Below are 282,327 nucleotides of genomic sequence, written 5' to 3'. Positions count from 1 at the left end.
ACATATTTCAATTCAATACGGTTCATCTTAAAATTAAAAAGCTTCCAGCTGTGCTTTCTGTTCAAACCCATATTTCCAAGCCGGCGGTTTCCTCTGGGAAAGCGCTCATAGTCTTTCCCCCCCCCCCCGATGTTGAACGTGTGGTGGCAAGAGTATCATCCACGAACCTCCTCATACCTTGACTGCATGCTCACATCAGGTTTCCATGACAACTCAGCTTGGGGGTTGATGGAGAATGGGCAGCAGCGATGATGTCACTCCTTAGCAAAACTGCAAAATGTTCAGATTGAATTTAAAGATTTATGATTGACGGGGCTGCACATACTGAGTTTACTGATACTGAGACATCTTACTTGGATAAGTGTTAAAAGTAAGTAGTCATGACAACAGAATTGCTTCAAGGCGACTCGAAGAACAACTTCAGCATGCAAGACATTTGCTAGCGAGGCTTGTTAGTCCAGGCTGACATGAGGTAGCTGGAGGCAGCTCTGCCTTCACGATTTAGAATGATAAATGTAGCCTCATTGGCCCCAGAGACACAAGATTTCATCCCTATTTGTTTATGAATGAGTTGACTATAAAGTTAAGTCCAATTTGCATAAAGATGTGATCAAACTGCAGGCAGAATCAAAATAACGAGTAAGCTTGTTAACACCAGATGTAAATGCAAAGGCCCCGTGGTCATTATCCAGAAACAGATCTTCTCTTGATACCAGGTGGAAATGGTTAGAATGTATAAATTAAAGTGGAAGTGTTTGTGTTCCCAGGGTCCTTTGTTCCACGCTTTAATATTCTGTTAACACACATTAACGCTCTATTGTGTTCGGGTCAAATTTGACCCGTTTCAAGTTCAAATATTTCCATAAATATTAATCTTTTTTAATTGGAACAAGGTTGTGAACACAGCTACATAAACACAGCACAACTAAAGGTTATCTTTATTTAATTCTGAAGGTATTACTATTAAAAGCCAATGTTCTCCGTGGGTCAGACTTCCCTCTATTCTGACCACAGAATATAAAGAGGTTAAAGAGGTACATGTAGATCATGTGTTAGAACGCGTTAGTTATGAAGTGGGTATTAATTATTGTTTTTTGTGATTGATTTAAAAAAAAGAAATGGTCAAATTTGACCTGCAAACGCAATAGTTACCATGTCATGTTTCCATTATGCTCCATATACAAGTGAGAACAGAGAATGACCCCGATGAAACAGCTGACATGAAGAAGAAGTGACACGAGTCGTGTAGCTTGCTGAAACCATCATGTACTTGTGATTGGAGTACGTTTCTTCCTGGCGTTTTAAGATATCTCCATACTGTATGACCTTTGAGCTGGTCTATATTAATACATTGATATTAAATATATCCCCTGAATTTCACTTTCAAAGCCAACATTTCATTTGACGAAGAAACGAGCAAACAACAGGAAACTCTGGAGCTGTGGATGTGAATTATGAGCTGATGGACAATTTAGATATTAACTGGAAGTAGACAGTGCTGCTGTGAGCGGGATCTGTCTTTTGCATCCCTGCTGCCCTCTTGTTAGCACCAGCTCTTGTATATATCACAGTCATTTGGTGAATGAGTGACACGTGCCCTGCATGGTAATATGCCTATGCTGGTGTCTGTGGAAGGAGTTATTACCAAATATTACTAAATTACACTAGAACTAATTTAGCAGACACACACAGACAAAATTGGAAAAACTAAAATTAGGCGAAATGAGGATATGGTGTGAGTCATCCCTTTGCATCTGCGTTTGATGCTTACTTAATCTATCTCGTTTGCCAGGCAGGCTATAAATGCTACTAAGTGGACGATATTCTCAGAGCCGCTGTCCCGTCTCGTTTCATTAACACAAAGCAGACCACCCTGACACCTCGTCTACTTTGTTATTTGTCTATCCTTCTACTTGGCTTGTCCCTCTTGGCTTTCTCCTGAGACATGACGTGTGTTGCTAAGGTGCTGTCCTTCAGCCCCACGGAGCTTTGGAAAGCATAACAAATGAAGATTAATCACCACAAGACACCCAAGAATCAGTTTCCGCCTCACAGTGGTGTTATGAGGAATAAACCACCGTGTTCTTACTGACGTGCACTATTAAGGAACAAGAATTTAGTACAATTGAAAAAGTAAATATCGTTCCATCAGAATCGATGAAGACTCCGCCTGTGCACCCGCAGGATCTTCCATTAAAGTTCACATTTCTTCAGGAAGACTGCAGGTCAGAGTGAATAACCTTTATGTTTAATGCACACTACTTGCAAGCTAATTAAAATGATTTTTCTTTCTCTGAACTAAGCCAAATAGTTTCAAGTGTCTGAACTTAAAGAATAAGGCTGGTAATATTCTTTCTTTTTCTTTTAATGAACACTTTTCTTTATGTTTTAACATCAACAGGAAGTGAAGAAGTAACAGTGTTGACCATGTGTTGTTTTGCAGAGACTGAAATTAGCATGCTAACTGAGTGGCGCCGGATGACCCATGATCCCGGCACGCTTTCATTGTTTGTTTTGATTCAATCCAAAGTGGCAGAAACGAGAAAAGGACTCGCAGCCTCGTCTTGTCCTCACCGTCCCTGCTGCTGCGCCGGGAGGCTGCTCCGCCGGGAGGCTGCTCCGCCGGGAGGCTGCTCCCCCGGGAGGACGGCAGCTCGGAGACGGACAAACCCAAGCCAACATACAAATGATCAAAACATGACTGACAAGACAGAGAGACGAGACGAGACGAGACGAGACGAGACGAGACGACACCATCTATCTTTGGAGCAGGTGGCTCTAAACTACACATTGAACCTTTAATGTGATTCATTAAAACATGACAGCTTTACCTTTGTATTTATGTCACAGGTAAATCTACTGTACATAGATAGATCTGGTTAGAAGCAGAACAACAGACTTTGATGCGTGAGGCTACAGTTTGCTTGCTTTCTCTCTCCTACAGTGAATGTTGGCTTCTTCTAACCATGAAGCCAACGTCTAACCAACTCTAACTAAATATGTTCAGCTGCATTAATTAAACAAGACCATTATTGGATGTGGCAGATCAGATGCCTGACATACAGTAAAAAACAAACAAAGGGGTTGCAAAGTACACCACACTGGATGTTTTATGGAGAACGTATCATTAGAGACTAAGAAATGACCTCTGAGGTGGTAAAATAAAACACGATGGTATTTGAGTCCAATCAACACTTGCTGACGTTACAGCAGTTGCTGTGTTTTTCTCTTGCGGGCATGCCTTGTGATTTATGAGATGGTTTATTTCCAATAGATTGTGGTGATTGTGGTGGTAAGCAGGGGAATGATTGCACAGCGAAACCCTGGGAAGGTTGGTGTGGGGCTTCTATCAAACCTAATTATAGAGCTGCAGCAGGGGTGGGCTGTCTGTGCCATTTGCAGCCTTTATGAAACGTCCTTATCTGATTCCATTAACTTTTCTGTGACTATGCAATAAGCAAAACATGTGCTAAGGAACCACAAAAACAATATAAGCCCAAACACATGCAGCTGTAATAAGGACCCACAGACGTGTTTGGTTTATTGACTTTGCTGCCGTGTTGTTCTGTGCCTGTATTTGGTATCATGAACTGTATAAATATTATATAATATAAATATTGTTCTGATTGGTGAAATTGCAAGAAATGTCCTCAATCCCTTTGTTTTTCACCTTTCACGGAACCTGTCTTGCTTAGAAACTCAACAAGCTGCAATTCCTGTTAATGTCAGTTGTGTAAGTGGTCAGGGAGTTTAACCCAGCTGAAAGGTGGGCTCACACAGAACATATTAGTCATGTCCTGGCACAGCTCAGTCAGGAAATGTCACAGGTCCATTTGGGCCATTTTCTCCCAGAGCTTCAGTTGCTCATACGGCTGAGTGGTGAATTGTAATTGCTTAAAGTTGTAGCTAATTCATGTGGTTCCAGGAGCTGTAATGGCTGCCATGTCTCATCCAGGGGAATTTGCTGTAGGTTCACGTGCATTACTTTACACTTTGTTGGCGTTTTTGCTTTAGCCTGTGGCACAGAACAGAAGAACAATGCTTCCACAAAGGGTAAGTATTTCACATGCATCACTTTCAGAGACTGCGTATGAAATGGCTGGAGGGTACAGTGCTGTCACATTAAGGAATCGACAGCACTGGATGCAGGTGTAGAGATCAGGTGGGGGGCCATATGAGGCCATTATACAAAGACTTAAAAGTTCAGCCTTGAGAATATCAAGTTATATAAGAGGAAAGCACTACGTCGAAGAAAAACTGGAGTTTAACTGCACAAAGTTTCAAGTTCTGTATTATCTTATGAAGTGTTGGGAAGGTTACTGTAGAAATGTAATAGGTTACAGATTACTAGGCTTATTATTACAATAAGGCTGAGAGGTCCTAAAAGATAAACTTAACCTCTTACAGTGTGGGAGAATTTACTCGAAAATACCTACAAACGACAGACCCAAAGTAAATTAGAAGCTGCTCTTCAACCATTTGCAGCAGATGCATGGTTTTGGTCTCATTCAAAAGATAACTCTCTTATTGTTCTTGAATTCAGAATCACTCCAAGTGGCACTGAGTAATAGTGGTCTGAATATACTGAATTTGAAGAAAATGAACTCCGTCTGAATTGTTTTGTTGAAAAAGATGTCTGAAGATGGTACAGCTGGTAGGTGAGAGCTGGGAAATATAATTTTTATTTCTCATAAATAACTATTATTTACCCATATTCCCTGTTAGTAGTAATGACACAGACTAAGTGAAGTATAAACTAATTTTTTGTAATATTTTTGTGCTTTTTTTGTATTTCTTTCTGAACTTGAATATAATAAATACGATGAAAAGAAAATAACATTTGTTAAAAAAATACAATTGAAGTCGCATATCAAAATTCTCAGCATTTCATTGGCTACACCGATACGCCAGTCAACGGGAGACTCGATTGCTATTGGCTCGGTCTGTAAATAAAAGAAGAGGGGCTGGCACTTCCTTATCAAGTTGACACTCATTGGCTATTGATGGCTGTAGATAAGGCATGGAAGCTCCGATTGGCTGAAATGTGTCAATCGAATGCTTAGAGTCCGGTCTCCATTTTGGAACCATGGTATCAGCGCTGCATGCACAGAAATAAAGTATAACATAATGAAAGCTATATTCTACATATAAGCTTTTTATATTCTGATGTAACCCATTTGTAATCACCAACATTTGTTTTAATTACTGTAATTGAATTGCATTTGTTTTTCTCAGTTACTGATTGCATTTGTTTTGTTGAATTGAATTACCTTCCTCCATTGCATGTAACTACTTACTCCCCAACACTGCATGTGCAAAACAATTACAGTCGTAGCAGAACGAAGCAGTCGTTGGCAATGAACATCTCAGGCTCCCTCCTGCAAAGCTCATTAAATATGAATGCAAAAATCATGAAAGTAAAAGCAAAATGAGAATCTAGACATAAAGTGCAAGTTAATCATTCCATTACAACGCAAACCTCTCAGGACAGTAACTGTTACATCAAGAACACTAGGATTACATTAAAACAAAGCGTGTGAAATATAAAACATTGGACATTAAACATTACCTATTTTGCATATTTATTTTTGATTTAAAAAATCAATTAATATTTTAGGGTTGGTTATAGAAAGTTAGTCATAATTGCAACTTGTTATCGAATGTTCCCTTTCTTCATTTAAACCTTTTATTCAAGCAGGATTTCTATTTCACTTACAAAGTGTGAAATTTGAGAGCGCATTACAAGTATAAATTATTTATTTAGTTAAAGCTTCTAGTGATAGAGAGCGTTTTAACACCTGTGTGAATATATCCACGTTACGCCCAAAGTTATAAGCTATTGCTGTCTATCATGAGTAATCATTATCGATTGAATTGTCCTGAGTCGAGCATACGTGTGTCTTTTATGTGTGGATATAGCACGTTGAAGAGAATCCCGAGCACTCAGGAGATTGATGAGTTCATTTGCGTTGGAAGAACTAAACTTCTGGAATGAGAAAATCCTTGCTGCAGCATACGACATACAATTCCAAGCGTAATTTTTCCTGTGAATTTCTGCTCACGTTGTGACAGAAGCTTCTCATCTGCACTCAGTGGTGCAAAATGATATAACGGGCTTAATAATTCTGCTGCAGAGCCGGGGCATCCAGCCATTTGTTCACAGTAATGGGTTCCCCTGTCGATGAAGAGGCACTGTCTGTTAGCAGGAGTTAACCTGATAATGAGTCAAAATTAATTGCTTTCATATTAAACTATGGACATTTCGCTGACTCATTGAGTAATAAGAGACTTTAGAATATTTTGATTTCACCATTTACATATTAAATACAGGATAAGCAATTGGTTTAATACACCATAAAGAAACAACAATATTCAGAGTAAATACAGACTGTCGGTCATTATGATAAGCAGTGTGAATTATATTATTCTAAGTGGGCTATGAATGATGATCCCAAATCCCTACCAGGGCAATAACTTTTACTAGTATAATGTAAATAATTGTTATGCAGAGCAGTCCTCTGTCCATTGTGGCACAAGGTAATCTCTTAGAAGAGGAATCTCTGGGACTATAAATCCAATGTGACTAAAGTGCTAATGCATTGAGTGGTGTACGTGCTTTAAAGGTTGAGTTGGTCTTTGGTTGTTTTATTTTCCAGTGTGTATTCATGCTGTGCCCGAAAGGTCAAACTGACCAGTTTCTACTTGTCAACACTATGTGGTCTGAGTTTCTGTTCATCTACGTGGCTCTCCTCAACAAAACCTGATTGATTGCTTGTGACTCAGAGCTGTATGTGGTTGAATATAACAAAGAGAAAAAAACATGGCTAATGCACTCACAGCAGCAGCATATTGAGAGGACATATTTAGATGTTAGAGAGAAAGCTACATAATGTCCAGTCGTGGCCTCCTGTTGAAAACTAAATATGTCAATGTTGCATGTGTGTAAGTGCACAGACAAGCACCAAGCTACACATGGGCCACGGATAGGAATGCAATCCATTATTATAAGAGACTAAAAGTCTCAGAACAGCAAATAGGTTATCTGAAGTATAAACTCCAGACTGGCACTCTTGGTACTTTTTAAAGTCAAAGTCTTTGGTAGTATGACTCCACAGACACAGCATTGAAGCCTCCCCAGAGAAGTAAAGTAGATGAGCGTTCAAAAAGAGTTAGTAACCCTAACCTTTTTAATCATCTATTGAACAGCAGATCCCAGTAAAATGCTTACGAAACCAACCTATAGACAAGCAGAACAAAATCGAATAGAATATTTTAATTGACCCTCTTGAGCACTGAGCTGGATGAAATCTTATTCGTCTGCCTGAAGCTTCTTCATTATAACAATCCCAAATGTCTTCCAAATGTTTTTGCTTTCTAAGCAACACATGTTTAATATATTATAGATATTATTCCACCAATTTTCCCTTGACAAATCCAGTTTTGTCTAAAACGGTATAACTCAGTTTCTCGTTATGTCTCTCTCCATGGTGCTGAAACAGTCAGACCCACTTACTGTGTCTCTCTCCATGGTGCTGAAACAGTCATACCCACTTACTGTGTCTCTCTCCATGGTGCTGAAACAGTCATACCCACTTACTGTGTCTCTCTCCATGGTGCTGAAACAGTCAGACCCATCCAGGTGATGTGTCTCTCTCCATGGTGCTGAAACAGTCAGACCCATCCAGACATTGTGTCTCTCTCCATGGTGCTGCAACAGTCAGACCCATCCAGGCGATGTGTCTCTCTCTCTATGGTGCTGAAACAGTCAGACCCACCCAGGCGATGTGTCTCTCTCCATGGTGCTGAAACAGTCAGACCCATCCAGGTGATGTGTCTCTCTCCATGGTGCTGAAACAGTCAGACCCATCCAGGTGATGTGTCTCTCTCCATGGTGCTGAAACAGTCAGACCCATCCAGGTGATGTGTCTCTCTCCATGGTGCTGAAACAGTCAGACCCATCCAGGTGATGTGTCTCTCTCCATGGTGCTGAAAGAGTCAGACCCATCCAGATAATGTGTCTCTCTCCATGGTGTTGAAACAGTCAGACCCACTTACTGTGTCTCGCTCCATGGTGCTGAAACAGTCAGACCCACCAAGGTACTGTGTCTCTCTCCGTGGTGCTGAAACAGTCAGACCCATCCAGGTACTGTGTCTCTCTCCATGGTGCTGAAACAGTCAGACCTATCTAGGTGATGTGTCTCTCTCCATGGTGCTGAAACAGTCAGACCCATCCAGGTACTGTGTCTCTCTCCATGGTGCTGAAACAGTCAGACCTATCTAGGTGATGTGTCTCTCTCCATGGTGCTGAAACAGTCAGACCCATCCAGGTGATGTGTCTCTCTCCGTGATGATGAAACAGCCACACCCAGATTAATGGGGCGGCTGTGGCTCAGGACGTAGAGGACTAATAAATCCCCGACCCCTGCAGTCTACTGTACATGTCGAAGTGTTCTTGGGAAAGATACTGAACCCCAAACTGCTCTCTGTGAGTGAGTGAGTGAGTGAGTGAGTGTGTGAGTGTGTGCTTATTCCTCCTGATGAGCAGGTGAAACCTTGTATGGTAGCCTCTGCCACCAGTGTAACAATGTAAATGGATGAATGGTGGCTTATGTAATGTGCTGTAAGTGGTCACCAAGACTGAAAAAGCACTATATAAATTCAGTGCATTACCATGTTGACATATATGATAATAAAATGTATTTAACAGCAGGACTCGGAGTAACTTACAGTTAACAATGATGTTGATGTTGATCTTAAAGGCCTGAACATGAATAATGGATATATGGAGCCAGCGTGTGAAACACTTTTTAAAACTTTTTCTAAAATAGATAGACTGGAATGTTAAATATTATCTGACGTCTAATAAAGACTAAATGTTGGCAGTTTTCACTGAGTAAAACTAGCTTATAAATATTATTTATATTAAATGTATATTTGTAACTACTTATAATGCAACTGTCACTACTTATACTACTAACAATATTTACTACTACAGTATCCCTGTGATGACACCTCACATTGTACATCCTCGCAACAAGGTTATACAGCAGCATTGCGGAAATCAATAGGCCTAAATGATTTCCATGGAAGCAGGAGGAGCTCAGGAGGACATCATCACGATGTCCTTGGCAGTGACTCAACACACAATGAATGACAAATCCTGTTATACTTCTAAATTTGTGTCCGCAAGTAAGATCACATGTGTGCTAATTGTTCATGAATAAATCTCACATTTTCTCTTTGTTATGTTGCTGAAGCCCAGTTTCTGGCCTCGGATTATACATTTTAGGACTTTACCTACTATCCCAAAATAGTGTGATTTGCTCTTTTCAGAAATCAGAAACTGAACTTCTCGTACCTCAAACTATAAACCAGCGCGAGTGATTTACGACTTCATCTTTCCCGACTTGTGTTGCTGCTGCCAGGCTGGACAAGCAAACAGAATCTGACCACCAAATAAATCAAAGTATCTGTATCATAAGTGAAAGAAAAATGTAGAAATGAAAATGAATCAACCTTTTTTCTTTAGCGTTCAAGGAACTTGTTGCTCGTTGGATATGAAGATAAAGCTTTTTTTATCCACTGACTTGCTCTACCATGGTAACAGTGGGAGGAGAAGCAGCCTTGACTGTGGCTTCCTTTTGTGCTGAGTTTCTCATTCATCAAGCATTACGCTAATTAGATTCTTCAGATGTGAATGAGGTAGAATAGTTGTTTAGTGTAGAATTCATACAGTTGCTATGAGTGGTACTGAAGGTCACACCTGAACAACTGTATTTTGAAACGTAACCATGAGTCAGCACCTCTCAGCATCTCTCTTAACGCCTACTTTAACTAGTCAATGAAAGTTGAGAGAATTGAATTAAGGACTAATGGCTGTTTACTTCTTTGTGCTTTCTTAATACACAGTCAACTTGTAATGCATTGAAACAAGGTCTAATGCATTTGACATTTGACTTTTAAATGCGTTTGTATTTTTCAGTGCTTCTTGTCTTTGGTTAGAGACAAATGGGTTCATATTGAGCTCCTCTACACCAGCTACCTTTGAATCTCAGCTACTCACAGTTATACACCAAGACCTTGGGGGTGATAACAAATTTCGTTTTAAGGTACCTTGTGTAGGATATCACCTGAAAGTAAGAATAGTTGTCTTAGAATGACCCGTCGCCATGTTTCTACAGTAGCCCAGAACCAAACACTGGATTAAGAGAGGGACTTTCACCTTGTTGTGATCCCTGATGGCCACCGTAGGTTCTCCGACACGCTGAGCTTGTATAGTGGACAACTTCACCGCTAAATACCACTAAATCCTACACACTGGACTTTTATGTGTTACATTGTTTTATTATAAAGGTAATATATAACAGATTAAAAGTCAGCTGTCAAATAGTTTACAATGCTGCCACTACATTAGATCACACGGTGGCAGCTTGGGGAAAGACTTTTGTTATTCTGCATCTGTATCTTTTTAGTTGTCATGCAAACAACCTGGAGATTTGCATGATGGACAATGAGGAAAGAAGTTGGTAAAGATGCACTTCCTGGTTAAAATGTAAATCAAATCAAATGTATTTGTATAGCCCAATATCACAAATTATACATTTGTCTCAGTGTGCTTTACAGACTGTACAGGTTACGACACCCTCTGTCCTTAGACCCTCTGTCCTCAGACCCTCTGCCCCTAGACCCTCTGTCCTTAGACCCTCTGTCCTTAGACCCTCTGTCCTCAGACCCTCTGTCCTTAGACCCTCTGTCCTCAGACCCTCTGTCCTCAGACCCTCTGTCCTTAGACCCTCTGTCCTTAGACCCTCCGTCCTTAGACCCTCTATCCTTAGACCCTCGCATCGCACAAGGAAAAACTTCCTAAAAGAAACCCCATAATTAAAGGGGGAACATAGAAGAAACCTCAGAGAGAGCAACTGAGGAGGGATCCCTCTCCCAGGACGGACAGACGTGCAATAGATGTCGTGTGTACAGGATAAACAACATCGTACAAATACAACATGTGACAGAAATTGAAATTGTTGAAAAAGAGAAAGTTTGGATGAATCCAGGAAAATGTCAACAAGGCTTCCTGGTGTCCAGCAGGACCAGGACAGCAGGCGCAGCCACGATTCATGATCCTGACGTAAACTTTATCAGTGGCAACCTGCCACATGAGACACAGAAACTCCGGGGATGATGCCCCGGATGATGAGTTAGTAACATACATTTCCATAAATGCATACAGATAGAGAGGGAGAAGAAGAGAGGGAGGGGAGGAGAGAGGAAGAGAAGGAGAGCAGGGAGGTGTCCCCCGACAGTCTAAGTCTATAGCAGCATAACTAGGGGCTGATCCAAGGCAAGCCTGAGCCAGCCCTAACTATAAGCTTTATCAAAAAGGAAAGTCTTTAGCCTGCTCTTAAATGTGGAGAGTGTGTCTGCCTCCCGAACACAAACTGGAAGCTGGTTCCACTGGAGAGGAGCTTGATAGCTGAAGGCTCTGGCTCCCATTGTACTCTTAGAGACTCTAGGAACTACAAGTAACCCTGCAGTCTGCGAGCGCAATGCTCTAGTTGGTTTATAAGGTACTATGATTTTGTATTATTTTTATATGTTGAAGTTTATGTCCTGGAACTTTGGTGTGGGTGTTTTCTTTTCAAGTGTGTTGCACTCTCCAGTTAGTCCCACATGCAGTTAGTGAAACCTTGTGTCTGTCATGTGTGGCTACATTTGTGTGTGTTCTTCAAGAGCATGCTTCTGGAGAAATATACTGTAGGTCACAGTTACATTATGATAAGTACATCATTATGTACTTCAAATACTTTGTATTCACCCCAGGAATGAAGATTTTGTGACAATAATTACTACATAATTACTTATGTGCTTATAAAGGCAATTACAGTTTGTACTAATACTGGGACCCGATAATTGGAATAAAAAGACAATTAGCACACTGTGAGTGCTGCTCTGCCTCCTAAAGATCAATTGATGTTTGGTCTGTATACTGATATGAATAATTCCCATGACAGTGACTGTCCTTTCACTGAAGATGATCTGCATTAGCACTGAAATCCACTTTGAAAGGTTTTTTCATGAGACAGCAGCTTGTGTTACAGTATGTTTATTAGGTATTGATTTGAAATGATAAACTGAAACAGAATCATTTGGGATATTGTCAATGTTGTAACCACAACATGGACACTTTAAAATACATTCATCGATTTCTTGGTCAGCAGATTTAATTAATTTAGTTTTGTCATTAGCAAAACGGCCAGTGCTGTCGTCTAAACTTTACAAATAGTTTTTAATATATATATATATATATATATATTTATATATATATATATATATATATATATACATATATATATATATATACATATATATATATATATATATACATATATATATATATATATATATATATTTATATATATATATTATATATATATAAAAAAAAAAAAAATATATATATATATATAAATGACATACTTCACTTTACACAGATGACGTTAGAGCATAAATAAAGCATTATGTTTGTATTGTCCCTTTCCTGACAGATGTAAAGAATTGTAAATGTCCTAACCTTCACATTGAGACACTGAGTATTTCTTCCACAACTGGAATTTCCAATGTAATGTTTAAAGTTCAGTCTTCAAGTTGCAGCAAACTCTATAATTCGTTGCACCAAGTTTCTTATATTGTTTTTTGTTTGCTGGTTCATGCGTCAAGACCAACTTTGCTCCTCCTTCCACTTTATCAGCCAGCAGATAGGACAAACAACTACAGGGGTGGGTGTGTGTGTGTGTGTGTGTGTGTGTGTGTGTGTGTGTGTGTGTGTGTGTGTGTGTGTGTGTGTCTGTGTGTGTGTGTCTGTGTGTGTGTGTCTGTGTGTCTGTGTGTGTCTGTGTCTGTGTGTGTGTGTGTCTGTGTCTGTGTGTGTGTGTGTGTCTGTGTGTGTGTGTGTGTGTGTGTGTGGGGGGGGGGGGGGTGTGTGTGTGTGTGTGTGTGTGCCTGGTATAATAGAGGAGAGATAGACAGAGGGTGGAGACCAGTAGCTTACTAAGTGATGATGTGCCTGCACTCACACAACGAGCTGCTACGCTGTGATCGCTCTGCCTCTCATGTTCCCGCTCACTGTTAATCAGTCTCCCACATGCTCCTTCCTGCACGCACCTTTCTGCTCCACTCCTTCCTCTTCATCTTTCTCACATCTAGTGCACCTCTATGAGATGAGAGGAGAGCGGTGGGATTGTTTTTGACTGAGAGTAACAGCAGCAGCAGCAGCAGCAGATGTTTGAAGAAGATTGCCTTTCTTGGTGAGACTCGGCGATGAAGGAAGATTTTTTTCGTTCCCCTTCAAGGGTGTCGAGGTTTTCATCCAGAAAATGAGGATAACGGAGAAACGCACATGTTGAGATTTTAACACCGACGAACCAGATGGACCAATAACAACGGGAAAAGAAGAAAGGAGAAATGATGAACACCACAGAGCACCATGGATTGATCCAAGGCTACCACAACAGGAGCCGAACCTCTGGTATTTCGCCACTTAACCAAGACTCGTCAGCCAAGGAGAAGGACTCGTCTTCAGGATGCTACGAACAGCTACTCATTTCCACAGAGGTCTTCCTCACGCTGGGCATCATCAGCCTGCTGGAGAACATCCTGGTTGTTACCGCTATAGTCAAAAACAAGAACCTTCACTCGCCCATGTACTTTTTTATTTGCAGCCTCGCTGTTGCTGACATGCTTGTCAGTGTCTCCAACGCCTGCGAGACTATCGTCATAGCGCTCATCAACGGCGGCAGCCTGACCATCCCCGTCACGTTGATCAAAAGCATGGATAACGTGTTTGACTCTTTGATCTGTAGCTCTCTGTTAGCATCCATCTGCAGCTTGCTGGCCATCGCCATCGACCGCTACATCACCATCTTCTATGCGCTGCGATACCACAACATTGTCACCCTACGAAGGGCGATGTTGGTCATCAGCAGCATCTGGACGTGCTGCACCGTGTCCGGCATCCTGTTCATCATCTACTCGGAGAGCACCACCGTGCTCATCTGCCTCATCACCATGTTCTTCACCATGCTGGTGCTCATGGCGTCGCTGTACGTCCACATGTTCCTATTGGCACGCTTGCACATGAAGCGGATTGCGGCGCTGTCGGGCAACGCGCCCATCCACCAGCGAGCCAACATGAAGGGCGCCATCACCCTCACCATCCTCCTCGGGGTGTTCGTGGTGTGCTGGGCACCCTTTTTCCTCCACCTCATCCTCATGATCACTTGCCCCAGGAACCCCTACTGCACCTGCTTCATGTCCCACTTCAACATGTACCTCATCCTCATCATGTGCAACTCCGTCATTGACCCCATCATCTACGCCTTTCGCAGCCAAGAGATGAGGAAAACCTTCAAAGAGATTTTCTGCTGCTCTCACGCTCTCTTGTGCGTGTGAGCTGCGACCCTGAGCTACAATCAGCAATTTCAATGAAACTCGGCCGACAGGGACTTTGAGGTTTTGAGCTGTAATCACTGTGGACTCATGTGGCTCTGCTGTGCCTGTAAATGATTGATAAGTTGAGCGCTTGCCTTTGCTTTCAGGTCGCTGAAGAGGTAGGTTTACAAATACCTCGTAATCCCTCTGTAGACATGTGCTTTTTTTGTTTCGTAGTAAACTTTGTTCTAAAGTGCAATTTGAAGTAAATGTTTCCACCGTGTACAGTATGTAACGCACATGCCCAAAGCGTAGTTCTTTTACAAATCCTTTCTTCTTCTGAAGTCTTGGCCGTCTGCAGAGCACACTCTCGACACACACACATCCACACACACGCTGTTCACTGTCAAACTAAATGAGAAATACCACCGTCGGTTATCTTAATGTACCTAAATGTGTTATGGCACTTAAATGTCACAGCTGTTGTGCAGAGGAACCTACATGACACAGTGTGTGATTCTCTGGATATCTAGCAAAGAGGTTAGCATAGGATGTGACAGACTACCTCCATGTCTTACATCACAGTTAATGTACACCTCACTGACTTCCCTCGTGTGTTATGTGCCAATAATGAAGGAGGAGATGAAGGGAGCACTTGCTCCACTTTACCTGTTTCACAGAGGAAGCAATCTTTTTAAGTTGAGTGTAAAACAACAGAAAGATAACACGGGAGGAAACAGGACTACTTACGTGTGCTTTTCTAAAAGGATAAGAACACCGAGATCAAACTAGATACTTATGGCAATCACAACACAAGAGCTCAAGCAAGAAACAGCTGACTGAGCTGCTGAGATGTCACGCAGCAAACACATCAACCAGCCGCTGTTTCTGAAGCTCACGCGTGACATTAATTGACTGGGATCTAACGGGCAGGGTGGTACAGACGCTTTACATATTTACAGTAATGAGGGTATTTACATGCCTTCAGTACAGAATGTATTTAAACATTTATTGATTTTTTTGTTCATATGCACCTTTAGAAAAATGTGAAAAGTATTCAGGGTGACGTTGAACGTTTCCTCTCGTGTATGTTCCCGTCGATGATGGCAGTTGTATACACTACCTGATCAGGGATGCAGTTTTCCTAGACTGTCACCTCTGGTTCCCCGCTGTGACGCAGGGCAGCACAAAAGAGACTTTTATCCCAGCGATGAACACAAAGCTGCTTAAATGTTTGCAAATCATGATTTGTATCTGAGCAAACGCACCCGTCACTATTCTTCTTGTGAATTTGTGCTTTGTGTAGATATACGTGCACATTTGCACACGCGGGTCGCTCTCACTCTCAGCATGTACGTGTGACCACACAGAGATCTATTTTTCATCATGTTTATGTAAAAGGAAGATTTGACTGAATGTATGTGTTGTGTAACTTGTTGCTTATTTCCTCGCCTTAAATATAACGCACTGTGATGTACATAGCAACCTTATCCTCTGTGACAGTATTTGACCAAATGATGTAATTAGTCTTGATTGCTATTTTCAATATTGCCTTATTTATGTATGCCTTTTTAAACTCAAAGTGCATTTCAAAGCTCGTAACAAAACACAACAAAAGAGCTGCATATGGACGTCACGTTTTCTGTTAAAAGCTTTGCCTGGAATGTGATTCGTGTTTGCCGATATGATGCTGTTTGCTTGACCAATGCATCCTCTGTGTCACCGAATCCCCGCTGCAAAGTAACTTGAATAAATCATACTGCCACCTCAGCAACAGCTCTGTTTGCTTTCCTTCGCAGCGCGGACTTTAACTTTTACACAAAGCACGCAATTCCTCAACGTCACACTCATAAGCAACTGCACTTATATAACACGTAGAGATACACATGAATGTCCATTTATTCTGATATCACTGGAAAGAAATACATTTACACACGCAGAACGGCAACAACAGGTAGGTTTGGGAAACTGAAATGTGTGTGTGCTAGAAAACTGGCCTCAAGGTTTTCAAACATGGTGAATAATTTAACTCTGGGTGCGTTCAATGTTTCTGATGAAGGAACGTCCTTTGCCATTGAATCAATAAATCATTGATGTAAATGAAAAGAAGCGGATGAATTGAGAAACTGTTTTGTCTACATCTTTACTGCTATAATAAAGCAACATGAAGCATGTGATGTCTGCCACCAGGCAGTAAGGGATGTAGGAAGTAGAATTACAAATCTTTTACAAATATAACACACACATCCACACACACACATCCACACACACACATCCACACACACACATCCACACACACATCCACACACACATCCACACACATCCACACACACATCCACACACACACATCCACACACACATCCACACACACATCCACACACACACATCCACACACACATCCACACACACACATCCACACACACACATCCACACACACATCCACACACACATCCACACACACATCCACACACACATCCACACACACATCCACACACACCACACACCATCCACACACACAATCCACACACACACATCCCACACACAAATCCACACACACATCCACACACACAGCCACACACACATCCACACACACACCATCCACACACACATCCACACACACAATCCACACCCATCCACACACACATCCACACCACATCCACACACACATCCCACACACACATCCACACACACACATCCCACACCATCCACACCACATCCACACACACACATCCACACACACACATCCACACTCACATCCACACACACACATCCACACCACACACACACATCCACACACACATCCACACACACACATCCACACACCATCCACACCATCCACACACACACATCCACACACACACATCCACACACATCCACACACACATCCACACACACACATCCACACACACATCCACACACACATCCACACACACACATCCCACACACACATCCACACACACACATCCACACACACACATCCACACACACACACCACACACATCCACACACACATCCACACACACACATCCACACACACATCCACACACACATCCACACACACATCCACACACACATCCACACACACACATCCACACACACACACACATCTACACACACATCCACACACACATCCACACACACACATCACACACACCCACACACACATCCACACACACATCCACACACACATCCACACACACATCCACACACACACACACCATCCACACACATCCACCACACCACACACACATCCACACACACATCCACACATCACACACACACATCCACACACACATCCACACACACACACCCACACACACCTCCACACACACCTCCACACACACCTCCACACACACCTCACACACACACACATCCACACACACACATCCACACACACACATCCACACACACAACAATCCACACACACACATCCACACACATCCACACACACATCCACACACATCCACACACACATCCACACACATCCATCCACACATACACACACATCCATCCACAACACATCCACACACACATCCACACACATCCACACACATCCACACACACACACAATCCACACACACATCCACACAGAGTCAGAGGCTACAAGCTGCCACTTGCTCATCACTAGTGATAAACATTCACACACTGTTGACCGGATCAATGGGAGCAATTTGGTGTTCTCAGTATGTTACGCAAGGACGTATTGACCGCAGGGGGAACTCTTCCTCCTAAGCCACCCAAATATCATCTACTGTCTTCTTACTGCACAATGGAACTAAATGTCAGCAGCCCAGCGGGTGAGCTTCACGCTGCCCGGGTCACGTGCACGTCACGTCAGGGGTTGCAAAGAACTTGCTTTTAATATCAGCAGCCTGTTGTGTGAAGGAAATAACAGAACAAAAACAGTGTTAGTGTTTACAAATAATGAAATAGCCTTGGTAGTTACCTGGATGTAACTCCAGTTCTATGAGTACATGTGCACGCTCAGCTGTAGTTTCTGGTTTGTTATATAAAGCGTGCACGGGGTGAACCAAGAGCAACTGGAGGTAACAAAAACATAAGAGAAGAAAGTTCTCTGTACTAATGGAGATGTACGATATTACTGTGGCATTTCAAACGGAGTATATGTGCATCACTGAGATGTAGCGACAGCTCTGACATTTAGACTGAGAACTGTTTTTGAGGGTTTATTGAGAATTGCTGCTTATTTTTCACAAGTGGAATTCATCAGATCAGCCCCAAACTGACCCACTGTATTGAATTTAGATGGGTCGTGATGCCCAAATGACAGATTACAAGTTGACTTTTCTACATACATCAAATGTAGATTGAGTTCACACTGTTGTTGTCAACTGATCCATATATTCTTTAAAACTGAAGTCCTCCTTAGTGACATGAAGCTTTGTCTTGCTGCTCCTCTGACTGGTATCGTCTTGTATCCAGAGAGCAGGTGTCACTGACTCGTCTGAATGCCTTCGATGTATCACCCACAGCCAACGAATCACCGATTGCATCGATGATCAATGCAATCGTTCTCTTTAGTAGACAATCATCCTTTACACTTTAATTACCATTGGAAAAGCTGCCGCATCTTTGTTCTCCACCACTACTCCAGGTTCTCCTTGCATGTGTACCTTTAGCGCTGCTTCAGCGATGGCTCTCATTGGCTCCATCCGTCCTTATCATGCCGGCCTCCGGGGGATTTGTGCACCGAACTGCTTCCATCAAATTACACCATGTTGACTCTGCTCCTGCCATCCTCAACCACGACACATAATGCTGGAATTTACTTCCAAGTCAGGTCCTCTCTGTTAGCTTCAATTAATTGTAAAAGATTCAGTGTCCTTTGCTCTAAAACAGCAATTGTGTGACAGAAATGTGTCACACGCAGAAACTACTGTTCCTACGAGGAAGGGTTATTATTATTATTATTATTATTATTATTATTATATATTAATTCTGACGGACATTCGATATGAGCCATTTGAAGAGTGGAGCAGCTCAGAACATATATTAAATCACTGTGCAGTTCATCGTGTGGGCACATGTTCCAGCCCTTTCCCCGACCTGTTTTTAATTTAATTTGCACAATGCATTGTGTGTTAAGCTAATGGATGCTTTAGTCACCATAACAACGCATGCCCAGTGCAACATTGGGGAACATGAGAGGCTTCAAGAGGTCTTGTCTTCCATCTTTAAAAATATATTATTAAGTTCTATATCTGCACTCCTACATCCTCACACCACTGCATGATCAAACACTAGCATAAGAGCAGGCTGGCGAACAACACATCTGCGTCTGCGAGAGGAAAACGACACAAAGGAGAGAAGGTTCAAACCTGTGGGCTTATAATGAATGTATGACTTGTATTTGGTGACGCGTCAGTCATAAACTGCAGGCCAGAGGGATTGTTGATGCACTACTGCGTGCAAACTGTGTGGTGTCTGTGGAGGTTGGACAGTATGGGTGGTGATGGCCTAGTGGTCTAGTGGTACGCCTTCCAAACAAAACACTGGATAAGAGCGTCTGCTAAATGCCTGGTTTGACATACAAATAAAACTCCAGAGAGGAAGAGCCCGTTGACTCGTTGACCTTACGATCGTTCCTCTTTCACCATCACGCCCAAATATCTCCCAACAGCATGTTGAGCTATAATGGTTTCATGTTCTGTGCACCAAAGAAGAAGACGGCATGAGAAGTATATTGATTTCGGAGACCGCTTGACTTTTCCTCTAGAGACGAAATGAAACAACTTTTAATTCTTCAATCCTGCACATCCACTTGGTTGTTTTATATACACAATTCTTTTACTCTTTATTTTAAGAATTGAGCGAGCACATGGCTGTATGCTGCAACACAGACAGTAACGCTTGTCTCTGTGTGCAGAAGCTTTAGTTCACCTGTGTTAGTTTAACATACTGCAAAGTTATGTGTGATGGCATTGTAATAAATTGACTTGAATCTGGATTTGAATCAGAGATTCAGTGCACCAAGCGGAGATACTTTTATACTAATGTTTACATTTACAATCTGCGCCTTCCGTCTGAACCAACTCCTAATTCCTTACTCTCCCATCATCTCACGAGTCCTCGAATGCATCTCACGACCCCTTGTGGATGCATTGATTCTTCAATAAGTCAGTTAATGTGCTCCAGAAACATTTTAACCAGTAAATAATTCAGTATAATTTGGATTCAGACCTGTTCGGATCCTCAGTTACAATATATAAGAGCAGATACTGCGATTATAGAGTTTGACATTATACCTGTGTGGGCGGAGAACTCTGCTGTGTTCTTTGAGCAGGAGGTCAAAGGTTAGTTCAAGCTGTTTGAATCAATGCAATAAGTTTTGCTGCTTCAAATAACACTTGACTTGACAATTATTGATAAATATCCACTGTTAAAAATACAGTAACATCCTGGTTCTCTCACGGGAATTATGGGAATAAAGCTAATTAGTAGCTACTAATCACAGCAACATTTCTGAAAGCAGTACAAACACAAACAAAGACAGGCATGCCTTACCTACACATATGAATACGGTGACAGAATCAGAGTAGGCTCCCTTCTTATTGATGATGATTTACTTGAAGCTTTGTGAGACATTAATACCAGAAGTTCAACTAAATTAGATACTTTGATTCCCGACTTTCACATTCGACGAACATCTCTTCAGCTTGAAAGTTAATGTCAGAGGGATCTTATTATATATTACTGACGGCAATATATTTATAGTAAGGTCATTTGTGCTTCAGAGAGTAAAGTATCCTCTGCTCCCCGTAGATATAAATGCAGGCAGATGATAAGTGGTCAGACGGCGGGCCGCACGATGAGGCTGATTGTGCTGCTTGTTTTCAGCGCTGCTCTCTGACAATGTGAAAATTAAACCGGATCTTACTGAAAGAAGCTGCACGTACTCAGCCGCACTGCCCGCGGATACATCAAGATAATATGAAGGGTAATAAAGCTACGTGGAATTGCACATGAACATGCATGACTGGCTGAGTTCTCCGTGGTTTGTTTGAAGCAGCACGGGCGATGAAAGCGAGATTCAAGAGTCCCAGTCTGTTTGAGGGACGTCTCGTCGGATGTGCGGGCACGTACGGCCGCTGAAGCTGCTCGGTGTTCATTTAGACGTCAGCATTGACTTCCTACAGGACCCACGGATGCAGCTGCAGAAGGACGAAGCGTGTTCATGTTTAGGGACTCAAAGCATGTTTGTTTTTATCAACCAGCTCCGTGCACCCGCCGCCCATCACAACTACCTCCTTACTTGTTTAATTGTAGCACTTCCCGATACAGAAAAAACTGCCAGGGAAGCAATTATGTTACTCCACTGAAAGTAATTGGTCAACCAAATGATTAGTTGGCATATATAGAGGATAGACAATATTTATAGGCCAGAGGGTTGGCAGGAGTGTTTAAGTTGCAGTCTGTTGTGTTGACCTAATTCTGCTGTTTGTCTCACAAACATCAGCACAGAGGAAGGACCGCACTATTACTGCAGAGATGTATGAGCCCGGCCACAAAGGAGTTTAAACTGCTGTGCATTTCTTTTGTTCTTCGCTCCAAAGACTTTAAACTTAACTTTCTGGTTCTGGTTCCCGGAACTGGGTTATCAAAAGCAGGTTTACATGTCAAAGCCATCCCAGCTAGGGTAGTAGAAGAGACCTAAATGGGTTCTGATTTTGGATTTGAAGTGTTCTAGGGAATTATCTTTTCTGATCACAGAGAGCGTGGAAGAGAAACGTTCTTTCGCAGGCAGTGTAAGAGGCGCAGCCTTTTGTGATTGAAGAGAAGAAGTGGAGTAAGTAAGCAATGAAGGATCAAGTTACATACAAATGTCAAAGATTACGTAACGATGACAAATATCTAGAAGTGTGAAATCAAACAGTTGTTCCTATTTCCAGGAGGTTTCAGGGTTTAGGGGCTTATAAACCAGCAGGTATCATCAAGTGGCACATAAATAACATCTGTTTCTTAAGTCACATTGTGTGTTATCACGATGCATGTGTTCCATTTCATGCTTGCTTTCCTAAACCTAACCTTGAATTTTAAACCGGACATTAAACACGCGAGAAATCTTGAAATGCGCAGACATGACATGGAAACGTACCTGAAAAGGGCGTTCTATTTATACACCATGAGATCCTGCTCTATAAATCCAGCTCAGAACGGGTGTGATGTGATCAAATGCTGTACTTTTAGATTATCTTTCTGAGATTCTGGTGGACTCTTTCATCCCTCCTCCCAAGTAAATTAAAGAAAAATCATTTCCAAGCTCATCTGTCATTTACACAAAGTAAATTAAAGTGTAAACGGATATTTGATATTAATCTTTGAGGGTCTAAGGGGAGTCAGTTCTGAAACCAACATTCTTTTGAAATGAGCATGGCCATGTTTTAAACCTCGCTGTACAGCTGCACTGCTCAGGATGCACAACAGTCCATGGGAGAGATGCACGCAGGTCACCAGTTCAGGAGTCTTTCTCTTCCTTTTGACAGGAGCTGACATGGTCCTTTCCTCCTGCTCTGCTCGCTGTGAGCATGCTGTGTGCATGCTGATCATCAGCCCGGTCTCTATTGGTCATCTGTTATTCATTCAGTATTCATGCACTACTGCCCGATCTTTAAAATAACCACGAGCAGCGGTGGAAGAGGTTTTCAGACTCTATACTTTAGTACGAATACCACACTGTGAAAAGTCTCCAACACAAGTCCTGCAGTTAAAACCTTATAACTTATAACTATATATCAGAATTGAAGTGTCAAAATGCAGTAAAACATTCCCTGTTAGTGTTTTACTATTATATATGATATGTTTGGATTAATATTACTGCTGCATTAATGCTGGCTCCTTTACGTTGAAAGGAGCCAGTTGAGGTGGTTCGGGCATCTAGTAAGGATGCCACCTGGGCGCCTCCATAGGGAGGTGTTCCACGCACGTCCAGCTGGGAGGAGACCCCGGGGAAGACCCAGGACTCGGTGGAGAGATTATATCTCCTCACTGGCCTGGGAACGCCTCAGGATCCCCCAGTCGGAGCTGGAGGATGTGGCCCGGAGAAGGGAAGATTGGGGTTCCTTACTGGAGCTGCTGCCCCCGCGACCCGATGCCGGATAAGCGGTAGACGATGGATGGATGGATAATGCTAATTAGATTCTTTTTTTATACTGTGTGTAGTTTAATCTACAGCAATGCATCATATTCCATAAGCAATGCGACATTACACGACATCGCTCTGCACAGGAAAACAAAGGCACAGCCAGCGCGGAGAGGTGTTACTGCCGATCACGTGAAGGCAGCTCAAGGCCGGCGGCTTGTGATTATTGTCTCTTAAATGGAACCCTGAACGTTAAAGTTTGCATGACGACTAACGATGAGATGAGCGAACGGCTCCTCAATGAAGAACTAATGAAACAATTTAAGGACAACAAGAGCAGAAACAGAAAGGCATTAACATCCCAGAGAATCATTAGTTGACTCACCAACACACAAGAAGGGCAAGAAGCACTCAGTTCACTGTACAAACTACCATCGACACAAACAGTCATTCATGTCGACAAAGGATCAAACAGCGTACACGTCTGTCGAAGAACTAACCTTCAGGTGACGTAAAACAAAGGCAAACATGGCGGTGCAACATGGTGGACGCTATGTAGACATGAAGGGCTCATTCTGAGGTAACACCAGCCCGACACTCAGTTTAAGGTGATGAAAACATAGTTATGGATATCATATTCCAATACTCCTCGTAGACCCTCCTTTTGACTTCACACAGGGCACAACAACGTTTTTATAAATCTTATTGGCATTTTATTAACCATTATACACCATTTTGCACAATAACAAATGTATTGAAGTGGGAAAATACAGATCTCCAAGCTCCATTTAGCAAAGAAAGCAAAAGGTTTAAGTGGATTTACTTTGCCTGGCAAGCTAATGCACTAATCGTCACGGCTCCATTGGATTACATTCAATACAACGCAACATTTTAGCAGTTTTAAATGCTGGCGTGACTAGAACATTACTCCTTTTATCAATCCTTCATCAAGATGTCTGTCTATATGCTACTGTAGTTGGCAGGGGGTCCGCGGAGGTACTGCAGGGGGGGTCGCAATTTTACCTCTTAATTTTAGGGTGGCGACACCTACAGTAAGAGACAGAGTGGAGGAAAGGAGAGGGGTGAACTAAAATACATTTTAAATAAATTTGCGCCACGCACCGTGGGCCGCATGTTTAACACCCCTGCAGTAGGGGGTCCCTGCACCACGCTACACCAGTTTGGGGGTCCTTGACTTGAAAAACGTTGAAGACCCCTGCTCTGAAGCTTAAAAGGTGAAAGTGGAAGCTCCTACAGTTCTTATTCAACACTACTTCCCCACTAATGAACAACTGGAACAGCTTCAGCTTCCTTTTACACTTTATTTTTCTTGCTTTGGAAAAGAAAGGTTTTGCTGCAGTACTGGCAGCTCGTACTGGCAGCTCGTACTGGCAGCTCGTACTGGCAGCTCGTACTGGCAGCTCGTAGTGCTCGTACTGGCAGCTACTTCAGAAGAGAGAGGAGCTGTCCCTCGATGAACACGCTGTTCCTGTTAACTGATAAGAAAGAGATGAGGTTTGAAAAAGCTTTTCTTCGCATGTCCTATCATTAGAAAAGTGACTAAAAGGGCACTTGGGGAAATAACACATAACTCTTTGTGATATTAAAGTTTGAATATATGTAATTATGCAGTGTGTTTTTGAAACGTGTCTTTCCTTTAGGAGCCTGTCCAGTACAGGCTCTGCTTCAGAATTGCATTTCCATCATTTATAATGAATTTAAATGCAAAAGTATATTACAGTCCCTTTTTAATATAAATATATCTTTATTCCTCCACGCAGTGAAAACTCAGACTCCTTCATCACAAGCTGGTTACCAAACTTACCGACCTATTGGATGCTTCTTCCCATCCTCCCTTTCAGCAGCAGTCTGCGCTCTATCTTAACAATAGTTAAGTGCTTTTGGACCAAAACAAGTTCTGGACGATACTGCAAAGTGTATGTTGTATGTTTACTGTCCTGTAGGCAACACCATGTCTACAGACAGGAGAACTGCTTCCACGAGGAGGCGACCAGCTAGTGTAGAAGATTACTTCTGGTTAATTACAAACTGGTGGAACTGCTCAGAGAAAATGTCCAAAGAAACGTTAAAGAACATAACATGTCAGTAACTGAACAGAGGATTCAAAGACTCCGTTCATGCTCAATGAGTAAACTTGTATAATCTTCTCAATATGTTCAAGTACACTACAAGAGAGAAGATAGCGTGCCTCCTCCAGGTATCAGAATACGTCTTGTACTTTGTATCTAGAAATAATAATAATAATAATACATTTTATTTAGAGGAGCCTTTCTTCATCCATCCATCCATCAATCGTCTACCTCTGATCTAGGGTCGGGTCACGGGGGCAGCAGCTCCAGTAAGGAATCCCAAACTTCCCTTCTCCGGGCCACATCCTCCAGCTCCGACTGGGGGATCCCGAGGCGTTGCCAGTGAGGAGATATAATCTCTCCACCGAGTCCTGGGTCTTCCCCGGGGTCTCCTCTCAGCTGGACGTGCCTGGAACACCTCCCTAGGGAGGCGCCCAGGTGGCTCCTTACTAGATGAACCACCTCAACTGGCTCCTTTCAACGTAATATATGGATCTACAAAACAAATACAAATTGTATTTGCAGTGCAGGACTTCACAGTTATGTATTGTCTTTATATAACATGTGAAGTTACAGGTTTACATGTTTCGTTTAAAATGAGTTGCTTGTTTTTAACACCATATAAGATATAAAGTCGACATCTCCTGCTTTATTTTGCTCCTGCTGTTCTTGTTTTGTGGAGAGTGCATCCTCACCACTCAGGTTGTGACGTCTGAGCCATGACATGACTTACTGACCTGCAGCTTATATGCAAGAGACCTTCAGCCCCCCTGCTGTGACAGGTGTCCACACTGTGGCTTTGATGGTGGAGTCCCTGCTGCTCGTCAATAGTAAAGGTCGATGTGATTCTCTCTCGGGGCAACGCATCCGGGAAACACTGTGACTCCAGAGGAGATCTCTGTTGCTGATGTTTAGAAATGAGCACTGAAGCAACTCCACGTGGTAGTTTAGGCTCTCGCTGACCTTCAGGAGTGATAATACCGTGAAAAAAGACAAGAAAGTCTTGGACTTTACTTGAGCGTTACGACTTTTTGTTCTTCTTTTTGAAAAGTAACTGAAACAATTGGAATCAAACGGGAAACTCAGGAAAACTGCATTTAAATATACGATAATAAGATTAGTTTGGCACAAACTTAAATGTGTATTGACTCCCAAAAACTGGCTTCAGCTGTCGGGTCAGATTTATTGTTTCAATACAAACAGAAACAAAAAGGTTAAAGGGGGTCTTGAAGAAAAACATACATTTATTTATCAAAGTGTTTTTGATATGGGAATTGAAACTCATGTATTATATTGGCCCCAGTACCCAGAATGTTCAATGTTAGATAACAATAAACTAAATAATCTGCAGCACACTTTGCAGGAGCTGCAGATTAACTTCTCTTCCCTTTCATTCAAATAAAGGTGAAAATGTCAACAAACCTCTTCACAGCTCGAACAATGAAAAGGTTGTGTAATGACACGTAGCACAGCCTTTCAGTAGCTCTAATTAGCCATTTGTGCCTACAGCTCACCCTTTTTGACAAATTGCCTTACTTATGCATTCCAAAGTGTAGTGATTTCGGTATTGTTTTATTACATCGGGATGCAGGTCCTTTTCCAGACCTTTCTATCCCCCTTCTGATCCATTATCTCCAGACTCGGTGCTTATTATACTAATTTCATCCAGTGTTTGTGTGAGGGCACGCTGAGGCCATGCGTATTGTTTAAGCTTGTGTAGGCAATTAACCGAAAATGGTTAAATTCAAACTCATTTTGTGTTCTGTCTGGCTGTGTTCTGTGTCACTGTGTTACTGAGGGCAGAAGCTTTAATGCATCTGAAGTGCCGTTTGGGCCTGGAGCCCTGCAGCACGGGAGTGACACGTGGAGGTACTCTGCAGCGTGCACTGCTGGAGAGGAAGGTTAGGAAATGTCACTTTTTAACCCTAACTGAGAAGTTTGTTGTCATGAGGGTTAACTGTTCTTCGGTTGACAGTCAAAGCTCTTTCTTGCCCTTGAACATAGTAGTTTGATTAAAGAATCTGAGCTCAAGGTCCATTTACTTTCTCCAGACAATGGGCTGAACTGAGAGACCAGAAAACACAATGCGTAGAGGCAAACAAACAACAATTTTTTAAGATGTAGCACGGGGGATGAGTTGAGAAGACAGCCTGCGGAGAGATATTGCTCTGTGCTGTCGTGGTACCTAAGCAGATACTTGTGTATTGCTTGCTTGCAGTGTGTACAGGCTGTCGCCGCAGTGATGGCCGGTGCACGTTGGAAGAACGAGGAAGGGACTGGATGTTGTCGTGGATTGTGGATTTCCACCTTTTGAATTTAGATTGCTCAACATTACCAACAGTGTGTTCACTGAGTGCAAAGCAATCAGGAGGATGTTGGAAGATTCATGCTTCAAACTGCTTTATAGCTTCATGACCAATCTGCCAGGTGTGTGCATCATTATTTTCCTCAACTTGCATTCTATATGAGCCCCTTAACCACAACTGCAAATCTCATTTCTGACCTGGTTCAGGTGACAGTTTGAGTAAATGGGCAAGTAAAAGACAGGTGCTGAATAAATGACAAATTCAAATCAGCTTCACAGCTTTCACCTAAATGTGTTCGTGTTTTTAAAGTACGGAATGTTTTCAAAGAGCTGGAAAAGAAAGGAGGGATTCATCAAGGCATGTCGGACATTAACTGAAGCCCTGGGCAGTTATGTCCTTGAAGAGTCATAAATTGCAAGTGAACTTAAAAACGAAGGGGCAGCAGCCTTCAGCAGCGCTCTCATGTGCACTTACTCACTCGTGGATAGAAGACAGTCACTGCCTGTACGCTCACATGCATGCATGCAAATGAGCTTGTTCCGGGAGCAAGGTCTTTTTCTTGATTAGATTTTATTTTGTGGTGCATTTTATTCAAATCAAGGTTAGATAAAGTTCTGCAGAACTCTGCGTCAGCAGCTGTATTCCAACAAATGACACAATCCGAAGAGCAGCTGCTAGTGATGTGCAGGTGCTGTCCGATGGAACATCGTGTCATTCCCAAATATCAACTTTTCATTATATAAGAAAAGGAAAGTATCGACAACAAATACAGTTTATCATTTCACTTGTTGAACTAAGCCTAAGCCTTGAAATGTATGAACGTGAGTTCAGGGTGGGTGAAACAGGGATACTTTACACCATAATGCCAGCCTGGGCTATGGCACTATATTCTGTCATTAACAGGTTTTATCACAGAGCTTTTATTCTTTCCACGCATGTAAACTGAGCTTAGAGTATGCTTTCATTCTCTGAGGTTATTTCAATATGTGTTGTATGTTTTCTTCTCAATTGCATGGTGCAACATGTCCGACTTCCAGGGGGCACATTTTAATGTTTTAATTCGCACCCAATTTAAACTAAGTAGAGAACAAGCACGTATAGAACTAAAGGATTGCATAGTTTAAACTCGCTGTCCTAAACCTCCATCTCCAGGCGGCCACTTCTCAAGGTTACTGCCAGTTCGGATGAAAAGACTTTTAAGATACTTTAGAAATGTTATTAGCTGCTGAGGCGCCTGGAAATACCATATTTAATTGATTTCCATTTAGATTTATGTTTAACAAGCAGAGTTTGGTCACATTAATGTTCTGCTTTTCTTTTCTGCTTTACACTTTATTACTGATCAAGTCTGTGAACAGTTTAAGATGTTTGTGCTTCTGTTCCTCATTTCAAATGAGTTTTTCTGAGCGGCATCAGTTGTCCTGGACTTATAATGTAATATATGACTGTATAATGACAAGCCAACAAGATGTATTTGTTAATAGTGATCGTTTTATCCCTTTTAACTCATTTTACCTTCTGGATACAGGAAAATAATCACCTCTACCAAAACATTTCACACATTTAAGTATTTATCTCGAGTTAAGACTTTCTCTAAATAATACAATACAACTTCACCGAAGCTTAAAGGTACAAAGTGTAAGATATGCCAGTTATCGACAGCATGTGAAGCGGTAACAGTGTTGACGTCTGTGTGTTGTGTTGCAGGGGTAGCTACTGACGTTAGCATGCTAACTCACTAGCGCCGCTCCGTCTTGTAATACCACGTGTTCCCCTAGAGGCGATAGTGAGTCACTGCAGCTCCACTCTGCCCTCAGTCCAACATAAGAGGACACATCAGTAGAGTAGGAGGGCATGTCAATAATACATCCACAGTCCGTGTGCGTTTTGATAGTTTGTTTATTGGACTAATTCTAAAGTGGCAGAAAATAGAAGACGACTTCATCCTCACCTCATCCTCCCGGCGGGGGAAGGATGATGTTTGGTTCTTCATTTAGCTTCAGGCAATATCGAAGAAAACTTTGATTTGTTTACTGAGTCAGAGTCCAGATTGAGGATCATTGATGTGTTTTATCAGACCTGCAGCAGAGCTCAGTTCAGCTCTGCTCCAGCAAACAGACCTGACAGTAAACTCCAGAACCTTCACTGCTCAGCCTGCTGGAAATCCCTCCTTAATAAGTCTAGACACACAGGCATCAAGCAACTGAATGTGATCTGGATGGTAATCTGTAAGAACATGTGCAGCAGGCGTGATTGCTCATCAAGAGTGTGAATGCCATCGCAGCTGATTGAACATCTAAAATAGATCATATATTATTAAATCATAGATAGCATTGTAATATTGTCTGTTTCTCTCGTTTTCTCTGCAGAAAAGCGGATATTTGCAGCTATCACGCACATCTCTGGTGTTGTTCTGTGTACATGCAAGAAGAGTTTCAGACTGCTCACCTGGCTCTTCCTCTTATTCCGTAAGAAACATAGATGTTCACGGTTATCTATACCTCATATATATGTCATGAGACAGAATCTCGTTTTGGGGCAGAGTGCAGAGGGCAGGCTGCTTAGTGAGACACAAACCTCATTAGCAGTGAGTGAAGCAAAATGTGCAACACCAGGTGTTTAGTTGCTAATAATATCTTTGACTTCACAGAAACTAATACATCAGAAGCTGATCCATTTTTCTTTGTGAAGAGGTCCGGAACCAGACAATGCACATAAAGGTGAGGGACATCTTTCATCTTTTTTAAAGAAGTTCTCCAGTGATTTCATTTCCATTATATGTTTTTAAACAGCAGAAACCAAAACATCCGGACTTATGAGACAGTAAACTCCACGCCCCCAGTGTCTAATATAGACTATTATATGTTATTTTCTATGATTTAACAAACTCCCTGTGATAACGTCAACTGAGGATTAACGGGGTCTATCTGACACATTTGAGGTCTATGTCTCAAAGGGCTTTAAAGTGAACAGGGTCTATCTGCATCACTCATTTATGCAGATTTAGTAGATATTTGCTGAGTCAGTGAGATCTACAAAGGTCTATCTCCACATGTTCAAGCATCATGTTAGTATCACAAAGGTCTCTCTGCTGACAACCAATAGCAGGGCGGGAAATGAATCACGTGATCATTTGAAGCACAGGAAGAATTTATTCAGAACGTTTTGCTGCCGACTGTTTTATATGTAATCTAGTAGATAGTTCAAGTTAAGATCATCAGTAGTTCAAGTTAAGATCATCAGTAGTTCAAGTTAAGATCATTAGTAGTTCAAGTTAAGATCATTAGTAGTTCAAGTTAAGATCATTAGTAGTTCAAGTTAAGATCATTAGTAGTTCAAGTTAAGATCATTAGTAGTTCAAGTTAAGATCATCAGTAGTTCAAGTTAAGATCATCAGTAGTTCAAGTTAAGATCATTAGTAGTTCAAGTTAAGATCATCAGTAGTTCAAGTTCAAGTTAAGATCATTAGTAGTTCAAGTTAAGATCATCAGTAGTTCAAGTTAAGATCATCAGTAGTTCAAGTTAAGATCATCAGTAGTTCAAGTTAAGATCATTAGTAGTTTAAGTTAAGATCATTAGTAGTTCAAGTTAAGATCATTAGTAGTTCAAGTTAAGATCATTAGTAGTTCAAGTTAAGATCATTAGTAGTTCAAGTTAAGATCATTAGTAGTTCAAGTTAAGATCATTAGTAGTTCAAGTTAAGATCATCAGTAGTTCAAGTTAAGATCATCAGTAGTTCAAGTTAAGATCATTAGTAGTTCAAGTTAAGATCATTAGTAGTTCAAGTTAAGATCATCAGTAGTTCAAGTTAAGATCATTAGTAGTTTAAGTTAAGATCATTAGTAGTTCAAGTTAAGATCATCAGTAGTTCATGTTAAGATCATCAGTAGTTCAAGTTAAGATCATTAGTAGTTTAAGTTAAGATCATTAGTAGTTCAAGTTAAGATCATCAGTAGTTCATGTTAAGATCATTAGTTGTTCAAGTTAAGATCATCAGTAGTTCAAGTTAAGATCATTAGTAGTTCAAGTTAAGATCATCAGTAGTTCAAGTTAAGATCATCAGTAGTTCAAGTTAAGATCATTAGTAGTTCAAGTTAAGATCATTAGTAGTTCAAGTTAAGATCATCAGTAGTTCAAGTTAAGATCATCAGTAGTTCAAGTTAAGATCATCAGTAGTTCAAGTTAAGATCATCAGTAGTTCAAGTTAAGATCATCAGTAGTTCATGTTAAGATCATCAGTAGTTCAAGTTAAGATCATCAGTAGTTCAAGTTAAGATTATTAGTAGTTCAAGTTAAGATCATCAGTAGTTCAAGTTAAGATCATCAGTAGTTCAAGTTAAGATCATCAGTAGTTCAAGTTAAGATCATCAGTAGTTCAAGTTAAGATCATCAGTAGTTCAAGTTAAGATCATTAGTAGTTTAATCAAAAGTCTTAAGAATTCAGATTTATTAACAAATATAATTTTCACTTTTAAGTTTCCTGCCACGTGGAAATTGTGTAAACATCTTTAGAGCTTAAAATGAAGCTAAGTTGCATAAAATACAGTTGAGGGTTAAATCTTCGGGGGGGGGGGGGGGGAAATGTCAGAGAGACTTGGGACTCTGGTGTTCCAACAATAGAACCACAAAGGTCTATCTGCACAATGAGTTTAGTTTCTACCCATAATGCACTGAATTGGCCCAAACAGTGTTAACTTCACTACCTAGTGTGCAGCATGTGATGTGTCAGCATGGGTTGGAGTTGGTTTAATATTGTCCACGTTATGAACTGCTGAACTTTCAAATGCGTTTTTCTCAAAACTCGTCAAAGTGCAGATAGACCTCGTTCACCCTCAGTTGACAATAAGTAAGCTGACTCGTATAAAATCAATGCAGTTCCCCGTTTAAATCAGGAAGTCAGTGAAAACACTGCACAGATGGAAATCAGCGGAGAATTAGACACAGTCATTACAGGGCTGTAACTAAAGAAATACCAACTTTTGATTAGTCTGGCAATTGTTTTCCAGACTCATTGATCAGCCATTAATAAAATCTCAATTGCTCAGTCTAAAGCCTAAACACATTCAGTTCAAAGTAGGAGCTAGGGGTGTCGCGACATACTGGTATTGGCAATAACGGTTCATTAGGACAAAATATAATCACCTCACAATGCCTCCTGCTGTCCGATCCACCTACAGCTTCTCCTGCTGAGGCCACTGTGCATAATGTTCTGAACAGTCAGACACCAATTACTTTATTCTTCCACGCTCTAGTAAAAATACACCATAAAATGCTTCATAAACTGCAGCAGCACACACGTTGTCTACATAATGAAATGTCAGGTTTATGTTGGACACACTTAAAGACCATGACTCTGCAGCATCTTTAAAGTGCTGAGGAATGGAACACATATCATCCTCTCCTAAAGGTGGAGGCATCATCACCTCCCTGCTCTGCAGAGGAATGTTGGAGTCCCAGTCTTAACTCTTAGTCTTATGGCCGAAATGAAGTCACGTTTCCTCTAATTCTCTTGCAGTACTTGCACTTTTTGTATTCCTATCTTTGTAACTTGCCAGATATCTTTGCACTGACACATGTGCACCTGTGTTTGCCTTATGTCTTTGTCCACGTTGACTCTAATAAAGACCCAGTCGTGTTTAAACTTGAGTCTGTTTGCACAATTGACCTGTTTGCACTAAGCCCCTCCCCCTTGGTTTCTGTGTCTTATCTCAGCGCAAACTATGGAGCTTGACAGGCCTCCTGTGCATAGTAGCAGATGCTAACGTGGGATTGGACAGTTGTCATTCTGGATAAGCAAATGTTCGGTTAAGGACAAATCGGCAGCGTGGTCCAGCAGCCTTTCTCTCCTTTGAAAGGCTGCTGTCCTCCAACTGAGGAACTGTATACAGCTGCGAAGGCAACCTCTTAAAAAAGAGAAAGAAGTATCTCAGTATTCAACCAGATTACATAATGACAACTGGAAGTTTGTTTTCGTATGAGAAAAGTTTGTAATATAGTCAAATATCCAATTATAGACAATCATGTTAATGTTCATAATCAACACAACGAATGAGATCTTATATAACTAATAACTATAATGACTAGTTGGTCGGCCGAGAGCTAATGGATGTTCTCTAAGCTTTCAAATGTCAGAAAGACAAAGTTGTTGAAGAAGGAGAACATCCATTTGCAGTAAATTGGATTCTTTAAAGACCAATATAGTTCCACTTTAAAACATCCTGGCTTCACTTGTGTTGTAATGGTCTGTTTAGATTTTTCTTTTTCTCTCCACACAGACGGTTTACCTGCATGCAACCAAAGCCCGCTCATACCTGATCGGTCAATACAAACAGAAACCACAACACTTCCGATGCCGAAGTCTTTTCCAGCTGCCTACACATATCTGATTAAAGGGAGAACATAGGGAGACAGACGCAGCCGTATCTTTTCAAAAATCAGTTTTGAAGCCGGTGCTTTCTTGTGTTCTGTTTAGTTGAAGACATTTCTCCGATCCCTCAGCAGGATCTTAGTATGCAGCTGAGCCGACGCTCCCTGAGGTGGGGGCATTAAAAGAGAACATTTGCATAGAGGAATCGACAAACCATCTTACTACATCCCTCATCCTATGTGTTCAATGTCATTGTCAGCGAAGAGTAAACATGATAATTACAGAATGCACGAAGCTACAAGACTCGACTGGATTCTGTCTGCATGTTCACTTGACAGACGAGCTCTCGCATCACAGCACTTCAGAGTCTGACGAGAAAATGATGTAGCTGACGGAGGATTGTTTTAATCACGACACACAGGGTCACGAAAAACAAAACACTCCAGTTGGTTAAAAGAGTACTTCAACGATCAATCTTTGCACTCGCTTGGTTGGGCTCCTGATGGACTTTTTCAAACAAAAAGGATCAACGTTGATGCAGCACAAGCAGAGATGTCATGTTTCATATTCCCTATAATAGCTAATCAAGCAGAGATGAGGTCAGGCACGTTTACTCCTTTCTAACTCCAGAGCAGAATTTATTCATTTACTTAGAATCAATGTTTTGCATTCCAAACGCAGATTGCCTGTAGACCAAACGACAAACACAACGAACAAATGCTACAGGAGCTGCTGTGTCCACTGTAAAGGAGCAACCAAAGCTTTCCACGCCACCATTCATACCTCCAGTATAGGTGGATTCTCAATGATGAGCTGTCTCTGGAGAATTCCCTGAAAGAACATAATATTAGTTCTAAAGAATAGTTCATTCAATCCCTAAAGGAAGCCTCAGTTTTGCCTTTTTTTTAGTGCCGTCTGTTGCCGATAGACCTAAACCTCCTCATGGAGAATGGGGATTGGATTTGACAGAGTCTGTACCATTCATCTGACCCTGACTGCAGAAGTGGTTCCTCCCACTGAACACACACAGTCATCTTCAGAAAACACTCCACAGATGACTCAGAGAAAGCAAGTAAAGAAAAAGAGACTGTGAAACTAATCTCAGCCCGACAGAGTTTACAAAGTGCTTGTCCACTTGTTGTAACTCGAGGATCGTAATAATGATTGTTTGTACTTGAGTTGTTCTCGTCAGAGCTCTTTGTGTTGACCACACCCTCTTTCATGTGCTACCTGTCTTTAAATGTTATCTGTCACACCTATTGTACGGACGGATTTGATCCGACGTCTCCATGGATCTTTATCACTCATGACTACAATCCATGCCAAACTAAAGAGACATAATATTATTATAGAGCAACTCTTGGATGGAAACATCGGACATCGTCTGTGTTTGTTCGCTGCATTGAACTGAATGTTTTTTGTGCAGCTGAGGTAATCACACATAGTCACGGCAGCAATAAGCGCCTCAGTACTTAAACTGGGTACATCAAAGTAAACTCCATGACCTTTATTTTTCTCTGAAATTCATTTCCTCTTCTCAGCACTCCCGTGAAACGCACCATCTTTTGGTAGACGAAAAATGCGTTCCCATCTCTGCATGTTGCTTTTGGTAATTATGGGTTTCCATGTGTGCGCAGGGACTTCTGCACAGCGAGTGAGATGATACACGTCGACTAATAAGGAGCATGATCCTTAAGATGATGACATTATCATCCACATCCATTATGGAAGCCACTTTTTCATCAGAAGCAACCCTGTTGTCTCCATGTAAACAGCTGGATCAAAAGAATCTTACATCTTCCCTGTCAAGTGGTTGTTAGGCAACCATTACATGGCTCCATGTAGTGTGAAATGACAGAAAGGTGTTGTAATATAAAACAGAAAAACACATCGAGCTCTCAGACTTCTGCAGGTTTAACTGGGCTAACTGAACTTAGTGCTGATTCACTTCATTTGAAATAAGTTGCTTCAAACAACCAATGATTGTTCAAATGCAGCACTGTCTGTAGACACCCATGCTGTTACGCTATGTCTAGTCAAACTACCACTTTTATCAAAAGCATTATCCAGAAAGAACTGTAGCCTGCTGCACCTTTCAGTATGAAGTGGTGAACTGCTAGTTCAGGGGTGTCAAACTCATTTTAGTTCAGGGGCCACATGCAGCACAATGTGATCTCAAGTGGGCCGGACCTGTAACATCACAGCATGACAACATATAAATAACCACAACTCCACATGTTCCCTTCGTTTTAGTGCAAACAAGTACATTCTGAAAATGTTCAAACTTTATCTTTTTACAAAACATTAAGAAGAACCTGAAAGTTCTTAAGAAATAAAAGGAGCAATTTCAACAATAGTATCAGTTTATCATTTACACATGTGTGTTACAACTTACAGATCACAGTGTATCTACAAAGGCTTTTACTTTATGATCAAAACAACACATTTTTACACTTTGCAAAGTCGTCCCCCGGGCCGGTTGGACCCTCTGGTGGGCTGGTTTTGACACGCGGGCCGCATGTTTGACACCCCTGTGCTAGATGATACATATCGGGTGATTGTGCTCTTGATCGATGGACCGTGTGGATAAGATTACAGTGTGAGCAAACATTCTAGCAACAAGACGTTTGTTTCAGAGTCCAGTTTCTGCCTCTAGTGAAAAAATTAAATGAAACAATGTGAAAGGTGAATCCACAAAGATTGCCTGGCAGCCACCGATAGCATCGACTGCTCATCACTGACCCGCGTCAAGGTCAGATTCACGAGATATAACACTGAAGGCAATTATCCATGTGTTAAAGTATGATTGTTGCCTTTGTGCCAAGAACACAGTGGGCAGAACAATCGCACGGAGGGAAAGAATAATAATGAAATTGTCAGACTGCAGGTCCTGAACGACGAGGCGTCCTGCAAAACCTCAGGAAAGTCATTTAAACGTGACGGAGAGAAACCATATTTAATATCCCAGTCTGTGCTGTTGGGGTATTCAAACACACACCTTCAGAATGTCAAAGATATGATATAATGAAAGAACACATATCATCCTATGCTGCCGCGATCGCTGGACAAGTCTGCACCTGACATCTCGTGCTTCAGTTACCACCAGCTCTCTGAAGATGTAAATGCACGCGGCTATTCGTGCTGATCTTTGTGAATTTGACTGTTTTTGCAAAGAGGCTCATTTGCATAGAAAGGATTAGGGTTAGGTATAAGCACATTCCCTCATTTATATACGTGCAAATAGCACAGATTTGAGTTTCTTTTCTTCCTATATGTGCAGGTTTAGTTTGTGAAGGGTTCATTTCTCAGAGCAAACATTTTCCATAAAGGATGAATAAAGGGATGTTTTTTAAATAAGTAGCAAAATAATGAACTTCTGTAGACATTTAAAAATAAATGGGTAAAGCATTCATGGGTATTTGTGCGAGTGACGCAACTCTTCAAATACCCTTCAGTTTCGTGCCCCGCTTACATTTTCATTAACCCCTAAGAACTCTCCAGTGTAAGATGACCATCAGTTAAGAAGGTTGATTATACATAGCATCGGAAATATCATCACCTTGTAACGGTTGAAGCAGAACTTTGAGCTTTTAGAAGAAAAGAAAACCTGCACAGAAAACTGGATTTGTCTTATTTTACCACAAATCATCAACAATCCAGATGCTGCAAAATCTTCAGCTGTGTCCAGTTTGTGTGTATTTGTACAATCATTGTCAGAGGCTCAATGTGCACTCTTACACACTCTTCTGAAACGTGGACTCAGACAACACACTGCTTTCTACGACACAGCTCAAGCCTTTCACCCTCACTTTCATTCGTTGCCCTGCAGGCGGCTCTAACTGTAAAGTTTCAAATAATAAAAGCCTTTGGTTCTGCTGTATCACCATGAACTTCAAACTTCAAACAAGCACTATGAATGTGTATCTTTTATTAAGCTTAATCAAGCTAATACACCACCGTCTGAAGCCTTTTCCGAAGTGCTATCCAAATCATCTGCACTCCTTGTGTAAAAAGCCCAGCAGAGAGGTGCACTGCCTGAAAAACACATTAAGCCTTTTAGCGTTTCGCCACACATGAATGCACTTATTTGTTTCTGTGCAAAAGCATGAGGGCGAAAAACCTGTCGATCTGTACATTGGCATCAAGGGAACGTGGGCAGCGGCAGCGCGAACACATTATCACAAACATCATGTACGTTTTAAACATAATTGCACAGACGTTGTGTTTTCCTGTTGCACCGCTGGGATCTGGCCTTGTGTCCATTCTTTGTGAGTAAATAAGCACTTCAGAAGAGCGTAAAGTACATTAACCAGCACAATTCAATTATTTTAGTAATTTTTTAAGGGACAGGAAAGGGGGAGAGAGATGGACGCCATGCAGCAGGGGGTTGGATTTGAACCCGGGCTGCTGTAGTAAGGACTTGGAGTACATGCAGCACCCACCAGGTGAGCTATCAGGCGACAAGTCTGTTGTTTTCAACGTCACTTATATCAATAGGCGCTGCTGTCACCTCTTTTAAAACATATATAATTCAAGGTTTTATTCAATTTAAGAGTTTCCATCACCCAAAAGAAAAAGAAAAGACAGGCAGGTAATTACATCATCTCATTTTTATACTTCAATCTCCTCAGCATCTTTTCACATGCAACAATCTCCATCATTTGTTCCCTCAGCTTTCTCATTGTAGGTGTGAAGCATCTCAGAATCCTCTTTCACCTCCTTTGACTGCGAGTCAGTCGAATAAATGACAGGAAAACCTCAAAAGGGACAATTACTTACAGAAGGATAATCTATGCTCTATACTGTATGTATAGATTATATGATCTATATCTGTAAAGTGGCTCCAGTGTCTCATTTTATCAGCATTGCCACTGACCTTCATAAATCAGCGCTGTGTTACCCAGAAAGGCCACGTGAGTCGTTTTCATTCTTCTATGATTGTTTTGCATTTCAGCGATGCTTTATGGAGAGAATATCCTTGAGCTAAAGCAAATAGAAAACTGGACATTAAAGATGTGTTTGTAATGTGGAATGTAAAGTTATTTAGCTCCGACACAGATCTTAGATCAGATCTTAACAGCCTATCGATTAAATCCTTGTGATGTCCACTGATGCATGTCGCCTCAGAGCTCCTCCAGCTCGTTTGGATTATCCTGTTCCATGTAAATATTCACTGACTTAACCTTCCCATGGGCACAGCACTCTCCTCTTCCCCCACTGTATCGTTCAAACAACAAATAACACCATTTTCTCTTTGGCATTTTCCTCTGAGGGAAAGTCAAGTGGACTTTCATGCTCGGTGGGTGCGACGTGTTTGTGTTGAATCCAATCAGCTCATGATTCTTGTGATGTTTTGGGCTTCAGGATTGGTGGATATTAAATGTGACATTTATTTAACTTGACTTTTTTAAGCTCCTGGAGAAATGTGAATTCAGACATTTAGTCAGTAAATAACTAAAAGGAGTGTTTATCTTATCAAGTGAAATAGGTTTAGAAGTGACATCCAAATAGCCCATCCCTTTGTGTTTTGTGTTTATTAATATTTAAAAACTCATGTAGCGGATGTCTGGTGTCATATATATCTTGAGAAAGAAAACATCACCTTCTTTCACATTCTTTTTTTCCGAGGGAGAGAGGGCCGAGAATATTAATGCTCCTGAACCTGAAGAGAATCATAATGAAGTTCTGCTGATGAAGATGTGTCACCTCTGCATGTATGTGAAGGAAAGATATGGAATTTATATGTATAAATATTTTTGTTTAGTAATTTAGTAATGACTGAATCCTCAGGGTGGAAAACAAACAGCAGACGGTGGTGAGTCTTACATTGGCAAGTAACAGACAAATGAAATGTGTTTATCACTGCAGGACCTTCAGCATGCAGATTGGCCAGATGTATTCCCATGGGAGGGCTGGAGGCTTAAAGGGAGCTCCCCCCCACGCTCCACGCTTCTTGTGTGTCATTTCTAAGGTTACAATGGTTATTATAAAATGAAGATCGACACTTTTGATACTATTTTTGGTTGTAATTGTTCTTACAATAGCTATTCAATATATTTACATACAGTAATTATCTCTATATCAGTGACGTACGGCAGTGGCGGTTATGGGGGGGGGGGGGGGCAACAGGGGCCAGTGCCCCTGTAACACTGAGCCTGGACCCACCTGTGCCCCCCCCCCCCTCCGAACTGAGATCGTAATATACACAAAGTACTGATTTTGCGACGGTCCAGGCAGGGGCGGGACCTTATTTTGATGGGCACACCATGCGGTCAATCACATGCGAGGACAGACTTGGATCATACCATTATGTGAAAGAAGGAAGGGGGGCAGACGCTCCAAAGACAGCGAGTGTAGTGGTACAGGCCAGATACACAGAGAGACAGAGAGACGGGGGATTTAAATGCAACAGGTCGGGAGAAAGTGAAGAAATGAAGCTCTGCACTAAAGACTTTTAATAATAATAACAATAATAATACATTAGACTTGTATAGAGCTTTTCTTGTAACTCAAAGACGCTTTTATCTAAAGTGTCATAATGTTCACACTTTAGCCTTTATTGATTTGATCTGTTTGCTGTGGTTCTGTGTTAAGTTGTTAATTTAAAGGTTTGATTAAATGACAATAGGACAATAGGAACTGTGTTTTTTTAAATGAAAAAAAATGCATACAAATAAGGCTTTTATGAAAACACTGAATGGAAGATTGCTGACCAACACACAAACCATTTATAATTGCTAAATTAGGCTAGAATAGAAGGCTCCGAGTGACACTACATGAAGAGACATTTGGGAGCCAGAAGAGCCGAAGCACGGGGGATTCACTAACCACACAATTAATTGAGGATCATGGGAGTTGTTGTCTTCACCACCGTTATCGTCATGCTTCAGTTTTCATCGTTTAGGACAGGGAGCCGAACTATCCGCAGATGTTTCCTCCTCTCTAAAACAAACAAACCAGGTTATATATACCGGGGGGGGGGGGGATTAATATAGCAGTTTCACGTTAAAAATCAGTCTTTCACTAACGCAGCTCGGTGGGAAAACAGACGTTCTGGAGGGGCTGCGAGCCGAGTTGCTGATAATATTAGCTCAGCTCGTTTGTCTGTTCATTTAAGATCCAGACGTTCAGGAGGTCGTTACTGGGGGCCGAATTATCAGCAAAGGTCTCCACCTCTCGAGAACAAATGAACACGGTGATTAAAACTGATTAAAACACTGAACAAAGCAGTTTCACGTTAAAAATCTGTTTTTCTCCACCGCTGTTCGACTGCTGTTAGCGTTTGCTCTGTGTTTCTCTGATAACTTAAGACCCAGACGTCCTGAAACTGGATATGCTGCAGACCAAAAGTAATAGAAAACAATTTGTGGGAATGTAGGGGTGTCCACATTATTATGTCCATATAATACGAGTAAGCCCTCTAGCAGTCTAAATGTTTTTTTTTAAGAATCTACAGGCAATCAATATATCAGAGCTCAGAACGGAATAATGTCTCCGAGCAATCTGTATGGGCTTCTGCACTTTACCCTCCACCTCCGCACTGATTCATCCATCCACAATGTGCGGAGCATAACGTCATAGCAGTGGGCACATCAGTGCTGCTCTACACCCAACTGAGCGGTGAACTGACAGCTCCTGAGGCAGGTTCAGATCAATACTGAGCAGAGGTCTAATAGATTCCCTAGTCCGAATAATGAAGTGGAGGGGTTGCATTAATTGAGGCCCAAGTATTTTTAAGGAATGCATTAAGAGTTTAGCCTTAAGAAATACATGTACTATGTAAGAACAGTGCCTCTGCCTCATTCCGAATGTAAATAATGTGTGATTTTGTGATTAGTTTCCATGGTAATGTTGAGCTAATTCATTGTCATGGCATTTTTACAAAACAAACGTTGCTGTCATCTAGTGGACACATAGCACAAGTACACAGTAACAGTTTTAACATTAGTTTTATTTCACAAAACAATATACAACTGCATTAAACAAGACAAATACAATTGTATGCAATCAAAGTCAAATCCAATACAATTATTCTTTAATTTTGCAAAAGAAATCAAGAAGAAATCCTTATATTTTTACTATAAGGAGAACTGACTGGATTTAAAATTAAGGAGAGCAAATAAATGCAGTCAGAAGTGACATTTTTGTTGGTTTTGTGGACAAAAAGCAAATGCATGTCACGCATTGATGTTATAAAACATCTGTATAAAAGTTTAAATAATAACAAACCATCCAGATTACAGTAATAGAAGATAATAAAGTGGTTTGCTGCTTGAGCTCGGCAAAAACAACATCAGAACTACACCGGTATTTCATTGGCCAACGACCTAATCACTGATGTGATTGGTCCATCCATGTCCCTCTCTCTATGTATTCCGACTAGAAACACCCGGTCCAGTGATACCCAACGGATAACGTCGTGTTGCATAGCTTCATATAATTAGCCCTGTTTAAGACAATTTATGGCATTATAATTGTATGATTTATACCAGTTGTGAACACGGAATGATACTCGTCTCTTGCTGAAGTTTCTTAATTTTTTGAAGGTAATGTGTTCCGCCCGTATCCTGTCATGGTGTGCTAGTAGGCTTGCTAACAGGCTGTCCTGTCGAGTAACGTTAGCCAGGTAGGATTTGCAATCACAACCTTAAGACTGGAGCTTCAACCTAACGTCAGCTGCTGCTGCTGTACCTTAGAGTAACTACTTTGTCTTCTAACTGTAACATCTAACCACTTACATTTCCACGCTTTAATCGTGTTTTGGAAAATAGCATCAATTGTAGCTAACGCTAGCTAATGTTGCAGCTACCCCGCATCAGTATAAGCTATTCGCTTAACGGCGTTCAGCTGCTTATGGTAAATCGTCAAAGCTACTCGTAAACTATAAATTAATGATTAATAATACCAATTAGTTCGTTTGTTATGCTCATGTGTCCATCACCTCCGTGTTTAAAGCGAGAAGAGTGAAGTACGTTTGTCATCTCGATGCATTTACTTTGTTTTGTAACTTTGATATTTTGTCATTTCCACAGTCATGTCTTTCCATCAGGATCGGGGGAATCCCAGGGGAGGAATGCCCCCAGGCCAACACAGCGCCACTCAAAACTACAGACCCTCCAACCTGAGGCCCCCACCTCCCCAGCCTCCTGTTCCTCCATACCACTACGATCCTCAGGCTCCTCCCAGTTCAAGCTACCATGGAAACAGCAGCTACATGCCGCCACACTCTGACTTCATGCAGTACCCTCCACCATCACCATCCCAGACTCCCAACCAGTGCCCAGTGCGCCCACCTTTCCCTAAGCCCCCTGTCCGGCAGGGCTTCCCTGAACCCCCGCCTAACTTCCCACCTCCACCCCTTCCCAGCTCCACAGGTGGTCCCACATCAGGGTCCCAGGTGTCTGCTCAGAATGCCTACCACCCTTACATGATGCCTCCTGTGCCCCCACCACCATTACCACACCAATCCATGGCACTACCTATAGCTTCTCAATCTATGAGCTACCACTCTCCATACTCCATGAACTACCCCCATCCTCCCCACCCTCCTTTCCCTCCCCCTACCTTCAGCCCTAGCTACAGTCAGAGTCCCAGCTCATTCAAACCCGACCACAGCTTCAGGCAGGGCCAGCAATACAAGTTTGAGAAGCCAATGGACAACAGGAGGTCTCCAGAAAGAGGGTATCGCCACGATGACCACAGGCAGAAGGGCTTTGGCTACGGTAATCATGGTGATGGGCATAAAATGGAATTTCCTGCACAGAGGAAGGACCGCATGAGGAGTCCTGACAGGCGCGGCAGGCCAGAGGGGGGACGGCACAGGTCTGAGTACGACAGAAGCCGGACTTCCCCCAGACACAGGAGCAGGGATCGCAGCAGGTACATGTAACTATCCTGAAAGGGATCAATCTGTGAAAGGATTTCTTCTTACATCCATGTGTGTGTTTGTTCACAGGGAGAGGCATCGTCACAGAGAAACCCGGAGATCCCAGTCGCCCGACAGGCACAGAAAGAGGCCTCGCAGGTACACGTGCAGTCCATTACTTCTTATAAGAGCTGTTATAAAGCACTAGTTCCCACTAAAACTCTTAAAAGGGCTCCAGGTGATTTGTGGCTCTGGTCCAGCTTGATGTTAGGTGTTTTTAAGATCAGTAAGTATAGGATTAATAAGGTAGCTCTGCACACTGGACACATTATATATAGACAGAAATGCATGTGTTTCAGTTGCAGAACACTGATGCACAATGTCCCTCAGGGATAAGTGAAGTACATATCTATGTATGTATGTATATATATATATATATATATATATATATATATATATATATATATATACTGTATATATTGTAGGTGGAAATATGCACTGAGCTGAAAGTTCGGTTCCTAAAACAAACTTCAGCCTCAGTAACGATAGCAAAGGAAGTGCACTGCTCTAGTGTGCAGATCATAGAACGGACTGCAACAAGCTCTTGTAATTCAACACGATGGCGTCTTACGTTAGACCCCCTCATCATTAGGCATTAGAAGACAATGTTTTAAATGTGCTTCGCAGTCGTTCCACGAGCAGAGACCGCAAGCGTGGTCGCTGGGAAGAGGAGAAGGACAGGAGGTCGGAGAACTCCGGCCCGAGCAGAGAGCGCAGCTACTCTTCCGCCAGGAGCAGAGAGTCAGAAGAGGCCTTCGCTGACAGAGAGCGGGAGCGAGAGAAGGAGCGGGAGCGGGACCGAGACAAGGAGAAGGAGAAGGGAGAGGACGATAAAGAAGAAGAAGAGCAGCTGAAACCTGCCTGGATCCGCTGCACACATGCTGAGAACTACTACTCCAATGACCCCATGGACCAAGTGGTACTGTTGACACTTATGTCTTAATTCATTATGCTCCGTTACTTATTGTTTGATTTAATCTCTAATGAACGAATAATCTAATAATCTTCAGTCTACCATTGTATCCATGTGGTCGTTGAGGGTGTTAGAGTTGGATCAGCTGCTCTCCAACACGCTATCGTTTTCACTTAATAGCGATCACACAGAAAAGCTTCAGTCATCATTTGCAAATCACCGCCTGCCGTCTCAAATGCTTTTCTCTTGTCTGGGATTTGTGCCGACTCCTTTTTCTCCCCTCAGTCTGACCTTTACCGGTAGTCTCTGGATGCTCGCTTCTCGCTGTCATCAGCTACCTTTTTTATTTGACACAAATTAAACTTCCTGCCCAAGAGTCCTGACCTGTCTTTCAAAGAGACCAAGTGGAAGGTACACGTGTATTGGGATGTGACAGCGAGGACACTTCCTGTGGCATCACATGTCTGGTGTACAGCGTTAGCGAGGGCAGATCCATCTCGCTTTCTTGGTTTCATAATCTTTAGATTAAATATTTTGAGTATTTCGACCACTTTGATCTTTGTCCGCAGACATTTCTCTTCTAGAAGAGGAACATCACACGCGCTCTGAAATCAATATCTTTTTCTCTGTGGAGCATAGTTCTGATTTTACTCATTAACTTGTGTGTGTGTGTGTGTGTGTGTGTGTGTGAGAAATAAATGTAATGTTTTAATTTGTGCAGGGAGACTCCACCGTGGTGGGGACCAGTAAACTGCGGCACCTGTACGAGCGCTTTGAGGAAGAGCTCGGGAGAAGACAGGACCGATCCAAGGCCGCTCGGCCGATGTGGGACCCGCCCAAAACCAAACTGGACGAGGACCCAGGTGGCTGCAAAACTAGTTGGGTATAATTATGGATGAACATTTTGTATAAGTATGCATTATATTCCAAATAAAGTAACTCCTTGTCAATCGACTCACGTGCATAATGAGTCTCATAACTACTTTATATTCAGAACTACTTGCTGCTGCACACTTGAAATACAAAAACAAAATTTTTGCTAAAAATAAAATAGAAGGATAAAATAACCGTGTGTGTGTGTGTGTGTGTGTGTGTGTCTGCGTTATTGTAGCTCTAGTTTTGCAAGATGTTTGGTAGCAGTCAGTGATTGATTCCTCAACCCTGCTCCTGCTCTTTATCGTGTTCTTTTTCACTTTTGTAATCACGTAAGTCGCTGAGAGTTAGTGGAGAATAACGATGTGCGAGCGGTGTACACATCTGTTGACATCTTTTGTAATTGATATGCATAAAAACGTGGCGTCGCCTCAGCGGTGCGTTAGGCCGAGGCAGAGATTAAGCTCAGTGTTCACGATGTTATCTGCGGGGCCGTCAGCCTGAACGTCTCTCTCAATAATACAAATGTCGCTCTGGAAGATCTCCTCGCTCGGGGCGCTGCCTTCACAATGGAGAGTGGCGTTAAAGCGCTGATAAGAACTGAAGACTTTGCTTCGTTAAGAAGCTGCTCAGGATTGTAATTCTGATCCTCACTCTGGTTTAAGGTTTCTTTATTAATGAGGCAAAGTAAGAGAAATGAAGAAGTCATGAGTGCCACATGTCTCTGAATCTCAGAGATGCTTCAGATGCTGCGTTTGACTTGAGAAGTATAAATGATAACAACCAGCATATTTAAAATAAATACATATTTCTATTCCACATTGCTGCATCACCAGCATTGTTTGGATGATTAGTCCAAAGAGTTGTGCAGAGCCACAGTCTGCACACTTTAACATATTTGACAGATTGCTTTACTGAGACTTTATGTTGCGTAATACTTTTTGAGGGCGCAGCTGAGCCGTGGAGCTTTATGTTTCACGTGTCGGCACTGTGACGTTCCGACGATTAAAGACCTCTCTGCACTTTGCTTTCAGACGACAGCAGTAGTGAGTCAGACTGTGAGTCAGATGGTGAAGGAAGCACCTGCTCCAGCAGCTCTGACTCAGATGTTTTTGACGTCATTGCTGAGATCAAGAGAAAGAAAGCTCACCCCGACCGCCTGCACGAGGAGCTGTGGTACAACGACCATGGGCAGGTTGGTGTCTCCTCAAACCATCTTCATCTCCATTTGTTCTACCGTCCACCTTTTGTTGTTCTGAGCAGCTCTCACAAAGTATTAGAAGTTGGGAGGACATGAAACATTTTCATTAATGCTTTCAAAGTCTTAAAAATGCCAAGACATGGGAAGTAGGATTTTCTGAATTGTCTTTCTGACGTTAACTGTAGAACTCCTGCTTTCATAATCTACACCAGGGGTTCCCAAACCTTCTGAGGCCAAGGCACACCAAACACCAAACACCAAGCCAGAACCTCAGGACACACCCGAGTTCACCCGAATCCCCTCTGTAACACATCGTATCACTGTCATCACTCTGAACATGTATGTAGTCCCTGTAAGAAGATGTTCTCCTTCACACTAGCAGAGAGCCTTTGATGTGTCACACTCTAATGTTTCCCACCATGCACAAATGACAGATTTCTTTTTTTTTTTAATGATTGTTTATTTATATTTAGGCCAAAGCATATAAGACCTATTGTTTCTATATTGTGAAATAAGTGTGTAGGACAAAGTACCCCCCCCCCCCCCCCCCCCTGAAATTCAAGACTTTTCTTTTTTTTTATATATATTCACAAGTCACTTTTCACCTCGACAGGTCTCCTTTATTAAATAAACTAATGTCATTGATCTCATTTATGTGCACGTTTCAGTTGCGTATTTACATTCTCTCCTCTGCTTCGCGAAGGGCGGAGCTCCGCTTCCAACCCCCCCCACACACGCACGCACGTGAGCACACACACTTACAGTCAGAGACCGAGCGGAGGAAAAGTAAGGAGAGCAGTACACCTAGAGGAAACACTGCAGTAAATAAAGCATCATTCATCACCTTGTGTTCAGTTAAATGCAATCGGCCTAATTGTTTAAGGTTCCCACGGCTCACCGGGATTTGTCTCGCGGCACACCATTTGGGAACCCCTGCTCTGTCCCAGAATGTACAGACGACAGTAGATGGCAGTAGATAATAGTGTGAATACAACGCTGTGAGTCCACCACGGGCCCTACGTGAAGCACATCCTGTGCATCTCTCTGCTCACTTGAAGTGGACTAAACGTACCGGCTGAAAAGCACAAATAAATGATATAATCCTCTTCAGCTAAATGGAACATCCACCCCAAGGATTCAAACGCGCAGTTAATGCCACGCTTTGACACACATTGTGCCGATAACGTTTAGTTTTCTTGGCAACAACAACACTGCTTTGATTTTAACACCCAAAGCAACACGTGCGCCATCGTTCACATGTATAAAGCAGCGATGCAGTTCTGCCCTCGTACATCGTGATGTAATACTTTGAGTTCAGGTCCTCCATCGCTGCAGTAGACGAGGCCGCTTGATATCTGATGTCTGAATACGTGATTGGGAAAGTGTTCAAAGATCATTGACGAGTTTGTTTGTTCAGAACAACGTAAAACTCCAGTGACGAAATGAAAGCGTGTTCTGCAGCCCTTCTGTTGTACATGGCAAGTAGCAGAAGCAGTTGTCTGATTTACGTATTTCCTCCCTGTCCAGATGAATGATGGTCCCCTGTGTAAGTGCAGTGCCAAGGCCAGACGTACAGGGATCCGCCACAGCATCTACCCGGGGGAGGAGGTATGACACGCCGTGAATAAATCCCCCTTTTTATAACCTTGACGTTGTGCAAGGACATTATCTAGTCCTCTTAACTGTGTTCTCTGTACGTTGAACATGTTCCAGTGAGGTAGGTTGTATCATCCTAAAGAAGCAGATAATGATATCGCATGTACATTACTGTAAGAGCTCGGGGGTTGATCTAAAGCAGTGACTCATCCATTTCTTTTTGCTGGTTTCTTGCCTTCCTCCCACGCAGATGCATCTTCAACTGAACAGCTTAACACGAACAACAAAGAATAGCAAATGTCATAGCTATGTTGTTTCCCCCTGTATGCATCATAGGTGTGATAATACACCTTTTCTATTGAAATATGCACATTTAAGGCGAGACAATAGAGGCATTATGCTTCCATAACACGTCTTCTTTCAGACTAAAATATCCCCAAAAAACACTTAAGTGTTTATTTTGCTACATTTTGTCCATTCACCAAACCTTCCACGTGCATTCCTCTCTGTTCTGAAGCTTTGCACCGAGGGCTTTGTTCACATGTCATTCACTGCCTCACTTAAATGTTTTTTTTCCACGCCTGTTGACGGTGTTTTCTGATTTCTGAAGTGATGCAAAGAGATCTCTAAAACTCTTTCACTCTAATATGGCAACAAAATGAATCAACACTGTTTATCTTCATCCAAGTCATGAACTGAGGACGTGTCATGCTGCTATATGTTTATGTTGACGCAGGTAAATGAACATCAGATGCTGGTACAGGTTGTCTGTAGTATAGTTCTACTCACCTGACACTTTGACATTGTTTGAAGACGGGAGAATGAACAGGAACAGGGCTCGCCCCCTTGTTAGTCAATTAGATGTTTTTCTGTGTTTATACTGTGTGTGAAATGTGACTGTATTGTGTCAAACATGGCAGGTGGCATCATCATGCAGAGGGTAACTACACACGTGTGTCTTTTTCAGCCTGTGAAACATTGTCGTCCAATGAACAACAACTCTGGGAAACTGTTCCACTACAGGATCACTGTGTCTCCTCCCACCAACTTCCTGGTATGTCTCTTTTGTCTCTGACCCTAAAAGGAGTTTATCTGATAACACAGAGCATCGTTCTGTTATTGTGTCATGCTAACGTACATTTGTACTCAGTATACGGCAGTAATATATATATATTTACCGCACTACAAGTGTCTGCCGTGTGTGTGAGTGCTGCTTGGTGTTTCAGACCGACAGGCCGACGGTGATCGAGTACGATGACCACGAGTATCTGTTTGAAGGCTTCTCTCTTTTCTCCCACGCTCCTCTCACCAACGTAAGCCGGCTTTGACTTGTTAACAGCGCAGGCGATGGACAGTGTGCAGTAGAATAGAAAATACTTTGTTGCATGCAAAGATTTGTCATTAAAAGGTTTTTACAACACGTCCACACGGGACGCGTTCAAACTAAACACACGACAGAAGAGAGCTGAATCAAGGTTAAGTAGATGCGCAATGCTGTGTGCTGAGGTAGCAGGCGGGGGTCACACAGTGTCATTTACTGATGGAAGGACGAACAGGTTTCTATACACTCCATGTTTCTCTTGGCACAGGGAACCTTTGCCCCGAGAGCAGAAGCTGAAAGTGATTATTGGAAGGGTGGCTGTTAAGATGGTTTGGATGTTGTGAAGTGTCCGAGGCACTTATCCACAGTCGCTGTGTTGCCCACAGTGGACGATGGTCAGCACGCCCCCAGTTTGGAGTACCAGACCGGGAGCAAAGCAATGTTCTTCTGCCGATCGGGCCGTCGGCAATTCGTATATTAGCCACCTACAAGAAGGCCCACCTAAAGAAAAATCAATATTAGTTTAGTTTAAGTGCAAACTAACCACTTCACCTCGCTGCGAGCCTCTCGTCCCTCAGATCCAAGCGTTTGCCGCTTTGAGCACCACAAGCCATCTAGTTCCTCTATATTCAGGACATCTGTAAGGTAGATGCCTCCAACACTCGCATCACAACAGTCTCGTTTGATATACTTGTAAGTCAGCCTTTGAGTGAAAACTCCACTCCCTTCCAATATTACTTCAAATGGGCTTCAGGGCTCCGGGTCGGCTCCTTTGCTGCCCGGCTCCTCTCTCACTGCGCTGACCTTGTCTCAGAGTCCTCTTAAACATTACATAGGTTACGACTTAAAAAGGAGCCTCTCTTGTGCCGGACTTTTATTCTGAGGAGGGAGTTTTAAAAGGGAGCGAGAAATCGAGAGGGGACCGCCAAAACCCCCACTTCTTGGAAATGTGTTCAAAGCGTGAATATTTCTGTGTCTGGATACACATGTGTGTGTCAGTGTGTGTGCGCGTGTCAGTCAGTGTGTGTGCACGCGTGTCAGTCAGTGTGTGTGTGTGTGTGCGCGCGCGTGTCAGTCAGTGTGCGTGCGTGTCAGTCAGTGTGTGTGCGCGCGTGTCAGTCAGTGTGTGTGCGTGTGTCAGTCAGTGTGTGTGCGTCTCCTGCATGTTTGAATAATCAAGGACTTGGTCAATATCTGCCTCGCTTGTAGAGAGCCCTGAGGATTAGGTATGATGTGAACTGGATCATTTAAGCAGCCCTTGTTAAAAGCGGGGTAAACGCTTCGTGGCAGTGTGGGGATTAGGGACCTTGGAGCGTGGCGATATTAGCCCCCCTGCTAGTTAGCCGCCAGGATGGGGAAAGAATGAACGTGGTTCCCAGGTTAAGCTCTTAAAAATGGACCCCCTGACAACAAAGGCTGTGTAACTAGGGAGATTAAACACAGAGGAGCAGGCTTATCTGTTTAGTGAGACTCGAGTTACTTAATTCCATGAGTCAGATGCACGTGTGTGTGTGTGTGTGTGTCTGTCTGTCTGTCTGTGTGGAGCCATGTGATCTACTGGAGTGAGCGTTTGCACATGTCTGGGTTTTTAAATGTGTGTGTGCATGTTTGTACTCGTTTCTTGACCGTACATACTTTGACTGTGTGTTTACATACTTTGTCTCTCTGTGTGTGTGTGTGTGTGTGTGTGTGTGTGTGTGTGTGTGTGTGTGCCACTGTTGGTGAGCTCCGCAGCAGAGATAGTTCTAATGAGTTTCCTTGAAACGCTGTAACCTCTGCCTAACGCCACGCTAATGAGTCGGCTCGTCCTTTCTTCTTCTCGTCCTCTGTCCCTTTCATCCTCATAGATTCCATTGTGCCGTGTGATCCGCTTCAACATAGATTATACCATCCACTTCATAGAGGAGATGACACCGGAGGTCAGTAAAAACCCCACTTTATCTCAAAGCTCTGTCTCACCCCCTTTTGTTTTCATCTCAAACGGCTGAGCGTGAGCCGCACGTAACCCTCGCACCTCGGTGCCTGGGTGAGCCAAGGTGCTAATCCTCGCAGAAGAGATTCCTTTAAACCTGCAGAGGTTGATTACATCGATAAGGTGGCTTATGTGATGAAGTTAAAGAACTGGATTTACTTATCTGTCATATCTACGTTACGTCTTTATGGCAGTGTGCTTGTGCTCCGCGCTCACTTAACACTTCCTGTCTCTGCCGTGTGCAGAACTACTGTGTCCAAGGCCTGGAGCTGTTGGCCAACTACTTGTTCCAGGACATCCTCGAGCTGTACGACTGGAACCTGACAGGTGAGAGCAGCTTCACCATTTACAAGTGATTGTCTCTTTCAAATTGTACGTACATTTGGTAATCCTCACACAGTCGGGGTGTAGCGAGACACTAAAGCTTTGGTTCATACCCCAGTTTAGGAGTCAGGGTACGGTGGGGGGGGGAAACCCAATTGCATAATGATGTTTCTTTCCAATTATTTTGAACAGACAGTGTCAAAGAAAGACAAGAAAGTCCTCCTGCTGGTAACTAAGGCAACATTTTGCCCACTGACTGTTTTTATTATAGAAACATATCAAACCCTTCTGTACGAACACTTTCCCATAATGCAACAGGTCACATTTAGGAGGCTGTGTGTCAGGAGGGAGAGCGGCTCGCACACTAATCACAATGTGTGTGTTTTGCACCTTGTATGGCAGCCCTGCCATCAGTGTGTGTGTGTGTGTGTGTGTGTGTGTGTGTGTGTGTGTAGGTGTAAGTGCGTGTGTGTGTAGGTGTGTGTTTTGCACCTTGTATGGCAGCCCTGACATCAGTGTGTGTAGGTGTGTGTTGCACCTTGTATGGCAGCCCTGACATCAGTGTGTAGGTGTGTGTGTGTGTAGGTGTGTGTAGGTGTGTGTTGCACCTTGTATGGCAGCCCTGACATCAGTGTGTAGGTGTGTGTGTGTGTGTGTGTGTGTGTGTGTGTGTGTGTGCGCAGGTGTGTGTTGCACCTTGTATTGCAGCCCTGACATCAGTGTGTGTGTGTGTGTGTGTGTGTGCAGGTGTAGGTGTGTGTTGCACCTTGTATGGCAGCCCTGACATCAGTGTGTGTGTGTGTGTGTGTGTGTGTGTGTGTGTGCAGGTGTAGGTGTGTGTTGCACCTTGTATGGCAGCCCTCTCATCAGTGTGTGTGTGCAGGTGTGTGTAGGTGTGTGTTGCACAAGTGCATTCAAGTTGGTACAATGAATTCTGGGTAATAATTGTCATGCAATAAGCTGATAGTGATTTCTCATTTCATCCCCAACGTAACGCTCCTGAAACTGAACGTGTGTGAAAGCAAAGCTCTCGCTCTCTTCCAGGGCCGGAGTTCGAGGCCCCTGGATGCCAGCGGTTCCACTTCATGCCCCGCTTTGTCCGATTCTTACCAGGTGAGACTCTGAACAGCCTGCAAGGAACCTGAATTGCTTTCTTTTCAGCGTGTCTCCCTCCGGCGGTCAGTGGTGACCTTGTTCAGAGAAGAAGAAGGATCTGCGGTGATGTTATTTGCGGTGTGATCGGTGGACCTGCCTGAGCTGCTGTGCCGCTGCGTGGTATTCATCTTTAATACACACGATGGTGCTGGTGCACTACGATATTGCCACAGTGTTTGTTATGACAGCCGTGCCACCTACCTACCTTTCCATCAAAAAAACAATTTCTCTCCCAGCTCTCCCAATTTAGTCGGCTAGAAACACTTATCTGCTTCTTTTACAAAAGCGCCAAAACAAAACCTGTCCGACGCAATGTTTGTGAATGGATCTGTAAAGAGAGAGCGTGAGCGGAGTCGGGGCGCTGCAGTGAGAGCATGATGCTGCTGCTGCTGCTGCGTTTGAAAGTTGCAGTGAGAGTGTGTGGGTATGCATTTGTTATTGTCTTAATGCATGTGCAGGAGTGAGAGGGGGGGGGGGTCTGTCCACGTGAAACACTCACAAATGGAGGTCAATCAATTTTGCATGAGCATCTATTAAACTGTCTGCGTTTGACCCGGCAGCTTTCTTTCTCTGCACGTGCATTTGTGTGCTGATTTCTTTGTGATGCCGTTTTAAATATTATTCCATACGCGTGTCTTATTATGTGCCTTCACGTATTGCATGACTTCTGACCTCGCCTCAGCGCCTCTGTTTACCTGTGCGGTTCCTGAACTGTGCGATTGCGATGCACGGGGACATTTCTCGCAGCGTGTAATCTTGGCTCACACACTCAGTTGGCAGAGGTGAGACTGGGTGAGACGCTTGTATAAAAACAAAGATTTTCTCCAACATCGGCCTTGATTTTGGGCCAGCGAGAGAATGCATTGTGCTGAAGCTCGCTGGAACAAAAGTCACGGCTCGTTTAATTCCACAAACTGTAGCTCTAAAGAGTTCTGCTCTTTTTATTTTTGAAATAACTTTGAATCTCTGCTGAGCTGCAAACGTTGTCGTGTTTCTATGCTTCTGTTGGTACATGCATTTCTTCCTGGTGTGTATTCATGCTCGTACGTTGTCTTAGATGGTGGGAAGGAGGTGCTGTCCATGCATCAGGTGCTGCTCTACCTGCTGTGCAGCAGCAAGCCTCTGGTCCCCGAGGAGGAGATTGCAGACATGCTGCAGTGGGAGGAGCTGGAGTGGCAGAAATACGCGGAGGAGTGCAAGGGCATGATCGTCACCAGCCCGGGCATGGTGAGGCCTCAGCTGCACTGTTACGACAGGTTGCCTCGTCTGCTCTTTCAAGGGCATTCGTCGGCCCTAACCCCTGACACTGCAGGAATAAGGCTGCTCCTGTGACATGAGCAACCTCTCCTATTATTCCCAAGGGCGTGTGCTGTCATCAACATTATTCGGGCCCAAGCTTTTATGTCACGATGAAGTCGGTTAACCTTCTTGTCTTGGCCCATATTTTAAAGGATGTACAGTAATTGTGTCTGGGTAAAGGTGAAGATGTCATTGCTAGCTAAAAGGTTGCATATGAACGGCGAATACGATTGTGTAACCTTTGGCGTGGGTGAGTTATCGAGTCAACTGCTCTTCCTGGCAGGACTGAAGTGTTTCTGTCGAGTTCCCACATAGGTGGGTGTGTAACAGTCTCCCATCCCCACACTGGAGTTAAAGATGGGTCTGCCAGTCAAACTAAGTTTATTAAAAAGGTCACACAGAGAGAGAGACTTACCCTGCGTGGTGAGAAAAGAACTTTCTGGAGCAATGGTCATCTTTAAGCTTAATAAATAAGTAAATAATAATTGAGAGGATAGAAGCAAGCAGAACTGTCTTAACAGTATAATGCATTATAATCTGCATTGATACATATCCACAATGCTTAATTATAATCATAACATGATTAATACTAATGACTTATTATAATACTTCCTATTTATTTTATCTCAATGATCAGTGTGTTTTAATTCCCATGGTTGTAATACATTATAATAATGTTTCTAAATCCAAAACACAAAGAATAAGAAAAGCGTTGTTATTATTATTATTATTATTATTATTATATTACTAATTATCAGAAGCTTGAAATGAATTAGCCGTCGATGGAACAAACATTTCTGCACGGACTTGTGATGGAAAGCGTTGCAGCTGAAGAGTTCTGAAACATGCGACGGCTTGTGACGATCAATAGAAGTCCTTTCAGAACAGTGTGATATGTGAAGGTCACGTGTACTGCTCCAAATGAAGCGGTCCCATGCCCAATCTACCACGCCACGCTCAAGTGATTATTTCACACAATGGCGTGGTCGTGTAACGACACAAATGTCGCCGGGCTTCAAACCGCTGCGGTGCATTGTTGGTAAAGAAGCAGTGTTTGCCTAAAGGCCCGTTATATCTGAAGGAGCGTGCACAGTGGGACCATCGCGCCCGTCCATCAAACCGGTCAAACCTGATTATGTCGCTTTAAAGGTAAAATCAAAGATGGCCGGCGACCTCTCGAATCAAAGTTTGTGTGCAGGCCATGATGAGCCACCGCGGCTAATGTCAAGGTGAGCCCGGCGCCATCTGTCGTGCAGCTCATCGCGCCTCGTGCTGCAACCCCTTCCTCTGATCTCACACAATGCCTGACAGGCTAACTGATGTGGGAGTCAGCCGAGGACATGTTGCGTGTCAATCTCCTCCCTGATGAGAGCGTCACCAGTGAGCTCGCCATCCCTGACATCACTTTGTCATTGTTGTGTGCACGCTGCGCGCCTCGCCTCATTACGCTCCTGTGACAGAAGACCCTCGTGTCCTGCAGTATTAGTTATCTCACATATTGGTAGCAGATGATTGAATGACTTGTGACTGCGTTGCTACTGTAACGTGACTCGCTGTACTCGCTTGTTTTACCCGCAGAAACCGAGCTCGGTGCGCATCGACCAACTGGACAGGGAGCAGTTCAACCCGGACGTCATCACCTTCCCTATCATCGTGCATTTTGGGATCCGGCCTGCTCAGCTCAGCTACGCCGGAGACCCTCAGTAAGATCACAAACGTGTACACACACACACACACACACACACACACACACACACACACACACACACACACACACACACACACGCATGCACACATAAATGTCAACCACCCTTTACGAGCGTCGCATGTGGAAGAGGAGGGGGGATAGACGGATAGATGGCGAATAGATGGACGAGCAAAGGAGTGGCGTGACATTTTCACGTGCGCCGTCACGGGTCCCAGGTTTCCGCTGGGTGCCTGCGCCGTGGGAGCCGCCGTCTGGTGAACAGTAATGCCACGCGCCGCAGGGCTGCAGTAGGGAATACTGTACTTTCCTGCTGCATAATTAACAAAAGCAGCGCATTAGATCATCTGAGCTGCGGTCCCCGAGGTGTTCAGAGAGAAGTGACAACACGGCTTCAAGCGCCAATCAACAGTCGGTACACAACTTGGTTTCCGCGCTCTCATTCTAAATTTAAACCCGTGTCTTTCCTTCTCAACTGGGATGTGTGCTGTCAATCACAGCAGGCAGGAAGAGGTGCGGGAGGGAAAGAGTGCGGATGAAGATGCAAACAAGGGGAAGATCATTAGGAAATCCATTTAGGCAGAACTAGTTTGCTTCCTCCCCTCGACTAATGTCCCCTCTCTCCTGCCGTCTGTCCGCCGAGCTCACTCAACCCCGTGCACCCTACTGCCATGTCAAACTCCTCAAAGCGGCAGACGACAAATTTATGGATGGACTGGGACATCATTAGCTGATGCAGAAACGAGTAGTAAGAGACCAATGGAAAGGATTTCCTACAACTGCTAATGATGCGTGCAGCGAGGGCAGGAGTCGGTGTTGATTGCGGCGATGCCACAGAGGGGGAGCCGTGGCCGCAGCAGCAGCATATATTAACTCAAGAGACTGAAGAGGCTGTGTTGTCTTCTTCCCTTCACACGGGACGCCTTCGAGTTCAGGGCCACTACTCGAGCTTCTCCACGGCTCCACCGTGACAGCTGAGGCAAGAATGATGACACGTCTGAGGTCAGGGGATGTAAAGGGAAGAGAGCAGGAGGGAACAGGACACAACCCCCCCCCAGCAAGAGGGATGAGACATGAGAGAAACACCATGAAGGATTGTGGGAGGGAGGATGGCCCAGCAGAAACACCATGTGGAAACATAAAGACAACTTTCACATATACACATGTGTGTGCTGTCAGTTTAAGTTGAGCACATCGTTTACATACTCAGCTGTGATTGCCCCCCCCCCCCCCCCCAGTGGCCGACAGTGAAGTAGTTACGCATCATCGTTTGTTCTTTGAAGCTCTGGTAGCTTGTTAAAGTTATAATGTGGTGGATTCCAACACTGTTGTTCCCCTCAAGTGTTTCCTTTACATACTTATGAGTAGACCGTCGGTGACCGTGTCTCAAACACAATCACTGTTTTCTCACTCGCTGCTGGTCTTCGCCGTCTTCGCCTCCCTCGCACACGAGGTGCCAAACATCGCAGGCGAAGTAGTTCTGCCCGCAAAGGTCAGGTCATGTTTAAGTAGAACAATTACAGCACATTCACATAACATGTTTGAATGCCATGAAGCCAGAACTTTAGCAGATAGATGAAGCCAGCCATGCTGCAGATACTATTCCTGAAAAGGACTAGAGATGGGGGGGGGGGGGGGGAAGAGAGGAATGGGGGGGGGGGGGGGGTTAGAAAGAAAGAGGCAGCATATGCTAATGAAAGCATGTGCAGGGAGTGGCGAGAGCCGCCGCACAGCTACCCTGAGAGCGCACAGCGGATCTGTGGAAAGGTCATTGGAGCGGATTGGGGACGAGGGGGCCTCCCAGGCTGGGTAGACTCTCTCTCTCTGTCTCGTGCTCTCTTACGTCCTCTCTGTCTCTCGTCCGCTCGCTCAGGCTGCTTCAGTGCGGAGGTGGTGGTGAGCTGATAATCGGGGCGGTAAAGCCGCCTCATTCCCTCGTCTCAGTCTCTAATGAAGTCCCCACCATTAAAGCTCTGTAATTCTTCTATTCCACGGTACACCCCCACTTCCCTCCTTTCCCTTCCTTCCTTGCTCCCTTCTCGCTCTCTCTTTCTACTCCTTTATGCCTCTCTGCCTTTCTCTCTGTCAATGCACCGTCCTATCCCCCAAACCCCCACCACCTCACCCCTCCATCCCACCAATCATAATTGAATAACTCTGGGTAAATGAGGAGAAACTCTCCTGAATGGGAGCAGAACGGTCACACTCGGCCCTCAGTGCATCAATCAGGAGGTCTGATTTAAAAAGAGAGAGGGGGGGGGGGGGGGGTAGGTGGTTAGTGTGATGGCTACATGTCACCTTGCCGATAACTCTCTGCCTCTTTTCAGATGCAAATGAGAGCAAAGACAATGGGGTCTTACCGAAAATGAGAATTATGAGGTTAGGAGATAACTCTGGATCCATGCGTCGTGACTGACGGCTTGTCAAGAGAAGGGAAAAATAAGACCGTTAGTCGGTCTGTGTGTGGACCCCTCCTTGTAGTGAACGCCTGACAGACAGAATCTTGTGTCCACTGCTCTCACACACACGAGCAGCTAATGCAATAACAGCCACAGGCAACTGTTACATTATGTTTAATGTCGGCCGAGCTGCCGACAAAATATTGATGTGCTGTTGCAAAGCAGGATAGCGAGGGGGAGATGGACTGCCGTCAGCCTGATGCCTCCCTGTTCGCAGGTACCAGAAGCTGTGGAAGAGCTATGTGAAACTACGCCACCTGCTGGCCAACAGCCCCAAGGTCAAGCAGATTGACAAGCAGAAGCTGACACAGAGAGAGGTGAGTGAGACACTTTGGTCATCTTTTTTCTCTTCCTGTTTCTCTTGTCTCACACACATAACAAGTGACCTGCACTTGTTATGTGAGTGCGATGCAAAGTGCTTTCAATTCAAATGTTTTGGGAGCTGATTTCCTGCAGATATGAAAGGTTACGCTGAAAACACTGGAGCATCTGCAGAAACTATTCCTTTTATTCCCGCTGTGCACATTCAAAATGTTGCTCATCTGAAAGTCCCTGCTGGACGTCAGAGTTATTGCCTGAAAGTATCAAAGATCCTGTTTCACTAAAGTGACTGACAGGCAACATTGCTTTGTTGTTACCTCGCACAAATATGAATTATGGATATATAAGACGAGATATGTTATCTGTTGTAATTCAGATGTATAGTTATTTCAATTACATGACTAAGTCTCCTCTTCATCATTCCCATAATGAAGTCCAGAGAATACAGAACACTTCGTTGGGAACTGGCCTGACTGTGGACACGTGGACACGTGGACACGTGGACAGTGTCAGCCGGCACCACCTTCGTCTTTAGTCTCCAGAGGGTGGCGTAAAGAGCAACCGAATGCCGAGCAAACATTTTTAGGCCACCAAAATGTTACAATTAACTTTAAAGAACTGCAAAAGCACTTTGAAAGAGTTTGAGTTCAAAGACGAACACACGGAACACACTGTGGTTTACGGCGCTCTTCAGAGCGGGAGGTTGCCGCGTGTGTTTGACAGATTGCTCGACAGTTTTTGATGCTTCTCTACTTTCTTTACTTCCTTACTGTTTTACTTTCACTCCACTTAATAATGCATCATTTAGATGAATATGCAGCTCAGAATAAAACTGCTGTCACTGCTCTCTTGAGCTAAGTGTGAAGGTCAAACCCCCCCCCCGCTGGGGGAAAGGTTCAGATTCGGTGAAGTAATGACCACGTAGCAACAGGGAATGGTAGCGTTCAGGCGCTGTGTGTGTGTGTGTGTGTGTGTGTGGCCTGAAGAAGCAGAGGCTTTGTCCCGCTGTATCTCTGGTGCAGGTACGGCTGTGACTGCTACAGTACACACAGCTTACTCTGGTCCGTTTGATACACTCTGAACCAATAATGAGTTAGAGCTCAATCAGCCTGTTTCCCAGGTAGCTCAGCAAAGCTCTCTGGCTAACAAGCCCTGACAATCCTACTGTCAACCTGCACTGGAGCAATTAGTGAACCCCAAACACACACACACGCGCCGGGCCCATCAGACTCCACCACAAGCGTTTGCCACGTCACTGTCTCTTCACTGCAGTGGGAGTGTGGCATCGCTACTTATTTAACGCCCCAGGGAACACTCCAGCTTCCTGTGTAAATGCTCTTTCAGCGATTGACTTAATGTCTGTTTATTTTCTGATGGGCGTTTTCCAGCAATCCTCCCGTCGGACGTGTTCGCAGCGACGTCGTGCTGCTCCAACTGGCTCTCGGCTGCCTCTGTGCTCCGCGTGGACTCAGAGCTGCGTGCAGAAGGCGTGCAGGTGGAGCCGGTCTAGCGTACATGCAGACCGTGTGTCAAACACGCCGACGGATATCGTTTATCATTTTATGTTTTTTGGATGATTTTGCATTCAAAGTGAAAGAATTTGATTGTTTTTGTTGAACAGTCGTCACATGTGTTCTGAAACGCTGGTGTGACTGTAGTGAAAGTGAACGTTGCTTTGCTCTCTCTTATCTCTGATTTGAATAAGTGTTCAGCGTCTCTGCCGTGGCGGTGAACTCGGCTTCTTCTATCAGCTCGGCGTACGTGGATTTGGGGATTTTCTCTGATTCTGCTTTGCAGATTTGACCGAGCTCAGTCGAGCTGTACGAGGAGCATCTTTGAAAAGCCATCTACAGAATCTACAGAGTTTTCCCGTTGGTTTCAATTCCAGCCGTCAGCCGGGCCACACGAGAATGCAACACTACAGGCTCAACACGCATGTCATTAAGAAACTATGCAGTTATATGTTGGCTTGCTGTTAAGTGCATTGTTTACAGTTTGATCTTTTCTCACCGTTGAGACTTTCAGCTGTAAATGCAGCTTCTTTAATCCTCCAGCTCTTCGTTGCTCAGACATTGTGAACAACAGAAAAAGGTCAAATCTTCTAAATGGATCTCCAAAACTCAACCCAACTTTATTGATATATTTGGCACCTTTCATAGAAACCTGCAGCCCACAGTGCGTCACACACACACACACACACACACACACACACACACACACACACACACACACACAAAGACAAAACAACTAGAATAAATACAATCTTGCAAAACAAAAAAAAATTGCCACAATAAAAAGGCGAAAATCAATTAGCAAACGGCAATAGAATGAAAATCAAATAAACACCGGAGATAAAAAATAATGTTAAAACCAATGATTAAAGCTTAAAAACTGGGGCTATAAACATTTTTCTAAATTAAAAGCCAGGTAAAAAAAGATCTTTAATTTCCTTTTTTTATTTATTTATTTTTCACTGAGCTTGCGATTCTAATATCCAGAGGCAGTAAGATCCACAGTTTAGGGGCATAAAAACAGAAGGCACTCTCGCCGGCACTTTAATGGGACGCATAAGGAACATTTGCACACAGCAGTTGAGGAAAATCTGTCATGTAGGGAAGAGAAAAATCATTTAACTTCCTTGAACTTTTCTAAACCAAACGCAGGTATCCAGTGCCGTCGGACGCAGAGTGGGGAGGGATCCGTTTCCCTTGTTCTAGTTAAGACGCTGCCTGCAGCATCCGAAACCAGCCGTACTTTTCTTTCTATAATCCAATGAAGAGGGAAGTGAAACGGCTAGTAATAAGCGTGCGAGTAATTCAGCACGAGTTAACAATGGTCTGAGGAAGCACACGTGCAACAAATGTGCATGGATTTCAGACGGTGTCTTGACCTCAACCTGATCCAACGCACGCACTCCTCTCCGCAGAAGATATGTCTCCGTCTGACCAACAGAAAGTCTCTCTGCCTCTTCTTCCTGCTCAATTGTTTACTTTTTTGTACTTTTGTCCAATTCCTGACCCCGTCGAGAGCCTTGCATAATCATATTATTTACATATCATTTGCTGTGATTACTGCTTTCCATATACAGTGGCTGGCGGTCCACGGGAAGATGTGCAGTGTGTGTGGTTGTGCGTGCGGTGCGCGTGGGCGAGCGTGTTCACTTTGATGCACAGTTCAAAGTAGGATGGCATTATTTATTCATGCCTTTGTTGTTCTTATTTCCTCTGAGAGTCAAACATTCCTGCCGTTCCATTTTAGGCAGAGCGTGGCTAACTCAGACAGTCGATGCATCTCAGTCGAACGAAGCACATTCAACACGCCGCGCATTAGGAGGTGCAGTCTGTCAATACATCTTCCATCGCTGTTGTTCTTTGTAAGCCCCCCCCCCCCCCCCCTCTCCCAACTGCATTTCCAGTTATTTGCTGTAGGTCTGACATGATGTGTGTTTGTGCAATGATTCCTGCTGCTGCAGGCTCTTGTGTGAGGGTCCTAATGGGCTGACAGGTGCCTTGGCTCTTGGCTCTTGACGACTGGAAGTGAAGCCTCCGTATCAGCCTTCCCCCCCCCCAGCAGCCCCGCTGACCCGCTGCCGTGCTTCAATTAGCCAGGACCAGCAGGGCTGTCACTGCCCCTGTTGCTCCTGTCCACAGCTGTACTGTATTTATGTCATGCTATGGAGATTTCAGTTTATTGCATGTTGCCAGCCTTTCTGTTGGGAGGGGGCGAGTGCGGGGTGGGGTTTTGAGGACGGGAGCTGTCCCCGAAGGCTGTGCTCCGGCAGATCAATAATTGACTGTATGATTGTTTGGCAGGAAGCTCTTCAGAAGATCCGTCAGAAGAACACGATGCGCCGTGAGGTGACAGTGGAGCTCAGCAGTCAGGGCTTCTGGAAGACTGGCATCCGCTCCGACGTCTGTCAGGTAACACTCGTCAGCCGTGTGCACGCACAGAGACACCGACGCACGCACAGAGACGTTCTCGTAGCTCTAATCCGTCACACGTTCAGATGTTCGTACGCACAGATCTACACGCACTCACTTGCACAGACACACACACTTTTACATAACGTGACTAAACGGTGTAAATGCAATAATGTTCATTTAAGTAAGAATAAAATCCCTTTTGTTATGAATATAGGTGTCGCTGTGGTGGGGCAGCAACACATGTTTCATGGTCAGAAGAGTCAGAAACGTAATCATTGATAAATGACTTCAAACAACGACTGGAGCGCGTCAGGCAGAGGTCGTGTTCTCCGCACGCTCACATATTGCCCACCCGCCTGTAATCCGTTGTTGAGACTGAATCTGAGATCATGCTCTGATATCTGTAGGAGTCTGCAGCAGCCTGACCAGGAACAGCCCTCCAAGTTATCAATAGAACATTTAAATCAATTGTAAAAGCCAGTGAGTGCCTCTTCAGGGCAGCGCAGCACTAAGTGCTGTGGTCCTGTTTAATGGACAATCCTGTCTGATTACGTTCCTGCTTCAACTCTACTTCTCTTCACTGACATGCACACGCTTTGAGTTTTAGATGTTCTCGCTAAACGTGTGCTAACACTGTAATACACCGCCATTGTCTTTTACATCTGCACATGCATGCGGCACTTCCACTCAGTCGGACACGGACCAGAGCTCGCCGCACAGCCGCAGTCAGAAACTCGGCTTCTGACCTTTCCTCACGTTGCGTCACTTCTCCAAGTGTCCAACTCCGCGTGAGGAAAGTGGACTCCTGCAGAGCGGCGGCAACCACTACCCTTCATTAAGCGATGTCTCAGACCTGACGTTTAATTTATACACAACTTCTCCACCACTCAGTCTGGCAAGAGCGACTGCACCGTTGTCTGTCTTCATGCACCGTTGTCTGTCTTCATGCACTTGTTAAGAGCAAGAAAGAATCTCCATGTGGTCCACGTGTTCTCTCGAGGGTAGTGGGGACAACGTGCAGCTTACAGTTCCATGCGTGCACACGAGTTGGCGTAGGCGGGCCCTAATGAGACTTGAACCACAACCTTGCATGTGTTAGTGCCGCGCTGTACCCTCTGACATACAGAGCTGCATTTTGTTCATGCATTTGTCCGTAACGAAAAGGGGGCTGGTATGCTTTAGTTTGTAATTCTTTTATTTGTTGTCTATTCCAATATCTTCTGCCTGTTACTCAGAAAATAATTGCCATCATCTTTTCCTCTGAACAAACCCCCGACGCCTGTACGCGGCGAGGATAGCCTACAGCCGATGCTCATCCTCACATTTGGAGAGGAGAGTTCTAGCCCTCTCTCACAGCGAGGTCTGGCCAACGAAAGATCCGATCCATAATTGCCGCCCAATTATATTTGCTTCGAGCTGTACTGCTACGGACTAATTGGCTCATGAATAATTTGAGTTCGAACTGCGGCGGTACGCTCCGCACGACGTGCGTGTGACACGGGCCAGATGTAACCGCACGACCTGACCCGTAGTTTCTTGATTCTAAAAGCAAGCCACTCTATCCGGAAACAAAAATCAGCCCCCTCGTTACTGACGTCGCTCGGCTACGCCAAGGTTGTTTCACTTGAAGGGCTCTTGTGAAGGGTCAGGCTGCACCTTGGGAGGAAGGGGTTTATTTATTTATTAATGTTTAAAAAGAAAAAGTTTGTATTCAAATGTTTATTTTTGGGTTCGATGCCGTTTCTCTGCTTTGTCCTGCTGCCTCTTTGTGTCCCTGAACACATCTGAAGGCTATCGGTCAGCTTGTTTGCTCTTCCACATCAAATACAATAAGTGTGTGTAGGTGTTTGTTCACTGCATTTAGTAATACGCTTCACGTCGCTCTGACTACAGTCAGGCTGCTATGCAACACATGCATGGCGTGGGAACCAGTTGGGAGAACCACTTTATCACATTCCACTTCATTAAATGATGCATCCAGTTAAAATGCAATTCTTTAAATCAACGCTGGTCATCCTTCAGCCGAGGGAGAAGAACATTCAGGCCGCTGGTCCGGTTGGCCGGTGTCCAAGCTGCCCGAACATCACCCGTGACAGTAAATTAGACATTCCCCACCTTTTTAATTAGCAGAGTATCAACTCCAACAGCCCCCACTTCGCTTCTCTACGCGCACACATGCTCAGTCACTCCGGCAGTCATCAGAACAGGTCAGGAGCTGTGGACACGACCGGGTCCTGGCTTTGTTAATTGGCTGCTTAACAAGGCCTGGGGAGTGTGTCACCACGGCCCCCGCGATGGCCCCAGGGCTACGTGGCAGCGCCGCTTGTAGCCGCCGGGCCTCCGGCTCACCCTCCCCAGCAACACTAATTAAAACATGCATGGCTCCCTCCTCTCTCATCCGGTGGCACGGGGTTAATGTGTGTACACCAGCCTTTCCTACACCACCACTCCGACTGGCTGACTTGATAAGCCCCCCACTAATGATTGTGTAGATTGGCTCTCTGACTGTCAGACTAATTTGCTGACCACTTTCCACGGTTGACGTTCACTCTCCCTCTCCGTGTCACATTACCTCGCCGCTCTGTGCTCCCCCCTCCCTCACTCCATTTTTCACTTTTCTTTCACTTTGTTGCACTGCAACTTTTCCTTTTTTAATATATGAGGGTCAGAGGGGGGGCTGTCAGTGTTTGTCCAAATGTAAGTGTGTCAACATGTCGAGATGGGCTTCGATTTGACTGTCCTGTCCAAATGTGAATTTCCCTCCTCGCTGTCATTCCCTCTCCCAGTGCAGCGATTGAGTTTTTGATTATTTCATCTCTCTGTTGCAGAGCACCACTTAATAAATAATGACCGACTGATTGATTTCTCCCTGCCTGTTCCCTCTATCAACCCCCCCCCCGCACATTCTTTCTCGCAATCTCTTCATCACAATTTCTCTCAAAACACTCTCCTCTCGCGCTCCTTTCATATAAGGCATGATTCTTTTTCTCAGTTTCTTCCCCTTCTCCAATTGTGTCTCCCTTCGCTGCCTTCGCTCTTGCCCTTTTTGACAACTCTGTGTGTTCTCCACAGCACGCCATGATGCTGCCTGTTCTCACTCATCATATCCGGTACCACCAGTGTCTGATGCACCTGGATGAGCTCATTGGCTACGTCTTCAAGGAGCGCTGCCTCCTCCAGGTAAGGCGCACAGTCACGACAGCAACTGACTTACAAAGTGATGCGACTCTACGCCCCAACTCCAAGCTGCATTATTTAAAGGCTGCCAGAGTTGATAACTAACAGGGTAGATATGAGTAGGCAAATCCCTGCAGTTCTTTTAGACAGCGTGCAATCTACAGCCGGTTAGATAGCCTGATGTAAAAAGTTTTGTGCAGGGGCTTCTTGTGCGCAGTCATCCAGGGAGGCAGCGTTTGCCTCATTTCTGTGCCCATTCCACCTCTGCAGGAATAGTTCAGGTGGAAACGGGGGCTCAGGAGTCAACTAAGGTAACCCACACACCGGCCTGAGTCATATCTCTGCAACGAGCCGCTCTGGTCTACTGTGAGTTGCAGTGACAGTAGTCAGGACAACAGCCTCCTCCGTAATGCCAGCGCTCCCCTGTCAGGTCTGCAGCCTCAAGCTGTGTACTCTTGCAGCAAGCCCTACGGCTGCCTACAGCATTATTGAAGAGCTGTCATAACCTGATACATTAGAAATCAATGTGTTGTAGCCTATACATAGTTAAAGAGGGGAAGGATGCATTAGGATTCGCTCAAGGCTCTGCGTGTGTCTGTGTGGCATGACTGCTCATGACTCTGGCTCCGTTTTAGGTGCGGGGGATTTGCACGTATTGATCAACAATTGGCCTTTTTGTCGTTTGCATAACGACGACCTGTCATTATAAATGTTAAAAAGGGAACACTGACCCGCTGCGAGGCCACCCGCCGGCCGACGAGCTGCATGCCTTTCATCGTGGAGAGGCCCATTTGAGCTTGACATCTCCGTCTCTTGGGGAGAAGTTAATGGATTTGTCCCCCCCCCTCTCATTCAATTCCTTCATCTTCCAAAAGAGACAAACAAACAAAAGAAAAACAATCAGTTTGATCATGACAGCTCGCATACAGGCCTCTGCAGTGTGTGTGTTACCTGGCTGTCTGTCTGCATCACAATTCTATCCACTGAGGTGTTAACACCATGACATCGCTGTTTGTGTGTGTGGATGAAGCCAGGGCTGTCAGCAGTTCAACACTACTGGGTCTGAAATGGCCCAAGTAGGGAGCCATCATTCCTGGGCTTACAGTACCTTCCTCTTCTCCACGCACACACACGGACACATCAGCGACACAGCACACACACTTTCTGCCCAGAGTTGGACAGAGCGGCTGCGACGGTGCAATGGTGCTCGTTCAGACGAGTATTCTACTGATTATTTAAACGGATAATAAACACATAGCAACAGTAAAGACCCGACAACTTATTAGTTTTTCTTTTTAGAAAAATCCAATATTAAATCTGGATATCAAATTGTATTAATAGTCAAACTCGGCATAGTTTTAGACATATTTGAACATTTTGAACACGGTCCTAATGAGACGGTGTGGGTTCTACTTAAAGAAGTGTTTCTTCAGAGGAGCAGGACTCTGGCTGTCGCTCTGGGTTTGGGACCGTTGAATCGGTATTCAGAATGAGAAGTTGTGTTCTGGCTTTGAAGGGTAATGAGCCGTACTCCCATTAAAGGCATGAGACTTTTATATTTTGCTTAGAAGAGATGAAAGCGGCAGATCAACCGGGTTCGGTGGGTCTGTACGGAATCAATGCTTGTTTCCAGCTCGCTCTCTGTAATGTTTTAATGAAAGCATATCTGTGAGCAGAACATATGTCGTAAGTGTATGATCACTAATACTTCGCATATTCATTCAGGAAATCCATAAGAGCATCATTTGATTCTCTGCAGCAACACACCTGCTATCTGAGTCCAGGGTTGAAATGTGATCCTGGCACGAGGCAACGGAGAGGCGGAGCCTCGGCCCTTTGAAGCTCCTCTTCTGAGAGCCTCCCTGTTAAACATTTAACATTTAAAACTTGGGGGAAGGTGGGGGTGGGGTTGGACAGACATGTGTTCATGGTCTCCACATGCTCCCGCATCCCCACATCCAGCAGACCCTCGTAATCATACTCGGCCCCCTGTTGCTTCACCCCCGTCCCTCACTTTTGACCCATGCTGACAGAACGAGAGGCATCACAGAGAATCTCAATAATTTAACCGCACAAGTCCTCGGCCCCCGGCTCTGATATCGCAGGCTTTTGTTTGTGTGCCCCCCCCCCCCCCTTGACTGCGGCTGTGACTCTGTGCACCAGGGTGTTTTATTTGCTTCGTTATTTATGGGGATGCGTGCCCAGCCTTGTGATCGAGGTGTCGACGTGTTTCCTGTAGCGATGGCCTGAATACCATTTTGCAGGCTTAGAATATTTGTTTGTATCTTTGAGCAGATATTTGGATATTCCAAATGTTGCATATTATGTAATAATGCAATGGTACACATTTAAATGGGGGCTGCGCTAACAGCAAATACCAAAGTTAGGGGGCAGTGCTAAGGCTTTTGTTTTACTTATAGCACATTGTTCTCCACGTGAGCTCTTTTACATTGAAAGGATACATTTTTCGATATTTCAAGTGATTCCCGTCTGTTCCCTCTTTTCTTTACCCCCCCGAGTCGCCACTCACCTGTGTGTGTCAAATAATGCAGCACACGGTAATAAAGACATTGCTGGGTGCTGTTTGCTGAGCAGGCAGTTTCCCTGCTCGCAGGTTGGAGAACACTCTTTCCAGTCAAGTGTGCCGCTCTCCACTGAGCGATGATGTTTATTCCCATTTAGCCAAAGGCAGTTGAGCTGCAGCTGAGGCAGTGATCACTAAATCCAAATCCCTGCGATACTTCACGCCGTCATTCTGTCGACGGGAACAGTTGCAGACGTCATTCCTCCAAACAGATTAAAAGCCAATACTGTTGTCGGATGTCGTCTTTGACTGTGAAGGACCTGCCGTGTTTACAGAATAACTGATGTATTTTTCTTGACGAGTTTCCCGCAGAGTACCCAAATCTGTAGTTGAGGCTGTTTAGTAGGTGGTCATCGACTTGTGTCCGACACGGCACAATGGGGGGAGTTGAATGTGGAGCCAGACGTGGTGGTTGTTGTTATTTATTTTATCAAACTGTCAACGCGGCGCTGAGAACTGCTAGATTTCTGCTCGTGTCATGTCAAATAACTTTAAATAAATGCCGTTCCTTCAATAACCACAAAAAGGAAAATACAATTGCTGTTGAATGCGTTGCCTCCGTGTTCAAGGCTACAGCGCTGACGGCCTCTCGAGCAACTCTACATATTGAAACCTCTCTGTTAACGTTTTACATGTATATCTCATTGGAGCTTGAAATTGATTTGAAGTTGGCAGAAAGGAGACAAGCATTTTGAAAAGCAAGCCCAGGGGGGGGAGAGGAGTTGGAGTCTTTTTTTTTTTTGGGCTGAGATTAACATTCTCCTAATGTAAGATTGATAAAAGCTTGACATATCCTACAGAGCGCTATCTTTCGCCTTTTTCTTCCCCCCAGCACATTTGAGATGTTCAGCCACAGCAGTCTCTCTAGGCACAGCAGTTTCCGTCTTCTTTTCAAACAAAGCTGAATGTCGACTAATACGTTTCCTTCAGGGTCATATTACCTTAAAATCCCACTTTTGCCTCTTTACAGGTTTGGAAGTTTAAGTTATTAATTTCACTTCACTGTGACAGAGAGGCAAGAGGGAACTCTCTTTCGGTGGCTCGCCTGAATGCAGCTCCCTCTTCTTTTCCTTTGAGCGATTGTGGATCCAACGTTATTGGACTTGACGAGTGTTACCGTTTGTAATTGGACAGAAAGAGGGAACGCATCCGGCTCTGGAGCGTTGTCACATGGCCTCGTGTTGGGACATGTCAGTGATGTCTGGTTTGTTTTTGTTGCTCAGGACCTTTTCTATAATCGGTGATCGGCTTTAGCTCCGCCTTCTAGTATCAGAGCAGCGCTCGTTGAACCTCCACTGAGGTGGTACCATTTAAAAAGTACCAGGTACTATTCACAAGCCTTGCTAATGGAAAACAGAGACAAGAGTTGAGTTATAATAGTTCCTGGATCATCAGCAAGCTCTACCTTTAGAACCAGAGACGTTCTGAGAGGCAGACAGGCAGCACAGGACCTACTGATAATAAACTGGTTGCTCTCCCTTTGTTGAGAAGTGTTACCTTACCCTTCTTACCCTTACCTCCCTTCTTCTCTCCCCCAGCTGGCCATGACTCACCCCAGTCACCACCTCAACTTCGGTATGAATCCTGATCATGCCCGCAACTCCCTCTCCAACTGTGGCATCCGCCAGCCTAAGTACGGAGACAGGAAGGTCCACCACATGTACATGAGGAAGAAGGGTGGGTCATTTTATCCCATGTTAACGTTCTTTCCCCCGTCTCGTTTCTGTTCTTACTGTCAAGTGACCACTCCTGTCTGCTCTGCTCCCTCACCTCCCTTACCTCCCTTACCTCCCGTTTCAGGAATCAACACATTGATTAACATCATGTCTCGTCTGGGCCAGGATGACCCCTCCCCCTCCAGGTAGGCCGCCTGCGGGCACGTATCTGTTCATGCTATCACTGACCACAGGAGCAATCAAAGGGACGATCCCTGTGATTAATACACCCGGCAGGCCTGCTGACAAGAAAATTAACTTTAACTGTGAAAGGAAGGGACATCACAGGGGAAATGGAATGAGCTCATTTTAAGGGCAACGGCTACTTATTATTAAATGTGAGCTGCTGTTGTTCTCGGAGCGCCGATCAGGTCAGCAGCACTGTGTCTGTGTGTTTGTCCATCTGTCTCACTGCTTCTTCAACTGTCTCCACGTCTCCTCCCGTCTCCTCCCGTCTCCTCCCGTCTCCTCCCGTCTCCTCCTCACTACCAGGATCAATCACAACGAGAGGCTGGAGTTCCTGGGTGACGCCGTAGTCGAGTTCCTCACCAGGTAAGAAAGCGCTCGTTAATCTTTGATAGACACAACCGCTAATTGAAGCCGACTACAACACTTCAGCCTTTCTTCCCCCCCCCTCCTTTAATTTCTCACCCTGTCCCTCCACTTCTCCCTCTCTCTTATTGTCTACATCTATCTGTCTGTCACGAGCGCGCTCCATACTTTGGACTCATTCAAGACAGTGATCTACTGGTAATTGGAACTGGGATGTATTTTTTTCTCCCTTAAATTCGCCATGACAACTTGCAATTAGCTGTCTGGATGCTGTTATTGACTCCCAGGTGAGCGCATACGTTGCTGTCCGGCACTTATCTAAGCACAGTGCTAATTATACGTAGCTATTATTAATCTCACACAAGCTCCCCGCTGCACCTCCTCCTCTGAGTGGATATTACTACATGGGAATATAAGAGAAGGGCTCTCTCTCTCTCTGGCAGCAGGGCGTAGTACTTACATAAGTTAGCAAAACGGAAGAATATATTTCTTTATCTGACTTTCATTTGCCAAACAGCATATCGTCTACTGCCAAAAGCTAATTTGTAGCCGTGGATGCCAACACTTTCACAACAGTGAACACTGATGAATGAATTAAAGTGTAATAGGAGGTGACACTGGGTTACACAGGACGCCGCTTTAGCTCCTTGTGCAGCAGGAACAGTGTTACACAGAAGGTGCTTAGCCTCTGTTTCTCTGGTTATCTTTGGCCGTGTTTAGCCTCTCTCCCTCCTTCCTCCCACTTCTTCCTTCTTTGATTGTTAGCGTCTGACGAGACATGCTTGGCCTACGCTCTGGCCCGCTGAATTATTTAGCAGCCTCTTGTCCAGTTAAATGGCTACAGCAGATCCAGCTGCCTTGTGCACCTCCAGTGCGCGCTGCCCTCAGAGGCTATCTGTGCCTCTGCTGTCCAGCCAACAGAATATTTTGCACATTTGAATAGCCCCAACACAGGGACTTAGTGTTGAACAGAAGGGGTTACAGCATCGTTTAAAAAGAAAAAGAAGGGTCGGAAGATGATGTAAAAAAAATAAGTCTACTTGCAATATTTGCGATCCTGTTTCTGAAAAAAGTAAATATTTAATTAGAAGTTATTAAAGCTCAGGTACGTTTTTCAAATAGTAATGATTAGCAAGATAAAAGCCGTCTCTGGAATTGCATTAAAAACACTTTTTATTTTTACGCATAAATGGATCTCATAAGTTTCAGAGTTAAGAGAGCTTCAGCTTTTATGTTCACTTAATGATCCTGTATTGTTCTGCTGTCCGTGGGGTCGATGCATTAAAGGCCATGTTGACGTCACAATGCTACGTAGCCAGTTAGCCACTTTCTGCGACTGACACTTTTGCCTGCAAACCTCAGTCTCTGCTCTAATTATTTTTCATTACACACAAGTGGTTTTTAATAATTCCAAGTGCTTTGTTTTCACACTAAGACCACAATACCCTGACAAATAGACCTCTCATGCATTTGGAAAACAGAACACCACCTGCTTTCCTCTCTTTGCATTGATTAGAAATGACTGAATTAAATGGCCTGCTGTAATTCAAATGAAATCAAATGATACGCCGTGGTTAGGGAGACGCTGGACCGTAATGAAAATGGAACCTGCTCGCCCGGAACCCAGCTGTGGAACTACTGAAGCGTCTGCGGCCATTTCTGGGTTCCAACACAGACCTGGAAGGGCTTGAATCTCTGGGAAATTAATTAGGCGCTCTTGTCAAAATCGGTAAATGCAGGCAATTTAAACAAATATCTAACCGTTTGTACCTGACTACAGTTCAGAAAGTTGAACATCCACATTTCTTCATTACACATCCTCTTTTTGACTAGATTTACCACTTTTACTGTTGTTTTAAGAATAAAACAACGGTGTTATCTTTGTATTCATGAAATAAATAAATGCCCTGACAAAGAAAAATAGAATATTCTCCAGGGTTCCTGCCGATCCTTAAAAAGTCTTAAAATGCATTAAATTCAGTCATCTAAAAATAAGGCCTAATTATTATTAAAATGTCTTAAATCAATCTTTCAAAGACATGGGAAGTAGGCTTTTATGAATTGTTCCTGTTGATGTAAAATCTATTAAAAAAACAAAAGCGTTGCATTAAGGTCACACAAATCTAGATCGTGGAGAAATTATGTGTAAAATTGGACTTAAATTTCATTAAATCTACTTTGCCTTGAGCTGAAGGAACCTTGTTCTCAATGACATCCAGCGACTCGTTCAACTGTTCTAATCTGCTTTCATTCATCTGTCCACAGTGTCCACTTGTACTACCTTTTCCCCAGTTTGGAGGAGGGCGGCCTGGCCACCTACAGAACCGCCATCGTACAGAACCAGCACTTAGCCATGCTAGCTAAGGTTAGCTCCTAACAAGTCCTCCCTCAGCAGGTCAAAGCAGAAGAACATGTTTGAGACAGTGTTATTGTTTTCTGTCTTGCCGTTATGACTTTGCTTCTTCTTAAGGGGACACCGGGGAAAAGGGTAATTTTGTCTTGCTGCCATCCCTACCCCTTTTTTTTTTTTTGCCCCCTCAGGTTTGTAATTGGAGTTAAAAGGTTGTTGTTTTGGAGTACTAGACTAGTGCGGCTGGGGTCCCTATGGGCCCCTAGAAGTCTTCCTGAAACACTCTCCAGTTCCTGTTATCGCCGTGCCCCCTTTCTTCCCTCCTTCTCTCTCTTGCTGGCAGCGTTGTACAGCCAAGCCGCACTCACTGGCACGTTTGTAAAGAACACAACAATAATCGTCCCGTGATGTGGAGAAAGCAATTAAAAACTTCAATCTTTCATGTTGCTCCCTGCTGAATACAAAGATGCAGCCGCCCGAATCTGCATTAGTGCTGTGTAGCAGTTTGGCTTGTTTCAATTTGCCGCTCGCGGTAAAGTGAGTGTGATACAGTGTTCGACGTTGCCAAGTTGTTTACCAGGCTTCTCTAAAGCCGTCTGCTCAAGAACACTCGCAATTATCTTTCAAAAAATATCTTCAGCGAGCGACGGCACAATCCGCCACTTCACTTGGAAAGCTTAAAAGTCAGAACGGTTTCCCTCTGAGTTGGAGTATTTATGAATTGTGATTTAATTTGTGTGTGCAATCATGGGGGGTGGGATACCACCAACAGTTATCAGCCATAATTAAATAGCACCCTGACTGTTTTCTGTCGGGTAGTTGTCTGTGGTGCACTGCCAGTAAACTCAAGTTGGGCTACTTTTGACGTGGCTCAAAGAAAAAAGTTGCAGAAAGTTTGACTGACCCACAACATCCCACACAGCACTTATTAATGCAGCAAATCTCCATATTTGAGAGTCTGAAAACAGCGATCGCTGCCATTTTTGCTTGAGAAATTACCGACCATTAGTCGATTATGAAGATAATTTAGATTATTTTTATAATCGATTTGCCAACGAGCTCTAGACGAAACAAAACGATAGGACCATACTCTGACATGTATTGAGTATACTCTGTACAATGATCGTACTGCAAGTAGATCATATTGTGTGCTGGATTGAACTTGTAAAGATCGATACACAATTAAATATACATTGAATATATTTGCACACACAATATTTGTATGTCAAATACAGGAATATGAGGTAACGTAGTAGCACAGAGATAAATACTACGTTGGGCATTGTTATTACGATTATAACCCAATAATACATATGTATAAGCTCAGTAATAGATTACTAGAGTGTCTTAATTTGAACCTTATTGACGGAGTAGGTCTGTTGTCGGGCAGCTCTCAGTCCTCTACTGTTATATGTACTTATAGTTCTAATGTATGTTATTGTAAAAAGTGGTTTGCCAGTGAAAAGAACTCTGTACGCTTCAGACAGAATGAAGGTCACCACTGTACTGTTTCACAATTTGTCTTGGGATTGTCTAGCACGTCTGTGTGTGTTCCAGTGTAATGTGGTGTGTGTGAGGGAACATTTTCCTCCTGCGCTGCATCATGCCACAGCTGGACAACACATGGGCACATCTGTCAGTGCCATGAAGTAGAACCTTTTCCAGCAAGGGCAGGCAATCTTTTTCATTTCCCTCGAGTTTTTTGGCCCCCTTTTTTTGGCCCCCTTTGTTTTCCATAGAGAGCCTATGAAAATGTGCAATACCAAAAAATGCTATTACTTTTTCAAGAGGCTATTACTGAGGTGTCGGTGGAGGCATACTGATATGAATGTGTTTGTCTTTTACAGAAACTGGAGTTAGATCGCTTCATGCTCTACGCTCACGGACCAGATCTGTGCCGGGAGTCGGACCTGCGGCACGCCATGGCCAACTGCTTTGAGGCTCTTATCGGTGAGATTCCCCCCGAGATCAAGATAGAAGCCGGGGAGAACAAAAAAGAGGAATGCATTTTGAGTGAACTAAATATGTAAATCTATTCCTAAAAGGATACATTTACATATGCTGAAAACAAATACTTTCTCTCCGCTCTTATGAACACAACACAAAGATTAGGTGGCGGTTCAACACTGTAGCTTTAGTGAAGTGCTGCTTTGCTGGACTTTGCAGCCGCACGTAGGTATTTATAATGCTAATGCTTCCATGCATTAATGTGTTTAATCGCCCGCTAACTTCATGTGCTTTGAATAAAATGGAATCTTTTAATAGTTTTAGTTGAGGTTCACAGTTGAGCTGTGTAAATGGTGGCAGTGCCTCTCCCATTAGGCCCTGGAAACGTTCCAGCTTTATTGATCTCAGGAGGTGTTGTTTGACCTCTGGCTGGACAAGGCAATCCCCAGAGCGCTGCTCTCCTTTACCCACGCCAAACACACATACACAAGCTTGCGTTTCATCTCACTGGCAGTTCAACGATAGAGCTTGTGCAGTGATCAGGACCCCGTGCTTAAAACCATACGCACAGAACACTCTTGGTGGGGACCGTCTCCCTCTCTCCATCCAACCCCATGGGCAGCGCTAAGCTAAGCCTCACTCCTAGAGAACTGCAGAGTCGGCAGCTTTCCTCATCTTATCACCATCTTGATTGAACCAGTGCAGCCATCTCTGCGCTCCCCTGATGATAGATACTGAAAGTGGGTGGCTTTAAAAGAGATCTTCCTCGCCTCCCTCCCCCTGCACCAAAACAGCAGTGCGCAAAGAGTGGCGGTGGAAAGTGCTGACTGGCACCACAGCCCCCTGTCGGCCCCGGGGCCCCCGAACTTGTTACGGGTTCATTATCGGCAGAGACGAAGCCATAATCTATTCTGTCCCGTGGCTGTCGCCGCCGCCGCCTCACCGCTGCACACATCCGAGCAAGGCAGCAGGGCCACGACACTGGATGCCTCTTTCTTTCTTCCCCTCCCTCTCTCGTCTTCCATCTCCAATTTCAACTTAATAAAAGTGATGAATAAACAGCAGTTATAAAGGAACCTGCGAGAAAACCGCTGTCGGAGAGCACCCTGTGGTGATGGGCTCTGGATTACTAACTCAAAAATATCACCCCACCCCCCTCCGACGCCACAGACACGCATTCTGAGGGGCAAAACATCCACACACACACACACAGATTCCAGACGCACAAAGTCACTTGCATTGAGAATGCCGTCTGATGTTGCCTCTCTTCTTTCACTGAGACTTTTGTCATCTTCATTTCAGTTTGTTTTTTTTAGCTCAAACGCCTCCTTTAAGACCTTGTCGTTGAGCAGTCTATCTGTCTCCACGCTCCCCTGTCTCTGCCTTACTCTTTGTGTCCCTTTGCGTTCCTCCATCTCTCTGTTCCCCCCCCCCCTGTGATCTAGAGTTTGGGTGTTATTAGGTGAAAGATGTGCCACGCAGATGATGAGTCATCGTGTCGCTCTGTCATCTCCAACCTCCTCATCCCCCCCCAGCCCTCCAACTCTCATCGGAGAGAGCATTTTCTCCTCACGAGACACACGTGTGCCGTAGGATGGTGCGAGGGGCTCACAAACGCTGTCATGTCATCCTCACGCATGTTTTCCATCTGACAGAGACGTCAACCACCGCTTTTCTAAAAGCAGCAGGCGCCACATCAACAGACATGCACTTGCAGACGTGTCGCTGCCTTGTTGTCTGAAGGTACCATCATTTTGAATGTTTTTTCTATTTGAACACGCTTTTTTTCCCCCTCCTAGCGAGAATATGCGTAGAATTCAAATGGGCTTCTTTTGGTACCCTGAAAGCTGTGATGGAATATGACAGGCTGATAATATTTCCAAGGCAGTGGACGGTAGCTTTAGCGGCTTACTGTGCATGTTTTCTGACCTTTGTTTTATTTGTTTCCTCGCCACAGTGACCATTGAACCTTGGCTTTGTTGGAAATGGCAGATAATCTCCTGCTTTGCATGGGCAAAGCTTTTCCTCCACGGAGCCGAGAATGTATCTCCTAACCCCGAGGCAGGGCCACTCTCTTGCTCGAGACAGAGGCGGAAAGAAAGGGAGAGAGCTGCAGAGAGAGGAGGAAGGAAGGGAGGGAGAGCGGTAGAGGAATGGAAAGCAAAGGCATCTGCAATGCAAATGGGTGCCCTGCAACCCTGAATAATTCAAAGTGTTGAATGGAAATCTTGCTTTTCTGATCCCCTGTCATTAACTTCTGCCGGAGTGGGCCATTCTCATTTGGGCTCTTTTGCCCTGCGCACCTCCCATTCTGTACACCCCCCCCTCCCCCTTTTTCTATCTCTCACACTCTCCCTCTGTACTTCTGCTCTTGCCCACTTTACCTCCTCGTCTTTAGAAACCACTTTCTCCCTCTGCTTATTCATAGAAACTCTGCACGCCTGTTGCCCTCCTGTTTCCCTCACAGGTCTTTTCCCCCGATAAGACACGTCGCTTCCTTCCTCCCCGAACTGTTTGAAAAGAATTGAGGAGAAGAAGAAAAGAGGGCCCCACTCTGTTTTTATGGCCCTAATTTCCTTGTACAGTTGATCTGTGGATTATGCGCCGCCAGCAGCCATGGGGGATACAGATGGTGAACCTTTGTGAGGGCCCTCTCTAAGCTCTTCCTATTAAAAGAACGGAGAGAAAGGATTATCTCTCACTTGCTGAATATCAGATTCATGCACAATGCAGCCGGTGTATTCATTGAGCGAGTGCTGCTCCCTTTGTTAATTGCTGCGATGGGTAGCAGCGGTGGAGTTGGTTTCTTGCGCGCACTCTTTTTTTTTTGTCCCCCCCCGCTCCAAGCGTCATTTGTGAAAAGTAAGATGTTTGATGTTACAATGCACTCAGCCCGCCTTTGTCGTTGCCGTGGTGAAAATGCTATTTTCATGTTTTGGTTTGGTTTCCTTTAATGTGTTGCTTTCTGTGTCCGTCTGCTGCTTCAGCCCCATCGAGCCGAGAGGGAACGGCTTAATATATTATTTGATGGATTAGAGCCTGAGCGTTTTTGAATAATTCATTCTAGGTTATTAATGTGACTGTCTGCCGCTGGTCTTTCATATGCCCCTGACTCTGGGTTTTTATTGGTCACTGAAAGCCCACAGACATTAGAGTTCTATTCCTAAACATAACAGTGGTACAGTCGGCTGTCTGCATTAGACTGTTAGCCAATCGGAGCTTCGATGGGTTTTTTACATGAGCCAATGAGTGTCAACTTGAGAAGAAAGTGCCCACCCTCTTCTTTTGTTACAAAGCTCAGCGTCCTGGTGGCGCGCGCATCGTATAGAAAATGAGAGCCTCTTCCGTTAGATGCGTCACTTCCCTTGGTTTGTTTTTTCTAAATAATATTTATTATTTATTGTACAGAAAGAAATACATAAAAATATTAGAAAAACAAATCTTTATACTTCACTTACTCTGTGTGATTACTACTAACAGGGAATATGGGTATATAATAGCGGTAGATACAAATAATATTTCTTAATAAATATTATATGTACGGTACATATTGCACAGTTGGTGTACGCCTGGTGTTACTCTTGGACAAACCTGTCTGATAAATTAACTTTTTATCCCTTTTTATCTGAAATTGGGTGGTGAACTTGATAACACTTGGTTCTATGTGTCTATTGTGTACTTCAGCTCATAACTACCAGCTGTACCATCTTCAGACATCTTTTTCAACAACAAACTTCAGACCGAGTGTATTTTCTTCTAATTCAGTATATTCAGACCACTATTACTCAGTGAAGAAGCACTTGGAGTGATTAAGAGAGTACAATAAGAGAGTTATCTTTTGAATGAGACCAAAGTCATGCAGCTGGTGCAAATGGTTGAAGAGCAGCTTTCAATTTACTTTGGGTGTCGTTTGGAGGTATTTTCAGGTAAATTCGCCCACCTTCTAAGAGGTTAAGCTCAGCAGCTTAACACATCTTCAAAGTAAAGAGCAGCGTAAAGATGACCATCTACCTCAAAAGAATTGGAGTACACTGAGGTTTAGGTTCTTAAAGCTATGCCTTAAGTGTTATTTGTATTTAAAAGCTAAAACTAAATAGATTTGAATCAATCACATTTTCTTTGAAGTTTGAAAAGGGCATCCAGTGCACACTCCAGCGCAGTGTCAGTGATTCTGCCTGTGCATATTCCAGGCAGGTTCACCCCACTCGTAGTAGGCCTCCTTTATCGTGCGCTGGCTTCCCTGGCAGGGCGGACGAGTCGGTGGGCTGAATGTGCCGGAGCCCTGAGACTGCAGAGTGATTTGGCCCGGGCATGATGTTACTGCAAGATGAGCTGCGGAGAGATGCTAGCATATAATTGCCTGTTGAGTTGGCTGGGCGTCTTTGTGAGCTGTGTGTATTCAGGGCGTCAGCTGCAACTTTGCAGGCTGATGGGGGTGGACTGTGAAGCACAGATCTCCGTTTAATGATTGCAGCAAGTTGTGCGATTGATTGCATCGCTTTGAGGCACACTTTTTGCACGGACAGCCGCCTTGTCAAAAGTGTTCTCGCTAGAATTAACTGAATATCTTGGTTTCTTCATCCACAGGCTTTGATTGACACCAAAGGTGTTGCTTTGAGATTTTTAATACCTTTTTTAAATCCCTTGAGGCTCTCCTGGTTTCTACCTTCCTCCTTGCTTACCCCACCTTCTCCTTCCTTTTGGAATAAGTTTTAAAAGTCTAATAAGAGGAAAAAACTTTAAGTTTCAACGACTTTGAGGCCTCCATTTGGGGAAATCTTCGAATCTGCTGTGTCATCAAAACATGAAGAAAAGTGCCTCCTGGTCCCACCCACACCAACCTGCCGTCAGTGTTCACACACATGAATGCATCATGAGTTATGGTTGAAAGACATTCAAAACTTGGTCCTAGGAGGGAGTTCTTATCCTCCCACAGCTGGTCTCCAGAGGAAACATCTGCTCGGTAGCAGCGTCTAGAACTGAGGTCCACATTATGGTAAAACCACAAATCTCAGTGCTGATGCTTAGTGGAAAACATCCTGTGAAGAACCGCTCCCCTCTCCCGAGCCTTATGCGGTCAGCCTCAGTAAGACGCATCGCACCGACATGCCAAGATTACAGAAGCCCCGCTTACAGATACACATCTGCATCTGGTGTAGTGGCTGCTGCGTGTGTGGACTTCAAAAGGAGTTTAGATTTATAGATATTGATTTACGGACGTAAATGGTCATAAGCATTGCAGGAATTGCATTGGTGTAAAAACCAAATGAACTGGTACCTTCCAAGTTCACAAGCTGCTTTCATTATTTTAGCACTCAGCCAGATTTTTGTATTAGCAAAGGGCATTCAAATGTATGAGAGCCTGTTATTTGCCAAAGTAGCTGCTAGGATGAGACAAAGTTGTCAGGCTTAATCAAATTTTACAAAACATTTGGCCAATGTCTGGCAGTAATTTCCTTCTCTGTTTAGAAGTAAAGGGCATGGAAGGCAGATAGAGTGGGTGTGCATTTGTGTTTGTCTTTGTGCTAGGTGGTTTGTTTGTATTTCTTTATGGTTTTGGTTATGTAGGCTGCATCTTCACTGTGTGTGTGTGTGTGTCTGTGTATGTGTGTGTGTGTGTGTGTGCAAATGGCCTGTTAGCCATCTGAAAGCAGTTTCCCTCCCCGGATGATGAATCCCTCATATGTTTTTGATGTCGTCCATGAAAGCAGTTTGCGCATTTAGACTTGCAACCGCACCGCGCCCCATTTCCACTGGCTCATTTATGCACATAATAAAAACCGCTGCACGATTGTATACCCAATTTGCCAGGTGGTTATTGCTTTCTAAATTGAATGAGCCACCCTAAGTGTGATGGTTCGAAGTTGTGCGCCGCTTAAAGGCACCGTGATAGTTCCACTGATTTTAGTAGAAACAGTGGAAGAGCAAAACAACAAAACGCACAAAGGAGAGTTGTCTCGTGCAAAGGTGCTGATTATTGCAACTGAGTGAACCGGAGATGCTGCATATCATTCCCATAGAGACATTTGGGATACTTGTCTTGTTCTTTGCTTGCTGTGACAGCAGCTCTCTGCAATTTAGGACTGTGTGTGTGTGTGTGTGTGTGTGTGTGTGTGTGTGTGTGTGTGTGTGTGTGTGTGTGCGCGTACACATGTTGTGTTTTCGTTTGATCATGTGGTACACACGCGTGTATGTGGGCTTGTTTGCGTTTGTCAGGCCTATTCATGCCGAAGCATGTGACACGGGCTCAGCCGACCTCCAGTGTAATGGTTATGTGACCTTAGCCAACCGAGTGTGGTGATGCAACCATCCCTTGCTCTCCTCCTCCCCCTCCTCCCCTTCCCCCCGCTCTCGCACGAGGGCGAGGTGGATCTGCACGGGGACCCAAGGTCGTTTTCACCGCTAAAAAAAGCAATAAAAATGCACTCCTACTTTTAATAAAGCAATTATAACTCATTTCCGTGTTCAATTAATTGAAAGTTTTCCATTAGGAGAGAAGTCTGAAATTGCCTCAGAATTGCTAGATATGTTTCACTCCAGCGTTGCACTGGGGGAATGTAATGCTTTTCAGAGTTACTTTTAATTGTGTGTGTGAGTTTCGCTTGTTATAGAAAGTATCCTACACAATTTCACACCAATACTCTGGTTTTTTTTTAGGTGCTGTGTATTTGGAAGGAGGTTTGGAGGAGTCCCGGCAGCTCTTTGGAAGACTGCTCTTCAAGACAGAGGTAACTAAATATATTACTCGCCTCTAATTTGCTTTCCTTTGCCCACTCGTATGCGTATTTGCCTGAGCGTGTGTCTTTTTCTTTTTGTGAACACTCTACTCATCAGTCGTAGAGACGAGCTGTGGACACACGAAACACAATGTTCCTTATTTGATTTGTGGAAGACATAACTGTCGTGTTTTCACCGATCCTGCCTCTTGTATTTGCTCAAACCCACACGGCATGTTTTGGCAAGCGCCACATATTGCAGGATACTGAGGCCCTGCCAGCCTCAGAACCTGGGATCTCGTATAATCTCTCTTTACCCCGCAGTACTTTTGACTAGCTGCTTATTGTGTGCACTACACTGATATGCACAAAGATATAACAATAGGACTGAGAAAAAGGGAAATCTCGACGAGCCATAGTGTGGCTTGTATATCTTGTGAAATTAACTGGAGGTGTGGAACATTGCAATTTGCCCGTCTTGAGCAGGACACCTGCTATTGTTTGCAAGTGTGTTTGTGTGTGTGATCAGCAGGCATGAATAATTGATGAATGGATCAGTATTTGCATCTATCTTGGCAAGAAATGTTATGAGTCAATTAAATGACTCGCAGCACATCTAGTATGTAACGGCAGACTTTGTTTCTAATAAGCTATTGTGGGTGTTGGTCTGAGATCAGGTTGGTGACTCCCACACGACAGGACACATGGCTGAAGCATGTTTGATCCCATATGTTTGATTTTTAAGAGACCAGATCAGAGGCGTCTGGGCTAAATCTTTGACAACCACACACCACAAAACAACTGGGGAAGATTATCAGTAATTGGGGATCATCCCTGCAACAAACACATTTGCTGGAAATATAAAATCTATTTACATTGATTGAAATATTGAAATACAGTAACTTTCTAATTAACTTGATATTCTTCATGGTTCAAGACCAAACATTTGACCAATTTTCTGGGGGATTTGAGCTTTTATTTACCATTTTCTCACTTTAATTGACACAACATTTAGCCTTGATTTGTCTCCATGCTTGGCTGAATTCTCTCTGAGTATTTTCTATTGTGTGGCTAGCTGTTGTGTTTGAGTGCCAACCGAAGAGTATTGTTTCCATGTGGGTAGCTGAAACGTCCTTGGATCTGTTTTACTGTCTTCCTCTGGCCGTGAAAGTCGACAGCAGTTATGGTGAATTGGAGATTCTCTTGTAAAGACTTCCTTTTGTTGCTGAACAGATGTGCATTTAAAGAAACTGCAACATGTCAAGTACTTATTATAAGTAACCTTCATATTAAGAGCAGAGCAGCAACTATTAGTGTAGGCAGAGGACGGGTGGACTGTCACCATCAAGACTGTTTAAAAATAAAAATCAGCATACAGACAAAGAGAAACATGCGCTCACAAACATGTCTTCTAATGCAAAATAACTGGCAGCATTGAACACATTGATATCCCATGGCTACAAAAGATACCTGCTGTTATTTTGTGCGTTTCATCACTCGGAGAGAAAAACAGATGAGACGAAAGTTAGCTGTGCTTATGATAGAATTTCCAGATGGAGCAAACAGTTTGAATGAGTAAAGAAAAGATAAAGACGGGGTGTATTAGCAGCTTGTTTTATGGGAAAAAAGAGCCCACATGACAATGGGTACGATATCAGATTCTGAATTGTTAAAATTGTGCTCAATCTTAGATGAAATCCAACAGTATTTTATATAATAGTACAAGTAATAACTATAAAACTGCATCACAGGATTAATGGTGATTAAGGACTCAGAGATGTAAACAGGACTAGACGAGAGCTAAACCTTTCAAGTGAAGAAAAAAAGCAAGATCTTAAAATCAATTCTAAAATCTAATGGGAGCCTGTAAAAGATTGGCCAAATGTGGGATATGTGATCTGTATTCTTTGTTCTACTTTAAAGTGTCTCTTCAGCATTTTGAACTGCTGGAGATGAGTGCGAGCTTTGCAGTTTATGCAAGAAAGCAGGGAATTAAAGTGTTCGATACAAGGAATGGAAGCATAAATAACTTTCTCCTAATCTAAAAAGGATAAACGACATCATTTGATGACCCTTTGTACATGGCCTTCAAAGTAAAAAAACAAACATCTGTCCGGTTTCAGAAGTTTAACGATATAACCGTTTTCTTATGTCATCAAGGCACAGAATACAAAATGATGTGATTCACACATGGTCAAATTGTGTGTATATACAGGACTGTCTCAGAAAATTAGAATATTGTGATAAAGTTCTTTATTTTCTGTAATGCAATTAAAAAAACAAAAATGTCATACATTCTGGATTCATTACAAATCAACTGAAATATTGCAAGCCTTTTATTATTTTAATATTGCTGATTATGGCTTACAGCTTAAGAAAACTCAAAAATCCTATCTCAAAAAATTAGAATAGTTCCTCAGACCAAGTAAAAAAAAAGATTTATAACAGCAAAACAAAATCAAACATTTGAAAATGTCCATTAATGCACTCAGTACTTGGTTGGGAATCCTTTTGCACGGATTACTGCATCAATGCGGCGTGGCATGGAGGCAATCAGCCTGTGGCATTGTTGAGGTGTTATGGATGCCCAGGATGCTTCAATAGCGGCCTTTAGCTCATTAGCATTGATGGGTCTGGTGTCTTTCAGCTTCTTCTTCACAATACCCCACATATTCTCTATGGGGTTCAGGTCAGGGGAATTGGCAGGCCAATCGAGGACAGTAATGCCATGGTCAGTACACCAGTTACTGGTGGTTTTGGCACTGTGGGCAGGTGCCAGATCATGCTGGAAAATGAATTCCTCATCTCCATAGAGCTTTTCAGCAGACGGAAGCATGTAGTGCTCTAAAATCTCTTGGTACACAGCTGCATTTACTCTGGGCTTGATGAAACACAGTGGACCAACACCAGCAGCTGACATGGCTCCCCAAACCATCACTGACTGTGGGAACTTCACACTGGATTTCAAGCAACTTGGATTTTGCTCCTCTCCAGCCTTTCTCCAGACTCTGGCGCCTTGACTTCCAAATGAAATACAAAACTTGCTTTCGTCTGAAAAGAGGACTTTGGACCACTCTGCAACTGTCCAGTGCTTCATTTCCATAGCCCAAGTCAGACGCTTCTTCCGTTGTCTTGAGTTCAGAAGTGGCTTGACCATGGGAATACGGCTATTGTAGCCCATTTCCCGGACACGTCTGTGAACAGTGGCTTTTGATACCTGGACTCCAGCTTCAGTCCACTGTCTTTGAAGCTCCCCCAAATTCTGGAAGCGACTCTTCTTCACAATGCTGTTAAGGCTGCGGTCATCTCTCTTGGTTGTGCAGCGTTTCCTGCCACATTTCCCCCTTCCAACAGACTTTTTGTGGATGTGCTTTGAAACTGCACTCTGTGAACAGCTTGCTCTTTGAGACATTTCTTTTTGTGTCTTACCCTCCTGATGGAGGGTGTCAATGATGGTCCTCTGGACAGCAGTCAGATCAGCAGTCTTCCCCATACTTGTGATTTAGTTTACTGAACCAAGCTGAGTGTTTTTCAAGGCTCAGGAAACCCTTGCAGGTGTTTCGAGTTAATTAGACGATTCGAGTGATTCGTTGAACACCCTACTAGTATACTTTTTCATGATATTCTAATATTTAGAGATAGGATATTTGAGTTTTCTTAAGCTGTATGCCATAATCAGCAATATTAAAATAATAAAAGGCTTGCAATATTTCAGTTGATTTGTAATGAATCCAGAATGTATGACATTTTTGTTTTTTTAATTGCATTACAGAAAATAAAGAACTTTATCACAATATTCTAATTTTCTGAGACAGTCCTGTATAGTTATCTGCATAACAATAAATAGAGACACCATCGTATCTGCGTAACAATAACAGTTGAGATGACACGTAATGTTACCGACGGGGAAGTTAAAGAAATAAGAAACTGATAGGGGCCCAGAACTTTACCTTGAGGAACTCCACATATAAAAAGCCACAAACTAATCTCTTTGATTTAACACAAAGTCTCAAATATAATGTTATGATTCAAACCTATGGTATATGAATTATTGAATGGCATTCAACACTAAGCTGCGTAGTGAAATGTACTAACAAACCTCAAGAAGCTTCGCCTTGATTTTTAGGAAGCTTAAAAGAAATTGCGCATTATTGAATGGGCCCTAAATAAGTCTGTGAAATGCTCTCGTTCTCTTTTTGGCTGCTGATCAAGTAGCATTACAGTTTCACAAGCTGAGTCGACTTATTGCTGCACACTCATTAATTATATTTCCCGTTCAAACCTTTGACGAGCATCTGGTGCAGTCCACACAATCATGATTTATCTTTCGTTGTCATTGTTTTTTTTTTTACTATAATAAACTTAACTCTACACACTCTTAGTGTCGTTATTCCAAGTGTGCAATACTGTATAGTAAAGTTACAATGTCACAGTTACAATGGCACTATTTTGCAAGATCAAATGGATCAATTATTAACAATAAATTATTATACAACAATCTATTGTGTGATTGTATGAACAGAATTATGACATGTCGTACGTGGAAATCTTTGAACCGTGTGAGTAAAAGTCATTATTTTATTGGTTGGATTGTTTTTGACAGCATCCAAAATTCTCAGAAATCGAACGAGCTGCGGGGGGGGGGGGACGACATGTCAGTTGTGGTACTGTGACAACGTTTTGCACAGTCAAAGTTGCTCTACAAAAACCCCCTTACAGTGCATAACAATCAATGATGAATTCACAGTCTTTAAATGCAGTCAATACGCTCAACTGTGGTGAAGTAAAACAGTTCAGATCACACAGAAATTCCCAAGAATCTTTGTGCAAACCAAGTTGAGAGATTTCCAACTTTAGTGTGAGGTTTTTAGACATGCAGACTGAAGATTGAAATAGTTTGGCTTGTCACCCCCCCTGCTGAATCCTCCTGATGGCTTCTCTGTCATACAAAGCTGAGAGGAGACAGATGGACACAGACCAGAAAGCAAGCCATGTGGTGTGATGGGTGAGGAGTGGGCCGACCAGAGAGATGGACGGACAGAGGGGAAGATGCATCTCTGTGGTCTGCTGGTCCACTTGAATCCCTCCCTTCTCGCTTAACATGGGTCAGAATGGGTCTTCACACAGCACATTACCAATTTAATGAGAGGCAGTGCAAAATTGAAGGTCTCTACATTTTTCACAGTCTGGAAGGTTATGTCGCTTCTATTTGTCGGTATGGTATTCCATTCACACATGGGTGATCAATCCTGTACCCTCCTGTTCTCTCTGTAACAACAGGATGCTGGCTGGTGTCTCTCTTTAGCTCCCTCTTGTTTTCTCTGTCTTTCCTTTCTATTCTTTCCTCTCTCTAACACTCCAGGATGTCATTACCCCCACAGATGTTTTACTACACTCTTATGACAAGTCAAGACAAAAGCTCCACAACCCCGGAGTAAAAATTCAGAATTGACTACCTACGACGAAGCATGCATGTAATTTCCACCTCAAGAACTAACCAGTCAAACAGTGGCCCCCAGTTTTTTCTCTCTCCCTCACCTTCTGTCATTCCGTAATTGGTATGGCATTCATGGCTGGAGCGCAACAGTTATTTCCGTCCCCTTGTTTTTTTCTCAACATATCACCTTTGCTGGCACTGTTTCCCAAACAACAGGGCTCTCGCAGAGGATGGAATCTAGCTTCGTTGCACACAGAAGCCCGGAGGAAACAATAGATGCTAATTTGCTAATGATGTTACTGTGGAGGTTATTAAAGCATCAGCAGAGTGGCAGGAAGCATCTTCTTCAGGGGGAGATGCTCGATTGCGCCCAACCTGGTCTGCAATATTGCTGGGAAAAGATGTTGATGCCACTGTGCTGTCCTGAGGGAAATGCCTCTTGAGGAGCAATCATTATAATGATGAAATCACTAGTTACCCATGGGCTCATCTGTTGGCTTTTATGAACACCATCACACAAGCATACACACTCAAAGACCAAATGCAACAAAGGTTGCTGTGGCAACCGAGACGGTCACCATGGAACTGTGGTGGTCGCTATTGGTAATATGGCATCACAGCCATTTGAGAATGAGTAAGTGCTTATATTTTCTGTTACATGAACCACAAACAATACACTCTACTTCTCTTTTCACTGGGCTACTCTCTACCTATTCAACACCCCAATGTCCCTTTCTGTTCTCTGGTAATATCTCTTCAATTTGTATGCTTTGTCGTGTGACAGCTACAGACAATATGTTCAATGTTTGAAGGAGAGTGTGTATGCCTTCTCCACTGTCCTTAGTTTAGTAATAGCTTGGAGAATAATCTCCATCTGGCAATGAAAGCAAATGTTTTTTTTTTGGCCTTTAGCATTTATTATAGAGATAGGACAGATAGACTGGAAAAGGGGAGAGAGAGGGGCTCTGCCATGTGAGCTATGTGGGCGCCTGCTACATAAAAAAAAAAAAGATATATGTTGTCTTCGTATTTATTACTGGAGCACGTATGGCCTCTGCGATACACTCAACTCCATCCGACAAGGAAGTGTGGGGATTGGATAAAGTGCAGCAGTAAACGGCATGCCCCACGAGGTGAGGGAGCTAAACTAACCCAACTAAGACCTGATGTTATTCCATTAACGCTACCCAGCCTGCTTCTGGCTGATAACCGGTTCTAGGAAAACAAGATGGATGAATCAAGACTCAAGCAAACCCAGCAACGGGAGATCAGGGACTGTTTTGCCCACATCTTTACGGAGACCTGCTCCATCGTGGCGTCCTGGATCAAGCTATCGGCAGACTCAGTGTTTACATCAATGATGTAATTGTAAAGGTTTCGCTGTTCACTTCAACCCTAAATCACATAGTGGACTTCACTAGAGTCTGTACTAGTTATCCCATATTTGGGAGATAACCTTGACTGTTCACTGGCAGAAGCCTCCATCTTGGACTTAGGGCTGCTTTTATGTTGGCATTGATTAGCGACGCTATCTCTTATCGATTTCTCTGCTGCACTACTGCGTTTGATGGATTGATTGGCAGCCTGTAGCTAGAGACCAATTTGTCAAGGAGCATTGGACCTTGTCAGAGAAAAGCACCATTATGTCCCAATCATGGATGGCCAACAATCCCAGGGGTGTGTGTGTGTGTGTGTGTGGGTGTAGTGGTGTTGACTATTCATGGTTGGTTGGTGATCCCTGAGTGTGTGCAGGACTGAGCTTATGTCTCCATTCCCTCATGGGTTATAGAAGCACTGATTGAAGCCCACCTTTAAAACGGAGATCATAGGTTTCACCAAGTTGCCTTTCATTCTGCTCATTATGGGTAGGCCGTTGAAACAAACGTGTTTTTTCATATGTTTTCTTTATCTTTTTTTCTGTTTGTAGCACAAGCGCTCCAGCCTCCAAATGGCTACGATTCAGCTGCTGCACATGAGGATTTGCACCCCCAGTAATTATACCTTCATCGTGCTGGGAGAGAGACTGAGTAGGGAGAAAAAACCTGTTGTTATTCTTAAATCCCCACTGGATGCTGGCTTAATCATTGTCTGCCTTGTCTTTGGAATGGCTGTAATTGAAACATTAGCTGTTCGGGTCTATATACAGCATGTGGGCGGATCGCGTGCGCCCTGTGGATGGATTTTCATCATAAGCCTCGATCACAAGCCGAAGCAACTTGTGTGTACTTCACTTCCTCCTGCGTTTTTCGATGCATCGCTTTCATGTGCGTTTGACACGCTGCAAAAATCACTACGTCAAAAGCCCATGTTGTATTCACAAGCAGGCTCCGTGTTGACTTGATACCTGCTATGTGTTTAGTGCTTCCCAACTCCAGTTCTAGTCCAAGAGGCAAGCAACCAAAAGGAAGCATTGCTCAAATGCATTCACCACTTTCATTAATTTTTCATTGGCTGCTCAAGGCGATGGGTGGTTGCCAGCTGGGTGGGCTGAGAAGATGAGGCGCCCATTGGATGCCGCTGACCACACACAACCCTCCCTGTGGGCTAACGCTGCATTTTAAAGGTTTATCTCCTTGAACCTTTTAAACACCTGAGTGATACTGTACTTTAGAGGCCCTCGCCACATCTCTATCACCACTATGTCTCACCCAACATTAGACCCCAGGCCAAAAACTGCTTCTGACTGGCGTTGTCCTTGGCAACAACTTGAGAGCCACAGCTTTCTCGCTCTCGCTCTCGCTCTCGCTCTCGCTCTCGCTCTCGCTCTCCCCCCCCCCCCTCCCCCTGTCTATTTTTCAGCCTCTGTCTTTTCTACCATTCAATCTTGTGTGGTAACCTCGGAGCAGGGTTGAGGAAACACGTTGATCTTGAACATATTTCTCTCCACATCCAGGGGAGGCACAAGTCCAGCACTGTCAATGTGCGTCTCCAGAGACAACGCACCTCTCAAAGCCAAATCCCACCAACCCTCAGACACCCCTCGCCTTCCACTCGAATCCACCCCCCCACTCCCAATTGGGCGGTCGATATACAGACCTCTTGGTCTGAAAATGAGATGCAGACTCATTTGCTGTTATCTCACCGCCCCACATCGAGGCTGTTGATGCAGTGAGTGTCCCCAACATCGAACCATCTGTTGCATCATCACAATCTGGCTTTCTTTCGTCCGTGGAATAATTTACAAAATAACCAAACTTTATAATGAAGTGTTATTTTGTGAGATGGAGCTGCTTTCTCTGATATTGGTGAACAGCGAGTTGTCAAGACTGAAAAGTGAAATCTCAGAGCCATTTACTAACCAAGCATCTCAGTTTCTTTCCTTGTATATACAGGATAAAATGATAACTCTTGTGTCGGTGTTAAGGTTTCCTGTCCACCGCAGTAGCCAATGAAACTACCATTGCATCACAGAAAATGCGCAAGGCTGATGAAATTCAACAAGAGAAATGTAATACTTAGAAATCCTCCTTATTATCATACAATGTTTTTTGTTCTTAAGCCTGGACCTTAATTATTTGTGGAGCAAAACACATATTTGAGGCTGTAATTGCTACTTAATATTTATTTGTATGTTTTGTCATTTAATTATGTTTATTTGAACTGTTTTTGTTTTACTGTCTTTGCAGGGCCTACAGGAGGTCTGGCTCAACTATCCCCCCCACCCCCTGCAGGTTGGTTGAGAGATGTTTTATTAAAGATGTTTATTCCGGGCTAGGTGCCTCTCATTAAAACTCCACTCACCCCCCAAGACAAAAGCATTCTCCCATTGAAGTTTTCCTGCCTGTGTGTGTGTGTGTGTGTGTGTGTGTGTGTGTGTGTGTGTGTGTGCGCGCGTTGCTCACAGAGGTGGGCAAGCTGTTAGTTATTTTGCCTGAGGCTGACAGAGTTCTTTATAGCTGTCACAAGGCCCCCAGTAGCCTTCCTCTAGTCTTCATTGTTCTGCTCCTGTGTCTCGCTGCTCTCCATTTTGCTCCAGACCCCTAATCCACTTTCTCATTTACTCAGTCTGTATTCCTCCACGGCCTTGCTCCTCTTTCTCCGCCACATCGTTCTCTCCTTCTCCATCATCATGCTGTTGCACTCCCTCTGTCTCTTCACTCACTCTGTCGTTCTTTGCTTTGCATGATCTGCCCAGAAACATGTCAACAGTGTTTGTTTGAAATTAGGATTCGGAAGAAGAGATCAAAGATGCCATAACAGGATTACAGTCCCGAATCACATGGGGCCTCCAGGGACCGTCGCGCATCTTTCTCCTCCGATGAGTTCGTGTGGAGAAAGTGTTTCTTTGTGTGTATGCCGAGACTCGTCTTTAAGCAGTTTATTCTCTTCATCTCCCTGCGTGTGCATGAGTGTTGCTGCGTCTTCATATGTACATTTTTGCATATCCATGTTCGGCCCAAAGAATTCTGTTTACGTGCATCTGCTTATGCTCGTCTTTGCCTCTTCACCACTGTGTTTCTCATCCCCAAATGCTGAAGATGCACAGAGCAAATAGAAGTTTTTATGTGTTCAGCTTCTCCTGGTGAGTTGCACAGCGGAGGCCCCCAAACAGCGGGCACCGTGATCAGGGTGGGAGGCCCGGTGTGAGCCGTACAGCCGCTCTGTGGCGCAACGGGAAGCTCCACAGTTTGCCGCACGAGTAGTCGTTATCCGCTTCTGAGCTCGTGGCCCCATTACATCACACTGTGTGTCTGAGGTTTCCTCAGGGTGGTCTCCTGCCAGTGGGGTAACGCATGTTAAATTGTGCCATCCTCTCGGTAGCTTGATAGCATCTTGACCTTTTGGCTCGAGATGATCTAATCAGAGCAGTATCACACAAGGAAAACACATCTTTCCCTCCATCATTTATTTATTTCATTATTTATTCTATAATTGATGAAAGCCCCCAGGAGTTTAGGCGAGAACATTAGGCCCAAAATTGTTGCTGAGAATTAACAAGGTGTCACCCGCTCCCCTGTCCACCAAGACAGGGATGACAACACAGAGGTGAAGAGGAGCCGTCTTAATGAGGTTTGAGTGGACGGCAATGGCAGCTCGCCATGGCGTGGGTAATTATGCGTACACCCGACTTTGGCATACACGCATACATTAGCCTTGCCACCGCCGTGCCCTACAGAGCGCAGTGGAATGCTACGTGGTTGACAGGCAAATCTTTATGTCTTTCGTGTTCTCTCGATTCGCACCAGCGCATCATCAACCCCAGCCCTCCAGAACAATTTACCAGAACGTCATTTACGTCGAGTGTGGATTTCAGAAAATGTTCTTTGGTTTATTGGGGGAGATTCATGAGCGTCGGGCTTTTTTGGGCCTCAGAAGACCCTGGCTCTGATTCTGCCTTCTGTCTGGACTGAGCTGAAAGTAATGCTTTGAAGCCTTTTCAAAAGAGTTTTATTTTTTTCACAACTGCTGTTGATATTTTATTTTTTTCTCATCTCTTCACTTCGTTTGAAGCCTTGCTGCCGGCCATTCCCCCTGAAGGATAGCGCCTGCGAGTGCTGAACTCGTCAGATGCCTTTCGTTGTGATGCATGACATTTAAACGCCTTTCGTTAATTAACAGAGGGGGGGGGGAGAAGCACAAATTAAATGTTTCTTAGGACATATTGGAAGATGGAACCACGACTTTACTGGCAGCACTCCAATTAAAATGCTGTGTTTAAAGCACGGGCTTGACATGGGAGACATTTCTTCTTGGAGATGCAGTAAAAGAAGATGCTGGATACTCTATTCTTGTGTGTGGGTCACTTAATGTACATCCTAACAGTCAGTTTAATGTGCTTTTGTTCCCTTTGACATGATGTGGCTCCATGTTTCTGGTCAAGCAGTTGTTCCACGCAGAGGCCAATGAGATGTTTCTCGCAGTCTAATTAAGACACCCATAAGGATATGTCTTGATTCAACAAACGTGCGTGCACATATTTTCCAAGCATATCATTTATTTTTCTAATGAGCAAATACTGTAGTCAAAGCGAGCAGCGTGTTTAGCTGCAGCCGTGTACCTCCGTGCTCACCAGGCCCTGAAGCTGATTTTGTTCATAATCTACAGCCATTTTCACAAACAAACAATTCTTTCAAGACTTCTCCACGTGAAGCGGCCGGGAGTCTCTGATACAGGCTGCGTCAGACTTACAGTACGACTGAGTCACCACAGATATTAATTGACTGTTTGAATCACCAGATTTCGACAGAGAGGGAGAAAAGCGAGCTGTTTGACTTAAACCTTAATGACTAAGAGATTCCATCTGCTGCACATCATGTGAGTTTGTTTTGAGGCGGAGTGAAAACACACACTCTAAACAGGCCCTCCAGCAGCACACACTGTAGAGGATCCTTTCATTTAAAAGGAATTTATTTGACGCACTTATGCGGAACGACTTCATTAGGCACGTTTCTGTGTCCGGTTCAAAGATCCCTGCTGGTCGTTACTGGAAACGTATCTTTTGCACAATTCATTCAGTAAAGAATTGGAAAGTGACCTAATTCATTATTCCAAATAGTACATATTAAGAATATAAGGGCATTTACTCATCTCTGCTCTTTTCTTAAGACGTTTTTATATACACTCTGATCAATCCTGAGGTGTTTGAAATCTTGACCACATTGCCAAAAGTATGTGGACACTCGAACAAGGCCTCGGCGATATGGCTATAAATCAGGTCATGATGTGGGTCGTTTCATATCTCGAGAACAATACATCACAAAAAAACATGTTTTCTGGTAATTCAATTAATGAATAAATAAAATGATATATAAATATTTGATTAAGAATAGAAACGCAATGCGTTGTCCAAATGACTTGAATGTTGACGTTGGGGAGTTCACCTGCTGGTTTTTGGACACGGTTGATTGCGAGTATTTGCTCCCGTTCAGCCACAAGAACGTTGATGAGGTCGCAGCTGGAGTTCAGGTTCATCCCAAAGATGTCGGACGAGTTCGTCAACACCACACTGGGAAAAGCATTTCTTTATGGTCTCGGCGTAGAAGAATTGTGATGTTAAAACAGGAACGTCTGTTTAAACACTATTGTCTAAAATAGTTAAGATTTCCTTTTCATTGGAACTAAGGGTTCTAAACAACGAAGTAGAGAAATGTGTTGTGTAAAGAAAGAATATCTTTGCAGAAACACCTTTTGTGCAATTTCTTTTCTTCCCCCCCGGCCAGGTCCAGGAGCCTCAGACGGACAGGCAGCTGATTGAGACGTCTCCCGTCCTGCAGAAACTCACCAGCTTCGAGGACTGTATTGGAATTTTGTTCACACATGTGCGCCTCCTGGCCAGAGCCTTCACTTTGAGGACCGTGGGCTTCAACCACCTCACCCTGTAAGTACGCCCGGTGTTTGTTTGTTGATAATAGCGTTACGGCCAATTAAAATGCAAAGCGAGGCACGAGTTGGCCAGATGTAATTTGCCAAGATGCCGCAGAACTAGCCCCGACTGTGTGCGTTGTTCCCTTTAGAGGTGATGATGCATTATGATATATAATATGATCTGAGATGCTGGGAGTTTTACTATACGTCACGCATCTTAAATTGTTTTATCTGCTGTGAATGCGGCACCTCCCACATCATCATTATATTAACCCCCTGCAGCTGAATACGTGGTCTTGCGTTCACTAAGGCTGCATGTAAAGCAAGTGATGTCCTGAATGTCACGTTCAAAGCAGCGGAGTGAAAGATGGCCTCTGTCACTGGGTTTCTGCCCAGTCTCTAATCCGAGGGTTTCACAGCCGAGAGAGAGAGAGAACGGCCCCCGGGACTCTGAAGGCCCCATATCTGTAGTCTGCCTCTATCTGAGAGGCCATAACCTCAGTGCCTCATGGGAAATGGGGTTTTGATTCACTGGGTTGTCCAGGGCACGGGGTTTAAAATGTCTCTTTTTATTCATTGCAGCCACATCTCTTATTTGACATATTTATCTCTCTGTCGTGCTTCAGCCTTATGAATTCCTTTATTCTCTCTTAAATGTAGTTTTGCATCCTGATTTAATTAAGACCACATCTACTATACATATAGTACTGCAGTGTTCCTGTACTTTGAGTTGTGTTCCTCCACAGTGGTGGTGATTTAGTCCTCTCACCCTCCCACTATGACATTTGTTCAATAGCCAGTTAGAAACTTCCACAGCCACGTCTTGAAAAGGATGGGACGACCTTGCCTGTTTGTAACAAACATGTCACCATTGTGTGGCTGCACGTTAACCTTCCCCGGGAGTTCATTGATGGAATGCAAATTTAAAAAGATTGCTACTTTCATAAGACAGTGTTTTCACTAATGAGACTGTTCACTTCAATGTTTTTAACTTCTGAGCTTAACAACACGACACAATACTGAGTTTGACAGCTACAGTAATTTAGCCTTGGCAGCACATCTCTGATTTCTTATTGGCAGGCTGCACTCTGTAATTGCTTGCTTAGGTTTGCCACAAGGACGTGTGTGTGTGTGTGTGTGTGTGTGTGTGTGGTACACATCCAGTACACTGCTTTGTATGTTCTAGGTAGAAACCTATAGTATTTTCTAACTTGGTGGTATCACATCCAAAAGCTTAACAGGTTATATTTGAGATGGACATTTTTTAGTTCACATAATTGTATTATTTCTTTTCCTGCAGCAAAAAGAAATTATTCATATATTTTTAGTTTTTTTTTATGTTCATTAGCTTGTGAGTGGCCAAAGGCAGGTTGACCTAAATAGAGCCGACTCACTCGAAAGCTGGAACTGAGCTCCGGCTGACCATAAGGACCAAAGGTTGTACCAAAGTAGGTCCCGCTGCCGGGATGGAGAGAAGAACGAGGTCAGATAACAGATATGAAGGTCAGACAATAAGGTAGGCAGCGGGACCCAGGTCGGCCTTTAGTCTCACTTTATGCAGAAATAGAGGACAAAGTGACGTAGACGAAGACCGCACAAGAAGCAAAGAAGGAAGCTGACCCTGTTTACAGGCACTGGAGGCCAGAGGCTACCATCAGACTGCAGACATGGAGAGCTCTGTCCCCCCAGGTGCTGAGCTGCAGGTTGCAAGAGTTTCACTGTGAATGAAACAGGACGCATCTCTCTCCAAGTTCTGTATTTGTTACATGAAAGTACATTTTGCTGCTTTTAGAGTCGTTTTTTTAAACATTTATACATGTTATTATATCTTACTAAATATATTTAAGTTGTGCAAAATGTAAAGTTGGAGTAAATGGGTAAAATGTGACAATTCTGGTTTTTGCAATTTTACAAAAGCATTATTTATTTATTCTATGACGCCCAAAGAAAAAGCAATAACCAGGAAACAGATTTTCTGCATTGCAGTCATTTAACTTTAAAGAATCCTCATCATTAAACAATATTTAAAGAAACTGCCATTGAGTTAGGTAATTACAATATTTGTAATTATAGTATTTATGCAGTATTTAAACAAGACAGAATAAGCAGATTACTCAAATTATATGATTGAAGGTAGGTGAGCTAAAAAAAAAATATATATATATATATATATACATTTATATACATTTATTTATATATATATATATATATATATATATACATATTTATTTATATACATTTATATATATTTATTTAAAAAGCATTTCTAACATAATTTGCTATTTGAAGAACAGTCTGACTTTAAGATCAGGTAGAGATAATGGCATAGTTGTCGTTGGTTGTTACTGGACCAATAGACGACGACTCTGTCGAAGAGCATTAACTGGAAACGTCACTTGTGGATGTGCTAATAAATTGCACTTAGGGGGATCTACAGTGTGCAGAGCTTTTTATTTATGTTTTCATTAAGATTAGGTAGTCCATTAAATAGCTTGTCTATAAAGATTTTACATCATTCATACTGTAAAGCCAAGGCGAGGTTTGTCCTCTGCAGCGAAACACACTCAATTATTTCTCTGCTCATTACAATCGTGCTGAAAGAGACTCTGTGATTTCATTATATTGAAGTACCATTTTGTATTTATATTGATCTTTTAAAGTAGTAAAATTCTAAAAATGACACTGAGTGTTGCTCCCCCCCGTAACATTCTGTAGAAAGTAGCTACAGATTACACATTTGAACCTTTACACAAGCATGCACACATAAAACCAGAACATTATTTCCCTTAGAACTGAGAGGAAAAATGGCCCTAAAAGATGGAGTGCTCCCCTCTTTTGGAGCGGGAAGCATGTCGCTGCCTCCTCAGAGGGGCTGTTAAAGGTATTTTAGATCAAAGTCAAAGGCGAATAAAGACCTCGGCTCCACACTTTACTTCAATTTCCCCCACCTTACTGCAGTATTGTGCCTCTGCTGTTGAAGTGAATAAGGAATGGCTCTTTGCGCTGCTTCACACAGCAACGCATTCCTCTCTGACCCGCTTTATCTCTCCTAGTTCCCTCCATCGCTTCTCTATTTTTCCCTTTCCTCTCCCTTTGTCACTCCCTTTCTCCCTCTGCCTCCCGTTGGACATTAAATTAGCTCACACTCCACCGTCTCTCTCTGTTTCTACCCAACATACGCTCTGTGGCATCCCAGCTCACATACAGTATGCATGGTATGGATCCTGAGAGTCTGCAGCAAACCTGTTGACACGCGTTCACATGTGCAGCGCTAAAGTGCAGCATGCACAGGGAGTTCTCTTCGTCTCCCACCAGCCTCTTTTAACCCCCCCCCCCTCATCCCAACCTCTGCTTCCTCAAGCTCTCATGTGTCGTGGCGAAGCCTCTTCATTAAGGAGCTCTGTGATTATTTTTAATGTGGGAGTGTGCGTCAGGCGGGTCCCTTCGCTCCTAATGAAGCTCAATTCTGGACCTGAAAGGCAGACGCAATAAAAAAGTAGCTTTTCAAGTTCTTACTGATCTTGTGTGTCCCTGCAACTGTTCTGCTCTCTTACATCTTTAGTATTCATCACTTTCCTCTTTGTACTGTACATTTGAATATTAAAGTGGCATTTGTACCGCTGCAACGATTAGTCCACTAATCAATTAGGGAATTATATTCAGAATTGATTGTTTGTCATTTTTCATGCAAAAATGGGAAATATTCAGTTTTCAACCTCAAATATGGAGATTTCCTTTTTTCTGTGTTTCATATCATATCAAAGTGAATATGTTCCCGCATCACTTTGGACTTTGAGGACATTTATTCAATAAATCTAGAAAATAATGGGCAGATTATTCGATAATTAAAATAATCGTTTGTTGGCATAACAAGCAATTAGGGAATCTAAAAATAATTGAATAATAATAATAATAATTGAAGCTATGAGAAAAATAATTGATTAAGATCATGCGTTCATTGGCAGAAAGGTTTTGTTACCGTTAAAGTGGAGTTTATTCATCCTCCCTCCTTCTGTCCTCTTACACAACCACGTATTTAACTGATAAGTTGATCAAAAGAAAGTAATTGATACAAATGTTAAATCCTTTTCATGGGAACATTCTCTGGTTGCAGCTTCTCAAATGTGACAATCGCTCTTTCTGTTTTATGTTGTTGTACGTTGAACACCTTTCGGCTTTTTGGACTGTTTGGAAATTGTGACGGGATTTCTTTCTGCTCTGCACTAAACTTTTAGTCGGCAGGAAAGATAATTAATAATGGAAATGATTGACGGTTGCAGCCGTGCGACAGATGCTCTAAGTGCTGTTTCACTCTTTAGCTCAGATCTCTCTACGCTGCGGCTCACAAAAGGCAGAAGCGCCGGGAATTGGACAATAAACTTTGACCTTTTTTTCCCTCTTTGATGTCCGCCTCTTCCTCGTCTTTTTACCTCAACATGGTTCTCTCATCTTCACACTTTTCCACCTCCTGCTGGAAGCTCATACCGATAGATGGATGTGTGCGCTGCTGCTGTACATAACTCCCTGCCTGTACTTACGCCCACCCACCTAACTCTTCCTGCCTGGCACAGCACCAGCCCACATCTGCAATGCTAATCTATAATTCTGTTTAATTAATGACCTGCCTTTCACCGACGGGGGAGAAAGGCGGAGCGCTGATGTACAGTATCGCAGTGTTGCCGTTAGCTTTTTCGAGGAATTGTTAGAAGGTTGAAAGTAGTTCTGTAAACCTGTGTGCACGCTGGCTGCTTTTTATGGGTTTAGGATTTTGACAGGCAGGTGTACCAGAGGTTTTTTTTTTTAATCGTGTATACCTCCCCCACTGCCAACGCCCCCCCCAAGCTTAAATTGCAATCAAAGCACGACGCTTTTCTTCAGAAGGGTTGCTACTTCAGGCAGCCTTGGAGTTGTCACACAGCTCGTCAGTGCAGCTGTTCCCACGGGCCACCCATGAAATGTACATCAGCCGACTTCACCGTTTCTGCTCAAAGTCTAAAAGCCTGGCACATTTGTGGAGGAAGCATCATGCCTTTCATGACCCACTGATGTGAAACCCTCTTTTTGCACAATTTCCCCGTGTGCTCCTACTTCATCCCTACTATATTATTCCCCCCCCCCCCCCCCCCATATCCTATCCTTTTGTAACCTTGTGTTTTCTTTGTTTAAATTCTTACTTGTCCATTTCTCCCTCTTTACCTCCCTGATGTCATGTCCAGGGGCCACAACCAGAGGATGGAGTTCCTGGGAGACTCCATCATGCAGCTGGTGGCCACAGAGTACCTCTTCATCCACTTCCCTGATCACCACGAAGGACATTTAACAGTAAGATCACTTAAATCACATCTCAGCAGACACTGTACCTGTGTGTTGTCTTCTATCTTCTATATTATATCTTCTTATATATCTTCTTATATCTTATATCTTATATTCTTCTATCTTCTTATATTCTATCTTCTATCTTCTTCTATTCTTCTATCTTCTCTATTCTTCTATCTCTTATCTTCTATCTTCTTATCTTCTTATATCTTCTTATATCTTCTTACTATCTTCTTGTATTCTTCTTATATCTTCTATCTTCTTCTATTCTTCTATCTTCTTCTATTCTTCTATCTTCTATCTTCTATCTTCTATCTTCTATCTTCTATCTTCTTATATTCTTCTATCTTCTATCTTCTATCTTCTATCTTCTATCTTCTTATATTCTTCTATCTTCTATCTTCTATCTTCTATCTTCTATCTTCTATCTTCTTATATTCTTCTATCTTCTATCTTCTATCTTCTATCTTCTATCTTCTATCTTCTATCTTCTTCTATTCTTCTATCTTCTATCTTCTTATATTCTTCTATTCTTCTATCTTCTATCTTCTTCTATTCTTCTATTCTTCTATCTTCTTGTATTCTTCTTCTATCTTCTATCTTCTTATATTCTTCTATTCTTCTATCTTCTATCTATCTTCTATCTTCTATATCTTCTATCTTCTTATATCTTCTTCTATCTTATATCTTCTTATATCTTCTATCTTCTATTTTCTATCTTCTTCTATTCTTATATTCTTCTATCTTCTATCTTCTTCTATTCTTATATTCTTCTATCTTCTGCAAGTTGCTCAAAGCCGCTGTTCCCTTCTTACACAAGTTTACCTAAAATGAAGTTACAGCTGTGTTTCTGTGTGGGGGGGATTCTTCCTTCTCCAAGTGGCAGCCAGGTATTCACCCCCCATCCTGTTTCTCTTGTTTCCACAAAACAACTCTTCCACTCCTCACCCCACACTGTGTTTGCTGTGCTCCTCTTGTGATGGGTATTGTCATAAGTCAAAATTGTTCAGTGGTGCTGAATAACACATCTTTGTCTGTGGAGTTTTACACAAACTGTCAAGCGTCGGGAAAAGTGAAGTTGCGCGCCAACGTGCACGTCTTGTAACGCCGGTACAAAGCGAACAATCACACTTTGAACATGCGAGTCCATTTTCTGACAGCGTCAGGCGGCATTACATCTCCCTCTTTTCATTTTAGCGTCAGCACTTCTCTTCAGAAGAGCGACCACTCGAGGCTACAGGGATTGAACTTGGCTAAACCTGAATAAGAACCTTTTTGCGGGTTTGATATTTATTCGTGGATATTCCTTATAGATGGAGGCCGTGACGTCATTTGTTTAAAAGCTTCCCTCAAGCTTTCGCTGAGACTGAAAGCTCCAGCGATGCCTATGCCCAAGAGTCGAGATGGGGTACATCTGAAATGGATTTCAAATCAGGGAGAAAAGTGCTCATTCAACTAGTGTGTGTGTTCAGTTAAGGAGGGCACATCACAGCAAGACCGAAGCAGACAGTCATATTGCATTCTATTTGCTCCTTTGCGCATCTTGTAGCTATATTTAACATGTTTGTGTTTTTCCTTTTAGAGACGTGAATGTACCTTACTCAGGCTAACATGTTGTCATGCGCTAAGCTCCAAGTCACAATGTAATATTTAACGGAGCAGCGTGCCCTGAAACATTTACTCTGCATTACTGTTTCTGTCTTTGATGAATTATTCCATGTGTGGTTTATTTGTATGTAGCTTTGTGCACTTGTGTGTGCACCTTGACAACATTTCTGACAGGTGGACATGAAAGTGAGACGCTCTTCTTGTTTGTCCGCAGCTACTCCGCAGTTCGCTGGTAAACAACCGCACACAGGCCAAAGTGGCAGAGGAGTTGGGGATGCAGGACTTCGCCATCACCAACGACAAAACCAAAAGGCCAGTCGCACTACGGACCAAGACTCTGGCTGACTTGTTGGAGTGTATGTTCACATCCCTCTTGATTCTTTTCTGCAGAAAGAAGATCTTTATAGATCCGTCTAAACCGCCACATCAACCTGTTTCTTGCATGTCTCTCCAGAATGTGCCGCATGAAGGACCGTTATTGATTTTCTTTGTTTCCTTTTGTGTTCGATGTCAAACAGTCATTTCTCTGCTGAAGACACTGGAAGATGCTCCCCGTGTGCTTAGTATGACTGCAGCAGTTAGTGTGGATTTCCATTTCTTTCTTCCGTCAGCTGCCGCAATCCATACACTACGCGTAGCGCTCCTGCACCGTAACACATTGTTGGAACAGAATAAGACACAAAGTAAAATATGCTTAGTAAAGTCAGTGGATGGTGGAAGACATTTGGCAGCTGAAGGGGAAATGATCTGCATCATGCAGTGGTTGTTTTATCCACTCTGGTTTAGTAAGACTTGATGTCTTGCTTCCAGGATCAGATCTAAATTGGAGTGGGCAGTTGGCCTGCAAGGTAAAGTCTCACAACTGAAGCATCTGAGCATCCGCCCGCCTCGCTCCTCTTCACACACCGACTTAGTTTCTATAGAATTGTTAACTAACAAACTAAGATGAATAAAATCATCAATAATAGTTTTTCTCCGGGGGGGAGCAACGAGTAGATACGTAATGCTTCTATTTCAAATCCAATATGTTCTACATTTGAACGAGTAGAAGTGTTAGACTGCCCGTTTCACACTGTATATTATTACATGCATGTTTTAAACTGGATGTGGTCGCAGCTGTACCGAGGCAATTTCTTATGTAGTGAGATAAAGAGTAGAAAGTCAAAGTGCTTTTCATTCAAACAACTGGTTACACGAACATTGTATTATTGTAATGTGTAGTGACAGTGAGGAATACTCCAGACAATTAAGGTGCAAACCAGAGTTCCCACGGATTCAATTCATTAATCATAAAAAAAGGCCTTTATTGGGATCTTTCCTCCTGCCTCTCGCATTAACCTATGGCGCTTAAAAATGGTGGTAAATTTCATCCGAATTGCAATTCAATCTAACTTTCCTCAAGCTGTAGGAACCCTGACAAACAGGGAACGCCTTGCTCTGATGCTTCTGGTGCGGCTCGGCAAAATATGGAAAGAAAGTGTCCAATACGCAGGTTGTCCACCAGTTTATTTTTTAAAAATCCAACAACATAAATCATGTTTTTGTTGATAAACACAGTGGCGGGCCGTGCATTTCACACCTAGGCCTTCAGTGATGTCCTACAGTCCTACCTGAATTATTCCCCCTCTTAATACCATCATTATGACGCCATGGCTCTAGAAACTACACATTTAGACACAAACGCAGTATAACCGGGCGTTGCATCACCTTAACATAGTCAAGTACAACAGAGTTATATTAATATTTACGAAACATTTAGTTGTAAATAGCAGGCATTCCCAGCAGTACAATGTGCAGTGCCTCTCGGAGGCTGTGAGCCGGGGGTACCGCTCGTAGTTAGTGATTTGAAAGTGGCGAACAAACCCTTTTCCCAGCTGTGATAGGCTCGCTAGCGTCGGGGTTGGCCTTTCTCTTCTCACGATGTCTATCTTTTCTTGAAAAGGTCGTCTTGAAAATGCCGTTGTAATTATATCTGCGACCAAATCGACCTCTTCTCCTCCTTCAGCCATTGTGGGTTGAAAAAAAACAGCTCGTAGAAATCTACACAAATTAGCTCGTTCAAAGTTTGCTAGCTCTGCGTAGCTCTGCCTCTCAATAGTGCGTATCCAATCAAAAGACGTGGACGTGCTGACGTGGACGTGCTGACGTTATCGTACGCCTGCTAGCTGGCCCCGGTGTCGCCAACTCCAAATCTGATTGGTTAACGCCACAGTTTTGTCTCCGTTCACTTTAAGCTACAGGCGCCCGCACTGTTGATTCTGAAGGCCTCAGGGCAGATCTCTTGGACCCTGGCAACACATCATGGCTGTAATATGATTGGATAAAAGCTCTAACATAAAGGCCAGACCTCCAAATCTCCATCTGAGGCTGAAGCAGCGCAACCAAGAGGAAAGCTATGAAATGAAGAGAATAGACTATGGGGAATAATTTAATACATATTTGAGGAAAAGATATATAAAAATGAAATGTATATTCTGATGATGTTTAGGCCAGCAGAGAAGGCCTTGCTGGCCCTGACGGCCCTGACGGCCCACCACTGGATAAACACAAACCTTAAACGAAAGGATCTCTTAAAGTTTTTATTTTTAAGGTTTTCGGCCTTAAAACATCCAATATTGCTGTAGCTGTAATGAAAGCCGACTCTTCCGATATGAATGCATAATGTCCCCCAATCCCCAAGTCCTCTAATATAAAACGATGGTAAGTTCTTCTTTTATTAATGTGCATATATGGGTGTGAAAATCAAATAAATGTAGCTCGAGAAAAAAATGATGGTTCCTTTTATTTTACTGCACGTTCCTTGGTTTCAAAACCAGAAATGAAAAGGCAGTCTAAGGAAAGTGTAGCAACGGTTTAATTTGCATGTCCTAATTACGAGCAAAGGATACGGTGACAGGAACGTGCGAGTGCACAGTGGTGAGGGACCCATTGCAGTCCAACAAAGGGAGCTAGCAGCCATGGGGACTGCAGTACATTCAATATTTGCAGGAAAAATGGAAAAAACAAAGGAGGAAAAAAAAGCGCTAATGCATTCCAGGTCAGCATTCAATAGGCCGACTTTAATACATGAGCTTCACATCATTTGCCTTTCAAATGATCTCTGAAAGTTGAGTCCAGAGCAGAGTTGATGACACAGGAAGGGGACGCGGGTCAGCGCTGGATATGAGTGCAGCTTTTGCGCATATGAAAAGTTGTGCCCTGCAGCGACAGCAGGCCTCCTGAAATATTACCTATTATTCTCCTCTCGTGTCCCACTGTCTTAGTCACGGGGATGAGCGGATGCACTGGCAGCTAATAGAAGAGGAAAACAAAGGGACAGCCAGCAGATGAAGATGACACCCAGCACCTACTGATTACATTTCAAATATCTGTATCTTATATAGATGTTTCTGTGAACTCTGTGTGGCCCTCGCTATAACAATTTCCTGTTCCTGTTCAACGAGGAAACAAAGAAGCCAAGTGCTGTGTTTTGTTGCTATATTTTTAATAATTGCTGTCTTTATGTTTTCTCTCTGCAGCTTTCATCGCCGCTCTCTACATTGATAAAGATCTGGAGTACGTGCACACCTTCATGAACGTCTGCTTTTTCCCCCGGCTGAAGGTGAGCCTCTATTGACAGTCATTCACTGCTTGCACCTGATCAATGAGCCGCTCAGCCGAACACCTCAGACAGAGAGAAGCAGGGAGATGATTAGGAGGGAGCTAATGGCTGGGCCCTAATGGCGCCAGAATCGACGCAAAGGCCTGAAGTGGTGCCGGGCTGTAAAATGACTCTCGCTGACTTGACCACTATTTTAGTCGCCTTTTTTAATGAGAATCTCAACAATGTCGTCGGTCTTTTTCATTAGGCCGTTGATGATGTCGAATTCTGGAGTGTTTCAAGACTTTGATAAATCATTGGCTTTTCCAAATGTAGATAGAAGAGCCCTAAAGACTGCAATTCTCCCATTATAAGCCAAACTATCTCATACCCACACAGCGTGGACCTGGTGAAACTGCTGCAGTGGTCTGATATGCCATGCTAATTGCTGTCTTGGTGCTCCTCTCCAGGGAGAACCCCCAGCTCGGGAGGAGCTGAGCTTTGCGTTATGGTCGCTGCAAGAGAGCACCTCATTTCCACTTCCAAGAGGAAAGTTGTGAAACAGCCAGCTCGTCTCCTTACATAGCCTTCTGGAAACCACAGTGTTGCAAACTGTGCTTGCTTCATCCAATTTGGATAGGAATAGAACGGCGGTGCCAGGGACATAAACGCTGCTTTCCTCGTGAAATAAAGTACCAGTGTAGCATATAGCTGCTCTTTTGAAAACACACTAATTTCTCTGCTGTAAGGCTAAAGGGGTGTAGATGCCCCCCAGAGAAGGGAAGGAGAAAAAGGGAAGGAAAAGCAGAGATGGTGGAGTTGGGGGGGAGGCAGAGGCAGAAAAGCGAGAGTAGGAGAGTGCGAGCAACGGAAGCAGAAGCACTCTTTGTAGAAAATTAATAGGAGCAGACAGTTCTGGATTCAAAGTCTGCCTTTTTATGACAAGGCTGCCTCCCTGTTAATGGAAGGGCTTTTAGAAGTCCCCCTTGGATAAGAGAAATGTATCAGGGCTGCACACCTGGGAGACTCCCAGACGCTCTTTATATCTGGCCCAGGATTGGCTTTTGTCTTAAGTAGCCTGTGATTTGTACTCACCGTGAAGACACAGATGGAGAGCCAGTCAGAGAGAGCAAACAAGTGAGTGCAAAAGTAGGGGGGGGAAATAGTGAAGAAGGGTCATGGCTGGAATGAAATAAAAGCATCAGCGGCCATGGGAGAGAGCTGCAGCTGGTTGTTGTTGAAAGACGTTAGGGAACGAAGCATCTTTACTACATGTGTGTTTGATTTGGTCTGTGTGTTGCAGGAGTTCATTCTCAACCAGGACTGGAATGACCCAAAGTCTCAGCTGCAGCAGTGCTGTTTGACCCTGAGAACAGAGGGCAAGGAGCCCGACATCCCGCTGTACAAGTAAGACCCCAAAAAACACACACCAGTTGTTTGGAGCTGGCACTGATGTTGAATCTTCGGAAGTAAAACAACAATTTTCTTTCTCTCTCATTTCCGACATTTTACAGTGTAGGTCGTTTCAATTTAAAATGTTTGTCATGTTGGTCAGACGTAGGCTCCCCCCACAATGTCAGATACATTGTTATTCCTTTCATCAAACTTTCTGAACTGTTTATGTGTATATCTATATTTGCTCTATTGAATTCTTTTATATTTGTTTGATTGTTTTCCACATTATGCTTGAAAAGCCTGATATCGGTGCCCTGATGTAGCTTAAACATGTGCATACTGTCATGCACGTGTACACACAACAAACAGGTCTTGCCCCCTCTTCAGCGTGACGCAGTCTACTGTTGAGATGTGTTCATTCAGGCGTCACATGGTCCGAAATACACATTCAAAGAGATGAAATGGCACAAACATAATTTCCGGGACCTTTTCTCTTCGTCCCTGGACATTGTGAATAGCCGTGTAAAGGTCTCTGTTGTTGTGATCCACAAACATGCCCAAAGAGACCTCCTTTTTGACAAAAGGTCAAGGAGCAAGTGTCATTTGACAGAATGCTTTTGAGAGCATTTGTCGCCATGGCACCTGACAAACAGTGTTTTCTCTGAGAGGGAAAAGGATCCGCTGAACGCACAAGGGGCAGCTGGAGACGGAGCGGCTTTATTTACAATGAACTCCACAATCCCACACACACACACACACAATTCCCTCTCCCTCGCATGTATTTAAATGTGTATTCCTTTTATTGTTCTGCCTGACGGATGGAGATTTGTGACACTACAATAATCAACACTTCCTCCACAAAGAACGTGAACGAGAAGCAAATGGAATCTCTCGGCGACTTGAATTTCAACGCGCACAAGAATAGACACAAGCGTACGTAAAGCGAGCCACCTGAACATGAATCCGAGGCTTCGCCACACCCGACAGAGGGTGATCACCATCACCGTGTGCTGTCCGAAGAATACACAGCCGATGAAGCAACCTCATTAGATGACCTGACCCCTGCCGGTCCATGAGCCAGAATCATAGAGCTTTTTATAGCATCATGCAGCAGTTGTTGACGTCAAGACGGTTAGACTGTCTTAAGGATCCGTTTGAATTAGTTTACAAGTGTGAGGAGTACAGAAACGAGTCACACAGAAAGAGACTAAATGACGGTGCGAGGGCAGGAAAGGACACAGAAAGGAGTTAATGCACCGAGCCCCCCCCACCCTGCTAAATGTTGCCCGGTGAATGTGTCTGGCTGATGACAGATTCGCACCTCAACCCCAGCACCATCACTCTACTGTACAGCACGTCTGGGCTGGACGCACTAGGGAGCAGACACATGCACACTTTCACATTGTGCAGAGAATGGCCTGAGTCAGTAAGTAGCTGCTTTTAGTGCGAGCGGCAGCTCCTATAAACCCTCCACGGTGCCGTTTCTTCTCCGCGCACACTTCCATCTGTGTGCAGCCTTGAAGTTGACAACTTCCCCACAGCTCACAGATTTCCTTTTTTATTCCGTCTCGTTTTGTGTTACTTCAGCGGCGTGATAATTCTAAGTGACACGCTCTCCCTGTTGAGATTTGTCTAAAACGTCGCCCGTAAGAGTCTTATTTGCTCCACACATGCTCTGTGCTTCTTCATTTGTAAGTGAGAAAGGGGGCCTGCATTATTGATAAAGTGTCATAAGTGACCACATTGCATTAAATATGGATTGCTCTCCTGAAATAAGTAAATTGTCAGTGAATAATTTAGGTGACTCACAGCTTGGGTCTGAGATGTTTATGCTAATGTTAACATTTCAAACATCTCCCAAGTTTTGTCTGCCGTGTTGTACTTCTGTCCCTGCAGAAATGTAACAACATTGACAGCTTGATGTTTTTTCCCTTTCCTAAATGAGGTACAACTGTAAATGAGAGATATTCTGTTGTCATCCTTCTCTTAGCGTTCTTGGTCCCTCCTTAAGCGCACCAAAGATTTTTCATTGTTTACCCTTCTAGCGCACCAAAGACTCGCGGGTCTCTCAAAGACTGTTGTCATTCTGTTGCTTCAGTTCCTCTCCCAACATGTCATTTCTTTACCAAACGCAGCGCGGGGTATCTGAAGATGATGGGTGTGGGGGGAGTTGGGGAGGCTTTAAAAGTTGTTTATACGTCCCTCAGATAGTTTCTGCGCGCTTTCGAAACACGCTACTGAATCAAAGCGCTATTCCCCTCCTCTCACCCGCCGCTTGAGATGAATTATATTTGTTCAAATTGAAAACTTTCAATTTTCCTCACCTCCCTTTTTCTTGTTATTTCTCCGAAGGACAATGTCCCCGAGTGTCCTTGTGCCTTTCTCCTGGGCGTTGTTATTGTTTCTCAACTCTACCCTCCTCCTTGTCATCTCATATTTCTGTGTTTGAATTTGCAGGACCCTGCAGACGGTGGGGCCCTCACACGCTCGCACCTACACCGTTGCCGTGTATTTCAAAGGGGAACGGATCGGCTGTGGCAAAGGCCCAAGGTGAGTGAGATGGTGCAATATAATAAGACGCAACAGCACAAGCAGCTGCACTTCTCAATGCACCGCTAATGGGGCTCGAGAATAATGGCCGCGCTTTATTGATGGTGTTTATCATAGCAATTAAGCTCTTGTTGGCCTATTCTATCGGGAGAGACATTACGCAGAATGAAAATAAATCGATTCATTATTGATTTGACGTAAATTGCGTTATGGAAATATCACTTTGTGCAGACGACGAATCTGTCACCAGGCGACGTTGTATCTAGGGCTGCATTTTGCTCTACCTGGGATACTGTGTTCACAGCAGGACAGTTGTGTTTGTATCTATTTGTGTGTCTGACTGCACACCTTTGTGTGTGTGCTCACACATTCACGCTTTTGTAAAGTAAAGAAAGTGAATCTCTGTGCAAACGCCTTTTCAGGGTTAGAGGGGTTGACAATAAAGCTGCAGCTGAGCCTGTGAGAAATGAAACGTAAATCCATCAAACATCTCTTACCCCCCCCCCCCCCCCCCAAACACACACATGTGGAAATTCCCTCCACGGCCCCCTACTTGAAAGCGCTCTCTCTTGCTCTAAGCTGGCGATAAGTTTGTCCCTTCCATACGATCTTTGACAGCTTACTGTTTTTGTATTTACATGACTTAAGCTCCCAGCCACCTCCGCTGCTGGGCTATGATCACGCAGCACATAATATATACGGAGGGACGATGAATTGCAGGAGTAAACAGTGCCCAGCGCAGAGCCGCCAATAGGCTTACCTTTTTGAAACGTGTGCACTGTTACCTGGGATTGTTAGGCAAAAGGGCTCTTTCAAAACAAATATAAAGCACTTTTGATAATCCTCTCAATATTGGGCCTGTTTTTTTTGACAGAATTTCAAAAAGAGACGTTTTGAATATGCTAAAGACCTTTTCTCCCTCTTTCTCTGTCTCTCTCTGTCTCCTATTTAAAATGTTTCTAATCTAGCATCCAACAGGCGGAAATGGGAGCTGCAATGGATGCGCTGGAAAAATGTGAGTTGTTTGGCAACATGAACCCCCTCCCCTCCACACACACATATTCACACTTTAAGCCTTTCACACGCTTTGCCACAGTGTTGAATATTAGCCTTGGCTGTAGAGTATGCAAGATGGCTGGCACAGAACTGTGGTCTGACCAGCCGGTTGGCTGCGACATATAGGACATTAGGCTGTTTGAAGTGCGAGCCCAGAGCACAGCCATTGGGCCCAGCCAGACATGGAGAACCAATAAAACAAGGACGGGGGAAGCTAAGCGTCCTCGACCACGCCGATACTCTCGTGTCTGCAGGAAGTTTATGTCGGGGCCGTGCAAAGTTTGTGTTTTTTTGTTGTGTTTTCAAGCCCTTTTAAAGACCATGAGAGCGAAGCATTACACTCTGAGTGACTCTATTGTGCTCAGCGCCCCTTCAGATTTGAAGGAGTGTGGCTGATGCGTTCCCTATGTGCTGCTTCAGTCCTTGGCTGTTTTTCATCTTGTCATCAACCGCCACTTAAGGAAAATAGATAGTGGTTTTTAGGCATTTACAATGTCTCATTCTCTGCCAAGTAAAAATACAATTACAAGGCTCTCAGGAACACATCCACCAGCCATCGTCTCCCATTCGCCTTTTGTCCTCGACGCATATGTATGTGGATGCATAATATCATACATTACATTAGCGTGTAAAGACTTGGGCGTGTGTTCAAGTGGAGTTTTTGGACTGGACTCGCTTTCTGTCCCTGTGACCTGCACATTAATCAAATGTACATTTTGTTCTTTACTCAACTAATTAGCTGGAGGTGAGCACAAATGGCTTTGTTGGAACAGACCCGTAGAACTTGCAAAGGGCAGGAAGGTGAAACCTTAATTTCATTTGGCTAACAAATGAGTCCTCCAGCCTTTTGTGATTGATACTGTTTGTACGCCCAAGCTTTAGCCTTTTATGAAACATTAGCGTTATGGTGGTATTTTTAAAGCCGTGCTCTCAGTCTCTCTCTCTGTCTGCTTCTGGCTCCCCCTCTCCCTCACCTCCCTCCCTCCTTATCAAGGGGCGTAGTTCAGTGCGCACACTCTCTCTACTGTGTCTTCCTCCCTCCCTTAATTCCTCCCATTTCCTCTCCCTAGTGTACACCTCTGTCACCATGATTGATAGATGCTCATTGCTAGTAAATGAACATTTCCCCCCCTCATAAATTGCTGTTTCATGTGACTAAATTAGCGATGCCTTTTTAAAAGGTCAGTTTAATTAAATTAAATATCATCTCTTCAAGTCTTCTCTTTCGGCGCAAAATGTTTCTGGTTGGAGGGCTTTGTTTGACTTAGTATCGTCACTTAATTTAAACCCGCCAACGTACAACTCACCCCTAAGCTCTCTGCTGTCGGTACCGGAGGTAAGCCTGCAAGTGTTTGATTTCAAATAATTATTAAGGGGAAAAACTTACACATCTTACCAATATCGTCTTTTTATTGAGATAAATAAGCAAGGTGAATCCGCCGGGTTCAAACACCCTTTTGAAGCGTCTCTGCATCTCCCGACGATGAGCTTATAGAATGCAACTCATCTGCTGCAGAACCGCCTGACGCATCAACTCCTTTTGGAGCCCCATTTTCTCTCTTGTGATTGTCAAGGGCCTCGCTTCATTTGTTCGCATAGCAAGACTAATCAAGGACATTAGCCCCGGTGTCATGTAATTCGTCATTGATTGTCTTGTTGGCCCTCACTGCAGCTATTGGCTGAAGCATTACTCCTCGTGTACAACACCCCCACCTTGTGTTACTCTCGGATCGAAAACAGCTCCCCGCAACGTGTCGGGATTCATTTCCATGTTTTATTTAAGGCCTCCTCGAGTATCACGAGCACTTTGAGCTGGATTGAACTTTTTGTTTCTGCTGCAGAGCTTTCCCTGGCAGACAGAAATCCGGGGCTCCAGTGGTGTCTGAGAGGTGAGAGAAATCGCTGTGTTCAGTCAGACAGCTCAGAGCTCATTAAAGAAAGCGGGGCCCAATATTTGGTGTGTGCTGTCTGTAGCCGAACCGCTGGTGGCTCAGCTGCTTCACATTTCATTATTTGACGGCCCACGTTTTGACAGTCTGCTGCCTGTATCTGTCGAGGCAGGATTAAATGTTAACCAAGGCCTGGACTGGGAGAAAGATGAGTGCAAACAAATCGAGCTGAGAGCAGCCAGGTTGGGGAACAGAGTCGACGGGTGGAAGGAGTCTGCTGTGCAAAGTTTCCCAAACCCTGAGGCTCCATGCACCTTTAGGTCTGAGGGACATCAAATATACATGGAAAACGGCTTAACCATTTATCATGCATCCGTACAGATAGTGCCGTCTCTGTTTCAAGTTTACTCCCTTACCCATTTTCTTTTAGCTTTCTCACAGCTGCTTGTTTGACAAACAATGCAATATCTGTTGAATAAGAGAATTAGCCTCGATCTGGCTCGTAGCTGGAAGGAGACGGCATTTGTTCCTCAGCTTTCTCTAAACCCCTTAATCTCCGGATAAAAGTGTTGGATGGGTAGAGGCAAAGTAAAGTACAGTATGCAGGCTCTATTTTCAATGGCTTGAGGCTTTTGTTTGGCCTTTGGCATGGCAGGGAAATCACTTCATCAGCACCGCTATACAGGTGCACTGTTGGCTCGTTGACTGATGTGGTGCCCGAGCTCTCTAGGTGATGGACTCGGCCAGCGCAGTCTATTGTGGAGTCGACTCGCAGCCTGAGCCTCGGCTGAATAGTGAATGCCCGAGTGAAAGGACACTGTATGTTTGTGTGCCCTTAAAAGGGGAGCTGATCCCTCATCACAGATTCCACATCCAGCTGCTGCGTGAGCGCGCATTTCAGCACTACTGTTGGCAAAGCACAATAGGCCTCGTTGTTGCCGAGGCCCTGACAGCCAGCGCTGCTCCCAAAAGCAGCTACACCCTGAATCTCAAGACTGCAACCTCCGTCCTTGAGAGGAATCACTGCATTGTCGATAAACAAAAGACCTGAGCCGAGCGAAGTGCGTGAACGCCTTAACCAAAGGTAATCAGTATGCAGAGTGCGTCGTTTCTCAAAGGTGCGCCTCGCTCCTAGGACGCTGGATGGCGGAGATTTCTCAGTATGTCTTAACGATGCCCAACACAGATGGAAATGCAAAGCCTTGTGTATTCTTCAGCAACCCTATTCTTTGATGCCTGCTCTTGTGCCGCATGTTAAACAATGTAAATGGCCGAAGCCTTTTCTCCCCCCTCGAGTGGGTTATTCTCAAGTCATCTCTTTGGGAAAAATGCTGCCGATTTCCATATTTTAACTGCAATATGTAGTTTTCTCTCCAAGACTTACCAAGTGTTCCACTCTCCAAAAGCATATTGAAATGTGTGTTTCATGTGTGCATGTGTGTGAGTATCAAATTTCCCTCAGAATAATTCTCAGCGCATTCTTTCCTGAGGATTTTTCTTTATTTGATCCGTCGCCTTTTTAATCTGATATTACCGTTATCTTGCACTTTTCCTCTCTGTTGCCATAATGAGGAATTAGGGTGTAGCAGGAGAAAGAATACATCCTTATCTTCTATTCACAAGTCAAACACAAGAGTTTCCTTTACCGTCAGATGTTTAAGAATATAGGAACTCTAACTACAAACAATTAACATACTACATGTGATCCGACCAGTCACATGACGTGTCTGAGTCGCTTCTTAATTGATTATTGAATTCTGAACAATTGAGTCATTTAACATAGGAAACACACAAGAATGTAAACGTGCTCTTGTTTTAGACATTAGATGAGGCGTTCTTTAAATAAACCATTGGAGTGATTCGCTAACTAAGAGCGTATCAGCACCAGAGAGGGAGTTGAGCACAATCCAGATGGATAATGTGTCGCTCCTACATGCGAGAACCATTTTTACTTCTGCTCCTGTGGTGAGTTTCCCCCCCCCCCCCTGTGGATTTGGGTGTTTGGCAGCCATTTCCAGATAACACAATATCCACACCAGATAGTTGAATAGTTGGCTCAAACCCTAAGGCCCCACATTATCAGCCGTGAGTCCACTGTCTGGACAATAGTAATAATGAAATGTTGTGCAGCGCTGGCCCTGAGTATTTACAGCGACACATGTTCTGTTTGTCTGTACTTTGTAACTGTGAGGTTAAAGTGCTGACTGTCTACTTCCCTCTTACTTCAAACTAAATGGCAAAGTAATAAACACACTGTGAATAATAATGATACGCTCACAGAAAGGCCAGAAGGAGAATCTTTGTGGCTCCTCTCCGTTTCCCATCACAGATCGACTTTCAAACTTCTGTGGGAAGAAGTGTCGAAAGACACATTTTAATTTGTTTAGGTCCGCATGGTCACGCTCAGCCACCGGAAAAACTGCACAGTCAAATGTGTGTCTCGGCGAGTTGACACAAACCGCCGGGTCTCTGTCATGCGTGCGGTTTTAAATTGAAGTGTGCGGCGGATAGTCCCCGTGATGTAAACACTTAATGGAAAATTACCTTAGCTCTGAAATAAGAAAAAGACAAACGGTGCAGTCTGATGGTCACTGGGTTGAATCCTGCTGCCTGAGCTGGAAACTGTCCAGTGGAGTCCGTGTCTCTCCAATGTGGGTCAGTGTTTGACTTAAACTGAGGGACTGTGTTCCTTCATGGGGACGTTTTAAATGAAGATGATTCATTGAATGTTTTTGGTTTTAGACAGTTTGAAGTCGTCTTGGACTCTCAGATCTTGTGCTTTTATTATTACCGCTACACTATTACTGCGTTATCGCATCAACGGAAGAAATAATCAAAAACGATATTAATATTAAGAATTAATTGAAACTAGGAATAACACTATGAGTTGATCCATTATTTATATTATTCATTTCAATAAGGGAATAATGTTTTATTAAAATGCAAAACAAATAATCTGCTGTCAGTTTCTCAACTGTGTGTGTAGTTCATGATCGTGAGCCGAAGACCTCGGCGTGTGTCTGTCAGTTGTCACATTGGGTATTTAATGGGCATTTTTAAGACCAAACAATCGTTTGTCTTGTATTTTTTGCACGTTGTGATCTCAATTACTCGTTTGTGTATTGCTTGAGATTGTAAATGAAGTTCAGGAGCATAGTTGAGTGTTTGTCCTCTGTCGACAGCAGTCCTAACCTATCTGGTTCTCACAGTAGACGCTCTCAGTGAATCCACCCAGACTCCCTCAGTAATTGCCCAGATTTGGGTTGTGTGGCTCCAGCCAAGTTGGCAGTGTGCAGAAAAACCTAACTGGAGACTTCAGAACTTCTCTTTAGAAACTATTGGCCGGCGAAGCCAACGCTACATTCATGTGGTTCTGCTCGACAACAAGTCGTAGCGTTTGTCTGGCAATCGGCAGCTTATATTAGATTTTTCAAAGCAGCATAAACTTTTAGAGATCATCTGCAGGATTTATTGTGTCCTACATGTTAGCATCCGATCAGCTGTCACATTACGGATCTCATTTAGAAATGTACACTTAATTATGTTATCAGAGCTCCTGAAACCAAACAAGGCCCGTCTAATTTCTTGTAACATTATTAATGGAATAACAACATGAGGGCCATTTAATCGCAATACTGCCTCCAACATTTTCACTCATTTGGCCAAAGTGACAACATTGACACTCGCTATGAAAACTATTGTCTGTGCAATTTGAGCCCTAAATTGTTGTCGTCGCCCAGTTGGAAACTGACCTTGTCTCTTCACACCCCTGCCTCTGTGTCTCTCTCTTTATCTGTTCTCTGTGGTCGACTTCTCTCTGTTTCCCGCTCTGCCTCTCCCCGCACCAGATAACTTCCCACAGATGGCTCATCAGAAGCGCTTCATCGAGCGGAAATACAGACAGGAGCTGAAGGAGATGAGACGAGAGCGAGAGCGGCAGGAGACCGACGAGCCGGAGGAATGCAGGAAGTGACGGCACCTTTTTTAAGGAGGCCAATCAGGACCCGCGTCCACATGAAGGAGCTCTGATGCAGATGTGGCTTCTGTCCAGGCGAGAGTTGGCCAAATACAGCTGTGGTAATTTAGTAATGTAGATTGACTGTTTCCTAAGTTCTCCACGAACATTGATGGGACTCAGGTGAGAATTAGTCGGGTTGCTTAGAGTCTTAACCCAGAGATTTAGAGGGATTTAGTTATTTGTCCACATTTCTTTTCTTTTTTTTAAAGTGGGACGGAAGGCAAACTGAATTAAAGAAGATGCCGTGGTGTTTTATGCTGTGTAGCACTGGCAAAGGTGCCTTATGTTGTCTTATGTTCATGTTTGTTGCCTAATCTTTAAATATTGTTGACTTTTAAATCCAAACCCCCCCCCCCCCAGCAGGAGCTCACAATGTTACTAACACATGCCAAAAATAAATAAATTAAACACGAAAATGCTAAATGAACCATCAAATCTATAATTGTAAATAAAGTTTCAGATTAACAGTCGAAAATGTCTATTTGCTTTTTTTTTTTGCATTTATTGTAACCCGCACCCACTAAGAGGCCTAAACCAGTCAATTATATTCAATCAGTTAAATGTCACCATCTGCCTCACATCTGCCACTCATCATCTAATAATCAAAATGGGATTTTTTTAATACCCCCCCCCCCCCTCTTTTTTTTAATATTCCCCCCCTTTTTTTTTAACCTCTCTCCAAATCCGATTGGCTGTCTGGCAGATCTTAATTATAGATTGTCTAATTAACAATTTCCTCAGCTCAGTAGCCTCTGGATCCAGCTCTCTAACAACGGGCGTCCAATGAATTACTATCTGACATGTAGACTTGAGTCTTTCATACTGAGATGTATCGTAGATAATATATACGTACCTGTGAGGAGGCTACATCTCTCGCTTGCTAGCCTGTGGCTTCTATCACATTTAGGAAAAAGTTAAATGATCCTTCGTAAAAAGTTGGACCACCAGAGCACATAACGCTGTCAAAGTGTAACCTTTATTGGAAGAGTGCCTCACAAAGACGATAGAAAGGCTGATTTTAAAGATATTTAATCGTGTCATATAAATATTCAGTACAAAATATCACGTTTTACAAAGCAGTTTGATGAACGGCCAATGAAGTAGGGCCCCGTACACTACCACAACCTCTCAAATTGTTTCTACATTGACAAAACTCGACTGCTCAATCACATTGTCACCAACATAATATACCGTAGTAGAGGTGAGCCCCCGAGGCCGACCGTGTCTACACATCAACAACCACAGATCTATTGTATCTGGAGAAAGAGGACATCAACGTCGCCATCTAAGTTGCCTCAAATGAAAAAAGAAAGAAGCAGAAATGGCGGTGCGGGTACGTTTTAGATGTGCAACATTCTCTTGTTATCTCAGCTGAGCATGGCGCCAATGCTTGGAGGCAATTACACTCTCCATAGGAAAACACAAGCACGTCTTTGTCATGGCGATATGCTGACACCCTGTACGAAGACAGAAGAACTGCTTTTGGCGAGTGCTGCTGTCATGTTGATTTCCATTTGAGAGCTCACATTGTACCTTGAGGCAGAAAAGCCGTTTTCTTAGAGTGAAGGGTTTCTAGCCCCATTAAATGCTTATCGCAGCCTCACCGCCGCAGTCTGAAATGGCCACTTACAACGGGAGCCACGGCAACACGCTAATAAACAAAAACAAGGGGGCGTAAAAGAGAACACGCGTATACAATAGCAGAGCGTAACAAATGTTTAATGTGCTGTGGATGTTGAGCCCGTCGTTATTATTCAACCGGCCCACTTTAGTCGTAGTATTAATGATGTTTGTTTTCTAAATCACATTAAAAAACTAAACCGTCGTATGTTCTCGCTGCGGGATAATGTTTCGACCTTCGCTCTGAGCCGAGGACACGCCTCTGGGTTTAAGAACCTTATTCCTCACCACTCAGGAAATCAGTGGGGTGAACACTTGCTTCATGTTCAACACGACGTACAGTACATGTAGTGGACGGGGAGGGGGGGCGTTAAAGGAAAATACTGGTGCTTTTACATTCGGTTGTGCAGAGACCATCTCAGGATCAAGACTCTGACTTCAGGCTTCATCTAATATGCTTTTATAATTCCAATCAAAATATCATAGTTTTCTGCATCCCATGAAACGGATCCAATGAAACCATCTTTTCAGGGAATACAATAAAATGAAACGATGAATTTAACAGCTTGTCCATAAGATGTTTTATCTAATCTAATTTGATGCTGTAGTTTCAAGCTCGGTGGCATCATTTCAGCACTCGAGAGTTAATTTGTCTCTGATTTACACCCCGCCGCACGGAGTGACTCAGAGTGAAGGAGTCCAACAGGACCAGTATTTTCCTCTAACTGAGCCTGGTGCACATTAGATTGGTGAATTTTAGAGAATAACACTATGTTGTGTACCAAAGAGTTTGCTGCTAAGAGAAAAATCTTTCTGAAGACATTCAGCTCAATAAGGAGATATTTGGTATGTGAGCGTTCGCTGTGAGGCGAGCCGAAGCTGTGTACAGATGACAATCCAATACGGCAAAGAAATGCCTAACTGGTGTGTTGTGTTTGTATATTCCACATTTACCACAGCTTCAGGTATGCTTTAAAGAACATTTGTCGACAGCAACGTCCCACAACTAAGATTGTTCGATGATGCACACCTCTCCAATCTAGATTTTGCACGAGAGATGACGATGCCAACATTTCCTTTCGCTTCCGGCTCGAGCAAAACTAGTGGATAATGTGAGGCAGCCATCATTTGGACATTAGAAAAACAAAAGAACTGTACAGCGTATTGTATCTTATTACCGTACATACACAAGCTAAGATAGAACTCACAATATGCAGCATGTTTTTGTCCCAGAAACACTGAAGAATACACGTGTTGGTCGACAAAGCTGCCTGTCGAACGTGTCCGTTACACGCAGCTTTGGAGAAAACAAAGAAAATATGGGTATAGATATATTTGGGCCTCATGTACACCCATATACACACAAATGTCTTGACACCAAGTCTCTTTTCACTGCACCCTGGCAAAAAACGCAACTAACACTGACTGGACACACAAATCCTACGTCTGGGCACCGGAGGGACGACTTGAATGGTTGAGCGGTGGCGGTGAAAGAGCACGTGGACCAACGGTGCTCGTTTCTCGGTCCTTTCGCCAGTTCTCTCGCCACGCGTGCGCCAGAAAAGTTTTTTAAACAAGTTTCATTTCACTTTTCTCTCTTCGTCTGTGTGCCAGGCTCTCGTTAGGAATCGCTGTCGTCGGCGCCGTACATGTCTGCCAGTTTCTTAAATCGGGGCCCCCACTCGCTCAGGTAGTTGTAGTCCTGGTCGCCCTCGGTGGTCACCGACTCGAGTGAGCTAAGGGACTCTGCTATGGAGCCGTTTCCCTCGTAGGCGTAGGTGGCCAGGGAGTCGTAAGGCGGCGCCGTCGGGTCGCTGTCGTTGTCCTGGAGCCTCTGGTTGATGAAGTCTCTCACGTCCCCGTTATTGTCCCGGATGGGAGGCAACACGGGCCGTCGAACCGGAGGGTAGAAGGTCTCGGGGACGATGTCCCTCCGCTGCTTGTTCTCCTCGATGGCCTCTGGGTTGCGCAGTGTACCAATATCAAAGGCCTGAGTGTCCTCCTCTCCGCCTCCTTCATCATTGTAGCTGACGACGTTGTCTCTGACGTCCTCTTTGGAGATGATCAGAGGCTCCTTCTTCCTCTGTCTCCTCAGGGCAGCAAACAGCACCACGATCACTGCAGGGAGAACAACAACAAGAACTAGTAACAGACTTTGGTGACTTTGGCTGTTGTTGCTTTGCTCCCTCTCTCTGTTCTGAAGGCCAGTGACTTTCCAGGGGGAATTGTTGATGTTGCATGAGTGTTCACTGATGTTCAGGGACTTTGTAAAAACACAAGGATGCATTATGTATTTTCCCTCCTCAGGGCCACTGCTGCATAAGTTCACAACAAAGTACATCGCATGCGAGAAACACAACTTTATGTATCATTAAGAAGTTGTGTCATAATCATTACTTTGCATACCCCAATATCAACAAGAAGTATTGAATTGTCCACCCCAATAATGTATTGATATTACTATATATACTGTTTCAAAATGTGGCACACGATTAATTCCTCTCACATCTGTGGAAATAAAAAGCATTTCACTTTCTCACTGCTGGAGAAATGATTTCATATTAAAGTCATCGTATGTTGAAGAATGTGTCTCGGTATATTATATATATCATTTCACATTATGAAAAAAAGTCATAGCATAGAATCTTGTCAGAAATGTATTTTAGTTCACCCCTCTCCTTTCCTCCACTCTGACTGTAGGTGTGTGCCGCTGCCCTTTGCGAAGCACAGCGGAGGAGGGAATGGCAAAGCAAAACATTTTTAATTAAAAATGTTTTAAAGAAAAACTAACATATATATTTTTTTAATTGATTTATCTACAAACAATTTTGCAATTTTGTGACCCCCCCCCCCCTGCAGTACCTCCACAGACCCCATGTTGAAGACCCCTGGTATAGTATGTCGAAGAATATGTCTGGTGAAAAAACAGTCCAGAAAAAAGTCATAGTATAGTATGTCGAAAAGTAGAATTAAAAAGGAAATAGTATAGTCATAAAGTATAGTATGTCCAAATATAACCCTAAACTAATACAGCTGCAGGACTAAACCTGCACTCATCTTGTTCATCCTGAAGCACAATGTCCCCCCAGCTGAGATGTTGGAGGTCTTTGCTGCTTTGCTGCAAATCAAATTAACGCTGGTCAGCTTTAGTCACTGGCAGAATTACCCGCCCACAGGAAGTAATGAATCAAATTAAGAAGTGAAATACAAAACTGCCTTTGTATCACCTACGAGAGGTGTTCTGCAGCAGGAAGCTGTCGACTGTTGCAGTAAAAAAAAACGCTCAAATCTAATTTCCAGTGAAGCCAACAGGTAAATTTAGCTCAAATTGAAAAACAAATGTTTGCAAGATTGAGTTGCGGGTGGCTGCTTCTCATGCAGTCTGTACTCACTGAGCAGAATGATGACACAGAGCAAAATGGCCACCAGGGCTCCGGTGCTGAGTCCCGCCCTCGCTGTGAATGCCTCGGCATTGCACAGCTTCATGTTGCCCTCGCGGTCGCAGGTGCACACTCTGACCGTCAGGGTGTTGGTGCTGCTTTGCATGGGGAACACTCCATCGGAAATGACCACAGGCACGTGGTAGATGCTCATCTGCAGACTGTTGTAGCTGTTCCTTCGTGTTAGGATCCAGGCCGTGTTGTCTGAAAACAGCAGGATGTCCGGTTACTATGCATCAATCAATAATCTAAGTGAATATTCCAATAAACTAAACTGGAAATTGAATTTGGTGTCTGAATGTGCTTGAAAGGGCTGTTAGATGAAAAACTATAAATCATGTGCAGCACTAGATGTGGTTGTGTTTAACAACAGGTATGAGAAGCCTTATGGGAACATTATACAGAAGAGTGGAGTTAATGTGATGACCGCGAGCATCAGCTGAGAGTGTGTTACCTTTGTTATCACGGACAGAGAAGTTGGCCTTCCCTGCAGCCTCTTGTGCGAGACTGAAGAAGAATCTGTGTCCTCCGAGTGGATCATCAGGATCTGTGGCGCTCACGGTTTGTATCCTCTGAAATAAGAAACAGAGAGATGATTAACACATTAAATGTCCGTTCTAGGAGCTATATAAACACTGAATCAAAACACTCAACCCACAGAGATACTGTTTACAGTTATTCCCCGGCTGCAATGATGGTGCAAAGTCGCCAAGACAAAGATGCTCTAAGTAAAGATGGCGCATAGCAATCGCCGCCAAAGGTATACAATGGTGTACACTTCCTGTCTCCTGAGTTGGCGCGGTCTTATGTATTTATATTATATTCAGCTAACATTAGATATTTACACAGCTAGCAAACACGTCTGCCATTACAAAAAGCAGTTAGCTAGGCGTTTGCGAACATTAGTTGATGTTAGCTTAAAATGTTGACGCAGTTTGAGTAACGTTTACACTGCGTTGCCAGATTTAACATTAGAATAACTTAAATTAAATCACACCATAACCATCTCAAAAGGTTCAAATATATACTTGGAACACATCATTTCATGACATGATTGATTTGTATCTATAGGATGTGGTTAGCTCATCATCATTTAGCTTTTAATCAAAGTAATAAATAAACACTGAATGTTCATGTGTCAGGCCAGCTGCTTGTAGATGTATTATTGTAGGTTAAGCTACCTAGCAGTATATAGTATAGTATAAAGTATAAGTACTTCAAATTAGTGGGAGTCATTTGATTACGCATCATTAACACAACGCATCACTGTTGTTTTGCTACTTCTTCCATCACTGCAGCTGAGGTCCAATATCTGAAAGATAATATTCTGCAAGTGTAACAAGTCAGAGCCGGGGTCATCACACTTCCTGTGAGCCTCGATCGACACAACATATGTGGTGCTGAAACTGAAGACTCAACGTGTCAAAGTTTATGCGAATTGTGTTACGAGATTCTCGGATCCCAACAGCAGCCAAGTACAACTGAAGACACATCTAAGACTGCGATGTGTGGTTGTTAAATGTAACATATAAATACTTTATAACGCAGCCATTTCCTTTTGCACCTCTTCTCCATGACTGCACATGTGCTCTTGACTTCTTTAATCTTTCTTTGGAGAAAGGAAGTGTTCTGAAAACTGCATTCATCAACCCGAGATGTGAGTTTAATGCATGTGTATTAGATATCCCACACATCTAGTACTTCTTATAGCTTAAAACACACCTGGCAGTTTTACAAATGCTCTCGGATTCCTGCTAATTGCACGCTGAACTGGAAGCAGACACGTAATCCTTAAGGGGAAGCCGAGATGAAACCATGACTACTGCTTTGTGTTTGGTGGTACCCACCTGATTAGCCTTCGCGTTCTCACACACAAACGTCTCGTAATTGGTGGCAAATGTTGGAGCGTTGTCGTTGACGTCCAGCACTCTGACGTACACAGGGACACGGCTGATCTGCCGCGGGTTGTCTAGGAAACACAAAGGTGGGAACAATGAATTTAAACAAATGATTATTTCTTTACCTTTATAGTAGGTGTAGGTGTGTGTGTGTGTGTGTGTGTGTGTGTGTGTTAGACACGAGTGTAACTAATATTTACATTATTATACGTTATGACATGTAAATGACTGCATATAAAGAACTCCCATAAAGAACTAAGGTCTAACATCTCTTGATTTGTTTCCACTTAAGGTATTTTCCTGTAAGTATACAAAGTTAAATTGGATTTTGGGGATTCACTGAAGAGAATCAGGACTGCTGTAAATGCTCAAACAGATAAAGGCCATCCGATATAAAAGTGAGAGAGTAAAAAGCCTTGGGGTGGGCTGTATAACCCGTGTTATAATAGCTTACTTAAAAGACTCCACACGATATAGTATATTTCCACAGCACTAATTTCCTCATTCCTCAACAGACATCTCAATATTCTGCTCTCAGTTCTTTTACATATCTGCCCTCAAGTGGCAAAAAACACATTTGTACACTTTTATTGTGAAGTTGAGTTTTACTGTGACATGAGGTAGTACTTATTAGTATTTCATTTAATTATTTAGAGTTATCCTTTATATTTATTATTCTAGTTCTTATTAATGTTCTTTATTGTTACTGTTATTGTATACTGTTTTTGGACACATGATTAACATATTGAAGGACCGTATTGAACTTAATGACTACATTAGTCCATTCTATTTCTTTTGTGTTGTACTGTTGGGATGGATTATGAAAAATGATAAAACATTTGGCCGAGGTCATGTTTTGAGAGTTCACGGCATTCGAGTGCTACTCTGGAAACAAACATCAGTAACTAACTGTACTCTACTAAACACATCTCAGAAATCCTATTTGGCCGACAGAATAACAGAAAGCGGCTGCACTCACTGAACTCCGTGGCGATGACGGAGACGTTGTGCCAGGCGTTCTCCTCTCTGTCCAGCTCCCGCAGGATGAACACTGACCCATTCCCTGCATGGACGTTGAACATTCTGTCCATGTCCGTGCGACGATCAATAGAGTACCTGCTCAAAACACACACACACACACACACACACACACACACACACACACACAGAGATTGCCTTTTAAACTCGTGCACTCAGGCTGTGTGGAAGTGTGTCGTGTTCCCTGGGTGACGGACACAAGTTACACGTTTAGCGTTCTTCAGGTGTGAAAACGGTCACATTTACTGGAGAGTCTCGGTTAAACTGACATTCTGTGTGGTGCTAGGAGCTTCAGCGGGCAGGAGGTGCTCACAACAAGTCTGACTAAGCATGATGGACTTGTCTCCGCTTTGCCATTATTTCCTTTCTTTGCTATTCATACAGCACAAGACCGCATTAGGAAAAAGATTAATTTTAGCATAAATCCAAGCCGCGGTTTGTCCTCAGAAGAAAGGCCGGCTCTGTCGAGGGGAGCAAAATTGGTTTTTACCTGCGAAAAATGAGGCAAACTAACGGAAGCGCTTCCACACGTGTCCAGACTGCTGTTTAAAGGGTCACTTTACACAAATACATTCTAATTTACGCTTTATGTTATCCAACCATGCAGATAGTTTTAGGTTTGTGCATATACGCCTCTGAAACATCTGCCACCACACGATACACACACACACACACACACACACACACACACACACACACGAGTGCTGCTGAAAACACACGTGGACTCAACAGCTGTATCCTTTCACAGAATCAATGCCTTAGAAACTGTGGACAATCCACAGGCCTGTCTGTCTGTAGGGTTCAGAGGAGGAGGTCTTCTGCAGGTTTACCACGATATTGTTTCTAGAAGAACACGTTGCTTTTGAGCTTTTCAAATGTCACTCCAAATGTGTTAATATAGTCGAGATGCATTTTAGGGCACAGAAATTACATTGGTAATGAATATTAGGTTAGAAAATACAACATTTTGACAGATCATCATCCAATACATGACATGTGTTTTCAATTGTGTTGACACGACCACCGAACAGTTTATTTTCTCCCACCTTTTAATGCACGTTTTGTTTGATTTCACATAGAATTGGAATGCATAAGTATTAATGTCTTGAACAAACATCCAACTAAAACTATCTGCATGACTAGAACTGTATATGTTCTGTGAGTTGAGTGAACTGACCCTTTAACATTCACAGTACACAGTCTTCCATGGAGCTAACAGTCTTGAATAGTCCTGTCCCGATGACTGATTTTTGTAAGTGCTTGTCCCACACACACACACACACACACACACACACACACACACACACACACACACACACACACCAGCCAACAGGTTATTCAGTCGTGTTGTTTTTCTCTGCTTCCCAGACTACTGTGATACATCAGTGTGATTAATGGAGTAGCAGGCGTCAGGAGGGCCGGCATAAGAGGGAGGAGACCCCCAAGGGGAGACTATGAACCCGGGCTCTCAATGCACCGCCGCACCGCTCTACCCTCTTGGCAGATCCTCCCCCACCGCCCCGCCCCGCCCCGCTGCTTCTCCTGCATCAAGCATTTTACTGTCTGAGTCTAAACACTCCCTCCTCATCTCTGCCCGCCTCTCCTCCACTGCTACCACCTCGCCGGCCCGGCAGTAACTCTAACCTCGTTAAATCTGTGTCGGCCGTGGGCTTTACTAATTGCTTTTCTAATATTCCAAATAATTCAGCTGCCTTCCCCTGATTAATGACGGAGAGATAACAGCGCGCCTCGTCCTGACCGCGCACCCAAAGTGCTGCTCTCAGCAGGCCGGCAGCTGGCTGGATGGGAGGCCAGGCAGAAGGACATGGAGGGTTACAGAAATGTTAGTGATCAGCGAGTTGGGACATGTATCCTCTTTCCTCCCCACAGAAGCTACATGACCAGCTGGCTCGCCTCAGTATTTTCAGATATTCTTCGAGAACAGGTCAGTGGGAATCCAGCAAGTATTGATTTGGGGATTTGCAGGTCAAACGATGTGTAGCTTGACCTGTGCTATATGTGGATGGAAGTTTTCATCAGACGTTAAGGTTACATAATGGTTGTTTCAACAACTTCTAAAAGACTATATTTCAATGATAAGCAAGTCCTAGAAGCTACATTTCGAAATATATTCATAAAAAAGGTGTTGAAAAGGGATTATATGGAAGCAAGATAACTAAAAAACAATGTTACCTCGAGGTTTATTTAGCAGCTTTCTTTTTTTAACAATCTTTGCATTTTAAGGATTCCTCGTTAAATGAACTGCTGTTCAAAGTAAAACACAAACAGCTGTTTTCAAGGTCAAGAATTCACTTTTTTCAAACGACCTAAACTACTCTTGTGTATAAACATGGTGTGTGTGTGTGTGTGTGTGTATTTATAAACCTTAAAAGGACCGAATACACTTTAAATAAATATTAAATTGGTACATTTTATGCCAAACTATTTAAAAGTTTTTAATGTTTTTCCGAAAGTGTGGCCTTGCTAAGCCAAAGACAGGACAAAAAAAACATTTAGAATATTGCAGCACTAAAACGCTTCACTGACTTCACTGGCAGCTTTTGAAAACGTTGGGTTATCTTTCCCACTTATCTATAATATCGCACAAATACTCCTGTTTGTGTAGGAAGAGTTCTCATTTCAGGTTTCAAAATCGTGAATCTTGTTTTATGGGCTTCAACGTGAGTAATGAGCTCCATCATCCTGATGTGGGACGACACTCACATTAAAGAAATAGGCCATTATGTCCCATCATCTACTGTAGATCAAACACTGAATGTTCATGCATGCAGACGTCCTTGCTTGCTGACGGATGTGTGTTTACATCCATGTCTAAATGTGCTTGTGTCTGTGTGTGTGTGTGTGTGTGTGTGTGTGTGTGTTGTGGCGAGCTAATAAGGATAACCGTCTCAGTGACTTCCTCATGCCAGGCAGCCCCCAGGCTTCCCGGGCCTCCTCCTCCACAGCGCGGCTTTAAATGCCACAGGGTAGCTACCTCCTTGATGATTGGCGATAAAAGAGAATGATATCATATTTGACATCTGCAATAAAGTGGTGGAACTTCAACCTTGAGAGCCAACTCCATTACTGCACCATAAAAATGAAAAAGTCTTTGAGAGCGAGTGGAAGGCGCAGCCTCACGCCCCACCGCCATTACTTCCATTTAATAGAAGCTGCTTAATGTTGTATCTCCATGAACTAAGTTGTGTGGATGAACTTTTGTCACATTTCCGTAGTTAGCAACATTTAGTATGTCTAGCAGAACAATGAGCCTCCCTACAGAGGCCTCGTTATGGATTTTAATGTGATGTTTATGGTTGTAGATCCATTTTGCACCTGACGCGCCAGATGCTTTGTTACAGAACCATCTGAGAAGCCTTCATTGGAAAGTAGTTGGGATAAGGGCAGGCACTTAAAACTACTAAACGATTGGATGAACCGTCACCGTCTAACTTCAACCAATCAGATCAACGGGAAAGATTATATCAGAACCTCCACTTTGCGACAGTATGAGAACGCCCTACAGATGTGCTTCAGTACCTGACGAGACTGTGTTTGTCATCAGGATCAGACGCGCTGACGGAGCCGATGGTGGTGTTCCTGGCCGCGTCCTCTTTGACCTCCATGACGTAGCTGCTCCGCTCGAACATCGGCGGCTCGTCCACGTCTTCCACGACGATCTTGATTGTGGCTTCGTCCCTGAAGGGGCCGACGGAGAAGAAGCGAGGGTTGATGTGGGCATTCTCCACCTGAATACGGAGACTGTACTGACGCTTCCTCTCGAAGTCCAGAGGCTGCAAAACAGAAAGAAGATGTTTGTGCCGGCCGTTTAACATCCCGTGACTTTACACGTTTCTTTTGTTTTCTCAAATTAAAAAGAGAATTCCACCGTGACTTTCTGTTTGTCTCCTAATATTTACTTCCAAACACTCATTTGTATGCAGCTACATGTTCGGCTGTAGATTTAGTGAAAACTAATATCCATTCAGAGCATCCTGCCACATTTAATTTCAGGTCAGATTGGGATTTTATTCATTAAACTTGCAATCTCTTCCAGAGTATCGTGTAATGAGCGCGCGCGAAGGGGCTCGGTGTCTCGTTCAAGGACACTAACAAGACTGTTGATGGACACACATGAGCGGCTGCGTCCATCAGACCTGTGCTCTTCCGGACATGTAAAGTCCTTTCATTAACCGCTGCCACGTCTGGATAATGTGAATGATGCGGCATTTTGGTAGAAAACATGGTCGGGTTAGTGTACAAGGATGATATTACACGATATTTATAAGTGTATAAGTGTTTTTATCCAGGGAATTTGGCTGAAAAGTTCCATCTTGTATCTAGTATTATTGCCGTATTGTGCACATTTTCTTTGTTCTTTGTCTCTTTAAAAAAGGATGTTTGTGCTTTTCAACTGGATTTCCTGAGCCCTGCCGCACTCTATGAAACAATGAATCAAACTTGTTGCTCGATGTCTGCTTGGTGACATCTCTTCTTTTCTGTTAAATGAAGAGATCAGTATATCAGATTAGTGTATAAGCAGAAGATATTGCGGTTTGGAGAGACTTTGGCGAGTGATTTCATTTGACAGCATGATGGAAAATACTAATACTAACATCTACTTATTTAATTTGTAAGCAGGTTTCAAGGTTGCAAAAGTAAAACGTACAATTTCTTTTTAATAAAATGATATATTCTGTTGAAGGACACATCTGCTGAGCACCACGACTGTATATGTTAGGTGTTTCGTTCACATTGAATGTGAAAGCAATAATGCTTTAATAAAATAAAATAAAAACTGTCAGTGTTATGTCATATCATCAACTGAGTGTTAACAAGGTCTATCTGACAAACTGGACAGATGTGAGGTCTATGTTTCAAACATCTTTAAAGTGAACAGGGTCTAAATGCATCACTCATTTATGCAGATCTTGTAGATATTTGCTGAGTCAGTGAGATTTACAAAGGTCTATCTCCACATGTTCAAGCATCATGTTAGTATCACAAAGGTCTCTCTGCTGACAACCAATAGCAGGGCGGGAAATTAATCACGTGATCATTTTAAGCACAGGAAGAACTTATTCAGAACGTTTTTCTGCCGACTGTTTTATATGTAATCTAGTAGATAGTTCAAGTTAAGATCATCAGTAGTTCAAGTTAAGATCATTAGTAGTTCAAGTTAAGATCATTAGTAGTTCAAGTTAAGATCATTAGTAGTTCAAGTTAAGATCATTAGTAGTTCAAGTTAAGATCATTAGTAGTTCAAGTTAAGATCATTAGTAGTTCAAGTTAAGATCATTAGTAGTTCAAGTTAAGATCATTAGTAGTTCAAGTTAAGATCATCAGTAGTTCAAGTTAAGATCATTAGTAGTTCAAGTTAAGATCATTAGTAGTTCAAGTTAAGATCATTAGTAGTTCAAGTTAAGATCATTAGTAGTTCAAGTTAAGATCATTAGTAGTTCAAGTTAAGATTATTAGTAGTTCAAGTTAAGATCATTCGTAGTTCAAGTTAAGATTATTAGTAGTTCAAGTTAAGATCATTAGTAGTTCAAGTTAAGATCATCAGTAGTTCAAGTTAAGATCATTCGTAGTTCAAGTTAAGATTATTAGTAGTTCAAGTTAAGATCATCAGTAGTTCAAGTTAAGATCATTAGTAGTTTAACTTAAGATCATTAGTAGTTTAAGTTAAGATCATTAGTAGTTCAAGTTAAGATCATTAGTAGTTTAACTTAAGATCATTAGTAGTTCAAGTTAAGATCATTAGTAGTTTAACTTAAGATCATTAGTAGTTCAAGTTAAGATCATTAGTAGTTCAAGTTAAGATCATTAGTAGTTCATGTTAAGATCATCAGTAGTTCAAGTTAAGATCATTAGTAGTTCAAGTTAAGATCATTAGTAGTTCAAGTTAAGATCATCAGTAGTTCAAGTTAAGATCATTAGTAGTTTAACTTAAGATCATCAGTAGTTCAAGTTAAGATCATTAGTAGTTCAAGTTAAAATCATTAATAGTTCAAGTTAAGATCATTAGTAGTTCAAGTTAAGATCATTAGTAGTTCAAGTTAAGATCATTAGTAGTTTAAGTTAAGATCATTAGTAGTTTAACTTAAGATCATCAGTAGTTCAAGTTAAAATCATTAATAGTTCAAGTTAAGATCATTAGTAGTTCAAGTTAAGATCATTAGTAGTTCAAGTTAAGATCATTAGTAGTTCAAGTTAAGATCATTAGTAGTTCAAGTTAAGATCATTAGTAGTTCAAGTTAAGATCATTAGTAGTTCAAGTTAAGATCATTAGTAGTTCAAGTTAAGATCATCAGTAGTTCAAGTTAAGATCATTAGTAGTTCAAGTTAAGATCATTAGTAGTTCAAGTTAAGATCATTAGTAGTTCAAGTTAAGATCATCAGTAGTTCAAGTTAAGATCATCAGTAGTTCAAGTTAAGATCATTAGTAGTTCAAGTTAAGATCATTAGTAGTTCAAGTTAAGATCATTAGTAGTTCAAGTTAAGATCATTAGTAGTTCAAGTTAAGATCATCAGTAGTTCAAGTTAAGATCATCAGTAGTTCAAGTTAAGATCATCAGTAGTTCAAGTTAAGATCATTAGTAGTTCAAGTTAAGATCATTAGTAGTTCAAGTTAAGATCATCAGTAGTTCAAGTTAAGATCATTAGTAGTTCAAGTTAAGATCATCAGTAGTTCAAGTTAAGATCATTAGTAGTTCAAGTTAAGATCATTAGTAGTTCAAGTTAAGATCATCAGTAGTTCAAGTTAAGATCATTAGTAGTTCAAGTTAAGATCATCAGTAGTTCAAGTTAAGATCATTAGTAGTTCAAGTTAAGATCATTACTAGTTCAAGTTAAGATCATTAGTAGTTTAATCAAAAGTCTTAAACATTCAGATTTATTAGCAAATATAATTTTCACTTTTAAGTTTCCTGCCACGTGGAACTTGTGTAAACATCTTTAGAGCTTAAAATGAAGCTAAGTTGCATAAAATACAGTTGAGGGTTAAATCTTTGGGGGGGAAATGTCAGAGAGACTTGGGACTCTGGTGTTCCAACAATAGAACCACAAAGGTCTATCTGCACAATGAGTTTAGTTTCTACCCATAATGCACTGAATTGGCCAACAGTGTTAACTTCACTACCTAGTGTGCAGCATGTGATGTGTCAACATGGGTTGGAGTTGGTTTAATATTGTCCACATTATGAACTGTTGCACTTTCAAATGCGTTTTTCTCAAAACTCGTCAAAGTGCAGATAGACGTTGACCCTGAGCAGCACTAATGTGTATGTTAGATGTTTTGTTCACATTGAATATGAAAGCAATAAAGCATTCAGTATGTGTTTAATGTGATACAATGTATATTTATGCTAGACCTTTTCTAGGAAAGCTGCTTTGTTACTTTTCATAATCCTGCATCTACTGTACACTGCTCTTACATCCTATCCTTTATGGACCGCACACGATGATCAGTATTATTCAGCACAGGTTGGCAGAATGTTTTTGCTTTTATGTTCCTCCTCCGCCACTGAAGGTATCCCCCCCTCCCCCATTGATGGTAATAATTGGGGAGCGGTGCATTTTAATGAATGAGCAGGAGCAGCTAGATCAGAGGGAGCTTCCTACACAGAGAGGATGGCGAGTCCATGATCGCTGGAAACAGCCAATGCAAGCATGAAGAATCCAGATGGAACAAGCCGTTTTCTGAAGCCATGAATAATAACATAAAATGAGTCGGTGATTTTCACCGTTTCGTGTTATGGTAGGTGGGGGACCGCACGTCAATGGGAGGAATATGTTGCTTTCAAGGGCCGGTACAAGCGGTGATGGGACACACTCCCACTTGACAAGCCCATTTAATTATTAGGTTCAGAATTAGGGCATGCTTCCTCCCCACACACACTCTGCCCGCTACCACATCCACTACAGCACCGCCGCGGCTAAAAAAGGCAATTATGTCATCTTCCACTTAATAATGGCATGATGGAAGCGATCAATGCAGAGAACGCTTGATAAGGCAACTGCCAGGTTCTGTTGAATACATCAAGAACACACCACAGCTCACCGCTGAACGCTGCGATCCATACTGAGCATCAATATTTCTGCTTTGGTAAAAATGAGTCTCACTCAGAACACATGTAGTGGCAGTGTAGGCAAGTGTAAGTTGAAATCTAATAACTCTGCTGTCCATCCTGTGGCTGTCAGAGCGTATGGAAATACAGAAGTTTCTCTCACTTTCTTCTTTATTGAGTGCAGTTCCTTGTGCGAATGAGAAGTGTGATGCTCATAAGCTACGGCGCAGGTTTGGTTTGGTTCTTTTTATGGCATTTAATGTATTTGATTCTGTTCCATATCGTCGTTTTTATCGATAGTGGCCAGTATTCAATTTCCTTCACACACTTAAGGAACAGAAAGTGTGTGAGCCGCCGCTGCTTCTTCACATTAAAAGGTTTTTAACTAGTAAAACCCAGGGGGCTTTTATTGTGAAGCAGAAAGGCCTTTGTCAGCGCAGTTAGTGCCTGCTGTGATTGATCAACTAAAATATGTCTACAACACAACACATGGTCATTTTGGAGATTAATTTTAAACAGAATTACAATAATAGATTTGGAACCAGGTAATAGATTTATAGTTACATTTGCAGTGTTATTTTAAGATGTCCTTGTTTTTTGTTCAGGGAGTTATTTTGTATTTTTCTTAAGTGTTTTAGGATTTCAAGAATGTCTTTGTGTAGTCTCGTGCTTCATTGTTTCATCTAACACTTTAACTTTCATTCATTTCAGCCCTTTGTGTTTACAATACATGCGTATTTTTTACATATTTATTTATTGTTTTGGTTGTGTTGTATATTTAATTTATGTAGGGTTTTTATTTATTTCACTTTCTAATTCCAATGTCTGAATCTTTATAATAATGTTCCTCTTTAAAATGGCTTAACCCTTTCATGCATAGAGGTCACTACAGTGGACAAAAGATGTTTTCTTGTGTGTGCATGGGTTTTGATGGTATAGTTGCACATCAGCCACTAAAGTGAAGGCTATTGCATCATCCCACACGCTGCTGTTGTAAGTGCAAGATACATTTCTCAAAACCAAGACTATCAATACCTTGCCAATCCTTCTATGGAAAGAGACCCTAAAAAATTTGGTGACATCAAGTAACAACTAAGGAATCATATCATTCGTAAATTATCAAAGAATTGATTTTATATTTGGGAGGAAATTACAATTATTCATCTGTCCACTACATTGGACGTCGTGCATCATTTCAACTACGATATTGTTGCTGTTGTTGTTGAGAAAACTTCATCTGCAGGAACTGTTTTGGCTGTAACTCCATGTATTATTATTATGAATATGAATTTATTATTGTTATTAGAATGCAATTTGAAGTTTTTGCATTTCTTTATATATTGCAGTGTCTTGTGGCTTTGTGCCCTGCATGCTTTGTTATTAGTGTCACACTGCACTCAGTTCTTAAACGTTCAATATAAGAACAGTTACTGTAACAGAGACTGCGGACAGTCTAAGTGGTGTGCGTAGGAAACTCTTTCCATGTATTATATATATATATATATATATATATATATATATATATATATATATATATATATATATATATATATATATATGTGCTCTATACAGGAGAGTGAACTGGAGAGTATTCCTAAATGGTGTTTTAGATATGCACATTTTCTTTATATACATATATAATTTTATAGTTTTCACATCTTTATATATCATTTTATGAATTTGTTTAGTAAATACATATTTCTTCAGTTGAACACATAAACGCACGCTGTCCACCTGAGTGGACATATAAATATCTCTTTGAAAAAACTTGCTTTTTATTGCTTTTTATGCCTAAAGAGCAATAAAAACACTTGGTAAAGAAATCCTGACTGAGGGGATCATAATTCATGCATGAAAGGGTTAATTATGCTATTATATAATCATTGCATCAGTGGCATAAAATGGTCTTAAAATGACATTAATTTCCTTTATTGAAATTGTTTCTGGAAAATATAAAAGTATGGACAGCAGTCAGTGGACACTGCTTTGAAAAGAGAGAAAGACGCAGACACAGAACACCAACAGAGAGTTCCTGACCTTCCTCAGCACGATGACGCCCTCCTGCGTGCTCCTGTTGGTGCTGACATCAAACATCCCGGGGCCGTCGCTCCCGATGATCCTGTAGTCCATCTCCGCGTTCTCGGCGATGTCGGCGTCCATGGCGCGGATCGCTCCCACAGGAGAACCGAGTTCGATGGACTCCTGCACCCTGAACTCGTACACGGCTGCAGAGAAACAATATGACCTTAGTGATTTGGTGTTTGCATAAAAAAGATTCACAGTGAGAGGAGTTAGAGAAGGAGAGGATGGGGAGTGTAAGTGAGTCAGAGATGTGTGTGAGCAGGGCCATGACATCTGAGGTCATGCCATTCTTTTCAGATTATTCATCACAATTAAAAGAATAATCAAAAAGCATTGAAGCCCTTAAATCCACCCAGGATGAATTCACAAAAGCGGCCAAAAAGGCAAAACACCAGCGCTCCCTGACACCAAGGAGCCTCACAACCTTCATACTTTCATTACTCTGTTAGTGAAAAGAGTGAAAGTGGGTGAGTCAGAGGGCAAGAATACAAGAGATCGAGTCAGGGAGAGGGTGAGTCAGAGCCAATCAGAGAGCAGCAATACACAAGCCGGGCGGGGAGGGAGAGTGTGTGAAAAGGAGCCGTGTTGGAGATTTAGTGCTGCAACGTTTGTAGATCAGCTGTGGAGCAGCCATTTCATATGCGGTAAAACATATTTCATTTCCAAAACAGACATGTGGCCTTTCACATAACTTGCTACAAGCGACATTGACTCTTAGGACGTAGCATCAATTCTGGGACAATTTTCCCAACATAAATTAATTGTTTCTATTTCTTTGTATTTTGTAAGATGATTTGGTGTTTTGAGGTGGATGAACTGATTGCTGCCTGTCGGCTGCATCTTGTATGCTTAAATAAATAGCTGGACTGCGGGAGGGAGCGGGCGTGATGTACACACAGCCTGCGGAGACAAACAGCACTGACACACTAATAAAACATGCTGACAGTGTTTTGGCAACGCCTGAGTCGGCAGGTCTCTGTGACGCTGACACTTGACTCCACACACACACACACACACACACACACACACACACTGAACGCGACGCACTACTAGAAGGCTTCCCTAGGCTAACAGGTATTTAGCATTGGGTGGAAAAGAAGAGGCATCACTCCGGCAGACAACAATGATATCGCTCCCTGACACTCTTCCTCCTCTGGGTGTCCCATTACAATATCTCTTCCTCTTTCTCCCTCTTTCAATCTTCCCCTCTGTCTGTCTCCCCCCCCCGCCACCCCCCTCCCTCCATCACAGGCTGTCTTTCTGTCGCCTGCATCATTCTTCTTTCTTCCTCTATCTTCCCCTCCTGTCAACTCCTCCATCCCTGTCGTATCCATCTCCCTCCCTCTTCTCACTGTTCATTCATTGGCGCAGGGGCCGAGATGACAGCGTCTGTCCTCCCCCCCTTCCCTCCCCCAAGCTGGTGGGAGGAGGGAGTGATAAATGTGGGCACGGCGGGAGTCATGCAGTCGCGTGTCTGCCTTGCGTTTCGCGGCTGTGCACACGCGTCGCCCACTGTACAGTGTACAGTGCGCTTGCTGTTACTGAGGGGAAACACGACGACACCAGTAATCCGTCAGTCTGATCTGGCTGCCGTCGCCGTTTGCCAGATGCACGAGAGGAAGTGAGAAGGGTGGGAGGAGGGAGAAGTAAGGCAGACAATGTGTGAGACTGAAAGTGAGTAGGAACAGAGTAGAAAGGGAGGATTGATGATTGATGAGTGAGAGGGTAACACAAAGAGGGGGGGGAAATGCACCAAGGACAGTTCAAGCACTGAATTGAGAACATTGGTTTTTATGGAGTAAAAGGCAGCAGAAGAAAGACTTAATAGCATGAGATAGACAAAGAGAGGAAGAGTAGGGGAGATAAAGCCCAGTGAATGTACTCTCCTCATTTAATAGGGATTACAGGGCTGATCTGATGCACTTTGCAGGACCCCTCGCTCTGTCATATGGCTCTATATTTAATTATTTGCTGCCTTTAAGAGGCCCGCCTTAGTCGCACAAAACCCAGAGGTCCCTGCAATAATCCAAATTCATTTTGAAACTGACACCAGATGGGGGCTGCCTGCCTGGCACCGGCTCACACTGACAAGTGGTTTTCATGGGCTGAGTATTGGTCACTGTGTGTGTGTGTGTGTGCGTGTGTGTGTGTGTGTGCGTGTGCGTGTGTGTGTGGATTCCAGAAGGCCTGCACTCACTCTTAGTGAAGCGTGGCGGGTTGTCGTTCACGTCGGAGAGGGTGATGCTAACCGTGGTGGTGCCTGAGAGCCCGCCCATCTGTCCAGCCATGTCTTTGGCCTGGATCACAACCTGGTAGTTTTCTTTGACCTCTCGGTCCATGCCAGGCAGGGCTGTCTTGATCAGGCCTGAGGAGAAATACACACATTAATAGTGAGAGTTTATCTACAAGCCTCGTCAAGTCAAGTGTAATTATACCGCACAAGTTTCCATTTTCTGTTTCAGTGAAATTTAAGCTGAAACAATAAATCGGTGAATGAATCAGTATTAATCAAACATTTCAATCCTAAACAACTTTATTAATGTTCATATTGATGATAATCTGACCTTGATGAAAATGGCAGCACAAAACCTTTTAGCCACTTATGTTTATTTGCTTGGAGAGACGCCAGAAGCTCATTTGTCCGTTCACTCTTTCTATTACTTCTATACCTGAAAGCATGTTGGGAGGTGCGCTCAGCACAAGAGGACCGTGTGACTTTCAGGTGAGCGGGAACATAAGGTCTGGATAAATATCCGTTTGAAGCTACTAAATATCTGGGCATGTTTTATGTTTTTATGGTAATAAATGAAATACATTGATAAGTGTTACAGTTCATTACACAACATCGGGCAGCTCTAGATTACATCAGATCATCTTTATTGTCACTGCACTGGCAACACAACACAGCTCATACAGATGTGCTGTAAATAAAGATGATCGAATGTAGAACAATAAACCAAAATACAGTCGAAAAAAGACGACTGAGAAACTGAGGACATTTCTTAAACTAAATGATGAACTAATTCATAAAAACAATAAGAAGTTGACACTATAAGTGAACGCAGCGATGATGTGACTCATATATGCAGCATGAACAGATCCAGTAAATAGTGTGTCCAGCTTTAACACCAGTCATTCTTAAACTGTGCCAGTTTGGCAGGTTTTTATACAACCTTCAAAGTCAAGATATGACACAAAGCAAATGAACTTCCTCGACAGGTCGACTGCGTCTATCACTGTACTCTCCTGAAGTCATTCTGAAAATAAGCCCGTCTGGATCAGCTGTATTGAATGAAAGGCATTTCCTTTTTTAGATTTATGCATCTACAGGCCAGACAATTAAACCACTAACAACGTTTTATTACAGAAAGGTCAGTCCTCTTGCCGAGCAGCCGCAGCGGCGTGGAGATCAGCGGTCGCACAGGAGCACATTTTGGACTCTGTGTTCTTGTGATTTAACTAATAAGTGGAGCAAAGTGCCAATCTACCAAAACCACAGCTTATTCCTTTAATTCTCGATGCGTAACATTCGCCTCCAAATGCATTCGGCACCATTTATCTCCTCTTTGGAATTAAGACTCGGCTAATGTTCGGCCTTTTAAGTGCTGTGCAGTTGCTCACTGACACGTCAGATCTGTAGTTTGGAGTCAGGACAGAGACGGCAGTAATTGGCAGCATATTCAAAAGGTGTGCTGCGTCTCCCATCAGAGCCGGTCTTAAATCACGTCTGCTATTACATGTTTGAATTTGAAGCAGCATAGAAAAGAAGCAGGTGAGGGGAGAGAGGCAGCCAGACGGAGAGGAGTGGGAGAATAAAGTAAAAGAAGAAGAAGAACATTTCACCCTAAATAAACTGCCATGGCAAACTTCCATCACTTGCAGTCTGAATAGATGATTCATTGCATATCAAACAGACGTGGTGCATCATTCAAACTCAGATCGGACTGGGCTACGCAGATTTAAAGGCCCTCGAACTTTTGTTTCATCTTCCTAACGACGTGCAATTCATCTCACGGACAACACGCCGTTAAGAGAACGCCGATCGTTCAGGAAAGGAAGCAAACGTATAGCCGCATCACGCTCGCTCTATGTCTCTGTCTACCTTTGTTACTGCCTAATGACTACAATGCACACACACCAAGGAGGAGAAGAGAAACAAATCCTGCTTATAATGTGATGTCCAGGCATGTCTTTGTGTAAGAGGGGATGTCAGCTTACATACCACATGTGGGATAAACCATATTACTGTTAATCCCTCCGCTAATCTGCAAATGGCTTTTTTTGTCGTTTCCCTTTTGTTTAAGCAAAAAGGACACGAGCGGGATGTGTTCCAAAGCGTACATTAATGATTAAAACGAGCAAGCGGCTAGATTTTTGGGGTTGGTGATTTGCCACTCACACTACAAATCCCCCTCGCCCGTCAGCCTGCGAGAGGACGCAGATGTTGGGTTTGTTTTTGGTTCGTTTAAAGGAAAATTCGCAGCCTTCCAGGAGTTATTTTGTGATAAATTGTTTTAATTTCCTTTCTTGGTAAAGCTCAGCTTGCCTGCTCTATTTCTGCTTCAGTTAGTGATTTGTTCTGTTTTCGCAGAATGGCCACCTCCAGATGATAGGGTGTGAACGTGTGGGTTACATATGTAGGTGGAGAGTGCATTGGCCGCGTCATTGTTAGGAGGAAAAGAGCTTTTCCCACTGAAGAAATACTGGGGAGTTGTACACATTAGTCAGAAAACACACATCTGTCACGGCTGCAGCGCTGCGCTCGGTGTGGACACATTATAATCTTTGACTTTGGATCCTTGTATTGCTCCTACATTTAGGTGCAAAATGAACAAAATAGCCTTGAATCCAATGAAAATCAATTAGTTTGAAGCATTTTATAGAACAATGTTTGGTTGTATTGGATCCTAGTAAAGCAATGCATGTTTCTTAAGGACGCAGTCAATAATAATATGTTTTCTGCAGTGAACTTGACATCGCAATGTCTACGCTTGAAAGAAAAAGCAACAAAATGGACAAATAAATGCAAGTACACGGTGGACTTCACTACTGACCGGTTTCCGGGTCCACAGAGAAGTACGGCTGCCCCTCCAGGATGCTGTACACCACGCGGGCACTGTTCCCGTACGTGGCGTCGTCTGCGTCCGTGGCCGTCACCTGAATTACAGAGGTGCCTGGGGGGGGAAAAGTTTCATGACAATGATTTAGCTCAACTCTTCAATACTGCTGAAATGTGTCTGCTGGATAATTGGTCAAGCAGACGCAGCTTCTGATGAGGTGTCCGATCCTCTTCTAATCATGCTCATGCAGAAAGTGACTGATCATTTCTGTCCCTTTGCATTACCCAAACCGATCTTTATCCTCGCCCACTTATTCCCTTATACGTGATTGATTTTCACGGGTAATCGATAAGTCCTAATGTATTTTTCTAAGTATATCTCTCTCAGTATAGAGGCGGCACCGATACCGGCTCTATGCAAACCCCAAGAAGCCTATTAGCGTATCCACAGATCTGGAGTGTGTAAGAAGCCAAATATCTGATCGCAGGCGAACGACCGTGATCCATTTTCTCTTCCAGAGAGGCTGAAACCCTATTTGAGTAGAACAAAGGGAAATGGTTAGCCAAGTGCTACCTCCCAAATGGCGCCTTGCGGGGCCAAGTGTTGCCTCATTACATGCAGAAGAAAATTAATTGAGTAGAAATATTTAATGGCAAAGTGGTATAAATATAGAATTGTGCAATACAATGGGATAACGACCCCATGAAACTTCACTAATTTGATGTCAGCCATGATCTGTAAGGGGTGACAGGGAGAGTTTCCCTCCTTTAAAATCAATGTCATTCGTGTGGATGAAGGACGTTGTGGGGAGGAAAGAATTGTACGAACCAAAAAGCAGAGCGAGAAAGACCACGGCTGTCTGATTTGGTGTAAGTGACAGTTCGGGAGGATTCCTGAGCAAGTTCACCGAACCTTGATGAGTAATACCTTTAACTAGGGAATTAGACTCAAAGAAGCTTTTCTGACACGGCGGCTTTTAGAAAAATATCACTGATCCACATCAGCTATCTCATCGGCAACTTTAAGCTTTCAAGAAAAGACATTTCTGACAAACAAGTCGCGGTTTTTGTTCACGGGGAGTAAATTACCTCGACTGTAATCATTCAGTCGTCAGAGGAGCGGCGCTTCAAAGTCGTCCCATCCCGAGAGTCTGGGAGAAGAATATCAGAGCTTTGGGACTATAATAAAACCAGAAGTGTATGTCACATTTAAAGGGCCAGTGTCTCGATTTAGTCACTCGTGAACACATGCACTGCCAACCGGTGACATCACACCTCGGTTGTTGCCATGGGCACCCGTGCTGCCCTTAGATAAGTGCTGGCCTCTCTCTTGGGGTTACTGAACCAAGTGACAACTCTGTCACATGTCCGGGCTGCACGACCGACGTCCCTCAGTCCCCAAAGCTCCGCCGCCACCGCAGCAGAACAGAACAGAGAGTTCAAACCATGTTTTCATGCAAGTATTGATTCGGATGCTTTTTATATTGTTTATCTATATTCATGAGGCCACTGTGTACTTTCACACTAAGAGCTAGAGCCAAAGCGCACAGTGGATTAAAGTTTAATTTGGTGCCAAATGACAAGAAGAAATGATAATATGAACAGCCAATGGGGCTGCAGAAGTGGAATCTGCAGTTATTCACGATGATGTCACAGCTGAAATTCAATTAAATACTGTTTTAATAAGATACAATACTGTATTTAAAAGATTATCTGCACCACTGCTGTAAGCGTGACAGAGACGCGTCACCTTGTTTATTCTCCACTCATAAAACAGCTCCTAGTCTCTTTTAATTAGTCTGGGCCTCTTTGTTGAGTCTGCATCATTATTATGATTGATAAAGTCCCATTGATCCAGAAAGACTGGCATTTTATAACGTCTCTATCCTTTCTGAATCATACGCCTTGTAATCCAGCTCCTCACACACACCTTCATGTGTGTAAACACTTAATTATTGTGTGTTTTGTGATCAATAATATGTTTTTACATACTTAATGCAGCTTACTTTGCCTGCTGTGCACACACATTTATTTTAAATATTATTATTGTTATTTATTTACTTGCATTTTTTCTCTATAAACTTAATAATAATATATTAATGTATGATTACAGTGGCACCATGAGTGACAGTTAGATAAGTATACAAATTAATTAAAATAAACCTACAAGTTGTTCCTAAAAGAATCTTATGCAATATTTAATTCATTTCTCAGTTAGATTATGATACAGGCACATCCCTGCTTAGACAAACACAGTCGTCTAATCATCTCTTTTTCTTCTATCTATTCTAATCATCTAAGAATCATTCAATAAATGTTTTCATGAGGATCTTACCGATGTCAGACATCTCTGGGACTCTGGCCATGTACGGGTCCTTGGTGAAGCGAGGCTCGTTGTCATTGATGTCGTGGATCTTGATGACGAACTCCGACTGACCCTCCAGCGCCTCATTGGTGACAGCGGTTGACGGCTTTGGCGTGGAGGATGTAGTAGGCCTTCTCCTCCCGGTCCAGCCTCTTGGTGGCGTGGATGTCCCCCGAATTCTCGTCTATCCTGAAGAGGGACCCCGCTCCCTCCCCTGTGAGGACGTACCTCACGCTTCCATCTCCTCGATCGGAATCTGAGTGAAGCTGTAGCCAAAACAAAAAAAAAGGTTAACGTGGATCCCTGCAGCACCGAAACAGTTTGTGGCGCTTTCATTCTAATACATTTCCACTTTGCAGCTCTCTATTGCTAATTGCTATAGCACAACAGTGATTCAAACTTCGATTAAGAAAGCTTTCACATTTGCTTAATGTGCTCTTATGAACACCAAATGTCAGCCGGCTCTTTCCAGGGAAGTATCTCCTATTCACCATAAGCAGAAATAGCCAGTGAACAGAAACTTCATCCACATAAAGTCCAAGAGAAGAGAGAAACATCACAGTGCTGATTGACAGGTGATCTCTGAGAGATAAATAAATGAATCACAGGAATAAAACACTTCAGACGAAGGACGTCAACAACATCACATTTCAAAGTGGAATCACAGTTTTCCACTCAAGTATTTCCGATACGCTGTGGACATATCAGCGATCTGACCAATCTGGTCCTTGGCAGAGAAACGGTGACAGCTTTGAGAAGTGCCTTTGCTGTTATTTAACAGATTCATATCATCTTTAGTAAACTGTCATCGCATCATCTCGGAAATTCACATCCTGCCGAGAAGAAAACACAGAGCAGGAGCGTTCAAAATGTTGCACTTTACTGGTATTGTTACATGCAGGTTGTTAACACGCTTCTTACCGCAGGGCCACACTGGCATTTTCACAGTGCTGTAAAACAGAATGCCAGTGGGTCGAAGTCTGTGAAGTACCAGCATGACTGCACGCACGTCCGCCGCCTGCCAATCCCTGATGGATCAGCAACATGACCAACATGCCAGAGGACCACCAGAGTCCACTTGTCTGTGGAGCTTCTCATTATTATTTGCTCTCTCTCTCTCTCTCTCTCTCTCTCTCTCTCTCTCTCTCTCTCTCTCTCTCTCTCTCTCTCTCCATCTCCTGTTTAATTTTTGTTTCTGCATGAACAGCAGCTTAGCATGCGCTGACATTTTAATTCCAGCACCAAATCCCTCCAACATATTTATCTCCGAGAACTCATCAAAAGCTTGTCCAGTCGTTTCCCCTCCCACTGCTTCCCTGCCCACTTCCCATTCCCCTCTTTAATAACCAAGGACATGGTCATGATTGTGGGGGGTGTAAAGGGCAAAAAGAGGGCATATGTTTGCAAAGTACAAACTGAGGCCATCTGAATGCTTACCCTGATAAGTGGGCACTCGTACGCGATTCTATGCATGCTGTTGACACCTCGTTAACTAAAGTGAGCCGCAACATTTGATTTGGACAGTTTGAATGCATATTGTCCTTTAAGCGTAGGTTGTTGTTGTGTCTACAAGCGTTCCAGGCTGTGCCGGTGGACAGACTGAGGGGGGATATTGTGTGTTGCAGCTGGGTCACGTGGGAGCACATTGCAAAGTCTCCCTTCTCATCATATATTAAAAAGCTTTTCATCCCAGGTGCTCGGAGGCTTTACTAATTCATGCTGTTATATCAGGGCAAAGCTGGCACATGTGAGACGAACAGCTTTGTGGATTAGCATCTTTAACACTATTTTGTTCGCTTGCTTGAATGCTGGTAAAAATGACTGTTTTCATTCCTTTCTCTGTCTGTCTAACCAAGCCAGTCGGGTGTGTTGCACAATTTCAGTATCTTTCAGGATTAGGATCTGGAGTGGAGCACCGTTTCATTAACCCACTTCAAATTTGGTCAAAACAACTCTTGTTTGTTTTTTTGAGTCTCTCTGTCTAACCAAGCCAAGAGAATATCCTTTTTATTTTATTTATTTGTTTACTATTCTGCTTTACAGTACGTGCTTCCAACAGAGACTCAGTTGGCTGAAAACAATCCACTTCAACATTATTATCTTTCTCCCGCTGTTATAGCTGCAATGGCCTTTTCTATGATTGTCTATCAAGCTGCCTATCTCTGCTGGCACGACAATTCAGTTAATAACCGTTGAGTCCTCTCTTTTCAGCTGAGATGTGAGATAGACAGTGTGACATATGCTGTGTCGACTGTCATTTCTATGGAAACAGAGAGTTCTTGGGGTTTTAAGAGTTCCTCCTCGCTCCCCTGAAGGATATTACAAGGCAGCACAGAGTATCGAACGACATCGCCTGCTGCAATGACCCAGTCCCTCCCAGTTGCCCACCTTGCTGGCAGGGAAAATTTAGTGCAACCCTTCTACTCAAATTAAGAGCGGAAAAAAAACCTCTCCCGGAAATCAATGTGGCAGCCCAACGTGCATTCACAATGGCCCTTTGATCAATTGATATCGAAAATACAATTAAACTGTCACAGGGGGAGAAAAGAAAGCCACATGTGCATCCAGTAGGGTCACCAAGAAGCTCTGGCACATCAATAGCTAGCCTTTTCTCCTTTCCCCTCCTATGGTACCGAATCGTAAAAAAAGGCGGAGAGCATGACGCTATATCCATTAACACTGGGACTTCTGGTCTTCTTGTACAGGAAGAGGACAATGCAAAAACTTCTCCATCTTATCAAGCCATTCTGTCTATAACGGCGAGCTAAAGTCTTCATTTTCTTAAATGAATAGTTTGACATTTTGGGAAATATGCTATTAAGCTTCCGTGCCAATGGTTAGATTAGGAAATCGACATCACTCCTATGTCTCTCCAGTAAATAGGCTACAGCCAGCAGCGAGTTAGCTTAGCTTAGCTTAGTTTAGCATGAAGGCAATTCATTTGTAAGCTTTAGAGGGGATTCTAGTGTGATTTGGGGACTTTAAGCTAGCTGTTTTCCCATTTCTACTCTTTTAGCTAACCCAAGGAAACAGGCTTGCTGGCTTATGGCTGCTTCATAATTACCGTACGGACATGAGAGTGGCATTACTAATCCTATCTTACTCTCAGGACTCTCACTGTATTTAAAACAAGTGCAACAGTCTGCCATGGCAGTGACATACGCTTTGCAACAGAAAATAACTTGTGTCTGTACCTTGAGTGAAAGAAACTTCAGTTCAGAGATTCCTTCTAACAAGTTGATTTCCTCTGGAAATATTAAGTAAATAGGGCTTTGAGGCAAAGAAAATGACTAGAAAAGATTTCTTGGCAACGAATCAACTGCGAAGCAAACTATTAAGCTTTTACTTAAACCTTTATATCATCGATAACATGCTATTGATTTCAAAACCCTTCACTCAATTAGCCTTCTCTTCAGGGATTTCCAATGGTTGGCATTTTTTCAAAGCAGAAGATATTTATTTCTATTCCTATGTGCTTCATCTTCCAGTTTGAAGTGGGCTGAGAAGTGAAGTGGTACTCATCAGACATCTGCGCGTGAGAACTTAGAAGTGAGCCGTCTTTGTTTGTGAAATTAATCAGCTTCAAGTGCAGCAAATGTTAGTGCAGACTCGATCTGGCCGCCATTTGTGCTTCACTCGAGTTAGGCCGAAAAGATGGCACTGGAAATGGGCTGCTAAGGGCAATTAGCCAGTTAGCCTTTAAGGCCTTGTGTCCTGGCCTGTCGAGAACTGGCTGCCTTCTACGCAGCCAGATGGTAGCCTCAGACTGTGCACAAAAATAGCCTATCAAATGTCTGTTGATGTGTAAACTTGAGATATGCAGTCGGAGCTGCAGAGACTTAAAGGTGAAATGTCAGTTAACATATATTTCTCTCTTGTTTGACATTTGACATCTTTTGTTTCGTGTCCAATGCATAATTTCCAGCATGTTATCTTTTAATTACAGGAAATTCTCAACAGTTTGTGTTCACGTTGCTCCAGGGCCAGGGGATTTTAACAACCTGAGTAGTTGTTTACACCGTACATTTGCACGCAAACTATACAAGATTCAGGTATTTATTTTAGACTCAAGTGTCTTTAAATTTGACATTCTTACACTGCAAAAATTATTTTTAACAACTATATATTTATAAAATATAAGTTTCATTGTGCTTTGTTTAATTTTATTAAAATATAGACAAAGACAAATTTGGTTTAACAGATAAAGAAATTACTTAACGTAATGTTAAGATTTTTTGCAAAAAAACAAAACAATTTATAAACAAAATAAATGAAAAATAAAAAATGATTTGACCTTCATTTGAATCAAACTTGGCCAACTAACTGCTGAGATTGCAGAGACAAAGACATAATGTTTGATGATAGAAAATCAATGAATCTCACCCTGACAAAACCAACGGTGTTGAAACAGTAGTGGGCAGGTGATAGCGTGGAAACAATTGCAAGGTGCTGTAGTAACTGTTGGCGTTATCTCGCTCAGACATCGCTTCGCCCCTGCTTGGTTGTCAGACAGATGTTTGCTGGGCCTCATCGCCGCATGACTTCATCACACCCTTTCCTCCGCCGCTCACACGGGGTAAGGAGAAGAGCATGATTGTAGTCGCCCCCCACCTCCCAGCGCACACGCGGAAACGTATCGCCTAATCAACAAACACTGCCAATGTGTGCTCCAGGCCGCCGCTGGAGACCGCAGAGGTTGCCATGGCGCGGGTACAACCAGGCCTGTGCCATATTGCAAACTCCTTGCCACTTTGCCAAGGTGAGCAGCTGGTAGTGGGGGGGAGCATGAACAGAGACCAAAAATCACCCCACCCCCCATAAACAAACACAAACAATCCCTGCACCTTTCCATTCCGCTGCCATAAGATGCTTGAGTCCTTCCCCCAGGTCGCCTCAACCGCTGAGTCATAGAGGACTGGGAAGAATATCATGTCTGTGTTCATCTGCTGTTTTTTACTTTCCTCTGATTTCCAGCCCATTACTGGAGGCGGACGTGTGTGTGTGTGTGTGTGTGTGTGTGTGTGTGTGTGTGTGCACGCTGGTGCGTTTGTTCACATTCAGAGAACACTGCTCACTTGCTAGGGACTGTGTTGAGGAGTCTACCCAGCAGACCCAGAACCACTGGGGCCTATCAGGGGCTGTAAATACTTTATGAGATATGATAGTACAGCACAAACACTCCTAAACCACAGGCCATTAACCATTTTCAGTGTATGTGTGCCCTTTGGTAAAGTAAGAAATAATGAAATAAACAAACATTCTCTTCCCCCAGTGACAGCGCAGGTCCTCCGAGGCCTGTATGCAGCTCGCCTGCTAATGAGAGGCAGTGTACGATTCTCCTCTTGCAGGAAAAAGAAATCGTTGGCCAATACAGCAAGATTAGCAAGATTAGCAGCCAACCAGCTCCACAACAAGACACCGCCGGAGTCTCCTGTTCCCCTTCATCTCGATCGCCTCCCTTAATTCCTTCCTGTTGCAACTGCTTTTGTTACGCTTGTACTGGAAAGATTTAACTTTCATTTGTTAGCACTTCACAACACAATAAAGCCGGTGTAAAAAGAAAAGGGGAAAAAAGCAACTGGGGGAGATTGAGTTTACCAAATAACTGGAGACAGGATCTTGTAATTCAAGTGTAGTTTCATCATTCTATCTTTTACTGTGTGTCAAGAGCTGCTCCCTTGTTTATAATAACCTGCCATTGTGTTGTTTTCAATTCATTTTTTGTCACGACTAACAAAAGTGGTTTTGTTCCCCGCTGTGTTCTCTGGTTGCCATGATGTCACTTGCAATGACAAAAGCCTTCCCTTTTGTGTTTCTGGTAGTGTTGTTTCTTTCTGTAGACCCACTTCATGAGGATGTGGCTTCCACCTGAGGATACGGATGCAGATGGTTGTTCTCTATGTTGAGGCACGTGTTCAACTCAAAAGCTATTCATACCGTTTAGGGCCTTATTCATCACTTGTACTTAATCAAGCAATTAACAAACAGTAATTGCAATCAGATAAGATCTACAAACTGCAATCCTATGTGACAACTGGCTAGTGAGCTAACAATGAAGAGAAGCTCCCAGCTGCATGTTCTTGGGGGAAACAACAAGCGCTTGGAGTCATGATTAAGTGTGGTGCTCGAAGGTTGACGCCTTAATGGCATCTTCAGGAGACGGACTCTTAGGCCGCAGCCTCTGGCTCTCTAAGTGTATACCACACTCAGATAATCCATTCGTCTTCTGCTATTAGTCCTTTTAGAAGCTAAAAGGACGAGTGGCACATCAATCAGCACTCTCTAAAGACAAAGTGGTTTGATCATGCACGGTATTTACTTCTGATCTTCATTCACTCGTTTTTCTTTTTAACTTTTTTGTTCTTTCTCGTATTTGCCTGCCTCGTACCATATTGAGTGTAGTAATCCTTTTAGACGTGGGGCTGAAAGTCAACCCTCACTTTGGGAGGACGTATGTTGCAGAATCTCATTTGGTTGGATGACGCTATCCTCCGTGGACACACGATGGGAATGCAAAGCACCAGCCCCATTCAACTCCTCGCACAAAACAGTCTTTCTTCCTTTCTCAGTCGTCCTGACCTTGCAACAACGCTTCACAATCTCCTCAATTACAGTAGGTTAGAAGAGGAGACTGATATCTTGACTTCCGCTCCGCTGCATGTAAAGCAAGCATTATTTGGCCCGTCTTCTTGTACATCCCCCCCAATGTTATCTGGGTCGACACTGTGCTTCATTTTGTTGAACAAATAATACCTTTGGAGGAAGTCATATTCTACTGTAGGACAAGACGGCCGCGTTCGGACGGCATGATGTGAGTGGAATGGACATCGTGCAGACGGCCACAAAACTGACAGTAAGCACAATATGTATACGACAGCCAACAGCAAACAAAGCCTGAGGAAGGACGGATGGATGGAAGTCCGATATATGAGCATTAGCCGATTGGAGTTTTATGTCATAGCTACTCTCCGATGATGGGATGATTATTGTATTCTCAGAGACAGAATGATACACTCATAGGATGTTATTTATTTTCAGGCATATAATCAGGAACATATTTCTTTCTTCGAGTTCAAAGAGAATGATTACGTTATCTAGAAATACATTATGCACCACAGGTAGTTAGGGTTTTTCCCTTTTTGCTATTATAGAAAGTAAACTTATATCAAATTCAATATTCAACATTAATATGCTAATAAAGAAATATCTGGTGAAATATGCGTTCATTTGGATTGATGGATGGGGAGGACAAAGAAACAAACTGTCTTCATAAATATGTATCGACCATACATTATGAGACATTTTTTAAATGATCTAAAATAGCAACTTTTCAAATGCCGGCAGCGGCTTCATGGAAAAACAATCCCAGAAGAATATTCAAACATGGAGGGAAAATATAGAGAATATGGGAGAGAGACTCCAGGAGGCTGAACTGCTGTAGATTTGATTCACTATGCTCAAATTGTGAGAAAGACTTCTTAGAAATCACTTATCAACTAAACAGCGTAGCAAGTATCCCTGGGTTTCTAATGACGCAGTTTGAGTTTCTGTGTGAGCCACTCTTTTCTTTTTCCTTTTCAAATTTGGTGGAGGGTTACAGCTTCTCACATCAACGACTGAGTACTTCCTTTATTCATTCTGAACAAACTGCCATCAGAAATCGACAAACAGAATGAAAGAGATTAGATTCTGAGGGAGATGGGCTCCATCAAGAGACCTGAGCGCATCTGAAAACAGCGAGTTTGGATGGGTCAGAACATTTAAACAGAAACATTTACTAACGCAATGTTGTTCAAATAAATTACACATCCTGCTGACAAAAGTGTAATCACTGTCCTAAACTGCTGAGGTAGATTATTTACATCAGACTTTATGACACAACTTCCAAATATAGAAAAACTGAATAAAATAATATTTGAATGAAGAATTTATCTGATTAAAGAATAAAAAAACAACATTACAAATCACACTTCTGATACTATGGTGCAGACGTTTTGATATCCAGTCCTAGTTAAAAGACTATTGTGGTCACTTGTGGACGCATATAAAGTAAGCCAACTGTAAGTGTTATTAATGTGGGTCCTGTTTGTCTGATAAATGAAAAATAGAGAAAGCATGCTGTTTAATTACCTTTCCGACATACTGCATGTCTGTCCCGGTGTATTCCTCCAACAAAAAGAACTGGTTCCACATCCAACCTCGTTTGGAGCGCCTGAGCGGCACTCCATTGGCGTCTTGTCCCGTCAGTCCTGTGGACCCCTTCCGCCCCCCTGTAGTCCTTCGCAGGGCCCTGAGCCCGTACCCCGGAGAGCTGAGGTGGGCCATGGCCCACAGCACCATCAATACGCAAACTCTTCTTCTATCCATGGCCACACCACCACAACCTTCTGTCTTCTCCCCCCGCAGTGGTCTGTGTCCAGTGGTTTTTGGTCAGAGTATCGGATCAGTCCACATGCTGTAATCTATTGAAGCATAAAAGGCTCCTCAACTCACATGGGGCAGCAAACAGCACCTGGAATATTTACAGAGAAAAACAGAGTGTCAATACGAGAGGGGAGGCAGCGATTTGTTACTGCACTAGCTGTTTCCTAACCTGTAGTCAAAAGCAACTGGATTTACAGGCTCTCTCAAGATGCAGTACTTTTAACATTGAGACAAGACCAAGTGCAGATGGGGAGTGAAAATACACAAGAAAAAAAGAATACTCCTTGAGATGGCAAAATCAATAGAGATAAATATCTATGAAATCATGAAACTGAAATGAAAACCACAATAAATAGAACTTGACCCAACACTGTATATAAGGAATGAAACGCAACACTGCAATGTGCCTGTTTCAATTATATCAATTGACCCAGTTTTATGACATACACTTAATTTCACTCTCAAAACCTTTTCTTGTACTGCACCATCGTCTCAATTCAGACAGTTTCTCAGTTTATGCAATCGTACACGTTTCCAATTGCTTCAGCGAATGGACTGACGTTGCTGCAATAGTAGATCTGAGGTGACCATTGACATTTTGCAATCACTAGATTCCTTCCCTGAGTGAAAAGGTATCAGAAATCAAAGAGAAATGCAAACATTGTTTAATAAAAACATTAAATCAAGGTTCTAATACACAGGATCATTTGAGTAATCAGGTCCAGGTGACAGATACAAGCAGAACCTGGAGAGCAGATGTGGTTTTCTGCTGCCACACACACACACACACACACACACACACACACACACACACACACACACACACACACACACACACACACACACACACACACACACACACACACACACACACAAGCCCTGATATACATTCATGTGCACACTCATACTGTATGTTGACTGTCAGTCATCTGATTGATTGGCGGGCTGAGTGCTGCCTAACCTGATAAATATCAGATTAGAAATATTACACATCAATGTATTGGCTTACGTCTTGTACAGCATGTGTAGAGCTACTTTGTCTGCATTAAGCCCGTGAATCAACATCTAATAGAGTGCAAGGCTCAATGTGGAGCGGCCCGTTCTATCGTTTTTAACAATCTTCTTCAGCACACTTTGTTATCAGACCCAGCTGAATGCCAATAGAGACCCTGGGCAATGTCAACCCCAGTTTATTACCTTAAGATCAGTGTAAAGATACCGAACAAAATTACTGTTTGCAAACCACAGAGAATGGCCCTGATGTGGGCAGTGGAATATCTTCGCTCTCCGTCTCTCAATCATTTCTCCCAACCATCTCCTTTCCCTTTTTCTCTGTCCAGTGTCCTCCGAAGGCCAACGCAGAACGTGTTGGTTAATGTGCGGAGGAAGTGGAACAAGAGGAACAGAGCAGGAAGAAGGTGGAGGAGAAGGAGGGGGAGGAAGAAAGAGAAAGAAGGCCATGTATGCTGCTTTTGTTCTCATTATTCCTCCCTGGCTGGGCGATATCCAGGCTGCCAGTGTTCCTCGGCTGGGGTTTGGTAGGAGGGTTATCAGTGGCCCCGCTGGGGAGCGTCTGCAATGCTCGTCCGTATCGCACGTTCTCAGAAGGCGGGTGGAAGGACAGGGGGTGTGGGGGGGAGAGGAGGATGCAGTCTAGTTCCAATGTATGGCAAGTCTGGCCGGCTCTCCTCACACAGTATGTTAGGGAATTAGGAAACAATGTTTCTGGACATGAATTAAGTACCCTGACCTGCATGCAGAAGCGGAGCCGACAAACTGAAGGGAGTGAGGGAAGAGGAGTGAGAGGAAAGGTGCAGGCTAAGGCGAGTGGAAGCGGGAGTCCTGTCACAATACCACAATTCTGAGTTGGATACTAGCGCTAAATTTAGTATCTGAAAATCTGAGACAATAGAAATAAAGAAAAACCATCAAGCAATGTCACAGAACAACAGCAAGCTCTATACTAACAGATGTCTCACTACATCGACAGGGAAAGTAACTTTAGTACAGGGGTTTTGATGTCGGCTGGGTGTCTTTGTTGGCTCTATAAACAAAATACAGTAGCTGCATATTTCCCTCCTGTGCCAGTCTGTCAAGCTGTTTGCGGTGAAGAAGGATTTGGTTCAAAACATAATGGAGAGTTTGATACAGTTGTCTGCTTTCAGCGATTTGGCTCTGCCTGTTCCACTGGCACTGGTCCACAAAGACAGTTTGGCTATCTTGTTCGCTATCACTCCTACAAGCCCATCCCAAAGTGCACCGATGCCACAGAGTCCAACATCATGTTAAGATGCTTGTGAACTTTTTATTAACAATACTGTGGTGTACCTCACTTTGCCGCAGTTTACAGGCCCTCACATACCCGCTAAAACGATGAAAGTTCCAAGTTGAGTATCGTTAGTCTTGGCCTATTCAAAAAGAAGCCAACTCTGTAGTTCCACGACTGTCTGCTGTTTGGTTGCTTGTATGTCAAACAACAGTGTAGCTGCTGCTTCTCTATTGAGAATGGATGACTGCCTGTCTGCTTGGTAGGAAGACTCTGGGCCAAACTAGATGACGTCAAACTGTCTCAACGCACGTTGGCTATTCTTTCAACAAATTCCAATCCCGGTGTTTGTTTACGCCCTCTAGATGTGACGGTGAAAGTAGAATTTCAGTCTTTCGCAGCACACTTGCTGAAAGTTTTTGAAATCAGATGTAGTTACCGTGACAACACTAAGGGGCAAACGGGGAGAGAGGGAGTGAAGGAGAGGTAGAAACGTCCTGTCAGAGCAGTGTCAGCAGTCAAGATGGGAGACTGGCCCATCCATTACGCTACCTGTCTTCTAGAGGCAGCCAAGGCATGCCCTGCTTTCCCCTTATGAGGCAAATTGCGAATGGTTGAAGCTGAGGGTTAGGTCCCATCTTTCTCTTTTCCCTCATGCGTTGCAGTTTATAGCACACCCTCCCCCTCCTGCCGCCACATCTCATCCCCATCCCCCTGCCCCAGCCTACTTTGCTTGCATAGGCCTGAGCTGATATGCATTATCACTGGGCTTTTCGCTGAAAGCCAGTCACTTTGCATGTGTCCTCTGCCAGGCTCAGCACGGGGAGGGGGGGAAAAGACTCCCGGGTCAACAGTGCGTGTGCTGATGGAGGCAGGTGAAAGTGAGATGGACTGTCAGGCTTCTTAATAACGCCCGTGGAGAAATAGTCTCTCAGACCACCACTCTCTACTTTCTCTAAGCTCCAACTCTCATGGCAGAAGCTCTGTTTCAGATCCAAATCTGCCACATGACTGGATGCTTTTTCCCTCCTCTTCCTCTCTCTCTCTCTCGTATTTCCCTTTTTATTTTCCTCCCCTAACTCCCAGCACACTCGACTTTATGAATTTACTTAATTGACGCTGGTGAGGAGCATGTGGGACTTTGAGCTATTGATTTGCTGTAGGCTTCAGCGTAGTTGGAAATACCAGTTGGTCTCAGGGGTAGACTCATGAAGCTTTCTACCTCGAGTCCCCCAGCACTGGGAAGCCAGTCTTTTCAATAGATTTCTTCATAATGTCACTGTGGAAAGCTAATGCTTTCACTGTAAAGAGGGCTCCGCCGTCCCTAAGGAGCGCTTGACCCTTGACCACATTTGTCATACACTGGAAGCCATATTGTACAGCTCTCTGCCCCGATAATTCTCTTGACAAGGGACCATGACCACAAGTATATATGTATGTATGTCAGCTAAAGCTTTACTTTGCTCCGTCAAAAAATGTCACGGCTGGTTAAGAATGCCATGCTGCCACATGTAGCCCATTGGCTACGACAAAATGCCTGCCTCTTTAGATTTGTGCTGTATGAGAGTGAAGTAGAAAGAAAAATGGACTTAAAGAGATTTACCGATTGCTGAGGACTTGGATCTAATTTATTGTACTGGCCTTCGCTTCTATTGGCACAAAGTTAATTACTCAGATTAATAATGACAATAATGAATTAGCAACTCTGCTAAGAAGATGTTTGATGTCTGTCATGAAACACGAGCAGTCAGACAATCCACACTGAAGAGAAGAATAGTCTGTTGTAAAGATCCATTACAGTTTACTGACTGAAGTCCTGGTTCCACTTTGACCTGCGTACTTGCTGTTATTGTGGGCACGCAGTTTTATTACTGATTTTTATCGACATTTCGGCAGAGGTATATCTTCAAATAAACCTTGTGCTTCAATAAACGTGGTGGGTACAAGGTCACTAAATCTAATGGAGCCATGGGTATAACAAACCTGTTACTTTAAATAATGAGAAACAGGAGAAAGAGTGTGTGACTAAGAAAGACTGAGTGTGTTCACAGCCATCTTCCTCGAAAGGCTGTCGCTGGAGGTGGTTTTTGAAAAGGAGCCACAGGTTCTGTCATTCCCTGTTCACTTTCTCAGGGAGCACCATCGTCATAATGAAGGTGTGTAATAGAACATGACACCATAATTATATTCTCCCAGTTAAGAGGCAGTGTTTACAACAAGCACAAGGCTGCCTTTATTTTCTCCCTCCTTACGCACACTCACTCTCTCTTTGTCTCGCTCTCTCGCCCGCCCCGTCTTCGCTTCATATCATGTGCCATTTAATTGCATTAAAAAAAATGCTTGATGAAAAAATGAAAAAAGTAAATTGCTTTAAATTGCCTGTCACAAATTGTGTGGAGTCACCATCGAGCAATAACACTGCATTGTGTCGGGTCCTGGGTAAGCAAGATTAATGCGTCTGCTGCCAATTTTCGAATGCCCCGTGATTCTACGCTCAAAGAATTGCTTGGGATAACATTTTGAATCAGGACAATTAGCTATTAAACGTATGTATTGGTTTTATCGAACACAGGACCACGAGGATAGAGACAGGGACACAGAGAGTCACACAAATGCATTTGTCAATACCTATTGGATCTGGCCAGCTAATGGCCTTTACAGTGCACACGTGCTGTTACACCCAATGGGCCTGGGTGGCATTTTAGCCTAATCTAGACTTGTGAGTGACCTCCTAGAGCAGGCATATTACTCTGTTCTTCTACACCCACCTCCCCCCTTATCTTGCTGTTTTTCATTTTCTTTTCCTTAACGAGGGATATGAGCGACACGGAAAAGCACACTATCGCGGCCGTTGAGCCAAAGACTTCCACAGCAACCCAGAAAGAGCCCCGGGGGTGCAATTAAAAGTGAGAGAAGAGAATGTCAGCCAGGGGGACGAGCACGGCAGAAAGAGAGGGGGTGAGAGAGGGGGGGGGCAAGGGACGAGAGGAGGAAGGTTGAGCACTGGTGCCACAGGTAACGTCGCCAAGTTACAATCCACAAAGGAGACCCTTAAAGGCTGCTAATGTGTGGAGGTGTCAGCAGCAGGTTGTTCCACCATCTCTGCTATCTTTGGCCTCCTCGCTTCCTCCTCTACCTCCCCCCCTTTCCTCCTCCTCCTCACCTCATCCCAGACTCAGTTCGTTAGGAGGACCGAGCCTCAGTGTAGGTGTCATTCACAACCCATGTTGTGTTGCTCACCGGAGAAATTTACAGCTAACTCCCAAGTGCGATTTGGTAAAACAGTACGTTCGACCCAAATCTGGGGCTCTCCATTTGTCTCATTGCCCATGTGGGTTAGTGGTTCAAAACAAAGTTCCCAATGGCAAATTCTCAAAAAGTGGAAAGCTGGATGAACTTCTGCTCTCAAAATGTGGGAAAACAAGCCCTTACACATGCGACCAAACTGAAAAATATATTCCCTTACAACCCTGTCAATATATATTGATCATTTGTTCAGCTGAGAAACAGCGTCTAGACACACTGCCGCATTGTCTTGAAAATAACTTCAACCCACTTCAATCTGACATACAGAAGCACACGCCTCGCAGATTAAGGTGAGGAAATTGATCACTAAAAGGAGATTTCAGACAGATAGGGGATGTTACCACAAAGGAACATAAAAAAACATCTACGGATTGAGAAGGACAAAATCATCATCATAAAACTTTGGCGAATAAACAGCTGAAAATCCCCAGTCAAATTGGAATGCAAAGCTGAACCGAAATTCCTGACTGAATGTCAGCACTGTACTGCAAAACACCAGAGTTCTCTCGTCGAAATTAGGATTCAACCTACAACACTGGAATAGCAAGATTTAGTTAACAGTTTCTGCTTCTAAATAGCACACTAAGTTTCACTCCAAGATGTATATATATACATATATATATGTACATATAAACTTATTCTGAACAAAAAGGACATTATCAGATGTAAATCTGCAAACATATCTTAGAAATAAACAAAAAAGACACACAAGGCTTTGGTATGAAACCCTCACATTGTGGACTATGTGGTAATCAATGTCCTGATCATACATGACATACAGCGATGTGACACTCTGCCTTTGACTGAATGACAGATATCCAAACAAATTAGCTCATGCTATCCCTGTCAGAGGCGGAGCAGTGCCCACAGCATTCGTCCCAATGCACCGCTCCAGAGCTCACTACAAACACATTACCTTGCCTCACTGCCCAAATGCATACCAAATAACCCATATAAATCATACAATCTGGGCCAAGTCAATGAGAGCCACCTATTTTCCTTATTTTCTAGTTATTTCCACCGCGCCATCATTCAGCAGAGCCAGCATCACTCAGTCCGAAGCTCTCACAATCGTTGTCTGAGTGGCCCAGTTTAGAACCCACCGAGGGCTCCTGAAGTAACCCTTCCTCTAGTGCACTTGATTTTATGTCTCCACAGTCTGGAATAAATTGTGGGTTGCCAGCTCTCCACACAGTGCTCTGTTTTTCAACTCACCCCCTTTTCTTTGTCCCTGTTGTCACTTTGACAAAAACAAAGATGGGATTCTATGAACTTGCACCAGTGTTTATGGCTGTGTTTACCATCGAGCGAAGCGGCAGTTGAAGAGGATCCCCTCAGCACATTATTTTAAAGGGTCCCTCTTCTCTGAAGTCACTCCAGATTCTCTTAGTATATTAGGGCAGCATCATTTTGTTCCAACTCTAGTGCCAAATAATGACTTTCAGCCCTGAAATATGGTTTTGAACTGTGCCATCATAAACAACAGACTCTCACTTTTTAGCGTGCAGTTTCTGATTCCACTTCCCAAAATTAATTGACTAAATGGGAGCTTAAAGTCATTATCTCCCCTCGCCAGTTCTCCAATCCTGCGCCGGGGGCTAATAAATGGAGGTTTGATTTTGCTAAATGTCCTCTCGTGAAGATTAATAACGCCTAGTACCCTGGTGGAAAACAGATGTGGTCATCCTTGCTCGACGGAGGAACAAATGGGCACGAGACATCCTCGCACATAAAGAGCAAAGAAATTATAGCTTAATGGCATTCATCCGGTGACACGTTAGCAGATGAGACATCCTCGGTTTGTTTGCTTTTCTGCGTGCTCACCAGAGCACATGTTTTGTCACCAGCGGCCGTGTGGTCTAACACAGCTCTCTTCCGAGGGACTGACAATGGCAGAGGGAGGGGTGGGAGGATGGAGGAGGCTCAATGGAGGGGTCTGGCGGCTTCCTGCTTTCCCCACTGTGGCCTTTGTGGTAACACACTGGTGGTTATGGGAGCCTCCGTCTCTATGCAAATCAATGTTTGCTTCCCAAGTGTGTGTCATGTGCAGTCAAGCACAAGATTAAGCCTTTTTTCTGTACATTTAGCCTTGAATGGTCTCGAGCAAAAGGCCAGAGCTGCATCAATACGGATAATATTCAAATTAAATCAGGTAATTAAAAGCCATCATTCTTAATCAATTACAATGTTTGCCTCTTAATAACATTTCCCTACCGTGATACTAGATCACGCCACAGCCGTTGTTTTTAAATGAAAAGTGCGTCTCTTGAAGCAGATGCATTGATTGGACTACACAAAGGTCAAATTTGGCACAGTGAATTGAAAATCTGTGAAGGAGTTGCGTTCCCACGTTTGTCTCCGTCTCCCCGTTGTGACAATTACATGAGGGGGAACGACGTGGAAGCACATTTTCATTCAGGCGTATATTGACTGTAACAGCAGGTCAGTAGCAAGACAGCTACAAACAGAGTTGTCACACAACACTAAATAATACATGGAGCTAAAACAAAGACATCACACACCTAAAATATGGCCCTAATAAAAGGCTGCAATGTGTCTCCCCCTCGACTAAGAGTAATGACCTTTCCTGGAAGCCCTCCATAAAACAACACAGCGACAGTTAGGATCAACCGTTTTTACATTATTAATACCGGAGGCTTCACACACACTCATAAGCTAGAATCGCACACTGATGCTATGGCTTTTGACTGTTCCTAAATTGGACAAAATTCCCTGAAACTGTACCCAACTAAAACCACTGAGGCGTTGGAGTGTTAAGAAAGCCATTTGTCACAGGCAGGACTTCTGCCAGGGTATCAGCCCAGCCTTGGGATAAAAAACAAATGAAAGTAATACGCATCGTATGAATGCCATTCAATAATAAGCCACACAATTTGTGATGGCATCTGAATTCAAATGCCTTGTATAAATACATATTTTGTTAACAATGCTCCTCAAGAAATGAAAGGGGGATGTTGGCTGGCTTTTCGTTTGTTGCCGTGCATTCTGAGCGGATTCTGCAGCATTGCTGCTAATATAAGGGTCTTTCTGCACTATTCTCAATCCAATCACGTCAAAAAGGGATTCAGGCGTCCTCTGAGATGAACAACAGACGGCCATGATCTCCTCTGACCTTAACTGTGACTCATGTTTATTTACCTCAGCTAGTTATCCCTGAGGGACAGCGGCCTCATCATTGAAATGAGCGCTGTGATGGGTTGTTTTTTTATTGCCACTCCTGGGAACTCTAATGAACAAAGAAGCCTGATTGATCCAAGTTAGCATTTGATTCCCGAGCGCTGCAGAGACACACGATTCAATACGCTGGCATGCCAGTGGAGCACTCCTTGAACTTTGCTGTACACACATTCTTAATCACACTCACCTTTTCTCATGGCTGGTGTGACTTCCAGCTTATTTGTAATTACCAAGCTCCTCGGGGGTGGTTGGCTGAACAACAGGCCCGGCCATAGGTCACGAAGAGACACTGTAGCCGGCCATATGGGCTCCGGGCCCAGGGGCAGAGAGTGGGTGGACGCCGGCATTGGCACCGGCAAGTTACCAGAATGGTCGGAGCAGGAGATTGAATTATTTGGAGACACGAGACAGCCTTATCGAGCAGCGGCCACATTGCACTGACGCTTTCACCCCAGTTTCTATTTCCTATTTCACACTTGGACTATTGCCAGATAGGATATGTTCAGCCACCTCGTTTTACCCCCAGATTCAAAATCACCATCGACCAGTCAAAAGAGGGAATAGTGCGTTATCTATCACCACCTTACAACCGGCGGCATCTTCCCCTCTATCCCTAAACCTATGTCTCCCCTTTCCTTCCTCCCCTGCTGTCACAAGTGTAGCAACAGCAGTGTGTTATTACAGATAAACAATCAATACTGCATTAACGTGTCCATGGAGGCTACCAGGAGTTAAACAGGCAGACCAGGAAAATAATTCAACCCAATGTCACGGGTGGACTTCAAGCAACTAATCTTGCTCATGAACGGATATATGTATTGAAAATTCAGGACCACTTCTTTCATTATCCTCAGCCATAATTTCTTTGTGTTTGAGGTCACTAGATACATTTATTTTCCTTCCTCTCCTCACTGGTCACAGAATGAAACCCACTGCATTAAAGAAGTAATACCCTACTTTATAGCAAAGGTGACCACGGATATTGGAGAGCAGGGACCCATACGATCGATTTGAAGCGAGGAATGAACATTTTAACATGATTCCAAGCCAGGCATTTTAACTCAGGAGAATTGGACCCTCTCTTTTGATGACTGCTTCCAATCCAACTCACGACTCCATTTCAAAATTCTGATGACATCTTTATTTAAGGAAAGGCCAGTGACAGAGGCAAGCCCTGGTGCCCCGCTGGTGGCTGTGCGGTCCTATTCCTCTTTTCAAAGCTTGCATGCAGCAAATTTGCATCTACATTCCCAATGCTTCCATTGAAAAAAGAAGCTTTTTGTTCTCAACCTCTGTGAAAAAATGAAAACAAAGGCGTTCTTATGAGGACGCCCAACAAATAGCCTCTCCCTCTCCCAGGCTGGAATTAAATACTCCTCATTCATTAGCCCCCACGCCCACAGCCCTAATACCATACGGGGGTATAAAATACCTCACACACACACACACACACACACACGCACACACACACACAAAATAAAGGAGTTGGACTTGGCTGAATGATTGCGAGACTGTTTACTAATAGTGCTGCTCACTCTGCTTTATTACAGAGTGCCAGGCTTTCCATTACTGCAAAGCGAGAGAGAAAGGGGAGAAGAAGCAGAGGAGGAGGGAGCAGACGGAACAAAAAAGAGAGAGAGGGAGAGATACTGCCAATGTCAGATTAAAAGAAGAAGAAGGGAAAAACGAATGGCTCAGTTGATTTACACCTTCATTACTCTCCCCTAACTCTTCTTATTGCAAATCATGATGCTGCTTTATGAGCTGAGTCCTCTATTACGACAAGGCCAGGAAGACGGTGCTTTAGTCCATAAAGCAACCGTACAGTAACCGCCACCCGGCAGCATCCGATCCACCCATCCTACCACCCAGCTGCCAGAGGGGAAGGGAAGCAAGACAGAGACCAAGCCGCTGTCGAAACTTGTTCCAGTGCACAAACCCCAAGTTTGCTCGTTTGCTTGCTCACTGTCCCTTGCCTGGCCTTGTGACTGTTGACAACACACCCATATTTCTGGGAGCCAGATGTCAAGGAAGTACGCCTTAGTGGGTGCACAGCTCTGCGGCTACATTGGAAAGGAACTCACAGTGAGTGTTTAGTGTGAAGTGAGCTGTGCCATATTTAAGTCAACAAACATTGAAGGCACGGGAGGCGTGTGTTTACCCTCTCCCCACCGCCCTTTGGATGAGGTGCTACTGATGGGTTAACTCAAAGAGCTTTGTGTGTATTTAGAGAGAGAAGCAAATGTATTTTTTTACTTTTATTTATTGAACCAAGGGGAGGTCTTCGGAGTACGCTTGCACTTTTTCTTGCAATGATTACATTTGCGCGTGTGTCTGTTGAGCAGGTCTAAGAAGAAGCGGTCGAGGAGGACGGGTGCAGGACCTAATAATCAGCTGATAGGCTGAGGCGTGTAGGTGAGTGCAGGTGTCAGTGTGCTGATGTAAACATGGCGGGTGCATAACACACACTGGATGGAGGTTTGTTATGTGTATGTAACACGTTGCTCCGGCCTGGCCTGTCTGACTCCCATCTGGAACAGGGTTGACAGAAAAGTTGACAGATGCTTCACCAATGTCCATTATTTATGAGACTGAGGAGGATCCACACTGCATTTCACAACTGTCTCTGCTACTGTAGGATGAGTTCTGACATTGTATTCTGTGTGTGTCCGCACGCACACACACACAAACACACATATCCGATGTTTCCTTGTGTTTGTGGTGAGCTGATATGTGAGTAGCTGCATGTACAAGTCTACTTCTTTGCACGTTTGCTCAAATGCACAAGTGTGTGCTTACGTATTTGTGTTTACACATTCACTCCAGACACAAATAACTACTCAACCTACCTACGCTGAGTCTAACCCATGACCTCTGGAGTGTCATTAAATCCCTGCTAGACAGGCAGCCCTTCAGCTCCTGCATGGAGGACCGTACACCAGCAGACTCCATCTCTCTTAAAACCCACTCAGAGGCTTAGAGCTGGGAGGCCCGACCATCGGATTGAATTAAGGCTTTGATTAATTGAATCTAGTGGTGAGTACCTTGAGTGACTGATGTCTCGTAGGACCAAAGGTCTAGACACAATGCTTCAGAATAAAGCTATAGTCACTTATTCAGTGACATCACAGGCAGTTTTAGTGTGCCTCAGGTATGGATGGTTGCCTCTAATATTATTGCTTGGAGTGCTGCTTTAAGCTCAATCCTACCGGCAGCACTGCCGCTGCCGCTGCCGCTGCTGCTAAGCGTGCCAATGTTAATAAGAGGCACAAAATAATTAATACAAATGGAATGTTTAATGCAATTTTTCCATTTCAAAGAAATCCCCCCGGCATCTTTCCCAGCAATAAATTCAACTCTCTTGCATTGTCCTCAATCGACAAACAATAACCCAAGTTTGGCATTACCTTCATTAGATCAAACTCAATTATTGCAGAGCACTTGCAGCTCCTCTGGCACAGGGGTGGACTGTTAGGCTGCCTGATCCGGCAACTTGAAGGTCCTATGGCAGGTCCTGCCCCATTTGTTTTTGATGGACAGCGGCATGAAACAGTAATTGGAGGCCTGCGAGACCCGTACACATCCGTTTGTCAGTTATTCATGTCAAAGCACAGTGTTCAGCTGTTGGGGTTCTCAAAGAATGACCTTTTCTCAAAGAGGACAGGTTTCCCCTACTGTCGGAGAGACGCCCTGGGTATTATTCAGCCCAAAACAGAACTGCGCTGTTATTACTCAGTGTCCCATGTTGCTGCAGAAAGCTTGTATTGTGTCCTTCCCTGAGGAATATACAGTCCCAGAATGGTACGCACGCTTTGATTCGGCAGGTAGTTTGTGCGGGAGGTCTTTCTATTCCTCTCGTTCACAGTGAACCATCCTAATGTTTTGAGAAGTAGCAGAACAATGGCAGAAACCTCTCTTTTTCACTCTGGGGATTGAAAGCAAATAGGACCTTTGCTGATGTGTTTGTCTGTTCATTTACTGCACCTTAGAATACAGCTTGCACATTGTACCTCTACAAAATAAAAGAAAAGCTCACAAAGGCATTCTGCAGGACAATAGCACAGTCGAGGAAACGGGTGCACAATGGAGTCCAGATATCATTCACAACGTAGACAGGAGACCATTATCCACAGAAGGAGGGGCCCATCTGAAGGTGACAGGTTTGGGAGACAGAGGAATTGTGCGCACGATGCTGCCACCAAGACAACAGTCTCCCTGAAGCCTAACCTATAAGGACAGGTTTTTGCAGCGCCAATGCCCGCTGGGTTGAGGTGTTACACGTCATCCGCAATAACCTGGATCATTACTCCTGAAGGCTGTTAGAGGGGAAAATAACATCACTCTGCTTTCACCGCTGCCAAGAAAAATTGACAGGCTAAAAGTCACACAAAGACGCACCTCAATATGCACACGCACGCACAAAGGCCCACAAACAGCCTCGCCGTCACCGTCTCTCACACTCGCAAACATACACATGTAATTGCACACCTGCAATCTATCACATACTGTCACTGATGTCTGGGGGGTTAACATACCAAGTGGCATCCCAGCAGCGTCCCAGCATCCAGTGTTGCCTGAAGCTCACAGCTCTCACTGCGGCTGCCATGCAGGAGTAAAGTAAGCATCATTATTGCCTTCTCTCGCCACACCTCTCTCTAGTTGGAACAATTATAACACGCTTTTAAAGTCTCCCTTCTTCTGTCGACTACCCGACCCTTTCCTCTCACTGCCATCGCTGTCTACATTGTACTCCAGTCAGGCGCTAATGCTCCTTTTCCTGCAGCTGGACTCTGATCTCCTATTACCCTCTCGTCATCCGACAGTCAATATTATCCCCCCTTTCCTTACCAACCCCCCCCCCCCCCCCCCCCCCCCCCCTCCTTCCCTTTGCTTTCACAAAAGTCTCAAAAGTCAGACAGACAATGTTGCCCTGGTCCATCCACCCCCTCCACTCGTTCATGCACTTGCTCGCCTTCCATACACTTATTAACTGGCTGTCATGTTCAGCAGCCTTCCCCCAGACAGTGTTTAGCGTTCCTCAGTCCACTTACTGCAGCCAGAGTTAAGCCTCTGGGCTTTGCAAAGACAGGAATCCAACAAGAGGGGAAAGGCAGGACCTGCGGACATGATCTGTCTGCTGCACTCTCTCACACTCTTCCTCCTGCACCAGCTACCTCAAGCCAGGACACTCACATCATAAAGGAAACTACGTCCAGAGTTGTGTTTCCCTTTCCTAAAGGGTAGCGTACAGTAGCAGAGAAGCAGATGACCAAATAAGGAACATAGAAATAATAACTTTCTAAAGTGAAAAAGCTTCATTTATTCAGGGTTAGAGCAGGAAACTTGGACCTCGTTGTAAAAATATATCTTTTTCAAAGAAGTTTTCTTAAAATGTACTAGTTCCATAATTACATGCACCTCATCGTTTGGACACTTCTCCCAAATTCACATACAAACTATGTAAGCAAGTTGCTTCAAGGTGTACTTTTGGCAAAAAGGTTTACTTTTTGAAGAAGTTCATTCTTCAGTTGGTACATTTTTACTTCTGCTAAGGAAGTTGTATTGTCACCTCTGTTCGTTAATCTGTATGTCCGCAGGGTGTCTGGAAAACTGACGAACAAATTACCATGAAATTTGGTGCAGAAATCAGCCTGGAGCCACGGACCAGTTGATTAGATTTTGATAGTGATCTGGATTTGTGATTTCCACTATTAGATGATTATTGTTTTCTCCCCCCCACATATTGGATATAGAGATTTAATTCCAAATCCAATCCAAACCCTAACGGTACTCTCGCAGGGTCAGGAAATCGATTTCACCTCACATTTAAGAAAGAGGTAATGTTCAGCGTCCTTGAAGGTGGCTTCCTTCTAGTTTTTGCTCACATTTTAGATGACACCCAAATAGAATCCGACTCCCAGGCTGGACTCGGCATTATGTGGGAGCTACAACACTGGGTTTGTCATCCGCGCCTTCTTTCTGCACCCTCCCGTTCCCGGGGCAAATAGTGTGAGAATGTGGATGTACTCTCGTGCCCCTGGTTTACCAGTGTCATTTTGGCAACTCTGAAATTGTGCCATGGTCTACAGGGCTTTGTTGTAAATCACTATCTCCCACTGTCAGACTGCAGTCTGCTGTACACTGAGGATGCCTGGCTTTCTGCTGCCTCCTGGGTGACTAATATATCTTGTTAAATTGTGCTGAGAAGCGTGCGGAGAACTGTACACCTTGCCTCTTTGTACTGTGTTTGTTTGCTTGCATTTGTGCCTGTGCCTGTGTCTGTGTGTGTGTGCCTACTTCAAAATGTGTGTGTGTGTGTGTGTGTGTGTGTGTGTGTGTGTGTCTAACCCTGTGTGTGTGTGTGTGTGTTTGCATCTGTGTCTACATTTCGCGACTGAATAGGTAGGTGGGGATGTTACTTTTGCAAATGTGTTCACTAAACTCCACAAGTCTGTCAGGCTTTGTTGGTAATTCAGTTAGATTGCTATTCGGCCAGCTTCCGCTCACCACCACTACAGTATCGGAGTTGTGAAGCTATCTCTCAGCCACTTCATAATTAGAAAAGCTGTGGAGCCAAGCCACAGTTTGAGGGGGAAGAGAAAGAAAAAAAGCTGTTGGCACACTGCATTATTCAACATTGGCAGCAATTTACTCTGTCTCCCACCCCACAGACATGAATGTAAGTGATTTCAGTCAAATCCGTCCTAGTGTGCCATACTGTATGAAGCTGGACTCTTCCCTTATCAGCAGCTCTCGAACTATGCACTGTATACTATCAGCTTCATGCAGCATATACATTCACACCGCACACACAGCATATCTCTGTCCTACCACTTAGATAGATTTATGAGTATATTTCTGTGTAATTGCTTCTCCTGCACAAAGCATGGAGAGATAATTACCCATTGTTAAGTGAGGTGTAAATTGTCTGATCCATGTGTATTTATCTTCTTAGCACACAGCGAGGCAAAACAGGCCTTTTGGGGATTTAAGCAGACTCTACAGCGACGTTCTACTCTCCTGGCCTCCGTCCAGCGCTCAAATCCCTTGAGCTGAGACCTGTCGAGAAACATCCTCGCCGTGGCTTCACCGTATCCCGTCTAATTGTAACGTCTTTTTTAGATGTAGCAAATTCAATCTAGGACTAAGGTTGACCTTTTGGAGAAGGTGACACCGCCCCCTCGCAAATAGTAGGTTTAAGTAAAAACAGACATGACAAGTTTCTGCCTTTGTGTCGGTGGGTGAGAAACACGCTCTCCTTTTTTTGGTTTTCTGTGCAATTACGGTTCTGACTGCTCCGTAAATAGGCGTCTCTGAAGGGAATCTGTCTCATTACAAGGAGCAGTTATTAAGTTGCCGTCGTGCCTGCAGGAGATTTGCTCTAATGGTCACAAGACGCTTCGAGAAATAAAAGACAATGTCGCTGTAAAAGAAAGTAAAAACTGGCATTCTACACAAACTGGCAAGGCAGAGTCTGTCCTGCACAGCAGGGGCATTGTTCTGGACAAAGAAAGGGAAAGAGAAAAGAAGCCCAGTTGGCTGGTACTGACAGTAGCAACTCCTGATAAATATTTGGAACAAGAAAATCTTAGGAGGAATCCAGTAGCACTCGCAGTACAAACAATGTCATGATTTATTATCACATCATGCAGACCGTGACTAATGCACTCAAACAATCAAGGTGCATCTAGTGAACTACAATGCCCAGGGGTGCTTTCTGCTACTGACTTCAAACATTCGCAAGCGTAGCACACATGTATTAGAGCCACTTGCGGTGCATGCGGGCTCAACAAATGTCCACAAGTATCCACGCACACACGCAGAGGAGGAGAGAAGGCCGTCGACATTCCCGTAGGGGATCAGGGTTTGCTTCGGCGCAGCGAGCGGCCACTGGGATACGATTTTATTAGCTCCAGATGCTGCTGAAGAGAGGACTAGAAACGCTCAATATTATGAGCGGGACACATCAAAATGATGCTGCCCATCTGGAGCACAAATAATGTAATCAACTCGGGTCACCGGTCATCATCGTCTGGCCTTCGGGTAAACCCAGCATCCTGTGACGTCACCCCTCACAGGGACAGGCTGGAGCCGGCCGGCAGATTGAGGCTTGAGCTTTTTTGGAATATCCCCTAAGCTGCTGCACATGACCCGTGAAGGGAAGATATTTTTGGGGAAGAATGAAATGTGAGGGACTGTGTATTGTAACTCTGGTTTAAAAAAATGCAGATGGCTCTGATCTGTCTATTCCCCTTTCCTGTCAAATCAGTTCTGCAGTATTAGTTTAAACGTCTTCATATAAAGCCCTCACTGAGCTCGGACCATAAACACATATACAGTACACTGCTGAAGGCTACTGTATGCCCCCCCTCACCCACCCTCCCTACACACAGGAACTCTATTTGCAGAGCCTTTAAATATTCAATACCTGCCGTGTTTTCTGTATGACTTTGATCAGCCACAGATTCTACTCTGTCCCTTTCATCTCTGAACTTCAAACCAGCGTATGAAAAACCAGGACCACATAACCTGTTCTGGTTCAGACGATCTCTGTTCGCCAAGCTGCTCTCTGCCTTCTCAAAACAGACAGGAAGTTGTTCCAATAATGAACTTAACCTACTCTTTACAAATGTAAAGCTGCATGATTCTCTCCCTTGTTGGTAATTTAAAAAGTATGTGAGCACAGGAGTGATTATTGAGCAATATTCCCCGGGTAGTTTGACAACACCCCCAAACAATTTCTTGGCCGCCTTCAGGCTTATTACCTTAGGCTTACATTGAGCCAGCGTAATAACTACCATGGAGCAATCTGCAGGCAACAGGAAGGACAGAACTTTCCCAAGCACTAAATTACATTTTCAGGATTGCACAAGTCTTGTTAGACTCACTCCACCTCTTACCCTCACTCTGTCAATACCTGCAACTTGTGAGTCAAGAAGGCAAGTTAATTATTTTATAGCCCTGCCTGCATTATTCAGCAATCCCATTAAATATTCACAGCCACATCACTGATATCATCTTGTAGTCAATAACGCTAGAGGACATGTTGTTTTAGAAAACTTGAATCAACTCCAGGAGTGATCCCCCCATCCCTAAAAAAAAAAAAAAAAAGGCAAGGCCTTTCTGCTGATCAAAAAAACAGCGAGCACAAAAAAGGCAGCAGGGCATCACAGTGCGACTGCAGGCAACCACAGATAGACAGTCATCCGCCTTTATCAGAGCATGCTGTCCCACCTGCATCGATTGGCATCCCGTGGATTTGCCACTGGCTGAAGCAAGATCATCGGTTGAGGAGGGAGGGGGGCGGGGGGCTTAAAACACCAACCGATAGAAAGAATCAAGCTTCTTCTTTTTTTTTTTTTGCGAGGCCTGAAGTTTCATACGTGACAAAATAAGGCAAAGCTGCGTTGAGAGCCCAGGCCCGCATGCTCGCATCACTTCAGCGCGGCGGGGCAGAGCCGCTGCCTCTGTGCGGCACGTTTCCCTTCCACATCCACACATGAATGAGAATTACGCACAGAGCCATTTAACAAAATACAAAAGTTGATGAATCCGCAGGCAATTCATTTCCCGCCGCTATAAGTTGAGTGAATAGGCGGTGGACGTTAATATAACTTCCGATTGAAACTCATTTCCATTTCAAAGCCATTCCGATAATTAGTGTTATGGATTTTGCTCCTCTGGCGATTACATTAGAATGTACACAAGAGGAGATTTTATATAAGGAATTATTTCGCATAGGTCATCGGTGTGTGAGCAGTCCAGAATAACCGGACTCGGACAATTTAAAAACGCTGCAGAAGAAGTGACTGTTCACTGTTCGAGCGGCGAATGTGCCACAAAAGAGATCATTTCCACAGCGGATAGAAGTTGTAAGCAAAGACCCGCTCACCTGATAATGAAGTTTATTCTTGGAGGAAATGTCCCCAGGTTTGTGAAGGTGTACGTCGGTGCCAAGTGTATCCGTTCACTGCAGCTTTTGTTGCCCGTTGTTCCACCTCAACTGCGCGTCTCAGTCGCGCTGCATCACTTCTCGCTGTGGATGTCAGGGAGGCTGAAAGGCTGAGGGGACTCAACCCTCCCATTGGCTGCCATTCACAAGTCCCCAGCAGAACACGGCGGAGGAGAAAAAAAAAGGAGAAGGGGAGGAAAAGATGAGGAGAAAAAAAGAAAAATCACACGACCGACAAAAACAAAAAGAAGATTGAAGAACGGGAGATTAGTGTTCCTGTTCGGCTGCTTTCCACTGCCGTGCGATGTTCAACTTTCATAATACGAGTCAAGTGTTTTTGTGCATGCGCTTTCTTTACATTTGCATAATCCCTGATTAGTAGTTGCAGAGTCAGAGGTTGAGTGTGGGTTTGAATCAATCAATACATGGCTATTTTTGCAAAAGCCTCCAGTTGGACTGTGCTTCCTGTAAAACCTTGGAAGCCGTAGATCATGCATGATTACAATGGCTCATCAAACGGCTCTGTGCGAAATAAAAAGAGAAATTCACCAGCAACTATCATGCATAGTGCAAAGTAACATGTGTTGTATACCATGTTACTACAGCAGCCTTATGGTGATATCTCTCAAGTGTTTAAAAAACTATGAACTAAATAAATCAAACTGCTGCTGCTGCTCTGACCATGCACCTATTATATCTGCACTACAGCTACATCTAGTATTATATTATTGTTATAGTGTATGCACTAAATGATCCGTTTATTAGGTACACCGAGCTAAACCTACTGCAGACCAATACAACAGCCCTGATGGAGAAATATTTGGCTTGCAGCTGCTGTTATTTTACAGTAAGTAAGTACATCAAATTAAATACTTAGTTACTTGTTTGTAGCAGACTAAACTTTCTTTAAGAGTCTTTTAGAGTAATCAAACTAATGCACTTTATAAATGCTTTATCCAGTGCCCCGCCTTGACCTGATTACACATCTGTTCTTTTTTATTTGTATGCGTACATGTACACATAATACATTCTTGTACTTGCTGGTAACGTCGAAGGTAAAAAAGAACATTTATTCATCCCATACAACACAAGTGGAAAAACATTTCTAGTAAAAAAACTTCAGGCACATTTCACGTGATTATAATAATTCACAAGTAAACACAAGATGTGTGTTTTACATGTGTAAAACAACATTAAGCGCACATGTAATGTCACTTAATGTAACACATACAAACTCATGAAAGCCTCTTATGTGGTCGGACATGAGTTCCACATGTGAGGGTTGAGAGGTCACTGGAACTAAACTCAGTCACATAATGAAGTTTCGCAGTTCAAAGATATTTTGTGATGACGAGATAATAAAATTATGAGTAAAACAAAAGAAGTATGATTTCTTGAGATAACTGGATAATTAAGTTGAGGTCATAAGAGAACAAGAATATAATAATAAATAGCGGTTAGCGGCTCTGCGCTGCCACATTACTTAGTAAACATCGTAATAGGATTTTATTAATATACTATACTTAACATATAAAGGCTTTTGGTATTAAAAAATAGGAATGTTTTTTTTAGTTATCATTTGTGTCTCATAACTTTCAAAACACAGCTTTAGCAAGACATGGGCCACACAACATATGTCACATCGAATAAAAATGTAGTGCACATAAAATGTGCAATATGAAGATGGAAGGAAAGTCTGCAGGCGTTTATGGTTTTATGTTTCCAATTTTTCCCTTTTTTCAAAGCCAAAGACCCCACGCTGTGCATGCCTTACCACCCATGCAGTGTTTGTGTCATGATGACCACTGGCTGCTGTTAGATTCATGAGTTTAATCCCTGGAAGCGCTCCAAGCATCCACTTTGCTGCTGCCCTGTCCTCTCAACCAAACATCAAACTCTTGCCTATAGCACAAAATGCAGTGAGCCAAAGGGATGTCTGCATTTGGCATCATGTTCTATCAGGAGATCAGCCTGAGACGAATAACCGCTGCCCTTGACTGCATCATCGCTGCTGAATGAGCTTACATCGCCTCAGTATTTTGTGCAGTTTATTTAAAAGCCTGCCTCCGTAAACATATCACAAGCGGTCAGCAAACACCAACATGCCAAATCCACCACGTATTCAAAATAAAATGCAAACATGCACTTCCTTACAATGTGATCAGGGCTGGTTGGATCTTTTACAAGTTGTATTATAGTCATATCAACACATAATGATCCAGGCAGTGATTTGAGTTCGCCTCTAAAATGTCTGTGTCTTGTAAAGGACTTAGATATTCATCCTCGTGCACCACCATGTGTTACTTTACAGAACAAATGACAGTTATAGGACATGGAGTTAGACAGGGGATGTAGAGGGCAACCTCCATACAAATGTGTACTCCTATTATGTCTGACAGCTGAGATACTTTAGGATTTGTCAGAGAAAGAGACTGTTTAAAGTATCTTAAAATCCAAGCTCATTTGTTGCCACTACTCCCGGCTTCTGCGTTTATAGACGTCCATATTTCATTAATCTGTCTCACCTTGCCAGAGTCTCTGTCAAAATGACAATAAAAATGGAGGACACAATGAGCTATGTTCCCTGCCTGGTAAAAGTGAGCCCATCCAGCCCCAGACCTAGTCCCCCAGGCCGTCACCCCAACCCCGGCTCATCCTGCAGCATCTGTTATTATCTCTTTCTAGTTTGAACTCATTACAGATAGCGCTTTGGCTGTGGCTGGTAGGTTTATGTCTGCAGTTTATTGCTGTACAGATGAGGCTTGTTATGAGTGTAAACACAGTAAACGTGGAATTAAGTTGCAAATGATCCTAAAAAAAATAAATGTAAACAGGGAACACATAGAAAGGCCAAAACTATAATGTGTAATGTGCTCTGTGTGGTTCCATTTTTTAAATCTGTAGTAACATCCAACAGCTGCGCTCTGTAGTTCTCGCCAAACGTTACTTAAACGGGAGTAAACTGTGCATTTGTTGGGGACTATTTTCAGTTGCACATTCATACACATTTGGTGCTCCAGGGAGGTGTGTGTGGAAGGAAGGAAGAAGTCCCCCACATCAGGAGTGTGACGTATTGATACATTTGAGTTTAGTTTGACAACGAAGGAGATCCCCACATCGACCTTTTGCTACACAAGTAACAAGAATTCACGTCTCTTGGCTTCACTTCTAGCCTCCGACATCTTTTAAATGTGTTGTTCCGATGTTGAAGCGATAGGATTTCAGTGTGAACAACAAAGACCTGGGCAGTTAGCATGAGCAGTGATTAGCACCATTACTGAATAAAAAGAAGCATCACGTACGGCTGTTTCATAACGTACACGAGTCTGCGCAGTACAGAAACACATTAAAGATATCAGAACACTAAAACAAAAAATACAACAATTACAGATTACCATATAAAAATGTAATATTCCACTATGGAGACTCATTATTAATGATTAAGTTGACTTATTTTAGTATGTGTTTAATTTTGTGGGTGAGAGTTAGATCTCTGCTGTGGCAGAACCCCCAAACAGGAAATCAATCGGTCTCCTTTTAGACACAGATTCCTATAAAAATCCCAGAGAAAGATCAATACGCTACAGGAAAGTGAACAAGGGAGCACAGCGGAGTCAGGCGCCCGAGCACCCCGCATCACACATATTATAGTCTTTCTAAAAGAATATCAGACACACTGTTGTTCTGCAAGGCAAAGATAAGTTTTTATCAACATAGTTTCCCAAGAGAAATACAATGTGTAGATCTTTCAACTTGGAGATTCTGTGGCATAAACATTCCCTAAGTTGTAATATAATGCTGCGTCTTCGCTTGCGTGCAGCTCTGCCTTAAATCGCACATATTTCTCTTGTCATTTTCAACTGAGATAAAAAAGCAGTTAACACGAGGACCCGTATTTGTCACAAGCCTGTTTACGGCGCATAAAAACAGCACGTTGGGTAATTATCTTTGGAGGCATTTCTTGAATCAGTGCACTGTTTTCGAGCAGCTCACACTTGAAACAGCTGATGGTCACAAGTTTCCCACTTGCATGGTAGATTGTGTTTTCCAGATTCGGAGCAGTTTGACCTTCTATTAGTTTGACATGGCAATGTGATGCACATTTCCTTTGACTGCCTTTCTGAGAAAGCAGAAAAAGTACTTCTGAGAATGAAAAAAACACATGTGGTAATGAGACAAAGATGGGAATGCTATAGTTTTTGCAAATACTGACAAGGTGGGAGTTGCAGCAGATGGTGGATTAAGACAAGATAAACAAAGGCAGATCAAAAATAATCTCTCTTTCTCTCAAACGCCACTAAAAGAGCACTTGAAACACTCCTCCCACCTTTTTTTTTGTCAATGTTGAGCTGAAAGAAAAAGGCCAGAGGGCTTTTAACACGGAGGACATGTCTGTGCTCCTCTAATGACCGTGGAGCATGTGACATTACCTTTAGTACATGTGAAGGAATAAGGAAACTGCTGTGAAGAACGATGACTAACACTCTGTAGAGTGCAATTAAAGGCTCCTACATAGTGTGCACCCTTTCACTTGTACTGGAGAGCTGCTCTGGGAGAGGACAACATGTGCCACGGTAATAAAGACGGTCTGCAGAGAACGTTTGGTTGCAGGGAAATAGCCACTGTTCAAGGTTTCTCTCCATAAACTGTGGTCCAACCAGCATCCGAGAGATGAGCTTGTGTTTTGAAGGGCTTTCGACTTGCTGATTATTGCTTGACTATAACTTTTGAAAGAAAAAAAACAGCACATTCTTCCTCTTGCAAAAGAAAAGTTTCATTCATCAGCAATACAACACAGCTCTGTTCAAGTCAGTGCATTCAGGGGTTGTGTCACAATAGTCTCACTCAGTCTGGTGTAACCAGTAGCTGTGGGGGCTAACTAGCAAACCTAACATAGACATCGCTGATTGACAGGCATTTCTTAGATTTGCGCTACTGCCACTCAGCAAATATTACACCCCCTTTAAAATAATACGGCAAAAACTAATTCTGCAGATTATTCGACACCATGTGAAAGCGGCCCTCTCGCAGTGTTGCTTACATCGTTCATTATGCGACTACTTTACATGTTCATGTTTGTATGTTGTGGTTGCACATGCGATCATATAACCAAGTGAACAACAACATGTATAAATAATGCCTCTGCAATGTTTAACTTATAGTATTCTGTTGGACTTCTTATAATGACCACGGAGTTGTGTCTGATTAACAGTACAGTGCCTCCATATATGAAGTGCTTACCGTGTTTAAATAGCACACTGGCATAAGCACCTAAGTATACACTGAAGCCAATTAAACTGTGAATCTTCATGCTAACAGTGAGACAGACTCCGTGCAGTTTTTTCTATGCACATAATACTAATTTGGAAAATTGATAAGGTCTTTGCACTTGTGTTTGGCCTCAATGTGTACATACTGAACATGAGGATATGACTTCCTTTGGTAATTCCCAATAATGAGATGACCTTTCCCAGCTTCCCTATTCAGCTTCAGCAGCAAGTTATTAGCCAATAATGTTGCAATTCTTTTCTATTTAAGAGAAAGAAAGCACAAGGCGGGGATTATGATCTGTCCTTTGTCACCTCTGCTCAGTTCCTGCACAGAAATATTGTGATTATTCTCCACTGAGTGGAGATTGGTGTTATGCAGAGGAAAGCAGAGCAATAACTGTTTCTGGAAACCCCCCCCTAATGCGGCGCAGATCTTCTGACAATGCAATAATCAACATAATTCTCTGCTGACAGAATGGCAGCCACACCTCATGCTGATCAGCAGATTAGTCACTGGGAATATTTTAAAAGGATTCTCAGCAGCCCAGAGGGCCAAGAGACTAATTCATCCCAGATTATGAACGCTTTACTGGCAAATCATGTGGTCTCAATTGTCGTGTTTATTGGAAAGCTAATGGAACGGCATCAACATGTCTTCACACTGCTCGTCAGACGTCTCTCTGCAGCTAAAGAACCCAAAGAGTTCCAGTTTTAAGGGACACTTGTGCCATTTAATAAATCAGAGTGAAGCATTAGAAAAGGATTGTAAATGGGAACCATAGTTCAGGCCAATAGTAACAACAATAATAACAACAGTGAGGGAATGTGGCACGCAGGGACTGTATCAAACATGCAGAGAAATTGCCAAGGGGAGTTTATATTTGCATGACACTGTGACACCCTGTGTTCATTAGCATGCAACCTCAGCTTTTGCACTGCCTCTGCAAAAACCTCTCTCCTCCACCTCCTACACCACCCCTCCCTACCGGGGCCGAATCCATTCCGCCTCTTTAACGGCGGGCCTAGGCGTCCGGGCATGCTCAGTGAGCGTAGCTAATCAGCCGAGCCGAGCCGTGTCCTTTGACGGAGAGAAATCCCTCTCCCTGCCGGAGCGCCGCCGCAGATGAACTGGTGGTGCTCTGACTCCAGCGGGGGTAGGATGTGTGGATGAACATGTGGAAGGGGGGGGGGGGTAAATGAATTAGCCGCACATCTAAACAGTTTGTCATGTCACATTTACTCTCCCAGTAAAGTGTCCCGTTAAATGATGATAATTCCACTTCTTCTAGAATTTTGCAAGATGTGTGGGAGTTCTTTCTTCGCCACCTCTGCAGAGGTTTGAATAGCACAGCTTCATGCATATGTAAAGGTAGAAATTCAGCAGTTCACCATTTAAGGTGATTTTCAAAGTCCCTTCTGTGTAGATATGCAGCTCTGCAGGTTTCTCTGGTAATTGGTGGTAACATCTGAAGACTTTGTAGGCATATAGAATCTCAGATACTGCTCCTTTCTAGCAACAAAGATAGAGAGCGGACTCTATCACAGCATCGACGAACGAGAAAGAATATTAAAAATGCATGATTGTAACATCACATTCTGGACACTGACTGCTAGAGATTAGTTGTTCTTTTCTTAGTTGTGAGAGCATCGCAGCACACCGGGAGATAGAGGCATCTAAGACAACACAGTGACCCTTGGTGAAGCAACCGAAAAAACAGTGTACATTTTGACGGCATCATAAATCATGGGGCTCATGGCAGGCAGCCCAATTGGGCTGCGAGGGCAGGTTGAAGCTACCATCATCCCTCCTCCTATGTCCCCTGGCTGTGTCTGAGGAGAGAAGGGGAACGGCAAAAACATGTCTGCTCTCTCTGCCTCTTTCTCTATCAGCATTGATCTCTCGGTGGGCGGGGGTGAGCGACCGTAGTCACGGTGTAGTCCCGATACTGTGCCTTTGCAGCGTTTTGATACAGCGTTGACCAAGTATGGACAAAAACAGCACATGATCCCCGAGTGCATGTGATTTAGCATGGGTGAGATGTGCTGAAATGCACTCTGCGAGGAAGTGTTTTAACTTGGAGACAAAGAGACACGAGCGAGAATGAAGAAGAGAAAAGGCACACAGTGAGAGTTTGCCAAAAGAAAAATGTTTTAAGTCAGACTTGGTGTGTGGGTTTGGAGGAGGGGCGGTGGAAATCATCTTTATCCTGGAAGTGGAAGTCTCCGGGCTCAGTGATCACAACAAACATGGTCAGCCTGGGTTTCGGCTTTGGTTAAGATGACTCCAGGGAGTGTGGACAGTAGGAGGAGACCTTGGACGCTTTCCTCTTCTTTCCCTTTGCTTCTCATCCTCCCCACCCACTCCAGCAGCTACTGACGTGGGACATCATGGGGAATTTGTACAGTCTCATTCAGTGGAAGGGAAGGATTAGGCCTGAGCTCAACCACAGATGGACTGAGACTGCCCCCTATTAATAAATCCTCCTGTGATGCTGTATATTCATCTGCATCTTTTTTCTCCCTGCGCTCCGAGCAGCTAGTGGACATGAACACAGCGGCAAGCTAATCTGCCTGGTGTAAAAGTTACAGAGAGAGAGAGGAAGTGACATGACGAATTGAAAGAGGGTAGAACGAGGCCGTGGGGGGGGGGGGGGGGGGGGTGCGGCCTTCTTCCTTTGCATAATTTGGTTCCTATTAGCGACATCATTCAGTGGGTTTTTTCAGATGATAATTTGGAAATCTGGGGTTGCGGCGCTAATCCAGCGGCATTACACTTTACCGAGGGATTACTGAGTGACAACTTCAAGTGAAACGAAAGATGTAAGGGCCTCTTAAGCCGTGTTCCTATTAAAAGCCACAGTGCGGCGTGACACTGTGGCAGGCTTCATTGCACACTTGCCAACTAGTTGGGGATATATATCCCCTGATAAACGCTCCAACGCTCATAGGGATTTCATCTTATTTTATTTTTCAGTTCTTCAGCCTCTACATTCAGCCATTTTTAAATCTTTCTTTTCAGATAGGCTTTTTCTTTTTTTTTGGTTGCTCATGTTGTTTGTTTGAGGGGGGGGGGGGGTAGTGCAAAGGTTGTGCTGCGTTTACGACCTGACATTCTCTCGCTGATGCAACTCTGCCATCTGAGGAAGCAGTGAAGTAATTCAAGGTGTCCAGGTGACACCCAAACTAAATGTAAAACTTTTTTCTTTCCTTCAACCACCTTAAAAGTACACAAGGGGGGGGGGGGGGGGCTTAGAGGGGAAAAAAAGAAGACTCTAAAAAAATCTTAAATAATAAAGAACTTATTTCGATTTTTTCACAAGGACACCGTGGATGTTTGAAAGCATTGCACGGCATGTGGTAAATTGCCTTGAAAGTAATGAATTTGGGAATAGCTCAGACACGTTTTCGCTCTCCTTCACAGCGTACAAAAGCCAGAGAGGTTCAGCCATTAGCTTCACAGTATCTCCACATGGGGAGATATTGGTGTCTTATGGCTCCGATTAAATGAGTTTGACTCTTAAGCTTTATGCAGATATCAAAGAGATGCACAGGAGGGTTAAAGCAGGAGAGGGGGGGGGGGGGGGGGGTAAACAAAAAAGGTGTTTTTCCACAGTGACCTGGATATACAGCCAGTTCAAGACGCATCACTTTCCTCTCCTGTCTGCTGACTGGATCCCTGGAGAGGGACAAAGTAACTGTTCAATCCCAGGTAATTAACTTCACCACGACCCAGGGAACACTCGCACCAGACACCACAATCCTTTAAGCACAACACTCCATTAGTCATATCCCACAAGGCCTTGCAAATGGCAGGACAAAAACAGGGGCATGATGGGGGCTCATCCTGCCCATATAATCACCGAGACAGAGGAAAAATATGTGTGTTGGACTGGATCATAATGAGAGGGTGTGTTGGGATAATTTTGCTTTATCAGTATTAGTCCACTTGGCACATTTCTAAAAAATATTTTCCCCATGAGGTCAGTTTTCACAACGCATACATTTAGTATAACGCTGTAATTGTAACCAGTGCGAAGCGTCGCATATTGCAGATCTAGTCAGAAAACAGAAGGCAGGCAACGCTGAATCAGGTCCTCAGTGTAACACGGACAGGTGTTGTTTGGATGGTAACAGGGAGGCCGGTGCACCAGAACACTCTCCTTCCAGAGCTGCTTTCAAAATGATGTCCATTATATAACACAGCATTGAACACATCACGTGTTTTGAGATGTTTCAAATGTGATTAAATCAAACCATATGAGACATCACATGTAATACAACTGTGAAACATGTCACATGAGGGGGATTCAAACATAGACGTGTGATTCATTATTTGCTCCTTATTTAGGCTCATGTGGTTTTTATGTGGTCTCAGATGCAATATCCTAAACGTCACATGGCAAAGATTAAGACCAGCGGTGGAAAGTAACTAAGTACATTTTGAGCTGTGTCCACTATGTCGCAAAATACGTATTTGTGTCCTTTGTTACGGAACCTTCACTGTCATGGTTACAATAATAATCACGCGGTCCAATGCCACTTGAAACTTATCATGTCGTTTTGAGGCACTTGGCGAAACGACTGACGTTGTCATTCTTCTTGGGACGATGGTAATGTTTACTTACGTAAAAGATGTGAAGACGTCTTCCACTTTCACTTTCAACAATCACAATCTGTCACAATCTTAAATGATAGCGTGTTATGATAATGCAATGATGATAATGCAGCTCCACTTTCCTCAACACAGTACGACATAGATTGCCGCGGGCCTTACACCTCTCTCTCCTCTCTCTCCTCTCTCTATCTGTATTCATGTCCCTTAAATGTTACTACCTCAGCATCCGGGGCATCATCCTCTGAGTTTCTGTGTCCCTCATCTGGCAGGTTGCCACTTTTAAAGGTTACGTCTGGATCATGAATCGCGGCTGCGTCTCTCGCTCTGGTCCTGCCTGACACCCACGTTGATATATATATTTTTTGGAGGCACTTGGAAGCTTTGTTGACATCCTCCTGGATCCATCTTGTTCATACATGAGCAGCATTGCCTGTGTTGTAACTTTACTATGTTGTTTATTCCCAACACACGTCCGTCCTGGGAGAGGGATCCCTCCTCAGTTGCTCTCCCTGAGCTCTCTTGCCCCTTTAATTAAAGCCCAAACAACTGGCAAAGTGCAAAGAAAGTGTGGATGGTACGATGCCTTATAAGTCAATTTGATCAAAACTGGTTGGCAACGGCAATGTGTGGGTTGATGAAAGCGCTCGGTTCAATACAGTTAACACAATCAAAGAATCGTCTTTTTATACATGCATAATGTTACGATCAAACACTAAAGCAATTACTTTCATGCAAGACGTGTGGTTGTTATATGAACAAAACATTCTCAACATGCTTGATCTTTCCTCTCAATGTCATACGAGCCGGGCAAATTAAATATAAACACAATCCATGTTCCTGCAATTTATTCAGTCAACAGAATATCTGCAAATGTTAAAGCGGCTTGAATCAAAAAGCTTATTGAAATTTCATTGGAGCTATATGGGTGTCTCTAATGAGGTAAGAAAAGAACAGTGTTTCTCTGACTGTGCAGCAGTACAACCAATTATCAGACTTCCCTGCTGCTGAGCCATGGGAGAAAGTCCATAGGTGATGGTGGGGAGGACGAGGGGAAGCCACGTTGTTTAAGTGAGAGGGAACAGATAATGGACTTGGAGCTTCTCTCCCAGCTCCCTCACTTCCTCCCCACCACTCTCAACCGACAGGCCCGGCGTTTCTAGCCGACAGCCATCAGAGAACCAGGCGTGTGATTTGACTATATATGTCAAAGAGGTTTTGATTGTCTTTGGAAATGTTTTATTCATCAGATGGGGGGTTTGGATGCTGCTTACCTCCGGTTCTGATTCTCTGGCAAAACAAGACTGTGAGACGACGGTCAAATACACCGCTATCGTCTCTGCACAAACATTTGCTCAATCATCGCACTCATTTTTGTTACATTAGGAGGAAATATGGCATTTTAAAATCACTCAATTCCCTCTGAATCACATCTCCCAATATCCTGCTTCTTTATGCATCGCTGTGAATCAGTTTTATGAAAGGCTGCAAATGCACAATGCGGTATAATGTGATGTATTTAATCTGACAAGCCATCAATACTGCAAGTACGCATGCCCAGCAGTTTGTTTTCTGTTTCTGTCAACCACAGTCAAAGTTTACTTTGGTACATTTTTGCATTTGGCTCATTTAGGTCGACACTGCCCAATTACAAGCCAACCAGGGCTTGTCACATGGACACATGGACGCATGTAGCTTGTTAATTGGACAACGTTTTGGTAACATGTCTCCTGCCAGGAGATTTGGCGTGGGCTGCGGGGGGTAGTGTCGGGAGGTTGGGCAAAATAACTCTGAATTGACTCCTTGGAGCAGCTCACTGCTGCAGCCCTCATTATGGACTTGCAGTGACTTACATACCCTGGTGTTAATAGCAGTCATGGAAACATAAAGAAGTAACTAAATATGAGTTTTGCCCTCAGGTAATCTTTTTCTGTTGGGCTTCTCGGTTTGACGAACAGTTGGCCATCAGATGCCAATATCAGCCTCTTCATAAACTTTTATGATTGAGGTTGTTTATGTGACCTGGATATCATTCTTTCTCCAAACAAGCTGCCCTGCACTCCTCCTGAAAGCTGCATTTTCCAGCTCAGTTATTTCACGCCACCTGAGTTTAAATGGCATTGTCCTCAACTGCCCAAGTAAACCGAGCGAGAATTGGCGTGCCAACTAGTCAGAGCTGGCGGTGACACTGCCGGGCAGGGAAGCGGACCCGCAGCTCGAATCACCCCTGTGGGTCACACAGGAATCAAAGAGCGGCTATTCCAAACAGGTTCCTGCAGAGATGAGGAGAACCGAGCTGTGGCGGGCCGGCCTGCTGCTTTTGTCAGTCGGCGGCGAGAGGAGGTCGCGGAAGAGCAGGAAATAACTGACTCATGGGATGGTAAGACAGGCTGTGTGTGGACATGCACGCTTGTGTGTGTGTGTGTGTGTGTGCGCAGGGCACACAGTTGATGACAGATTGGCAAGGCCGCGGATGGGCCAGGTTCCATCAGCACCGCAGGCTGCTGTGATGTGTCCATTCTCCCTTCTCTCACCGCAGCCGGCCAGAGCAGAGATGTCCGTGTGATTGGCTGTACGTGCGGGAGTGTTTCGTTGTCTCTTTCCCAGTTACGGTTATCAAAATCAGAACCACAATCACCACATGTAAGCAACAATTTGCCAAGTAGAATAGAGATAAAAACGTGTCTTGGAGGTTCTGTTGTAGAACAGCTAACTGTGTAAAGGAGAACACACAGCAGCTGGTTACGTGAGTGTTTCTCACACCTTGTGTTTTCTGTGTCTTGGTATCTTTTCATGTGCATTTCAGCCCACATTTGTGCATGCTTGTGTGTGCACATTGTCTTCTGTGTACAGACGCTTGCACATTCACATTCAGGGGCAGGACGAGATAATAGAAAAGCCTAACAATTAGTCACAATGAGAGCTGCTGGATTGTGGAACAAATTGCTCAAAGAAAGCAGAATAACTACATCTGTGTTTTCAAAACCTTCTAAATATAATCGTTCTCAGATATAGCTATATCATAAGGGCTTTATCGTGTATTATATGTTTCAATGTAATACTCCTATTTATTGAAAAGATAATCAGAATCACAGTATGCTGTAAAACGTGCAATTTGTATGCTTTGAATACATGAATATGAGCGTATACATGTCATGTTTCATATCATATAGAGCACCATATCATCTACATTTAATATGCATGAAAGGGAAGATCATCATGGGAGAAGAATACATAAACAGTGCATATTTAAGCAAATAGAGATATCTTTTGCCTCATTTAATATTTGTGTGCTTCTATTTTGTAAACATTTTTCTTATTTCTATCATATGTTCAAGTGGTGTTAAGGTTTAACTTGTCAGTGACTGAAATTATCAAAGTATTATCAATGTGTGAACATATTGTTGCACTGAAGTTGAGATATGTGCACAGTTTGAATCCCTTTCAAAGTGGAGAAACAAGAGTCAGGTCCAAGTTGTAGTAACCTCCAGTTCATCGCACTTTGACAGATTATGACTGATGAAGCAACGAAGGTAACACACCTGCACCTCACTGACAGCGGCCTCCATCCTCCACTTGTCACTGTCAGGTAACCATTTCCCAAGTGCCACCTTCAATTACTTAGGATATTGCTAATGATTATACATTGTGTGTGAATGCAAATGTGCGCCAGGAAGTTTGGTGATATAAAGCTCGAGTCAGTTGTAGCATGACTAATGATGTTCCAAATGAAGGGTGGACTTCAATGAGTGTCTTAAAGAGCAGAATAGATTTTAATTACTCATCTGTCTGGCTGCCTGTGTGACCTTCAGTCAAGACCTGGACAGAAGTCAATTACAGTGATGATATGCTATCTCCATATCCGGCCGTATACCTTGTGACAGCGCTGGCCTTGGAAATGGCAGATTGTCTAAGGTCATTATATTATTAATCTGAAGGTCAGAGGAAAAAAAGTTTGAAATCAACTGTGCTACAGTAGATTCAATAACAATATTGTTAGAGTACAGCAGTAGGCGAGCACATTCAGTGCTGAAGCCTTTTGATTTATTACCCTCACTTAAGCTGGGAGCAATTTGTGTTGAGTAAAAATAAAGAAAGCTGCTCTAGTAATACTGTAAACTGTTTTATTATTCCCTCATTCATTCATTTTCTGCCAACTTTTGGCTATATATTTTAGTGTTTTAAATGTGAATAGCATTATCAATAAACACGCCTACTCTTGGCGGCATCGCCACCCAGTGCTGCACTGGGAAAGAGCTGTTTTACTCAGGAAGTCAGTTGCTTGGAGTCTATTTGTCTTTTGTAATTACCATTGAATAAAGGGAAACCCTTGGTAATTACCCTTGGCGCTCAGTGAAACCAATCATTGTGAGTTAACATAAACACAGGCCCGCTTTTTGAAGAGGCTGATTCAGACGCGGCCCGGCCTCCCCGGGACCGCAACTCAGCTGAGATCAAACACAGCGGCGAGCGCGGAGCGGCTAGGCCCCATCTGTGGCCGTGACCCCCTCAGAGAGCAGTGTTGCGACCTCATTTTAGAGTTCAGAGTAAAGGGAGTCTTGCCAGCGATGCCCTCATCACGTGCATCAATGGTTAAAGGATTGTCTGGGTCAAGTGAAACAGGAAGACTTGAGGAAGCTCACTTATCTCCGCACTGATGGCGCTGAGGCGGCACGTGGCTTTAATTTGATACAGTGGGAGGTGAGCGTTGGAGAGGAAAATACAAATCAGATGTTTTCACTTCACAAAGCCAGGTTTGCTTTAATCTTATTTTCTTAATTATTTTGATTGTGTGGGACATTGGCCTAGAAACTGAAACTCTCCAGTAGCCGTACAGTAGAGCTCAAAGAGCTTGAAGGTTGAGAGTTAGGCATCTGAAAAATTAATTTGCTTCATGAATTTTTGCCTCCCGTTAATAAAAAGATGCTTAAGGAAATGGAAATGTTGCTCATTGCGGGAGTCTTATCAAAACTCACCAGTTGGTTTCTGACTAAAGAACCTAGGAGAGATTAACTTTGGGTTGGGGGTGAAAAAGGCACGCAGTCCTACACACAGAGACTATAGCACAGTGTGCAGCATCCGTCAATACCTTGCACTGACACGTATACAATCGCTTGCTCTCTACCTCTACCCCCACGTTGTTGAATGTGCCTTGGCGGCGGGCTTCTATCTGAGCTTTTATCTCTCTGACACGCCTTTGCCACTGACATTTAGATGAAAGCTATATACCTGGCAGGGAATACTCTGCACTGATAGGAAATGTCTTGCAGCTGCAGGAGAAAGAGGAGTTGGAGTGCACGCATCTCCCCAGTCTGTAGTGTGGTGCATCACAGGACTGCTTCTGGACACATCGGGCTCACTGTATAGGATTGCCTGCATACAGCATACAGCATAGAGATACAATCACAGATTAAGCTACTGGGCTGTACACAGCAGAGGAAAAGATGCAGAAGATACAATATACCTCTGTACAAAATATTTGTGTATGCAAGATACATGGAAGCTATCCTTATCTTTTCATTTATATCTTTTTCTTGTCCACAAGAGTGCATATTGTATATGCAAAGGTACAGTCACTCTAGAAGTGTGCCTGTGATAAACACACCTAACAATATAAAATAAGGAAATAAGTCAAAGTGAATTGAGAAATGTGACTTTTAGAGATCCATTAGGATCTGAGAGGTTGCCAATTAATAGGTGCTTAAACACATTGCTTGACGTCGGTAGTAGAACACTCAGAGGCACTCAGCAGTCATTATGGGGAAATGACAGCTCACGACAGGAAAGGCATGCTGTTATTACTCTGAGGTATGAAAGACTTGAAGAGAAATAGCCAAAAACTCTTAGACCGTCTTTGAGTGCTGTAGTTTTCGCTATCAAAAGGCGTCCAGAAACTGAGAAGGACTGTGATCAAAAAAGGCCTGGCAGGCCCAGATCAACAACAAAATCAAACAACAAGTTCATAAGTTGCTGTAGCTGGCGTAACACAAGGCCCGCTGCAGCTGACATCAAGGCACAGCTGAATGAGAGTCAACATGAGAAATTCCACTGTGCAGAGGAGACTTAAGAAGCAGCTCTGATGATTGTGTATTGGCTCAGAAACCTTTATTAAGCCGTCAAAACAGGGTTAAGAGGCTTGGGCTAAGAAACCTAAACACTGCACTGCTGCAGGGTGGAACATATATTGTGGACTGATGAATCCAAGTTTGACATTTTGAGTTCATTAGTTTCCACAGAGAGCTACAACAAATTCTTACTTAAGTCATAATTATTCCTTACATACATGTTCTAATTTAAGGCATTTGCGATCACATTGTGCGAGGATTTCCCCCTAAAATTAAAAGAATATAAAGTGCTCAAGAACTTTTGACTGGCAGAGTACAAATGCTTAAAAACACTAGGCGAACAGAAAAACAAGACACATTGTTAATTAGCTTCCTAGTTAACTCAAGACTTGGCATGGCGACCAATAAAGCTGCAGAAGCCATGTTTAGCGGGGAATATCAGCAGGAAGGAATTCTTATTTGACATATTTGATTGTGTGGCTGTCGTATAGATGACGTACATGTGATCGTGTCAGTGTTATGTAAATGTGTAAGCAGCACAAAGAGAGACGAAGAGTCTGATGCTTTCTGACTGCGTAGCACATCAAGGAGCATTAGCACAAGCACGTATCTTTTGAATGCATTTTAAACACCCTTAAAGAGTCCTAGGGGAGAGAACTGGCTCTCCAATCTTACAATAGTCATATTTTGTTTGTAAAAACAAGCCTTGGGCATGAAGAAGGCAAGCTCGAAAAACAAATAAAATAAGTACAGAAAACAAATGTTTATGAATGATGAATGAGGTCGCTTTTTGAATTAGAAGTGGTGATTAATAAGGATGCTCTGTCTGTGTATTCATCAGCACTGAAGCCAGCAAAACTTTTCTTCACCTCATTTATCTTGAATAAAACTCCCCCCCCAATAATGATAATTGTTCACAATTGGTGGAAAATTAATCTGGCAACTTGTCTGTATGAATAAATTGTGTAATTATTACCTCATAAGGGAACTGAAAGAGAGTTTACACTGCATCATAATCCAATCAGCTCATTAATTCTCACAAATGTCTTTTATTCTGCTGCTGCCAGGGAACATGTGTGACTGAATCAATATCCCACTCATGCTTCCAATATGTGATGTTATTCACATCACATTATCGTAGCGCACAAGGCTCTTAAGATGTATGTCTAATTAATGGAACATTTCAAACCAAGAAAAGATTCATCTCAGAAAGCCGTTTTGCCTTGTGTTGATCCAATATTTAATTGTTTAACCATATAAAGTGTGTTTGCCTTTGTTGCCTAAACCAAAATAATTTGTTTTGTGTTTTTCGCAACGTCAACGTTTAACACTGTGACAATTTCACGTCCAGATCGTGCAGGTCGGTGTCCCGTGTGAAGCACTGTATCGATAACAACTGATAACAGCTATTTAATGGGCTGATAACAATCGGTATTAGTCCAAAGTCTATCATGTCAATCAATTTGTACTCCCTGTGCTTCAAGGATTGTTGTATTTATCCCTAAAAAAGCTCTTAAGTGAAGTATTTACGTGAAAAGACGAGAGATGTTTTTCTTTGTTCCAGAAAATCCTTCACTCAACCTAAATTGAACTGAAAAAGTACAATTACTTTAACAGATTGGAAGAGGTCTTTACTCATTTGAAGAAAAAAGAATAATACTGTTGGTAAATGATGGTAAAGCGTGTGTTTGCAACTGCAGTAAAAACCCAGAGATGTGTCACAAAAGGGCCTCCTTTGTCTTTGTGTGATAGAGCAGGGGGAAAGAGGAGGACAGAATCTGTCACTTTCAGGTAGAGGGGTGTTGAGGCAAAACCTATTCATTTTGACCTACATAGGATAGGTCGTCTAGAGGGAGGTTAATGCTCCAGCACCCCTTTCCAAGCATCATGGGATCATCACTATCCTTTGCTGTAGCGGCGTAAAGCTCTTTTGATGCCCCGGTCTCCAATGAAACTATAGTGGGGCCATTTCCATTCAGAGGATGACTCCCCTCTTCTTCTTCTTCTTCTCCTCTCTCTCTCTGGTTGATTGCAGCCGTGTAGAAATGAGATGAGGAGGAAATTGGAGCAGGGTCAGCGCTGAGCGTCGACAGCATCGCTGTCATCCTCGCCTGGGAATGTTCACATCGACAATAAGTGAACCACACCGCAGGAAGATATGAATATATTTTAACAATGCAGACGACGTAATAGAGGAAGTGACAGATAACCATTGGTTTGGTTTGGCAATGAATCGCTGACAGGTTGCGGGAAAATGGCGCCATGTCACTTGAGTCACATTATCCAGCCTAAAACACAGCGCTAAAGTGGATCTATTTCACTTTACATTCTGTCTGTCAACAATGTATTCATATGTTATTATCCCCATTGAATGTCTAACGGCTGAATGATAAACAACATGCCTTTATGCCTGCTCATGGCGACACAAAATATTGATTTATAGATGATGGTGTCTCCATATCTCGGCTGTGTTTACTGGAGACTCTCCTGCTACATATAGAAACATATTTTACCACAGACTACCCGAGACTTTGTATTTATTCTGATACAAGTTTACCATTTCTCTCAGACTTACAGATTGACTGCGACATTTGAGAATATAGGGCAAAACAAGACCTTGAAAATTAATAAGCTGCAGTAGTTTTCATTTGCATGAATATCACTGGAACTATCTAAGATTCGGCCTTGCATTTTCTGCACACCACGTTTGTATCACTGCTGCCTCCTCTGCTTTAGAGTGCCAGTGTCAATGTCTCTAAATGCTGTCTTCAGCTCTTTCCTCTCAACAAGCCTCTCAACATCTCCAGTCGTGTTGTTCTCTCTGCTCTGCCATTTCCAAGGCTGATTCACGGCTCTTTACAGTTATACTGTTCTTTACGATCTGTCATTAGGATCTGGGTTGAAAAAGGATTGTCATCCAATTACCCATTCTCCAGTTGCTTCAACAGTACAGTCAAACCGTTTCTCCTCTTCTGTCTCATATCTGCCCTCAACTAACGTATCAGAATATGGTTTACTATACTGGTTAAGGTTTTTATACATGTAAACATCTACGGTATTTCTCTCCTCACTCTTGCCTGTTACCATCCAAGGTTTCTGGGGAATTACGTTGATATTGGTTGAGGACATTTACATCCAATGCCAACATTCAGTGCCAGTGCAGACAGTAGTGACCTTTAGGCAGCATGGCAAACAAGTAAGGGTAGGACATTCAACTCTGGCACTGTCGACTGGGGGGCAGACCAACTAGTAATGCTGGCTTTATATAAGCTCATAGTTGCAAGTTGTGTTGGCAGCTCCAAGTCATGGCATAGATGTCCTAGTCGCCCTGTCAACATAATCTTCTGTATTTTATGTAAAAAGACTTACAACAACTTGTATAGCTGCATCAATCTCATTCAAGGTTGTTGCCATTTGTGTTTGTAATGGACTCCAGAAAGGAGATATGATTTCCCTATTCTTAATCCACCCTACAATCCAACAAGAAAAAGAACAGTTTATGCACACAACAACAGACCTTTTTGAATCATAGAGAGAAATATGACATGTGAACTGTGATTCAGATGCCTTGAACCAGGCATTATAATCCCAAATAATATAAGTATATCAATTCTCCACAAAGGAGCTTGAATGTAACTTGAACCACACTTTAACCATACTGCATTCACCTTGCATGACTATTGTAGTACAACTTGAATAACGTCATGTAATATCATCGATGTAGTCTGAGGTTCAATCATCTCTCAACAACATTCTGCACACAGTTTGGTAAAGTGTTACACTGCGTACAGTAGGGAAACCTAAAATGGATTAGAACTGTGCAGAAAGCATGAGCATAACTGCAGCCAACTAAAAACCAAAAGAGTGCCACTCACATAAAATCCAAGTTTAACAGCTAAAGAAATCCAAAGAAAAAGTTGTCACAGTACCAGGGGCATTGTGTGACTGACAGGTGATCTGAGCAAAGTGCAGCGCAGAAACATCACAGCAATGAGCACTCAGCACGGAGATAAAAATAACAACAGAAGCTTGCAGACTACTACTCTGTCTTCTCACATACTGTAGTCTTGAATAATACCGGAAATGATCCAGTACAAAAAGTAAATAACTCGACTCGAGATGCATTTTCAACAATTCTAATCCCAGGCTAAATTGACACTTGTTGCGTTTATTGTTTTCACGAGTGATCACTCACTAATGGAGGTTTTTTATCCAATTGTAGCATTAAAAACAAACAATGGCTTCCTGTTAATTCTGGCCAGTGATATTCTAGTGTGAAGTGACTTTATACGATCCGCCATGTAAGGTCAGTTGAGCGGAAAAACACTCATTTCTCTCCCTCTTCATCCTTAACAGCTCATAGAGACTCCCCCTCAGTCTAACAGCTCAGCCCTTTTGGCCTCGGGTTTCTCTCATGCTTCATCTCTTTGCATTTCTGTCCTGACAATGTTGTTGTGACACGCGGCTTCCATTACACCCCCATCAGGTCCTCTGTCCACCATCTCACAGAGGAGGAGGAAATTACTGCTGCCCCCTTCACCCCTGTCCTCTACCAGTCACACGCTTTGTCACATGGAAAGAGAGAGAGAGAGAGAGAGAGAGAGAGAGAGAGAGACAGAGAGAGAGAGAGAGAGAGAGAGAGAGAGAGAGAGAGAGAGAGAGAGAGAGATGGAGGAAAGATGGAGAGATAGATAGATAGATAGATATATTGGTAGATGGGTAGATGGATAGAGAGATAGATGGATAGAGATATAGATATATAGATATATAGATAGATAGATGGATAGAGAGATAGATTAGTAGATGGGTAGATGGATATATATATATATATATATATATATATATATATATATATATATATATATATATATATATACATATATATATATATATATATATTATATATATATATATTGGTAGATGGATAGAGACATAGATTGGTAGATTGGTAGATGGATATGGATATATATATATATATATATATATATATATATATATATATATATATATATTGGTAAATGGGTAGATGGATAGATAGATAGATGGATAGAGAGTTAGATGGATAGATGGATAGAGAGATAGATATATAGATATATAGATATATAGAGAGATGGATATATAGATATATAGATATATAGATAGATGGATATATGGATAGATGGATGGATATATGGATAGATAGATTGGTAGATGGATAGATGGATAGATAGATGGATGGATAGAGAGTTAGATGGATAGATGGATAGAGAGATAGATATATAGATATATAGATATATGGATAGATGGATATATAGATATATAGATATATAGATATATAGATAGATGGATAGATGGATGGATAAATATATAGATATATAGATAGATAGATAGATATATAGATAGATAGATAGATAGATATATAGATATATAGATAGATATATAGATATATAGATATATAGATGGATGGATATATGGATAGCTAGAGAGTTAGATGGATAGATGGATAGATATATAGATATATAGATATATAGATAGATGGATAGATAGATAGATGGATAGATGGATAGATGGATGGATATATGGATAGATAGATTGGTAGATGGATAGATGGATAGATAGATGGATGGATAGATGGATGGATAGAGGGATAGATGGATAGATAGATGGATGGATAGATGGATGGATAGATGGATAGATGGATATATAGATAGATGGATAGATGGATAGATAGATTGGTAGATGGATAGATTGGTAGATGGATAGCTAGATATATAGATAGATGGATAGATAGATAGATGGATAGATGGATAGATGGATGGATATATGGATAGATAGATGGTAGATGGATAGATGGATAGATGGATAGATAGATGGATGGATAGAGGGATAGATGGATAGATAGATGGATGGATAGATGGATGGATAGATGGATAGATGGATATAGATAGATGGTAGATGGATAGATGGTAGATGGATAGATAGATAGATAGATAGATAGATGGATAGAGAGATAGATGGATAGAGATAGATGGATAGATAGATGGATGGATAGATGGATAGATGGATATATAGATAGATGGATAGATGGATAGATAGATGGATATGGATTGGTAGATTGGTAGATTGATTGATCGATCATCACTTTCTTCATTCAAACCAACTACTGAATTATTAAAGTCAGCAACAAAATACATAATGTTTGTACGGCCTTGTGGATCTAATGAAACAATGTTATCCAAAGGTTTGTGTCTCTCTGAGGAACACGCTTTGTGTGTTCCTGGCAGGGAGCCACGGGTCCTCTTTTAACATGGTTTTAATATTACATTCTAACATTTCTGATTTTACCAGACTCCACAGAGACCCGGTGGCTGGAAAACTTGGATTGCCTTCTATTTTTGGAGCTCACCAAAATGACCTCTAATTTCACTGTTTTATCAAAGTACCAGAATGTACTGTGGGCGGGAGGAGTGAGAGAGAGAGAGAGAGAGAGAGAGAGAGAGAGAGAGAGAGAGAGATTGAGAGGGAGGAGGCAGGGAGAAAATTGAGACGAAAAAAGAAGTATATCTGAATTACTGTACTGCTTTGAAAAAAATCTACCACCACCACCATAAGTAATGCAACACCAAATGGCTTTCGCAACAGATGTCAAATCGCATTCCCGTGGCTGTGTGCAGATGCAGTTAAAACAAGCTTGTCAATTATAGCTGAGATGATTAAAGTATTTTTGAAATCTGCAGAACTGAGTGGTGGACCACAAAGAGGCGTTGGTGGAAACTTCTCCATATGGAGGCCATGTGCACGTGGGTTATGCACTCTAAATCATGACAAACAATTTCATTAAATAGAGTCATTGTTTCGTACTAAGCTCCACATGTGCACAGATTGTTTAGTTTGAACACAATGCCCCCAAACACACCGAAGATGGATTTTCAATATACAATAGTTTGTAGAAATTCTAGATAATGCCTTGCAACTGAATGGCAGATGAGTTATTGTAGCCAATATCGGAATAGTCCCCTTCCTGCAGCTGCAGCAGACAGTACAAGGCCCTTGTCATTGTCCACGAGTTAGGTGCAAGAAAAAGAAAAATAGTGAAATTAAACATAAATCAAATTCCGTTCACAGGGCCTGGAGAGTTCAGCTGCTCTGCAGGAAGTTTCAGAAATATTTCTTTGATTCTGCACCTGGGTGCCCATAATTCAGTTCTCCTCCTCGAGTCTCTCCATGGTAGGAATTCACAAACACAGCTCGCTCTTTTATGATTTTCTGAAGAGGGGGTTGCAAAAGAAGTGAGCCATGTGGAGGAGGGAGGGAGTCGTTCAGTTTATCAGAATACCAACGACTGAGCTTTCTACCTTTACTTCACCAGAGTATTCCATATATTCCTGGCACACGATTTCCACAACATTTGTGTGGCTGTGTACCATGCAGATACTGGAGACCAAACACCAAACCCCCCCCCCCCGCCTCACACACACACACATATAAAACTCTCCTTGCCTTCTACCTCTTCTCTGTCTGCAGAACTTGTCAGATGCTGTTAATTATATGACGTGGGTGGTTAGATGAAGCTTATGTAATTATCCTCCTTTGCATTCAGAAGACAGATTTGAATGGGGTTTGGAGAAGTTCATCAAAAGGACCTTTTTAAACAGTCACGTGTGTTTTGAAAATAGCGGTGGCTCTGGTGGGTCTGCTGCTGGCTGTCTTTATGTTCTTTGGCTATGTGTGTGTAGTCAGTATTGTCTATGGATTTTTATATGGAGGGCTCAGCTGTTTTTTGAAAGTTATAAAGGAATGATAATTAACCAGCAGAGTGGCCTGGGAATCTCTCTGGGAATCTATTGTCAGCAAATGCTCTTTTTTTCTCAGCAACACTGTCCACGCCGCAGTATTATGTTAGAAAACATTTTCTGTCTGATGTAGGAGGAGCCATGAGGAACTATGTAGCCATGTCACTTTTATCCCACCGAAAGAATTGGTCCCCATGATGGAAAAGGTTCAAAACAAGCCCCAAAATCCCACCTAGCGGGTCATCTTCCCCGTTATCTAATATGATCTAATCTCCAGGTTTTTCCTCCTCTGGCAGGGGACACATGGGCAGACAGCTAAACATGTCAGAGATATTGGATGTGTTATGGTGGTGTTTGCTAGAGGTGTCTTCCTCAACTTTGCCTGGGACTCTGATGAGCTGAGGGACCGTTATTCCCCAGGTGATTCTGCCCGAGATTAACTCGGATGATTCCCACCGTGTCATTTCCTTGTGTGTGTGAATTGGTGAGTTTTTGTGTGTGTGTGTGTGTGTGTGTGTGTGTGTGTGTGTGTGCTTGTTTTGTGGGAGATATTGTTGCTTTTCGTGGTTCAAAATTACTCTTAAGATTCGGTGTTTCTCCTTTTTCTTCAAAGTAGCAATGAAAAGTTTAAGGTGAGACGGCAATTGTACTAAAATAAAGATGCAACAGTATAATATTCTATCAGGAAAACAGCGTTTGAAATGTCGCCTTGAATCTCTCGTCTCAATTATCTGTTGAATGGAGTTGCCAATTTCATGTTTATATGAGGGATGCCTACAAATTGCGGAGGGTACGAGTAGTTCATTTCACACTTCCATTTAAAAAAAATAAAAGCACCACCCTCATACTTTAGGAAGCTGAAATGAATCTAAATTCCCCCCTAAATTAGTGGGAGGCTAAAAGAAGGCCAACAAGCTCTCAACTGAAGCATCGTTCTAACTCGTTTTATTTCTCAAACCAAAAAAATTGAGTAAAAATTCATGGAGAGACATTTTAAAAGCTTTGAAATTAAAACAATTGTTAAATCCAGAAGGAAATTGACTGAAGTCTTTGCAATACAATCAGGCTGAGTCATAGGGCAACTACAAAGAATAGTGAACGGTAGCATAAACAGATCATAATTAATGTTGCTTAATTATTCAAAGAAACCTGCAGGCTGAATAACAAGATAGCCTGTTATACATGTTTATATCATGTTTCTATGTTGGAAACATGATATTCCACATAAATGAGCCTTTAATCCTTTTCTCAGAATCATTTATATTGTGCACTTTATCTCTTCTGTTGGCTGCGTTTCGTTCACACTGCCCAATTACAAGCAAACAGGGGCTTCTAAACAAAAGCAGCTTGTTAGCTGGACAGCGTTTTGGTACCTGTCATCCTGCCAGGTGATGATTGGAACAGATCCGATTCTAGTCCCCTTAACTTCAGCTAAGCTTGATGGACCTGTCTGAGCTCTTTGCTGTAATTTACCTCCCCTGAGAGTAAACTCTTCGGAGTTTGAATACATGCTTGGTGTGATTGCTTCACTGCGATTCAAGCATAAAGATGAACCCCCCCTGCAGCTTCAGAGCGATAGACTTTTCCTCTGAGCCTCTGATGGATGGCTAGCATTATTTTTTATCACTGTAACATAATCAGCCTGCGTGGCCTCGGTCTGTGTGGTGCGTAAGCTGTGTTAACATAACGACAAATACAACCAAGTAATCTATCAGGTGAAATTGGAGGTGAAAGATCATTTACTGTATTAAATATGCACGACTTATTGGGGATCTGCAGCACACAAGCATCAATCAAGTCGCACACAAGCAGGAGAGTGTTACCTGACGATAACGCTCGCTAAATTATTCTAATATCAGAATATTGATAATGAAGAGGATTGGATCAAAACTACTAAATTGTGTTTTGGAACTTTTCTTTGATTTTTATCTTGTAGACTTTATTGTTTCTGAAAGTGAAAAACTTTTTTTTGATAAGCTTCTCAAGATGCATGAAAATACATGTGGGTCATAACACCCACAATTAGGCTAATTTAAAATTCTCTCCCCTGCCTCTAAAGCTTAGAAGGTATAACTAGAGGGCTCTAACAAATAAATTATGAAATGCCTGCAGTTTTTTGATAGAGATAAAGCAGATACAATATTAAATCCTTCCCAAATTAGTGGCGGATGTATAATTCAGTAGGTGATGAACATCAGCTGGGCGGAAAGCAGGCACTAATGAGATGTGGGCAAACTGCATCTGAGGTAACTGCCCTCCTCCGTCTCTCTTTGTCCCTCTTTCTATCTCGCTCTGTCTTCTCCTCTGCCTTTAATGTCTGCCTCTCTCTCTCTCTCTCTCTTGAGTTTTTGGCTGAATCAACTCCCGCACAACACCCATAAACACAGATTTGCTGTAGGCCTTGCGCGCGGAACAGAACGGGATGCTGAACACATGGCAGAGCACAACAAAGACAGACAGTTTCATCAGAAACCGAGCCAAGCTTAGTGCGGCAGACATTCTTTTTTATGAACCCTTGTGTTCTTTTCTATTTCCCAAGTTGTTGCGATATTACCAGATTAACCATCTGAAAGGGACACTCAGAATGATGGTTCAAACATAGTGTTTTTTGATACAGCGCATATAACTGGATACTTTGTAAGGATTCCTTTTCTTTCTGTCTGGAACAGAATCTGTGTCCTGATGGATTTAGGGTGGTGCAAGAGGCTCCATTACATAGTGGAGTCCTTTAGTTTTGCACTTTGTAATGGAACACTGGTTTGCTGAATTTATCATCTGCCCCTACAATAGATGCAACCTTTCCCCGAGTCACATTCTGAGATTAATTTACTATCAGATGATCCTCAGAAAATGATGAATGTGTACTGTGTTTGGGTTTAGCACATATGGTATTATTCTGTTCTTGGCTTTCTACACCTATCAAAGGGTTCGCTCCAATGGTTTCTACGTCCTGATGGATTTCAGGAGGCTCCGTTACATACTGTAGACTTTTGCTGAGTTACAGTACACTACATGGCCAAAAGTATGTAGACACTTGAACATTGCGTCCTTATGTGACAGCAGAACATCTCTTTATTCGCCTCCACTCCAGATTTTCTCCCTACAATATAAAAAAAGCGTTATATATTGTGACGTATCTTTGGAATGGATAGTGACTAAATGAACCTTGTGTTATGTTCAGAACATGTGAGTATATACCTGTCACCTAAAGAAAATCACATTCCCATTGAATTACTCTGCATTTTCAGTTATGTTTCAAGAGAAACACATTTTCTGCAGGATTACGGTTGCAACCGTTTTAAATGTATAAATATCTTTAATTATTTATTTCTCAACATAACGCTGATTCAATTCATGCTCATCGGGTTATAGTTTCCACAAGCAACAATTGTTCTGCTGTAGGTCAACAGCTGCATTATTCTGTGTCCCAATACAAAATAAAATCACAAAAATAAATCTGGATGTAAGACTATGGATATAATATCCATAAATAAACTCATGGACCAGGAATCTGAGGTAATATTGCCTCTGCTGATCCGGCTGCTTAAAGGGTAACTGCAGTTTATTACATCTTGGGTGTTATTTATTTACATTCATTTACATTCATTTATCAGTTATGATAACATTATACTCATAAAAGCATGAAACAGCCAGAATATCTTTATCACTTTGGAGGGAGGGCACCCAAAATATTGCTGAAAACGTCTTATACGTTAAATAAATATTTGCTCAGCTACAAACACATTTGATTAGATATTAGTCAGTAAACTATAACGGATGGATAATACAACGGTTTTAACAATGTTTCCATGTTCTTGTAATGCACCCGAAGTTATCCTTTAATTAGGAGTATGTTTATGTTTAGAGTTTATATAAAAGGTAATTATCTAATATGGATTAACGCCTTCACTTTGGTACATTTGTTCTTGTGAGAGCAGAAACTTAGCACTAAATAAATCCTTCTTTTCTCATTGACCCTTCATCTTAAATACACACAAATGTATTACAAACAAGACGTCTCAAACCTTCATTATTAATCATATTTGCTCGTCGTGCACTGTGGGCTTTGTGCAGATTGTGTGCTTGTATGAAAAAATAAATTTGAGGGAACTGGGAAGCTTTTAAAGCTGTTATCAACTTGTCATCCTCTTTGCTCTTGCCAGGCAGATTTTTGCTCACAAAATAAAATCTCTGAGTGCGAAAAGTTCATCCGCGGCCAACTCCTCTCGGCCAACAAGCTTGTTGACTGTGGACATGTCAGCCGGGGGGGGGGGCTTCGGTCTCTCAGCTCTGTAGGACATGTTGACTCGTTGTTCACAGCGCTCTCAGCGATGGAGCTGAAGAAGTGACACTTGGATTTGTTAGAAATTCAATTAAAAACTACTATCAACATAAACATTACATTATTGAAAGAATATGATATTGGATTTTAGCTTTAAATGTAGTTTTAGCACATTACGCGTCCACAGGTTCTCTTCCTCTGCAAAGTGCCTGATAATAAGAGAATAAGAATAATTTCTAAGATGCATACAATCTGTAAAAATAGCCCCTGAAACCCCCCCCGTGGAGGCTGCCCATGCACCGCAGGGAAATATATTAACAATTAACTTTAGCAACTGTTGCAGAAATTATCACCTTAGGGGACCATATGGTTCTACGTGGCAGAGGCAGATGTGGAGCTTAACACCGTGCATTTACTCAAGTACTGTACTTAGATTAATATTTAAGTACCTCTACTTTGCTCAAGTATTTCCATATTCAGCAACTTTAGGTTTGTACTCCCACAGTTGTACTGCTGTCTGATGCAAATATCCACATGTCTTACTTCACTTTGTGAGTATATAGTTATCATTATATGCTGTTATATAGAATACAGTGCATTCAAAAGTCTGGATGTTTAACACATGTTAGAAAAGAGAGCATTTGTCATGTGTACAGTTTTATTTGTTGTGCAGTTAATAGTTAGTCTATCAAGACACAACCCTACCAGAGCAAATCCCTGTGTTTTAATCCACATTTATTCCTAAAGAAAGGATTTGGATTCTCCTTCAATGTGAAGTATGAATCATTGAATTAGCTTTTAAACACCGTCAGCTAAAACAGAATGCATCTTGTGGCACATTGAGGTTTAATGGAAACAATATTAATCTATGTTCTCCACGAGACTGTCTGTCAACACAAATACATTGCATCAAAAGTGAAATGCAAATACAAACAGATGCATTTACTGCCTTCACGTTTGAATGAATATGCAATATTCTATAAGACAACATTTGTTGGCTTGTGACCCTTTAGTTAGGGCCTCTTGTCACGTTTCAGATGTCTGAATTCTTAATAGTTCCAAGCAAAGATGTGACATTTAATATATAAAAAAAAAGCTCAAACTGGAGAAGAATGAATACAAATGAGCGCAGCAGAACATCGTCCTTTCTTCTTTCATAGCCCGTTCACAACCCCTCAGATTCATCTTGGGACCCTTTGAAGAAGGCCTGACTGAAGATACAATAAGAACATGTTTCTTACGCATTGATGCCTCAGTATTAACGATCTAAAAATATATCGTCAACTGAGGGTGAACAAGGTCTATCTGCACTTTGACGAGTTTTGAGAAAAACGCATTTGAAAGTTCAACAGTTCATAATGTGGACAATATTAAACCAACTCCAACCCATGTTGACACATCACATGCTGCACACTAGCTAGTGAAGTTAACACTGTTCAGCCAATTCAGTGCATTATGGGTAGAAACTAAACTCATTGTGCAGATAGACCTTTGTGGTTCTATTGTTGGAACACCAGAGTCCCAAGTCTCTCTGACATTTCCCCCCCCCCCCCCGAAGATTCAACCCTCACTGTATTTTATGCAACTTAGCTTCATTTTAAGCTCTAAAGATGTTTACACAAGTTCCACGTGGCAGGAAACTTAAAAGTGAAAATTATATTTGTTAATAAATCTGAATGTTTAAGACTTTTAATTAAACTACTAATGATCTTAACTTGAACTACTGATGATCTTAACTTGAACTACTGATGATCTTAACTTGAACTACTAATGATCTTAACTTGAACTACTGATGATCTTAACTTGAACTACTAATGATCTTAACTTGAACTACTAATGATCTTAACTTGAACTACTGATGATCTTAACTTGAACTACTAATGATCTTAACTTGAACTACTGATGATCTTAACTTGAACTACTAATGATCTTAACTTGAACTACTGATGATCTTAACTTGAACTACTGATGATCTTAACTTGAACTACTAATGATCTTAACTTGAACTACTAATGATCTTAACTTGAACTACTAATGATCTTAACTTGAACTACTAATGATCTTAACTTGAACTACTAATGATCTTAACTTGAACTACTAATGATCTTAACTTGAACTACTAATGATCTTAACTTGAACTACTAATGATCTTAACTTGAACTACTAATGATCTTAACTTGAACTACTAATGATCTTAACTTGAACTACTGATGATCTTAACTTGAACTACTAATGATCTTAACTTGAACTACTAATGATCTTAACTTGAACTACTAATGATCTTAACTTGAACTACTAATGATCTTAACTTGAACTACTAATGATCTTAACTTGAACTACTAATGATCTTAACTTGAACTACTAATGATCTTAACTTGAACTATCTACTAGATTACATATAAAACAGTCGGCAGCAAAACGTTCTGAATAAATTCTTCCTGTGCTTAAAATGATCACGTGATTAATTTCCCGCCCTGCTATTGGTTGTCAGCAGAGAGACCTTTGTGATACTAACATGATGCTTGAACATGTGGAGATAGACCTTTGTAGATCTCACTGACTCAGCAAATATCTACAAGATCTGCATAAATGAGTGATGCAGATAGACCCTGTTCACTTTAAAGCCCTTTGAGACATAGACCTCACATCTGTCCAATGTAGACCTTGTTAACCCTCAGTTGACAACATGTCATAACACTGACAGGAGGCCGTTTTTCTTTTCTTTTATTAAAGCATTAATTCCTAATTGGGTTAATAAATAAAACAGATGCAGTATAAATGTTATCAGTGAGTTGTTTGCTGTCTCGGATACTGAAGACCATCTTGGATGCGATGCTTTCTGTATCAATAACATCTCAAACAGACATCACTACATGTAGATACTTCCCTTCTGGCATTCTTGAGGAATGTTAGAGATAAAAGTTGCTTCTTTTATTCAGCTGCAGCTGTGCAATACAGCAATGCACGGAACAACTCTGGTTTTATTCTTGCAAATAAGAAGCTGTGAATAGTTTGAGTCCTCAGCGGCTGCTGGATGAAGACGTATAAACTCTTTCCTCCTATTGTTCATGGTGACTTTTAAAAGTCCCCAACTGTCCAGATCAGAAACTGTCCTCAAACTGAAAGGTCGCAGGTTTTCATCATTCCTACAGACGATATGCTCGCCAAACAGCCCGCTGCATCCCGTCAGTGTCCTTGAATAAGGCTCAGAACCCCTGCCTGCTCACTCACTGTGAGCCACTTGGAATATGAGCGTCAGCTATGCAAATGCGAACCATTTTTCATTCAAATCAGATTCAGCAAAAATGATGAAATTGTACCTTGCAGTGGCAATATTTGTTGAGGCTATTATTAGGACCTAAACAAACACTGCTAAAACTCTTCTCTGCTCAACAATAGAATTTACATGATGTACTTATTGTCTGAAAACGGCAACAAGTAGAGTTTTTGTTAATTGATGAGATTATAATTATCCATCTCAATAAATAGTTATTTACACTTATTGGATTTTTTTTCCCACGCAGATGTTTTGCCATTAGAACATCGAGACATCTAATTGCTCTGTGTTTAGATTTGAAATGAGCGAGATACATCACAGAGTGCCTTGTTGAGTGCTTCAGCTTATCAGAGAACTGCCTGCCTGGTTTATTGCAATGCATTCCCTCACCATCCATCACCTTTTAGCACCACTGATTATCCTGGTAAAAGATAATTACACGGCACAGCGCTACATTTCAGAGGGGAACACTAACAGTTATCTGACCACCTGAGCAACAACTCTTGGAGGAGAGAGTGAAACAAGTCTGCAGCTCTGACCTCGACATTATCACTGGGTGCACATTCATATGTATGTGTGTGACTACACGCTGCCGAGATCTTGCAAATCCAGTATCTGAGTTTATATTCAGGTCAGCGTATCCAAAGATTTTTGCACATACTGTTCTTCCCCCCCCCCCACACACACACACACACTTATTTTTATAGGCGTCTAAACAGCTACTCTGCTAAACTGTTACCACCGGTCTGCTGTTAGCTACCGTTAGGCCTATTACCTGCTATGAGCAAGCTAACCTTTAAAACAAAAATACACAAATGAAAAGCAGGACAGGGCACATACACAAAGAGGCCTCTTCTTCAAGTTTTCTCTTAAGTTTACCACCAATAAAATGTACTGAAACAAATACGTGACACAAAGAGGCAGTTTACTACCTTGGCCAGTAAAAATAATGCTTGGCTAGCGAGTCAAAAGTTTATTTCGGACACTGCGCACAGCTGTAGGCTACAGTCCTTTGTCATCGGACTCAGTCCCCCAAAGCTTTACTTCACCTTTACACAGTGACTAAAATTCAGTTTTATTTTTTAGCTTTCGCTGAAAACAAATCGTAGTGTGTGCTAACGTGAGGCTGTTTTGTGTGTGTTGGGTGTTTGCGGGTATATGTATGTGTGTAATTATCGACTCTCTCTCAGTGGTGGTGGTCTTGTCTCATTACCGTCGTGGCGGGGTGTCAGTGCTTTCAGTGAACAGCATGATGTCTCCTGCATCCCAGCCTCTTGAGCCGAGGACATGGACACAGAGGTGTCCAGTCATCTCCAGCACCCCCCTCCTAAGCTCCTGCCACAACTGTACCTGAAAACCTGCTGCTAACTTGCTGCTAATGGGGAGCCCCTATGTGCAAATAAGGTCCTATTTTACCTCAGATACAGAGAGTGATGCATTCACTTGGCCAGAGCTATTATTCCCAATGCCTATAATTCTCTCACTCGCGCCAGGCATTGTTTTCACCCCCTCTCCCTCTTCGTCTCTCCTCTTCCCTTGCGCTGTGTGACGTGGTCCTACTCTCCTCAGACAGAGGGAGTTGTTATCTCCAGTAGATAATAATAACACCAATCTAAAGGAGATTTTTTGTGTTAGATAAAAAACAGAGTGGCTCCCGAATACGACTGCCTGCCAGCTTAGGTTGTACGGTGTTACAGTCGAGTTAGAGCTGTTTGGGAAGATGTGCTTCAAACTACTGATGCTGCATCAGGGAACTGGAAGTGTGCCCTCGGGTGTGGTTTCAGAGAACCTGATCTCACCTCCCGATCACATCTGGCACCTCGAGCCAGGCTACGGAGGTGTCTGTACTTGCTCAGTGGTAATTGCTAATGGTAATTACCAACCTTTTCCATGAAGCAGGAGGCTTATATAAATAAATGACTGGTGAAACGGCATGGCAATTTCCCAGCAGTACCCCGTATCTCTAACGTCGTCCTTCACCTTAATTCCACCACTGGGACCTTGACTAGGTCTCAGGTTCTCTGGCCCGCAGACTGCACCTATTATCTTCAACAGCTGAGGCTATTAACCAATGCACTCATGTGCTGTATGTTGGCGCTCTTAATAGTTTGGCCTGGAAAGTCAGTTCTCCTCAGTTCCCAAGTCTCTCTCCCCATCATTTACTACAAAGCCCCACGCAGGACGTTACCTCCTGACCCTTTTGAAACTCTTTCAGAAGCTGTGTCTCTCGAGTTGGTTCTTTGAGCCTTGATACTACACTCCCACCAGCGATAGTCAATCTGCTGAGATTGAGGACTCCTCTCCGCATGACTGTTTCTCCCCCCGGCACTCTCACCAAGGCCACCTGCAATGCACTGGCAGAAAAATGGCTGAAATGGCTGCAGTGAGATTTGCCTCCAGTGCAATCCTCTCAACATCTAAGTTGGAGGCAAGTTGACTTCTTAAGACCAGAGGGGCAGTGAGAGCGGTGGAGAAGAAGAGACAGAGGGAGAGGGAATGTAAGGTGGGAGAAAACAGTATGTGATAGTGAGTGAACTGAAGTCTTCCCTAATTAGGCACTGGGGCTTCATTCAGCACATTTATACCCTAATAAAGCATGGAGAGTATGTGGTGCACTGTGATTAAACAGACGTTTGCTTTAATACATGGTGGCTGGAACAGTACGTGGGGGCTGGTTTTGGAGATGTGCCACAGACATGAACAGCCTCTGCTCATCTTCTGGACTAATTATCCCAATGTTCTCGTCTTCATGATTTTAGCGCTCAGCAGACAGCAGGACGGGGCCTAAGCAAGCCAAGGCAGCCGCAGAAATTGTCAAAATCATTTAATCCATCTCCCGAGCATGCTAATGTAATTGCTTTTTGATTAATTGCGCCGGTGGAAGAAAAAAAAGAAGCTCGCTGTTGTTGTTGTTGTTGTCAGATAATAGTTCAATGAGATTCCTCAAAGTGATTGGTTGTAAACAGATCCCTTCATTTTAGCTCTTAATGAAAGACTGCTTTTGAAATCTTTATGAAATGTCAGTTTCAATAATTATGTTCTGAAGTTCATCCAAACGGTTTTGACCTGGTTTTTGACCCCTTCATCATAACTCAAAATGTCATAGAATGGAAATTTACACAAAAAAAAGACTGAGGACATGTTGACATTTTGACAAAGAACAAGTGTAAATTATAAAATGAATGATGGCTGCATTATTTTTCACTGCTTTGGTTTCAGGGTCCTGGCATTGTGCGTGCCGGCTCACTGTCACACTGTCATGGCTGTCACACTCCAACAGAAGAGCCATCTTATGTTTGGAGTAACACCTGTTCTTTTCCTATGTCAAAATGTCTGTTGTGAAAAAAGGTCCACTGTTCTGGTGGTTTTAACCCATTTGATTCAAATCATGTATACTTTGAATCCCAGATAACCAAACCACGCGGCTGTGTTTTCTTTGCCGGTTGTAAATCTCTACTTGGAGACTTTTGGAATTAGCTTGAGTCGTGTAATCCATCACAGTGAAAATGAAGGCGGCATTCATTTGTGTGAAAATGACATTATTTTCCGCTAGTAAATGTGCTTGTGCCAAGATTTAGGAGCATTGCACTCTTATGTTCAATAATAATCAAACATTTTTTGCTGTGCAAAAAATATATATATTGTTTTTATTTTTTTTAAATATGTATTTTTTATAAAAAGAAAATATATATTTTGTTTGACTATATCTACAAACAATTTTGCGACCCCCCCTCCAGTATGTCCACAGATCTCCTGGGGGTCGCAGACCCCCTGTTGAAGACCTATGTACTAACGCATTCATGTTTATTTTTGACATTCCAACATATTTCTCAACATTTCCACTTAATTCTTGAAATGCACAAAAAAGATTCTTCCTCCTCTGATATATTTGTTCTCATGTTTGGCGCTGATACTGAAAGTTTGACCTTATTCCTGACATTTCCACTTTATTCTTGAAATGCAAAACAGAAAGAATCTTCCTCCTCTCATTGTTTTCCCTTTTACTCTTTACTAACATTTTGAGTGCATTCTTTTTTTGATTTCTAGATTACCTTGTTTCTTGGTGGGATTATGTTATAGCAATATTACCATATCTCTGCAATTAATTTGGTGAGAACAATGTTATCCTAACTGATAGAAATGATGGCCGAAGCTCTGAAAATAAGATCTGGATTGTTACAAACCGGAATTCTCCTTCGGGCATATAACTTAATTAATTCCTGATATAAGTGAAGCATTCAAAACATATCTCTCCACACTGGCACTCTCAGACCTTAAGACTGAACTGTTTTTTGAACACATTTTAGTGGCGCAACAAAGTGGCACTGCAGTGTCCGTGGGTTCTTTCACATTCAAACTCACCGACAGTTCTGCACTCTGCTGAGGTTTAGAAGTGGAGATGTTGGCAGTATCTGCTTGCGTTTATGCAAGCACAAGGAAGAGGGAGAGGCAGGAGGGAGGGACTGCACATGGAGTAACTGTGCCTCTGACAGACAGGGTTGAGGCTAGTCTCCGCTTCTTAAAGAGAGCCTGCCTATCTTTTGTAGAGACAGAGACTGCAGGCTACCATAGTCAGATGCAGAGCTCCACCACTAAAGGGAAGTTAATAGCTTGGCCTCCCTCAGACAAAACACAGAGAGAAAAAGAGTGGAGAGAAGGAGGGAGAGGGATGCACTGTGGTATGGGTCCATTAGCATTCCTGCTCTCAACCTGACACTGACAGCTGACACTGACCCAGTGTCCAAGGTGAGCAGGAGACATGGCACAGGAAGCAGAAACCCCCCAGAGGCAAGCACCGTGTGTTTTTATGCTGTTCTCTGTTTCCTTTGTGGTTGCAGTTGAGCGGATTCTAAATGTCACATTTCTGTGACACATGTAGATGACTTTGACCCTGTTACACCCCAGCAGTACCTCTTCTTTGCCACTTAAAGTTTCACGAAGAAAGAATGTATACAAAAATAATACACACCGTCTTATCAGTTGAAAAGAGTGTCTCATATAACCTGATTGATATGCTGTAGATAATTAAGTTTGGGTGTCGGTTGACACATCTAAATGTAGGGTTAGGGTTAGGGTTACTACGGGGTACATGGTACGGGTTTTGGAAATTAAAGTGCAATTTTTAAAAACATTTAGATAGATCCTACTGCCATATTTACCATAACTTTGTGTTGGACAATATCCATCTTGCATTTAGATTTGTCTGTGCTTCAGATACAGGCGTCATGTCTACTTTTGCAATCTTTTCGAATGGAGAAGAAATTTGCTGTTATGCATTCAAAGAGTTTGGCAGCTGATGACGGACATCTGGACCAGAACAGCAGGCAACCTCTACCTAAACAAAAAGCATGCAAATAATTATGTTAGTACACAGATTCATGAGCTCCCCACTGCAAACATATTGTCATTATCTCTCCCTCTCCCTGTGCAACTTTCAGATTTGATTTGAATTAGTGACTCCACCAGTCACACAGCAGGGTGAGAGAAAGCAGGGAGAGTGGGAAAAGTGACAAGTTTTAATTGGTCTTGTCTTGCAGTGCTGAGGTGATTTCAGGAGACATTTTCGTCTCCCTCTGAAATTGAAGGGAAAAAAGCCTAAAATGTTGAGGACTCTAGAAACCAGAGAGTTCTTTGGCACGGCACTGACCCTTCTCTGCTCACTCTTTGAAACAAAGAATGGATGCATTTCTTGCACTTTTATTCTTATAAATGATCGAGGTTTCTTCATGATCACAAAATCTTGGCTGTCACCAAATGACCACGTTCTATTACTCACAGCTAGCCCTCCTGGTTACTGTCTTTAGAACCAGCCCAGACTAACAAGCAGGGCCAGTTGGGTGGCCATTGTATATAAAGAAAGCTACAAATGCTCCAGTAATGATCTAGGGCTGTTTTACATTTCTGAAACCCTTCTTTTACTGATCAAAGAGACATCCCCTTGTCTGTGATTGGTCATATGATCCCACTTTTATCAGTGAATTTGTTGAATTGCTATCCTTAACTCTGCTTAGATTCCATAAGATGCTGAGCCTTGGAGACTTTAACGTCCATGTCTGCTCGGCCCCGAGAGTTCCTAAACCTTAAAGAGTCTTTTCACTTATCACGTGCTCATACTCACTCACAAGGTCATACTCTTGATCTAGTCTACCAGAGATTCCTGATGTCCATGTGTAGATGCCTGGATCAAACGTTGTGTTGCTGTGTGTTTTCTGCAGTCCCCAAAACTATCTAGAACTTTTAAGTCATCCTCTGCTGCTTAATTCAACAATGCATTCAAAATCCCCTCTACTTTCTCCTGGCTCACCTCTTTCTGCAAGTGATCTGTTAAATCATTTTAATAATACATGTTTCTTAATCTTAAACCAATTTGCTTTGTTCAAAACCAAAGTTATTTAGCTTCAGTCCAATCCAAGAATGTTCAACATTGTGAGCTGTGTCAATGATGCTCCCCCGGGGCAGGTATTAGACACCACTGCTGAGAATGGTGAAGAACTTTTTGCCTCTTTTCACTTCTCTAGACTCTCTTAATACTGCTGACAAAGCCCAGTACACTTTCCCTCTCCTCATTTAATCCAATTTCTCCATTTACACTAATGATTATTGTAATGAAAATGCATCTTCAACCTGTCCTTTAGATATTCTCCCTTGTTAAATTTCCCACGGTTGTTTTTAACACGCTGACCTCCTATATTATGCACATTTTATGCTGCTAAATGTTTCCAATCTGGTTTTAGAAAAAAACATCTCTAAACCTCTGTGTCTTCAGCTGGCCATAAATGCATTCTTGTTCTGGATCTAAGCACAGCATTTAATCCCACTGACCATAGTAAACCTGTGAGACCATCTTGTGTATTGGTGGCACTGCTCTGCAATGGTTTAGGTTCTACCTAAAAGGCAGGCGTCTAATCTCTGACCCTCCAAACAACTATCCCAACACTGTCAACCTGCTGAACTGCCTTCAATGCATCCTCAAGTGGATGTCACAACATTTCCTACAGTTAAACACTGATAAGACCCAAATACGTCCCTTCAGCATGCTGAGATCCTCGGGTGCGTCGTTCCTTGTTGTTCAAAGGTCCAGGTACATACTCAAAGGCTCCCAGACTTTAGAATGACCTGACTGAGAAGATCAGGGCTGCAAACTCCATCTCATCTTTAAATCGCTTTTATGTTCATTCATGTTTATGGATATTTTTACTGTCGGTGATTAATAATGCTTTTAGTTTTTTGGCTTTTACTTCATTTGATTCTCTTCAAATATGTTCTGTTGTTATTGCAAAGCACTGACTAACTGTATATGTTTTTAAACATGTCAACATACAAGTTACAAAGTGCTTTCCCAAAGACATTTTAAATGAATAATTCAGAGACATAAATCTAATGCTACATGCATTTTCAAAATTCATGGTTGAGATGTGAATGCCACAGAACAAAATGTTTTAGAATGATTTGAACCACACACATTATTTACACATTGAAAACCAAGCTGGACGAAAGGTGAAAGGTTTAAAACTAAGCTATATTGTGTGATTGTTAGACAGTACAACACATAACTGATTCAGTGTATTATCCACTTCATGAAAGCTTCCACACATTTAGGCCTTGGCCTGTACAAATTCCTTGACCCACAGTGAGTAGCAAAATAATGGTGCCTAAAGAAACACAAATGTCCTTAACAGAGTTACAACTTCCCACGCTGTTGGATTGTCAGGAGATTTATTCATTATGGGGTATAGAGACGAGATTGAGCTAATAGCTGATCTCTAGCGGTGTCTTGTAAGGTAGACATAACAGCACACCCTGTTTAGGTCGTTTGCGAGGCAGCTTATTGTTACCCATATTTGCATTTGTTGTTAAAGGGCGCCCCTAGAGGCTGACATTTTGAAAGTCACCGAACTATGCTGTCGTTTTTTTGTGAGGCCGTTGGCAAACAATATGTTGTCAAAGAATTAAGAGTTTTTGCAACCGAAGAAAATCCAGCTATCGTCTCTGAGCTGCGATGAACATTGCAATGATGGGTGGTTGTTTGTCTGCTTGTGTGAGGACGAGTGAGTGCGTCGTATTTGTATTCACTCTCAGGAAGTTGAACTATCTGACTAGTATGTTGCAAGAAAGCGGTTGGCAGATGTGTTGAGGTCGATCACAAGTCTCGCACAACACTCCCCGCAGTCATTTTCTAGCACTCTGGAAAAGTCTGCTATTTTGGAATAAAGGTTCTTTCTGCAATTCTGAGCGGCAATCAATAGAATTTGATGCCACATGTGTCAGTGACGCAATTAAGTGTGTGTTTCGAGTGACTGTAATTTGTGGTATGTATCAACAGGCGACTTCCAAAAGTTAACTCTGAAGTTCAGGGCTTTTAAGGCCGCAGCTCTTGCTTTCACTGATCAGTAACCTTGATGTAGTTCTTTTTCAAATGCCTAAGGTCAAATGATAGAATACTGCAAAGAAAAACACACATCGGTGTGTTATACCAAAGTTAACTGGGATTGCAGAAGGTTACAGAAATAATGCAAATTACACCGTGACTTACATGTATGATGAAGACATTCCTCACCCTTGATCCCGTATGTGGAGGACACTAAATGAAGTTGGATTTAAATTGACAGGTTTGCTTTGTTACTATTTCCCAAGCACAGAATAAAAGTTTAGCTTTTTATCTTCTCTCTTTCCTCAACACTTCCAATAATTGCTAGAGCCATATATGTATCAGAGAGCCAAAGAGTGATAGGCAGTGGTGTAATAAGGTTATAAAAGAAGAGTGCTTTGACAAGGGCCACTGCTGCCTCTCCAGGAGGTCTCTGACTCCATCATTGCCCATATCTCACCTTTTGAAAAGTATGAAACGTGATCTTCGCTTTATTATCTGAGAACATCCTGTGTTTCAGGTGGTATGATAATGTGAAGGTACTGACAGGACTGAAATAAAGTGGTTCTGCAGAAGAATGTGCAGAGCTCCTCATTAGACCACTTAGCACTTCATGCTACGTCTTTGAAAACCTTGTCTCTCATCCCCCCGATGCATAAAATTTATGTATACAGAACAAGTCCAGCATTGACCCTGACTCTTAATTTCAAAGTACCATATCGCAGTGTTTCATAAATTAGCATAATAGTCTTCTAAGTCTACAGCACGAAGGATTATTTGATAGAACACGCGCAGTATATGATGTCTTGTCTGTTCACATCAAATCACACATTACTCCTGTATACCCTGCAGCCCCGTACATTAACATTTTTATGTGTGTTTCTCTCTTTTGATCAAATGCTGTTGTCAAAGGACTGGACAGGTGACCCCTGGGCAACGTGAGTGTAAATCTCTTTTGGGGTTGCGTGATTTTACCTGGCAAGGTGTTGTCTCTCTCCATTAGCCATGCAACCAATCACCAGTAATTCAAACGTATTACTGCGAGGTCTGAGCTTTTTCAGCCCTAAGAGCTTTTGCGATACAGATCACTATTATCAAGAAAAAGCATGTTTGTTGTTTTTCCCTTTCATAACCTTAAGTTACAATAACAATAATGTATCTCCACTCAAGATATTAAGTATGATCGGGAGTAGTGTGTAGTTGTGTGGAGAGTACACACAATGCTTGAGTGCTTGGACAAAGGATGGGTGATGGACAGGTTTGAGTACATGAAGAAAAAAAAGAAAAATATATATTACATTATCCAAAGAATGGAAAAATATTCGATTTTTTATTTATTCAAGAAAAAGTTTAGATCTTAATTTGAGAGCATTTTAGAGGGAAGTCATCACTCATAACCTGTGTCTCTCCTGAATTTATATCTACAAGAAGGCAGAGCTGTTTTTAATTAATCTACCGAGTTTACGGCTCCAGCTGTTTGTTCTGCCCGTGCATGTGAGTTTTCCTTACTTTATTTATCTTTTCACTAAGTGGGACCTCCCTGTGCTCACTCGTTCTCCTTCATTTCCTTCACCCTGCATATTCAGTCACTGGCTTTGTGATGCGTCGTCGCACATTTCTTCATATTTAAATTGACAACAGTGAGGTGCTTTTAACACCGTCAGATCACTTCATGATTTGCGCTGGGATTTCTTCTCCGGAATGTTTTGAGAGTTTGTAAACAACACATTTTCGGGGTTAGGTGGTAATTATGACAGCGGTGGCCTCCGTTAAATAGACAACTTCTTTAGCGGTGGCTTGAGTGTCTCATTTACAGTTTGCATTGTATCCAATCATGAATGTAGTTCAGTTAAAAGGATAATAATTGAATCCTTTTGTATTATGAAAAGTACTATATGTTCTCAGAGACAGAGAACTCAATAGGCCAACAACAACAGCTCCTCTTTTCTCCTTCAAATGCAGCAAATTTGCCTGATTGGCAGGATTTTTGTAATTGTTTAGTGACTCCAGCAAATCAGCACCAAAAGCAGTTGTGACTGCTGACTGGAGTTAATCTAAAACTGCCAGTAAACAAGCACATCATTCATGACAAACTGCACCAGTCTGGTGTCAAAACGACTCGCTCGGGATTAAGACTGCAGTCTCTCATGTCGCAAACTTCTACTCTGCCAGCTGAACTAATGCAAAGAAATGTGCAGAATGAGACTCAAAGTCATTAACGCTGTCTCCTGAAACAGCACGTACATAGTGATGGATTGTAAAACGTCTGGGAAAAGACGGAGTGACTACAGTTGCTAGTCACAACAATAAGGCTGGAGATTTGACAAAATGTTTTAATTAAAATCTAAATCCAAGCACTAAAATCATATCTTACCACGTCTGCATGAATCATCTGTGACCATATATGTCAGGTCACTCTCCTACAATCAAACAATGGTGATAACACTACATAATAATACATTAGAACTCGAGAGGTGAGACAGTTTTAGAAGCGATGCGTCTGGTAAAGTTCTCACAAATTCATAAATTCGGAACTAGTAATTCAAAGGGAGATCTGTTTCGGATACAGAATGTTTTAAGCCCTTTAGCATGTCCGAATTGTCTCATCAGAATGTCAGACACAGATTTGGTTAAGACAATTAGCAAAACAACAGGAACATCATGCATTTGCACATCACTGATTAAGTTCTTTGGAATATTTAGCAACTGGAAACAGCAGAGCAAGTTGGATATGAAAGTAGCGTGCATCTTTAGATTGGCTCATAATAACCCCATGATGTTTAAAATCATGAGCGTATGTTTTAAACCAAGGTCAGACACCTTTGGATGGAACAGATGGTTTCTGCCACAAACACGCTACATGATACAGTCTAATTGGCAGTTACATATTATGTATTGGCCATTTACTGAATTGGTCAATTAGGTTAATAGGTTACTTCACTGTTTACTCTGATTTACAAACCTGCAACTCATGAGCACCTGTCTAATTCCAGGTAATAACAATCACCCATCACACGGATGGTTAAAGAATATATAATAATTCACCTAGAAAACTCTACAGACTCTTGTATAGTGGCTGCAGTTTCCCCTCCTTGAACACTTGTCTTTCATCATGTTTCATTTCAAAGGATAACCTGTCTTAATGTGCATTCTATAAAGACTCATGTCACACTAGCCCCCAGAAAACGTTTTAGGAACCAGACCCACACTCTTTTTGGAATGTCAATGTGCATCCGCCATCATGGAAAGAGCTGTTGCAACCTTGACAGCTCAAGGCTAGTTCTATCTTTGAACCTGGGTCCATATGGCGCCTCACTTTCCCTTGACAAGAGCTCTGCCTGTCTCGACGGTGAGCTCCGGATCTCTTGCCATAACAGATAGACAGGAGGCTGCACAATTGGGGGATATGGAGGAGGGGTCCTCGGCGGCGCCGGCGAAGCCCTAGCTGCCACCCGGTGTCATACGCAGCACGATACCCAGCACCTTGTCTTAATGAACACCTCGAGCTGTCACTATGCTCCTCGCGTATCAGAATCCACTTAACTTTGTTTATTTATTCATTATCTCTTGTGTTTCTTGAACGAGGTGGGGCCTGGGAGAGAAGTTGATGCGTCCACAGAGGATCTGAATGGAGGCACTGTTTTGGGCAACAAAAGCGTTGAAGGGTAATGGGCCCACCCACAGGCTGACAGATCTAAAAGGGTGATTAACGAATACCCTAGGGAGGAATGCAACAGGGGGCGAGGGTGTATGTGTGTGCTCGTCGATGCCTTTAGATACGTTCTCTTTGTTTCTATTTCACTCAGTACTTTTATTTGTTTTGCTTTTCAGCTATGACAAACTGTACACATATTTATTCACTTGCTCCTCCAGACGCACATGCAGCAGCCATGCACAAGCAAACAGGGCTGCTTTTTGCTCAGTCATATTGCTTCACACCGGGCTCCCAAGGTAATCTGGATCATTTTGCTCACAAACATGCACATGTTGAGATGCTGACAGGTTGAGCAGTTTCTATCAATCTGATGATGTAGCCCATACATTTTCTCTGCCTGAATGTCCTCCCCTTGAGAGTGAGTGTTCACAAAAGCAGCTAGTCCTCAGATTGTGGCATAAGTTGAGTTTGAAACAAGGAGGCCTATTTTATTGAGCTATATAAAGGCCAGGTTGATGGGGTTCTAAAAATATGGTGGTCTTAAATTTCTAGACATTCTTGGCTCTAATAAAAGGATGCAGCGGCTCATTGTTCTACTTCTTTTTCCTGTGATGTGCTCCGTATGCCTGTCCTGAATTCCAATGGGGGAACATCCTTTCCTTTAACACTTTTCACAACACTTTTTCTCTCCTTATCTCTTAACCTCCCTTTTATTGCAACATCTCCACCAAAGTCCTCAACCCTACAACGCCTCCCATTCGTCACATCTTGCTCTACTCTTCCCAGCAGGCAGTGTGGCGCTATAGACCTCTGGCTTTCCCAATTATAATCACAATCTGAGCATAATCTATCTCGCATGTGATCGAAATCACGCTTGGTCCATAACTTTCCTCTGGCACAAAGTTTATGTGTTTAACACCAGATTGCCAACTTGTTCTGTATACACCAGATGCGCAGAACGATAGAGGATGGTGATGATGATGGATGATAATGACGATGTCAAGGCTGGCAGAGAGTTTCAGACCAACAAGGATATTGGGGTTAAAGCCCAGATGGAAGGGGTTAAATGATTGCTTGCCACCTCCCCCCCTCCTGCTCACTTTGTAAAATGATAAACAAGCATACCCAAGGCAGTAAAGAAATGATCGTCCCCCTGTGATATCAGCAGGATTTCTTCAGTAAGTCATCTGGTTTCATTTATACTCCTCATATTCCCTCAATTTTTACTCTTTCTGTAAATCATCCTCATTCTGTCACATCCATCTGCTGGTTATTAGCTATATTCTGTCATTGTAGGATTAAGGGAAAGAGCTTGAGTGGCTCCAGAAGTCGCCGCAGTAGCAATAACGGCAACAACCGAGGTGTCTTGTTTTCAAATCACTGACCTTCATCAGACATATGCTCCTATGTGTGCGGTGCTAAGAGCGCTGCCGAAAAGCATATGCAGATATGTGACACTTAATGCTCTGCGTCCCAGGCATCTGTCACGGCCACTGGCTTGTGTATTCGCTTGGGAGTTGCCATGTGGGTGCTTTGAGCTGAACACAAGCGCGTTGAATTATTATTCTGCTAATGGTGCGCTGACATGGCGTGGGTCCTCCTTATTCATTTGCATGTTTACGGCCATCAGAGTGCTGTCATGCTAACTGGGGGTCGGCTGTTTGATCACTTCCTATATGATGAACATGAGCAGGATTATTGTGTTTTGATGGGGGAAGAAAGAGGACTTACAAAGACAGACCAGTGACAGAGAGAGGGCGAGACAGAGGAAGACAGAGACCCAACTTTTCTATTCAGTTAACTATGGGAGAAAAATGAAATGCAATTTGTACACTGAAAATTGGCCATTGTCTTCTGGAAGATTGTTCTATTGAAATTATGACATTGAAACGACATTGGCCAGAGTCTGTACACTGTGCAAGGACACAGAAGAAAAGACAAAGCTCACATGAATAGGGACTTCTTTCCATGATTATGGTAAAAAAAAAAAGTAAAAAAAGATGGAGCCTAAATCATAATCTGGCAATAAGCATGAGCATGAAATTCAAAATGAATTGAATGTGGGCTGACTGAATGGCGCTTATTTTGTTTTTCATGTTTTAAAACAATACACACCTCTGATCAACTCAAGTCTTGTTTTCATGCTGATAAACGACAGTCTTTCTTGTGGGCAAGGGGCTCTCCGGGTGGCCCTTGATTGTCTGTTATGATGGCCGCCTCAACGTTCTGCTCCTAAACTGTGTTTTTTGTTGTAATATTTGCACATTTCCAATATGTGCTCATTGACATTTGGATTTCCCAAAGAGTGTCGAGGCAGGATGCCAGTACCCTTTTTTCAGTTCCCTCTGAGCATGAATTTATAAATTGAAAAACCAGGCAAAAATGACCTTAATCCGCTCTCCGTCATTCAGCAGGAAATGTTCATGCTCTGCAGGGACTGGGTTTACAGCCACCATCTGTTGCATTTTTCATTAACAAAATCTATTTCTTCATTTAACCATGCATGCTCAGACAATGCTATGGCTCCCATAACACCCCTAAATCCTGGATTGGAAAAGAATGAAAACACCAACTTGCCATAGAGAACATGTTTTCAGATTAGTGCTGTAATTGTAAGTATAATGCAAGTATATTTATCAAGGATTATGGCTATGACATTTTGTATGTATTCAGGTAACAGGGGACAGCAAATCATTTAATAGAGCTGAGTCAAAATGGACCTGAGAATAACTTTCTATGATGAGTATTGCAGAGAATATTATAATGCCTAACACATAGGGGAGTTCATTATGTCTTGCTCAATGCTACTTGGAGAAGACACACAGCTGATGCAGGCGCTTAAACTTGTGTCTTCTTCGTTATGACAGAACTTCTCTAGCCACACAACCAGTGTATTCCTTTAAAGGTCCTAACACTGAATGTTATTTTTTGTGATAAATGACAGGCAAAGGCAACTACCGATAAAGTTTTGTTTTTACTGTGCACAGTTTATGATATTTTAAGTAGCATATATTCATCTTTTCATGGCTGTGCCAAGTCATGCTGCTGTTGCGAAGTGGCTGCCCAGCCAGCATACATCATGTCACCATTCTCTGATAGGTTTATTGATTTTGCACTCCCCTCAGCACCATCTCTCAAACTTTTCAACACCAGAACTAACTGAGACAGATATTTTCCAACTGTTCAAAATAGATCATTAGCCAATTGGAAAGGATGGACTATAAGCCCTACAGATCTATACAACATATTAGGACAGATGGAAAGAGGAAGAATCCTGACAATGTGCAGCATAAGTCCATGTAGAAAAGAAAGAGCTTGCCTTTTCCCCCTGCACACTTGTAATAAATGCAAGTGAGTAGGAGGGACAACAGCTGGGCAATGCAATGTTTATGGTAAATATATGAGAATAATATCTTGTCTGGGATGATAATAATATGCAGCTGTGCCAGTATCTTCCTTCCCAGCAGTATACCTTCAGGACCACAGACAGAGAGATGATGGACACCCAGAGAAGAGGACCATTGCTGCTTTAAACTGATATGACTATAGGTCTCCATCACTGTGTCAGAGCACATTCATATCACAGGGGACAATCTACCCTCTGGGATTGGCTGTTGTCTCAACGGTTTCTGCCAGCTTCCTTTTTCTGAGGACAAATAGGGCAATAAATCCATCATGGGGGAGGATGAGGCAATACAACATGCAAGAAAGGGAGGGGACTTTTAATGTGCTTTGTTGTCTCAGATGCAATTACAGTGGCCATCATGTGATGCTTTATCTTCCCGTCTCCATGGATTCTGCCCTAGCTCTCTTTCTCTCTCTCACACACACACACACACACACACACACACACACACACACACACACATGAAAAAACTGAAGCATGTAGCATATGTTGCCCAAAAAAATAAATAACATCAAGCAGAGGCCAAAGTGTTGTGTTCATGTTTATCGTAAAAACTTGTTTCAACTTACAGAACCAACAATGTTCTGTACGTTGAAAAAAATAACACCTTGAGCCAAATAAATTATGATAGCACATTCCCAGATCACTTCCCTGAGAGTAATCTATGAGGATTTAAAATTAGGCGGCTATCTATGCATACTAATTGCCAACAGCTTGGGATAAACATATGATTTCAGAATTTTTAATGTAGTTAGTCATTGCCATAACATTTTTTTCCGACTCTACTCCGACTTCAGGCAAGGTCTTTTCTGATCACGTTAATTACTTTAAGGTGAGCAGACAGTGAGGCTAATTAAGAAATATATCTAACTGAACTATGGTCAATGAAAAGCCCAACTCCTACCACTGTGTTCTGACCTAGATCACTAATGCCTCCTATTTAGGAATTACCACATGACAAATATCCAATCAAACCTCCAGAAATTGCCCTTCATCATAGCAGGCTGAACTGTCATCACAGGCATGTTTCCTGTGTGGCTCATGAAGTCACCAGTAATCACAAGAGTTCATGCGAAGTTGTTGATTACCTCAAATTAAATGTCTAGAGGACAGTGAGACCCAACTGTGTCACTCATGGTCAAACAGAAACGCAATAAGAAACAGTGGAAATTATAATCAGTGATATTGGTGGACAGCCAGACCTTGGTAAGCTACTAATCAGTCTCACAGCGTCGAATGTGGCGTTAAAAGTTCCTATTATAAACTTCAATAACTTCAATATTAAAAAAAAACATGTTTTCCATTGGACTCCCTTGTGCAAGTGAAAATCAATACATACTGTGATATCTGGCCAAAGAAATCTAAAACGTACAGCAATAAAACACTGCAGTCTGATACTGGCAATGCAGACTTCCCTTGACCCTTAACACACAGAGTTCTAGAAAGCACCAGCTTCACTAAAAGGATCTAAGACCATTCTATCCATTTAAGGGGTATTGGTTCTGGAATGTATCAGTTTCATTTGATATATTCTGGTTCTGTTAAACATCAATTATGAGACTATGGTTCCAGAACACATCAGTTGTATTTAAAAGTATCTGGTTATGGAACACATCAGTCCTGATTATGAGACTGTGGTTCCAGAAGTTCCATTTAAAAGATTCTGGTTCTAGAACACATCAGCCTCATTTAATGGGTGATGTAAGAAGGTCAAGCACGGATTGATTAAAAAAGACCACACAAGGGCTGGTCCAGCACTAAGTGAAAACGAGACAGAGAGAAATCCGGTCGGTGTGTGTGGGGGCGGGGGATCCAATGGAGAGGTGGGGTGACAAACAATGTTTTTCATGAAAATATGCCATATAGTCTGAGGCGCCTGTGGCCATAAAGGCAACTGAATTATTTATGAGCAACATTTTGGAAACAGCAGTGAGAATTTGTGGAAAGGGTGATGCATGTCCAGTGGCCTTATTCTGTGGCAGTCCTCTAATGCTTTGATAAATGGCTGTTATCTACACCCTTTGGTGTATGACGGCCATCTGCTATGGACTCCTTAAGGGCCAATTGGAGACGTTCAGAAATCTGGGTCAGCTCAGGTGGTTGCATTAGAGGAAAAGGTTGCTGACCGTGAGAAGTCCAGCAATCTTAGTCTGTGTCACGCAGCCATGCTGACCTCCTTATCAGTGCGGACAGAACTCAGTTTTTAGTTTGTACTCGAAGGCTCGCCTCAGAGGGATGGCACAGAATCAGGATAGACTTACCCACTGCACTGCCATTTCTGCACACTCATGTCTTCCGGAGCAAAGCACCACAACCTTTGAAAAGTCAAGTTTACTTTCATGAGCATGGACTGAGAGTTACTGCTCACAGGGAAGAGACATAGTCAGGTGCTTGTGCATGCATATGCATACAGGAAGGCAGGTTGAACTTAATAAAGTCAACAAACAGAACCTAGCTTTGTAAATTATTATATTTTTAATGCTCGCCATTGGAGAGGATTGCAGTTAGATGTTTTGACCTACCAAATGCAGGATAACCTTCATATATCTGCCCAAAGATGCAGAATGATTAAGAGTGTAGTGTTGTAAGATTCATGCTTCCCTCGTGTCCACGGTTGTCAGAGTGTATCCAGGTGGGTGGATTGAGTAGAAACCGGAGGCAGAGAAAGCACTAAATGGTTAAGTAGGTTTGTTTGTTCCTTAGGGGTTCAGGGCCTTTCCTGGACTAAAAGTGATGAGACCACCCGAGCAATTAATCATTCTGGTATTGGCGGGCTGGATACTGTATCCACTCAAGGACAGCTTTGAGATGCATTAGGCCGAGTGCTGCCAATCCCAGGGCACGGTCAGCCCAGGGGGGAGGCACGCATCTCTTGCTAAACCATGCATTTTCCTGGCCTTACTCTCACCTATTTGTATTTGGGTACACCCACACTAGTGGACCCTTCTAAAGATTTGTTACTCTGAGCCGCTTGATCTGTTTGGCTCTGTCAACCTCCTCTGTCGGAGAACAGGAAGCTGATGTGTGTTTACAGCTTCACTCTTCCTCGTATCGACTACGCCGCAAGTGCTTTAATCATCCTTTACAATAAATCTCAATCAATTCAGCACTGAGGATGTGGGACACGTGCAGATGGCATGGACTGATAGTCCTGACACATTGCAACTCAATCAAACAGTGGAACAATAAAGCACCCACCACCACCCCCACCCTTTCTCATAGGACAAGGATCTGTGAAGCGGCACTCTTGCTAATCTATGCTATCATTGTGCCATGTAGTCACAGCTAGTATCATCCTCCTCCATTTTACAAAGTCAAGCCTTGACAACGATATGAGGACTTATTAGTTTAATAGGCAACATAAACAAATCACAACCACTTAGCGGAGCGATCATTTCAGTAGTACTCAGTGGACATCTTCTGAAAGATTCCAAAATTGAGACTGCGGTCGAGGGGATTGGGTTATGGCGTGACGCTGGTAAACAGGTGGCTCTATCGGCGGTTTGCCAATACACGCTGCACCAAATGGAATAAAATGGTGAAACAGATGTTCTGCTGTGCTGTGGCTTGATTTGAGTGGTGCTCACGCTTTTAAAGCCTACTGAAGTATACACTGTCCATTGGCTGACGGGCCTGCTGGAGGACTTAACAGCGGCTGTGAACCTAGTGAGTACTGACTCCTTGCTGGGCATGGTCTGACGAGAGTGTCAAGCAAATGAGAGGAACCTGTGAAGGGGCGAAAAACAGAGAGAGAGACAGAGAAAGCAGACACCCGGTTCTATAGGTAATGCAGTGAAAGAGAGGGAAATGTGAACAGAATGCATTATTGTTGCAGCACTGCGTATGTCAGGGACTTTGGCCTCTGTTGGCTTTGCATTACACTCAAATGTTTAGGTGCCTTTGCAAAATCACTGACCTCCTCCCTCCCAGGCAGTCAAGCAGCATTTAATGGCATTTAGAGAAGTAGTAAATCTGCATTGCGGTGAGTCAGTAATAACACCAGAGATGAGTCAATCTCGGACTAGAAGGTTATCGCGACACTCCTCCTGCAGCGGCCACAGTTGTGGGGAAAAGATTGGATGATCAACTAATAATTGCCATTTTGGTTTTGATATGCTTTTAAGAAAGGAGGAGGAGGAGGAAGTTCACAATGGGGAAGAGGGTCTGAAAGCCTGTAATGACAGCGGCCAGTGCACAGAGAGATGGAGCGGAGGCGGATAGTGTGGATAGCTGTGAAATTGATGCGACCTTGAAAAGATCTGGAGACAGGGAGAGTCTGCCTGGTAATTACAGTGAAAACGTGTGTAACTAACTACCATGTTCAAACCGCCAATGAGCACAGGCTCCCTGACCACGCACCATACTCAATTACAGGGGGGAGAGACGAGGAGAGGGCCAGCAGGAGAGAGGAGAGGGAGGAACCAGGGTCATTTTCCCCTTCGATGACCTTCAGACTAATGCGGCCCAGGAGAGCCAGCTATTTTCTGAATCTCTCTGGAAGATGTCCCCACGCTCTAAGAAATGTTTCTTTTTCTTCTTCTTCAGCACCAAATCTAAGATGCAGGTGGTGAAGGAGAGGGAACTGGGAGAGAGTGAGCAAGATAAAGTGAACATGTCAGCTTGCTTTAAACTAATTAAGAGTAACTTAATTGGATAAAAATGTGTTAATTAATAAATCTGCAACTATTTGTTTAATTCATGTACTATTCTGTTATACATAGATTAAGCAGAACAAAGTGTTTAATTTATGCTTGTGCGGTTTTATATCAAGTCTTTTGTCACTCTAAAGTGCGGCACTTTTCATTTCCGTGACATATTTGCCATGACGCGCTAGTGTTTTCCTGATGGATGCTGATATGCCTTCACACCAGACAAGACAAACTAATGCACATTCATTTTGAGCAGCAAATGAAGTGATTGTGATGTGAAAGTAACCTCCACGAGGCACTCATTTATTTAAAGTCTCAATGATTGGCACACGGGGAGAAACTTTGGAAGTGTTTGCATATAATTAGAGGGATGATGAAATTATTTTCTAATCGCAGGCTCAAAGCTTGTGGCGTGTTAATGAACTTTGCCTCCTAACTTTGAAGCCCCAAACAGATTGTCCATCTGTACGCTGCCATATGCGACTAGAGGCTGCTGCTGCAGAATGAATAAGACCCTGTATGATCACACATGCTGTTTGTAAGAGGACTGTGTTTGTATAGGAACAGCTTTGTTCCAAAATTAGAAATACAGCATCTGAAAAGGGGTGACAATTCCTATTAACTGATGTATTACACAAAGTAAAGAATATAAGGAATATCATTAGCCTGTAATAACATTGGACATTTTGACAGTCTGTAGCCTCTAATTTGTTGAGCTCAAGATAATGAATAATTTACTTAATGAACATGTAGTGTTTAATGTTCCTTTGGTTACACACACACACACTCTACATGCCAGTAATTAGTGTTATGTTGTGCTTATAAAATCCTTGTCACTTCATACTCTAATATTTGTCATTTGATGGATTCATGCGACTAATATTCTAATAACAGACGTCAGTTTGCTCAGATATGTTTTATTGCAGACTAAAAGGTGAGAAGAAAGAAAAAAATCACCTTTTATTTCTGCAATTGTTTTGCACTCACATTATTTAATTATATCAAATAGCTGAAGCAGCACCGGGGTGTCACATGCATATGCTGTTACCTCCTGCAGGACATAATCCTTCATATGAGGAAAACACCTACACGTGATAAACACTAAAGAGATAATTATCCTATTGCCAATAAATGACAGTTGCTCTCTTAACTCAATACATTATATATATTCTGTCGATTTAGAGTATTTAGTACAACAGCCTGATTGATGCAGTTAGCGCTCATTGATTGGCTGTCACTGACAAGCCATGGGTAGCAATAGTGCCCATAAAGAGGGCCATTGGAGAAACGAGCAGGCCCAGTCAATGCAAACTCATTTACATATTCAATATTCCTTTTCTCCCAGTCACCATTATCACCAACCACCTATCCGTCTCTGCCATGACTACACGTATTCTATAGATGTGCTATAAACAAGCTTGAAACTCACACGTATGTCTGTGATACCTGTATACTATTACAACCAAGCATAATTATAGATATGATATGAGACAGAATATAAAATATTAAAACCACTAAGAGCAACTAAAGGACATTGAAGATAAGTACGTCTTGTGGTTTGTCTCAAACGTTTGAATGGAAATGTCCTTTGAGCTCAGCCCGTAGCCTCGGTGTAGGAACAGTTCCAATCACACCAGAACCTGCGCACCTTTGCTTAACCAACGCCTGGGGTTTGTATATGAAGTTTGAGTAAGCCTGGTGTTGTGCTCACTCCAGCTGTGGATAGACAGGAGGGGGAACAAAACAAAATCAAGGCCCAACTCGTGCTTTCTGGAACTTTGAAGGTGCTCTGATGCTACTGAAGTTTCTTTATAGTAGACTTTCTGTGGAGACATAAAACAAAGTCTTACAGCCACACTCTGTGTGAAGTTATCACTTCCTCACAGTGTTGTACAGCAAGTGCACAGGACTGGGCTCCACTACAAAGACTGAACCAGACGCTGGACTTCCTGTGAATCAAGGACACAGAATGTATTTTGTCTCTTAACATAATTTACATAAATTAAAATGCTATTGGTCAGTTATTAGTTTTAGTTCCGTGTTAGGGAATGGGTTTAAATGCCTTTTATGCTTGTGCTTTTTTTTGGTTCTTGTAACACAATTATGTTGCCATTTGTCCCAGGACTCTTTCTAAAATGAGATTTTGATCTTAAGAGACCCTTGTGATTAAATAAAAATCAAATAAACAAAACAGCCTCGTTGCCACATGATTTGGGAACGATGGGCTTTGTGTTTATAAAGGTTCATTTGGAAACGCTAAACATAATGCGTGTGTATACATGTCATTATATAAGACCTTTCTTTTCGCTAAAGCACTACTTTGCAGAAAAACAATGCCTCCTCTGGGCCACAGTGAAAGATTTAATTAAAAGCATATGTGCTTTTTACATCACTAACCCACATGAAACAGATAAATAAAAAAGTGAGTCTATTTTCCATTCAGTAGCCGATGAAGACACTGAATAAGAACAAGGGCGCCAAGAAAATATAATTTAAAGCAGACAGCTTGACTATCTTCACAAACTACAGTCCTCTCTTAAGTTGGGAACTATTCATTTAGTCTCTGTCCCCATCTGTTTTCTATCTCATCTTGAAATTGTCAGTTTCACTTATTGTGCAGCTTCCTTGAAAAATAATATTCCAGTTGAAATTATGCTCATAATGATAACATTCAGAGGCTCTCGCTTGTAGATTCAGATCAAAAGCTTTTTTTGAAATAGTAGATAAAAGAATGGGGGGAAAAGAATTACATTACAGTGTGCCACTGAGATCGACCCATCCAAGAAATTCAGTGGAAGTGGAATCCAGGCTCTTTTGCGAGACGCTTCCAGCTGACATCAGAGAAACTGAAGTCTGGGACCATTAAAAACATATCCCAAGTTAAGTTAAAGGCTTTCCATACAATTCGTTAATATCTGCCCGGAAGAGAATTTTCCTTCAATTCCGTGAATATCTCCAAAAACACTAAAAGAAAATAATCTACATGATGGTTTATATAATGTTAAAAGATTATCTTGGCTACGTGCAAACTGGATTCTTATTTTCTCAATTTCATCACCAGAAATATATTTAGCGTTTGTTACTCACTTGCTTTTTAATTGTCCGTTTTGCAGGAACACACCCACTCATCCCATTTAAGCTTCACCAGCTGGACTTAAAACGTGATTAAAACCTGTCCGCTCAACACGCTGGCATCAAACTGAAATTGGATCAGAAATGTTGGATTTTTGTTTTGCATGTTCCAATTACTTAAATCACGATTGTTTCATAGCATTTAATGAGTCCACGTAAAGGATAATTCTGGTTTATGGGCATCATTTCTAGTCGGTTGTGATAACACTGTTCATCGAGGTAAATGCTGAGATCTGCAAACACAGTGGCATCATTAAAAAGAAACAAGGAACACAAGACGATCAGGCGGCTTTTAAACAAACCCCCTGTTTATCCAAAGACCAAAATAGATGTGTTGTGGCTGATAATCTACAATGTTGCCGTCCGATTGTCTGTCTGTTGTCTGATTGTGTTTCTTACGCCATGATCCCAGACTATCACTAGTAACACGACTGACCCAAAGTGTGAACATTATATGTTATAGCCATTTAAAGTCCTTATAAGGACAGTTGTACATCTTTAAAGCCCATAAAATGCTGTGTGTCACTTTGAAACCTAATATATGGGAGGTATAGCGATGATAATTGGATTTGATCCCTCAAACACAGGCGTGGCTTAATGAATATGCAGCGCTGGAGAGAGACATAAAGCTGTGGAGGAGTGTCAGCCTCCACACACACCTCCCTTGTGTTGTTAGATCAGGAGGTAGAAGATGAGGGCGAACATAATAAATAATACATCAGCCTCAAAAGTAAAGTTTTTGCCAACTGATACTGATTTTCACAGTATTTGTCTGATAACAAGAGATAACTGTTACCAAAGGGACACAATTTATTTTTCATTTCACTGTATCTTTTAGTTGTTCCACATGAAAATATATATATAGAGTCTCTAGTAACTGAAAATACAATACGTTCCGCGTTCGACAACAGACAGACAAATATATTGATCATTTAAAAAGCTGATTTTAGTTCCAAGTAACCGAGATGGGACTTCTTACACTTGCACTACATGTGAAGCTAAAGAAACCGGCTAGAAGCGGTACCTAAGTATCAGGGTCCTTCATCAACAGAAGGTGTGATACCTTCTCTCAATTTAAACAGACATCTTGCAGAGCATCATTTGTGGCACTCAATTTAAAAATGAAAATCAGAGAAGAAGAAATGCGCCCTGATGGAAACAAACAGGTATACTGTGATGATCTAAAGTGAACAACTGTGATTACTCCCGTCTAACCAAAGGACAGGGAATTTTCAATTGATTAACAATTCAACCGAACACACAATTTGGCGTGAATAAAAGCAGAGCAATGGAGTAATAATCCTCCTGAACGCCTCAGAGACTCCTTTTTTTGTCATCAAGGATACAATCAAGCATACACATCTTGAAGATTCTCTGGCACATAGCTCACAATGCTGGGGGAAAATGAATAATGAACTTGGTACAGCCAGCAACCTTTTTAATGTAATCCAGCTACTGTCTTTCACAGCGCGTTTCATCAGCCTTCAATAAAATGATACATGAAAAGTGACACATTATTACTGAAGGCAATCTGAGCGGCTCAGAGACAAAACAATCAAAGAAAGCAATCTGAAAAATCACAGACAACAATCTTGACAAGTGCTGGGTGAAATTAGAAAAAGATTTAATTTTGGCGGCACAGCAACAATCAAGTGCTTCAGGCTTCGGTAACATTATAGGACTAACTTCCCATGATGCAGGCGGACATGGTTTGTTTGATTGCAAATGAAAAAAGTCATGTCAGAGGTGTACTTTTGTGTTCAAACAAAACACAAAATCCCATTAGAGGGTAAAGCGCCCATTGTTGCTCTACGGGTTCACAATCAATAAAAACTCACTCTAGTTCAAGTTTTTGAGATTAGATCCAACGTTTCAGTGCGCTGAATGCTGAAGTGTGTTGCTATAGTGCTGTGTTGGTATAACAAGGTTACATCAGCCAGACAAGGCTTTGGGTACCAGCAGAGTTAATTTAAGTGCAAGAGTAGATAACAACACATTGTCTCAAAAAAGACCTTGTTTAAGATAATTGTGCCCAGCTGGGTCCTTCATATAAGTAACTATTTTGAGTTATAATTAGATAGAACTAATTAAATAGATGTTATTCTAATTGTCACATGGCTTTAGAGGTGTTTTGTTCCCAGAGGACTGGCTCGTTCACCTTTTTGTTTATTCAATTAATAGGTTTGACTCAGAATGCAATCAAAGCACTATGTGCTATGAAAATACCACAATTAATCCTTTCAAAGAAGCTGTATGATCCTTTAGTGCTAACATTAGAGACGCACACGATCAAACAGATGAACCTGAACTGTGTGTTTCATGCTGCTTGTTGATGTGACATGCTATAAGCACTGTACTGATGAATCACAGGTCAGAAGATGTCTAGACGTTGCAGTTAAAACTCAGCGAAATTTGTTTATAAAGTGAAAATAAAATAAATACAACAAGGTTATCTATAGCTTGTGTTTAAAAGCATTTCATTGACGCAGGTCCTATCTACAGGCTAAAGTGATTGAAATGTTGGAGAAGTGTCGATATGTCACTTTTACCAATAACTACTCAACAAAACTATTAAGATAATTGACTGACAAGTGCAGGAAATACGTTTCATCTCTTCAAAAAGTTCTAAACACATTTGTTATTATTTCCTCAGTAAACCCCTTGCTTGTCAAAATTTAAACGCACAATGTTTTGTGCATCAAAAAGAATAATAAAAGACGGCGTTCAGTGGCGTCGTGAAGTAGCATGGGATCATGGGAGTTGTCTTCACAACCTTTGTTCATCGTTTAGATGGATTTTACTGGGAGCCAAATGATCTGCAGATGTCTCCTTCTCTTCAAAACAAGAGTCAAACCAGTTAAACACTGAATAAAGCAGTTTCACATTAAAGATCAGTGACTCTCCAGCCATCTACCAAGTAAACCATCTTAGTTTAGCATGTTAGCATTAACATTTGCTAAACAAGTAGTAGGCCAACATGCTTATTGTGGTAGAAATATGTATTCTTATAAGAAACTCTCCCGGTCTCATGCATTAAATAATAATAATAATTCAGGGAAAATGTTGTAACAATAAACCAGCAAGATATCTTATGACACTTGCTACAAGAATTTGCATTTTCAGCCGTCCATCTGATTGTGAACAGAAATGCTCTCATTGTTCGCAGTGATGTATTCTGAACTGGTGTTATCGGATGGGGGTGGGGGGGGAACAGGAGGTTAGCAGCAGCAGAGCGGAGGCTGCGGGTGGGAGTGTGTCTGTGGAGGAGGTCAGTCAGGTAGGAGGGGGCAAGGTTATGTAGGGCTTTGTAGGTTATGAGGAGGATCTTGTACTGGATTCTCTGAGGGATGGGGGAGCCAGTGGAGCTTGTAGAGGACGGGGGTGATGTGGTCACGGGTCCAGGAGTGGGTGAGAAGAAGTTCTGGATGTATTGGAGCTTATTGAGGGATTTTTGAGGGTAAACAATGAGAGCCCACATCCTTCAGCACTCTAAAATAAAGTCACCGTGTCACCAGTTTTGAAGCCTCAAGTTTGGCTTTTGTGTCCATCACCATCTTGGTTTTTGGAACCAGAAGTAACACGAGAGGGTAAAGCAAAGCACAACAGAACCCTCAACAAGACATTTTTAGGCGACCAAAATGTTAAAATGTACTTTCATGAACTGAAAACAAACAGTTTAAAGGGTTAAAGTTCGAAGATGAAAACACGGGAAACATCCAAACCGGACAACGGCGTGGTAGCAACATGTAAATCACTACGCAGCCAAGCCCTAAAACGTACCCTGCTTTATCGTCTATTTTACAATAAATGAACATCACGCTATATTAAAGAAAACTTGAAACAAGAAAATGTTTACTGCGGTAATAAATCAAGTGAGAAATATAGACATTGTTTCATAGGTTTCTATACAATCTAAGTTCTTTATGCAAACAGTGGAGTTGCCCCCTGCTGGTCATTAGAGAGAATGCAAGTTAAAGGCACTTCTGTATTGGTGTCACTTTTCAGACGTGGAGGTTGCCGCTTGATAGGAATACTTTCAAACAGAGTCCTGGCTGCAGGGATTGGCTCCCATTCAACCTCAAGTGCCTTCATGAGTCAACACCAAACTGGGGAATCAATTTATTTATTGACTCGTCTTCGTTCATGGGCAGAACCAGTAAGTTCACAGGTGCAGAACTTTAAATATATCAAACTGTTGAGTTTATTAAGGCGTTGCACACCTTTCAGACATGTCAGTTTGTTACAATGTGAAAGTAGGGTAAGCGTAAGAAAGCAAAAGCTTTTGAACCCTTTTTATTTGAGCTAAAAAAAAGGACACATAGACATACATAGAATGCAGATTGTAGCATTATGTTAAGAGGAACACTAAGGTATCCCATTGCTGTATGAAAAGCCTTCAAACTGGATGTGATGATTTGTATTTAATCTTTTAGCAACACGGCAACATGGCTCCACCAATGCAACCTCTTGCTTTTGTTCCTTATCGCTTAAAACAAGTACTAGAATTTTGAACTCAAAACCTCTTGTGTCCTTCCCTAATGAAGATAATTTACTAAAGTAGTAAGATGAAAATAGACAATCATATTTAAAAATGCATGATATAAATGGGATGAACTTCACAGGCAGAGTAAATGGCACAAGATGTGTTTGCAAAGATCCAAATTCAGTGCTGTCAAAAGGTGTTAGTTTATTTAAATAAACATTTGGCCAGTTCCACATGGAATTACAAATATTGTGAATACAACATAAAACAAACAGGAAACATTTTCTGGTTTCACACATTCAAAACCAAAAGAAAACATCAATAATGACATTTACAAAATTGCAAATACGCATGTCCAATTTTATGATTTCAAATACATATAAACAAGTTTAGCTGCAATAGCCGTGACTATGTACAAAAGTTAAGTAAAACAAATGTTTGGGTACTCTTTCCACTCCATGCCAACTAATTCATGCTACATCTCCAGAGGCTAGCATGTTGTAGGCCTATGGGACAACATTACCCCCATTCTGCATGGGGAGATGGAGCAGACAGAGCAGACACAGCCAGGTATGAGGCAGAGTTGTTTTTTCAGAGAAGACGGGAAATGTGCCAGGTTGTAACAAATCGCTAGAATGCCAGGCCAGCAGGCAGACATCCCTGAGACGAGGCAAGGTGGGTGTAAATACATCCACTCAATGGGAGGCTGGATAAGTTCTGCAGTGCAGGATGGCTCCAGAAATGAGTTTTGTGAATGTGTGCTTATGTGTGCATGGGGATAAATGTATATGTGTGCAAGATGTCCTTAAAAAGCCCATACTCAGAGCACATGAAGATTCACCTATAAAAATCAAACTGATTTATACAGTTGACAATGGTGGGAAGTGGAAAACTGACAACTGACAGTCCTCAAGTAGTAATAGAGAAAAAACACCTCTCACTGCTAGTGCACTGAGAATGAACATCATTCTCGAGAGTATCTTATCCTTGAAACATATGGGGCACACATTCTCATCACAGGCAATCGAGGAAAAAGCAAAGATCCAAGGACAGCTGCTGCAGTTTAATGACTTTATCTTCATTTGAATGGGTACCTTTCTCAAAGGAATCGTTCCACATCAGTGCTTGAAATCCATTCAGGCAATATGATGGCCACCTGAGAAGCGCATCAACCAGGATTCTATGGCTTTGAGTTGGTTTTGAGAAACATAATACCTTCCTCTCTGTAGAATTATCTGCTCGGAGATAAGTTCGGCTATGGTGAATTGGCACACCTCAGTCTCCTTTCCTGCTGATGTGTGACAGGAACCTGAGGCAGGGATGAAAGATGGAGCGCCCTGCAGTGTGTACATCAACAGCAGAAAACTTAATCAAACTCTGTTTACCATGGAAGACTGATGGAACTAATTGTGTTATATCTCAAAGCACTGGGCCTGAGTCATCTGTAAGCATCTTTAAAGGACGGGTGTTAAATATACTGTGTACATTTACTGCATATTTGCAAAACAGAGGAAAATAATCGCAGCTGGTGACTGAACATATCTGGGTTCTTAATGCTGAAGGGAGCCTTATTGAACTCAACTCTGCATTTCATGCATGTAAAGCCTATTTATCTATTTATAACGTGGACTAAACCACAAATCCAAATGAATGCTAATGTTGTTGTGTCTGCAGGACCTTTGTTTGTTATCATGTTAGCTAGGATGTGGAGATTAGCATAGGCTGCGGTAAGTTCTCAGGAAAAGGTTGAATCTTAAATAATACGTGAAGGGGAAACATATGTGCAGGACGTTTAAAGGTGCAGCAGCTCTACAGCCATCAGAGAAACGGCAAAGAGGAAGTCATTTAAAAATGTTTTTAGCCGTAGTTTAGACTGTATACTCACTAATACTGCCGATAAATCACCTCAACGTTTGATGTTTGCAGTGGATGTTCTTGTGTGCAAAACAATTAGAAATGGATAAAGTCAACCCAAATGTTCCCACCTATCGCCAACTGAGCCTCTGAAATCAGATCATGGCCCACCTGAGTCTCTGTGCAATAAAGCGTGGTCCTCATGGGTGAGAGCTGGAGCTTCACGTGCTGTAATGACTTCAACTAAGCAGGTCGTCAACAGATGGTGACATTCAACACCCCAAAGGTTGTCCCACAGCTTAGGCTGGGAGTTTTTGGTATTGTTTTTCATATGTAGGGCCAACACCTGTCTGAAAATGGCAAATGGGACTGAAGAAGTTAATCTGCTGCCAGTTGGGTGAAATATATTGCCAGATGAGTGAGACGATCAGCCAGGTGGGTTCAACTTGTTTCAAGTGGGGTTTTATAATATCTTCAAATTACTTTTGTGCAATGACCTAAACAATAATGAAAAATCTTCTCCTGCATGATATTCTGTCTTGTTTAAAAGAAAAATGAGTATTTGCGAAAGAAACTTATTCAACACATTGCCCAGGCAAATCCAGTAATGCTTAATATTTGAGCAGAAGCAACATGTTTGAGAGAGAGAGAGTGCTGTATAGAGGAATATTACTGTACACACTTCATCATGGAAGACCCTTAGCAGAGCTTTCCTCCCAGGCATGTTGATTCCACCATCTGGCCTCTGTCACTTAAGCTACCTTTGGGCATTAAGGAATAAAACCTCTTCCATAGCTTACACACAGATTGTTTAAAAGTCAAATGTTTGCTGCATGGCATGAAAAACCACTATAGCAGTTTCGCAGAAAACATTCTTACAAAGAGGAGATTTTATTTTCACTAATTGAAGGTGTGGGTGGTGAAGGAGACAAGACAATTAGGGTGTTGAAGGAGCATTTCTTCTCCTGGATGCTAGTCTCACTATGAGTATTACATCCACAACATGAGGATATTCCCAGCATAGTGTATTTTTCCCGACACTTATATATTTGTGTGTTGCACCATCTTGCATTGAAACAGGTTAAGATAATGTGGATTGAGCTAAAGTAAATAATGTGGACTCCACCATGAACCAAGCAACTCACAATACAGAAACTTACAAGCGTGATGAAATCTTTGCAACATTGATGCCTCCAGAGTTATTGCAGAGTAGAACTGTGCCTGTGTCACTTCTGAGCGCGTTGAGAAGTAGTCTTTGTGTTGATTCATATTTCATGACAGCACAACCAAGAGGAGCCATATGGTAATCCAGACTGGACCTGCCTTAAAATCCCCCCCTGGCTAGAGGTGGTGTAGTGACCTAATGAAGCAGCAGACTGTGTGCTGCCTGAGGGTCAGAATGGGAAAGGAGTTCAGATGGCGGTGGTCAGTGGCAGCAGCAGCTAAGCCCTGTGACTTGAGCCCCTCAAGGAAACACAGCACACTGGCCAGCCAACCACACAGGACAGGCCCGATGTTCCCAGTAGCTGTGCGCTGCCAACAGGGATGGGGTAATCTAGCAGGCTTAGTCACGGCTCTTCGGGGTAGGTGTGCATGTGTATGCCCACTTGTGTGACAGGGTTTGCATTTCTGCGTACCTTCTTCCTTTGTGGGTGAGACTCACTTACCACAGATTATAAGATATTTCTAATTCTAAACTTGAATTTAAATCTTTAAGGGGTACACCAGCAATTTAGTATTGCACTCGCATACGAGACGGATACATAGAAATACAAATAATGGTGAAAGCAGCCGATGCCGAGACTTTTAGTCGAGCTAAAATTGGAACGCTGACTCTGACCTTTCCCATAATGCAACTTCGTCAACTGAGGGTGAACGAAGGTCTATCTGCACTTTGACGAGTTTTGAGAAAAACGCATTTGAAAGTTCAACAGTTCATAATGTGGACAATATTAAACCAACTCCAACCCATGTTGACACATCACATGCTGCACACTAGGTAGTGAAGTTAAGACTGTTTGGACCAATTCAGTGCATTATGGGTAGAAACTAAACTCATTGTGCAGATAGACCTTTGTGGTTCTATTGTTGGAACACCAGAGTCCCAAGTCTCTCTGACATTTCCCCCCCCCCCCCCCGAAGATTTAACCCTCAACTGTATTTTATGCAACTTAGCTTCATTTTAAGCTCTAAAGATGTTTAAACAAGTTCCATGTGGCAGGAAACTTAAAATTGAAAATGATATTTGCTAATAAATCAGAATTTTGAAGACTTTTTATTAAACTACTAATGATCTTAACTTGAACTACTGATGATCTTAACTTGAACTACTGATGATCTTAACTTGAACTACTGATGATCTTAACTTGAACTACTAATGATCTTAACTTGAACTACTGATGATCTTAACTTGAACTACTGATGATCTTAACTTGAACTACTAATGATCTTAACTTGAACTACTGATGATCTTAACTTGAACTACTGATGATCTTAACTTGAACTACTGATGATCTTAACTTGAACTACTATGATCTTAACTTGAACTACTAATGATCTTAACTTGAACTACTGATGATCTTAACTTGAACTACTGATGATCTTAACTTGAACTACTGATGATCTTAACTTGAACTACTGATGATCTTAACTTGAACTACTAATGATCTTAACTTGAACTACTAATGATCTTAACTTGAACTACTAATGATCTTAACTTGAACTACTAATGATCTTAACTTGAACTACTAATGATCTTAACTTGAACTACTAATGATCTTAACTTTAACTACTGATGATCTTAACTTGAACTACTGATGATCTTAACTTGAACTACTGATGATCTTAACTTGAACTACTGATGATCTTAACTTGAACTACTAATGATCTTAACTTGAACTACTAATGATCTTAACTTGAACTACTAATGATCTTAACTTGAACTACACTACTGATGATCTTAACTTGAACTACTAATGATCTTAACTTGAACTACTAATGATCTTAACTTAAACTACTAATGATCTTAACTTGAACTACTGATGATCTTAACTTGAACTACTAATGATCTTAACTTGAACTACTAATGATCTTAACTTGAACTACTAATGATCTTAACTTGAACTACTAATGATCTTAACTTGAACTACTGATGATCTTAACTTGAACTACTAATGATCTTAACTTGAACTACTAATGATCTTAACATGAACTACTGATGATCTTAACTTGAACTACTAATGATCTTAACTTGAACTACTAATGATCTTAACATGAACTACTGATGATCTTAACTTGAACTACTGATGATCTTAACTTGAACTACTAATGATCTTAACATGAACTACTGATGATCTTAACTTGAACTACTGATGATCTTAACTTGAACTACTAATGATCTTAACTTGAACTACTAATGATCTTAACATGAACTACTGATGATCTTAACTTGAACTACTGATGATCTTAACTTGAACTACTGATGATCTTAACTTGAACTACTGATGATCTTAACTTGAACTACTAATGATCTTAACTTGAACTACTAATGATCTTAACATGAACTACTGATGATCTTAACTTGAACTACTGATGATCTTAACTTGAACTACTGATGATCTTAACTTGAACTACTAATGATCTTAACTTGAACTACTATCTACTAGATTACATATAAAACACTTGGCAGCAAAACGTTTTGAATAAATTCTTCAAGTGATTAATTTCCCGCCCTGCTATTGGTTGTCAGCAGAGAGACCTTTGTGATACTAACATGATGCTTGAACATGTGGAGATAGACCTTTGTAGATCTCACTGACTCAGCAAATATATACAGAATCTGCATAAATGAGTGATGCAGATAGACCCTGTTCACTTTAAAGATGTTTGAGACACAGACCTCACATCTGTCCAATGTGTCAGATAGACCTTGTTAACCCTCAGTTGACGACTTGCTTCAGTTTGTAAAGCTGAGATTAAAAAAAAGAACGCCTGATGATATGCTTTAGTCACTGAGAACTTTACAATAAGAATAAAGGATGGGTTCACATTCTATCTTTATACAATCCTCACATGCCTGTATGTACAGTGAACGCGTTGTTTGAAGTGCTCCTCTGTTCTATTGGCTACCAAAGCGATTTCAATGTAAGTGACGAGGGACAGATTCCAGAGTCCCTCTTCGTTGTAAAAAATTTAAAGTTCAGCTTAAGCCTGCTCCTCTGCCATGGCTCAGCAAGCAAACACTGTCTTTGGAAGCACAAAGACAAAGCTTTTGCACAAACAAGCCTGGAAGTTTGTTAAACAGCCACTTGATTTAACTAACTGAGACTTTAACTAACTGGAACCTCATATAAGCTTCGGGTGAGCTTTAAAAGGACTTTGTCCCCCCCATCTCTAACGTTAGAATTGCGTCTGGATGGACATGAGGAACAAAAAACACAAACAATGAGTGTGGCAATAAGATACACACAATCTGTCCTTTGAAGTTGAGGATAGATCTTGGTCATGAGCTGAAAAAGACAACTTTAATTGCTGCTTTGAGACATCACTCGCACTGCTGTCTTTACACATGCTACACACAGATGGATGGTATTGGCAGTCATCCCCTTGTTCTGCAGAGTCTTCCTACTGTGTGCTGCAAAAACGTTCAATATAAACTAAATTGTTGTTCAACTGCTGTGAAAGAAATGAAAATCCACTTTTTTTCACATCCTTTGAACACTGGAGAGCAATCCCACTTTCACTGAGTCCATCTGAACTCACCCACACTGTCGATGTAGTTAGTGACAAGATGGACTCAGGAATTCCAATTAAGGAAAAGAAGCTCAACAAAACAAGTGACAACACAAGGACGGCAAGAAAAGTAGGAGCGCCTTGCCTTGTACGTAACAAAGGCAACACGCTGCACTGTGTGTCACCACATTATAATGAAAACTCCTCCTGCTATGTGATGTTTCGGTCTTAAACAAAATGCATTGCTGTTAAGTATCTCTCTCATTGTGTATCCTTGAGGAGGCACTTGTGCATGGAATACATGAACACAAAGGCACAAGCACACATATAACAATTAGAAGTTATGTTTTAACACTTACAGGAAAAGCAAAAGATGTTTTGAGGCCATACAAGACTCATACACTCGCTCGGGCAGATGTCCAGTGACTGTAGGCGCCTTTTTGATTTTGCTGGCCACTGGCTCAACTTGGCAGTCCGAGCAAGACTAATAAACTGTGCGCCCACCTCCTACCCTGTTAATTCTCCTGATCCACATCCTATTGGTAGATGCCAGAGAAGGAGGGCCACGAGGAGGGGCTGGTGAGATGGGGAAGTAGCCTTGGGCAATGTGGAGGCTCAAGTTGGCATCCTGAAGTAACCTTTTAAAATGCAAGCATGGTACTGAGGAGCCAGACCTCACAGGGACAGGTTTCAGGATGAGCGCTTATCTATTCAGCAACAACACCTAAGTCTGCCAAAATACTGCACTAAGCAGCGCAGCGGAGCAGGGAAAGGTCACACACAGCCCTATGCAAAACTCAGCTGTCTTTCTTCCTATACACATAGCTGCACCCTTGTGAAATGTACACTGTATTAAACAAGTCGGGAGTGAGAGAAATGCAATTTCAAGAGACGTATCTGATCGATTGTTCAGTGAAATAACCCAGATCTTGAAGTGAAGTGTTATTGCTTTCATATCATTTTGTGGATATATTCATAAACATCCCACTAGCAGATAGTGGTCTGCTCAGCAGAACTGTGTGACAGATAAATGAATCATACAGCGGGCCAGCAAGGACATTGCCCCTGATTTCACCCTGAAGCTGGATACTTCCACCAGGTGCTGAGTAAGGATTCCCCCCTGCAAGCCTCTAATATTCTCCATCATTTATCTGGTTGATATACAAACACAAGGAAATTACCAAATGTTTTATGCATTCAGTAGCCATGGGCAGCATTGTTTTTGCTGTACACTTTACTGATAAATATTCCATTACAGAGATAAGGCTGCAGTATTGAGAGCTACGGCACACAAAGCAATCTATACGAAATATAGAAATATGTGCTCCTTGAGTTTTTAGACCTCTGAGTGACTGCACGTTGCACTGAGATTACCAAAAAACTATGCAATTTAACACAGAAGCGACTGCAATACAATATTTGTGTGCATTATCACCAAACAGCGGCACGATATGGAGTTGGAAACAGGTGGAATCACTTCCCTTTGCAGAGTTGTTTTCAGATGTCACCAAAACGTGCATTTTGATCTTGATGGGAGAAAACCGATCTCGAAAGGGAATGACAAGAGTGATAACGCTTATCTGAGAAAACAGAGCAATAACCAATACTCAAACGAATGTTCTACTATCTGTACAAAGTATTATTATTCGAAAAGGGTGGTCTCTGATGTTCAGGCTCCAGGCTTTGCACCTTGCACCGTAATAGAATAAATGCCCATATCTTTGGACTGTAAAAAATGAGATTGGAACTGTAATCTAAAGCGGAGGGAGGCTTTCAGTGTAATCAATCTCCAAAAAGGCTTTTAATGGAATCAATGGAGGGAAAAGGGATTGATTTCTGCAGAGTATACTGCCATTTTTAGATATTCACTCTATGAAAGCTCTCCTCGGTGGACTAAAAACTTCCAAACGGCGATATAGGTTAATTGCATATTGAGCAAAGCAGCCCATTTGTTAAGTGACACACTTTGTTCTTGGTGACCATTAAGTTAGAAAAAGCTATATATCAGTGAGGAAATATAACACTGAACTCTGATCTCAATTCTTAAAACAATATGGCCTCAATTGTGTTCTTACCTCACGTGTCCGTTCCACAGTGAATCATTCTTTTCTCTTCTAAATACGGTAAGTAAGGCAAACCTGTTGATTATCGTTAATACTTGAATGAGACTTTATGTGAGAGTTTGTAAACGGCGGCCCCATTTACATCAAATCATTCGTTTTTGAGAATTCAAGGTAACACAGGGTGAGTAGTTGATATAGAAATCATACAGCATGATATTTTAGACCAGGGGTCGGGAACCTTTTTGGCTGGGAGAGCCATAAAAGCCAAGTATTTTTTTATGGATTTCCTTTTGAATGCAACTTTATGCGTGCATTTTTTAATATAACACGTCTCTGAATACTAATAGCGGTATCAGTGTTGCATTGAACAGGTGCTCTTTTATTAAATAAACTAAGCGCTTACGTTATTTATCTCATTAATGTGCACGTTTCAGTGTTTACTGCACGGGTGTCAAACTCAAGGCAATTATATCCGGCCCGAGAGAAAATATCGTATGTCTGTCATAACTGGGCCACCGGTTCTGGTAATTAAATCAATGCATGGCACAACCACGGGGGAAGACATTTGAGGAAGTATCTAAATGTGTGAATGAAATGAAAGTTTTTGGAAAGCAAAGGGAAACACAGCACAGATCTCTGGGACGATGTGAGCTGGACTGTGTGTGCGACACAACGAAGCATCTCACTGTTAAACCTGCAGCTTCAGGGCCGTGTGATCACAGACGTGTGATGCCGAGCTGCCCTGTGAGAGACTCGGATGCAGCAGGAAACTTTGGTCACTACGTGTTTCCAAACACTGACAAACATCTCCACCGCTGTGTTCCCGACAACATTCTGCTGATCGACTGAGAGACTTTGCAGCTCAGATATTTACATTGAACTGCTCAGCAACCCGTCTGCAGTTGACTTAAATATGTTCCATATCTTTTTGCACTTTATCCAATATGTGTATCCTGTTCAATAAATGTGGACCGTGTTCGGCCCTCGAAGTAGTCCCAGTTTTTAATGTTGGCCATCTCTGTGAATGAGTTTGACCCCCCCGGTCTACTGCATGCTTTGTGCAGTTTTTCCTCTGCTGTTTCGCGAAGGGCGGGGCTTCGCCCCCTACACACACATGTGAGAACACACCTTAACCTACAGCCAGAGACGGAGTGGAGGAAGGAGAGGGGAGAACTAAAAACAAATCTGCTGCTAAATGTTTTACTTTAAAATGACACAATATAATTATTTATTACTTGTTAATCATGTTAAAAAATGTCAGCTCAAAATTGTCTGCGAGCCATAACGCGTTATCGAAAGAGCCATAGGTTCCCGACCCCTGTTTTAAACAATAGTGAGCTTCTAACTTTGTGTTTGGTGTTTTTATTTCAACATGACAACGTCTCAGTGTGCAAAGCTAAGTCCATAAAGACAAGACAACTGCACATGGGTGTGTTGTTAGGGTGTCCACATACTTTAGGCCATGTAGTGTATATGAAATTAAATAGTAACTTGTACAATTTTTACAATTCCAAAAACTGCAGTAAATAGGATATAGCTGGGGAGAATGCACACGCACACACACACACACACACACACACACACACACACACACACACACACACACACACACACACACACACACACACACACACACACATGGTAGCCAGTCAGAGCTAAAAGACTCTTCAATACTGTTGGCATAGAAACAGTAGGCTATATGGACAGTTAAGGTTAAAGGTTAACACCACTCAATCTCAGCTTTGAAAAAAATCATTCCCGTGCTCTTAAAGCAGTTATGTCTTTACTGGTGCACACACGCCCTGATCTCCACTCTACACAGACTGAGACACAAGGTTCTTGACCTGTGATTTGACTTGTCAAAAACGTTCCACTGTCTATAGACTCGGGTACGAGTTCGACAAAGAGTCCGTAATGATGTGCGATCAATCTGCATATTCCTCCACGTCAGGAATGTATATATATTCACTTATTTTGATCGCTTGATAAAAGCGTAGATATTAGATTTAGCAGATGGAGAGGATGTATCCTTAGTAGCAGCAGCATCTCACTCACTGATGTAAGCTCAAGGTTGCTACCACTGCAGTCCAAATTGGGAAATCAGTAAATCCGGCTATAAAAAGCAACACTAATTGTATTTGTTGCTGTTTCTTTGCCAACGACAGTGATGATTCATGATTACATTTTTACAACTCAATTTATGATGTAGCGATCACAAATAAGTTCAAGATTAAGCTGCTTGAGAAGCTGACATAACAAAGTGTGAGAAAAGCAGACCACAGAGCGACTTTGCTGCAAAATGTAAACAGTGAAAGAAGTGAGCTTTAATGGCCGCAACCCATGTGACACGATGTCAGTAAACTGCAGACAGCAGGCAAATGTTTACCAGCCGGTCCGTGGTCCCTTTACGCCAAAGGATAGCAAAGGGACCAGAGAGACAAATTGACCAGAGAGGCAAATGATCTAACACTGCTGAGTCCATCGTTCTGTGGACAGAGTGTTCAGCGCTCTTTGGGAGACAGTTCATATTTCACTTGTGAGTAGAGAAGGGACCAAACCCGATACCGGAATTCCATTTGGAGAAGATGGGGTGAATCCGAAAGGGTAACGGTAAACCCATGTGAAGTTGTTACCGTAAAAGTTGAACGTGTGTGTCATTTCTGGACACGTTCACACCGCTGTCACGTCTGGTCTTTCCATCTCCTCGGCCCGCCTGGATCCCCTCCTCCTTTGTTCTCTGTCACTTAACTGTGTAGGTGTTTTGCAGAAGCCACGTCAAGAAGTTGAGCGTCAAATGGAGCTGACACATTGTTGACATCTTCGCTCACGGTGGAACCTGCATTAAACGCTCTTGACAGGGACTTCTGTTTTATTTCTTGGGCGAGATCTGATGAATTATGAAACAGTTGCATGTCAGCTCCCGTGCCCGCACGACATGCGGCGGTCATGTCAGCGCCCGTCCATTGTAGGCTGTAACGTATTCTCTCTGTGTCATCCTTTGTGCTTGTCCATGTCCACTGTCAAGCCACGACATCACAAGGGAGGAGTGTCCAGGGACCAAAGGCTTTGAATAGATACCCTCAAACAATATTTTTTATTCATACACGCACACAGAACAATGTTTGTTCATATTAATAACACCATAAAAGGAATGTGGTTCAGATGGAAGCCTCTGGGTTGTTTGCTTTGGTTTGTGTGTTCGCATCTTCTCTGTATGTCTGCTTCTTTTCCCTCCACTCCTTTAGTTAAAAATCCCCTTGCAGTGATGTCCATATGGTGGAATGATATTCTAAAATTTAGGGTTTGTATATAAAGTGCATCACATTTCCTTCAAGCTCACCAAACACATTCTCTACCTGCTGAGCACAGACTTCTCCACGCTTTGATCATCAGAAGCAAACATGCACACACTCTTAAACACACACAGAGTCTATGGGCTCGCTCAAAACATATCCTAAAAGCTTTTGTTTTCTTTAACCATTACACCCTGAAAAACTCAGCTTAAGGCCGGGAACACATGGGATGCTTTTCTTTTAACACAGCAGCGCAGCTTTCCATGCATTATTAATGTTCTGGACATGACAAGGGCTTCCAAACTACAGCATGTGGCTAATGTTTATAATGAACCTCTTCTGTAGCCTCACACTGCCTTACAGCAATGTAAAAATAACCCTTGCAATGGGCACTATAGGCAGATCTGTTGGCCCACATGATGAAACCTTCTGTGCTCTCTTCTCAAGCAGGACGTCATGGAGCCCCGTCCTCACTTTCAAAACAGGCTTTCTCAGACTATTCTGCAAAAGCAAGCAGAAAAACTTTCACTTTCTATGTTCTCCTGGGCTTCTCTACATTCACTCAGTAATACTTAATGAAAAGCTTAGAAAGTTTTGTCACTGTTTATTGTTTTGTGTTTGATGTTAGCAATGGCGGTTCTAGACCAATATCACTAGGGGGGCCTGGCTGGGGCCAAGTGTTTTGTCAGAGGGGCACATTCAACCCAAGGTACATAAAAACAAAAAGAGAGACAAAGCAGTGTTCAAGCCTTCAATATCTTTAGTTATGTATAAATAATCGCTCACAACAAAAACAATACCATGATTGGTCTGTTCCTGACTGATGACAGCGTCTCTCCAGTGATCAATCATGGCATGCATGTTTTTATTTATGTTCCCATGGTAACGAGTCAGACCGTTCATACTAGTGATGGAGGTCCGGCTCTTTTCAAAGATTCGGCTCTTTTGCCTCTTACGGCTCCCAAATGTCTCTTCATGTAGTGTCACTCGGAGCCTTCTATTTTAGCCTAATTTAGCAATTATAAATGGTTTGTGTGTTCGTAAGCAATTTTTCATTCAGTGTTTTCATAAAAGCATTATTTTTATGCATTTTATTTTGTTACAAAAACAATTACACAGTTCCTATTGTTTAACATTTAATCACACCTTTAAATGAACAACTTAACACAGAACCACAGCAAACAGATCAAATCAATAAAGGCTAAAGTCTTAACATTTAGATAAAAGTCTTTAGTGCAGAGCTTCATTTCTTCACTTTCTCCCGACCTGTTGCATTTAAATCCCCCGTCTCTCTGTCTCTCTGTGTATCTGGCCTGTACCACTACAATCGCTGTCTTTGGAGCGTCTGCCCCCCTTCCTTCTTTCACATAATGGTATGATCCTAGTCTGTCCTCGCATGTGATTGACCGCATGGTGTGCCCATCAAAATAAAGTCCCGCCCCTGCCTGGACCGTCGCAAAAAATCAGTACATTTTGTATATTGTACAATATTCGTTCGGAGGGGGGGCCACAGGTGGGTCCAGGCTCAGTGTTACAGGGGCACTGGCCCCTGTTGCCCCCCCCCTAGAACCACCACTGGATGTTAGGCACGTTGTGACCTTTCAGGTTCTGTTTCCATCAAGCATCTCCGAGTAGAATAAAACAGACTAAGTGCAGAAATTCTCAGAGTGACGCATATTTTCAGGCTAAGTGATAAAAGTACTTAATTTCTTTCTTAACCTATGAAACGAGTCATATGTCTGCCGATATGTTAGAGATCTCCAGAGGTGTGATAACCAGTTTGCAGTTACCAGGAGGCTGCTGTCAGGCTGAGAATGTCGGCACATTCCACGGGAGAAGACATGTTTTTTTGGGAACGCTCGGATGAAAATTAGCTTATTAAAAAAATACCATTTTGCATGTGACCTTGTGTGGGATGGAGTCGCTCCAGCAGTGATGAGAACATGCAGAGTTTCTGCAGGAAACGAGATCCCTGGAACCTTAACGGCTTTACAACAGCTTTGCGACAGCAGTGATTGTTGATCCGTCACAACCAGCAAGTTTGATTTTACAACATTGATAAAATCATGCAGATTTATTTCCTCAAGTCAGGGAAAAGCAAAGCTTGTTATTGGAGGCTTGTCAAACAATGTGATAGGATCGAGCTAACGAGGCATGAAAGTGACTGTGTGAACGGTCTATATTCTAATATCACTGGTTGATTTAAGATATTCCCTTTAGCATCACATACTGCTTATATAACCCAGTTCCTTAGTTATCTAGGCCATTTGATTACACATATAGAGCCCACATGTCGGCGTGGTAAAACAGCCACGTCACTCTCTCCCTGGAGCCTCCTGGCTGAAAATAGTAGTAAGAAACGTCACACTCAGGTCCGTCTCCAGTGTTTTCAGCTCTCTAACGATTCCTAGAAAGGGAATCTGAGACGCTTAATAAATCGGAGCCCAAGTGTTCGCGGTACCAGTGGTGCTGACAGCTGCGTTCTAGGCTGGACAATAACAGCATCCTATCTGATCACCGCCTCAGGTGTCTAAGCTGAGGGTCTCTCTTTGTCAGTGATACAGCCCACTGTCCACTCCTCCATGTCAAGTAGAAAGTCAGACAAAACAGATTGGTATCATCTGACTTAGTGGCGTCCTTATCGTGATCCTCATGCTGTTGTTCACTAATGCCTTGCCGTTCTCCGCGCTGGGTCTCGCCCGCGCTGGGTCTCGCCCGCGCTGTTTTCGCAGTGCTAATGTGTGTTCTTAGGGGTTTGGTTTTACAAAGATTTGGACTTGTAACTGTGCCATTTCTCTCCTCCTAATCTCAGAAACATGACTGCTATCTTATCCACACCGAAAGCCACTAAGACAGACGTACACAGGGTCTGCTTCGGCTGGGGGAAAACAGAATGCTTGGGAAAGAATAGGATCTGAGCGCTCGGCCTGCAGTGGTCAAAGAAAATGCGCCTTAGTTACAAAGCTATGCAGTATTGGAAATAATGTGGAACATGAATTAGAAAGCTGGGTTTGCTCAGCTAACATCTTTGCAGAACATCGAAACAGAAAAAGGGAATTATTTTTGATTCAATTCACTGAAAACCCTGAAAATTGTGGAATAATTGCCAGAGATTATTATTCATGCAGACAACAATATGCGGTGGCATTTCTTCAGGTTCTGTGAATGTCAGCAGGCTACTGCTCTCATTAATAGTTCACAAAAAGAGGCTAAATGCTCTTTTTCACAAACATGCCATCAAATAAAGTTTGCTGATTTTCACATATGCAAGTGATGTCCATATGTCACAAAAGCGATAAGCTAAACACCAAAGAGATGGCGACGAGGGACGGCGATAACATTTGTAGGTAGTGTGGAGTGAATGGAGCGTGGGAGGATCCCGCCTGTCTGCCCGTGGTAAACACCCGGCTGCTCATGGCAGAATAGGGAAGCAGATGGGTCACAGAGAGAAACATATCAGTGTGTAGAGTGACATCCGGAGATCATTACATCCAATCAGAGCAGCGCAGGAAGTGCAGACCGATTGAGATTGATGGCACCAGACTGCTGCCTTACAGCTTTGAATAAATGAGGAGAAGAAAACAGGGCAACAGAACAACACAACCACAGTGTCCTCTCCATTTCTCACCCGTGGAGAGAAAAATGCCCTCTCTGTTCTCCTTTCAACGTGCAGCGCTGTGCGCGTGCGACGCTGTACGCGCCTGTGTGTGCGCGCGGTACACTTTGTTTATGTGAAGTAGTTTGGAGGGTTGTAAGCAAGAAAGGGAAAGTGAAACCAATAACCAGTGGCTTCTATTCTCTCCATGTTGTGGAGTTTATGTTGCAGATACAGTGTTCACAGTGCAGACAGAAATAAGCGATTGATAAATGTTTAAAGGGGCATCTATGAGTCTATATATGTGATGTGACCAACGAATGAACAGCACCACCACATGTACACTGTGAATTATGTATGCGTTAAAGTGATATACTTGTGCAGTATGGCAGGAGACATGTGGGGCATTAGAAAAACAAATCTTCAGATTAATTAAAAGCACATCTTTATAGTTTACTAGAATACCTGGAATTAGTAGCAGGGACCAAACGTGTTTAAGTTCATCCTAACCACCTCCCCTATACTGACATTGTGGCTCTTTCATAACGTCACCGTACTTCCTCCTTTAATAATTACTGCGATGAAGGCACATCTTGTGTGTTTGTGTCGCGTTGAGAAGGATGTCACAGCAGTTTTCCGACGGCATGACGATAAGAGTCCCTGCGATGAGAAGGTGTTTATACTACTTGCAGTTGAAAGCGAAACAGAGAAAAGTTCCTGGTACCAAGAGCGAGCCCAAACATGCAGTGGAAATGTGGCATAACTGAGCCATGAAAATACTAAATGTCTCTTCATGCAAAACCGAATCCATGTTTTGTGAACTCATTGACAATGAAGTGACCCTGACGATACACAATTTCGGACTGAACACAATGAAGGACAAGGTCATGATTATCATTTAGATAGCAGCTAAAAAATAGGATGTTGTTTGTAATGCGAACGCTCCCCTCGTGCACTCGACTACACGCCTTTGGCAGCGTTTCAGAGACACACAGAAGACTGTGTAGTGTAAATGCTGCTAATGGATAATGGAGCCCTCTAAGAGCAAATCTACAAGTGCATTTGGTTACATTTGTATTCATCATAGAGGATATCAATGGACACTATATAAAGTGAAGAAAAATCATTATAAACAAGTCAAAATCACTAATACAGCTACTGTAACAAGGAGGCTATTAAAGTACGGTGCATGCAGAGGTCAGCAGTCATGTGCACACTTTAATGTATCCACGTTAACAAAGGTTCAGTGCCTATGGCTTTTTTTTTTTATTCTTCATATAGTCCCATTTTACACACATGCAAACACAAGAGTGCAATTTGTGTGTGTTTCCCTACTTTTCAAACAAGTTGCATGCTTTATTCATATTATTTCATTCTTTTGTCTTCTGAGGTCGGCACTGAAGCTCTTAACTAATTAACATTGTGTGCATCTGCAGGCCTTTTCTGTCTTTCTGACACTTCTCCAAACATTGATGAGGGATGAGATAATGTACAAGTGGGATGTACTAGTGATCTGGGTGTTAACGTAGGCTTTTCTTCTCTTGGCTATATAGCATTTGAGTCGAGTAATATGCTTTTTGTGTGATTTATACGCTTACGACTATGATAGATGACAACAGCTTTTATTTTTAGATGGCACTATTAGGCACACTCTCCAATCATCGCACACAGTGAGCACACAGCATGGCATTCTGATTTGATCATTTTGGTGACACACTGAGCACTGCCTGTGTAAAACTTAAATGAATCTGAGCCTCTGTACAAAACTACTATAACTGCTCCAACCAGACATTCTAATAACAGATCTGATCAACAGGGGACATGCACATCCAAACCTATCAGGTCTTTTCCAGCGCTTGAGAGCAGACCAGCTTGTGTTGGAGAGTAGATGTCTATCTATAATCAATACAGCACAATCTGGCCTTATCTCCCTCTCTGATATGCTGCACAGCCACTTTTCCACACCCTCCAATGTCCTCCGGCATAGCATCTGAGAACGCTGACAGCAATTATGGATTGCCACCTTTTTCCAATAAGCCAAGCGTCGGTATAGCCGGGCAACAGTCAAAGATTCTATTTGTAAAATAACTTTAAAAAAGAGAAAACAATAGATAAAGTGAAAAGAGCACAGTCTATTATGTTCCCAAATATCACAGGCTACAGCACTTCTGGCAGCCTTCTGTTGCTGTTTCCAACCTCCATCAAGCGTTAGTTTAACTAAGAGTGATACCCACATCATGTTGTCGCTCCCCGTACTCCTGCTGTGCTTTTCTCCCTGTTGTGATGCTCTCCCCAACAGGCTGGTGACCTCAGAGCAAGCGCTGCCCAAGGCTTCCAAACAAAAGGATGCCTCTTCCTGTGTGAGGGCGCCCCCCACACCCCCTCACTACCTCCAGCCCACTTTAGGGAAGTCATTGCCCCTTACTCTGTGCCCTGGGGCCTACAGGGACCAGTGACTTACAGATCTCCATATGGTCAGGCCTTTAAGGAACATCTGACAGACAGGATGTTTTCCTTGCATGTCATTTCACCCTTCATATGCAGACTTTATTATATTCATACTGTACTGACCCCCCGACATTCTGCATATGGTACCTGAGGCATAATCTGTCAGTGTTTGACACGACAAGGCCATTTTCCTTATGCAAATTCTTGTTTACAAGCCCTTTTGTTTCCTATGTTCTTTTCTTTCCTACAGTTTTTATCCCTAGGATTTGGGTTATGTTGCAAGGTCTGCATAGCTACGAGTATTGACAGAGGATGGTGGCACAATGGAGTGATGGCATGGCTCTGAGATGGAAAGAAAGGAAGAAAGGCAGGGGAGAGGGGAGACAGAGCGGTGCAGAGTGGAGGATAGAAGCAGCCGTGCTGGAGGCTCGCCACAGGCTACGTCTGACATCCCTCTCTCTGATGGACTGATGAGATTACCCTGACATTTTTTCCTTCTAACTTAAATTGCATTACCACAAGGATCTTATGTTAGGCAGATCTCCATATTATTCTCAAGGGATTTTAGGTTCCATTCTGCTCTCTGCTTTTTCCCTCTCACTCAGAGGGATGAAATCTTCTTTACAGCCTTGCATGTATTATCCGTTGGCAAGACTACATGGATCCTATTTCAGAGACGGTGAAGCATATTTGCCACCATATATCACGGTAATGTATTGGCCCATGCTCAGGCCCCCTCCTACAGTAAACTAGAATGATGCAGGTCAACATGCTGCAACTGAACTATGACATTTGATTAGTCAACTATCCTTGCACAGCGGACTGTTAACAAAATGAACTAACCAAGCAATTCAGCCTTAGGGTCATTGATAATTAAAGATAACCCATTGAAGAAGCAAATCAAAATATGGACCATGAACTATACAGATTGGGGTCGTCAAAGCATGTTTTTTGTATGCCACTAATTTATATTCAACCTTTGCATTTCACCAGCAGTTTCACCTTGACATTTAAGGTTAACTGAAACATTAGGGCACCGTTTTTTGGGGGGGGGGGGGTGCGCACTGAGCGTCTGTGTCCGCCACCAGTCGGCCCTATTTCTTTGCCGTGCTGCATAGCGTAATGGTCTCAATTAGTCTAAAAGTCATCGTGAGTAATAATTCACCTCTCTCAGGCTTCATTTCCTCAGATTCAAGTCAAGCATAGCACAGGAAATGACACTTCAGGAGCTTTTAAAAAATGATGAGGACAAGCGGAGCGATCAGGGCGGTAAATCAGTTGAGTGACTCACGGATGGCGGCAGAGCCTGTCAGTCGCCGTGGTGACATGTTCATCAAGGTGCAGGTGACATCACTCAATCACTGTATCAGTCACCGGAAAGACTGGTCAGCGGCATCAAACACAGACCTCATTATTGGAGTGCCTCCTGCTAAAATCAATCACTGACACTTTGGCTCATTTGAAAAATGAAGGATATCTGTTTCGTGGGAACGTCTGCATATTCATGTAACCAGTACATTCAACTAATGCAGGCATTTGAGAACTGATAGTTAGGTCAGAATGCTTGTATATTTAATCATTATATAAAATCATAGACCATGAAAAATAGGGATTCAGAACTGAAAAGCATTTAGACCAGGGGTGGGGAACCTCCGGGCCGTATACTCTAGACAGTAATAGAATAAAAAAGGCCGACTGACTGTTTTTCCTGGCCAAGGTCAGGGTCCTTGAACACAACACGAGTGGAACATGCCATCACGTGGTCACGTCATGTCAAAAAACAAAGAGTGTAACAAAGAGAAAGGTGGATGTGGAATGTCGCACTTTCCAGGAGAAATGAACGAACGATTATTTCTCTGTGGAAGTTAAAGGCCAGTGAGTCTAGTTTGTGCGGACGCGCATGCGGTGATGAAAAAGGCTCTCGAGCGTCATTACTGCACGAGACATGTCAAACTGCACGAGCTGAAAGGACGAGTGCGTTTGGATAAAGTTAACGCTCTTCGGCGGAGTTTGGCCCAACAAGCAGCTCTCAGAGCGGAACATACAAACATGGAGAGATAGAGAAGTAGACCACCACACCGAGAACAGCTGCTGTGCAGTTATCACTGCCATGTGCAATATTCACTTTTTATTCTATTTAATTATTGTTTACTGCCTTTTTACTTCATAAGTTCTTTTGCTGTGACAAGATACATTTCCCCGTTGTGGGACTAATAAAGGATTTCTGACAAGAACTTTTTTTCACAGCATATAAGAAAAGTGAAATGAATGGGCTGCGTCTTAAACATTTTTTGTAAAGGTTGTGAATCAAAGAATTAGTACGGCCCTCGAAGGATGTTGTAAAAAATAAAATGGCCCTTGATAGGAAAAAGGTTTCCCCCCCTGCTTTAGACCATAAGATGAAATCCTCCTCTGAAACACAGAGGGATGTAATTCTTCTAGGTAGATCAATCTACTCCACCTGGGACACGTTAGTGAATCATTGCTCAACTTGTTCTGGCCTGTGACCCCATTTTCTGGTCACACAATTCTCATGACCTCAATTAAAGCGACTTTGAGTTCTAGAAAAGCTCTAGAAATTCAATGTATTATTATTAATTAGAGCTGTCAAGCTGTAATGTGGAGTTTGGCTCACTTTTGTTTAAGAGTTTGAAAGGAGCTGAATAGCAATTCTAATAATAATAATATATATAAAATATAAAATGTTGATTTATGTGATCTTTATATTGACAATTGATTTATTTTCTATTTGAATTGTTATAATTGTAATCATTCTCCTACATCGTATTGTTTCTGTTGTTTTGTTCCTGCTTTAAATTTTGCAATTTGTCTTGCTTTGTTTCTTTTATTGTGAAACACCAACCTGCCCAGGGACTGAAGAGGAAATCTTGCCTTTTGCTAAATCTGACTATTTACATCATAGTGTTGTTAATTAATGTGTGTTGTCCTTATAATAAGCACATTCATAAAATGTGTATGATTTATGTAAACTCTTTGGATTATCCGTGTTTTAAAGGTGCTCTGCAAAAGTGCTTCCCTTTCCCATATATATTGGTTTGGTACAATATGTTTTAACATCTATGACAGCTGCATATTCAGCGACTCCATTTGACCACGAGGTTGAGAAAGTCGGCAGTATTTCCTTTTATTTTAATTTTTACAAATTGCTTCATGTAGCTGTGGTCCGACAGAGACCTTACACTTCTACACTTTCTCCTCTGAGACTTTTCTATATCAGTCCATTCTGTAACGCGTATATGTTGAATGTGGGTGTCCTTTGCCTTTTATATTCTTAATTACACCTTGAACATTGATGCTGAATGATAAGGCTCATGTCACATTCCACTCTGCTTGCTGGGCACATTAGAACAGGGCAGCAGGTATCATTTGCACCTTGTAAAAACTTCCTGGTAAGCACCCCGGGGACAGGAGATCAGTGGTGACCTTGAATCCACCGGTGGATAAAGATCTTTTCCATATTCATTCCAATCCGGAAACCATGACTTACCAATCATTAAAAAGCTTGGCATCCGGGCCATCTCCATTTATCATGCAGCTAGTGATAATGGCTCCTCCACTTACATGCAACTCACACTATTTTCCATTTAGAATAAAGTAAATAAAATTACAGAAGTGCTGCTTACAATTAAAACCTTTCATGACGGTGCTAATTGTTCCCCGTGTTTCTCTGTTTTATTGAACAGGAGGGATCGGACGACTCGCACAATAAAAGAAAATGATCTGAAGAGACAGAAATATAACACCACACATTTAGATCCTGCTGAACACTTGTAACTCCTGCCTCCTTTGTAGTCTGGATCATTTAAAGGTGAAGAGTTGTATGAATTGCAGCCAAAAGTGCTTCACAGCAAAAACATAACAATTAGTAGAAGATTAGACAGAATAAGAGCATTTACAGAACAATAATCACAGTGTTGATGTACATGAGTGTAAAGTAGCATTAAAAATAGTATAAAATAGCAGAATTAAAATAGTATAAATAGAATAATTAAAATAGTATAAATAGCAGAATTAAAATCGTATAAAATAGCAGAATTAAAATAGTATAAATAGAAGAATTAAAATAGTATAAAATAGAAGAATTAAAATAGTATAAATAGCAGAATTAAAATAGTATAAATAGCAGGATTACAATAGTAAACATAGAAGAATTAAAATAGTATAAATAGCAGAATTAAAATAGTATAAAATAGAAGAATTAAAATAGTATAAATAGCAGAATTAAAATAGTATAAATAGCAGAATTAAAATAGTATAAATAGCAGAATTAAAATAGTATAAATAGCAGAATTAAAATAGTATAAATAGCAGAATTAAAATAGTATAAATAGCAGAATTAAAATAGTATAAATAGCTGAATTAAAATAGTATAAATAGCAGGATTACAATAGTAAAAATAGAAGAATTAAAATAGTATAAAATAGAAGAATTAAAATAGTATAAATAGCAGATAAAATAGTATAAATAACATTGGAGATCATGCCTCGTTTCTGTATCTGTGCCGTACTTAACGACCTCCTGAAACCACATTCATCACCATTCTTGTAAATGTTTAAACTATCAGAGCCACATGTTGAAAGCATGAGATCAACAATGGGCTCCTGTGGCCCTTCAACTCCCTTTGCTACACATTCTTGGCCGTCTTCCCGTTTCACATTTTTAACAAAATACTTGTACTTTCTCAAGACTTTTATTTTAGACTGTTATGGTTTTATGCATTTTATCACTGGCTGAAAAATAAATTACTTAGTTTTATAATTACTACTAAATTCATCAGTTTGTTAAATGTCAAATAACTCAGTGTCGAATAACTCAATACAATCTGAAATCTAAAATAATGCCTGCACACTTCCAGATGGCTTTTGTAGAAGTCTCAATATTCCAAAGACACAGAAATTATTAATTTCTCATCCGTCCAGACTTTCCAGGAACCCTGAAACCCTTTGAACAAGTTCAATACAGTCAGGTTGTCAGTTTTGGAGACGAGAGCAGATTGAGGGTAAAGAGCCTCGGGGGTAATGGGATGAAGTCTGTTGCCGCATTGTTGCAACATGCGTGGGATTCCCATGGGAGGGCTGGAAATGGAGTCAGGACACCGCTCCTTCCTGACATCTCAGGCCCCCGTGCCACCGCCTTCACATCTCTCCCTCTGTGTTTGATGTCCAAATTGAGCTCTGCTTCATCGCCTTCATAGCTGCCTCCCGTCTGTGCTCCTCCTCTCATCGCCTTTCACAGAGGAGATGTTGAAACTACTGTTAAACTAATAAATTGGCTTGCTGATACATACAGCATGTTGGGCTGATGTGAGATGTTATTTATTCTACTGCCACAATGATCTCCATTAACAATCTATGTTTATTTTATTCATTCATTTAATATTCTTAATTGTTGAGGCAGTACTATTAATGAACAGTATCTTAAAGTATCTCTTAACACTACATGTGTGACTATCATTTAGCTTTAATGAGAAAACATCTTTTGCAGAGAAACACCACATACCTTTCTCTCTCTTTCTTTCGTCAGACTGCTCTCTATGCAAACTCAAAGCAACACACGGAATGACATGCCTCTCAACCCTGCTCGCCTCCTGCTGGCTAAGTAGTCACAGTTTCGCTTCAAATTCCGCTTCATTGGTCAGATGAGTTTCCACACATTTCACTTTGAAATGAGAACAGCAGAGAGATGGGCCTCTGCTGTTTCTGACATGTCATCCTTCTCATCTACGGCCCCTGCCATGTGTATTATTCTAAGCAAATGCGAATACATAAAAGTCAACTACCGCTGCTTTAAATGTACTGACTAATTAACGGCATCCAAGTTCTTTCATATACCCGCATCGGCCAAACTCCAGTTTGGACTTGGAGTCTGCTGCTTCGCTCTCCTTGGCTCCCTTAACCCTTCTCTCTGACCCTCTTTGCGAACGCTGGTCCAGCGCTCACTGCAGTGTGTTTTGGTGTGGCTGTCGCTCCACCGTGGCGCGATGGGTAGGAACAGGAAGGAGCTGCGAGGATCGGGGGTGGTGCTGGTGAGACTGTCGGGGTTACGGGGGTGGTTGGAACAGATTGGTTGATATCACACTCTCACCTCCGGGGGATAAAGGACCGGGAGGCAGAGTGAGTTTGGACGTGTGTGCATTTGTGTGCGTGTGTGTGTGACAGCAGGAGCTGGTGGGTGAGTAAGGGATTGTGAGAAATACAAAATCCTCAGATTGCTGAGTTTGGACGTCATGACCCCACACCGACCCCCATTTCCTGTCTCAATTGCCGCAGCGTGAGCTGGGCTCCATTTCACAGCACCGCTGTTTCTTCTCTTTTCCACAATCATGTGGACTCATGTGGGAGTCCGTACCGCAGACATCACTATCATCATGAGTAAATAATGACAAAGGGTCATTGTGTGATCATGCGTTACAAGGCCTGATCCCAGCCTTGTGATCTCTAATGGGATTGACTCCCATTTTAATGAGAAACACTGTTACAATCAAGCCTCCATGAAGACTAAAGATTCAATTGGCCAACCGTGAATTAAAAGTAAGTTAGGAGGCAATTAAAGTGAACATTTAATTAACAATAAAGTACAAATATTACTGTCAGCAGTCTGCAGCAGTGCAATCGTCTATTACTTTGTCTTCAGGGTCATTGAGCTACATGTTTGACATATGGATGATATCTCAGGGTAATGAGTAGATGGCATGTAAGCGTCATTGTGCATCTATTCATGCTTACTGTATCTGCCTTTGTGCATATGTGTGTGTGTAAGATTGTGTGTCACAGCTAAAGCTCTTCCGTGATACCTTCTAGTGTGCATGATCATATTACACAGGTATTACAGCATTAACAATACGTCTCTCTTTCTCTCTTTTATGTGAATGTAGCCATTTAAAATCAGCCATCACTGACCAAATCACGGATTACATCTGTAAAAAGAAATTGCCGCCTTAAAGGGAATGTTTCCACTTCAAAGCCATCCTCTGACATCTATCATCACACAAGGCACCGGCTGCTTCCTCAGTTTCTGTTGTTCCATCTTGCTTTTCCATGCCGGTGACTCACAGCAACATTAAAGGGTCTCTGATATAGGTTACATTATTTAATGGGCACCTTTTTGTTTTAGAGACATTAAAATAGGAAATTAGGAAAAGCTTATGTACCATGTCACAGAGCCAGATACTTAGTGGTCACGCTTTCTGGCCTTTATTAAATCTTCTGTGCTGTCATAATGAATAAGTGAATACAACAACGATTCTAACAGCTGATACATTTTACTGTTACATTTTTTATATAATTGTGCACAATGTCTTTCTTGCAATTCATCTCTAGTTTTATTTTTTAGCATAATTGGGGACATTATTTCTTTTATTTTTGTCAAATCTTTGTATTTCATGGTAAAAGAAGGTCTAAAACAAAAACAATGGCCCTAAAAATACAGTCACAATACACTTGCTTTGTCCTTTGGATTTTTGGCAAGGACACAAGGGATTTTGGGTGCTGCAGTGGAAATAGCACCGTAATCTAATGCTGAGCACCTGAAATCCAAGTAGGTAGGGCGAGTGGATCGGGAGCGTCTTAAAGTACCAGACACTGTTGAGTCGTTGCACCTGGCAAAGTAGTCCTTTACTTATTAGTACTGACCAACTATATTAACTCTCCACAAGTCTATTATGGCTCATTTGTGTAATGATGTGGTGGAATCTATTAGTACTGTATGTCTTTGGAAGGTTACAGCCAAGAAAACAACAAGAAGTTGATGATATATGCGTGTGCTATTGTCACGATGAAACATCTTATGTGAAAGTAATCAAACCAGAGACTCGGCGAACTGCAGGACCATTAGTGATAGTGAATCACATCCAATCTGAGCAAATTACACCAGGCCTTGATCATGTGCTGTTCCCTCAGACAACTCTTTGTTCCAGGCCATTTTACTATTTCACTCCAGCCTGGTTTGTCACCAACACTGACGCGCAGCCATATCATGACCCCACGCCACTCATAACTCACATGACAGCCTAAAATACAATTAAGCGGCCATACAGAGAGCAGCACATCTCCAAATTGCACCACCTATTATGTCGCGGCTGTTACCTGTGCAATCACGCTCTCCTAAATTCCATTATGAACAACAGTGAGATCTTATGATGGTGAAAAACAGTCATTTTCTTGCACTGTCTCAATCAGTCACAGAGTAGGTTGGAATCAAAAATGTAAAGACAGGAGCCTCTTTTCTATTCCAGTTGCACTCCACAGTCCCTCTAAATCACCCCTAATGGGCTGGTGGAGGGAGCACACTCTGTATCACTGTATCAATCATTCACTCTGTTTTCCTCCTCCTGGAACCATCCACAGGATCACTTTGCTGCTTTAATGAGCCATTACAATTCCTATCAGACAATCTCTGTGCCATGCATGTGCGTACATGTGCACACGCATTTGTTTGTACTCAAGTGCGTGCATGCTCTAACTGTTGTGGACTTAAGCACATGCTGATATTAGATTGTCTCCGCAGAGTTTTCAGCGATAGCAGTGATCTCTGGTCTATCTATTTCTCACCCACTTTCTCTGCTGTTTTTCGCTCTCCCTCGTGCTGTGTGTTCCCGTGTATGTGCTGTGGACAGTGGGCATTGGTTATAATTGCATTGCGTTGCCATCCCACTCGGTCTCTACACCCATCTGTCTCTTTAATATCCAGCTAAGCACTCTTGACCTTGAAGCATCCATGACAGCACAGAGCCACATCCACACCAACATAACTATGGCTGACTTCTCCCATAGACTGCTACAATGATAGAGAGGAGGGATGATAGAAAGACGTGAAACAGAAATGGGGAGTAGAAAAACAAGGTGCAAAATGTTGTCTCTGAGACAAAGGTGAACAAGAGAATATGATGGATTGGTCTATCCAGTGCAAGAGGTATCATACAGAGGACAGCACAGTGAAACAGACAAAGAGATGCCTTCAAGGTCACCGTTGAATTCATTCAATTTAGAGCTGACTTGATTTTAAAAAGGTCGCCTTCATGGACTTCTCAAGAAAATGTTTTTCCAATCGAAAACATGCAAGATTAAAAATGAGTCGAGGAACCACAAGATGTGTTATTTGCCTCCTGGCATTCCTTTTATGGATGGTTCACTCTGGAAGCAGTGCCTTTGGGCTGTCATAATGAGTATTTGAGATAACTCTTTTTACTGTATAACGCCAGAGTATGTACCTTAGAGGTACAACTTCCAATTAGATCTTCAATCTAACCTAAATGTATTTGATTAGATATTTGAATACAGTTAATAATGTTTTACCTTCATCCAGGGAGAGTTTGCATTGCATTTTGATGGCTTATTTAGGAAAAGTTTGCTGAGCACACACAGGCTTTCACAACTCGCACAATGTTTCCCTGTAGTCCTGCTGAAAACCTCCGTAACCAGCTTCCAGAATAATGTGTCGCTCAGAGCAGAGAGTCTCCTTCAACCTGTTCTCATTCCCAGCTTGTCACATACAGTACGGACGCTTGGCCAGGGCCCCATTATGTCGCTTTCTGACGCACTGGGAAGACCTACGCATCGAACTATGACGCTCGTGGTAAACACGTGATTAATTAAACTTAAATTGGTTGGATTAACTTCACTAAACCACTTGGTCCGGTTTAGAAAAAGGTCGTAGTTTGGGTTCGAGTAAGTGAAAGTCCTCCATTTGTTTGACCCAGACATCCTCCCATCCCACCTGCCCTAAGCGGACTCCATCAGTCTTTATAACCAACAGAACAGAGAACCCTCATTCCACAAACAAGCTGCTTTGTCTTTTAGGTTGGAGGACTTGTTGAGGAAAAGAGCCCACTTCAGATTTGACCAGACAACCCTCTTCCTCCATCTTTAACCTATAGACTACCTCTACCATAATCTAAATAACAGGAATAACATACTTGTTCAATAGGTCTCAGCATCCTCTTATCAACTCAATGTCAAACACAAAGGATAAGGATAATTCTGGGCCAATCTGGCATTTCAGGTGTACTATGGTGGGATGACTTATTAAGAAAATGTTAACTCCCTGCAGCATGGTTATCTTTATTGAGAAACAAAGGATTAGTAACATGATTGATGGGCCTTGTCTCCTAGGGATTATGCTGTGGAGCACCACTAATTGCTCTCCCTTCCTCCCTCCTCCTCGCTCTTTCTGTCTCTTTCCATCCACATCCATGCCCGTGGCCAATGCAATACACTTTTAGCTATCACCTTTGCCATCAGAGCTTGCGGTGCGAAGGGTTACAGGTGTCACTGACAGGCTGCAGGCTCCTGGGTAAGCACTAAAAAGACTGAACTGTCCTTAAAGTTATAGCCAAAGGACTTCATTTTGCATTCGGGCTCAAGTGGTTTGTTGAACACATGCCAGGCCTGAGCCAGAAGGACAGGACGGAGGGAGTCCGAACCCTGTATGGGTATGGTAACGCACCGTGTAATGGACTACTCTACAACTGGAAATAATGTGCTGAGTCATTTAGGAAAGCTATTAAGCCGCCTGGGTGACTTTGAAATTCACTAAGCCTGTTCACCCTCTACATTTATTCAGGAATAGGGCAGCTTCAGCCCCCAGCTCACCAGATCCCCCCTCCTCCCCTCCTCTGTTCTCCTCTTTGACATCTTTCTAACGGAATGCTGAGAAGAAACTTAATTACAAATAACTGGGGGAGAGAAAGCTTATCATTAGGCAGCATGGAAAATAGTATGGCTTGTGCCAGCAAAGCCTTGTGAAATACAGTACAGCTGTGTATTTCCCCACACTTAATTGAACATGTGTTGTATTAACCTTGAGAGCATTGTAGTGGTTCTATTTTCAATTAATCTTCTAAAGGAGAAGACGTACAAATTAAAACAGGACACAAACACAATGTTGCTGTCACAGAATATTTCTTCAGCAACAATAGGCGACTCGGTTCTTTCACTAAGCATCCTAATAGGTTACTGACCGCTCAGATCACTGCAGGCCCACAACACAGCCACATACTGTATGGCAGTTTCACAAGCCACTGAAGCACTTATTAAAATGATTGAAATTATACCACACCTTCCTCCGAGCCATGTGTGTCCTTGTCGTTCATCATTAAACCATCCCCTATCATAGAGGATTGATGCAGAGGGAGCCGGGTGCAGGAGCACATGCACCGTGAACTTACTTGCAATATTCTACCACATGTAGCAGAAATAATAAAGGATGGTATCAAATAGCATTTTACATGACCTGCCTGAACCTCTGCTATAAATGACGTCTAACCCCAGGGGAAGCTGCAGGGGAGGTTCGAAAAGGCCTGTTAAAATCTAATTTCCCCATTTTATTCTTTAGAGAAGCTGAATGCTAAACGCACATTTCTGCTCATCAATTGTTTTGCATAACAATACACGCCACAAGCACAATGTGATCCCTCACAACCCACACACTTTGGGTTTGTCTGCTTACTAAAGGGCCTGACAGAGGCCATGAAATGTAAATGTCTTGTGGAGGTTTCACAGGTTGTGATGTTGTTCAATAATGGATGCAGTGCTTTACATTTTCCCCTTTTGGAATCAGTTCAGATAGAAAAGGCCCCTGTCAAAATTTACTGAGAGGTTCAGAGGAGAAATATTCACAAAGCCTAGCACACAAAGGTGATATGAAAAGGGAAACAGGGTGAAGGAGAGTCAGAAATCAGGAGTGATTCAACACAAAAGTGCATGTGGGAACATATCATCGAAAAGAGGGGTGTGTTTGTGTGTGTGTGTGTATGCACACTTTTGAGTGAATTGATAGCCATGGGTATCTTAGGTTTTCTCTGAATAAAGGCTCCAAAAAAGCATTTCTTGAATACTTTTCTTTTGCTACTTTTATCTTTTTCATTCATCTCCTTACTTCTATCTATCTATCTCTATATATGAATATATAGTACAGTTTAGCCAATTAATATGTGCTCCTTTGACTCAGGAGAAGTTGAAAAACATGTTGATTCTAGCAGTGGAATGTAGGACAAAGAAGACTTGAACTTTGCAGAGTGTGACATGATGACTGATAGCATCTTTAAAAATACAATTCCAACATGAATTTCTTATTAACTTTAAAATCTTTGTGATGAATGTCCTGTTCTTGTAGTATAATGAATACCTGCAGCCTCTAGGGATTCTTTTAATAATTAGTCCAGTGAAGTCATGTCAGGGAAAACACAAATCATCATTTAGTGTCAAAGGTAACCGAGGTTTTGTCGAGCCGTGCATTTGCTTTCTTTGTGGTCACGAGGCAACAATGGTCAACAACCATTGACAGACCCCACCATCATGCAGATGTGTCTCTGGGTATCCATCTTCGCTTCCATCCATCAGCGCTCTTTAGTGGAAAGAGAATGACTCACAGTGGCAGCTGTTACCTGCAGCTAAAGCTAATTTCAGGGGCGGACTCCCTGGAATCCATTTCTAGTGTAATGACTGAGCAGGTTTCATATTACTCATATTTTTATATATATTCTTCCCTTTCCTGAGTTTTTCAGCACATGACAATGGCTACAACTCATACAAAATAAATAAAAGCTTTTGTAAATTTGCAAAGTTCTTTCGACTTCATTGCACGGAAACTTAATTCACGCATTAATGGTATCATCAAGTACATTTTAAAACTGTTCTCACCCCCACAGTTAGTGTTTATACACCCATTAGGTATATAAATGTACAGCTTTGCTTCCCTCCAATCACAATATACAAGTTTAATTAAACAATATCATCAACAGAACTTCTCATTTTTTAATTATGACCATTAGATCAAAGGGAATAACTCTCAGACTCCAGTTCACTCAACGCGACATCTGACATTCTTTGTTCAGCATAATGTATTCAGAACACATCATTCAAAGTTGCTGTAAGGAGATATTTAGAAAATTAGAAGTATTTTCAGTCTAGACATCGGATCTTTTGAAGGACATACTTTTGTTGGCTGCACAGGGTCTATCCTCTGAATTAGAATATACGCAACTCCTGTCTGCTTTTTACTACTCTCTTTTTGGTACCACAATGTGGCAAACTGAATTAGGTGTGTAGCGTGTGAGCAGCTGGGAAGATTTCTAACCCATCTGGGAATGTTAGCTGCTGTGGGTCTTGTGGTTTCTGAGTTCCTGATACTTTGACGAAAAGGTGGACAAAGGAAACGAGGAGGATCCAAACAACAACTCTCAACAGTCAAACACTAACACATAATTGTGACAAAACATTGGAAGTGTGGTTGTTTCAAGAGTTGATGTTGAAGTAACCGTGCAGCCGATTCTCGCCACTGGAGGGATGCACAAAAAAAACCTCAACACTGGCATGATCTTTCAGTTGTCTGCAGAGACAGATATGCACCAGGTAAGCCCTTCCTGCTCTTTATTTTTTCCCCAGACGGGTCATGGCTTAGTCTTTCAAGGATGGACAAGCTAAATGGTACTTTACTGTACCATAACCCCGTCCCCGGAGACCAAGGACGTTGTTCATTTGAGACTTTCCCCACATCGATGGGTTCTATATTTCATCTCTCAATTACCCATGACTTCAGTGAGAAATACAAGGCACCCCTGTGTGACATATGGTACCCCTCCTTCCTCCTATCCCCCATCCCTAAACTCAACAGGGCAACCATGCTACCCTGTGATGGGTTTCAGAGCGGGACTAAAGGCTCACCATGAGCAACCCTTGTCTAACTGGTGGGAGACAGCTGGATTAGAAGCAGCAGCACCCCTAGAACATCCCAATTAAAATCAAAGCAATCACCATCGCAGTGCAGTCATTAGATTGAGAGCCTGTTTGAGGCTAAACGCTATAATATCGCAGGAGCCGCAGGATTTCAAAAGCCTGTCAGACACTGATTTCATACATTGGAAAGTTTGATGAATAGAGCCTTGTGAGAGGCAACTCTTGAGCGCTGCACTATTACCGAAAGCTTTGCTGGGGATTAGAGGGAAGACAGAAGCTTTCATTCCATCAGTAAGTCAATGTATGAATAATTTACTCAGTGGGTATCTCTGCGAGCTCTCCCTGTAAGCCCTGGTAATGTTTTATTTGTATGTTTTCTGTCAAAAGTAATCTAGCATCCAGAGTGATGAAAACAGTTGGTTGAGATCCGCCGAGTGTGGCAGGCCCCATGCAGCTCACAGAATACCTGTTTGATGTGACGTTTGTTGTCAGTGATAATTAGCTCTTCAATGGACCATGTCCACTCCGTGTCCCATGATTACGAGAGCGCTGATAAGAAAAGCTGTGAAAGAAAGCACAAGGAGGTTTTCTCTCTTTATCTTTGCATTGTCCTTCTCTTGCAGATTTTATTAAAACGATAATTAATTATGGTTTATTACAAATTGGATCTTATTTTCATAGGTTTGGCCATCTTTTAATCTGATCTGCTAACATCCCACTCATCAAAGTTGATTGCTGAGTACACATTGGTACGGCAAAGAGGCAAGAAACCTCAGACAAGCTGTAAACAAGCCAAAAGTTTAGCTATTTTTTATTTATTTGGACGTCAAAAACAGGTGAGTGCAGCTGACATGTTTGTAAAAATCCCTCATTATAAAGGAGAACTGGTTCAAAGTAGAACCAGAAAGTTAGTTTACTGCGATAGATGTTCACAGAGGACAGTTTGGGTAATGATTTTGCTGTTAGTCTCAGTTTTCTCTTCCAAACAGGTTGTCTAACTGTGTTGTTAAGCTGTTTAATGGTGTGATTCCTCATCCTGACCTGTTTAACGTGTTTATAGTGATATCAGCAATTACTTTGGTGAGTACAATGTTATCAAAACCAAAAGGAATGATGGCCAAACTAAGATCCAAGTTCAAATAAACGAGAATTAATTATTCATTAAATCAACATTTCACATGGAACCTTTTTTCTGGCTAATACTACATTACATTCAAAGTCATACATTGGAAATTCTCTACTGGTAGATTGCAATTATAACCTGTGAGTGCTCCAATGGTCCAGAGAGGGAGGAAATCACAAAGGGAATGAAAAAACATGTTCCTGCCATGACATATTTATTTAGACTAGAGCTCCCTCTCTGCCGTTGAGGTTTAGTTAACTTTAAAAAAAACTGTGGATCATGCATCCCTGCCCATTGAGGTTTAATTCAACCAATGAAATTATTTCCGCCTCCCTTGCAGCTCTGCTTCTCCATAATACTAAAATGCCAATCAGCGTTTCCTCTTGCTCTCTGACTCCCTTTCTGTTTCTCCCTCTCCCACACACACACACACACACACACACACACACACACACACGCTTGCACAGGAAATCCACTGAATGCTCTCTTTATCTTTCACATGGGCATCTCAACACATACTAAGGACACACACACACACACACACACACACACACACACACACATATGTGATGGACACACACATGTACACAAACAGACAGAGAGAGAGAGTGAGAGAGTGAGAGAGAGAGACCATAAATACCAAAACAGTATTAATCCCCTGAGGAGGTCTGTAAAAGGGTTTCTTAAAGCTGATTTCCACCACACAGAGGCTTTCCAGGTCAGCACTGTTTGTGGTGGCAATGGTGCTGAAGCATTCAAGCTTTACGCCCTCACCTTTATACTCTGCTACTTTCTATTTCTTCTCCTCTCGCATGCAGTCTTTCTCCTCTATCTTTTCTGCCTTCGTCCTTGCATTTCTCTGAGACTACGTGCCACACTAAGCCGGCTAAATCTGAAAATGTTGTTTATGTGCGAAAATGACTTGAGCCACATTTTAAGGTCGTATTCGTAAAGAAATCATGTGACAGAAGAAATAACATGAATACAGGTTAATGACAAGAGCTGTGCTCTGTGATGGGCTATATTGACATGTGCAATGACACATGACTTTCCTGAATAGTATTCATCATCCTAAGGTTAGCAACATGCCCCCACCAACAAAGGGCTATATTCAGTCTGAACACCTGTGGACAGACGGTCAAAGCTGAGAAAATAATTAGCTTTCAAATTCCAGGCCATCGTTATACGTAGGTCTTCGTACAAGCAGCTTCTTGCGACCCATATTTACGTTTGTTGCTAAACGGCGCCTCTAGTGGCCGTAGTTATTATGATTCCAGCGAAGGAGGACGTCTGGTGTAGTATTATAAAGAGTGTTACGGCCACGGCCAATGCCGTCTGCCTTAGTTATCTGTGGGGGTTATTATGTGGATGCCTGCACGCTTTCTGTTAAGCACGCTAGGTGCTTCGGTGCTAGTTATGCTTTGTTCGTATTTCGTATTAATCCAGTTTTAGAATTGTTTATGTTGGGGTTTATTGTTGTTAGTTTGGCAGTTGACGCCTCGCTGCTCTTGTGTGAAGAGCCCTCCTTTTGTTCCATTTGTCTCTTTAAAAGCAATTGATTGCCAATTATCCATATTATATTAATACATATATGTTATTTAACCATAACCATCTGGTTGTATGTTCCTCCCTTTTCCCTCGCCGAGCCAGGTCGTATCAAAAGTGACACATTCCCCTTGACGGTGGGAATACAGAGCTTGCACCCAGGAGACCGCATGTGAAAGCAATACTGGTGATGGACATTAGTTCGTAACTACGTTAGCATAATAGAAATTGACCTATGCTGTCATTTTGGTATGAGGAAGTGTTGTCAAATTCATTTGGCTCATCTGGTGTAGACGTAGCCTCTCGCTCTCTTTCTCACTGTCTGTTTCTCAAGCTCTCTCTCTCCTCTCTCCGTCAAAGCCAATATGTTTTGCATTTGAATTACACTGTTATTTAACATAAATCGAAGAAACTTCAATCAACAGCAAAATAAATGCATGATGTCGCTCCGTATGTAATTAGTTGGAGGTCTTTAGCTTATCTGTTTTTATAAGACCTCCAGGCTTAGTAATGGGATAATTAAAATCAATACAGTTGCATCATTGCATATGCGTTCCTCTTAGATCTGAGTGTGATAGAACACACAGCACAACATTACATTCATCTTGGCAACGATATTGTTTTTGTCAGTCACTATAATTGAAAATTACCAAAGTAATATTGTTTTACACCCAATGAATCAGAAAATATTGTCAAAATCATGGAGTCAAAAGAGACAATGGTGAGTCTGGAGTGCAGGATATGCAGACTTTGTTCACACATTATTGCTAGGCAGCAAAAAAAGCCTTGATATCAGCTTGACAATCGTGCGTTATTGCGTTTATCCAATGGATTTTGAATGTGTGTGATACTGAATAACACATCTTTATCTCAATCCCCAGAGAAGCATGACATTTGCTGAAATTAAAATATAAAGTTTTACAAGGATTTAGTTGGACAACAGCGATATAACGCATTAGACAGAGGAGTTTTTCATCCAGTATGTAGAATTCTTTGTACGGTAATGGCCGTATGTGGCAGTGTTACGACTTCATTTCCTCCACCTGTGATCCATGACAGCCCTGTTTTATGCTCACCCCATCATACGTTTTTACACCATCAATTACATCCAACCTCTGTTTCTCTCGTCCTCCCCTTCCTCACCACCCTGTCTGATTCATGGATTGTCTTGGTATTCTGACAGACTAACCCTCTGGTGTGCTCTGCTCCATCTCCTCTGCACTCAAAGCTCCGTTTTTATGAGCCAAACCTAGCAGAAGGGCAGGAGGAATCATCGTTTTTATAACTCACACATGTTATACAATCGGGTGTTAGAGGTGCGTTCCAGGGTAAGAGATCAAGGTTGCAATGCTGTACATCTGCCTCCTATTCTCTGACCTAGATTACATTATGAACACGGCAGAGAGACAAAAACCACAACACAAAAAGAAGCATTGAGACAGAAAACAGGAAGGCTGTGCTTCTCCGATAATGCAGTCTCATTAACTCAAGAGATACAGGATCAAGGCTTTTCTTATAATTATGAACTATTATGATTTTTGTTCACAACTGTTAGCTAAGAGCATATGTCATAATGGGATTAATAAAATGTATTTTATATGCCGTCTTTCTTTTACTTGCTTTTCAGGTTGAAATGCAGGAACCTTTTAAGCAAGTAAACTGAGAAGTAATAAATGGAAAACATAATAAGAGGAAACAAATAATGTAATTTCAAATGGGAGTTCAGCTTGAACATGTGAACATGGGTGTGTGGAGACGATCTTCAACCACCTTAACCACAGAACCTTCACAGATTGGAAACTGTACCACTGTTTACCTCTGAAAAGGACACACAATAAATCGGTTTGCTTGTATAAATGTGCTTTCTTGGCCAAGGAGGTTGTGTTCAAGGAGGTTATGTCCTTGGTTTGTTTACCTGTTTGTCAGGAAGACTACGGAAACACTACCGGCCAGATTGTCATGAAACTTGGTGGGAGGGTGTAGCATGGGCGAAGGAAGAATGCTTTACATTTTGGAGCAGATCTGCACGTTATTTTTGATAGAAATGGCCAAGATCTGCACTCTCCTAATGCCCTTCTAATTTGGGTTCATTCCCAGATGAGATGCTTGTTTTGAGCCATCATGAGCACATTGCTATATCTCACCTGCTGTAATTCTCTAGCTGCAGAAGGAAGGGCCTGAGTACTGTGGAGGACACCAGCCACCCAGCACATGGTCTCTTCTCTGTGTTGTCCCTCAGGAAAATGCCTACAGAACATCAGAGATCAGATGAGCCGCCTCAAAGTTAGTTTTTACCCTCAGGCGGTTAGATTACTGAACAGCAAGCTCTTTAAATAACTTACTGATTTCTCATTGTAGTTTTAACGGCTTGTATTTCATTTCATTTAATTTCATGTATATGACAAGAAGCTACAGCTTAAAATCAATAATTGTTTTATAATAACAATGGCTGCACGTTATAATACAAGTATATGCAAACAGACACAGGACACATGAAGAAATCGAAGGACATGGTGGGGTTTTAGTGGCTTCTTAATACAATGTGACAGCTGAAACCCCCTGAAGAATTAGTGTATATAAGGAGAACGATACACCAGGGGATTTCAAGACAAACGCTGTCATTACGACACGCAATGAAATACACCAGGCACTGCGACTCAGCTGACGCCTTGCATTTGGTATTGTGGCTGATTGTAATAAACTGGAAACAACAATGAGTGTTTTCTGGGATACTATTGGTCCAGCTCTACTAATGCTCAGTTACAGTATGTGTTCATTATATTTCACCTCGTTGAGATTGTTAAGAGGACTGTCAATTATCTGAACCGAATGACAGAGCATCTGAATGACAGAGACGCAGCAATTAGAGAAAATAAACATTTGCAGAGTTGGGGTTCAGAAGAGATGAACCATCCTTATGCCAGCGGAGTGAAGGGCTCCCTGAAATAACCTGAGCGTTAGTATTGCTGCTCATCTTCATGAATCTTTAGGCAAACCTTCAGTGAGTCTCTTGTTTGACCTGTCAGCAGACTCATACTAAGTAGACTTGAAAACAGCTATGACAATATTAGAATGTAAAATAATGCAGGTTCCCAGAAGTGCAGGTAACCCTTTGACCCCGAATCAACCGAGGCAGAAACCCCCTACAAACATTATCTTTTATCATTGTGTGTGTGTGTGCATTTCTGTGTGTTGATGTGTTTTGTATCAATCTCTGGGGGTGTGTGTGTGTGAGGAATTGATCTTCAACGTCACTGTATGCCGCTGAGGGAAAGTATTGTGTTGCTGATTAAAAAGATGTGCTTTCAAGAGTGGCAGGGGAGATGATTATTTATTTGATCAACACTGAATATAAAGTTCTGTTTTTAAAATAGAGTTATCATTTCGATCCTAGACAGCGTACATTTAATAGAATATTCACCTCAAATAGAGATTGGTAACTAAGTCAGTTCACTCAATAAACACTGAGCACTCTCGGGTGTCTATCCCTGATGTCATTGTGGTATGTAATACCCCTCGGGAAAAGACAAAATGCTTTGTTATAGTCACGGATGTGGGCCAATGGAGGCAAAATCCATTTAGCTCCTGCTAACAGACACACACATACATATATTCCCACACAAACGGACACTGTACAGTATGCACACCCACATACAACCTCGGGTGTCTGGTCCATTAGGGTATTTAAGCCGTGTGTGTGTGCACACTGACACATACTGTGCAACAGCATGTGGGTGGATTCTCAGTTTGACTCTAAGACCTTTAGAGTGAGTAGATTTAATCCCCTAATACATATTGTTGTTTGCACATAGAATTCTCTACATCCTTAATCTTTCGAGACTCTGGTTCAACATTTGCCGCAAGTCCACGGCGTCCATAGAAACATGGTAGACAAATTATACAATGGAGAGGAGGGAAGCAGTTACATCGCACAATTATTTTGAATGTTGCTTCAATTCAAGCAAAGCCTGAAGTGACATAAGTGGTGCAGGTCATAAAGAAGCAATAACAAAAAGAAGATGGTTGAAAGGGGCACGGAGATATATACGACTACAATGTAATCACAAAGTAAGAAACTGAAGATGAAATAAAAGCTTAATGGCATGGTCATTTCACATTAGAGTAAAGTGTATTTATGGAATAAATCCAGGTGTGAGCATCCGTCATCCTCCGGTGCTGAAAGATGGAGCCAATGCAGAAATGCCAAAAACTGCAGTTCCTCTAATGGCCACATGAGGTTGACGAGCCAGGTACAGAAAATTGGTTTTGCTCTCTTTAGCTAATTTACCCATTAATGACAACTATACAGGGACATTTGCCAGTATAAATTATATTAAAGCTTAAAGTTAGGCATAATTAAGGGTGTGGTAGCTTTGAGTGACAGGTGGGAGGCTAGGCTAGGCTAGGCTATGCTATGCTAGGCTATGCTAGGCTAGGCATCACATCATCTCATCTAGAGTCACTGAACTTGACCTGCCAGCCGTGTTTGTAGACACAGAGTATTTAGAATCTAGAATCTGCACTTTCCTTACACCAGTGCTCCGTTTAACTGGACTTTTAATTGGTGCTTTCTAATGATGAAGTCATAATTGTCATACATAACTTCCACCTGTCCATAGTTAAACTGTGTAATCATTCAAACTCTGAGAATAAACGGTAAACCTGCTCAGACTAAGTTTGAGTAAATTGATTTCACTGTAAGGATGTTTAAAGGTTGGATGAATCATATGCAATTACTGCACAGTTGACATGGAGGCCAACAAGTGGTTAAGGAGTATCAGTTGGAAAGGCTTCTGGTAATTGCGTTTCAAGTATTTATATTGTTAATCTATTGCAACGTTGTCATCATAATCAGAGTGGGAATTAATTTCAACTAATGGGCCATATTTTCCTGGAGTGGACGAGGCAATCAGAATACAGAATGTTTCACAATTCTTATGTGACATCCTCACCTGACACAGCTGCTAATGGTCACTGCACTGTTATATTTATGACAGCTAGCATCTAAACTGGGATAAATCCATAAAAACAGGTTTCAGGGAAGATAGATGTTTCTGTCAATGTTTACTGCGTCCTCTGATGTGCCATCAAATACGCTGGCAGATGCTAGAGCAGACTGCAAAGCAAGCACTGTCACCGCCGAACTAGCAGTGCCTCACAAGGGCAATACGCTTTAAACTAGATGTATAGCAGTTTAGTTACATAACCTTATGTCAGGAGGATATGCATCCTAAATATTTAACAATTAAATAAGCTTTAGAAATGGTCAAGGTACATTACATTTCCTCGTCGTTTGCTGAGTGATAATGTATTATTAATGGGTCTCTTAGAAATGTGTCTCTATGGTTGCTTGTGTGGAGAAAATATGACATTGAAAAGACATTTGAAAGGAATGAATTGGAATACTTGTAAGAGTACAACATGCAGGTATTTCATGTTATACATATTAAAGGTGGGTGAACGGAGTTAAAACGTTGTTGTTGTGCATCAAAACAAAAGTGTGTCACAACACCTACTACCTGTTTTTGAGGGTTCCCAAGTAGAGCACTTAAATGTGGCCTTAAACACTGCACACTGGTGTTAAGTGGGTGTTCAGTATCCAATAATAAATTGTCCACATGGGACCACTTAAAACTGTACGACATTGTATTTGCATCAATAATGGAGACATGAGATTTTTTTACATTTCTAATTTACAAGTGTTTATGACAATATGGTGATAAAAAAAAGAAGAATGTTGAGAGTGGAAACATTAATAAAACTCCAGCAAATAGGATTATTGTTCCGAGAAATGCTTTCACAGGAATATGTTTTGGTACATTGAGTGTCAAAGCTCTTTGTGAGGGGGGCAACGATAAAGTCAGAGAAAGACCCAAACTTTGTAACACTGATTGTGAACAAAAATCCATCTGGCACAACACCCTTACCAAAGACAGTGTGTGTCAAGGCAATCGCCGTGCCATGAATATGTGTAAAACCTCAGCAGACCTTGGGAGGAGTGCTCATTCAAAACACAAGGCTGTCCATTTGTTTGAGAAAATAATGGGCGAGGACAACGGGTTTAATGCCTGTCTGTATCAGTCTGAGTACCTCCGTGACTCACAAGGAAATTGAAACAATACTGAAGAAAACAAGCATCGATCTCCCAATAAATATCATCCCTGAGTCATGCCGGAGAGCAACATATATTAATTGTGATTCTGCTAGACATGAAAACAAGGAACAAACCAATTGAGCATGAAGGGATCGTGGAATGAGAGCTTTCAGATATATGTGGTGAATATACGGCATACATAAAGCTTTCGAGCAGATTTTCCCATTCAGGGAGGTCAGAGATCGAGACTGACCAGAGAGTTGTTTGTGTCCCAGTGGGCTGGGAAAAACTCCCAGTAACAGACCATCACACAGCTGCAGGCGCCTGAGGCAAACCTTTCCTCCTCACCCCCGGACCTCCTCACTTTAAAACTAGGGCAAAACTTTCCACACAGCCACAGATCCATCAGATATGACAGAGTGAGGACAACGTTGAGCTTCCTTATCTTTTCTCTTTACAACAGACAAAGAATATTGGTGCAACTCCACAACAGGCTTGCACTCTCTTATAGTACTGCACTGCAGGAAACACAAACACTGTTACACAACAGTGTCCTGATGGAGCTGGTGGTGAGGTGATCATGTTTACATACGCTATCAATGTCACTTCTTTCTAAAGTGTATTGACATGACATCTATTAAGTCATTAAACCTATTCATGTGAATATATAATAAATAATACTGTAGACATCCAGATCTTCTCGTCTGGTCTTGTCACTTCTCATGTTGTCGTTCAGCATTTTCTAACTCTTACAGCAATTCTTACAAATAAAAGATTGCTCTCAATGTGTGATGTTGCATCTTTTACAAGTAAGAATATCAATCTTAATCTACGACGCGAAATAAAGATATCTAAAGGATAAGGATTGTGATATTCCACATTTCTGTTATTGTCAAATCACCATAAAAGGACCAACCATGAAGCCAAAGATAAAGCCGGAGCTACGCAGGCGTTTGTTGTCCAGAAACTATTAAAAACACAACCACCTTCACATCGGTGGCCTGTTCCTTCACCACCACAAACACACACACTGCAGTTTATCGTGAGTCAGTCCCACACACACCGTCCTGCTGCCAGGAATACTTACAAGTTTAACACGTGTGTATTCATCCGCAGCTGAAAATAGTACCCAATAAATGTACAATTTACTCCTTTTAAAAGGTTGAAATTATATATTTGTAACCAAGGAACAAATAGGCGAAGGCCATGCCACAGACCATGTAGGGAAGTCTAATCATATTTTTCATTTTATTCATACAGAGCATTTCCACAGCACTGCACCTAGAAAACACAACACATAATGCTGAAACTACAACACATGGACACGGAAACAATTCAATCACATGCCTTCTGAAAAAATGCAACTCTTCAAGAAGGAATATTGCTTGTGGCTCCGACTGTGGGAGGTGGCGTTTGGTTTATGAATGTCTCAGAAGTAAAGAGCGAGAGGGGCAGCTGTGAGAGATGAGCTTCAGTCAGGAGGGGTGGCACCAGGGGCCTTCGAGGTGGTTCTGTGAAATGCAGGAAGCCAGTTAGGGTCTCTGTGCAATGGAGTGAGTGCGGTGCACCACTAAAGTTAAATAGTTACTCAAAAACATAGCAGCTACATTTTACTAAAGGTCTTTGGAGCAAGTTTTGAGAAAAGATTTCAAGGTGTATTTAGTCTGACATATTATAGGGAGTACTTTGGAGATGGGATGTGCAGCCGAGCTTTGGAATATTGGACGATTACGTGATTACACAATGTGATGCTTCCAGAGCATAATGCACACTATGTCTTACCGTCATCTCAGTTTCCTGCTCAAAAGCTTTTACTTTTACCCAACAATACACAATGTCATTTGAGCCATTGGGAAAGTGGTGTGTAATGCTGCCGTTTTGCCTGTCTGTCTCCGAGGCAGAGACAAGACAGCAGCTATAATGTGCTCTATTCATCAGTTCTATAACACAGATGTATGGCACCACTCTATAGAAACAGGGGATGAGGAAAGATGAGTGTGATTGTGCCCAACATATTTCTCAAGTAAGTGGAAGTACCATAGCAACCCTGTCTCCAATTATGTTTATACAATAATTTGTTTTCCCAGTTATGTTTTCATTAGAAATGTAATTGCTGTCTGGATGATGTTCACAGGCAACATCATTTCTAGTCAAGGAGGAAGCTCATTGTTGTAGCGCACAAAAGCACATGACTTGTGACATGACACCAGAGACAGAGACTCACATCCTCATTATGTGTTTAGGTTTAAGTAACAATAGCACTTTGATTAAGGTTATGCAACAATTATGTAAATAATTACATTTTATTTGTAGACATGGTTGAGATAAAAGTCTAACTTTCCAAATGTTACATTAAATAAGGCACGGATTACAACATGGTGTATGCACTATGTACTGTGTACCTTCACTTTATTTAGCTGTTCATTTAGAGCAGGACCCCTAAACTGGTGTAGCATGGAGCAGGGACCCCCTACTGCAGCGGTATTCAAACGGGTGGGGGGGATGTGAAAGTGCAAAAAAAACAAAAAAAGTACCTCCGCGGACCACCAGGGGGTCGCGGATCTCCTGTTGAAGACCCCTGATTTAGATGATTGATATTAAATACATTAGGTTACGTGTTCATTTATTATCTTTAATTTGTATTGTTAAACTCGTGTTTATCGTTAGTGAAATGATCCTAACATCTTTCATGTAGGTCTGCTTACCACACTATTTAATACTCTATATTATATTAAATCATATTCATGGTGTGTTAACTGATGTATTTCCAACTTTTTTTAAAGAGTAAATATTGTAAATATTTGCATTTAATTATATGTAGAAGCTGACTGGATGTGTTGGTTTGAAGTTTATACGTGGAGAGATAAAAACCTGGGAAGATGTCCAGTACAACACTTACTCTGGACAATACTCTCAGTTAAATATTACAGTAAAGGATATGCAGGTTCTCTAATCATCATTATGAACTTCAAGGTGAACATTCAATCCAGTTTACCCAGAAGACATTGCTGTTGTTTTGATGTAAACACTGGCTCATAAACAAGCGAGCGATTGGTACTTTGATATGAAATGCAAATGGAAATCTCTGGCAACAGGGACGTGAACTGCTCCACCATGAGACTATGGAGAACATCTCTGCCTTTCCAAAGAATCAGAGGAGAGACAGATGGCGTGGGAAGTATTGGAATCAGCAAGCTCCTATGCATATTGAAAGGGTAAACAAAGCGTAATAAATACTAGATGTCAAAATCCAATCATCTCGTACTCTTGTAAAGCCCATTAGTTAGTGCATGTTGAGTTCATTAACATCTACAGTATGTGGTTGAATTGTCTTTATTAACATTTAACTGAATCTCTGCTGCATGAGCTGCTTTAATTGCATGTTAAAGAAGTGACTTTAAGTGTCATGCGTGCATAATCTAATACATTAAAAACAGTACAATGTGTGTGTTTTATATCATATCGTATATTACGGTTCCACAGCAGGCAGCAAATATCTGTGCATATTTACGAGGTACGAAGGATATCTATATGAAGAACATGAGGAATGAGGAGCGCTGAGCTCTGGAACTCCTCTTTGAAAAGAACAGATTAAAACAATTTAAGCATTTGTTGTTTTTCTTTGATTAATTCAGAATTATGAAGCGCATAGAGTAGCCTACTTCATCTTAATCTACAGTGTAAAACAAATAATGTGGGTAATAATTAAGGATTCTTCAGCTCCGACAGTTCCTTTCTGAGTAAACCGTACACATGAAAGCTGGTTTGCTTGGGGGTAGGCCAGAGGAACAACATGCCAAAGTCACTCTGTAACTCAGAGACTGTACGAGGGCTCCAGGTCATTTAATTCCCTCTGTGTTCGCCATGTTTGAGGTCGCTGCTTGAGCAGCTATGGCTGGGAGGAGCATTAAGTGATTGTCTCGCTCTAAGAGACAGCAGAGCCTGTATTAGGGTGTACTGACAAACTATTAGCACAGTATTCATTTAAAAGATGAATTCTATGATACATTATTTTTAATTGCCTGTACATCTGAAATCAACCCACTTATAATATTTGGAAGTGGAAATAATTTTGACCATTCTGAACACATTAACCGTTTCGTTTCAGAATCTCTAGCAACGTTTACTGGAACAATAATCCTAAATACGACTCACTCGCTAAAGGCCCTGTCGCACAGTGCCGTATGGCAGACACGTGTGCTGGTGCATATGAAAATGAGCATATACAACGTATACAGAGCGTATTGATAGCGTATCACGTACTTATACAAAACGTATCAGAGCGAATGGCCAACGTATTAGACAAATGCCCAACAGATGCATAACGCATTCCTAGCGTATTCTTTCGCCGTATGGCAGGAAACGTATGCCGGCGTATACGGAAAATCGGCAATACGCTGGTGTACGTTGTTGAACGCTGAGGCCGTGAAACGTTTTGTGAGCATGAAATTGGTCATTCGCTCCGATACATTTTGTATAAGTACGTGATGCGCTATCAATACGTTCATATACGCTGTATATGCTCATTTCCATATGCACCAGCAAACGTTTCTGCCATATGGTGTGACAGGGCCTTAAATTTGGATTTCAATTCAATGGATTCACACATTTAAACTGTTGACGCACACGTCATGAGAGCGCCGACCTTTAAGGGAGCAGAGAGCTGGAGATTCCACAACAGAAGAAGATATTGTAGCTTACTTACTGTTGTTCAACCATCTCTGTTGGAGTATAAAGCGCTCCATGATAGAGGAGCTGTTTGCAGACAGTTAAGAGAACGAGCTGATGATATACATCTCTTGAACAAACTGAACCTATTATCCCGATATCCCGATCCTCCAAACAAGCTTGAAAACTGACAATTAACGCTTAACGTTTAGCGAGCAAGCTCACAGTTTGCTCGTTAGCCAACCAACAAAAGACAATATACATATTCAAATGTTAAACAATTCTCTGTTGTCCACTGCCTTTTCAATGCACAGTTTTAAACTACTCCCTTGCACCTGCACCACACTCAAGCCTTTTCTGACATCTTTACTTCCCTTGTCTGGTTGCTGTATGTTTTGACATCATTTGCGCCGAAGCCATTTCTCCAATAAACCCCCTGAAAGTGCCAGAGGTGTTAGGCTAGTTGAGATGTGATGCAACTGCAATAGTAAAAGTGCAAATGACAGACAGGGGATTAAAGAAATGGTACCTGGCATTAGAGCCGATCTAAACGTGGCAGGGAGCTCGCTCCGCTGTGGCATAGCAATCAGGGCTGATTTGTGTGATTGAGAGCGAGCAGTAAATGTTGATGGCTCATTTGCTCGTTGATGGATAATTGTAGCTATTAACAACATGACACTGGTCTCACCTTTCTTAGAAGATTCTTCGTCACAGTGTTAATGGTTTCCTCTTGTCCGTGTCCTTGCATTCATTATTAGAAGCACTATCCTGTTGTGCCCCTTAATGACGATACCTCGTGGTATAATACTCCGGTAGCACCATACATCTTATTGAGACGTTTTAATGTGCTCAAGAATACGGAAAAACAAGAATACTTTGTGGTACAAAAAACCTTGATTTAACTAAATGTATTCCTCTATGTTCATCTATTTATGTTCGTTGCAGAGGGAACGTTTTTACAGCAGCACCTACACTTCACAATTAAAATGAGTGGGGACAGAAACTGAGGCAACGATGGAGCAAATATAAGCACATAATGCCTCTACGCTTCCTCTCGTCCCTGCAGGCAGCAGAATGCATTAATACAATATACCTTATTGTGCTTTGAAGCTTAAACTTTATATTTCCACCTTCAAATCTGCCTCCTACTCCCCTGAGACACATGGTCACATAAAGCTCACAGTGTTACATAAATACGTTCTATAATGAATATTCTAATGTTCCTGGCTTTGCTTTATATTCAACGGGGGGTCAGTGTTACCCATTTTTCAAAGAGAAGGAATTTAGTTAATTAGCTCTGGCCCTTTTGTTACGCACCCATTATAATTAATTCTAACTTTATTGTATTTGCATAACTCGTTAGGATTAAACAAACACATATACAAAGAATCAAATTCATATTGCGGTTGATTAATAAGTGTCTCTGGGCAAGAAACAAATGAAAGGCTTTTCCTTTTTATTTGAAGATGTTGCGAGGGAAATTATTAGCTTTTGGGGCTCAGATCCAAGTCTTTGTCACACGAGAGATAAATGAGATAAGTCCCTTTGCTTGTTGACAAAGATGGGCTGTGTCAAAACTGGGTTTGATATATGACAGTGACAGAACTCCAAAGTTAATCTGGGGCATCTTGAGAAATTGAGCTTTCTGAATATGCTGAGTCAGCGTAAAGGTGCACTCTTACAAGGAACAAAGACAAAAAAAACCAGAATCCTTTATGGGGTCTTCCGACTGAAAGTGCGGAAGAAAACCCTCAGGTTGTACTTTGCTTCAAAGAACTTCCTTGATAAGGTTTCTAAAGAATCCATTATGGGTTCAGTGAACTGTCAATTATCATACTGTATTGACTAATTATCATTCTTCACCGGTATATTTACATGCAGGGATGGCTCGCTTAAATTTAGATTCTGGCTGGCCTAACGCTCGCCCCCCTTCTGGCCTTTGAACACAGTTCAGTAACCAAACACCAAGTGTACGGCCGAACAGTGCCATTACTGTCAATCTGACTGAAAACTTAGTGAAAATGAGATTCCATGCAGGATTTGGAATGTACTTAAGAGGCTCAAGGAGCTTAGAGGTAATATATAGATGAATTTCATTTCAAACCTTCATATAAAAGGTACAGTCAGGGCTTCAAAGTGCACCACAGAGGGGTAGATACTAACTTCATGGGTTGTTGGAGATAACATAAATGAGCTGAGCACACACATTTACAAAGTGGTAAGCTTTCTCCAAATCCAGAGCTGTCCAGATGTGACATTTTTGAGGGCAAAGGAAATGAAACCATATCAGAAACCTAATGGAAACATTGATTTCTACATCACTGTTTGGCAACCTGTGAAAAATACTCGTCATGTTGCTGAATACGTTTAAGATTTAGACAGAAAACATTTGTTTTTAATACTCGGAAACATCATTTACGTGCTTGACGTGAATTTAATCCTGTTTTAAAGTGAAATGCCATCCAGCATGGCACTCACAACGGTGTCTATTGTGTTCTTACTTTCTGCCAAAAGCAGCTCAATACATGACAGCTTGTATTTATCTTGGTAAGAAGTTTGGATTGGAAGTCCTGACACTCAATATAAAGCTAACATTTGAATGTGGCTGTGGATTCTGCTTCAGAATAGTGTCCACACAGATGTCGGACTAACCGGCAGAACTTCTTTATCATATCATAATGTTGGGGGAAATAAATGGCCTTGCTTTTCTGAGGTCAAATTATCCTCAGGAGCCACGTTTACCATATGTACCCTTCCTTGTTCTGTCACCAGATGAGAAATACCTCTCCCAAAAGTGTCGCATTACAAATATCATTGTGAGCTAATGTCAGAGTGGTCAGTGAGGTATTTGTCGACTGGCTGCCTGCAGAGCTCTCGTATAGGACATGCAGGGCATGTCACAGAGGTTGCTAACTCCCCCCCCCCTCCTTCTCTTTCTCTAATGACTTTTTAAGTCACATTGAACACTATAAAATGACACTTTCATAGTGAAAATGAACAGCAAAGTAAAGCAGTCGTGGGTCTTGTTCACATACAGCCCTCCCTGAAGGTACTTCCTTTTCCTTTGAATGTGTTGAACTATCTAAATCAATCAGCACTGTGATATTTTACACTGATATGAAAATCAAGCGTAATGAAATACATTTTCAGACACTGGTACTACCATTTTTTTATTTTTTTATTTCATAGACAATCGTTCAGATTCAGATCAATGATCAGAATCAAAGAGGCAATTACATTTATGAAACACTCGTTCCAATCAATGTCTGTGGCTAATTCATTACAAATTGAAAGAGTGTTGTTCATCTACTGTCTGTGGTGACATGTGCAATATAATTGCAAGCCACTTCATGGGCGCTCTCCAAATCTTCCCAGACAGATGACATTTTTGTTGCTTCTATTGGTCTGTGCCAATTCCTTTCATTCTCCGTTAAAGCCTGCCTTTCTTTATTGCTTGACAGTTTATTGATGTTTTGCAACAGCTGTTATGACATGTATTAATTCTGTGCTTGTAAGAGAACCAGCCTACCCGGTGAAATTACATTTTGCTTTGCAAGTAATGGAAATATGTGGTGCAAGATCCTGACATTACCTGAACACCAAGGATATCTGAAGGGCACTTATATGGTAACGGGCCTTTGTAACGTGGTGTCTCTGCTTAATTATTTATATTGCAACGACTGAGTTGTTCGGCTATGTGCTGGAGGAAAACAGCTTAATAAATGCAGCGCTGTTGTTTTATTTGAGTTTTCTTTCAGAGGGCCACGGGAGATCATGACAGACATTGTTTGTGTTTCCGAGGCCAACAGAAAACTCCCCGGAGTTAATTTACCTGGGTGTACCAGCCAACCCCTCCTGCGGTGACTCACCTTTACCATCGTACAGCTTAGGCTCAGAGAGACTTGGCTTGTGAATGTAACACACTGGTGAAAGAAAACAAATGATGAGGCAGACGTAGAGTTCAACATAGGAGAACATGTTGATAGCTGGGCGAAAACATTCTCATCTTGGACTGGGATTCATAAACACCAAGTGTTGGCAAAGGAACATTACCTCGAGCCAAGCACATCACAATTTGGCTGCTAGGTGTTATTATATTGAATTGGTATTTAAATAGCAGCTGTTTGGAAATGGTTCTGATCGCTGTCATCAGGTGACAATTACTGAACTGGGAATACATGTCCTGAATCTAGGGCATCGGCGTGATTCTTTATTCCTACTTACTTTTTGTTACGAGATTCCAGCAGAGAAAACTGAGACTTAGATAAACCACATAGATGTTGGGACCATCAGCAAGAGCAGAGCTCATGACATGCATAGTTGTGAGGGGGACCTCCCTCAACAACCTCTCATGTCTACGTGGACAAGGCCTTTTCTTTTCAGCAGCAATGTTGGAATAATGAAAGAGTATAAAGAGACGGCGATTGAAGGAAAGTGACAGACAAACAAATGAGATTTGAGAGATAGTTAGATAGACTTAGTGTTGGTCCGAATACAAGATAAAACTCCACATGTTAGAGTGGCCTTTAATTGAGACCAGCCTAAGGATAAGGATATATATGATGCAATAATCATGCTGTCTAATCAGCATCTTGATGTGCCACACCTGTGAGGTGGAGGGATTATCTCAGCGAAGGAGAAGTGCTCACTAACACAGATTTAAATACATTTGTGAACAATATTTGAGAGAAATAGGCATTTTGTGTCCATAGAAAAAGTCTTAGATCTTTAATTTAAGCTCATGAAAAATGGGAGCAAAAACAAAAGAAGAGAACGCCTCTGGATACACCTGCTGTTTGGTCATAACATTTGTATTTAGATTCATGCTACCTTTTACATTATATATATATATATATATATATATATATATATATATATATATATATATATATATATATATATATTTCCAGCTTTCAAAGTGTTTCGTTGTGCATGTGTCACCAATAGTAAAGATAATATCATTATTAAAATCTGTTTTTACGTTTTTTGTGTAGTTTTGGGTCCAATATGTTCATATAGTATGTCAAAATGAAAAAAAATAACTATTAGGTTACATAGGTGAGGTTGTGCTGAAAAATAAAACATTGACACGCTAAACATTCCGTAATGGGGTTTAGTAAGGCACAATCAAAAGTATGCGAAAACGGCCAAATTATCCGCGGACTCCAGAGGGTTAACAACCAGGAGCTTGTTCGCAGCGTTTGAGACCAAAAACTCATGTTTACTGATGTAATACATCACGTGAGAACGAGGGTCATTTTCTCATAGACTTCTATACAGTCGGAGGAGTTGTAAGAATACAAGTTTGAGGAAGTCGCCGCTTGATTGTTCCACAGTTGTGGCTCCACAGGGAGCTGTGTGAAGCCACATAAATATCCTCAAGTGATGTCACGCAGGTTTGAAAAAGAAAGAAACTAACACACAGTGGGTGTGGAGTTAGGAAGGTTAAACCCTCCGTTTTTGTCCATTCAGTTGTCAACATCAGAGTGAAGGAAAAGTGTATATCGATGGATGTTGAGCTTATTTTAAAATATGTCTGCTTCAAGAAATTGCCTCTTGAAACTTGCCAGACCACAAGGAACAACGTGATAACTACGAGCTGATGCCTTTGCAAGGCTTCCACTTAATGTCTTATGAGGGATTTTGCACACTGTATAATACAGAAATGGAAAAAGGTGCACAGGCGCATTAATTTCATTCTAAAATGAAAAACATGAAATCTATTTAGATGCAACAACTGCTGGAAATAAAGTATAGTGTTTAGTTTTACAGATTAATGTTATTTCAAAGACTTTACCGTGAAGACAGGGTGTTATATCTCAGACCCAGAGTCAACCCTGAAAAACAAATCAGGATATTTGTATTCTAACTGCTTGTAACTGAGCCCTTTTCCTCAATTACCCAGTGTGGGTCGCTCTCACACGGGTCATTTGTCACACAAAACCCAATAAATGTCCCGTACTTTAAATTAGACCACTTTGACTAATGGCAGAGGGAAATGAAACATTCTGCATATTGATACACAGGAAACAGAAATGCATGTAATGATCCAGAAATTCCCATTTCTGAGAGAACACCCACAAATATCCTAACATCTCCCCCCAAAGTTCAATTTGAAACTTTATGCACAGTGTGCGCCACATAAGCCGTATTAAATGCCTCGTCAAATGGAAGTTGACTTGTCATGCAATGAAAGGGAAATGGCCATTTGGAAGAGAAACTCGTTATTGGAGGTAATATTAAAAGCAATCCATTCTAATCTGTGTGATAAGGGGTCTGTGGCGTTTTTCAAAACCTACTGCACGAGAACCAATAAAAAGGAAGCACTTGGATATATTGCAGAATCAATATCATATTTAAAGTGCTCATACAAATGTTGTGTCTAGTATTGTTTTATATTAACAGCCAGGAGCTGGCAGATAAAGTTATATCACCCATGGCTTATACGATCATTTCTAGCGGCAATGAAAATCTGGCAGTGTTTAGCTTTTTTCCAAATGGGAACAACAGATATGTAAGTATGGAGACAAAGCACATTATTCAGTCTTGGATTGTAATACTGAGTGGGTGCAAATGTAGACTGCAATAACAACAAGGCTGCACACAAAAAAAGCAGCATTCTGTGTTTACAGGACATTTCGTGCAAGAGGAATATTTAAGGATGTGCTGAAATTGGTTTTCAAGTAAGTGTTCATTAACAACAAAACATCACAAGAGCTGCAGTGTGGAAGAGGGCACAGACTGTGTGGAAGAGAGGGGTTGAGCTTCATCTTGGCAAACACAAGGACATCTGGAGCATAGCAGCTGACCGGCGGTTGATTTTCACCTCACGCCACATGGTGAGATTTGGATAGATTTTCAGCAGTTTAGCTGTTTGAGGCTATATTGCTTCTGTGAAATGAAACCGAACCACATTTGTTTTGTTTGCAGCCTCACAATCCATTTCCTTTCATGAATTATATCTCTTTGCAAATTTAGAAATCTTTTGTGTGGCTTTTTTTTGTTGTTGCAAATGGCAATTCTTTTTTTTTTTGTTAGAAATTGTGCAGAGAAGAAACCCCTGTCAGCTTCCTTGTCTCACCACCCAGTAAACTTATTTAACCTTCATCCTTTTTGATCATGTTCTTTTCACAGCAGGAGGCCTCGGTGGCTTCTCTGACCGCGCTGCCGAGCGGACTAATGATTAGAACTTCTTTAAATAACGTTAGAAATCCCCTGCTTATTATTTCTCCCTCTGTTATCCCATTCTATAATGACAAATCTTAGACCTTCAGAGTGTACACAATTATTATTCCTTTTTTCTCCCCCTACCCATGGAGACGTTTCCTGGGTTGTTTGATGAGTGAATCCTCTGTGGTCTCTTTCCATTGTACCCCTAAAATAAAGCACAATTTAAATTAGGCTGTGCTTAGTCTCTCATGTGTTGCACAGTATATGTCTCCTCCCTCTTCAAGGAGGTGCAGTTTCTAGTTCAGAGAATGTACTCTGCCGCTACCTACTGTTTGTTTCCTCTTTCTAATCTTCTTGCGTAACTCTAATCTTGGCCCTTTGAACTCTTTGAGCTTAGCTAACTTTTCTTCATGTTTTTCCGCCCAGCAGTTACTCGCAGAGTGTTGATAGGGGTCATGCACACAGGTTTGTTTTCAGAGCTCGGCTGTTTTGTTCTGAACATGAGAGCTTTATTTCAATGTAACACCTTCACAATTTGTCCTGCAATAAAAGCAGAAAGGAAAAACACATTTATCACCAAAAAACGAAATTAACAGAGTTAAAATGTCGTTTTTTTCCCCATCCTGACATCTCGAAAACACACGGCCCTCTTGCATCCAGAGCCGTGTGTTGGTAAAGTGGATGTTTTACAGGGCAGTTACAACTAAGATAACAGTTATAATGTCAAAACTAGGCATCAAAAGTTCCAACACCCACAATTTCAAAGCAAACAACTTCTAAAAAGTTCAGTTGACAAACATCTTTGACAGATTTATTTTAGCACCACACATATATAAAAGGTGTTTAGTTTAGCATGTGACAGACAGCTATTTTCCCCAAGCACACATTTGAAACTTCATGCTGTTCACTCTATCAACACTTCTCCCTCTTTTAGTTCTGTGAAGTTTGTGGGTCTTCTTTCAAGTGAGGCAGTTGTATTTTAGGAAGTTCTGGCTTTTGGTGTTGGTGCAAGTGTGTGTGTGTGTGTGTGTGTGTGCACACGCGTGCGTGCCAGGTTTTGTCCATGGATCTATAAGCATGTCCCTTCCATATCTTCTTTTCACAGACAAGGTCTCTGTGGAAGACCCGCTGTGCATCCCCAAACTGTCGTCTAGTCTTTCCAATTTCCTCCCTAAAGGCCAACAAGAACAGATTTCACACATCTGTGAGAGAGCCAGTTCATGCCTTGCCTTCCATACTCTTAATTTACACTGTCCATCTTTAACATCTCCCTTTCATGTTTTTATCTATCAAAAGCAGAATCACCCTACTGTGTATGTATGCAGCCACATTACATGAAGCATTTTCCCCTTTACAACATGCAGGGGTTTTAAATTCCTTTTCTCCTCATCACACCTCCAGTCGGTGTAAAGAAGTCACCTGGCTCCTTTCTGCATGACGCTGGATTTTTCAGCTGCTGCACTTGAAAGTATGAAAGTACATCACTGTGTTCACAAAGTAATGGTGTCAGAAAGGTTTTTTCTCCGGTGGGCTGAATTGCAAATAGAGCAAATCCTTACACTTATAAGCCTTGCCAACAGTTTTGGGGGAGTTTTGTAAGTGACAAACACAAGTGCACACTCTGCCAGATGCGAGTGCAGAAGGAGAAAAGAGTGTAAGGTTAAATCCACGAGTTTACCATACGCTCAATGAGTCAGGGGTTACGTGCGCCGTGATTGCCCAAGCGGGCCCAGTCAAAATCGGGAGAAAAACATGCCACGGGTCACTTGACAGGCGTGCGTTAATCATACACGACTGCCCAGGTAGCATGATGGGAAACAAATAGAGTGTAATTTCTCACCAGGGGACTCAGCGTCACAAGACAAGCGGCGCTCTGGCCTTACACCAGAGTC

General features: G+C 42.4%; 3 protein-coding genes across 6 annotated transcripts; 2 read left to right on the top strand and 1 right to left on the bottom strand.

Moving 5' to 3' along the window:
* Positions 1–13,111: 13,111 nt before the first annotated feature.
* Positions 13,112–16,026, top strand: mc4r (melanocortin 4 receptor). Its single transcript, XM_029458122.1, has one exon. It carries the CDS (start codon positions 13,459–13,461, stop codon positions 14,443–14,445), a length of 987 nt encoding a protein of 328 aa, XP_029313982.1. The 5' UTR covers positions 13,112–13,458; the 3' UTR covers positions 14,446–16,026.
* Positions 16,027–42,665: 26,639 nt separating this feature from the next.
* Positions 42,666–116,944, top strand: drosha (drosha ribonuclease III). Of its 4 annotated transcripts, none has more exons than XM_029458078.1 (32): positions 42,666–42,833; positions 43,320–44,166; positions 44,243–44,311; positions 44,840–45,131; positions 45,847–45,988; positions 47,033–47,193; positions 48,727–48,807; positions 49,763–49,849; positions 50,022–50,108; positions 51,964–52,035; positions 52,334–52,415; positions 53,457–53,525; positions 54,625–54,794; positions 56,445–56,569; positions 59,248–59,347; positions 63,164–63,271; positions 66,347–66,454; positions 70,574–70,712; positions 70,836–70,896; positions 71,243–71,302; positions 73,568–73,667; positions 75,500–75,602; positions 82,257–82,327; positions 91,379–91,423; positions 94,913–95,070; positions 100,274–100,379; positions 102,196–102,337; positions 105,500–105,582; positions 106,865–106,968; positions 109,414–109,506; positions 110,475–110,521; positions 116,300–116,944. In XM_029458078.1, exons 2-32 carry the CDS (start codon positions 43,322–43,324, stop codon positions 116,422–116,424), a joined length of 4,035 nt encoding a protein of 1,344 aa, XP_029313938.1. In that variant the 5' UTR covers positions 42,666–42,833; positions 43,320–43,321; the 3' UTR covers positions 116,425–116,944. The 4 variants fall into 4 exon arrangements, with proteins under 4 accessions (XP_029313938.1, XP_029313935.1, XP_029313937.1 ...); XM_029458075.1 differs by having other exon boundaries at positions 45,847–46,003; XM_029458077.1 differs by having other exon boundaries at positions 42,666–42,913; positions 45,847–46,003.
* A 537-nt stretch (positions 116,945–117,481) lies between these two features.
* On the bottom strand, positions 117,482–169,334 carry LOC115025659 (cadherin-6-like). Its single transcript, XM_029458079.1, is given in 13 exon segments — positions 117,482–120,207; positions 121,482–121,733; positions 121,984–122,101; positions 123,377–123,498; positions 124,407–124,543; positions 128,006–128,259; positions 134,572–134,759; positions 136,814–136,981; positions 139,671–139,790; positions 142,011–142,134; positions 142,136–142,306; positions 150,171–150,552; positions 169,127–169,334. Coding segments are annotated over 12 exon segments (2,388 nt in total). The 5' UTR covers positions 150,408–150,552; positions 169,127–169,334; the 3' UTR covers positions 117,482–119,710.
* Between the last annotated feature and the right edge of the window lie 112,993 nt (positions 169,335–282,327).

Source organism: Cottoperca gobio, chromosome 20 (genome assembly GCF_900634415.1).
Source record: "Cottoperca gobio chromosome 20, fCotGob3.1, whole genome shotgun sequence".
NCBI lineage: Eukaryota > Metazoa > Chordata > Actinopteri > Perciformes > Bovichtidae > Cottoperca > Cottoperca gobio.
Note: the sequence above shows the minus strand (reverse complement) of the source record. Positions and strands in the feature narration are given on the sequence as shown.

Bases quoted from the DNA above. Each gene is read 5' to 3' on its own strand.
- mc4r (XM_029458122.1), top strand. From the start codon at position 13,459: ATGATGAACACCACAGAGCACCATGGATTGATCCAAGGCTACCACAAC.
- drosha (XM_029458075.1), top strand. From the start codon at position 43,322: ATGTCTTTCCATCAGGATCGGGGGAATCCCAGGGGAGGAATGCCCCCA. The intron at 48,808-49,762 runs GTATGACACGCC...TGTCTTTTTCAG, and splicing joins GCATCTACCCGGGGGAGGAG to CCTGTGAAACATTGTCGTCC. The intron at 102,338-105,499 runs GTATGTTCACAT...TTCTCTCTGCAG, and splicing joins TCTGGCTGACTTGTTGGAGT to CTTTCATCGCCGCTCTCTAC.